The sequence below is a fragment of the Plectropomus leopardus genome, chromosome 6 (assembly GCF_008729295.1).
Source record: "Plectropomus leopardus isolate mb chromosome 6, YSFRI_Pleo_2.0, whole genome shotgun sequence".
Lineage (NCBI taxonomy): Eukaryota > Metazoa > Chordata > Actinopteri > Perciformes > Serranidae > Plectropomus > Plectropomus leopardus.
Genome location: NC_056468.1, coordinates 18,607,875 through 18,840,537, shown reverse-complemented (window position 1 = coordinate 18,840,537; position 232,663 = coordinate 18,607,875). Strand labels below are relative to the sequence as shown.

The 232,663-nt window shown below is 40.6% G+C and overlaps 10 protein-coding genes across 18 annotated transcripts; 3 read left to right on the top strand and 7 right to left on the bottom strand.

Moving 5' to 3' along the window:
• Window positions 1-3,347: 3,347 nt before the first annotated feature.
• gas2l1 (growth arrest-specific 2 like 1) lies at window positions 3,348-32,197 on the bottom strand. Its single transcript, XM_042488056.1, has 5 exons — window positions 30,980-32,197; window positions 18,059-18,166; window positions 11,499-11,595; window positions 8,920-9,229; window positions 3,348-6,215 (listed from the first exon to the last, which is right to left on the bottom strand). Exons 1-5 carry the CDS (start codon window positions 31,679-31,681, stop codon window positions 4,139-4,141), a joined length of 3,294 nt encoding a protein of 1,097 aa, XP_042343990.1. The 5' UTR covers window positions 31,682-32,197; the 3' UTR covers window positions 3,348-4,138.
• A 4,275-nt stretch (window positions 32,198-36,472) lies between these two features.
• Window positions 36,473-45,554, bottom strand: ewsr1b (EWS RNA-binding protein 1b). 5 transcript variants are annotated; one of them, XM_042488350.1, is made up of 15 exons: window positions 45,494-45,554; window positions 44,966-45,002; window positions 44,546-44,600; window positions 43,902-44,043; window positions 43,189-43,384; window positions 42,835-43,094; window positions 42,568-42,724; window positions 39,138-39,175; window positions 38,547-38,576; window positions 38,305-38,420; window positions 38,095-38,224; window positions 37,881-37,991; window positions 37,486-37,612; window positions 37,031-37,387; window positions 36,473-36,858 (listed from the first exon to the last, which is right to left on the bottom strand). In XM_042488350.1, exons 1-15 carry the CDS (start codon window positions 45,507-45,509, stop codon window positions 36,822-36,824), a joined length of 1,809 nt encoding a protein of 602 aa, XP_042344284.1. In that variant the 5' UTR covers window positions 45,510-45,554; the 3' UTR covers window positions 36,473-36,821. The 5 variants fall into 5 exon arrangements, with proteins under 5 accessions (XP_042344284.1, XP_042344283.1, XP_042344285.1 ...); XM_042488349.1 differs by having other exon boundaries at window positions 44,966-45,005; window positions 45,494-45,544; XM_042488351.1 differs by having other exon boundaries at window positions 39,138-39,172; window positions 44,966-45,005; window positions 45,494-45,544.
• Window positions 45,555-46,343: 789 nt separating this feature from the next.
• Window positions 46,344-51,610, top strand: rhbdd3 (rhomboid domain containing 3). Of its 4 annotated transcripts, XR_006105912.1 has the most exons (6): window positions 46,344-46,896; window positions 47,512-47,895; window positions 48,978-49,104; window positions 49,198-49,452; window positions 49,628-49,756; window positions 50,419-50,498. XR_006105912.1 is itself a non-coding variant. In XM_042488357.1 (5 exons), the coding sequence occupies exons 1-5, from the start codon at window positions 46,734-46,736 to the stop codon at window positions 50,585-50,587; spliced, it is 1,065 nt and encodes a 354-aa protein (XP_042344291.1). In that variant the 5' UTR covers window positions 46,344-46,733; the 3' UTR covers window positions 50,588-51,610. The 4 variants fall into 4 exon arrangements, 2 of the variants coding, with proteins under 2 accessions (XP_042344291.1, XP_042344290.1); XR_006105911.1 differs by having other exon boundaries at window positions 49,198-49,767; window positions 50,419-50,495; XM_042488357.1 differs by lacking the exon at window positions 49,628-49,756 and having other exon boundaries at window positions 48,978-49,071; window positions 50,419-51,610.
• Window positions 50,831-119,451, bottom strand: emid1 (EMI domain containing 1). 2 transcript variants are annotated; one of them, XM_042488355.1, is made up of 16 exons: window positions 118,776-119,451; window positions 109,994-110,107; window positions 108,114-108,217; window positions 67,643-67,732; window positions 67,470-67,531; window positions 67,251-67,383; window positions 65,493-65,537; window positions 65,281-65,388; window positions 62,965-63,072; window positions 58,317-58,406; window positions 57,454-57,506; window positions 57,309-57,371; window positions 57,188-57,232; window positions 56,913-56,957; window positions 54,265-54,349; window positions 50,831-52,157 (listed from the first exon to the last, which is right to left on the bottom strand). In XM_042488355.1, exons 1-16 carry the CDS (start codon window positions 118,949-118,951, stop codon window positions 52,024-52,026), a joined length of 1,455 nt encoding a protein of 484 aa, XP_042344289.1. In that variant the 5' UTR covers window positions 118,952-119,451; the 3' UTR covers window positions 50,831-52,023. The 2 variants fall into 2 exon arrangements, with proteins under 2 accessions (XP_042344289.1, XP_042344288.1); XM_042488354.1 differs by lacking the exon at window positions 54,265-54,349 and adding an exon at window positions 53,987-54,077.
• A 1,905-nt stretch (window positions 119,452-121,356) lies between these two features.
• On the bottom strand, window positions 121,357-149,719 carry dnah10 (dynein axonemal heavy chain 10). Its single transcript, XM_042487993.1, has 78 exons — window positions 149,491-149,719; window positions 148,551-148,660; window positions 148,337-148,445; window positions 148,117-148,232; window positions 147,766-147,982; window positions 147,223-147,380; window positions 146,769-146,999; window positions 146,374-146,564; window positions 146,020-146,218; window positions 145,730-145,924; window positions 145,374-145,544; window positions 144,794-144,970; window positions 144,005-144,163; window positions 143,729-143,895; window positions 143,489-143,640; window positions 143,208-143,372; window positions 142,915-143,122; window positions 142,629-142,785; window positions 142,050-142,529; window positions 141,782-141,940; window positions 141,576-141,692; window positions 141,359-141,461; window positions 141,065-141,243; window positions 140,760-140,971; window positions 140,451-140,607; window positions 140,089-140,322; window positions 139,887-140,009; window positions 139,567-139,800; window positions 139,225-139,448; window positions 138,406-138,675; window positions 138,116-138,299; window positions 137,853-137,987; window positions 137,449-137,601; window positions 137,060-137,248; window positions 136,647-136,793; window positions 135,963-136,154; window positions 135,699-135,817; window positions 135,457-135,615; window positions 135,217-135,352; window positions 134,994-135,116; window positions 134,777-134,908; window positions 134,434-134,650; window positions 133,570-133,689; window positions 133,313-133,458; window positions 133,074-133,226; window positions 132,719-132,979; window positions 132,466-132,638; window positions 132,266-132,359; window positions 131,851-132,018; window positions 131,526-131,714; window positions 130,930-131,101; window positions 130,633-130,836; window positions 130,470-130,550; window positions 130,097-130,294; window positions 129,810-129,971; window positions 129,525-129,699; window positions 128,467-128,648; window positions 128,237-128,373; window positions 127,936-128,153; window positions 127,571-127,792; window positions 127,236-127,383; window positions 126,795-127,074; window positions 126,473-126,702; window positions 126,100-126,373; window positions 125,881-125,985; window positions 125,614-125,768; window positions 125,377-125,531; window positions 124,726-124,909; window positions 124,416-124,616; window positions 123,891-124,100; window positions 123,675-123,770; window positions 123,421-123,592; window positions 123,194-123,325; window positions 122,736-122,947; window positions 122,455-122,622; window positions 122,150-122,330; window positions 121,929-122,074; window positions 121,357-121,825 (listed from the first exon to the last, which is right to left on the bottom strand). Exons 1-78 carry the CDS (start codon window positions 149,717-149,719, stop codon window positions 121,679-121,681), a joined length of 13,740 nt encoding a protein of 4,579 aa, XP_042343927.1. The 3' UTR covers window positions 121,357-121,678.
• A 2,325-nt stretch (window positions 149,720-152,044) lies between these two features.
• On the bottom strand, window positions 152,045-165,694 carry atp6v0a2b (ATPase H+ transporting V0 subunit a2b). Its single transcript, XM_042488006.1, has 20 exons — window positions 165,159-165,694; window positions 163,862-163,940; window positions 163,395-163,492; window positions 162,987-163,124; window positions 162,722-162,819; window positions 161,615-161,741; window positions 160,295-160,377; window positions 160,106-160,199; window positions 158,570-158,782; window positions 157,962-158,112; window positions 157,377-157,516; window positions 157,131-157,288; window positions 156,855-156,945; window positions 155,942-156,060; window positions 155,092-155,302; window positions 154,834-154,953; window positions 154,597-154,716; window positions 154,360-154,477; window positions 152,685-152,856; window positions 152,045-152,592 (listed from the first exon to the last, which is right to left on the bottom strand). The coding sequence occupies exons 1-20, from the start codon at window positions 165,270-165,272 to the stop codon at window positions 152,490-152,492; spliced, it is 2,547 nt and encodes an 848-aa protein (XP_042343940.1). The 5' UTR covers window positions 165,273-165,694; the 3' UTR covers window positions 152,045-152,489.
• A 1,002-nt stretch (window positions 165,695-166,696) lies between these two features.
• Window positions 166,697-171,818, bottom strand: tctn2 (tectonic family member 2). Its single transcript, XM_042488782.1, has 18 exons — window positions 171,711-171,818; window positions 171,360-171,473; window positions 170,979-171,049; window positions 170,582-170,783; window positions 170,391-170,491; window positions 170,040-170,239; window positions 169,824-169,944; window positions 169,578-169,731; window positions 169,407-169,484; window positions 169,198-169,320; window positions 169,017-169,091; window positions 168,820-168,918; window positions 168,578-168,695; window positions 168,395-168,498; window positions 167,636-167,783; window positions 167,334-167,477; window positions 167,149-167,237; window positions 166,697-166,972 (listed from the first exon to the last, which is right to left on the bottom strand). Exons 1-18 carry the CDS (start codon window positions 171,790-171,792, stop codon window positions 166,863-166,865), a joined length of 2,133 nt encoding a protein of 710 aa, XP_042344716.1. The 5' UTR covers window positions 171,793-171,818; the 3' UTR covers window positions 166,697-166,862.
• A 1,380-nt stretch (window positions 171,819-173,198) lies between these two features.
• si:ch211-225b11.4 (thyroid adenoma-associated protein homolog) lies at window positions 173,199-189,817 on the top strand. Its single transcript, XM_042489077.1, has 31 exons — window positions 173,199-173,365; window positions 173,462-173,642; window positions 173,725-173,811; window positions 173,896-173,923; window positions 174,012-174,160; window positions 174,724-174,846; window positions 174,952-175,072; window positions 176,142-176,287; window positions 176,681-176,765; window positions 176,842-176,978; window positions 177,226-177,423; window positions 177,558-178,287; window positions 178,609-178,761; window positions 178,933-179,042; window positions 179,149-179,309; window positions 179,393-179,550; window positions 179,646-179,810; window positions 179,916-180,064; window positions 180,203-180,340; window positions 181,268-181,372; window positions 181,454-181,654; window positions 181,744-181,894; window positions 182,569-182,821; window positions 183,348-183,584; window positions 183,701-183,905; window positions 184,413-184,601; window positions 186,191-186,450; window positions 186,552-186,707; window positions 188,033-188,293; window positions 188,386-188,588; window positions 188,708-189,817. The coding sequence occupies exons 1-31, from the start codon at window positions 173,244-173,246 to the stop codon at window positions 188,953-188,955; spliced, it is 5,610 nt and encodes a 1,869-aa protein (XP_042345011.1). The 5' UTR covers window positions 173,199-173,243; the 3' UTR covers window positions 188,956-189,817.
• Window positions 189,818-192,899: 3,082 nt separating this feature from the next.
• pik3ip1 (phosphoinositide-3-kinase interacting protein 1) lies at window positions 192,900-201,840 on the top strand. The gene is made up of 6 exons (XM_042488887.1): window positions 192,900-193,153; window positions 193,315-193,443; window positions 193,935-194,051; window positions 196,030-196,218; window positions 196,347-196,425; window positions 200,146-201,840. The coding sequence occupies exons 1-6, from the start codon at window positions 193,042-193,044 to the stop codon at window positions 200,360-200,362; spliced, it is 843 nt and encodes a 280-aa protein (XP_042344821.1). The 5' UTR covers window positions 192,900-193,041; the 3' UTR covers window positions 200,363-201,840.
• Window positions 201,841-208,011: 6,171 nt separating this feature from the next.
• limk2 (LIM domain kinase 2) lies at window positions 208,012-231,326 on the bottom strand. Its single transcript, XM_042488579.1, has 16 exons — window positions 231,053-231,326; window positions 230,698-230,794; window positions 222,293-222,428; window positions 216,624-216,733; window positions 216,047-216,232; window positions 215,675-215,780; window positions 213,495-213,709; window positions 213,196-213,382; window positions 212,999-213,085; window positions 212,571-212,702; window positions 211,985-212,041; window positions 211,716-211,781; window positions 211,066-211,240; window positions 210,906-210,961; window positions 209,772-209,929; window positions 208,012-209,344 (listed from the first exon to the last, which is right to left on the bottom strand). The coding sequence occupies exons 1-16, from the start codon at window positions 231,066-231,068 to the stop codon at window positions 209,131-209,133; spliced, it is 1,998 nt and encodes a 665-aa protein (XP_042344513.1). The 5' UTR covers window positions 231,069-231,326; the 3' UTR covers window positions 208,012-209,130.
• Between the last annotated feature and the right edge of the window lie 1,337 nt (window positions 231,327-232,663).

The following is a 232,663-nucleotide window of genomic DNA, read 5'->3' as shown; positions in this document are numbered from 1 at the left end:
ACTTTTCCGTCAGCCTCCCTGAGTGACTGGATGAGCCTCCCTCCAACACAAATAACAATATTTCAAAGTGTGTGACTATGATAAATGTTGTAATTTCTAAGATTTTTCTGGAAACCTGCTATTCCAAATAAATACAAAACATGACTAAAGTTGAATGTCCCTCCAACAAGAACACATAACTCCCTAGTGCTTAAAAAACATGTCAAGTACGTCCCCCGTTTAGTATGACCCCCTTCATTTTTATAAATACCAAACAGTCCCTTAGTATAATGCAATACTCAACAGCACAACAGCCTTTACAGTGACAATAATGTTGAATCAAAATCTCTCTAAAACAGTACAAAATAAAACAGAATAATCACCATAACCATCAGAAAGGTAGGATTTATAGTAGGACTGTAGTATTAGACTACAGTAGTTTTTATCTACTTCAAAGGACCAAATAAACTGGCTAAGTACAGGTCAAATAGCTAAAAATGCATTATCTTCCCATCACATGGGCAGATTTTAATTTTGAAGGGACACATTAGTATTTCTATTGAGCACATACTCAAATACAGGCTATACAGCATACAGTCTTGTTACATTTTCGAACTTCAGACTGCAAAATCTGTACAAAGACACCACTGAATATCAGATAGCTGGACAACAAATATGCGCACAAACAGTATCTTACATCCTATGCAACAAAGTCATGTTTTCAATTACAAAATGTTAATTAATCACATTGTGCATGTAGAAAAATGCTTGTCATTATCCGTGTTCATATTTTGTTTTTCTCAAACAGGCACTGCGCGACTTCCCACAAATCCAAACCCAATTTGTTCAGCACACTGCTGTGACTGAAGTTCTACATGAAAAATTGATAATTCAGAAACTTCAGAGGAAAAATATTTATTACAAGAACAACTTGACAGCATCAAAAAAAACCTGTGAAATGTTGCAGTATTGCTATTTCATACAAACAAATTCCACAACGTCGAGCAATCTGTACATTTAACCAAAGTTTTCGTGAAAATAACATTAGCAAATGAGAAATTGTCAAATCATGAACATTCAGATTTCGCTCATTAGGGATAGACAGAAGGAGAGAGAATTATGGACTTTGCAAAGTTGTGCAGGACGAAGACCAGATTATGAGGACAATCAGTCTTTTTGTGATTGATAACCAAATGTTTTCATGAAGTCACAGTTCACATAACTGGTGCATTTTAAACACCAGTTGTTTAAAATGCAAATGTATTCAGATAAGCCAAAACAAATTTAAATTTAAAACAATTAGAGATGTGTAGCTCTGACAATACTGATACATAATTATTTGTCTCAATGAGGAGTATGCATTTAATCAAATTACTAGATCTCTGAATAATGCAAAACAGCCCATGTATGTTTTGCTTGTCTTTTTAGTATCCGGTTTTAAACTGGCAACATTTTTAATGGATTATGTTTCTTTAAGTAAAGTGTTGAAAAGAAAAAAATCTTAAAATGACAAATCTTTTGTTCATGTGGGGCCACACCTCATTTAGATTTCCCTAAACTCTTAACAGCTCATTTAACAGTACTTTGGACACAGATGTCACTTGAGCCCAATGAGACTTAATTTCATAAATAAATAAATTAGACCTACATCACTCCCCCTTCACTCCAACTCTGTACATATTCTCATACAGTATGTACACAAATATATGCACACTCCTCTTTTTCCCAGCCCATTCATTGTTTTCGTGCACAGCAAAACAGTTGTTATCCACAAATGTTGCTCCTTTCTTTTTTTACTGACATCTCCTTGGTAGAGACTTATCAAACCATTGTAAACACATGGCTACCAACTTCTCTCAACAGGTCATACATTTCAACTTTCAAATATATTTTACAAAGTCCACACTTGTTAAATACCAAAAACAGAAGTACTGTAGCTGGGGTCTATGACTACAACTGTGCAAGAGCTTAACAAGAGAACGCTAATATCCAGTTACAGTATCTATTATTCATGCACTGCTGCACACGTTCAGACACTCAAGTCAAAGTCATTCTTCATCCATCAAACCTCTTCTCATTACACCATTGTTATCGGCTCTAATCGGCACCAAACTGTATCATTCCAAAAACAGAAAGCAGTATCCATTTTTGCTGTGAATAAAACAAGTCTTCCTTCAGCCACTAGATGTCACCACAGATCGTGCCATGTCTTCAAAATCCATCTGTTAAGTAGGTTATCTGTCTTCTTGTGTTTCAAAACAACTATTGGGATTTAGAGGCAATAAATTATATAACTTTCTCATGAATTGTACACCTACATCAAGTATAATGTATGACTAAAATTGGCAATGTTCCTCACATTTCTTCCACATTCACACTCAAACTCTCCAAATTTCTCTTATCATAAACAGTTAATGATGGCAATGTAGTGTTACCGAATAGTGATGTTGAGCAAAAAACATTCAAAAACTAACCTGCAAATACACTTTAAGGCAAAGGGAATCGTCAAGGCATTTCCAACACCGATGTTGCATAGCTAAGGCAGCACAGAACCGATTAAAGTGAATATGTACATTAAACTGTGTTTTCAATGCCTTTATGTACAAAATACCCACATTTATTTGTGAGCACATCAACATGTATTTACACATTCACTCTCCTAAGTCTTAACTTTTGTTTATTTGTCGCGTTGTATTCCAGAGTACAGTTTGGTCAGAGGAGGAGCTCCCAACATTTCTGTTTCAGTGGCAATGACACAAAAGTAACACAACTTTCACTGCTCCTCATTTTTTTTCGTTTACACATAATCCACTTAAAAGTCAAAATAAAGTTAAAATGTCTTACTGCATTAAACATAATCTTGAAAACCTGTAACTCATTAAGAATTTAAAGGTTCAGTGTGTAAGACTAAGGGGGATATATTGGCATATCGCGGCAAGACTTGCATATTGGAACCAGCTGAAACTTGGTTTGAATTTCTTCAGCGTTATTGTCCAGGGGTTTTTTTACCAGGAACTGAATCATCAGCAGAGGTCTCTTTCTCTCCAAAACAAATGGACCAAGTGATTAAAACTGATGAAAACACTGAATAAAGCAGTTTCACTTTACGAATCAGTGTTTCTCTGATGCTATTTGGCATACTAGAGACATGGCATTAGCCCAGCACCTTAACCTTTTTTCTTTGATAACTCAAACGCAAACAGCCCTATCTAGAGCCGGTGTTTGGTTTGTCCATTCTGGGCTACTCTAGAAATATTACAGTGCTAGGACCCGTTCCCTATGTAGATACAAAAGGCTCAATATAAGGTAATGAAAACACAATAATTGTTATTTTTAGTTGATTATATGTAAAAAAAACAAACAAAAAAAAAAAAACCCAGCTTATTATTCTATAGTCAATTTCTGTCAATATATATCCCCCTAAATCCTACACACTGGACCCTGTAAAAACACATATCTATCTCAACAACATCAATTGTTGTGAAAAGGTGACATTAATAACAGTACTGTACAGAGATAGGTAGTGCATGTAGTGTTCATCAAGTCAGAGGGATGACAGGGGTACCTTTGTCTATGTTACCTATTAGTATATTGTAAAATGTGAGTATACCTATATGAAGACCACAAAAGTGGAGAGACTGAAAACACCAGTATTTTGACTATGAAGGCAAGCAGAGATGCTGTGGCAGACCACAAGAGGGAGCCAATCCATCTGACTAAAGGTTTAGTGTTAACACTGTTGTGTAGAGTTGCAGCTTTAAATCCCTGGCACTTCACCATGCCCCTCGGCGGGGCACATGGCAGCACATATGCTCTCTCTCTATATCTCCGTGTCACTGATGACAATTTCACAAGTGTCTTTGCTAAAACAAACAAAAAAAATAAAATAAGAAAAATAAAAAACCTTATGATTGGCAAAACAACCCCATGCACACAGTAAAAGTAATATTTAAGAGACCATTCCTTTGGTAATAAATAATTTGGCTTGAGTGCAACATAAAAGCAATGTGAACCCCCTGCAGTTATTCAGGGGAGAAACTAAGTGAAAAAGAAGTTAGACATGCAATGAAAACAGTCTATAGCCCAGTCTCTCTCTCTCTCTTTTTTTTTTTACACAGTAGTCAAATTTTATGACAACAACGCCCCTGTCTCATTCGTGCTACATCCAAGCTTCAGTGTCCAGGCTCCCTGACTGTCCAGGGAAAGGGCAGTCTTTGTTGCCCATCGCTGTGGAGCGTGGTTGAGGATGGATCATATCTGTGAAGGCCTGGTGCAGGCCCTTGCATGTGGCTGGACGACCAGTAGAGCGGGAGCTCTGAGGGGACAGCGGTGGGGTGTGGCTCGGGGAAAATGTCTCATGAGATTGCAGATCTCTGTAGCTGACCGGGGTGGGGATACGTGACGGGTTATTTTCTGGCCTGTTGTCAGTGCGAGGCCTCATCCTGCCTCTCAGTTTGTGCTTAGAGATAGGCGCAACTCTGTCTGCCTTCTTCTGCCCTTTCTTAGTCTGCAGCCCTTCTCCATCAGTGTCCCCGTTTGTCAGGGGTGAAGAAGGCGGGGGGGATTCTGAGCGGGATTCACTTAGGCTGAAGCACATGGAAGAGTTTTCACTTGAGGAGTCCTGGAAGGAGCAATCATCAGAGGGGGGAAGGGCCACAGGTGACGGACAAGCCTCTGGGGGCGGGAGGTCATCACTGTGATCACCATTTTCTAGGTCGTATGGTAAGTTTGGCTGGTGATTCTCCAGAGGAACGTCTCCCTCTGGCCCTGTGCCCCAGCCAAGCTGACCCTGCTGACCTGTCAGCCCCCCTGTGGGAGGACAACCACCGTGGTCTCCATTCATATTCCTACAGTGGAAAGCAGGTTGTGACGGGACCTGGTTCATCAAACTGTCTGTGTCTCCGAGGCCAGGCAGAGAAGATGGTGGTTCCCTCTCCTCGATGGAGCTAGAGATGGCTGGAAGCTTCTTGAGACCCCCTCCACGCTCCCCCCAGTGCTCAGGCTCTCCTGGACCAAAGTTGTGTGGTCCTCCAAAATTGTGTCCATAAAGTAAATTTAAGGGGTCGTCCAGCGGGAAGTGACGCGGATTAGTTCTCTTGGATTCCCTGAGGTCGGGCAGAGTTCCCATCTTTGCACCCACATTCAGGGAGGAGGTGGAAGAGTTAGAGGAGGAGTAGGCAGAGTCAGTGACGTTAGGATCAGCGGGTGCTGGCACCACAGCTCCCTGCAGGGTCGCTCCTCCTGGGGCTCTACAAGACACTCCTCTAGCCTGCTGGGTATTAGCCAGAAACTCAGCCTCAAAGCTGCGATACAGGTCCTGCTCCCTCTGGGGGTCCAGCGTTGGCAGCATCTGGAAGCCGAGGCCCAGTCCTTCCTCCTCGGGCTCCTGGTGCTCCATGCCAGACCAGTTCCTATGATGGCCTCGCCCAGCAGAGCGAGCACCCTGTGACGTGCGGGGGGGGCGGGCAGAATGATGGTGAGAGTTGCGGGGTGATGAGTGAGGTGAACGTCGACCTCCTGAGGTGACTGGTGGCAGAAGTCTGCCTCTTCCCATGGAGGGTGAGCGTGGTGCGGGAGGTCTGGGGGTAGTTATGATCTTCTTACTGGGGCTACTGTTGTTGTTCTGGATCCCTTTAACGGGGGAGTTAGAGCACGAGGATGACTGCCTCTTGCTGAACCCACCACCTATTCTGGGAGAGGACGGGGGCAATTGTTTGGCCCGGAGGTCCTCTCGTCTGTCCGGGGGTGGAGGTTGAGGATCTCTGTAGCAGGAAGCGGGTCCCGGGCTTGCATCACTGGACCTAGTGCGGCTAGTTAACTTACTCTGGCTGTGGGAACGTGGAGCGTGTATCCTCCTTGGGCCCTCGTTTCCAAGGGAACGCCCCCTCTCTGTGCGGGATGACCGCGATCCATCAGCGGATCCTTGTGGGGGGTTCGGTTTGAGTATTGGAGTGAGGGCAGGACGCTCTCGAGATTGGCTGCGTGCACGGGGCAGTGAGGGGCGTAGCGATGGGGTCTGATTTCCCGCTGCAGGCCTCTCAATCACGTGCTTCCCCTCCTTGCGATTCACAAGCAGGACTACCTCATCACCAGAGCGCCGTGAAGCACCACCCAGAGAGTACTTTCCCCCACCTCCTCCTCCTCCACCTCCTCCTCCTCCGCCCTTAGAGGAGGCTGTCGAGGAGTCACTGTCTCCAGACAGTCGTCTCGCCACTGGCAACATTGTGTCCTTATTCCTGCAGTGTAGAGAAATACAAAGAGTCATTTATATTCATAATTATACCACAAACGTTTTTTGAATTTTCCAACCAGACACACAGCACTGCCCTTTATCAACCAGACACTCCACCGTCACACACCATCAGGTTTAACTATATAATCAGCTCCTGGAGTCACTTATAGGAAGAACTAAAGTGGATAGATTTGATTAGCACAAATCTATAGAGTAATGTACAGTTAACTGTACATTTAAATACTCAGCAGAGGTTTTAATTTGCTTGGAAATGAAGATTTAAGACAGGGATCAAACTTTTTCTATCTGAAGGACAATTCTTGGCAAAAAAAAAAAAAAAAATATCTCTGGAGCCACAAAAAAACAAACTTATGCGAGCCTTATAATGAAGGTAATGCACACCTGTAACTCAAGACTAGCTATAGCTATTGAGGTTTAGCCAGATTTAGAGGGAAACTAAGGCACAGGGCTATGGATGTGTTACGATGCACATTTTAATTTAAGAAATATTTTTAAAAATATATATATATAATCTGTGTATCATTTTCACAATTAGAGAATATAACACATGTAACATTTTAGGCCTACGATTCAATATAACATTTTCTGTCAAAGACACAGGGAGACACCGAAGAGGGGCTAAAGAGCCACAGGTAAAAAAATAAATAGCATTTTGATGTGTTATCAGGGGCATATTAGCCTGTTTTACCTCAAGGTTTGCAAATATTTCTGTTGCAACTGAAACTTTTAAAGCATCAGCAAACAGTGTATTAAGTTGTTGTCTGGAGTCCATATATTAAAAGACCCGTCAGTCAATTTAGGAATGACAGCATGCTCCCATCTTGTGTTTTGAATTTTGATGGTGAAAGATCACTGGCTGTGCCTTTAATTAGTGTATATTACAGCAGACTTCTAAAGTTATCCTCAGAAATTCGATTATAATCAGGCACACTAACAAGCGTGCATGGAGCCCACCTGTTGACCTACTTCCCCAGTTAGCTGTGAACAGTTGTCTAGGGATAGTTGTCAGATTAGTCTTTATCTAGTCTGGCGCACTTGAAATGCATCGCCCCACCCACACAGGGTTAATTCGAATGAGCTGTCGTCGTGACGTCTGGCCTGAGCCATCGCTCGATACAGAAATGAGCCACTCATTGGCAAGAAGCCAAAGTAAACCACCATTCAGCTCCGAGTTATGATTAACAATGGCACCTCCACACTGTGACCTATAGGAAAGGTATGGGTCCAACTCGACCTTTCACCGGCTTCCTGATGAACATAAGCAGATTGTTTTGTCTTTATATCCCATACAAAGAGCCACTTATCATTTTCTTAACATGCCACCACCTCCGATGCCATTAGCATGGCCACTATTCTACAACTAATGTGCCATTTCAGAAGCATATCAGAGGAAAATGATGTGTGCTTTCATTTGTCACAGGCTTCATTCTAATTCAGGCCATCTGTCTGCCATGGAAAGACAAGAAAGGCAACAGCTGGCAAAGAATCACAGCCATCTTTAGCCACTCGATGCTCTAATTAAAGGAGACCTAAAATGCTCGTTTTCAGGTTCATGCTTGTATTTTGGATTTCTACTTGAACATGTTAACATGCTTTAATGTTCAAAAACACTTTATTTTCCTCATACTGTCTGTGCTGGAAGATCTGTATTCACTGTGAGTCTGATACACTCAGTTTTATCACCTGTCTCTTCAAGCACCCTTCCTAAAAGACTTTGTTACAGTACTTTTTTTTTACTTGAGTTTGTATATTTCTGTCAACTTTCACTACATTTCCTAAATATAATGTGTATTTTACTTCATTTCCCCTAAGCATTTTTGTTACTTACTACGACATACAGGAGGAAGAGACAGAGACGGATGAAAACATGGGAAGTAAGGAAAAACAGGATTTTACTCTAAATCCTTTAAGTTGTGAAAAAGACCTGGAGCAATCACCAATACGAGTTTATAATCTAAAATCTTCAGAACTGGACATGATCCAGCAGGAATATGATCCAAAATTGTAGAGAAATTAGCAACGCTGGTTAACTAGATTACTGGTTAGACTGATGGTATCAAGTAGCTACATGTAGCAGTCTAGCCTACGTGATGTAAACGCCTGGAGCGGATATCCATGTAAAGCAATCTGACATAGTCTGACGGCAGTTTGTATTAAAAGTAGGAAAAAACATAAACAGAGTATTTAGAGCCGTCTGAAGCCTTGTGTTTCTACCCACAGGGGTTACTTTTACATCTGTTTACCTTGTAATTTCAAACTTTGGCCACTTTTAAAATGAACATCCAGTGCTGATTCATATGATAGAAAATGCAGAAAATTGTTCTTTCACTGAATGACAGTAGATGAGATAAGTGCGGGAGAAAGAGCAACTGAGTAAATGTGTGGTGTCCACCTTGTAGCCACTAGGAAGTGCTGTGGGGTGGCTGTCTAAGACAGGTTTATCTGGTCAATGTCACCAGAGATTAGATAAATCTGGCCTGGTCTAATCTCTGGCTTCCTGGCATTTGTATTTGTTGTTTATATTTTGAGTTCTTTGTGTGTGCTTTTCTGTCTGCTTGGTCATCAGTGTTTGAACAAAAGAGCAACCAGCAAATACTGAGCGTGACCTGCAAGGCTACTTGCGAGAGATTAATTTCTTATCATGGTAACAAACTTATCCGCACATTTGTGTAGACGCACACGCTCACCTGAGAGGATTAAAGTGGCGGGGTTCTGAGCGGTCTCGTGGCGGCCGTGGGAGTAGAGTGCGTGCTGCACCGGAGTCCAGATCGGTGGGGGCAGAAGGGTTCTGAGAGCGGCCAGGCCGAGTGGAGGAGGAGGAGGCACAGGGAGCAGATGGGGGCTCCAAGGAGCGCCTGTCAGGAGGTTTGTAAGGTGCGATTCCATCATTTCGCCAGTGTGGACCTGGGCTGGTGGAGCGGGAGGAGTGGGCACTGGAGGACTTACTGTGGGCGCCCTGACCTTGGCCACTGGCTTTAGCCTGGTGGTAGCGGTGGGCTGTGGAGACAGATTGATAAACAAGTGTTTAAGACAGACATCTAACCAGCCAGCCTGTAAAATAAACTAAGGAAACGATCTATTTGGGCACTTCCACACCTAAAGCTTGTTTGCTCTGGTCTGAATAAGGACCAATTTCTTACGATTTTGCACATTGCCTCAAAATTAATTTGTGTTCACACGGCAGCATTTACAAGTGGACCACAATTTGTGATGTGCGAGGAAACTGCTCTGTAATTGGCCAGAATTTTCATGCGGGAAAACTCCCGGAAGTAAACAAAGAGTAAAAGAAGAGCAAACTCACACAAACTTTCTCACACTCTTTTTTTTGTTTGTTGTCAAATTCTTCTCTTACGGAAAATATTGTCCGTCCCCCCTAAAACTGGCTGTGGGATTTAATGTTATTTCTGAAATTGGAAAAGATAAAATCATCTGTCCATGACTCAGCAGAAAAAGTTCCCAAACACTGGCAGCCTCTCATGTCCCACTTCAAAACAATGCAATCTAACGCATTGGGCTGTACTTATTTTAATCCTCTTATTTCAATTTAAATTATTTTTTTAATTAGCTTCAGAATTACTTTATATTTAAGTATGTTATTGAATTTTAAGTTGTATTTCTCTTAATTGGGATTATTTGTTTGAGAATATTACTTTTCTTAAAATTTTTGTGGGTTTATATCGTGTATTTATTAGTCTGAAAAGCTGAAAGTAAGTAGTGGGTTCGCCGTCTGAAGGGGGTATGTGCTGCACAGTTACACTGTCATATTCTGTGTATCCCGGTGAAATTTTAGGAAGGTGCGAAGGTAGAATTAGATACAACCCTGGCCTAGTATGAAGTTGACCTCAGAGGTCCAGAAGTACAGTATATCGTGGCTAACTTCATCAGTGTCATCAAACTCTTAGATAGCGGCAGTAGATAACACGTTGTATGCTTCCCTGAGCCAGGGATAGACAGACCTGACCAGAGAGATGCTGATGATCCCACTATTTAGGGGGAAGATCACAAAAGCATATTTCTGTGATCACTTAATACTCTGTGACCTTCAATACGGCCCTTTTGTGGTTAGAAATCTAGCACCAATTATGATTTCAGCTAGTGTCAGCTGTCCAGGCCAGACGCTCGGCCCTTGACATCATCACTTCAGCAGCAGTTTGGACCCGCTGATAAGAAGGGAGGCTCTCACTCAGCACAGCGTACGTATGACTGAGCTCTGTGCTCCTAATCAAAGCCAATGTAAACATTTAATGATTAGGGATTGTAAGCAATAAAAAGTGTCTGTGTTGAAATGAGTTGCTACACAGATGTATTGTGGGATCAGGTAGTAGTAGAGGAATTACGGAGTCAGAGTGACTTCACATTTTCCATTACAAACATCATTTTGCAGACCTACATTTGCTGGCTGGAAGTCATTTTGTTCTGGTTTCAGTGAGAAAGAGACTGATTTTTACTGGGTGATATAACTGTGTCAAATAAACAGATAGAAACCATCACAATGTGTGAAATGACAGAATTATAAATTGTATTCATTTTTTGTTTTGTTTTGGTGTCTACTTGGACCATGGGCGGATTTTGAGACAATGGGACCTGGGTCAAAGACATGCAAAAGGCCTCACAAACACTCCTACACAAAAGCAAGAAACACAAACTTTGTGCAGGTTTAGCCTTTTTGTTGTTTTTTGTCTCTTCTGTTTGCATCTTTTGTGGATTTTTATGTCTTGGTTGTAAGTCTGTGTCTGTTACACATGTATTGGTTTTGTTTTATTTTGCAATTACGGTGTGTCTTTTTGAGGTACATTTGTGTCTTTTTTGGCATTTCATTTGTGTTTGTGATGATTTTGTGTCTCTTTGTTGGCATTTTATGTCTCTTTAAAAGTCAAGTTGTGTCTTTTGAAGTAAATTTCAGTCTTATTGATCATTTTGTTGTCTTTTTTGGTTGTTTTGTGTCTCTTTGTAGTTCCTTTGCATCTTTCTGTGGTCATTTTGAGTCTCTTCCTGGTCAATACCTGTTAATTTGAGAAACATATTGCAGGTGAAGGTCGGGGGGGGGGGGGGTTCAGGCCCTGAACCCAGTGGCCATCCATGTCTGGCACAAACACAATTTCTCAACATTGCTGACCTTCCCAGTGTCTGCTCCGAGTCTTAACATAGTGCATCAGATGTGACTCATTTGTTTATGGTCTTTAATGCATTATGAATTATGCAACACTGAGACAAAGCAATGAAATTGTTTTGTAAGGGGCTGACGGGGAACGGGAAGTGACCTCACCAAAAGCAGCACAGCGACACGGGTCATGCTTGTCCAAATAGTGCTCTAATGTGTCCCAGCCCCCTCCAACACGCACCATCACATGAGTACGAAGAACCTGAGGGGAGAAAAAAGAAAAGGTTTCAATAGATAAACGGAGAGTAACACACACATTCGTGCACAAATAAAATGGCTCAACCTTTTGATATACTGCACCACCACACACACTGCACAAGTCAATAGATATGCAAATTCCACAAGTGGGGCAGCTTGCTGAAGGCTGGCTGGTCCTCAGTGTTATGTAACATCTAGATGCACCCCTGCCTCTCCCTCCCCCTTCTCCCACATCACCCCCAGCTGCTGCCATTATGAGGGCTGTTCATTGCCATGCCAACTCACAATTAAACAGAGTACGGTAGCATAAGAAAGAGCCAAAGTGCTGTGAAAGACACTTTTTTTGGGCCTCTCTCTCCCTCTCTCTCATGCCTCTCAGCTGGCTTCCCCGTGTTTTCAGGGGGAAGCAGGGTGAATTAGCATGGTAATAACAACTCACCCCTGCTGTCCTCTCTGCTCCTCCACAGAGACTTCGGTTACTGTGGAGAGGACAGAGAGGAGAGGGGGCCTGGATAGAGAAAACAGAGGGGGGTTGGTGGATATGTCACTTCCTACTCTCCTCTGCTCTTTGAAGCACACACATCCGCAAGACCAGACCGAAGAGCCTCGCTCCCTCCAGGCAGAAGCTGCCTTCACTGCATCAAGGCAGTTTTCCCGATGTGAGAGCCCCGTGGACGTGTCCCCTCGCCTTGGGTTGTGTAATAGGGTCTGCCAGCCACATGTTGTAAAGGTTGTACCCGTGTCTCAGAGGGCAGGCAAGGCAAAGCCATAGTGGTACATCTGCGTGTGCTGGCACAGAGTTTATTTGCACCAAATACACACGTGGCCCAGCGCCTCGTCTCCGGGTCCCTCAGAGTGTCAGAGAGAGGGCGCAGACATGTGCACCAAAGTCTGACCCCACCTTCCTTCTAATACAATCCCTGCCAATCCACTACAAGTCTTTTCATCAGCCTCGCTCCCCTACTACATGAAATCCGTCAAAACAGCTGATCTGCTTATCTCTATCAGACCTGATGCTATAAACTGCTTACTCTCCTCTGCTCTGGCCTTATGTCAGTAACAGGTTTACGGTTTGTGTGATGCTGCGTGACCATCATGTGCCAGCAGTAAAAAGCAAGGCTGCACGAGTTTTATATTATAGTGATATTTTTTTTTATTATCACTGATGCATCATTTCCACAATAAAAACATCATAAAGGTTTGATAATACAAAACAGGGTATCTATAGGCACTGGACGCTTAAATTTAATGCTTTTTAAGATCCTTTCCAGATCATTTTTACCATATTTAAGACAATTTAAAACAGTAACTAGTAAATGGACCTGCACTTTCATGGTGTCTTTCTAGTCTTCTGACCACTCAAAGCGCTTTTACACTACATGTCACAATAACTCACACAATTACACTTTGGTGGTAGATAGGCTGCTGTACATGGTGCCACCTGCCACTCAGTAACCATTGTCATGCACACACACACACACACACACTGATGGAACAGACATTGGGAGATATTTGGATATTTTCTGAATAGTGGATGACCCGCTCTGCCTCCTGAGCCACAAGATGACTGAACAAATCATTATTTTTTATTTAGCTTTGGAATTCAGTATAAAGGTAAGTAGCATACAGGGTATGTGGTCCTATGCAGTGTTAGGTTTTATATGGATATTATTAATGTAATTTAGATAAATCTACATTTTGCCAACAGGTTCAGGTATTAAGAGAAAAGACAGTACTAGACTCAGTGCTTGGTTTAAAGATATAGAAATATCGAAATATGGAGTGTCAAATGTTGTATCAATTTTTCAGTTATGGCCCAAAACATGTTTTACAAGGTCACAGTGACCTTCACCTTCTTGAGATGTTGCGTTCACGAGAAATAGACGGACAGGGTCACAGTGACCTTTGACCACTAAAATCTGATCAGGTTATCACTGAGTCCAAGAGGACGCCAAATTTGAAGAAATTATTTTAAGGTGTTACTGAGACATTGCGCTAATGAGGATGGGAAGTACGTACCCATATGTATGTACTGACGTACGCACAACCCAAAAACAGAATGCTAATAAATTAAAAGAAGGAAAAATACAATTAGATGAAATGTTTGCTGCGATTAAGACCTCAGAAATTTAAACTTAGGACTATCAAATGACGTTTTTTAACTTATGACTCTTTCTGTGATCGCTTATATTAGTTTTTGCATCACGTACAACACACCATAATAGAGCTGTTATTGGCTTCGTTGGCTAAATAAGGCTTCATATCTATTTTTAATGAATTTCTTATTGTTATGGAGGAGGAGTAGCTGTCACGCTGGAAACAGCTACCGGTGATCCAAATAAGCAAATGTCTTTGTGTAACTGGAGAGGGATAATTGCTGCTTTAAAGAGAACTATCAAGGGTATTTAAAATGCTGTATGATTAAATCTGTTTGATTGCATTCTATATCACTTGTTTTTGTATCCAACAAGCTTATTATGCATTTCATATTTTATACATAGTGCTGCAGCACTGCTGAAGAGTCTGTTTAGGCTAAACAGGCAATTTGGGACCATGTTCCACTTTAGATCTGTGGCTTAGCTGCCTAATTTACCAACCACCAAAGGGGTATCACAGTCTTCAGCCGAGAGAGACCCTGTTTCTATGGCAACAGCGAACAGAGAGACTTCTTGTCATTATTGCGGGGGCGTGTTGAACCAATTTCTTCTTAAATCTTGCTGGTGAGCTCAAAAAATTAAGCCCATGGTTCATTTCAGCTGTTGTGCCCCACAACTGAAGGCATCTCGACCTCCCTGGGGACAAAGACGCCTTATTGACTCCCCCCTCTCTTCATATGGCTCTCTCGCCCATTTGCTTTCTCTGCTTCATCCCCTCGTTCAGCCCCAGATCCTTGTCAGAGCTTTGGCGGCTGAATAGGGGTTTGTTGGCTTTCAAAGCGGCTGCCCGCTTCCTCCCCGCTGAAGAATAAGGGAAGTGTGTTGGCCGCACTCGTAGCTGCTTGGGCATATGCGTGATCACTGTCATCCCCAGGGAGCAATCAGGAGAGGGCGGAGGCAGTGTGAAGAGAGCTAATCTGACAAGTCAAAGGCTCCTAAACACACACACACACACACACACACACACACACACACACACACACTGCAAACAGGTCCATTTAAACATGTCTGTAATTAAAATGGCTGTTCCAACAGGCAGACAGGAGCTTGCAAACATCTTAGGGAGTGTATGAAAATTATTAGGGGGGGAGGAGAGGTTATTTAATTTTAATTTTGCTGAAGAGAGGGAGGTCTTTTTTTTCCTCATCCCAAATTCATACTTCAGCCCTCTTTCACAGGATTAATTTAACAGCCACTAATGATGGCTTTAGTGCGTGTAATTGTTCATAATGGTGCATTTCTGACATGAAATAAAAAAGGAGACTAGAACAATCCCCTCTCTGTTTAATACAGATAACCACTTTTGTCTGTATAATAACAGTAAGTAAAATAAGTTAAACAGGTCATATAAGGATGGCCTAAAATATAAGCGTGGCCTTTTTTAAAAAAATGAATAAATAAAAGAGAGTGGCTGAAATATTAACATCTCATTATGTTTGCTAAAAAAATTTGAAATTGCAAATTCTACTGTGTGCATTGGTAACTATTGTGAAAATCATTATTCCATTAATATGTGCTATTTTCTAAATTTGAGAGATTACACCCTCTTAGAGATACTGTCCAGGATTTTCCTTCCCATTTTGCTGTGGTTGGGACATTTATGGGCATGTAGACCCCAGCCAAAAATAGTGCGCTTTTTTACTTTTTTTTTTAAGTTAGCGATCATGTAGTAGGCGCATGCATCCAAGACAAAGCTATGAGATTTGTGGATACAGAGCAGAACATATCTGGAGGCAAAACAGTGAGCCGGTTGGCTTTCACTTTTACTGGTGAGCACTGAAGGAGAGGCTAAAGAGTGATGAATAACTGGCCTGTTTTTTGGACAGGTACTGTAGGTGTTTTCAATTAGCCTCATTAGCCTGCTAAAGTATCAGCTTTACCATTATGAAAAATATTATGTTTCTACAATAGTTTCTAGTTTGCAGTGTATATACAACCTGTATGAGGGAGGAGGGGGCGATTTTAAATGTTGTGTTTACAAACAGCAACCAATATTTTCTGCATAGTATAGCTTTAGTATTACTTATGCTCTGCCGATTTCAGTTATTTCTGATGAAACTTGTCGGTACTTAATTTTAAATTATTAGGTGGATGGGGTTGTATTTTCTGCCAAGTCGAGGAAAAAGTGCAAAGAAAATGTTAATTATGCTCGTGAGGGTCTTGCTTTTTAATAAAGTTATATACAGTAATTCTGCTCTCTGCACCACAATAATTTTCTACAGTCCCTTAAGGTTAGTCCTACTGAATGGAGTAGTCTAAACACGACACTTTTGAAGAGTGCAGAAAAAAAACAGTTTCCCAGAAAGCAAGTCCAACCATTGCTTCACATAGTGGTGCAGCTAAAACTGAAGAAATACTGACACCACAGACCCATAATGTAAATGAATGCAGACAGCGTGTAATGCCATCCAACAAGTCCATTAATCTGGCTCGGGTACATCTTAGGTAAGTGAGACCAAATCGATCCATGGTATCCAGCAGCCTTCCTGCCCGGTCCTGTGAGGCCTGATGTGGGTTCAGTGGCAGCTCTTAGAGTGAAACTGAGACAAACAGTCCAGCAGAAACAGGCTACAGCCAAGATAAGGGCCAACTAAGGAAATGACCTAAAGCTCTAATTGTGTCTCACTGGAAAAAAGTTCAGTCCTGGGAGTGGGCCAGTCAGTAAACACCCACATGAGAGAAAGAACTGACAACGCTGTTACACACACGGTGCACTTCTCTGGGCTCTGATGCAGCTGAGCGGTTATCTGTTGCTATATGACCCTGCTTCCCTTGAAACAACATATGATACCATATGCCAACACCGTATGGTTCCATGCAATTACTGCTGGGCTCGGAGACTTGTGCCAAAGAAGCTCCTATATATATACAGCTGAACATGTAATGTAAAACTGACTAACTCACGTTCATTACAATGCAGGTCAACTTTTTTAAAGTATTGGCTGTCAGTTCTATTGGAGATATGGCAACGTGGCTACAACAAAGGGGACAAAAAAGACAAGTGGTGAAACCGTTTACGGAGATAAACCACTTAAACTGGAGGTAAAAAAGAAAGCGAGAACACTGGACATCAATTTTTTGGAAAGTGCTGAGTAACGATAATCTGCCAAAAGACAGAAAAGTACTCGCACATTACCATCTAATTCCCAATTTTAGTTTTTAATTCAATGTGAACATGATGACCTTTTGACCACAAATGGTCTTCCTTAGGTGCCTCTCTGGCATAGAGGAAAATTTAGAGCAAGAAAGCAGTGGGCGGGTTTTTTCTGTCAAAGTGGAAAGAATATCTTGCTCACCAAATGATAATTTGTACATCAATTACTCACCCAGTGCTATGTTGAATTTGGGAGGAATTACTCCATAACCGATGATGCAATTTTGCTAAACCTTACTATTTAAAACACTTTTGCATATACAGTGCCACATGTTTGACTGTGTTTTAAACCTTTATGTTTTAGCAAAAATGCGTGCTTGGGACTGGATAATGCTGCACAAGTTGTGTAGGAGTTTGTAAACTGATGTTTTGATACAGTTTTGCAGTTGTTAAACATAGACCTAAAATGGAGAATTTTATCCATTTTTGGATTCTTAGCTCACTATGGAGGCATGCGAGAAAACCCACAAGTTCAAAGAAACGCCGGGTTAGTAATTAATATACAAATGACCATTTTGGGGAGTTAAGCATTCCTGTAATCCAGGAGGTCAATCTGGAAATTGTCATGGTTGTTTATTATGAATAACAATTACACCAATTATCATTATTTCTGTCTTACAAATATTTTAGTCAATTTTGCGTAAAAACCCTAAAAATAGCTGTCTTTCTTTACTGTGACGTTGCCTTGTTCCCAGAGTTCAAAAATTTACATATTGAGTAAAATATTATAATTACTGATATGAATGATGGTCAAAAATTTTAAAAATAAGGCCTAGGTTGGAACAAACCAGAGCTATCTTTTCAGCACAACTGATCTGAGAGTTTGCAGGAACCTTTATTCTTTCATTCATTATTAATGCCTCAAGTAATGTTAAGTAGCTTAATTAAAGGCAGTTTGTATTATAATATTGCAGACATGAATCTAAATTAAAAAAAAAAAAAACATGTTTTAAAGACTGGAATCGTAATGATGAAAGCAATTAACCTTTTTTGTTTGTACTTCAAATCAGCCATGTAGGTGATCAAAACAATGAATGCAACATTATCTCAAAAATACAATACACATTGTCCTCCTTTAAACTGAATCTATAAACATAAACCGTGAACACGTTTTGGCCCACAGTGACATAATCATGTTAACAGTGGCTAGCACTTACCCTTATAAAGATCAATGCACTGGAGTCTCCGACTTTGTATTTGCCCTCCGACACCTTGATCATGGGAAACTGAGCTGGACAGGAACACCGGCCCAGAATCTCACGCACCTGAAGAAAACAAAACAAAAGCACTTTAACACCCACAACATGACACACACATCCGAGAGGAACCTGACAGCACTCTCTTCCTGTTCTTCAGGTCAGCGCCCCCACATGACATCATGTTTAGTCACATATATCTGGACCCGTGACCAAAGCGCCGCTGGTCCTGAGCGCTATGTGTCAACAACACAACTATTTTATGGTGTGAGAAAGGAGCAGTCTTGGCTGCCTGCGTGTATGAGGGTGTTGAGTGTGGAGATTGTTTGTGCGTCATTTTCCTGCCAACTTTTCTCTCCAAGCACCTACTGGGTGTCAGGGTGCTCCACCCTGCTCTCTCACCACATTAAAAGCCCTGCTTCATCTCCTCTCTCCAGAACATTTTGGTAATTCAGTTCACCGCAGTGTCACAAAAGCACAAAAATACATATGTGGACATGCTAATGAATACTCTCCCTCTTTGCCTCTCTGGGCTGTTACATGACAATGTTTCAGGTTGTGACATGATAAACTGAGGAGAGAGAGCTCAGAGACCAGACTAGTGGTGATGATGTCAGCAGGCCGCTGCTGCCAGCTGGGTTTTGAATCGAGAGAGTCAGAGCTCGTGCCCTTGCTGTGGTTGGGGGTGCTTATTAGGCAGAGACACAACTGCAGGGTGGAGCAAGGTTTGCCTGTGTTGCACAGGCCTGGGCTCTTACAGGACTGGACAACTTTGATGTTTTTCTTGGCGTCTCTGTCAGACAAAGGCGTATGCGCACTTGTCGAGCACGAGGGAGAGAAAGTAAAGCAGCAAAGTGTTCAGAGGAAAGCACAGGAAGAGAGGAGGAAAAACTGCTCCATGACTGTGTGTGCAGGAGCAGGCATTACCAAGAGTAGGGGGGTATTTCATTGAATTTAAAGGAAAAACTTCACCTACAGGGTGGTCATTTGCATATCAATTACACACCCTGTGGTACACTGAGTTCATAAATTAAACGTAGTGTTTCTGTATGCCTCCAGGGTGAAAATGTATCTAAAAATGATTAAAATTCCTGAATATATTGGAGTAAAGGGGGCCACGTTTAACAACAGCAAAACTATATCAGTACATCCGTTAAAAAACTCTCACACAACTCATGTAGTATACTCCAAGTCTCATTTATCCAGTGATATGCTCAGTGCTTCCCTAACATATGCATTTTCACTAAAAAGTTACTATTTCAAACACTTCTGCATATGAGCAGCATGCCTGGGTATGTACATGGGTTTGAACTCTCAGTCTCTTTCGAGTTCAAATGCACGCGTTTGCCCAGGCGCCACTCGTTAATGCACGGGTCTGTTTATATGAAATTGTTTGAATGTAAAGATTTTTGTTTTAATGGGAATACCTTTGTTCGACAAGTACTGAGCATACGACTTGACAAACAAGACCTCGATTATACTGTTTGCTAGTTTGTAACTGGATGTTGTCAATGGAGCCTGGTGGCCTTGAGATAATGGCTTCAGTTCCCCATCAGGAAAGACTGATGGCAACATTAAGTCGTGAAAATCTCCTAAAAGTAGCTTACATTTACACTGATATTGATCTTTCTATGTGGCTTTTATTAGAAGGCTAAAAACTAACCAACTGAGGCAGCGTTTGCTCAGAGACATTTCATTTTATGTATGTAATGTAGGGGTTTTCTACCTGGAGGTTAATGTAAACAAACATTATGATTCAGTCTATAATTTTCCTGTGGCCTCCTTTTTACTCCAATTCATCAAGAATTTTCTCCTTCTTTGGATTCTTGGTTCACAGCGGAGACATCCCACAAAAAACTTCTTTTTAACAAATTCAAAATAACATAGGGTAAGTAACTGAAATAATAATTTTGTGGGTAATGTATTCCTTGAAGTGATCAAATGACGTGTTGGAGGAAAATGTCAGGTTGTGAGCTCCCACCCTTTGGTTGTTTACAGTAGCTTCCATGCTGTGTAGAGGGCTGAAGGGCTATGGTATGTGTGTGTGCGTGTGTGTGTGTGTGTGTGTGTGGGCTGGCTGGTTTGTAACACCTACATTATCGTGCGTTCAGAAGATTAAGTAGGCCCCCTGTTATTTTCTTGAAACAGCACCCCTCGTTCTTCCCCACGCTGATTAAAGAGGGAGGACTCGGCGCTAAGCCTCAGCACCTCACCTGCCTCTCTGTTCTCCCTCTCACCTGCTTCTGTCTTTTCTCTCTCATTTGCTTTGTTGTTGATCAGACTTTACTCTCAGCCCTGCACTCGCTGACCAGCTCTATATTTGTCTCAGCTTTCTTTGTTTTGCTTACATTTCTAACATCTGCTTGCTCCCTCTCTTTTTCTCCGCTCTGTCACTCCATCTTTCACTCCGTCAGTAGGTGGACGAGCCCTGTTTGGAAAAACCCCGGCCAGTGACTTAATGGAAAGATTGCTATGGCAACAGACACACACATAGCCTTACCCTTCCCTTTTTAACTGTACCCATTTTTTCCCTCATTCTCTCTATAGTAAAGCCTTTCTCAAAGCCTCCCTCAAAGCTGTTCAGCTGAGGTCATACATTTTCCTCCAGAGGGAAGGTGAAGGACTTGCTCACTGAGCTGGATACACACGCCAACCAAGGGTTTTAATAATAACCTAATCAATAGCAGCTCTGGCATTTGAAATATTTGCTCTGTGGAGCCTTTGACACAAAATGTGTGCACTTCCCATGTCTTCACTGTGTCAACACTGGGTTTACCCAGACACGCTGAAACCAAAACACACACACCAGAATGAGATAGAAGGGGAGGAGGGAGACAAGGTCACGCAGGAAACATGCGGAAGTGGAGCTGGAACACTGCGAAAAAACTGACGGATGAATTATGGATGCATGCTGGTCACATGAGAGACGCCTTCTGCAAGAGCTGCAGATGTTTGAGAAGGGAAAGAAAGGAAAAGCGACCGAACAATCTACAGCACGCCCCTATTCTGAAAATATCTATCTTAAGATAGGAATGCAAGAGATGTTTCAAGCAGAGAGAGAAACATTTTCATTATTAAGAGACTGCAGCAGCAATCTCTTTGGACTGAGGTTTGTCTCCAAGCAGCCTAATGTAAAGAACATATAGAGCACATATCACTTTAACAATCCCTCTGCTCAGATAACGTCATATCTGCTCAGTGTGAGTCAACAATCTCTTCATTCCTTTCCTTCCTGACCAGCAAACATCTGAAGGGCCATTCATGGCAGAGACGGAGCAAACCCTGGGGAAGAAGAGAGGAAATGGGAGGGGAGGATGAAGATGTTTTGGTTTTAGTCCCCATTTTCTTTACTGATTTGAGATGTGAACTAACATGCTTTACTAACAAGGGTGAAAATCTTGGGGTGGCACACCAAAACCAAAAGCTGGAACTTAACTTGAGGAAGTTACTTATGCTGTGATTGTATATAGGAAAACTAGGTCAATTTGAGAGTTACAAAATCACTATGGTTTCTTATTTTACAGTTAATGTTAATAATTATCTGATGTGCATAGACTAAAACTGGTGCATTTTGAGTTCCACAACAATCATGTTTCGGTGTGTTTGTGTCTGAATATACGTGTGTAAGGAAAACATTGTTCTTCAAATAGGCTGCTTGTCCTTTGTCTTTAAGAGAAAATTTACTGCGAACAAGCCTTCTCAAGTTTAGGTGAGACTTGGGGATACCTTTTAAAATGCTCACGCCAATTGTTCCTATGCCAAAATTTGGCCTAATTTTGCAGCATTATTTAGCCCCCTCTCCAGGCATAGCTCCTCTCCCGAGCTATGCCAACATAGTTCATAGCACTAAATACTATATGTAGTCTAGTGTGACAAGATACCATTACCTTTGCGCTAACTTAAAAACTAGGCGTGCCACAGCCTCTTAAACACAGTAATGTTGGTCATCAACTGTATCAGGGGGCCTAGTCCCCCTTTAGCCCCTGCTTGGGGGCGCCACTTTACTGTATCCACTAACTTGACATAATAGGATCATAACAAAGGAATGAACAAGACAGCCAATACTGTTCTACTCTAATGAGTAAATTGGCTGTTGTATGATTTGAATTTAAAGGTTGTTATTATGTGAATAAACAAACTACAGTTCTGGTTGTGGTTTTGTGCTTCGTGTTTTCAGACCAGGATCCACATTTCATAAATGTCCTTTAAGAAGCCGCATATCCGTTTCAATAATATTCTCCTCGTGACTCAACAAACAACCGCACAGTGTGCTCCAGTACACTCATCAAACATAGGTGTGCTAGCCTGCTGTAACTGGCTCCTTTTATGATTGCTGTGTGAAGGATAATTATTGCCAAACTCCTCCAACAATAAAAAGTGAACATTACAACTCACTTTGCAGGAATTCAAGCGAGGGTGTTTCCAGGATTTGACTTTTGTGCCGCCTGGGAGACGACTGTAGATTGGAGGGTTGGTGACAGAATATAGAGTCTTTTCAAAAGGTGAAAGAAGCTGAAGGAGTTATAAGATTGCAGAGCCTGTACAGTACTTTCAAGGTGAATTCAAAAAATGACAACACTCTTCTCTACGCTTATCTTGTTACCTCGAGGATCTCCTGTCATGACTGGAAACTTCCCAAGATAAAACAATCTCACCATCAGATAAGCAACTAGAGACAAGAAAACACTGCGGGCGCCTGCTTGGCAGGAGGGAGAGCTTTTGGAACTTGAGGGGGTTATTGCTTCACCACCCACAGTAAGCATTCCTGAAGCCTGTGAACGCACACCGAACACAGTTACATATCAGACTCTACGCGTCTATTAAACCTCGGTCCTGACAGCTGGCACAAACGACTCCTCTATGGACGACTGTGCAACATCTCATAAACATGGACCAACCCTCTTTGCACAAATGATCTGTTTAAATAACCTGAGGGCTGCAGGGAGGTGACACATTACTGAATTAATGCTTATTATGTTGGACCTGAAGCCTGAGGGGACAATCTGGACAGATCATGGAAATGCATGTATTTAGAGACTGTTAGCAAGCTGGTCCACCAGACCAGACCTGCACAGATGTGACAGGAAAAGAGAGAGTTGGATAAACGCCTCAGGATCAGGTGTGTCGGTTAGCTTCCACAGGCGGACTAATAAAACAAACAAAGAATCATAACAGCAGAGATATTGTGTTTGCTCTGCCCACAGGGCATTTTTGCAAAAAATATAGTTTAAAGCATTAACTGATGATAATATTTTTCAGATAAAATGAATAAATGAGGCAAATGCAGTCGCAGCAGTCATAAACAGATCAGGTCTCTAGAATTTGAGGACATTCAGGGCAAGCACGGACCCCTTGATGCTCCTCTGGCACTTTTCACAATGAAACAAACACAAACAACAGACATAAAGTACCATGAAATTTACAGAAAATAACAGAAATAAAGACAGGGGATGGATATCTTGAACTCCAGTTCAAATAATGGCAAAACAGGAGACTGTCTCCTTCTACAAGGAGGGTCAAGTTTTAAAGAAAATCAAAACAATAAAAAACAAAACCACAACAACAAGGAAAGGGGCTGCCAGAATATTAGTCAGTATACAGTATAAGGCAAAATTTGCTCAGAAGCAACAAGCTCTATTTTGATGCTTTTTTGTGCACTCTGACACCTTATTCCTATTTATAGTACAAAAAAAAGTCCCAGTGTAAATTAGAAATTTTTTTTTTGGCCCACGGCTGCAAGTTGAATGCCGACGCATTATAGTAATAATTCAACATTTTCGGAAATACGCTTACTTTCTTCCTGGATGACAGTTAGATGGGAAGATCAATACCACTTTTACATCTGTCCATTAAATATAAGGATACAGTCAGCAGCTGGTTCGCTTGGCTGGAAACAAAGAAAACAGTTGGTCAGGTTCTGTCTAAAGGTAAAAAAAAATCTGCCTGCCAGCATATTTACCATGCAGACACAAAAATAAAGTTAATGAGCAAATCATACAAAAAGTCAAACTATTCTTATCTGTTTTCTAAATATAAAAATATTCCTTGACCTGTGTTGTGTGTTTGATCAGGGTGAAAAATGTGATCATAGCTCCGGGGCAGGCCTCATATATCGCATCAAGGAAACCATCCTCTGAAAATCAATGCCTGTCTCCTGGCCACATGACAAACTGCTCATCAGGGTGCCGGGAGAATATATGAATCTAATGGACATCAAGTGCTGCCTGCTGAATACCTCTATTATTCATCTGCTTCTGTCAGACAGCAATGTAATCACCCGACACAGGAAGCTAAAAATCAGGCCAGCGTCTAAGTCATTTGTCAGTTTGTTTTGACGAGGCTCAAGAACACTCAGCACTTCTCCTCATGACATCTGAGGTTAGAGGGATTGATGTCGCTTCTCATCCTGACAGACTCCACCTGAGTACCAGCATGAGGAGGCTGCAGGCAGGTGCAGAAAATAACCAGACTGCTCACACAGATAGAATCATGTTCAGATAAACACGCAATTAAATGATGCAAATGATCAGAGGATAGCACAAAGTGTAATGCAATCACGACATAAAGAGGGCAGTATGCAAAGTGCAGTGTCAGCTGTTTCCACATGCTGCATGGAAAATTGTAAGGACGGGAGGAGGAGTGTGTGCCATTAGTGTGCAAAGTCTGAAGGGTAACAAAAATCCTTTCAAATGCTAAACCTCTAAAAACACAAGCGCATGTGACACAGGAGGGAGAAACACTGAAGGATGCCACGCTCTCTCAGCAACGCGTATGAGTGTGACCCAATGCAAAGCATGATGACCTACTTTTCTCTTTCACTCCAGCTCCCCTCTCTACTGTAGCTCTCCCTCCCAGAGTAACATCCACTCCAGTCAGGTTTAACAGAGTGTACAGTGAAGTCACTCTAGGCACACTCTCTGTTGTCCACACACCCCCTTTTTTTATTCCCTGAATGCATGAATTAGACCGTAAGGTTAATGGAGCAGACTGTCCACATCGGCATAATACGCACATTCACTCTTTATTACCCCGTTCCCTCCTTTTGCTCTGCTGGTGTCTCCATCCAGAGTCTCTGATGGAGACATTGGCCTCTGATTACCTCGCTGTCAACAGTCCATTCACATCTCCATGCCACCAACAAGACATATTGTGGTGCTTCATCATCTCTGCAGACATGTGTGGGGGATGGGACTCATATATGAACTAAACAAGGGCTGAATGTTGAAGCCCGGGGTGAGAAGAGACATGAACCAGTTTATGTGACCGAGCAAGAAGAAGGATGAAAGATGCGAATGAAGACAGGCTGTGACTCTCCAATATCCTGTCATTTACACGCTGAAATATAGTGCTGTATAGATGTTCATGCATGCAGTAAACATGTGAACAATCAGAGGGTGCATTAAGCGTTCAGTAAGTACAATTTTAATTATCACATGCTTGTCACTTTGCATGGCTTGCACTATGCCCAGGGCCTAATTAAAAGACCTAGAAAATGTATATTAAAGGTCATTTTTTTGTTGTTACATGACCAAGTTTTTTTTACATTCAGCTGCTTGAAGCGTATAGGAAAATAGATCCAATTGATGTTGCGGTCATAATCCCCTATCTATATGAAAGAAAATCCCCTAATGCAAAGGATAAACTTAATGTGGACATACAGATATGTGAGCCAGCTGCTGTGGGTAAAACTACTTAAAAAAAGGAGTGGGGAAAGGGAACAATTATCACTGAGTCAATCTATGATGAAAGAAATGAGACACTTCCTCAACTTAAGAGTGGAAAACCGTCCCACAGTGATATGAGTAATAACGTGTCGAGGCAGATCAATGCGAGGCACAGGGCTGCCGAGTGTTTACATGAGGGCATGTAGCAACGAGGATAGATGGCCGCTTCCTACCTATTGTGTCCACAAGGTAGTGGATGTGACACATTGATTGTTTGCACTGAGAGTCACAAGTTTCCTGAGTCACTGTACTGTTACATCGGCAGAGCGGTGGTGAAGACTCTGGTCCTTAACTTAACCATAAGTACAAATTGTGTGAAAATTCGCCACTAACAGTAAAAGTCCTGCTTCAAAACCACACTGAAAGCGACAGTTTGGATTTTTTTAAAGTGGGGCTGCATGAGGTCCTTATCTATAGTCAGTGTATTACATCCAGTAGATGTCTGTCAGCACGCCAACAGTTCGGAGACACAGCATGAAAGCTGACAAAGCTAAGCAATGGGCTGCTGTGAAGGGGGGCAAAATATAGTTTAGCCTTTTAAAGAAAGTCCTACCTAAACAAATCAGAAGTTTAAAGTGTACACTTTATTGAGAGTATTTTTCCCACGGCTTCAGTTCCTCATCTCAGTCCTGTTTTTAGCTTTATGACAATGCATTTTCCAGCTGATCCGAGACGCTTTTTTTAAATACAGTTCACATATCTTAAGAAGTAGGACAATTTTCTCAACACATAATGGAACATTTAACCCTGCAGTTTATGACAAACATTCAGCATCACCACATCTAGAAATACATGGTTTCACTGGGCAGGAAGGGGATAAAAAGCTGTAACCATCAGACAAATGTAGGACAGCAAAACACATGTAGTGAAGTAGAAGTATAAAGTTACATAAAAGGGAAATACTCACATAACTTGCTCTAAAGTACTGTTTGTGAGTAAATGTCGCATTCCAGCACTCACACAGAGTGTAATGAGGACAAATCACAACTTAGAATATATGATGATGACACATTTTTACTATAATTATTGAATAACCAGATGCCCTTAAAGGGACTCGTGTGTAAAATAATCCTGCCGTGTGTATGCAGACTGTTACCATACACCCATTAGAATAAAGACCTGTAATCCTATTATCACTACACTTGCATTGTCTTGTTGGGCTCAACAAGAAGATTAGCTTGATCAGCCAGCGAGGACACAAACAATACACTTCAGCCAAAAGTACAAATCTCATTCAGACTCTACAAGCGGCACAGGCAACAAATGCCAAAACCAAAATTCAAAGTTGGTGTTGATATGTGACTTCTTCCTTTAACAGAATAACACATAAATATGATCCCGGTGGTCAACACTGTACAGCTCACATTTTTTTTAATTTATGACTGAAATGTAATTAATTCAAAATTAAATCATGAATGGCAGCTAAATACATTTTTACAGAGAAACGTGAGAAAGCGCAGTAGCTAAACCATCCTGTGAAATCTCTCTTGGGTGATGCAGGAAAATCGTCTCTCCCTGCACAACTGAGGACAGCGGACAGACAGTCTGGTGTCACAGCTGTGGACCAATTCAACTAAGCCCTTTAACTTTCTTCCTCTCCCTCCCTGTCTGATAGCAGCACTGAGGTTTCCAGTAAAAAAGACAGTAATCTCTTGTAAAACAGATATACAAAGAAAAGTATTCTGCAGGATAAACTTGTGACTAATGTTATGGAGGACAGAGAGCTCTAACGCCTCGCAGCAAGAACTGAGCGAGTAACTCACTGAGCAGATATTGATCGAACTATTTTCAGAAAAATGTGGATTTCATTTTGATTGTTTCCTGGTAAAAGAAAGCAGGGGAGTCCAGGAAGTTAACTCTTTGCAACCTGAGCAGACTGGCTTGATTACTTTCAAAAAGATGGGAACGAGGCAATGAGCAATGAAAGGAAAACTACCTCAAAATTAGCAAGAGAATTGGTAAAAAGTACAAGAGAACTACCTGAATATTAATATTAAAATCACACACACACACAGACACACAAATAAAGTTTAAAAAAATAAATAAATAAATAACATGGAAAGATGTGCCTAAAAAATTCCATTATTTCCCTTGCTTTTTAAAATAACTAGTTTCTTGCAATATGTGAATCATTTTTAACCAATGAGCTCACTGCCTTTTGTCCCATGTCTTTTAAAGAAACTGCACAAATTCGCTCAGGGTTCAAAGGTTTCAATACTTGTATATAAGGCGTCTGAAAGCAATTGATGTCGCCCCAGGTTTCAAAGAGTTAAGAGGCACTCAGTGAAAACAACAACAGAAATGGACCACAAAGCAGCTGAAGCCATTAGGCGGGATGTGTTGGTACAACTGCTCTTTATAATACTGTCCTATTTTAATTTTGCGGCCTCTCATGTTAGTACCACTGTGGGCTCTCGTTTGATGCGCCTCATGTTGCTGATGTGGGCTGTTCTGTGCAGCTTGCATGCAAGCAGTTTTCTAAGGTTGACAGGGACGCTGAAAGAGATTTTATTCACCAGACACATGATGACCGGGAATGCCACTTCCCAAATCTGTCAAGTCAAACATGTCTGTCTCTCACCGTCTGACTGCTGAGGGATGTGTCAGTGCGGATGCCAGGCATACGCTCTGCAGCTCCCCTGTGATCTTTTTGTCCCAAAAATGCTGCCGGCTCGTATAATCCTCGGTCATATGAGTGAGAGTGTGCGGACTCAGACAGTCTGGATGCGAACAGCGCACATCCTCCTCCACATGTTCTCCTATTTCTGTCTGTGGAGGTCACGCTGGAGCCGCTCTGCTCCGCTGCCTGGCCAGCATGAGTGTGACTGTCTCCCCTCCTCCCTCTCTCTGCTGTGCCATCTCACATCGTCTGTGCCATAGACGGACACTGTTCTTTTCATCAAAATGAAAATATCAACTTCTCCCCCACTCCAAACCCAAATGCTGGTCTGTGTGTCTGCTCATTAGCTTCAACCCCCGACAAGACCTTTGCCTCTCTAATGTGCTCGGGTCAGGTGGGCCCCGGCAAAGGTCAGCCAGTTCAACTAGACGTATGACAAGAGTCAGTGGTTTGAACTCCAGGAAATGTGTTAAAACTAAACAACCAAACAGAGCATTTTTTTTAGCAGTGTTTAAAAAGGAGCGGCAGCAGTACATGATTAAGAATCTTCCTGGCCTGCAGGACATTGTATTGATCATTCTTGATGGACAGGCTTAATGAAAGAGGCTAAAGAAGATCGTCAACGCATTAGAGGCAGAGCGGACTTTTCTACAAGAATGCAGGAGAAATGACACAGAATTGACCTGTGACCTTTCAGAAGGAGCGAGAGTTTGTGTGTCAAATACACACTGGCCCTACAGGTGAGCTGGAATTTAACAGCAGTCAAAACAAAGATACAGAGTTCATTTCAACATATGAAACGAGGTGTTTGGGGCCCTCTGCCAAAAAAAATGAACACTTAACGTCCAGTGTTTAGGAGTTAGGAGGGTATATTCACAGAAATGAAATATAGTATATTAAGTATTCTTTCTTAGAGTATAATCACCTGAAAATAAGAATTTGTGTTTTCGTTACCTTAGAAGAGCCGTTTACATCCATATAAGAAGCAGGTCCTTGTTTATGTTGCTCTCTATGCACTGCCATGTTTCTACAGTAGCCCAGAATGGACAAACCAAACACTGGCTGCATAAAGGGCCATTCTCATTTTCGCATTGGCCACTAAAATTTGAAGCCCATTTGCAACAAGCAGCATCAGAGAAAAACTGATTTGTAAAATGAAAAAACTGCATTTTCAGTGTTTTTACTGGTTTAAATCACCTGGTCTGTTTGTTTTAAAGACAAAAAGACCTCTACGGATAACTGAACTACTGGTAAAAAAAACTAAAAACCTCAACAATCAACACTGAAGGAATTCTGGCCAGGAGAAGTCACAGCTGGTTGCAATGTGCAATTCAGATACCACTAAATTCCCCTAAAGCTTTCAAACTTCCCCTTTCTCTCTGGTGTTTTTATTTTTATGCACAAATGTATGCAGTTTCTGCAACAATTTATGGTGTAAAAGTCTTGAATTTTTGTTAAAGTAAAAGCCTGCTGCTACATTCCTGTTTTTATTTGGGGGAACAAATGCACATATTCCAAATACTGAGGGGGACATGTCCCTTGCATCCCCCCCTCAAATCTACACCAATGAATGAGCGCACACACCCACTCCATGGGGAATCCATGAGGCGCCTGCCTTCTTCATAGCACTGACATGATATTTTCAGAGAGTGTGCTTCACTTTTAACAGTTTTCTGTTTCCCTGTAGGAGATATTGGTCTTTTTATCAGCGGCTTCACACTGTTAAGCAGCACACCAAACACACTGGAGGATATTCACTTAAGGCCTGAGGGTGAGAAGCCTGTGGGAGACTGTATTTCACACTTGGGTTATTAGTGGTGATGATTAAATTCGGTGAAAATTGAGATCACCATCAATGATGACTTGCATGAATCATAATGCAGTTGTGACACATCTTACGGAGTCAAGTCAGATTCATTCAAGACAGGGTGAAGTAATTTGCGTGTGTGTAACAGTTATAGCTAATTCTGGATGTTGTTGCTTACATGGACTCACATCATATTTTTAAGTGACAAAAACAATAAAAATGCCTGAAATGTGACAGGGTGGAGTCGTAATTTTATGGCGCGTAAAAACATGCTGCTTTCACTTTACAAAAATGTCCAGTTTTACCTGAATGCATTATGCAGGCTACTCACTCAAAGCCCTTTCCCATAAAAAATAAAGTGTATTGTGAAAATATTGATTATAAGTCAAACATTTGACAAAAAGCAACAGCCCACAACCAGTTTTGTTGTTACGCCCTTGTTGTGTCAGCTGCAGTGCTCTTATGAGAAAATCAACATTGCACATGGTTTACCTTGCAGGTCCTGGGACAAGTGATTTTTGACTCTTTGCTCTGCACATCCTAGTGATCTCAAACCAATGAAAATGATTGTTTCATGTAAAGCTCATTTGTAGCAACAGCTCAAATGCATGTTTGGTGAGTGGCTGCTATTAGATGTACACCTTATTTGTCCCATTTTACCTGATGTCTTATATTACCTGAGTTCACCAAACTAACAAAGAGAGGCTTGTGTTTTTATCTTTTCAACTCACCAGCTCATCCAAATTTCGCATGTCACACAAAACTCTCTTCTGCGGCCAGATGTAGGGCTCTGGATCAGGTTCATCCTCATCCTCCACACTGTGGCTGCTCTCCTTCCGACTGAAGCACCTGCTGGGCGGGCTCTGCTCAGCAGGCTCCCCCGCATCGATCCGCAGGCTTTCCTGGTCCCGGATCTCCTCCTCGATCTCCTCCTCCAGCTGGATCAACATGGGGGCCAACATGCCAAACTTGGACCCTCGTCGTGCCACCTCGAGGAGGCATAAAACAAAATTCTTCTCGTTGCATCTCTCCACCAAGTCGTTGGTCTCAAACATGAGCACGTCCTTGATCCACAGCTCCTGCCTGCACCAGCTGATGAAATTGGACACGTTATCCCGCGCCACGAACGAGCCCGGGACCACGTTGCGTGACTGAAAGACAACATCTTTAGATGGCACCTTCATGGACTGTGCAGCCTCCGGGTACTCCAGCTGGAAGTCCTGCGCGGCGCGGTTCACGTTGTTGGCGTGCCGACAGAGGGCACAGCCCGTCCCCAGCCCGTCCATAAAGGTGTCCGCAGTGATATCCAGATCATACAGGGTGTTGAGCCATTCAGCCAGATCCTCCTTCATGGCGTACAGGTACTCCTCGCTGGATTTAAAAGGCCGGATACTCTTGGAGGCGGCGGACTGGATGTTGCTCTGATCAGCCATATTGTCGAATTATGTCGCCTATCAATAAAGTCTACTTGATAATTCCCGATTGTCTCATTGCACAACTGCGCTCCAGATCCGCAAAACACAGCGAAATAACCGCGTTGACGCACCCATGCCGATTTGCATGCGTGGTTTCTTACGGCAGCTCCTTGAAACCAGGCTTTGTGTTGTCAGGGGCATATCGAGATGCGGACTGGCGCATGGATGCGTTTTCCGGATGTCTTTGCCAAACCTTTAAAGAGCGCATCGCCGGGTCCCGGAGTGAGAAGGAGAGCCGAGCAGTCCGGGACGCCGACACACACCCATGCGACGACCCCGTTAATCCACCCGGCGGCCGGTGGATCCTCTCCCCCACAAATATCCACGTGTCATCATGTCTGCGTGTGTGTGCGTGTGTGAGGCGGTCAGTCAGCTCCTCATCGATGAAATCACGACCACTGAGCGGCACTGAGTCCACGGCTCATCTTCGCTGCACATAGGCCCGCCTCTCGCGCTGAATATGTTGACCTGCTGTAGCTTAGAGCAGCAGAGCGACTCGGTGGCACATCCCATTATGAGGGATCAACGCTCGCCAAAGAGGAGAAAACTTAACCCCATGTTCACCAAGTCAGCAAACACTCTTTAAAACTGTGACACAAGTGTTTAACATTAAATACTGCTGGGTTGACCGTTTGCAACCTGAGCAAATTTGCTTGTTTTCAAAAGCATGGGATGAAGGCAATGAGCAAAGAAAGCAGAAATGAGCCCAAAATTTGCAAGAATTACTATTATTATTATTATTATAATAAATAATCATTTTTAAAATGTTTTTTTAATGACCTGAGCTGTAAAATCTGACAAGTTGATTTTACTCAAAAACAAATCTAGGAAAAAATAATAAATTGCCTTGAAAATGTAAGTAAATATAACTAGAAATCTCAATTTATGTTCACTTTATATCCCATTGTTAAATTTACTTAAAATGCATTAATCAGGATTAAGAGTTATATTTACTTTCCCTTGTCAAGGCAATCTGTTCCCAAGATTTTAAGTATGATCAACTTTTCAGATTTGTGGGAAAAGTCCTTAACAAATAACTTTATAAAAAAATTTAAAATTACAATTTAAAAAAATCTGCTAGCTTTAAAAAAAACAAACAAAACATTTAAATATATAATTTCTTGCAATTTGTGAAACATTTATTACCAACATGCTGAATGAATTTTGCTTTTTAAAGTAACCATCAACTAATCTGATAATTGTTTGAGTCTTGTTTTTTTAGGGGAAAAAGTCAAACAAGTACAAATGTGACTCTTGTGGATTCTTTGCTCCTCTGTGACTGTAAACTTTAGTTTGCGGACAAAACAAGACATCTGAGGATGTCATGGGCAACTAATTGATTAATTGAGGATGACAATAATTCTTCGCTGCAGGCTGAATCTATAACAATGCATGATATTTTATTTGTTGATCACGTCTAAATCTGCAAAGTAACTATTAATTGTAGATGTCAAATAAATGTAATTACTCAAGTAAAAATACCGCAAAATTGTATTTGTAAGTGCAATAGAATACTGTCAGTGGTATTTTTTTCTAACTTTTCTTTCTAAGTTCATCGTCTTACATCGGTTGCACCAAGTCTTGAGGCTGTTTTACTCCGTAAGAAAATTGAGAAATATGTTTTTAATGACTTTTCATTTGGGCTGACACATGAGCAGCTTTCATAGTCTCAGAATAATGAATCCTCTGTGTGGTCTCTTTACCAAATAGCCTAAAGTGATGGAGGCTAATAGAGCTTCAGCATCATGAGACACCGACTCCTCTCAGTCTAAGAAAATTCTTTTCAAACAGTATAATCTCACCAATGATTAAAGCATGTGATATGTTGGTTAAGCATTAACAGACTCACTCTTGCAGGTTTTGTAACGAAATGTGTGATTAGAGGTTTGCAAGAGGCCTTTCAAAAGTCAAAGATGTCACACTTTGAGAGGCCAGAACCGGTAAACCCTGAAACAGCAGGAGCTTGAGGGATTATAGAGGGAGGTAGTGAGAGAGATATAGTCAAGAGATCTCAAGTCCAGTAAAGCAGGCTGTAAAGTGAGAGAGACGAAGATAAGATAGCCAATTAAAAAGCACATGATCGTTTGTGTGCATGATAGTAAATGTGTCCATCACACATTAAATAATAATAATACGCTTTATTTATAGAGCGCTTTTCCCAATGCTCAAGAACGCTTTACAGAGACAAATAAAAGTCAATTTAAATCACTGCACAAGGTAACACGGCCACAAGTAACAAATCTGTCGACCATTTCCACAACTAATCAATTGTTTTAGTCTATAAAATGTCAAAAAAGTGAAAAATAATCATCACAATTTCCATAGCTCAAAGTGACATCTTCAAATTGCTTCTTTTGTCCAAAACCCAAAGAATATCATGCATTTACTACATAATACATCATTTACTGTCATAAATACAGCCAATTCTCATATGTAAGGAGCTACAACCAACAAATGTTAGACATTTTTGCTTGAAAAATGACTGTAAAGATGAATCGATTACCAACATTTTTGGCGATTAATTTTCTTTTGATCATCTCACTTTATCGACTAATCGTTGTAGCTTTACAAGATGAAAGGTGTGCTGTTCGTGCTACTTTATGTTGACCCTCTGTCTCTATATCAGCTAAAAAATACCAAAGGTAAGAATGAGAACGCATGACCAGACATGCTGTTATTGATACCGTCAGGGACTGAGGGGTTTACCGGTCAACATAAAGGTTGAAACTTGGGTCAAACTTTGGTGCAACAGACCTGATTTTCAGGTTATAATAGTATGTTGAAATTTTGGAAAACACCATGGAAACTTGCTCAGGGCTGTAAAGACATCATCTGTGATGAGTGTAAACAAAAGGGTAGCCCTAAAGCCGAAACTTGAAGCACATGATAAGAAAGCTTGTAAAGCTTGTTTTTACAACGTTGTTAATCCCCTACACTTATTCTGAAAGTTGGTGGGACACAGAAACCCTCATAGATAAGTTAAAACCTGTAACTGTATGTAAATATATTTGCAATTTGTATGTTTGAAAACTTCTGTCTGGGCCTTAAAAAGTTTTTTCCACCATCTCATTTCCCCTTTAACAATTCATCGGAGCGGCTCATGTTCTCTCCTAATGTGTGATTGTTTGAATTTGAGCAAAGCCCACTGCCAAGGAGGAGGGCTTGTTTTCATTTAAAAAGAGGGATGTGTCTGTTTAAGACAGAGAAAGGGAGAAAGAAGGGAAGGGAGGGGGCGGAGGATAGAGAGAGAGAAAGAGGGAGGGAGAAGGTGGGGGTTGATGAGATCATTTTCTGGGCCTGGATGAATCAGCTTTTCTGTCAGGAAAGAGAGAGAGCGAGGGAGAGAATTCAGCACTCTATTAATCCACATGAACAAGCGGCCACAGCAAATGAGAAGCACTTTAGGATGTCAGCTGTGACTTGGCTTCCCGGAAGAATGACGTAGAGGGCCACAAGTTAAAAAGCACACACAGACATGAGCCTTGATCACTGTATCTGTCACTGTATACATAACAACACTGTGAAGTGGGACCATTTCTAATGTATCAAGCTGAGCTGTTCAGTGTTTCATAAGAGAATGACCTGTCAGCTATTTATAAAGAGGAAAAGGCTCATTGTTTTATTCCAATGATTGTAAACAGCAACTTCAAGTACTACATAGAAAATACTTGTAATGATGTAACAAACTGTCTCGCCAGACTGTTTTGACTGAATCGTACAGGCGGGATTACGCAGTGGTAACCCTATAGATGTTTGAAAAGAAAACATCAAAGAGCTGTGGGATGATTTCAGCAGCCACATGTTCAAAATAAAATGTGCCAAAGATTGACATCTGTAATTAATAACAGCATTTAAACCAACTTGATTTCCTTATAAGGAAAGCACTCATTAGAAAAAAACACGGCAATGAGACTAAAGCCGGTCTACAGATGAATGGAAAACTCAAGGCAGCATTATATCAGCATATAGATCAGCTCGTTTATCATGTCTTTGGTTATGAATTAACATTTTTTTTTATTATTATGGCAGCAGTCATGTAGGGAACATAAAATAGTCAATGCCAGTTTGTTCTTCCTTAAATCTGAATGGTAGCTGAATTACATCATTCATATGAAAAAGCCCGATGTCCTGTGTGCTGCTGTTTCGGGTGAAATTAGTGTGTCAAAGCATAAAAAAAACAGGTCAAGCAATCTAAGTCAGAACTGCTGCATCAAAGTTTCACTTCAAACTGCGCCATCTATTGGCAAGAAAAGTAACAGCAGCAACCACTTCAAACTGCAGATGTGCTCTGTCATAACACGAAAAAAAAGCAGACTTTACTTTTGGGTCTCTGAATGCCAGAGAGCTGATGCACTCAAAGAATAACTACCCTGAAGTGCCTCTCAGGATATGGTAATAAACACAGAAATTATTTATCAGGTTATACAACCAGAACAAGTCCATTACCTTGCGAGTAGCTTTTACTGAAGCACCCTGAAATGTGTCCCACACTTACAGCTCTAAGGATGATGTCTGATCCTTGTGAAAGAAAAAACATATCATTTGTGGTGAAGAAAGTTTTGTTAAAGAAAGTCATGTGACTGTGATAGAGTGGACTGCTTTCATAATCTCTACAGATCCTAAAAACTTCAATGTGGAACTGCAACTCCTCACCTGCAGTATCTGTCATTTCAAAGAGACTGCATCAATGTCGATAAATTTTTGAATTTCCATTTTGTAAAGGTGAGTAAAGCCCTCAACTCAAAGACATCAAATCAGTAAAATTTTATTTCCCAAATCTGTCATCATATAATTGCCAGTTATGGGAAAGGGGAAGCAATTATGTTAACAAATGAAAAAAAAAAACAAAAAACATTTTACAACACAATGTCAAACCTAATATTTAAAAAAAGAAACAACAAAAAAAACATGCACAATACAAGATGCAGCATAAACATGGGTAAACTAAACTTTAAAAAAATAAATGGAAACAGGAGTTGAATGAACCTGCACAGGATGTTGAAAGCAGTTTTATAATCATCGAAATATGGAATCATAAATTAAAAATTCTCGTCCTAAAAAACAAATTCCACAAGAGGAACATTCATGAAGTTCTCCTTCAGTAGGGTCGCTCTCTGCGCTCTTGACGGTGGTCCCTAAAAATAAAATGGCAAGAGAACAGAATCAAGTGACAGACAGTGGCTGGTTTTCACACCAACATTTTCGTCACGTTTACATGCATTTCCTTTTTTAACGGCTTTAAAAATGATCGTTTCTATCGTCCTGGGGTTCTTTAATGGGAAGAGCAACAGAACATCTAAATCTTACCTCATATCCATCTTTCCGCCTGGTGGGCCCATTCCTCTTCCACCTCTGCCACCCATTCGGTCCATGGGTGGTCCTCCACGCCCGGCCCCACGGAAACCTCCCCTGTCCATTCCACCTCGTCCCCTGAAGCCACCGCGGTCACCTCCCCAACCTCCACGGAAACCTCCGGGGCCACCTGGACCTCCAGCTCCTGCTGGCCCGCCGCGGTCCATACCTCTGCCTCCTCGCATTCCCATTCCACCTCTGCCTCTGTCACCACCAGGGGGGAATGGAGGGCCACCGCCCAGCCCTTCTGGTTTGGGGGCTTTGCATTGATTACACTCCATCCTCCAGGCAAAGTTCTGGTTGCTACAACCCCTGGGAACACAGATCGTTGAATAAATTACAAACTAGACTTACTAATTAACTAATAAAACGATAAGGCATTCGACACTTCACCGTGAAGTAATACATACGGGTTAGGACACTCCCAGTCCCCAGCTCTCTGCTGCATGTTGCCTCCTGTGGGTCCACCTCTGCCCATACCACGGGGGCCACCACGTGGGACAAACCCACCACGGTCTCCACCACGGCCCATCATACCTGACAAAATGACAGCATTATCATAGGACCGCATTCCCATTATTCTTATATTATTCCTCCAGCAACTCACATGTAGGTGCCTGCTAATTTTCCACTACAGAACTGTTTCGACAGGCTACAGGGTTCAACTGTTCGTCCCCCTCAAGCAAGTGGTTTCTTGTGAAGCCAAAAGCTAGGCATTTTAGAGACCCAAAGGTCAAATCACCAGACACGGAAGAAAAGTGTGAAAACACCTTAAAATAGTTTAACAAATACTACTGATATTTACCTCCACGACCCATCATGCCATCGCGCATGGGCATGCCTCCCCTCATTCCACCCATCATCGGCTTACGGCGTGCCATAGACACCTTGAGCCTTCGGCCTTGGAACTCCTTTCCTGCAATTTTAGATAAAAACAAGATATCTTAGTTGAAGTAATTCTATCAGGAGCTTTGAGATTTGCGTGTTTATGTGATTCTGTTCAGGTCAGTAAAATCTACCATCAAAGTGCTCGACAGCTGCTTTGGCACAGACCGGCTCCTCATAGGACAGAGTGGCATCTCCCTTGGGCTTTCCGGTGTCCTTGTCCGTGTAAATGTTAATGGCAGGCTGGCCAAGTCTGCGGTTAATCTAGAGAGACAAAACATTTAATTGAATTTTCACACAAGTTTTGCTTTTAAACAACATTTAGAGCAAAGAGCTATTCTTACCCTGATGGGGCCAACGTGTTTAAAGAATTCAGCCATCTCCTCCAGGTTAGCCTTCTCAGTCAGTCCTGTGATGTAGATTGTGCTGTTCTCAGAGTCATCCTGCTCTTCAGGGCGTCCTATGAAAAAAGAAAATGCATACAAACTTTAAATATCCTGCGAAAACAATATTTCCAAATACCACTTCAAGAAAACCATTCAATACATGAGGTAGTTCAGAAGGAATATAATGTGACTCTACTCACCCATTTCACGGTCATCGTTGCTCATAGGTCCTGTAGTCCATCAGTCGAGGGGGAGAGAAACAGATTGAGAAAAGTCAGTTTGTGCAACTTCAGTTCAGTGTACAACACCTGAGGAGTACTACAAAAGATAGACATTTCCTTTAAGATGCTGCCAGCCATATTGGGAAGTTGAAAATGGCATCTTATGGTACACAATTCCCACAAGTGATATATTGAATTGAAAATAGAAAACCTCAGACCCTTTGGCATATAATTGTGTCATTTGAAAAGCCTCTAAGACCAGTAAGAAATCCTCAAAAACCCAGGAATTCGGCTCATGAGATTTGTTAAAAGCAGTAACACTCGTTTGAATGGAAATTTTTTCATTAACCTGTCAAAAACTCAGTCGAACCATAACAAATGAATGGTTTATACCAAGTACCCCAGGGAAATGGTCTCAGGCATTGAAAAAAAATCCCCAATATTTTCAAATGTGTTCATGTATATAAATTTTGCATACCACAATGTGAGGCACAAAAATACTCGAAGCATATTTGCTCAAAAGGTTTAAAGGCTTTGAAAGGACTAACCAGTGTAATACTCGTAACTTACCACCAGGCTTACTGAAGCCACCTCTGTCTCCAGCGCTGCTATGGGGGAATAAATGGAGATATGAAGGCGACTTCCCTTTTACTGCCACTTCCATGGCTCGAGCAAAGTGGCTTGATTGAGGGAGTAATCAAAACATTCTAACTAGCCCAACAACAACTAAAAAAACTCCCCAAAATTATTAATACACAATCCAAGGAGGAGATAAGAGTATTAAAACTATGTCCCATTCCTTAGCTGAGTACAACTTCAGTGACAGTTTTCAGTAGTGGATACACATGTGCAAAGCTATGAATGACTAACATATTTTCACTGCATTTGAAAATGTCACAAAACCCAAACATTTGTACACAGGTAGAAATATTTCAGATGCATTGATGGAAAATATAGTTGTACCCAGAGAGAAGTCAACACTCTAATAACATTAGTTTTAACAATGTTACAGCTAAATCAGATATGTACAGATGTAAAAAAAAAAAATAAAAAATTGACACAATGCATCTGAAATTTCACAAGATGAAAAATCACATTCGCCAGGTAATAAAAATAGATTTTAAAAATACAATTATACAATTGTTCAAAACAAATCAACACCAAAAATAAATTTCTACAGTTAACCAGTGTTATCTTAAATGAAAAACAAAGGCTCTAAGGTGAACTGATATACCCATCATGCTTAAAAAAAAAACAAAACAAAAAACACCATCCTCAGTTCTTGAAAAAAAGGCAGACCCCGAATCTTTGTTTTAGCTCCCTCCTGCTGCTTAAGCTGGCGGATCTGTACTGAGTGCAGATACTTTTTAGAGAATAGATGGTTTTAAATGGCTCTCACTGTTACCTGTACGGTATAAATGTGACAAAGCATGTTAAAAAAGTGCTCAAAAGAATGTGATCAAACATTTGTATTACAAACCACAGAAACATGTTCAAACATTTCAAAATGACAGAATGTGCCCACTCCCCCCCATGACACACAAATACACCTGTGCAAAGCTAAAATTATGCTGAAATGAAAACTGAACTAAAAAACACATGTATGCTAACTCTGGAGTTAAGAATTCACGTGTGGCTCTACAGCTATTTATGCAATTTGTTAATACATTATTTTCTTACCTCTATTTTGGTAACACGTCAGAGTTGCTCGATTAGAGTCCCGTGTCATAAAAATCACTAAAATGTCTAAAAACTGTTTTTGTGTGTATTTGTGTTCACTGCACCAAAACCAGGAGAAAGAATTCATGCAGATCTGTTGTGTTTAAAAGGGTTTAGAAAGATGTATCAGAAAAGCACAAAGTTCTAAGAGAACACCTGAGATAACAGCCGATACTTCATGAGCCATTTCTAACCCGAAACTGATTGGTCCAAGATTTAAGGAAAAAAGGTTCTTTCCCAAAACTGAAATCCTAAAAGTAAAAACCTGCCATGTCATAAAGATTTGTATTGCAAAGTGCATATGCAGTATTTTGGAAAACCAAATATGGTCATTCAAAAATGAGTTTTTCATCTTTTCAGCCTTAAGTTTTAGAGCACTGACAACAGTCTAAACCAAAACAAATGCATAATGCAACCTCTGTTCATTTTTCATTGTAACACCCCTGGCCTCTCTCAGTAACCCTTTTCGTGTCATTTCGGGGGAGCTGAATGTCAGTCAAACTGACTTGGGGTTGGGTTTTCAGCTACTGAGAATAGCAGACAATGTGCATTAACAGGGAGCAAACTGTTCAGATTCCCATTCTGCATCAAGAGCAAATTTGATTTCAGTAAGTACCACAGTACATGTGTCGAGGACCAGCTCAATGGAGTTCTAATTTCACCATCATGAGGGACACACACCTATACACAATTTCAAAAAAATATATGATACACCTTAATGCCAGTTTTTGTCGCCAGGCTGAGATTACACTGGGTCACACTAGAGCAAAATCTGTTGACTCAGTGTATCGGCACTAAAACCATCCCAAGAGCACTCCAGAAAAAGTGAACAAATACAGTATGTCTGTGTACACAGCCTTAATAAACACTGTGTTTTCCCATGTTTTGTAAATCATTACACCTTTTTTCCCCTCCAACTTTGACAAGGAGGGGTGACACCACAAAACACTGCCAGTACATATCTGGCAAATAAAAATAGTGAATGCGTTAGAAAATCGATTTGTATCAAATTTGCTCTCAATGTTTTTTGACCATAAATCAAGTTATCACTGATAAATTCTAGCTTGGATGGATATTGAGACATTGACCACAAAACCCCATTAAAGAGATTCAAGGACTTCTTTCGCTACTATAGATGCATCAAGATACATTCTGATCATCTAAGACTGATGTTGGAGTGACAAACAGAAAACTGACTCTGAAACTTGAGAGAACGTAGTCCTGCATTTTCTTTCTCTTTAGTTTATGCAATTTATCACTGAGGTCACACAGTACCATCTGCATATCCGACTGCTATTTGTACGGTGCAATTTTTCATTTTTGGCATAACTTCATCTGGCCGGTTAAATGAGGACAAGTGCCTATTGTCAGTGACGGCCTCGCAAACCCAACCATAAACTGAAAACACCAGTGAATTTATACATAAGTAAAAAGGATAAAATATCTTATCAAAAGGAAATATATTGACCCAGATATAGCACCTGAAAATGTGTATTTGAAATGCAACAGAAAGTACTGCATATGGCCCAAGTCAATTTATAAATTCCTTAGAATATAAGTGTTAAGTTGCAGGGTCTTGCAGGACACACTATATTTTAGTAAAGGACTCCAGCAACACAATAAATGTGGGGAAGGGGGAATCAGCACGATTTATACAACTGCCATTTGCATTCTTCTTGTAGCATTTGAATGTGAGACACTCACCACAAAGGGAATGATGCACCTTAGAGAGAAAATGCTTAAAAGGGTGCTGCTGTGGGTAGTTAGACAGTGTTTGAACCTTCCTTAAAGAAACCCATTAGTATTTTGGTACTGTGTAGATATGTGAAATATAATTGCAATACGCTTCTATCAAATACCCTGAAAAATCCTTAAATGATCGGCTTCTAAGTGATTGATATTGGCTCATAATCAAAGTATGTTCTAAGATATAAGCTGTTCAACCTAAATGTTTATGCACAGGTCTCTGGTGAAATCAACTTAAGTTTAAAAAAGGGACAAACCTTTTCCTTACCTTTGGCAAAATTAGAGGCAGGGCTGAGAGAAACTGGATGAGAGAAGCTGCTAGTGTTTAAGCGTACTGCACGTTCCACCACGGGCCTCACGCATAACAAGGGAAACTAATCATTTGTCAGCACTGATTGCTGATAAATGATTAGTTTACATATTGTAATGTAATATATTGTCCCATATGAGCCTCTTCTCAACCCTGCCTCAAGTGGCCACTGCACCTGTGGAGTCAAAATAGATGTGAGGTTAGGTGCTAAGGAAAGACACTTACCCCATGCCACGGCCCATGCCACGCCCGCGATGCATCATTCCACCTCGATCAAAGCCGTCCCTGCCAGGGCCCCTGCTGTCCCCTGAACCTGGGTACCTCGAAGACTCAGAGCCGGAATAACCAGAACCTCCACCCTGGCCATCCTGTCTGTAGTTATCTGCAAGATAGAAGCACAAATGCATCAACGTATATCCACGGTGACATTAAACTGGCTTTTATCAGTGGAGATTGGAAAACAGCGTTTAGACAAGGGCGAGTAGAACTTACTGTAATGGTTGGATTGGTTGTAACTGGGAGGTCCACCTTGTTGGCTGTACTGGTTGGCTGGAGGCTGCCCATAGGAACCAGAGGCCTGAGGAGGGTAAGCAGGAGGAGCCTGTTGCTGCTGCTGGGAAGGCTGCTGGTAACCCTGCTGCTGGCCGTAGCTTGCCTGCTGGGACTGGTATCCAGACTGCTGCTGGCCATATGCCCCTGGCTGGGAGTAGCTACTTTGGTTGTAACTGGCTGGCTGGCTGTTAGCATTGTAACTGTTAGAGACAAAGATAGAGCAAGGAGTAAAATGATGAGTATGTTCTTGTAGAATTCACCTACCTAACTGGTTTCTAACTGAAGAGTACAGACCTCTGTGGTGCAGTGGGAGCAGCCTGCTGGCCATAACCAGGGTAGGCAGACTGGGCAGTATACCCCGGCTGAGAGCCGTAAGACTGGGAGGCAGCTGGAGCAGCAGCAGCAGGAGTGCTGTCATAACCACTGGCTCCGTAACCCTGGGTGGACTGGGAGTAGCTATGAGTGGTAGACTGGGCAGCAGGATAACCAGCTGTGAGATAATAAAAATCGTTAAGAATTTCCTATTGTGTGCACCATCCATATAGCATAAAATTGAGGGAATGACTATTTATGTTATAACAGAAAATGTTTTTTGAAACACAGACCTTTATTTTCAAATGCAAACTTCTATGTCCATATTAATTTACCTTTGATCAGGTCAGATGTGCATGTTTAGGCCTTTGACTATATTATTACTTGCCTATTATTACCTATACACACTGGAAGATTAAGTGACATGTTTGAAGCACATGGCTATCTGAAATCTGATTTGGGCAGGTAGACTGCAATATCTGTGGACAGGATTAACAGTATTCTGTTAGAATTTATAATGGGGAAGGTATCAACCAGGAATGTCACTTGTTTAAAATCCATACAAATTCACCCCAAAAAACCCAAAACAAAACTATGGCTCAATTTCATTCTTTGCAACCCAACCCATTGGATGTAGTTCTAAGCAGAGCATCATCAAAATTTGTCAAATACTCCTATTAAAAAAAAAAACTTACCAGATGCTGGCTGGCCGTATGTGGACCCATACTGTTGTTGCTGCTGAGGGTAGCTTCCAGAGGCAGGTGTCGTCTGGGAGTAACTGCCATCTGCAGCAGCAGGTTGGGCATAGGATCCATAATTCTGTTGACCATAGCTCTGCTGAAAAAGAAGAAAATAGCATGTTTTATCTGCTAGGTAGATTAACATCGATTTAGCACTAAGTCTGGGTGTAACTAGTTTTATTCTTTTTAGAAATTAACCAGTTTCTAACATTTCAAAACTTTTCCATGGCTTTTCAAAGACCCAACATTTATATTTTTTTGCCCCAACATATTTTCAGCTACCTAGTAAACATGAAGGGACAGATTAAAAGTGTGAATAAAATAAAGATGGTAAAGAAAATGTAACACACAAAGCAAGGTTATGTTGACAGATGCATAAAATAAATTTACCATTATGTTACATTATCAGGACACTATTCGCAGAAAACAACTAACAATTTCATAACACACACACAACAAAATTCAATTATTTTTCCCACAAATATTTTATGCTTTTTACCAGTTCCATGACTTTTTAGGTCTAGAAAATGTGCCTCATGGCCTAAAACTCTTGCTGGTTTTTATGACCGTGGGAGCCCTGCCCATTATGTTAATCTCACCTGTGTTGCAGACTGTCCATAGTTTTGTGATGGCTGGGCAGCATAAGAGGCATACCTGTAAAAACACAAATCGCCAGTTTAGCATCAGAGGAAAGAGCTCCCGTCATTCCTAAAACCTGCACACGTGCAGTCTTAAACAGAGGTAATCTGCACTGTGATCGAGGATATTAAACAATAACCAAAACTATGTTGAGTCTACTTCCAAGTATATCATATTTAACAACGGAATTCAAACACGTTTTCCTAATGACTACTTTTATATTTAGTCATTTTTCAACAACCACATGAAACACGTTGGTGTTGCAAATGAACTCGTTACGATTTCCATGCACACACACACACACACACACACACACACTCACGCAAATAGTTAAAAACTTTTAAATGAATATCATGAGTACGTTAATTGAAGCCTCTTACCCCTGCTGAGCACTGGTCTGACTGTAGGAGCTGTAATCTGCTGGGGAAAGTGACATGTTGGTTAGATAACGGCTGAGCCCTCGAACAAAACATTCTTTGCGCGCGAGCAGCAATGCTAACGTTAGCAACACGCGACACCGGGCCGTCGTTAAGTCGCCATTCAACTACACCCATGTAGGTTAACCATTCATTAAACAAAACCATGCTTTACAGCCGACGGAAGCAGTCAATATCAGCACATTCATTTCAACACTTTTGTACATTTAGCAAACTTGCGTCCGTTAGCAACCTCAGTATGCCGAAATTAATAAAATCCACCCGAAACGTTAGAAAATAGCGCAGCGGCTCGAGGGGCTAACGTTAGGCCTTGTGCTAACCGACCGTAAGGACTTTTGATATGATATCGACAAAAAAATCCGACTGTGTCACCGCAATGTTCATTAAAACAAAGTCTAACACTCATTTTACTACGATGAGTAATACAACTTCGTCTAAATCAGCACAGAAATACCACGATTTTCCACTCACCCGGGGCCGACGCCATTTTAGTGTGCCTGTGCAAGACGACTGGACAAGGCTGACTGCCGGAGCAACGTACTTCTCTTTGCGCAAATCACAAAATCTCGCGAGATATACGAGCGCCTGCGTGAACAGTGGCAGAGTCCGCTTGGCACTTAGGATGAAATTAATTGGCAGAAAATTGGCTCGTTGGGCTCGAATTCTGTTTTTAATAATAATAATAATAATAATAATAATAATAATAATAATAATAATAATAAATAATAATAATAATAATAATAATAATATAATAACAATAACAATAATAATAAATAATAATAGTAATAAAGTTGAAGAGTTTTCCTTTAAAATGATTGCTTCGAATATTGTACTGTACTCCTAAAAATGCACTTAGAATTTTCACTGCTCTGTTTTGAGCAATTTGTTTAAATACTGTGAGTATGGAAACAAAATTTGGGGTTGATCTTCAACTTAATATAAGAAGATAGATAGATAGATAGATAGATAGATAGATAGATAGATAGATACTTACTCACGCACTTATAACTAAATTTCCTGTTCTTGTTTGTTAGGTTTGTTTTTGTTTTTTACCTTTTTTTTTTGAAGGGGGCATTTTCAGGTATTTTTCTTGTAACATTTTTTTTGGGGGGGGGGGGTCCTTATGGATCCTATGCCCAACCTGCTGCTGCTCATCTTCTTCCCATGTTTTCGAAACGAATCAAGCCATTTGCTTAGGTTTTAAAGGGTTAACAGTGTGAATTTGATTTGTATGCATTATTGTGTCCACTGGGTGGCGGCTATGTGTCTTTACTGTAGTTTGTAAACTGCCAGCACATACAAAGAGGAAGAAGACATGACGTAACACGGAAGTGTACCTCTGCTTAGCTTCTCAACATTTTCCAGGATTTTTCTTATTTAAAGACATTTATTTCTTACTTATTTAGGACATAGTTATTACAGAATTGCATTTACACTCGTAGGCCCTTGTACGAGTAAAACCGGTTAGCGGAGAGGATTTGAACAGATACATTTGAAGGGATTTTGCAGTAGTAGTATCCACTTTTTTTTTTAAAAAAAATTTATAGACTCTAGTTTCAACAAATAAACAAAATAAAAAGGGTTTTATAGCTGTAACCTTTTCAGTTTTGCAAGACGTTGTGCTTGTTATGAGCACAAACAGATGCTCATGTACCTGAATTATGCCCCAAAAGGACAAGTGAGTGCAGAGACTTACAGCTAACCCCGAATAATGCTTCATCGCTTATCGTCAGTGTGGTTTTGGTTTGGATCAGATCGGCCTGGATTCAGTCTGGGAACATCTGTGCTGCTAACACTCATGCTGCTGATGTATGCTGGAGGCATCCAGGCAAGTCTCAGCTTAGGTCCGGGTGGAGACTTCCCCAGAGTCAGAGGTAGGGTGTGTTTACATGCAAATGTCATATCTCGGTGCTCAAATCAAAGCATATAATCAGTCAAGAACTTTATTATAATGCAGATGCATAACGGAATTGCAACTGTGCCACCCCCAGTGGTGCATATTAGGTAAAAGAACAACTTTATAAGAAGTGGCCGGCAAATTGCAAGAAATTGGTGAAATGTGATGATAAAATTATGTAAAAAAAAAAAAAAAAAAAAAAGAGAGAGAGAGAAAAAAGGTGAAGATTATTAGAAAATTATCCAGAAAATTGGGAAAATTGTCCCCCAAACTATATATAAAATCATAATATTTTTATATATAAATCATGTTACAGCAAAAAGACAAACAAACAAACAAACAAACAGTAAACTCTTTTTTTTTGTTTAGCTTTTTTTTTTTGGAAAGAAATTACTCAGGTTTCAAAGGGCTAACCCACTGTAAATTGGGACATAAATGATAAGGAATAGATAATTAACATTAAGATTAAAAAACCCCAGGTACAAAAATACAAGCCATATCATTCAAAATAGTTACAGTACTACAGTAGTAAAATAAAAACATGCATTGGGTGTGCAGACATCATCAGCATCATCATCTCTCTCCCCCTCAGATGTGTTCCTGTATGCTCTCAGTCACGATGAGCTTCTCTCTCTGCTGGTCAGTGTTGTTTTCGTGCTGCTGGTTGGACCTTGTCAGGAGCGTCGCTGGGGAACAGTCGCCTTCCTCGCCCTCTCCATCCTGACGGTGACCATTTTACCTCTCCTTTACGCGCTGCTCCTCTTTGTCGGTGGAGGCGAGGCAAGTCGGATCTGTGGTTTCTCTGCCATCCAGCTGGCTCTGTTTGCAGCTCAGTGTCGGCAGCTGGCACGGAGGAGGCTGCTCAGGTGTGTGCCTGTCTGGTTTCTTCCCTGGCTTCTTCTGCTGATTGGTCTGCTGCTGCTTCCCGGGACACCTGCCCTGCTTCACTTCTGCACAATCATCATCGGACACAACTGTATCCTTCCAGTCATGTGATGCTTGTACCAAAATGCATTCTCAAACATGGTTTATATTATGTTTTGCAGAAGCTTGATTAGAGCTCTGCTGAGGGACTGTATGGGTGTGCACAGATGTTGTTGACATCTGTCTCCCTTTTCTATGTTTTAGTGAACTTGTTGGCTGAAGACAAGTAACACCTTTTTCATTTTTACATATGTAACACTAAATGTTCACTTACTTATAGGTGAACATCAATAACAAAGCCAACAGTCAACGTGGGTTAAAGTATCGTAACAGGCTCTTTATTAAACTCAGGGTCACTAAGTGTAAGCTATAAAAAAAGTTAAAAGTTAAAGCATTTTGCTGGAGGGGTGTGGCCCACCAATTAGCAGGCCCATGCACTGGAGGTATACCATCAGTGGATAACCCAAACTACACAAAAGATAAACCCCTTTTCCGCCACAGAAAACATCCAAATTACTACCAATGCCACCGCAAATCTTAAATTTCGTCACCACAACTCATCAGGTGAACTCCCATTGTAATTAATTGTTGGCAGACCCGCATTGTATAATGCAATAATTTTGCAATAAAAAATACACAAGTTTTAATATTTTTATAAAAATCCAGTACCTCAGGATGTGTTTGCAACCTTACTTCACCTTAACAATAAAATAATTTGACCTAAAACAGTCTGTTTGGCTCACCAGGGAAGCATGTGCACAGGAGTGCTCACAGATCAGGAATGAGGCTGACACACCTGAGCTCCATGAGTCATTAAACAGTTCAAGTGCTGCCCCCCTGACTGGCCATATTGTGCCTGGGTCCAGCTAATACACCGAAATTGACAAATTGACATCATCTGATTGACATCTACCTTTTTTTTTCCTGGACACACTTTTGTGAATTTTTAGTGTCAGGCCGCATGATTACAATGTTATTATCCAAAGTAGGTGACCCATAGGTGTAAGATTTGTTGCTGAAGTTTTGAGCCGAAGTCTCCCTCCAAACCTACGATGAAGCGTATTTCCATACAAACAACACACTACTACTCTGTCAAGTTTTTCTCTTTTTTATAATACTTAGTGCACCTCTCAGATCATCAGTCCTTCATTGGAACGTTACAGGAGCTGGAGGAGGCCAGCGTCCTGGACTTCATTCCTGATTGGGTGTATATCCGTACATCAGCCAGGTGCAGACTGCCCACCTACACTCCTTCACAGAGGTGTGACTCATCTACCTCAAAGTCTCACTGATTATTCACACACTAACCACCTGTATCCAGATTTCATCATTTTGCTGTCATCTCTTGTCAAAGATCTAGATCACCTCCTCAGATCAAGCCTGCAGATCAGGCAGCTGCTTCCCCCATGAGGGATCCATCAGTTTTAAACCACCACCCATGGGTGGATCCAGTGCCTGCCTGGATCGTGAGAGAGTCTGCTGCACAGTCTGAGGCCGAGGTGTTGGAGGAACAGATGCTGAGGGCAGGAATACTGGCCTCGTTACAGGATGCTCCTGACAACCCTGATACAAAAGTGGAGGTGCCCAAATCATCTGTTTCCTCTCTGCGGTTAGTATGTGATACCATCCTGTACATGCATATGATTGATTCATTTCTTTTGTTCATGTCATTAACACAAACATGCGTAGACACCATTACAGTATCACTGCACTCATCAATACTGAATTACAAATAAAGTCTGGACTCTCTGTCTCTGTCTCTGGACTGTGGGAGGAACCCACAGAAAACCCACACTTACACAGGGGGGATCATGCAAACCCAGCACAGGAGCCTTTATGTCCTCATGAGCGGGACAGTATAACAGAGAATGAACCTCATCCACAATTAGACCTACCAGTCTCTCAGTCTAATGGTAATGTTCCTGTAGGTACCTTTGTCTTTTGTTTACATTATATTTCACATAAGGTTCTAACACTGCAGCTATTCCTTATGAGGCAGTAAGTTAGTAATTTTGGTTTGTACCATATATCAAGAGAGCATTTTAGGGGTGGAAGAGGACATTGATTCACTTAAGTGTCATTATATTAAATGTTGTGATACTGTATTTTATGATTTTCAAAAACATGAGCAGTTTTCAAATAATAATAGTGAACATGCAAAGATTGGTTGCAGAGGTTGTTTATGTTGGGTTTTAAGCAAAGACCACGAAATCCTTCAGTGTTTGAATCTATCTTCAGCCATTTGACTCTTCCTCTCAAACGTAAAATCAAATCACTAGTGTAAATTTAAGGAAAACAGGCCTTTAAAACAGGCAGTCATATATGGTGCAAAACTATCTCCTAAAATTAGATTTTCTAAAATTGCAATATATCACCTTATATCACAGCATGCTGAATTCTAACCTCTGTACACATATGCTCAGATCCTCACAAATACACAGACCTAATGTATATCATGTTGATTTTTTTGTGAATGGGTAAATACATTCTGTTACCTTTCAAATTATTCCCAAGTACAGCTTTATTTATGTCATTTCAAATAATCCTTCACTAACAGACTAATGTTTCCTCTCAGACTCCAGCAGCTGGAGAAGATGGGCTTCCCCACAGAAAAAGCTGTCGTGGCATTAGCAGCTTCAAAGCAGCTAGATGGAGCTATTTCTCTGCTCATCGATGACAGTGTTGGAGAACAAGCTGTGGTGGTATCGAAAGGCAAGAGCCCTGTGCTGCCGCAGAGCACCTAGCCGACGTCACGCTTGTGGTTTGCTCTTGTGCAGTAAACTGGACTGACATTATGCTTGGGTTTTGCTGAGCTTCCATATTATTTTTTTCCCTGTGGGCTACTTGTAGAACTAATTTAACGATCAAAATTTACGGGGAGAGGAAAGACTGTTCTTTTTCCACAACTGTGAATCCAATCAAGTGTTGATGCAAACCTGATGGCTTTGGAGACAGTTTGTGTGTCTGCACATAAAATGTACATTGGAGAGAGGAGATGCCATTTATTTACGCTTCAATCACACAAATAAAGAGAGGTGACATGTTAAAAAAAAAAACAATGAACATTATTTTATTACACCAATCATCTAGACAGGATTATCTTAACACAATAACACATTTGCAAGAAAGAATGTTGAATAAAATATGAAATGGTTACACAACAGCATACAAAATAAGATACAATTGATCATTTTAAATAGTTTCACAATAAGTTTGATATAAGATGAAAAAACAGTTATCAAGCCTTTTCATCAGGACAGTTTAAGCAGTCAACAGTGGTAAAAATATGTTCAAGTTCCGTTAACAGTTTTGCTATTTCCTCTGTGTGTGTTAAAGATCTTAAAATGGACAGTCAGTTCGCAGTTTTCTTTTTTGTATGTTACGACTGTTTCCGTTGATATGCAACTAAACCCAAATGTTTGTGCTTCTCTTTGCACAGATTAAATGTACAGTAAATCTACTGTTGTATATTACATCACTGTATCAGTGTGTACTTTAAAGGGGGAAAACACTCACACCAGAAAACTACAAATCACTGTTAGCAACACGTATCTCAGTTAGAATAGAGATGACTTCATCTTTTTAGTGCACTACATAACATTGAGTTAAACAATAGGATAGAAGTATAACAAAATTAATACTAGAAGAAGAAGAGGTTTGTTTGTGTACTTGTGTCCTGCAAACTGTACATGCTCAATATACTTAAATAGTGGAATCTCTTCAGATTGCAGTTACATTGTAAGAGCAATGCAAATCCAGTCTGTTTCCTGACATCTGATTCCTCCTTTAGTTGATGACTCTAAATGACCCTTATTGTCCAGAACTCTTTGTAACTCGAGGAGCACCTCAGAAGATTCAGATTTTTCTTTTTTAAACATTAAACATCTTTTTTTCTGAGGCGTTGCCAGAGAAATGAGACACAGAAGGAGCTGCTGGGTGTGTTATGTAAAGATAAGTGTTTATGGTGATGAATGTGGGGGGTCAAACTAGTTCTCAGGTTCCCGATGGAGGAGGGCATAGTGGAGTATCAGTGGAGTTTCCCTGAGGTGTCCCCCATCCTAAATCTGACAGTAAAAGCCCACAGAGGGTGTCAGATAAGGTCTAAATCTGTTGAGTGCCGGTGAGACCTATAGGAGGGGGAGTCAACCCAGCCTGCGATCCTCAGGGTGAGCAGGGGGGGCTACTTCCCTCGAACCTTGGTGTTGGAGGACAGAGGAGAAGCAAGTCGATATGGAAGCGCACCTGCTCGCTTATCTCTGTAGAAACTAGGGGAGGCTGTGCCAAACGGTCCATCCCCAGACCCTAGATCAGGCTCTGTTGAAGAAAGACAGCAGTTGGAACGGGGCCTCCCTGTCCGTCTGTGTGTGTGGACATGCGCACTCTGTCTACTCTCATGTAGCTGTTAACCGGGAGGTGTCACAAGTGGGCTTTTATTGTAAATGGACAACAGTGCCCAGTTTTTATCAACTAGTCTAGCTAGTAAATGCTTATTGGATTTATTTAGGCCTTTGCATCAGGCTGGTAGGGCTGCAACGATTCCTTTTGTGATCATTTAATTGTCTATTTTATTCCCATATAGGTAAATGATCTCATCTAGAAAATGCTGATGATAACCAATAGCTCAAAACCCAAAGAAAAACAATTTCAAGGTTCCAAAGCTGCAAATTCTCAATTTGAAAAGTCAAAACCAAATTTTTGTTGTTTTTGTTCTTTTTTTATTTGTTGTTTTTCTTTTTGTTTTTGCTTGAAACATTACAGCTCTTAAAAAATTGCGACTGATTTAATTTCTGTTGTTTTACTCATATATCATTGCAGCACTACAAGCTAGACTAATACACTTTACATCCATTGGTGCACATTAATCTGCAGTTTTAGACGAAACCTTAAAGGCCCAATAACAACAATCAAAGTTAGCTCGGATATTTTTGCAGTGGGGCTGTATGGTGTACTTATTCAAAGCCGGTTTATCTCATATAGTAGATGACAGTTAGCACATCCCCAGTTTGGAGACGCAGGCAGGAATGCTGACGGGTGGACAGAGGGCAGCAGCAAACTGTATTTAAGCCATCGCAAAAAGAGTCTCACCCAAAAAAAAATCTATATCAGTTAAGTGTATGCTATACTGAGAATATTTTCACTGCTTTACTTTTCTGTCAGACATCCCGCTCCAACAGGGAAGCCTTAAACAGCTTCAGTTCCACGTCTACGCTGTTGTTAAAGCCACCAGATTCCTTTGATTAGAACAGTGATTTTGATTATTGAACACAAGAGCTGCTAGTCTAACGCTGTTAAAAAGTTGTCTAAAAGTCTAAACGCTGTCTAAAGTTATTTTTTGTTATTGTGTGACTTTTTTTAATGTGAACTAACCCCTTTTAATGTCAAAATCACACAATAACACAAACAGACTTAGTTAATAAGGCCATGGCAGACCAGCAGCTCCTGTGTTCATTCATGTTCAATCAGTTTTTCTCAGTGGAGTCTAGCTTTAAGGAGAGAGTGATACGGAAAAGGCTGCCTGACAGTGAGGTAAAGCAGTGAAAACATTTTAAATAAAGCGTACACTTGCTTGCTGACCTTTCCACAGCAGCACATTGTTTAGCTTCTGATGACTGCACATCTGCTGGTAACCTGGGAGCTCGCTCACTGACATCTACTGTAAGTAATACGCTGACTATAAATCATGTAACCCTGCTGCAAAGGAACTTTCCCTTTAAAGTTAAAAACAATCTTAAACTGTCATCTCATGTTAATTCAAATCATGTTAACCCCTGATTGGTGCTTGGATATTTGTGACATCGACCGGTGAGAAGAGCACAGAAAAATGCACCAATACAGGAAATCATATGTGAAATATCTCATGTAAGTCAACAAATTTTCAGGTTCTTTAAAGAAATATCTGCGCTACAAACTAAACAATTCATACATACGAATACATCTGCTTTTCAGTGACTATATCAACATTCAGCAGTTCAGTAACAAGTGGTAATTTAATGCCTCTAGTGCTTTCTAGATCTTGTAAAGGCAAGGCAAGGCAGCTTTATTTGCATAGCACATTTTATACAACATGTGCTAAAAGAAAGGTCAGTGTAAAAAAAGGTCAGTGAGGGCCAGCAGAGCTGTGGGAGAGGATGTCTCGGCGTTACCTGGCCAAATGATCGCCTCCAGCAGCGTCACCCTGCGAGCCAGAAGCTCAAGGTCTGCCTGCAAGTCGTGGAACATCTGCAAGCTAATGTCCTATCAGAGAGCAGTGACAGGGGGGACTGTGTGAGGGGGTGGAAACACCAGCCTGAGTCCTGGGGCTGCTCGCGACTGTTCCCACTCCCTGTCCCAGCAGTGAGGTGCAGTGGGAGTTTGAGCCCCCCCAACCCCCCCACGTTTGACCCCTGCCTAAAGCTGACCCTGCCTCAGGCCTCCTACTCACCATGAATACCAATCATAGTCTCGAGGATTAAAACCCTCTCGGCTAAGATCTTCAGCGCCTCTCTGATCTGATGTATTCCGTCCCCCTGTGAAGATAGATACAGCCGTCAAGGTAAGGAGCACAAGCCAAAGAACTGCTCGCCAAGATGCAAGTCATTTTTTCACCTAATACAATTCAGCAGTTAGAAGGTTAAAACAGTCCACATATCTGCCCAGCACTCTCAGACGTATCTGTTCCCTGTATTTCTCAGTATCTCCCTCATTCTCTGGCCATGCTGCTACATGAAGTCAATCTCTGCCATGCTGGGCTGGGCAACATCAGCATGCAGGTTACAGACCAGCCTCAGGTTGGTGACATAACACAGCTGGATTACACTCTCCCAGGATCTACATTTGATCATGCCATCTGCATCCATTTTGGTGAGTAGCAACAGTTTGAGCCAGGCATCACAGCTTTCATTCTTAACGCTGTGGTCACAAAAGTTACCCAATGGTACCTGACAGAATGAAGCCAGTATAGATTTACTCTGAAATCTAATTCATTTGTCTTTTGTGAAAAGTTAAGGCTATGGCTTCATGAGTTGTATCCTCAAAAATAACAAAAAGGAGTTCAACAAGAGAAGTAAAGAAGACAGAAACAGCTGAAAGCATCACCGTGGCAAAAGAAGGCATGCAGAGAAAAGCTGAAGCTTTTGGTGAGTGAAAAGCATAGATTAGTAGACAAACCAAGATCACACTGAATGTTTGAAGAAAAAAGGCAAAGTTGAGTCACACGACTACTGACTATATTTGTAATTGTAGCCACTCTAGCAGCTAGGGATGGCAATGTCGGTTTATTGGTTGGTCTACCACTTTCGTTAAGACTAAAATATCTCAACTACTATTGGCTGAATTAACATAAGATTTTATATAGAAGTTCATGAATTATGAGACTCTGACTTTTCATTAAGCACCATCATTAGGTCTAAATTTTAATATACAAAGTCTTTAGTTTATGGCCAAATACCTGCAAAACCAACAAATTGTAGTATGCTAACATGCTAAACTAATGTGGAAAACATTGTAAACATATCTGCCAAACATGAACAAGTTAAAGGGACGGTCTACTACAAAATCAAAAATACATGTTTTTAATCTTACCTGCAACACTATTTATCAGTCTGGATTGTTTTGTTGTGAGTTGCAAAGTGTTAGAGATATCAGCTGTAGAGATGTCTGTCTTCTCTCCAGTATAATGTAATGAAATGGTAGTCGGCGTATGGTGCTCAGCTCCAAAAAAGTACAAGTGAAAACTCAAAAACAGTGTCTCTCCAGAAATCATGACTCAGCTACTCAGCTGTTTTTATTACGCGCTTTGAGCACCACAAGCCGAGTGCTACGTAGTTCCATTATATTGGTGAGAAGGCAGACATCTCTACAACCGATATCTCTCTACATACACTCGGTAACTCACATCAAAACAATCTGTATAGATAAATAGTACTACATGTAAGAGGAGAAATATGTATTTTTAATTTTGGGGTGAACTGTCCCTTTAGCCTGCTTATGTTCAGCAGATAATAATATTCCCAAATAAATCTGAAGAGATTTCATAACTTCTTTGCCTTATTTCTGTTTTAATGACACTCTGTTATTTCACTCATTAGATGCATTTTTTAATTGATTTTCACATCCAGGAAAGAGAGTTAATGTGGTACTGAAGGGTGAAATCATGCAAGGTTGCATTGTGGGATAAAAGAGGAGGATAGCTGTATCCACTCCACTCACATCAGAGCACAACACCTCTAAACCCAACAGGACCCACCACTGACACATATGGAGTGATTTGGCATATACATTTCACACATTTTCTTTGTAATTCATTTCAAAGTTTTGAAGTTCGTAAAATCAGACAAATCCAGAGAATTCAAATATGGATTTTACTATATTCTACATTGATTCACTCACTGTTTTAATTTGTGTATTTGTGTGTTGTATTTTATATATTTTTATATGTATATGCCAAAGTCAGATGCTGAAAAGGTGACTGTGAAAGGTAGCCATGGGGACAGTAGCTTGCAGAGGGAGTCAGACAGCTTTAGGGTCAAGAGGACAGCGTCGTGACAGGGGACAGCAGTCCAGAGCACACCCCGAGGACCAACAAAAACAAAAACACATTAACACCAAGAGATTTCACACACAAATTCAGACGGATCAACACCTCAAAATCACATATACTCATACAGAAACAACAATATAAAACACTTTATGACTATCAACAGGGAGGAAACTACAGAATGAACAGGAGCGAAAAAGAGATGAACACCAGTTTGTGGCCGATCGCAGCCATAAACATGATGTAAAAAGATCCTAACCACAACATGAGATGTGGGTCATGGTTAGACTTGATTTAGGTTACGGAAAAGATTCATTGTGAAAAGTGAACACGTGATGACTTAAAAAAAATATATCTTACATTTAGATTGCTCTTGTCAAATGAGAAAGAGGTAAAAGAAAAATAAGGGTTAGACAGACACAGAGAAAATCTTTAATGATCAACAAAGGAATCTTAAAACGTTTTGCTTCAATCTTCCAACTAAAGGTAAAACCCTGCTGTCCAGGCCCTGTGTCACCACGTGAACTGCACACTGCCACCAACTACTTTCTTACCGGTAAGCCCTTCTCTCCTGGCTCTCCCTTTGGACCCGGTGCTCCCTGCGAAGAAATATTAACATCCAAAATTACTTTGAAACATTAATGAAAGTGGTGCAGCAGTTTACAAGGAAAAAGTGCTCATTCTCTGTGTGCTGTCGCTGGTCAGAGGTTGCTGCTGGTGAGCGTAGTTTACAGTAATATAACCAGCCATGACATGTGTTGATGTTTCCCTCCATATGCTCATTTATTCAGACCATAATCATCAAGGCAGCATGGTGGAGGTCGCTTACCGGCTCGCCTCTGAAGCCCCTCTCTCCTGGGTAACCTAAAGGACCCTGAAAAACCAAAGGCATGCTGTATGAGGACGTAGAGAAAATCTACTGAATATCATGAAGCTGTGAGTGAACTTACTCTCTCCCCACGATCTCCCTTTGGCCCCACAGGGCCCGGCGTTCCTGGGGCTCCAGGTTTCCCCTGTATCAAATTCAAAAAGCCAACGATGAATTTGTATCACAACATATGTGACAGTGCTAAACAATAATGCGGCTCTGCTTACATTCTGTCCTTGTGGGCCGGGAGGTCCTACTGGGCCTTTGGGACCTGGGGGACCTGTGTAATAGGTTCACATTAGCACCAAATGCCTTCACCCTCTGGGAAGGCAAGAAACTGAAGCAAATATCACTCTCTTCAAAGCCAGACTCCTTTTTAAAAAACATTTAAAACGTTTAACATTCCTGAACACGAGCCGCTTGTCTACTGCTGCCTTGATCATTTAGTTTATTTGTGTTAATGTGTAACTTTGTTGTTAAAAAAGAGTTATTTTGGTTTCACCAAAGTTACAGAATAATACAAACTAACTAACTGATGGAGGCAGACTATTCAGTGAGATAAAATTATCATTTTTGTCTATGCAGTCTGGTGACGGGAGCATAGATGAGGAGGTCAAAATAATCTAAATATAGTGTACATTTAAACTGATTGTTTAGGTGGCTAATATACATTTTGCTGCTGATCCCCATCCACAGCAGTACACTGCTCAGCTTTCGTGTCGGTACCTCAGCCTGCTTCTCTAAACTGGGGGCCTGCCAACCCACATCTGCTATAAGTAATACACTGACTATGGATAAGTACCTCGTACAACCACACTTCAAAAGATCGAACTATCCTTTAACTTTCAGTGCTTGGACTCAACTTTAAGAGATGTTAAGTGTTTGGTCACCTGGTTGGGAAAAAGCATTTGTGCTTATAAGATCACAAAAACAGAACCTACATGCTCCCGCCAAATGCTGAATAAGACTGTAATTTTGTGTTTAAAAGCATTTGAGATATTTGCATTTTCCAGTATGGGGACAGAGTTTCACAAACATGACAAACTGTGCAGTAAAAAGATTATAGATAATAATGGTGATGAACACTCACCAATAGGCCCGGGGGGACCCTGAGGTCCTGGAACAGGCAACCCTTGTGAGTCATGGAAAGTATTACTGAAGAGGGGATCTTTTCCACGACCTGGAGGTGAAATAAAATGTGTTTAATGGGAGATACTCAAGTTTTTCATTATTGCACAATGTGTGTATTACTGTATTAAGCATGTGATATTTGATAAATGATCTTGTTTGATATTTTACCTTTAAAGGGATCATTAGGACTAAACCTGGTCCTGCTGTAGTTATGGGTTTCAATAACTGTTTTCAGTGATTGTCAACAAATCCAACATGAAATAACATGAAAATGTGACATTATTCTCTTCGCAATTGCAGGACTGTGCTGTGGCTATGTAGCATTTCATGTGATTTATACACACTGGTTACATTTTTATAGTGGATTCTAATCTTACGGTTTAGGTCAGTGGTTTAACCTTTTGAAATCTGAGCCAATTGGTTTGATTTCTTTTGGAAACATGGAGAGAAAAAAAGAAATGAGCAACTTGGCAAGATATGTCCCATAAATTGCAAGAAAATGACTTGAAAATTATTTTTTTTTAAAATGGGCAACAATAAAAATAAAAAAATAGGGAAAATGTTTAGAAAATCTATATTTGTAAGTTTTGTAATTACATATTCAAAACCCAGCACTTTGTTTCTCTTGTTTTGCTCATTTTGAGAAAATTTTCTTGTTTTTATAAATTTTTTGCTCATTTTTGGGCAATGTCTTGTTAAGTTGCCCATTGGCTTCTCACCATGTATTGAAAGATAGTAAACCAATTTGCTCAGGTTTCAAAGGGATAAGTGAAAGAGGAATGATTTTCATGTAGCCTGAGAGAAAGAGCTCGCTGAGAAGTGAATCTGAAGAAGCCTGTGGCGAAAAGCTTTGTTCCCCCAGTTGCACTTGTGATCTTATAAATATGAACTTGTGAAGAATACTGATCCAGGCCGTTCAGTGTGTGATGTTTTACTGTTGTTGTTCTTGCTGTATGAATCCTGCTGTTGTAGTAACCTGGGGTGGCACTTGTGTGAATGCTGCACACAAAGGAGTACTAACGCTCTTCTCATTTCTCTATTTTGTGCCTCCTTGTCTCCTCTCTCCTCTGTCCTCCCGCCTGTGAACCTGGATATTGACCTTAACGCCACATCTTGAAGGATGTCTCAATTCCTAAAATGCATCCTGAGGAGAGAGGAGGCTTACTGGAGGAGCTATGTGCGAGGATGCACAGGTGTATCCTGTACAAAAGTCTTTTCGGCACCCGTGATGTATGACATCTGTACATTTTCGTCATGTTACGCCCCATTGTGAATTTAATTAGACGTAAATATAAAAGTTGAAGTCTTGAACAGTGTTATTCTCATCAGAAAGAGATCACAAAGTACAGCAGTAGACTTTAACAACTCAATACACAAATGATGCATCTGAGCCACAAGTTACATTTAACCCTTTGAAACCTCAATCGACATCAATTTTCTCGTGCTGCATTCAGATGCCTTCTTATAAGCTATTTTAACCCTTTGAAACCTGAGCAAATTGATTTGATTTCTTTCAAAGACATGAGGGAAAAGGCAATGAGCAACTTGCAAGAAATGTCATTAAAAATAGATATTTTATCAAAAAATGATCAAAACAAAACCAGGGGAAAATGTCCAGGAAAGTATATTATTGTTGGTATAATTCTATATTTAAAGATTTTGCTACAGACACAATTGTGGGATTTTTTTGCAGTATTTTCTTGTTTGCTTCTGTTGTTTTTTTACTTTTCTTCTGTTGCTTATTTTCAGGTAATTTTCTTGTACCCTTCTCACTAATTTCTGGCAAATTTTTGGGCCATGCCTTGTTAAGTTGCTCATTGCTTTCTCTAGATGTTTTGGAAGGAGATCAAACCAATTTGCTCAATTTTTGAAGGGTTAATAGACACTGCTTTAAAATGATAGCTCTGAACTCCAAAGCACAGACGTCTCATTTTGTTAATGCCTGTTGCCTTGACTTCTCTCTCCTCATGTCTCTTCCTTGCCTCCTCTGTTTAAATCTCAGGTATGAGGGAATAAGATGCCAGGGGAGGAAGTGAGGAAAAATTGTAGATGTACAAAACGAAAAATGAAAAGAGGGGCTACTGTGTGGAAAATCACCTGATAGGCTCAACTCAGGGAAATGAAAGCCCTCTTTCTGACATTAGAGTAACCTCCAGAGGGCAGTGTTTTCCAACAAATACTCCACCTTCACATAATGACTTCAACAGGTTAATAAACTACACTAAAATTTGTTAAAAAGCCCTGTCAGCAGTGGATCTGTGTTTTTCACATTCATTAAAAAAACACATGTAATACTGCATAATAAAGTTTCCATACCCACTGTGTAAAAACACTGACTGGATGTTCTACAACTAAAAGGGTGCACAAGAGGAAGAGGATGGTGGACGTGTGAGCGATAGAGGAAGTGTGCGGTCATTGGGTCATTTTATACTGACAGGAAACACAGATCCAATCACAGCATGAGACAGGAGACACAGAGAGGAGGAGGAGGGCTGACAGCCAGAAACATCCTCCAGCTGCCAGAATGCTGCACACCGCTAACAGATCACGACCAAAAGTGACATCCAACACAGGGCCGCTCTCTGTGTATATTCCTACACACTCTCTTTATTTCCTATAGAGAACACACCGTGGTTAACGTGACATAAAAAGTTGTAGGGAGCACTTAAACTCTGAAATTTTTAACAACAGCGCTCCTCCTCACTACTTAACGTTCTGGCTGCTGGTTTAGGAAACCTCTCCTGTTCAGCAGAAGGGAATTCCAACCTCCTGATGCAGATGTAAAAGCCAAATAATCCAGTGTTTTCCAAAGGAAGCTCAGCATGTCCCCCTGCTGATACTTTGATGTGATAGAAATGGCTCGCAGTCCTAGAAACCATCATGCCAACCTCAGCGTACCCACAGCTTCTCCACACAGGAACCCGGAGCTTACAAATCTGTGCGCTGCATACTTTGTATTACCACTGAATCCACATATAAAGCCCACTGATGCCTTGACCTTGAAAGAGCTGGCGCACACCCCCCATCTGTCTCTCACACTCCCCCTCAGCTGTCTGAGCGGCCTACATCTGGAAGTTGTTGAGTGACATCAGTGATGGACAGGTTCTCATCCCAGCATGTAAAGTCTGAGTCAATCTCTGACTGTCTCTGCCTCCATTTAATACTCTTTGATTCTGTTCTACTTGGCTGGTAAACAAAAGGGAGAAAGAAGTGGCTAAAGGATTACCACCATCCTGTCTGTTTCTCATTCTCTTTGTTTCTTTTGTTTATTAGAAAACTTATAAGAGCTCTGAAGCAGCAGGACAGAACCTGTCTGAGGCGGCTACAGACACACGAACATGAGCCGTTTGCAGCTATAAGTCTGTTAATCGCACACACACTACATCAACCAGCCGAGAACAAAGGCTTTGATTCAATTTGTGTACATGCACTGCTGCTGGGTTAATGGCAAACTGATAATGTTGCATTAAAATGAAATATACAGCTAATAAAGAAATAGTCTGCTCATTTTAGACATCAAAGTTCACAGGTTTTGGGGAGCATTAATGAAGCTCAGCGTAAGTTCACTTACTATCTTTATGCTTCAGTCATTCACAGGTCTCCCTCTCTATCTCACTTCTCTATCAGCTGGTTATGAGTGTACGCTATTCCAGTTAAACCAATCAAATTTTGCTACAATCTCTATCAGCCAATCATGTCAGTGCTGTCAAACTTTAAGGCCCAGACACGCCAAACCAACTTAAAAGAACTAGTGACAACGAAGGCTGACTGTTGCGTTGCCTCACTTCTCATGTGTCAAAAGTTGCATTGAACTCACCACAGCCAACAGCCGACTAGCGTGTGTGTTCTGTGTCTGAGTGACAGGAAATAACTCACCATACAAGCAGGCGGCAGTAGTCTGTATTGATCAGTAAAAGTGGAAATGGTAAAGACCAACAGGACAAATTCAAGTTAGCTAGTCAGCACATTAACTACCAGGGATGTAATGATAGTGATACACTCGACTAACGATTCAATGCGATTCACGATACTCGGTTCATGATACGATTTTGTCACGATTTTTTTTAATGCAAAATGAGATTACAGAAAAATGTGGACTGAAAAATATTCTATTAATAATTTCCATCTCAAGTGATGTCACTGGAGTCGGCATCAGTTGGGACATAAGACTACAAGAAGGGAAAATGAAAAAAACACCTGGAGGTGTGGAGTTAGAGAGAAGTGGCCTGACTGGACCTCTGTATCCTGCTCCTCATCTCTGCCTGAGGCTAGTGGCTAAATGTTATATTGGCAAAACACACCCGAATTTCCGATCGAACTATAGGTTGTCGAATTGTATTGTGGGTAATGTAGGTGCCCATTTTTAAAACGGAAGAAGAATGTGTGGAATAAAAAAGAGAGTCTGGTTCTGCTGCATCAATTTTTAACCTTTAAATGTCCATTGAGAGTCCAACAGGGCTAAAGATATAGTTACATCAGTGGAGTGCACTTTGATGATTCATATTTAGAACAAATACAAAGAGAGCTTAATAATAACCCTAGATAATTTGGTGTTGAATCAGTGCCATGGTGACTGTCTGAAGTGTGCTAGTTGTCCAGGGTCTTACTGTGGTCTGGTTCTGGGATTCGGGCGCTGGCCGGAGCTGGAGGCCCTGGAGGGCCAGGTGGGCCTGGTAGACCCCTCTCTCCTGTGGGTCCTGGTGGACCTCGAGGGCCTGAGAGGAGGGACGACAGAAACATTACTGTGATGACAGGCATACTGCATTTAGGAGGTATGACTTAGCAAAATATGATCATAAAATTTCCTCTGGAGAGACACAGCACAACGGCAGAGTGGTTATGATAAATGACTGTGGGTGATATGACGATAGGAAGATAAACTGAGACAAAGACCAGAGAGGAAAAAGATTAGATAAAGTGCTGAATGATACAGTATAATAGTGTCTGGCAGAAGAGTGTTTGTGCCTCTGTACGTATGTATGTGCACATGTGGAGTAAAATCAGCAGCCGGAGAGAGGAGGAGGAGAAATGTATGAACTGGTCAACTTTGTTTCTCGAAATTAACAAGAGGAGGGTCTTTAATGGTCCGGTGCTGGGAACAGACTCAGCGACATGGGAAAACTCAAATAAACACAATTTAACTCTGCAAAGTGTTACTGGCACAGCTTTGTAGTAAATGAAATGCTCCCTGCATACACACTGCTAGGTTTTGGATGTGTGTGTACAAGTAACAGCCTGTAGTCGCTCCATATGGGCCAGTTAGTTAAAATGTCCCTCCTCCTCCCCCAGCAATTCTTTTAAGGTGGAAAAAAGCACCACAACTACATCTGACTTCATTGTTTGGACTTTGCTGCCCCCTAAACACCACCTCCTGCCCTCCGACAGACCCAGACTCATCACCTCTCTGTTTATGTACTGATGCAACCAACAGTGACAGTCTGCTAATTACAGCTTTGCAAAGTAATGTTGTTACAGCTCTGATTTGACACCTCAGTGGGTCGTTTCCACTTGGTCAACACTGCAGCATGACCGACTGTGTTTAGACTGCGCCGGGGAGACTGTTAGCTACAAAGTGGTTCAAATGAACAATTAAAGTGGCCCGTCAGAGTTTATGTGACATATTGGGGGAAACAATTTTCATTTTTCCTGCAGAATAATGGTTCCCTAGAGCAGTCTGGGGATGCTGCGTCAAAATATGAGTCAGAGTTTGTAAAACAACTCTCCTGTAACTTCTAAGCATTCATCATAACGTTGAATATCACTTCTCCTAACAACGCAAGTTCACTTTTCTCCCACCTTTCCAATAACCTTTGGCTCAAAAGCATATTTGTCTATATTTTCCATGACACTGGAAACATTCCAGTTCTGTGTTTATCTTTCTCTTTAAAATGAAAAAAAATCAGCACAATAAGGAAAACAGAGCTTCGGATGCGAGACATAGCTCTGGTTTTGGGTACTTATGAAGTAATGGAGATAGAAAAAACAATAACACCACAGCCATATGGAAATCATAAGGACCTGGGATTTGTGTATATATAGCTCATGTTCATTTCAGATTGAAGTCACATGGCGCAGCTTCTCGGAGAGTGGGTTTGTAGTTTAACTTTTGCTCTAAATCTCATCTTTACCCAGCAGCAGGCGCAGAGCAGGGGTCATGTGCTGTTAGGCTGAGAGGAGAGGCACTCTCTTCATGATCCAGAGCAGAGAAATAACAGCCTATAGCGAGAGCAGATGTTGTGACATACGTACACCACCATTTACTTGATCATCATTCAAGTCACAGCGGCCGGTGGCCACGCCCCCGCGCGCCCCCCACCCCCCCAACAGGTCATCTATTACTTATATGTATATATAAAACCTCTGAATACAATGGGCAGATTTATGATTCTGGTTGGTGAGCAGCAGCACATGTCAGGAGTCTAAATGTAGTCTGAAAACAAATGCTTTTGCTGCCCACTGAAACAGCACTTTTTAGAAACTATATGATTTTAAAACCGAGGAAAATGCCCGAATTCCAGAAAATTACCAGCAAGCCTGTGGAACGCTCCGACATTTACCACTGGAGGGTCTGTGGGTTGACTGAGTGGTTTAAGAGAAAGACAAACACTCTGCAGCAGGGCATCACTGGTCAGTCTTTTGTTGGAGATCTCCCTGATTTTTCCACTGTTGTTTCCTCAAGTCTTTTGTCAACACTGAGCCATTCAAATGTCTTCTTCTACAGACAATAGGTTAAGTGGAGAGGCAAGAATACAACTGCCCTGCAACTCCCTCCGTCTCTCTCAATGACACACTCAAATCTTTACAACATGCTTATTGACAAACTGTGTCAACATCCACTAAGACAAGTTTCATTTGTTTGTCTCAGCTCACAACTGTCTGCTAAAAGTGAGCTGTGTGTATTTCCATTCTCAGTCCTCTCTTACCTGCAGGTCCTGCGGATCCCTTGGATCCAGGAGCTCCAGATGGGCCCCTCGTCCCAGCCTCCCCCCGAGGCCCAATGGGACCTGGCAGCCCTCGAGACCCTGGTTTCCCTAAGAGGAGGAAACAGTCATGAGTAATCACGAAGCCTTAACTGGTTTACATCTTAAATGGTTTTACATGGACTGACTGAGAGGCAACTGTGGTTACAATTTACCTTCTCTGCCAGGAAGCCCATCTCTCCCCTTTTCACCCTGAGGACCTGTAATGAAAACAGAGAGATGACTTAATTGAGAGGAGGAGCTCTGTGAAAAACTCTGGGCTCGCACCACCTGGAGAAGAGGTGGTGTGATGGATAAAGTGAAACTCTAAATTCTGTTTATGTAATACAGCAGAAAAACTCTTCATTGTAGTATTTATGTCACCATTAGGACTGAATTTCAGTTCCAAAGTACTAAATACTTTCATTAACTAAAGATTTTTTTGATAGTTTTTAAAGGAACCATTAATTAATCTAGACTCGGTGGATTTCTGAAAGTGATGTCTGGTTGAAAACTACAAGTGAAAAAACGTAAGTGAAAAAAACAGCTGTATAAGGGCTAAGACACACGCCCACACCATTAACTGCCTGGAAAACTGGGTGCTGGGTGCTACACTTGTACCGACTCTGTGCCAAGTTTCAAGACCGTGGAGGCAGGCTGCGCCTGAAGTTGCTAACCAGCCATAACCAGCACCGTAATATAGCTTATTTACCAGAAATCCTTAGTTCAGAGCTACTCTTCTACAGGGGTGTTTTTTAAATGTGGACTGGGCCTAAAATAATGTCTGTGGGACAGATGTAAAGCTCTGAGCAGCCCTGCACTAAAGTGATCAAATTCTTCCCCATATTTATCAAAGACTGATATTTATGGAGGAAAGGAAAGATATCTGCTGGGTGCGGTTGTGACACACTGTGCGAGTTGCTGCCTTCCGAAAGTTGCATTTTGTTTATCCCAGGATGCAGCAGTTGGCCCTGACAACTTGAGAATGTTTTGTGCACCTTGACAGCACTTCCTTAGCTATTCAGCGTGCATCTGCATTGAAAACAATGAAGGTTAAGGGCACAAAAAGTGCAGCATGTCTACGGGTCCTTACACTCTATGTATCTCTCTCGAGGAAGTCATGGGAAGACTGATAAATTGCCTTAAGTGATGTCATTTGAGTCAGTGTTGGTTGGACAACAAGTCTGAAAATTAAAAATATTTTAAAAATCTTGAGGTGTGGGGTTTGAAGGATGTGATGTTAGCCGACCTCTGTCGCCCTGTAGCACAACACGCCCAAATCTTCAACTGAACTGTTGGTGGTCTAGTTGCATTGTGGGTAATGCAGGCTCCAGGTTTTGACAAAGAAACTACTGAGTAGTATTCTATAGAGTAATGAATGAGTGACTGAGGGAGTGCTGCTCTCATTTTTGCTGGGATTTTCTGACTTTTCTAAAAGAAAAAGCTTCTGTCATCACAGTCACGGGAAAGATTCTAAAATCACATATAATTCCTTCACATAGCGGTGATATTTGGGTACAACATTTGGCTTAACACATTTTATTATAACTGATGCATATTTAAAGGGTCTTCTGACAGTGCAGCAGGGTTAGTGAACTCTCGCAGTGCTGGGCTCTACTCCAGGAGAGGAGAGAGAGACTTTCTGAAGTGTTTCCACACAGCCACAGAGCGCAGAGTGAGCAGCGCAGACAACTGGGCTCTAACTTCTGCTAAAGGAAATGAGTGTGTGTGCAGTGGAGGAAATTGGATATGAGCAGAGGTGAGCAGGTAGAGGGCAGAATAAGAGTTGCTGCTCGCTGAGAAAAGCTGCACAAAGTGATTTCTGACTCAATTATCAAAACACAAAACCCCGGACTCCACTTACTAGAAATATGCAGCATTTTTTTTAAACATAAAACTCATTCATGCGTGACAGCATGATATAGTGTACCTACCTGCAGGTCCCTGCTCACCAGGAGCTCCCTGAGCGGGCACAGCCCCCATCAGTAATGAGGCTTCCGGTGCAGTTCCTCCTTTACCCTGAAGGTGGCGATGTGATATGGACGCTGGGGCAGTGAGCAATTGGACCTGGTACAAGTAAGTGTAGGCAATTAAACTCTATACACATTAAATGTATTATTCAGATACTGTGCCCGAGTGAGTAAAGTCCAAACCTTCGCCTCCAGTGAGCTCAGCCTGTCAGTCAAAGCTGTGATTCGACTGCAGTTGAGACAACCTAAAAAACAAAACAAAAAAAATGTTTTTTTCACCTTCAGAAATCTCTTAGACATGTAGTAAACTCTCTACAACTCCCACAGTGTTATATAGTCAAAGCAGTAACACTTACTAGAGATTGACTCTCCTGTGCGTGCAGGCGGGCGGCGTAGCGTGGATGGTTTCCTCACTGCCTCTTGAGCTACGAGCTGGTTCCCTGCATCTAAAACAAAAGACAAAGACACAGACAAATTGGATTGCAAATTATACCGATTTAAATCTTGACCTTGAAAGCATCATCTTGAGATCTGTATATTTCTTTTTCCATTCATATAGGTAGCTATGGAAACTGCGAAATGTAAGGCTCTTTGTCCTTTAAAGGGCCAGTGTGAGGGATTTAGTGGCATCTAGTGGTGAGAGTGCAGGACTGAAACGTCTCCCATGTGCCAAGTGTGTAGAAAAACTACAGTTTTGTTGAAATGCAAAACCACAAATTGCTCTATCTAGAGCCAGTGCCTGGGTTGTCCAAAATGTAGATAGAAACAGCTCATTTTAAGGTAACAAAAATGAAACTGTTCTTATTTTCAGGTGATTATAAACTCATGAAAACATAATTATGACTATTATATAATACTTCTGTCAGTAGATGCCCCTAAATCCTACACACTGCAATCGAATTGTGAGAATCACAGTTACAAATTCTCATCCAGATCTATTTATTGTTTGTTTATGCCCTAATACCTGTCTGCCCAACAAATTAAATGAAAATCAACTCAAACTAGTTTATTTTTGCAACAGGCTGTTGATATTAGAGCTGAGAAGATTAGAAACGAGCAAAAACACCAAAGTTTCTCTGAGTTCAGCTACTCAATATGAGGATTTGCTGCTTCTCTCAATGTCACACTGAATATTGAACATTTTTGGGGTTTTAGATTGTTTGTCAGACAAAATGAAATCTGAAGACGACACCCAGCCTTTTGGTTAATTAGAACTATCACTTTCCTCGCTGACAGACAGAGAAACATAGGAGGAACATGATGAAAATAAAATATCCAGGGGATTAAGATCATATTTGAGGATTCTGGGAGATTTTTGTCAAGTGCCAAAGCAGGAAGTATTGTTTCCATATTGCAGAGATCTGGAAACAAGAGTGTGGCGCTGATCCGATGTGTATCCCATCTGACTTCTATGAAGGACACGTAAGTTTGTGTCCCTTGACAGACCTGCAATTAGTGCTTCTTTTTGTCTTGTACCTCAGCCATGATCTCTCTCTTTCTTTAAACAGGTGTTTTAGCTGCCAAACCTTAACCACACTGTAGATGCCACGTGCAGATATTGTAGAAATAAAAATTAAAAGGTTGGTTGATGTTTCGGGGGGCACAGGTACCAGTGTCAGTTGCAATCACTGGGGGGACAGTCAAAGGTCTGAACAGTCAGCAACAGAAAAACAACTGAAAAAAGTCCAACTTCCAACTGCTTATTAACAGGATGCAGGTGTTCATTTCGTGTTTAATGGGATGTGATGTAATGTGATCATTACAGTGATATGGAAGTTACTAGGGATGCACGATATTGAATTTTTTGCAGATATCTGATATGTCAACCTAAAAACATCTCATTTGGCCAATGCCGATAGTGATATATCTACTTTTACTCCCACGCAATTTTAGTGTTCATCACATCTCTTCTGTAGCAGAATTAACATCATATTATGCAGACTTATCGTGATGGCCCAATAGCAGATGGAGACATAAAATACAATGCTTTCAGTCCATGTATTATTTATTCATTTTGCAAAATTAAAAAAAAAAAACTTTCTACTTAGGGTTGATGTTTTGTACCTGTTCACTTTGTCAACAAAAAAATTAATTGTTTTGTGATATCGGCAGCATTGGTCGATACTGGTATTTTATTTTACCGATGACCGTGCTGATATTACTGCGCAACCCTGGAAGTTACACTGTGCTGTGTGAAGATGTTTTACTGTGGAAGATAGCAGAAATCAACTTGGTGCTGTTTGTGTCTGCAGGTTTCTATCTTCCAGGTGAGCCTCTAACTATATGCCACAAAGAGCTGACAGTAAATGAGCAGGGTGTAGAAGAAAGAGATATAAGTCACCAGAGACAGATGCAGCTTTTGTCTCAATTTCCAAGAGACAAACAATGTGCACACTGCCTCTTTGCCAAGCTGCTTTCCTTTTGCCTTGTATTTTACAGAGTAAAAAATCGCAAAGCCTTGAAGAGAGGGAGTGCAAAGACAAACAATAGTTTCCTTGTGCAGAGAGAATGGGCAGCCTCGACTTGCATTCTGTCTTGCCTTCATTTTATGAAGTGTGGGAGTTTGTGTCCCTGGGTTCTGGATGTTTTGAATGGGCAGACCTTTTGTAGAAATGTTAGACTGACTGCTTTGTCTGGCCTGGTCTGGCTCTGGTCAGCCCAGGTGCTCCTGATAAAAACAAGAGGCCGGGTTCAGCACCTCATTAGCCACCAGGAAGCACGTCTTTGCCATTCAGTGGCCGGCGGCCGCAGTCTATGCCAAGTGCGATACTAAAAGAAGCCATGAAATAGCACCTGCAGCACCAAGCTGGAGCAGGAGAATGGCATTCTTCTTAAACAGACTCACTTGTTGTAACATCAGATCCATCTCTGTCCACTGCAGACCCAGGAAAGGAAAATGGAGATCTTATTGTCACGAAGAAAAATAAACGTTTGGGAACTTAAGACAGGAAAGCATAACGGGTTTAGTGATTACCCAACGAGAGGGGGAGAGAGAGGGCAAAGGAGGAGCATGAAAAGTACACAGAACACATGGTTTAGAGTAAATTGAGACCACTTCAATAATTCCCCGTCCTCAACCCCTGTGCTCATGATTTCACTGTTTTGGGTTCTGGGTATTTCTCAGAGGATTACAAGTGTAGATGGATTTAAACCATGTAAGACCTGAGACTGAAATGTTATGGCATGCGCTCTAGATTGTAGAAAACTCTCCCACATTTTTTGATAACAGTGGACGTGGAGAACACACACTGTGATCTGCTCCTCACTCGTCTGCAGCGCACTTCAGTCCACATGGGGATGGCTGCGGAGACAAAGAGAGATTTATGTGTGTGTACACAGACGCGCTCATGCCGGGGACGTTTTCTCTGGAGCCCTGCTCGTGTAGATGGCTGCATTCAATTACAAAGGGGGCTCTGGATAGGAAGTCTAGCTCTCGCCCCTAACGCCACCTCTTTTCCCTCTGGAGTAAAGAACAGTCAAGCGCCAAGATCCCCTCACCCACACTCCAGCTATTGTATGAAGCATTAACCCAGCTTTGGCAAAAGGACAACTGTCTCCCACACATACTTCTTACACTGTCTCCCTCACTCTCTCTGTCTTACAACAATAAATTTAAAATCCTGCAAGAACTCTCTTTTCTCCTTTCTCTCCTGTGAGTGTCTGTTAAGTAAACTGTGAGTGCCTGTAGACTGCGGAGAAAGAAGATGAATCGGATGCGTCAAGTGTGATCCTTCGCTCTCTTAGCCAACAATAACATCATCACAGTTAATGAATGCCCCCTGATGGACGCAGCTCATTGTATCCACTCTTTGTTCTCAGTCGGCTAATTGCCTTGGTGGGGGGGATCAAAGAAATGTGTGAATGTATTTGACCTTTTGCCCCAGTGTTGCACTGGGCCCTGATCAGTGACTGAGTCAGAGCGCTTTACTAGAGAAATACCCCCACAGAGAGTTTAGCGGACCAGAGGCCATCCTGACATCAGCTCTGTCTGCTGCTTTTCACACACAAACACACACACACACACACACACACACACACAAACACACACACACACACACACACACACATCTATTGATTTGTTTACAAACACTCCTTAAATAATCTTTACCTCTGCTGACGCATTAATCTCATAGGAAAAGTCTAAAGACATGAGTGAAAGTCACAGCAAAGTTATCTTGTCCTATTTCATGATGAGTGTGTGTATTCAGGAGGTTATGAAGGTTTGTTTATGCTCAAGTTGATGACTATGTGCATAATGTGAAAGTGAAGTGGTTTGTCACAGCAGGACTCTGGCAGTGCCAAGAAGCCTCTTAAAAGTAAATCACATTTTCATCTCAGGCTAAATTTATTAAAATTAGAGTTTATCACAGAGCTCTGAAGCCATCCAAAAGTCAAGGGGAGCTCTTACAGCATGCAGCCTAAGTAGCTGGGGGCTAAGGTTAGACAGGCCGATGAAATCGTTTGCCGAAATATGAGCAACAGGTCTGCCAAGACACACATGTAGCCCGGTGTCTTCAGATGAAACCCTCAGGAGTTTCTCTCCTTTGTTTCCTCTGCTTCACATCAATCACTGCTGAAATAAAAGAAAAACACTAAAGGTGAGTAAACTGACCATCAATACTACGCTGGCGTCTATTCAGACTTTGTATCTTGTATCCAAACAGCATCTAGACCCGCTGAGAGAAACTGCAGTTCACATGAGGAGTCTCAAATGTGTGTTGAATTATCACGTCTGATAATACATCTCATTGCCTTGCTCACATTTAATTTGCTTATGGTGAAATTGCTTAAAAAAATAGTTTAAAAAAATACACAATTACAGAGTGACGCAGCTGTCTGCATACTAGATAAAACTTAAAATTAAAAAAAGGCTTGACAAAAAGTGAGACCTGCTGACATCATCTTTTTATTTAACGGAAAACACCACAATAAGCATTCACTTCCGTGACAAATGACTCTGCAGTTGGTATTTATCGGCTCCAGCTCTGATTGTTTCCGATAAGCAGTGATGCGCTAATTTTAGCGCTGCAACAAAGTACTGTCCATTTCCATCCACCCAGCTCATAAACATTGTACAAAAGTTAGTCTGCACTGAGTCTGCAAGAGAGAGAGTCTGAATAAGTAAGAGATATAAAAAAGAAGTAACCACCGTAACATTTTCACTGGCCTCCATGCTGCTTTCTACTGTTTACTAGCCTATTTTATGGCCTGTCTACGACAATGAAAGTTACACACCAGAAACAAACAAACACAAACACAAAAAAATAACTGGACGGCATACCCATCTACTATAGAATTGGCTGATAGCCCAATTTGGAAACCTTTAACGGATAGAGACACATCTGTGCTAAGTGTGCACAGAGCCAAAGTTGGAGACAGCAACACTTTCGATTTGGATTTCACAAAAAAGCATTAACAACCTGCTCTTACTATTATATCATTATATTATCATTATAGGAGCTTTATTCCAAAGCTATTATTTTTGGCCATTTAAAACTTGGAGCACCAGAGTGAGAACCGAGGGCACAGTGACCAGGACTGCAGCTGCACCTCTTGCTTTAAAAACTGGGGGGGGAGTGTGTGTGTGTGTGTGTGTGCTCGTGTATGGTTTTCTGACTGTGTGTATGTGTGTGTTTTCACACGCGCACACACACACACACACACACACACACACTGGCTGTATTATTAATGGGCCAAGGTCATTCCCTCAGTGATACTCTCCCAGTGAAAATAAACCAGAGCTCTCATGCTAAGAGCCCAGTTAGCCCTGCCAACCAGAACCCTTACACACACATCTCACACTCAGCTGCACCGACTGCCTGATCCTCGGAGCTCATCACCTACTGAGGTTTATTTGTTCTCTGCCTCTGCAGAAAGATTCAGCAGCTTGCACACAGACAGGCCTTCAGGAGCTTCACAAATGTACGAGTCAGACTTTTGTTGTCCTGTCATATGGTCTGCAAGACTCATCTGTGCTGTTTCCTTCTGTCCAACTGTGTTACCTCAAAGTTTGAAGTTTCTGTAGGAAGATGCAGTACAGGGGCCTGGCAGCAGCTGTGAGCACAAACATCAAAACACGCACGCACAAACGCACGCACGCAACCACACATGCGCGCACACACACAGAGCTAGCAGACACAGCAGAGTGCAAGGTCCTGATCCATCTCTGTCTGGTCAATTAGCTGAGCTCAGCGCTGCACCATCATTAGTGACCAGGTGCTGACAGCCAACCGGGGGAGGCGTTTGTCTCTGTCTCTACACCGCTTCAGACAGACTGAAGACTGCTGCTTTTAGATAAACACACACACACACATACAGAAAAAGGTGGCTTCATAGAACACGTTTGCTGAGCCGGCAATTTCTTTTGTCTATTTTTCAATGCAAAAGGAACAAATAGAGAGGATGTGATCTGTAATGTTTCTTTCTGCTCTTCACCCTCTCACTCTTTCTCTCTGTGTCTTTGTCCCATACTCAAATCCAGACAGACTGTAATGGGTAACATTACAGTCTGTATTTGAAGAGGTGTACATAAGACTGACATGGCACTGTCGTAGCCATGACGTTACACCTGTCATAGACAATGAAGGAGTCTTTGTGAATGCTTATGACAGTTGTCATTAATGGTAAACTGTTAAAGGATTTGCTTTTAAAGCACCTTGCTAGTCTTCCAACCACTTAAAGTGCTGTTACGTTACATGTCACATTCACCCATTCAAACGCACATTCATATACTGGTGACTAAGGCTACCGCAGAAGGTGCTACTGGTAATGTACCTAACCATTCACATGCGCTCACACACTCATGGCCCGGTCATGGGTCATTCAGTTACGACAGGCTGCATTCTAACACAATCACAAGCAATCACTAAACTGCAAAAAGTTATTCCAGTGAGTTCCTGACAGTGAGCTATACCCATTTTAGATTTTGTAAAAAGGAGACCATTTGAATTAAAGTTAATACTCTGGTCTCAGGTAATTCGTATTGAGAGACATAAAGATGGGTCGGTGCGGTCTTTTACATAATTTGCTCAACCAGGGCAACCGTGCTCGCTGATGGTCGACTCAAATCAATCTCAGCTGGTTTTAAAGCATAATCAGACCCACCTTCCACCTCCCAAACAGCTGAAGAGTCTCAGTCTGGTTATCAGGACTTGATGCTCTGCACAGTGCAAACCTGCATCTGAACCCATGTTTACTGTGCTTTCCCAGGGTCGCAGCTTTCTTTTATTAGGTGATTGACTTAAAGGGTGGGACACACTTCATCATTTCCTTCCTTTGGAATTGCAGCTCCCAGCCTGAGAGTGGAGCGGCCCACACATTGGACAGGATCAACTGTAATTACCGTCAAAAAGGAAGCACGGCCTTGTCGTAACAATTGGTGAGATAATTCATCCCAGAGTATAAGGTAAGCTGAGAGAGACTGAATACTCACCTTTGCGCTGTGTGTTTAAGTTGAAAACAAGTGCGCTGACGCAGTCGGTCTACATCTGCTCCGGTTTACAAGTCTAGGTGAGGTGTTGCAAAGACCTGCTGCAAATGAAACCAGCTATAGCCTCCAGGACCCTGAGGTGAGAGCGTGCAGGGTCAGAGAGGGTCTCACCTCATGCACACACACATTTCACCTCATCAATCAGCACAGACACTTTAGCAGCGGAGGGCAGCACACACTTGCCACACCCTCCACAGAGCTGAACCTCCACTGTTAATACCAAGGGTGAAAACAACCAATTAAATTTTGCCTAGTTACTGCACCTGAGGAGATGATTTATGTAGTTTTTAGAGTTGTGTTAAAGTGAGTAACAATACTTTTATTTAAGTTTTATTTAAGTAGTATCCTTCAGAGGGATTTAAATCCTTTTTAATCAGTATTAATATTGTCAGCTGTACTGTACTCTTTACAGTTAGTTTGTTAAACTACTTTAACTAAAGTAGCCTAATTGTATCTATATTATGAACTGAATAATATTTTTTAAAGTTATATCACCTTATTTCTTTATAAATAACACTCACACAGCAAAGATGTTGAAATAACTGAAATAGTAGTGGATTTTTAAGATGTAAGATTCAAAACTTTGTCATTAGAGCTGCAATGATTGAATGATATGAGTAATTTGTCAAGAAAAAAAGTTTGAAAAAATCTCTTGATTTCAGGGTCCTAAAAGGGAATATTTTCTGGATTCTTTCCTCCCCTGTGCTAGAGGGTTGTGGACGTCATTGGAGGACATCAACTTGGGTTTTGGGAAGATTTTGCAGCATTTTCTGACACTTTAAAGATCAATCATATATGCAATTAATCTACAATGTAACTGACAGATTAATTAACAATGAAAATAATCATTACCTGCAGCCTTACTAGATAGTAAGTTACACTCATTGCAAAATTATTAACATATGCAGAAAAAATACCTTAAAACTTCAAATAAAAAGTATGAAAATTACAAAGCTGTACACCAAAGATTTACTGTACAGAAGTGCAAATTCAAAAAGTCCAGTTGTACTGTTGCTTTAAAATAAAGCTTGGATTCTCTGTCCGAACCAAATTGGGCCTGACCTGCAGTTAGGCCTGGGGCTGGGCTGTAATTTCTCAAAACTCCCCTGAGCTTGTATCAGGTCGGGTCTGCTCCAATTTCCCAGCCTTTTTTTTTATTTAAATGCAAACCTCATAGTATGTTGCATCAGCCCATCCCAACTCCCACCTCTCATTAAGGAGGAGAAATGTTAGACAATCTTTATTCAATATATATGGCATGTGACAGTTTGTGGTTGTGCTGAACATTGAACAGGAGAAGATACTGTCACAAATGCTTGTTACAGCACTGAAAAGTCTTTAGTTGATTTTAGTTTGTAATAAATGTTAAAATGTGTTTTAAGCTGTGGAAATTTTGTTGTCAGGCTATGGCCTTAAACCACTACCATGGTTCAGGCTCATGTCCAATTTGGACAGAAACTATGCAGGTTCATGTACTTTCTTTTTTTGTTGTTGATCCAGATAACCGCTCTGCAAACTGCACTTCCACCCGAGAAAGATATTTTTGTAATTTGGGTCACTTGGAGCTCTTCGAAACTGACAGTAAGGTCTGTGATCAGAAACCAACTTCAGCTGTAAACTTACTGATTTATGTGTATTTAGATATTTCTACCATTTTCAGTCATGGTGCACAAACACGTGCACATGAACAGACATAAATGCTGCAGAGGCCACTTCAGTGTGACCAGCAGGGTTGTTCCACTAATCTTCTTCAGTTTGGCTCTGTCGATTCTCACATCAGTCCTTTCAGCTTTTCCAGCCTCTCCAGATGTGCTCGCACACACAGCCTCTAATCTTTCACAGGAAGGAGGAGGGTCTCATGCCTCTCCTCCCGCCTCTCTGTCCCAGACAGGGCTGTCTTTACCTCACCTTCCCTCTCACTCACTCTCCCCGTCTCTCTCACTCTCTCTGTTTTTCCAGCACATGCCTGTAGTGATGCTGATGGGGTCTGCATCTCAGTCTGGCTGCCACTCCCGCCCCCTCCACACACAGCAGGCAGCGGTGTGTAATTACAGCGCAGCGCCGGGCTGAATGGTCTGACTGGTGGGGTGACTGCGGTCTGCTGACAGAGGAGTTTGTCCGGCCTGCAGACATGTGCTCCTCTTGGCATTCTGGGACAAGAGACTGGCCTCACTGGGCACAGACAGCTGCGGGGAAGACCTCTCTGCACAGGATGGAGCTCTGACCTCCCCTCCCTCCCTGTCAGGCTTCCTGCTTATTGTATTTTCCAGAAGGTTTCATCATGAGAGACCCACAACTATCTCCCCCACAGAGGATTGGTCCAGACTGTCGAGAATACCTGCAAGGCACTAGAAGACACTAATTACAGGAAAATTGAGCTTTGTTTCACAATCACACACCACCTTTGCCTCTAATTACTGAGTAGAGCAAAACTGCCTCCACTGTTTGCTAACCACTTGTTTTGGGATGTTGGAGTTTGGTGGTGTCCACACCAGTGGGACAGGCCGTTTGTGTTCAAAGAGAGACAGATAGAGAGAGAGAGAGAGTCACAAAACACAATCTGCTGTTTACACAAACTTGAGAAAACTCAAGAATTTTAAGTGAATTTTAAAAATGGAATAAATCTAATTTGCTGTTGTCCCAGTAGTATCCAAAAACAAAAATGTTCAGCATATGTTTAAAATGGAAACAATTTTCTCTGTGCCAATGAAAGCAAACAATGCTGCGGTCTGTGTAAAGTGGCTAAAATCTGCGATGGACACATCTGTCGAATTGCAGCGTGCCAATTTGAGATAGTATGTGGTCGGGAGCGGCTGCACTATGAATCCCTTCGCCACTCTTTTAACATTTCCCCTACTTGAAAGGAGCAGATGTCTAATAAAAGTGTGCGGCGAAGGCTGACAATCCAGCTCACACCCTTCACTTTTATTAAGAGTGACACAATAACACAGAAGCCCCGATGGAACCGGGCTCCTCCCTCATGACCCTGGTTGACCCAAATAAAAGCTGCTTTGTAAACTTTTCCTTGGCGACACTCTCCCTTTCAGTGACCTCCATTGGCATCTTACCCAGTGATGTGCAACCCTTTTCCCCCTGTCTCTCCTGTGGTCACCAAGGAAACCAGCGAAAAACAGGACTCCAGAGCGGCACACCAGGACCGACTGAATGAAACCACACACTCCTCTGCTGTTGCTTTAGTGTGGCAGGGAGGGGTCCGTCTTGTCTGTGACCTCTCTATATAAAACACTCTCTACACGCTGCAGTAATTAAATCCCACTCCTCTCAGCCAAAACGCGGTCGCAAGTGGCCGACAAACAAAAGCTCTAAAAACAACTGGGACCAGAATTAGACCTCCACACACCCACACACACTCATATACTGTAACATGTTAACTGCAAGTGATTGCTTTTGACTTGCATGCTGCACTGAGCTGTTGAACAGCTTGCACTTCATAAGCCTTTGTGACTAAAAGTAAACACCATAAACATTATGTGAAGCTGGTTTTCCTTTAAAGGATAATTCCCGTTTATGACAACTCGGTCTCACAGTCTGATGGGGCAAAATCACAAGTAGACAAGTTGTAAAGATGCAAACAGTTGTAAGATTATCTAACCCATTTTATTTGAAGTTTAAAAGCCTTTGCACCCAAAATGTCAGTACTAATCCCTAAATAAGACTCAACAGGCACAATAAGGGCTACCATGGGTCAAAGCGGGGTAATAAGTTTTCCATTTGCCATTACTTTGCCCTTCCAAATAAGACTGGCTAACCCATTTTTTTGTTAAAAATCTGTATAATCACATGACTATCAGATAGGAAGGATGATCAAATATATGCAAATAAGGCGAGTTTCTGGGAAGCCACTGCACCAAACTAACATGTCCTGGACCAAATGCTACATTAAATGCACCTACTATCCAACTCCTGTTAAATAAAAACTTCATCAAGTCAACGTAAGATGGATTGTGTTATTAGTACACAAAAGATCATTTAAGAAAACTTTTTCTTGCATGCCTTTACAGAGAATGAGGCTAACTGAGAAAACTGTTGAAGAACTACAGTAAAAGGGGTCTGCATTTAACAGAAAACTACATCAAAACATCCGATAACAAACTCTCACAAAATCCAAGTCTCATTTATCCTGTCGCATGCTCAGTTCTTCCCCAAAACATACATAAAACCATACTTTAGTGATTTGAGAGAAAAACGTGTCTATGCTCTCTTCACAGCCACACTTCATTGACAAGAACAGTCATTTTGTCTCGCTGAACATGAGAGCTGCTGGTCTTCCACTGCCACGATAATTTAGCTTGTTTGTGTCATTGTGTGCCTTTGGAGAATCCACAGTAACCTTTTAAAACATGAAAGTCACACAATAACACAAACATACTACTGATCGAGGCAGTGGTGGCACAGCAGTGAAGTCTGGCTTTGAGAGAGCATAAGTTTCACTTTCCGTTCAGTTTGGGAAGCACCGGATAAATGAGACATGAATTATACTGCACAAGTTATGTCAGAATTTGTGAATAGATGTTTTAATATAGTTTTGCTGTTGTTAAGCGCAATCCCCTATGACTGTGATTCACCAAGACTTTTCTCAGTTTTTGAATTCTTCATTCACCATGGAAGCATGTGAAAAAATTAAAATTTTCTTTATAAATCCAATGTAACATGGGGTGAATAATATACAAATGGTCATTTGGGATTTAAATTCACCAAAACAGGCTTGATGCAAGGTGTTTGTGACTGTCTTGTTAGTAAATCTTCTGGCTGCCAATAAAAACTAAATTAAAAAAACAAGGAAAACAAAACAAAAAAGCAAAGAAATGATAATTTGGAAGGTGAAATATTCCTATGAGACAGCAAACAAGCAAACCTGTAAAATGTCTAAAAGTAATGCAGCATTACTGGAATTAGTTACCGTAATGTAATCACTGAATTTCAAAATGTAATCTCTTGATCATTTCTAAAAAAAGGATTAAAAAAAATCCAAACAATAGGTTGCAAAAAAAAGGTTGACTCAACAAACTGCAATAAGACCAGCAGTGGAGGAGAAGTAGAGTTTACACACTGCTGCTCTCTGCAAAAACACGCCGCTGAATTCCTGGCCAGCAGACCCTTCACTCTGACCCTGTCCATTACCATACAGAGGCTGACAAGCGCTCCAGCTCTCTGCCCACATCTGCAGCCAAGCAGAGTGCAGGCCAATCCACAAGCCTTCAGCAAAACATCCTGCACCATGTCCTCCGCTATACACACTCAGCGCTGGGTGAGTAAATCCTTTGCCCCAAGTGTTTGAAGGACACGTCCAGTCAAACACACAGTTTATTTGTCCAAGGTTGGTCTGAACGCTCACTTATTTCGACTTAGAGGCCTGCTGCCACACCAGCCAAGTGTAATTTCCCCGCTGTGGTATGATTTGTGTGTGAGTACACATGAGAGCAAGTCTTGTTCAGAAAAAGGTTTCAATAACCTATATTTTTCCTTAACCACCCATGTAAACAATAAAAACAATCGAGTCCCCTCTGACAACCATGCAGCAGGATCCATGACAACCAAACACAAAAAGCTCCAGTTGAACACAAGGACTGTGTGATAGTGACTGCACTCGTCCATCCAGAGCCAAGACATGATTGCCAGACTGTAGTCATTCCAACTCCCTTTAGGACGATATTCTGCTTCAATAGCAAACCATAAACGTGCCTCGCTCTGCAGGGATATGGACGAACAGAGAGCAGCAGACATGTGTGGTAAGAAGTAGGCCAAATCTTTCTTCACTATTGTTTCAATTTTCCTCATGATTCAGCTTCTCTCAGAGAGCATTGTCCATTTCCTCCACCATAACAAATCATTTGATTTGTCAGTTTCCTTTGGGACAGCTCATATAACACCCTAATCTCCATTTTGCCTTCATAAGTTTGGATCATTTTACTGTGGAGGTATTCAGCCCCACTCTGAGGACTGTCAGAGTGAAAAATGTTAGATGTAACATGCTGAAATAGCTAAAGACCACTATTTCAACACTTTAAAATGGGACAGAGGCAAAGGAGTAAGTGAGAAGAAATTTTATTTGCAACATCTTCTGATCAGATATTCCCCTCGTCACTGTAAATATGCTTGACTGCCAACATAAACAGTCTGAAGAAATTTAAACTGTTGAGTAAAAAACGGTCTGATTTTCAAGAATGACCCGTTTATTGTTTTTATTTTCTAAACTGATGTTAAAATGAAGGGATTGTGACGTGTGAAATGACGGACTGTAATGGGATTTGATACGGTTTCAGAAACTTAACTCTCTTAATTCTCTGCGTTGAAACATATAACCCTTTAATGCTAGAAAAATCATGAAACCCACCAAAATGCATGGCCTCAGTCAAGCTGCAACCTCTTTGGCTGAAAAATGAACCTAACATGGAAGTGCCAAAAACAGAAATTCCTCTAATGGCCACTTGAGGCTGGCTCCAGAAGCAAGTCAATCCCCCATAGATCCCTGTGTTAAAATGCCCAAATTTACAGCAGAAATAAACATGTTTACAGCCTGGCACAAAAAACCCTTTTGGCTGTTTTTTGTGGCTAATTTCCCCCTTCATGACAACCATTCAGGGGGGTGAATCCTTATTTTAACTCACCCGTTTACAATTACTTAAGGCTTAAAGTTAGACGTAATTAAGGTTGTGGCTGCTCTGAGCAAGTGGTCTTTAAAGCGTCACCACAGTCTATGAGTCAGATCCATCCTTCGCTCCTCCATAGCGCCAAAATGCCAAACTCGAGGTTTCAAAACAGGAGGCCACAAACCAATGGGTCACGTCATGGTGGCTACATTCATTATTATTACACAATCTTTGGCTTCAGAATGCTTAAAACAAGGTGCTTAGTGCTTGTTGGATCCCAGAAAAGGGTCTAAAACCACCACATAGCTGTTGCATAGCTGTTTTAATACAGCTATGCAACAAGTGTCCATTCAAAGGACCCATATCGCAAAAACCTGTCAGATGTCAAAAACCTGTTACTCCTGTGATGATGTTTGAGGCTTTTTTTCTGTTTGATTTGATTTCTTATTTTTTATTGTTGTGGTTGTTTTTTGCTGTTGTTTGTACTGTTCTGTTGGAGTGTTTTTTTCCACTGTATTCTTATACTGGTCGATAAAATCAATAAATAGATGTTTTTAAAACCCATATAGGACCCATATATTTTGACCATTAGAAGCACTATGAAGCAATGTTTTTAAGAGCAGGCCCCTGTTTTGTTTGAATTTCACAAGGCTGCACATTCATTTATCTCTGTGGTAGACTTCATACACCTACCAAAGTTTTCACACTATATCACACATGTCAACATATAGTTGTTGACTGTAATGCTCCAAGAAGCATAGTAATGCACTTAATGAAAGACAGATAGAAAAACTGTGTTAACAGTGCTGGTTTCAAAATATTTTGAAATAAATCTGCCTTTTAAATTAAGAAAGGAAAATACACACATACATACAAGTAAGAAAATACATTTAACAACTTTGTTAGGACTATGAGGATAGATGTAGTATGTTTTGGTGAAAAAATGAATGTAAGTATGTTTACGTACGTTAAACTTTAAAGATATACTATGTAGGATTTTACTAAAAACCAGTGTAAAGACTTGTACAGAAGCAATCCATCCATCATTTATGACACACTAGAGGTGTGTGGGGGTGAATCTATATGCAGGAACTCTTGGCTCTGTCTGTATTTCCTCTTTTTTTCCCTGAATTTTCTAAGTTTGGGATACTCTTGGGCACAGCACTCAGGTGAGGTTTTGATTTTATGAAAAGGTAGCAACAAGGGGCCAGACCCTTAACAGACTGCATCCAAGACTAAACTACTACTACTTAATCTGAGGCGTGTGTCACTTTGTCTTGCACGATTATTAAAAACAGTAATTGACAATTCCTGGATACCTTTAGGGCTACCCATTAAAATTCCGAGACTCAAATCATCAGTTAGTGTTCCTCAGTTGACTGAAATTGCTTAAACTTGAGCAAGTTTTTTTTATGTGCAGTGTACTTTTGTGGACGTTTTCGCTCCAGATTTTGCTGTGGAGTGAACGTTCCTGACCTTTTTGCTACTCTTTGCAGCTGCGGACATGCAGGCAGTGGCACAGAGGGAGAGAAAGGCCACTGTGAGGTGAAGAAGTGGTTAAGTTAATAGGACACAGTCTCTGTCTTTTGTTGATATCTAGTGTTGTAGCACATTTGAGAACCGTATTCAGCACCTTAAGCTTGTTTTTAATATGACGTGAATACCGATGTCACACTGACTGTCCTGCTGAGTCCCGTTCAAACTTTAAAACTTTGCATGGAAAACAAAACGGATCGCAAAATATTTGTATTGACCAACCAAATCCAATTTGACTGGCATAATTCTGAGTCGGGTACAGCCCAACTTTGAACACAGCCTCAGTATCTAGAATGTTTTAAGCATCCTGAGCGCTTTATGGTTCATGGGTCTTTGCGATGTATCACTACAGAGACACTGTTCCATATCTGCACTTTGAGTATTCAGGGTTCATAATGGGTTCCCCTGACAGCAGATACGTTCACGCATGAAAGGAAAGCAGACATGGAAGTCTGGCTGATAAAAGCACGGTCGGCTATGTGTGTGCGTGTGTGTGTGTGTGTCTGACATGGTGCATGTTTGAAGAAGTCCTTTGTTTTGGACCCTGGCTGAGTCACACACAGTCTATTACTGTAGACACACGCCTGACTCAACAGCAGGGTCTCAAAGCCCCTGATTTAGACAGCTCATATTCTCTCCTTCACTCAGAGAGCACTCAGAAAACCACAGAAAAGAGCAGCTACTGAAAACACTCTCAGGTAAGAGAGTAGAAGATACCATAAATCAGACACACATCTCTTCCATTGGATCACACGAAATCCACTGATGCTCCACGACATACAAACAGTCACATATGGGTAAGCTCTCAAAGCAGCGGCACCGAGCCAGGATCAACATCACTCCCTCCACGGTCCAGGTTCAGCGGAAGATTGATGAGTCTGCTGCACACTGCTGCCTCATTGTCTTCACCATCAACTTAACACCGAATCTGAGCATCACTCTTTACATCATTATACATTTCTCTGCAACCGTGCACCTGTTAAAACACACACACACACACACACACACACACACAGACTGATACTGTGCATCTGTGTGACAAGAGTTTGAGTAACACAGTCATCCACCTGATACTACTGCATCCCCTCCCCTCGGTGCGCTGACAGACGGGGGCCTCCACACTTCTCGTAGACACACATAATCCTGCTGCTGCAGAAAATGAAACTATAATTAAAGGCAGCAGGTACGTGTTTCCAGCTCTTAGCTTTCGCCTTCGAGGATCAGAAAAATCTGTTTGAGGAGTGTCAGTGTGATCAAACCGGATGGTGATCAGCTGCTGTTGATTTCTGGGTTACAGATGTTTATGAAACAGCTTCAGGTCCCAGACTGACAAATGAACAGACAGTTATTTCATTACTGAGGAAACAGGGATTAACTTCAGACATAACGCAAACTGGCCAAAATCTCCGTAATGTCTTTGTTATGGCTTATTAAGCATTTGGCTTGTATGGTCAACATTTGCAATAGGGCTGGGTTGTAATTCAATAACTTTATAATATAGCGGTTTTCGGTGGACTCGTCATTGCATAAAATCCTTTAGTCTAAATTAAATATTCTAAACTAACAAATAAGCAACTGAAGGTTCTGTTTCACCTGATGTAATGAAACAGCTGAATCATCAATTTGATTATTTTTTGTGTGATTATGCACATTTGCCTCACTGTGAGAAACTGTGATTTTGTGTGGTTGTAAATTGATAGTGGCTAAATTGTCTTATTAAAGGAATACTTCACCCCTCAAATGATCATTTGTATATTAATTACTCATTACATGTTACGATGAACTCTGTCAAAAACTGTCTTGCATGCCTTCACAGTGAACAGAGACTCAAAAAAAGGAGAACATTCTTCATGAGTTGACTTCAGGGGGGCAGCGTTTGACAACAGCTAAACCATGTCAAAAACATCTGTTTGCATACTTGAATACAGCATATGCGGTATAATCAGAGTCTCATTTATCCAGTCGTATGCTCAGCACTAGTGCATTTACTATTTAAAACACACATTAACAACGTGGGCTTGCTAGTCCATGCATCAAACTGTTTATGTGGATGTTTTTTTTAACATTACCGTTTTAGCAAAAAGTTCATGTGTTTCGGAAGTACTGAGAATATAAATAGATAAATGAGACTTTGACAACAGTGCACAAGTTGTGCGAAAAAATTATATTTTTATACAGTTTGCTGTTGGGATTTTTCATTTACCATAGAGGCATTCAAGAAAAACGTTTTATGTACAAATTCAACAAAAAAGGAGAGGTAACTGATATGCAAATAATCTTTTAGGGGTGAAGTATTCCTTTAACATCATATACATTTACTTTTTTGTATTGCCAAGCACCAAAATGGAAGCCACCTTCACTTGAAACAATTTTTTTGGACCACTGCACCCTAAGCCTTGGCACAGATATTCTGGCCTCTTTGAAACTCCCACTGCTTTGAAAACTCACGTAAGCCTAAAGTATCATAGAGCTGATTGCCAAACCTCTTTTTTTATTATGCAGCTAATTAGCATTCAACCTAATATGACCTGGCTTTCTGGCAGCATCAGCGAAGTCTTCTTGTGGTTTTAGATTATTTTGTCTAACCCCTGTATGCATGCAGGCGTACAGAATTTGCATACATGAACATATGAACTCACTCACACACACACATACACACACACACACACACCACAAAGCCACACGTATATACTGACACACAGTGAGTGGAGTAAATGACTGTGTGAAGCTGAGCTCCTCTCAGTCTAATCCCTGGGTGAATGGTGTGCTGTGTGCCAGGCATTCCTCTGTGTCTTTCTAAGGCTTTTTGGGGATTAGACCCCACTTACTTCCAGGGGCCGCAGGGTGGGATCAAAGCTGATTGGGCTTTTTGGGTTCAGGGTGATAGCGTGTGTGGAACAGTGAGCCTCTGCTCAGGTAGACTCGCAGGGGAGGCACCAGAGAACACGACACCGCGGCCGAGACGTGAGACGGCGACACAGGTTGCACACACCTGGTGGGGGTCAAACCTGCGTTAATCCTGCACTGAGCTAACCGGTACTGTGCTGATTGATGGCGGGCCTGCAGGAGGTAATGCTTTAACTCCAGTAATAATCCAGCTATGCTGCACTGCGGCTCGCTGAGGTTACACAAACACAAATCACAAACGAGGGAGATTTTAATCATGGTTCTCCTCTGTCATGTGTAGAGTTTACACAGTATAAGGAGCCTTTCACGATGAAGACAACATGTATGAGAGACTATGCAACAATCTGGACCTCATTCTCCTGATCACTCACACTGCACCGCAGGCTTAACGCCGGCTAAACTTACATCCTGTCAAACAGATGACAGACAAAACAAACACGATGACTGATATGTAGTGACCTGAGAAGACGGATCCATACAGCGTCTGACCTTTACCCCAGCTCAAAAAAACAACAGGATTTCTTCAGTACATTAAAGACAACACAGAGGAAGTGAAGGAAGTCTTTATCATGACACTATGATGTGTAAAGCATTTCAATTACCAAAACAGCCCACAGCAAGACAAATACACAGAGAAGGCAAAGAGATCTGGTCCTCTGTCAGAGATACAACATTAGGATTAGCAAGGCTAACATGACGAGACCATCTGCGCCCACTGAAAATAAATGGAGCATATCCTCAAACATACTCAGATATTAACGGAAAGTTAGTGTCTGTGCAATATTCAGGGTGAAAATCCAAAGAGCAGACAGTGCGTGCATTGGATGACACTAATTACTGGTTGCAGGAATTTCAAAGGGTAATCCATGTAGGGTCAGAGCTATCTGTAGCATCTCAATCCTGATGACAAACACTTACGTAAAGCATGTTTTGGAAACTCCCTTGGAAATAAACAAAATGACCTTCAGAGGATTTCAGCACCCTGCAGATAAGCATAATCACGACAGGCATAGTTTGGCGAACAGAAAACAAAGTTGATTGTGTTTGCACACAACTTAAACTGCATTGAGATTTCTCTGCTCTTCATTTATCAGCAAAGATGGGAGTTTTTTTTTTTCGTGCATCTCATGTTCCCTCTACATAGGGGTCTTTTTGCATCTATATGTTCTATCTACACTGTCTGGTGTGTCACCAAAAACCCCACACACCCAGCGACGACACCTCAGGTCTGTGCAGCGTTACTCCAGCATGTGGTTCTGTCTCATGTCTGCTTCCTTTGACAGATGGAAACCCTCAAGCATGCAGGGGTTTGTTTGTGTTTTGCACCATTGGAGATAAGTATGCATGCTCTACAAAGAGATGATAAGCTTAAGAGGGGCAGCGCAGAGTCGAGAAGTGCAGAGGACAAAAATACAGACACAGGGGACAGCGGGTGTTTTTGTACAACACAGACTACAGATCAGAGTCCTGGAGTGTTTGGGCATGGGAGCAAAATAAAGAAAAGAAAAGAAAAGAAAAGAAAAGAAAAGAAAAGAAAAGAAAAGGAGGGGGCATTTGATGTCACACCTGTATGTGCGAATTTTGTTGAGAAGGAATTTCTGGCACAGCTTTACCTACTTCCAGGGTGCATGCAGAAGCAAAACAGCCTGAAGAGGTTGACCGCCAGTTTCCTTCATTGGGGTCATCATACAACACATTGCAAAAAACATTTAAAAAACTGTTTCACTGGTGAAAAGATGTTTTTTCCACAAAACTGGGCTGTCTTTGCAGTAGAAAGGTGTTAATAGTTTTGAACTTGGTGCTATAACACCAGAGAAAAAATGGTGTTTCGAGCCCTCAACGACGACTTCAAGGCAGTCGTTGTTGAGGGCTCAAAAAAAGGCTAAGCTAACAGAAAGCACCGCGTCACAGCAGACCAATAAACACTCCAGCTGGTGGGTGTCGTAATGTGAGTTGTTCGTCCGAAAACGACAACAATCACTCTCGTTTTACAGTCAATTGTAAGCTAAAATATGATTCTGAAAACATTTTAGTTAGAAATGGGCAACACGATAACAGAATCCAGATTCACACACTGCCTAGTTTAACCCTTTGATTTCCTTTTTTCCTCCTCCATTTTTCACATTACAGGAAGCAGAATGGCGCCAACTTCTTCTTGTATTGCAGCCAAACAGTGCATTATGTTATACTTGATCAGCACTTCCTAGTCGTACCATTTGATCGGAGTTTGGTCTGAGTTTGAATTTGAGAGAGAGAGAGGGGAAGATCTTTCTCTCCATCTGCCTCTATGCTCTACATGTCCGTGGTGGCGGGCAGTCAAAAATGAGGAGGAACAATTAGTTGTTATAGCAACAGCCCAAGAGCCCGCAAAAGTCTAACTGATGACGCAGATATGAGGTGAGAGATAAGTAGAGAGATGTGAGCGCTCACCAGATTGAGATAAGTTACATGTATTACCCACATTATTAAGATACAATGGTTGAAATTTTAATTTTAAATACGATGAAGCAATAAAAAAATTTATCTTTGGCCCATAAACGTGAAGCTGATATAGAGGAGGTATTTTTCTCCTGTATATGAAAACACTATACAAACTTTTACATGTAGTCTACACTGATTTAAAGCTTAAAGTTTATATACTTCAGATGTTGCTGGAGCTTGGTGAGTATGAATTATGTTTTCATATAAAAATCTACAACATGAAAAATAAAAATGACAATCACAACCATTTTTCAATACAAGCACTGCTGCTACTTTGTTGTTTTAAAAGTTCAGTATGAATAAAATAATTTGTCATCTCACTGTGTGACAATAAAAAATATATACAGTCTGGGTTTAAAAAAAATCACTGTCAATAAGCGTTCATTATGGCCATAATTAAAGAGATTCTGCTGCAAATTCCAATGTGAAATATGTACAGCAACAAAGGATAATGTAAGAATTAGTTTAAGGGAAAAAATGAGCAAAAAAATTAAATCAACAGTGTTTTACTTGTGGGTATTTTATGCTTCAAAGACAGATTTATTAACTGTAACTGTAGGAGTTGTCGAGCAGATGTAGGGATTTTGGTTTTCTATTTTTTGGCTCACACATACCAGCGAGGGCCTCAGAATGATTCAGTCTAAGCTCTCAGTGATGCACTCTTCCTCCTTCAATGTTATTTTATGTCCAACTCTCTTTCTCTCATCTCGATTTGCCAAGTGCAGAGATGCTGCTAGGTGATGGAGTGCTCCGGTGTTAATCTGACATCCATTCTCCGTCGCTCTCAGGCTAAAGACTCTGGTGTCCCACAGTTCACAAGTGCACTGCGATTTACTGCTGCTGCTACTGATCGCTCAGAGAGAGAAATGAGAAAACTGCTGGGGAAAAATGAAAAAGGAGTGAAGATAAAAGAGGGGAAGAAAGAGGGAGGAAGATGGGTTGCTTTTATTCACAGTGTTTTCACACACGAGAATGAGGGTCTTATCTCTGAACAGCGCTTAAACACAACATGCCCACGGACAGAGCAGACTGTGTGAAGACTTGCACATGAGGATGAAAGCACACACATTCAGAGGAGAGGCTCCCATGCAGGGGAGTGGGAGCACATTACAGGATCAGAGGAAACACGGATCAAAACGCAGCAGAATCATTGCTGCCTTTACAGTAGAGAGAAACAACAGGCCAAACGAGAGAAGCGAACAATGTGAGCCATCCATCATGTCGCTCCTGTCAGCTAATAAAACAGACTGTGTGATCACAGTTTCAGGTCAACAAGGGTCAGCCGACCCCTCGGGGCTCCAGCAGGGGCTGACATGGTGGATGCTGCCCTTATCTCAGCAGTGCATTACAAAGGAACACAAGCTCCCCTTTAAACTCCTCCCTGCTGGCATTCACAACGTTTTCCAACAACAGCTTTCCCTTTACTCCCTCGCACCCACACTGTGAGAAACTGCTGATCGAGGAGGAGGAAAACTTCAAGACAAACTCACTTCAGTAACATCAATCTGTACTGTAATAGGGATGCAAAATATTCTTTCTCATGATTGATTAATCACTTTAGTTGTTCGGTCTATGAAATGAAAATAGTAAAAAAATATCCATCAGAATTTTCCGGAGCATGAGATGATGTTTTCAGACTGCTTACTTTATCTGCTCAATGTCCAAAACTCAAACATTTTCCACTTTACTGTTATCTGAAAAAAAAACACAAGTATTTACAAATTGTGATTAATCTATATTGTCAATTGTTTATTTTCATTGCTCAGCTAATCAACTCAAAGTTTCAGCTCTTTATTAAACCAACCAGTTAGAAATAACAACTAAGAACCAGACTTCTTGGTTATAGAACCAATCTTATGTTGAAAACTCAAAGATGCTTAAAAAAAAGAAAAGCTGCAAATCTTCACATTGAAGAAGCTGTAACTAGAGACTGTTTCGATATTTGCTTGATAATTATTAGTTAACCATGCACTTATTTCATGAGTTATTCATTCTGGTCAATCAATAAATAGACTTTTGACTGTGTCAGCATTATAAGAAAAATGCATGGGCACAAAATGGCAGATACTGCTTTTCAGAGGTCTTAAATTAAAAAAATGTTAGTTTTAGATATGAGTTGTGGCTCATGGCAGTTTTTGAATTTGGGGGAGGATGGGCAGATCACAAATCTAAAATTTTAGCATCATTCCAGCTCAAATGTTGCAACACATTAAAAAAGTCTTGAGTAAGACTTAAAGTATGTTAAGGTGATGACAGAACAGTTAAATTAGACTAAATAAAATCATGAGACCTTATTTTGGAAGTATGGTTGTCAACAGGAAGAGACAAAAAGATTTTTTGGCCCCCTTTGAATAATGCCATGAGTTATCAATATGATGTTTGTCAGTCCAAAAGATAATTTTGCAAGTCAAGAAAGTTTGTCGTAGTTTGTCGTAAAACTGTTGAAGTGTAAGACCGTGAAAATACTGAATTACAAAGTTGCATAGGTGACATCATAGCTTTCTCTCTTGCTGAAACTACAATGCCTGTAAATCATACCTGCCTATAAATCATACATCAATATGTATAATCATATGTATCACTCATTTCACAATTCAATACATGAGATATAAAAATGATCTTACCATTGACTATTGTACATATTTTTTCCAAAATAAGGTCCCATGGCGGACATCGGAAGCAAAGATGGACTTTGCCTCTCGATAAAAAGTAATCTAGAAATGAGTGGTCATATTTACACTGTCAGTGAGGTGACAAGAAATTTCAACTATTGAGTTTCAGAGATGGGAGAGGTCACACCACATCTGTCAGAGAATTATGATGTACTCTGAAGGTCGTTTTGTGACTTCTCAAGTCTAAATCACATACAGGCAGGACCCCCCCCCCCCCAATGTCAGTGTGTTGACGTGCCGAGCTCCAGAGATGAACACTCCTCCGTCAGAGGGAGCAAAGCACTCTGACACATACACATTGAGATAAAACATCTGGCACGTTTGACTAAATACATCTAATGCGTGTGTGTGTATGTTTGCAGTGTCTGTCGAGCATGTATGTGTGTGTAGTAGTCTGAACATGATGTGTGTATCCTCTCTGTCCTCCCCTCTTCATCGCTGATATCTGCCGGTGTGAGCTGGGCTCTGGAGCAGACGTGGAGGTCTTGGCTGACAATGACCTGATGTCTCCAGGCATTTGCTGCTGCAGTGAAAATGGATGAATGTGTCCCACTGTCTGACTCCGAGCCCAAAAATGTCTTTAGTATATCAAGCTATGGCACCTGAAGATATGGAGGGAGTGTGTGTGCTCCTCCTTCATCTCCTCCTCTCACAGTAGTAGAACACAGACAGGTTAAAGTACAGACTGGCTGCTTATTAAGAATTTCAAGATGCAGCGGTCAGCCAAAAACCATCACCGGCACCTCTCTTGAGCTCTTAATCCTCTTACTCACCCTCCATCCTCTGCCATTTATCGTGTTTTAATTGATTCATAAAAGTCACTATTGAGAGATTAAGTTTCAACATCCACACACCAAACATGAAAGCCAACTGCTGACTTGGCGGCTGTTTCTGTTTTATCTGTTGAGTGCTAAAATACTTATGAAAGCTGTTAAAATCACAGGCCACAATTAAGGGCAAACCAACCTTTAAAACTCATTATACAACCATCTACATAAAACTATACACCAGACCATATATAAAAAGTACTTCATTTAAAGTTTCAAAATTATACATGATGTCACTCCGTGATGACATGATCAGACGGAAATTTAAAGTAGCTTTATGCTGTTTTAGCACTTAAGTCCTCCTCCCTATTTCTGTGAGGGTATGAGGGTAAAAACTCAAAGATTGCAAAGAGTTTTTATAAATCATAAATGAGGTCATGAGATACAGCGGTCGAGCTTCAGGGCTGATTTTACAGTGGCAAAGTTCAGTGACAATCCTTGTATCTGTGCACTTGTTGAGTCACGCAGACTGAACTTCTGCATTTTCAAGAGCTTTGTGCACCCACTGACCTTTTTTACTTGGTGGCAACTTTGCACAGTCAAGGTTAAATTTGGAGCTTTGGAGAAATAGGTTAACATATTTTATTTTTTTAAAGATTTTTTGGGGTGTTTTTTGCCTTTATTCGATAGGACAGCACAAGTGTGAAAGGGGGAGAGCGGCGGGGCTGACATGCAGCAAAGGGCAGAGGTCAGAATTGAACCCACGGCCGCTGCGGCGAGGACAAAGCTTCTATACATGGGGCGCCCGCTATATCCACTGAGCCACCAGGTGCCCCGGGTTTTAAAGTGTCCAACAAGTTTTCCAAACTAAACAACCAAAATAGTTGCTTGTCATCCCATTTTGACAAAGCTGATTGGAGCATTCTCCGATCTGTTGCTGCACAGATGACAGGAGCTCGCTGTTTCTTTGTGCCTCAAAAACCGTTACAAATGGCAGCTATATAAATGGTTCACATGACAGATAACTTTAGGCAGAAAGACCACACCAGGGATACTTAGGGGCATTTTTACAAAATTACAGGAGAACAGGGGACAGTTGCAGCATCCCAATACATTTTTGGATTTTAGTACATTTGTTTCAGTATTGAGTATTGTGACACCACTTGCAGAACTGGTAGAAATGATGTCAAAATATTCTGTATTTAGGTAAGCAGAGTACAGTTAAACAGATGTATGAAGATCTAAATCTATGTCCTCTTGATCTGTCAGATCCAATCAACCACATACTTAAGTTTTTCAGTGACATGGCACTCTGCAAAAACAGTAGCTATTCTTGGTCGAGGTAGTTTTCGAACTTCACAGTTCAAAATCTCCACTGTGTGAATCGTACCTGCAGAAAAATGAGTATCAAACAGCTACATTATGGCAGGCATTTCCCTTCCTCTTATACAAGTCCTACACTTGTATGTAAGATACTGAGGCATTCTGCAAAAGAGATGACGCAGACAAATATAAACTTTCTGCTCCACAGCTTCCCACACACGTTCAGCAATGTTTAGATTTTGTGTCAGTGTGTGTCAAAGATGACTTCCTGGTGTTGATCAAAAGATCTGGTTCAGCAACGACTCAGGGGACTTTTTCATTTTGGAAGAAAAAGTATTTATGCCTGCACCTGGCCACACTATCCTTGTGATAGCGTGTCCCTTTTCCCTCTGCACAGTCAGCTGGGCCATATTGTACATTCTCTTTCAACATTTACTCTTTTCATCAACAACTCTACCCCAACTTTCATCCAAACATGAACATCAGAGTCAAACTGCTGATGATCACCACCCACACTCCACATGCTGTCTGCCGCACAGCCTCTCTGATCGATCCTTTGGGCACCTCCAAAGAGTAGGGCGGCCGCTTGCTGCTGACAGAGGCTGCCTTGGTCGTGACTGAAAACCTCCTGAAAAAACTCAGCTGCACTTTTGGAACAAAGAGTGAACTGGCGGTAGCTTGGGCTAAGGTTTCTGCAATGTCAGGTGCAGCTAAAGGAAAGGAATTCCAGCTTGGCGGAAAAGAGCTGCTCTGATGGATGAATGAACCTGAGCAGTGTTTGTAATTCATCTCCCAGCGTGCCCTCTCCTGTCCCTGTGAAGATCATGGAGTGTGCGAGGCCTCCATTGCGATTAGACATCCACAGAGAAAGTATTACTTCACCGCTGAGACTTAACTGTCACTCTTAATGAGCTCTGGAGTCTCTGTTTCTGGCAGGTATTCATGCAGGCTACAGTTTTCAGTCTAACAGTAAAGATTAGAAGAAAACTGGGGAACGAAGGAGAGTTAGACCACAACAACGTCATAAAAAGTCCATTCCAGTCTCCCCGACTATCAATCATCTTCCTAGACACTTGTACGGTGCTTGCTTCGGCTTTAATCATCCTTTTTATTCACTGATATTCAGGCGCTAAAAGGGACACATTGTACTCCCTTAGCATGACTGGCTCACAACAGCTCTGAAGTGTCTCAGAAATTTAAAACTGACACCGAATGAGTATGTCGAGAAATTGCCCATGATAGTATCGATACAGTGCTACCACTTAAGGAACAATACTTGCTATTATTCTGCCAGAAAGCTCAAACCCCTGCACCCCTCAATTCTCTGCCCTTTCACCCCTTCGGCGTCCCTATGGCTACCCACCCACACCCAGGGGGTAGTGGTGCATGGACTGTGAGACAGAGTACACAAAGGCAAGAGAGCCTCAAATCTAATTTTACTCTAAAGTTCACTTACATTATGAAAAGATAAATTATCTCCAAGGAACATTGTGGTTATGGCTCGTAGAGAAAGTACGATTGATGCTCATTATTGCTTCAGCCTGTTCTTTGTCCTTTTAATAGTAACATGAACAGGCCTTTCCACTAAAGAAAACTCCTCCATTTCCCGTTCTGTCAATGGGCCTCATAAAGCAACATTGTCTTAAGTTTCTTTTATATTTCTCTTAATTTTCTGGTAAGAGACAATTTAAGAGAAGTCAACTCCAGATGCACCAAATGTACTTAACCTTTCAAATTTGCTCTCACACGTGTGCTTGATGATGAATCCCACTTGATCATAAGTCACCTATTAGCATAGGTAACGTCCCCTAAACACTATGTAAGGGCAGGTTTTGTGCCGTATGCAAAGACTGCAGACATGACACCAAAAAAGGTTGTAAGAACTTTTACAGCAGTGAAAATGATACTGTTAAAAAAAAAACTTAAAGTAAATGTGACTTAAGTGAAGTTTAAAAAGTATGCTTGCAAAAAAAATTATATACATTTAAGAAATCAAAATAATTGAAATAATTAAAAGGAAAAGCAGCAAGTCCTCACATATATGAGAAGCTGGAATCACGAAAGTTTGCATGAAAAGTGACTTACACGAGTATAAAAATAGCTGCCTATTAATTTTCTAATTAATCAAGTAATTGTTTCAGCTGCACTTGTACATTGTTATATGGTTCCGCAAAAGTCTTAATATGTAAAGTAGTTACATAATAATAATCGTGGAGTGTAAGTGTAGAAGTAGTAGTGTAAAAGTAGAAAATGGCATGAGATTAAATTACTCAGGTTATGTCAGAGTTCCTCAGATTTGTACTTAAGTACAGTATTTAAGTAAATGTACTTTAAGAGTAAATGTACTTAGTTACATTCCAGCACTGGTCAACAGAGTGACGCATTGAATATATAGTAATTGTGATCAATGCATCAAGTATAGTAGGATTTCTTAAACCCTGAAATTTAACTTTTTAAAAATTTTCTCTTACCTAAGAGAAAAAGAAAAATAAGAAAACATTGGTGAATCCCAGAAATCAACAGATACTTAAAAAAAAAAAAAATCGTGGACAGTACAAAAATAAGGGAGAATTTGTTCATATCGTTTCTCGCATGAGGCCCCATGTCCCGTATAATATTTTTCCTTCGTCTGGCCTTACACATCAGTGCCGTCCTCTTTTCTGCTCTCGCCCTCTTTGCCCTTTCTACCTGGCAGCGCTCTGAGAAACGTGTTCCTCTGAAGCCGTGCCACCCTTTCACTAGTGCGGCCATTCTTGTTTTACACACTCATCTCTTTCTGCATCTAAGGACAGAGTGAATAGATTATCCCCCCCTCTGAGCGAGGCCGGAGGGGACAGAGAGCTGAGCTCGGACTCTCAGGACAAACTGTAATTCTCCACTTTGTCTCAGGGTTCGAGGACCCATCTGGCTGCAGATTTAGTAACTCTGCCTCAATAGGGCTCTGTTTACCCGAGTAGCTTGGTTTACACAGGCAAAGTGAAGGGTTCATATAAAACGCATTAACTGAGAGTAATCCCTTTGGTCTTTTGTAAATAGGATGTAATGATGGGGGATGTCCAAAGAGGGTAACCACTTTGAAAAGGCTCAGAGAGGCCAATTTGTGTGCAGGCAGTGGTTCAGTACCAGATCCTCTGAGCTGTACAACTGTGGTTTCTGACATATCGGTATCAACATTTACCTCATTTCGGATACTGAGTCAAGAATTCAGGCAATATACACAAAAGAGAACAACTACAAATATGTAACCGCTGTGAGAATTCAAAGAATGTTCACAGTGAAACTAAACCTATACTTTTCCTTCACGTATCAGCCCCAATGAGACTTAAACCTCTAAAGCCGATTCATTGTTCGCTGGCAGAGCAGCAGCAGAACCCATGTAGCCACGCTAAAGATTTCTCCCTTGAGCGCTCTAACTAACAGTCCTTTCCTCTGATTTTTTTTTTTTTTTTGAATTAATTAATTAATTGTTTAAATCTTTGAAACTTGGAGCAACATCACTTTTCTTGTGCTGCTTTCAGACGCCCAACAAGTACTGAAAACTTTGGTGCCTTTGGTGGTCTTGTTTGCTTTGATAGTATATCCTTATAGCATAATATAAACTGATAATATATGATCCTTCGAGTCAAATCAGAAATAAATTCCTTTGCCAGAGGAACACTCAGCACCACTGCTGTACAAATACACAAAAATCTACAAACATTGTTGAGGTACATTTTGACAAAAAATAACTAACTTACTAACTAAAAAAGACCAGACATGGTGTCGTGGGGCCACATGTGGCCCCTGTCAGGTGAGGTGGAGCCCTTTAGGTGGAGAACATGAGGGGCAATCAATAGACAAAAAGCACCATGACATCATCCCCTTTCCCCAAAACCTACAGTTAGTGATAGCAGCAGACAGAGCAGATAGAGCTCTAAATCTGGCGCAGTAGCAGTGATTTACTGCCCTGTCAGCCTGTCAAAAGGCACACATGCAACCGATATTCATAGTGTATGCGTGCAGGAACAGAAAGAGACAGTGAGTGCGTGTGTGTCCTGTATCAAGCCTATTGATTACAGAGAGTCAGCAAGTTCAGCTCGCTGCATTCTTTTTTTCACGTTTGTGTGACCCGAGTTATCTGCAGTGTAATAATTTATGTTAAATCTAGTCTGAGTCAAGTGTCTGTTTGTGCACACAAACTTGATATATGTGTCTGTGTTCGTGGCAGCAGGTGTTTGCGAACATGTCTGCGTGTGTGTGAGTATTTGTTTGCTGCCGGGCTCTGGCTGCGTGCACAGCATGAATGAGTGAGAGAGCCATAAACACCTGAGGAAGCAGGAACACACAGACACCCTCTCTGGACTGTATTTACGGTCCTGATTGGGGGGGGGGGGGGGGGGGAGTCATCATGCACAGCTCGGCTCTGTCTGTGGCGGGGGTCCAACCAAAACACCGGGGCTGTTAAAGCCCCCCCTGGATGAGTCCCAGGGGGCAGTGGAGCGGACGGAATGCAGGCCTGGGTTTAGAGGTTCAGGGGTACGTCCTGTTGTTAATGAGCTCACCCCGCTGGGCCTCTCTGGCTCTGAGCCCCTGACACTGCCTCACCAGCCACACCAGCGCACTGCCACAACCTCCTCCTGGACTGGTCCTGGACCGCTGAAGCATGCCACACTTCCTGAACGATGTGAACATCGCTCTGTGGCCCTGGGGTGATCTCAACAAGATGTGTGTCTCAGAGTGAAGGAGAAGACGGTAAAAGGAAGTGCCGTCTGTGCAGCGCTGTAGAGTCAACATGCCTGAATGTGTGTGTGGATATTAAGAGAAGCCCCTGAGACCCGACCTCAGACGATGCAGCGAAGGAGATACGAGCACTTTCCTAAATGATGCATGTCCTACATGCTCTATTAGTGCAGGGTAAATAACACTTTGTGTGAAGCGCGGCGGCGCTGAAGACGGCAAAGTGTAACATATGCAGCAAGGCAAGTTTATCATAAAAAACACATTTTTGCACTTAAAGGCAATTCAACATGCTTTACAAAATGCATAAAACATTACATAATACTTTTGAGACATTAAACCACATTAACCAAGGATCAGATTCATAGGAGGGAGCTTAGGATGTAAGTGCAAGGTGGATAAATATAAATGCTCAAGGGTTCAGCTGAGAGTTTTAAACCAGGATAAAATAACATTTACACCGGGGTTCCTACAGCTTCAGGCAAGTTAGATTTAATACTTTTTAAGACTTTTAATGCTGCTCCGGATGAAATTTAAGACCAATTTTACAATAACAAAAGTTGAAGAATAAAAACATGAACCAATAGTTTTTACTCAAGGTTAAGGACAATTGTGCTCAAATGTTTATTGTTACATCAGCAAACAAGACTCTTTGGTAGAAGCTGCACAGAAGAAGAGGCACTCTGCACTGTAAGGCTCAGAAATAACTATCTTTTTTCTTCTGCTTAGAAGTGGTGAATTTACAGCTCACAGCAACTTACAACACAGTCTCTGGCTTTTGTTTAATATCTAGTGTCATCAAAGAAAAGTTGAACTTTGCCAGTCCGTTTACCGCCATTGCTTGTTTACTATATAAAATGAATGCTGCTGTAACACTGAACATCCCGCTGAATTCGTATTCCACAGCTTCGTATTGCTCTAGATCTGGATGTTTTGTGTGATTTTTGGGTTTTTGGCACCTGGTAACACTATCCTGCCTGATTTTTATTTTTATGCCTATTGTGACAACATACAAACACACTTCAGCAGTGGTAGATTTCTCAAAGTTTCCTTGTCTGTGATTGTAAAACTAATACAGTCCCACTTTGCCAGTGGTGTACAGCTTCAGCTTTATATCAGACATTTGATCTCTAGAGGCAAGTTCTATCATCCCGTACTCTTTCCGCTTCTAGCCAATCCAGTGAGGTCATTCCTCTTTGGTCAAGACAACTGGCTCCTCGAGGGGAATGCCTGCTCCTCTGTCAGGTTTGAGCTCTGAAAGCCAACCAGGAATGTCTCTAATTAGGCCGACTGCTGGTGCAGTTCATCCAGACCTCCTCTCCGATCTCGTCTTCCGTCCAGAACTAATCACAACCATCAGCACCACTCCCCTCATCCCCACTGAGCACCGTATCAACTACATGAGCGAATGGAAATATATGCAAAGACCAGCTCAAAATAGAGCTCAAGAGTCAGACGGGGGCAACGACTTTCAAATTCTACACGTTATCCAAGAGTGCAGCGTTTTAGTGCCTGGGAAACTGAGACCGAACCGGAGGGGGTGTTTGGGAGGTCTGTGATACGAGAGGCCATAAATGATGTCACCACGACACACTACGGCAACATCTCTGTGATGTGGTGGTCTGTTTGTGGTTTAGTATACATGGAAGAGGAGGAGGTTTGAAGGTCGGCTTCATAAAATCCCCACCCACTGAGCCACAACACTCGAGCCTCTCTCATGTGGTGTTGTATATGTTTATTAACTCATAACAGTGACAAATGAGCAGCTAGATCATCAGGACTACTGGGAGGCTACAAAACCCTGCAGACTGATACAATGCCAGGGAATAATATTTAATATTAAAGCAACTGTTTTTATTGTATTTTTATATTTTTGCGGTCCAGAATGTGGGTATATCCTGGGGTGGGCATGTGTGCTCAGAAGGAGACATAACTGGATTTATGAAGAGTTCACACGTCCAAGAGAACAGAAGAGTGAATTTGTGCAGAGGCAGAGTTCAAAAGTTTGGTCAGTTGGGAAAAAAAATCAATCAGCAAGAATGAATTACTGATTAATTATTTATGTTTGTCTGCTCCAATCAAAAGATTTGCTGTTACCTTTTTTACATGAAACTAAATTAAATATTGTTTGGTTTTGGATATTTTGTCAGATAAAACAAGCCATTTGAATCACCTTTAAGGGATAGTTTGATTGTTTTTAAAGTGGAGATGTACGAGGTACTTATCAATAGTCAGTGTATTACGGGGAGGGGTGGGGTGGGGGGGCTGGTATATTGTCTTGTAAGGGGCTTTTGTCTGTTAAAAAAAAAAAGGTCTGAGAACCTCTGCTTTATAGGGTAAGTCTGGATTCAGAGTTGTTCTTCCCCTTTAATTATCAATCAATTTCATCATTCAATCAGTTAACCAAGAAAATTATTAATTGGCTTGAGAATAATAAGAATAATGTGTAGAAATGTAGAATGTGTAAAGGAGGTAATGAAAGATGGTAATGAAAAATGCAATGTGGAGCTTTATGAGGCTAAATCATGAGGAAGAAGGAAAATTGAGACAGAAAAAGTAAAATTAAAGTGGATAATTTTGACAAATTAGTGGAGAGATGGTGATCTGCAATAAGTCCATGGTTGTGAAAGACAATACCAGTCTTCCCAGTGGGCTGCAGGCAGCAACTGGGTCGGCTGAACTCATCACAGCTGTATGGAACCAACGGGACCCCGAGCATACACACTCCCTCAATGCTGCCATTGTCTCAGCACTGACGTCAAATATGCTTCATTACCTTCTCAGAGCCTACCTTAAGACAGAAGCGCTGTGTTACACAGTACCTACATCATGCTACTCTATACATGCAAGATGAGGGATGGTGATATGTTGAAAGGCAGGGAGCAGACGGGGTTAATGCAGCTTTAATGGTATCAGTGGCTGAGTGGATCAGAGATGAGAGAAGGGATGTTGAGCCTACAGCTCCAGTAATAAGGAGGCTTTAGGAAAAGGAAGGGTCTTAAAGCTTTTACTTTATCTTTCCACGTGATAAAAACTTTGTTACAAGTTCAGTTGGCCTTATCTTGGCCAGGAAGAGAGCATGTGTCTTCTCTCTGCTGATTGCGTGATCTGTCCGGCCGTAAAGAGCCTGTCTGTTTGTGGGTCACTCTGTCAGCACACCAGTCCACTTAAACTACTGGGTGAAGGGAAATGCCTCTGCTTTATTGGGGACAGAAGAATACTCCAGCTGCCATGGCGTGTGTGTTTGTGTGTGTGTGTCTATTTTCACCCCTAAAAGTTTTTTTGCGTTGCTGACTCGGCCCACTTTATGCCTCTCTGAAAGCAGGAAAAACAGATTTCAATGCACTCCCGGGGGAAGTCTTGGGAAATAATAAATAAATCAGTAAGCAGAAGAGGCATTTCCAGTCCAGGAGCCAGACACGTAAAACTTAACTCAGAATCAAGGCTAAGTATGTATGAAACTTTAAAAAGAGTTTCAGCCAAAGGACTGTGCACTGCATATCTTGAGATCCACTGCCATTTACGTTAGATTTAAAGGTTCAGTGTGTGTGATTTAGGGGGATATAATGGCAGAAATGGCATGGATGTATTAAAAGAACCAGATACAGCACTGAATTCAGTACCCCATTCATTCCTATGAGAGTTGCAGCAACACACTAAGTCAAAAGGGTTCAGCTGCCATGAATAACATTACCTGGATGATCTGGGGATCATAGGCACTACTTCCACACTGTGCAGCCCATAGAGCACACACACTTGTAACTTTTGACTTTAGAAAGAAAAATGCAACTGGACAGAGAGCGTCAACTTTATATTATTATTATATTCATGTTGTTATTTTCAAAAGGTAGACTTTTACACATGCTTCCATCAAAAAAAAAAGGTTTCAGTTTTTAATTATAGAAACAAAACGTTCGTTTAACCAAAACCAACCTGTCTGTTTTCATTCCTTTAAGGGTCATTCTGACTGATAATAATAATATTTCTGTAATGCTGTGATACTGCGAAACCCCAATATTTTCTTAGATCTTTATTGTACCATGAAAATCTCATACTGTTGCATGGGGATAAAATTACTTCATTGTGCGACTCTTCTAGACTTTCCAAATGTTATCAGATGAAATGGATCAAATCCTGATGGTTAAGCAAATCAATTTGTAGGGCTGTCATGCTCAGAAACATTTATCCAATGATTTTCAGACATCTCTTTCTCCATGTAAGTCTATGGGGAAGAGTCTTTTTGGGGTGCGTGGCATCACATGACGGCGTAATTACACTGTTTGGCCACTGTGAAAATTGACTTCAAAGAAAAGAGCACTTCCTGGGAGCCTGAGAAATGTAATATAATATAATAAGTAGGTCTTTATTAGTGCATAATCAACGTTGCCACCTTGTGAGGGTGATGTCATTGAGAGCCCTGCATCTGCGTAGTAGCGATACCTGCAGTGGGGGAGTCCCCGCCAAAACATCCGTCCGACCAATAGTGAGCAGCTCTATTGAATGCGAGCCCACGGATTGACTGTCACGGCTGTCAATCATGGCGGAAAAGACCCCTTTTGTATAATTTAATAACTCATTAAAACGGAACTTATCATAAAAAAATAAACACGTGAACATCAGGGTGGTGAGAACTACCTTAAGAGCCAGAAAACATCTCTGGGAAAAAGTTATTTGGCGTGCACTTTGAATTTTTAGTTTGGCCTATGTCCTATTCATTAGCATGGAGGGGCGGGCCTTAAGACCTGTACTGCAGGCAGACACCAGGGGAGGACGGGATTGAAATACCTCAACTTTGGGGGAACTGTCATATTGTCCATCTTTATATACAGCCTATGGAAAAATGTGAGCACAAAGAAAAAAGGTGAGCACACAAATCTAACACACTGCTCCTTAAAAGCCAGTAGCTGCAGGTAAATGCATTGACCTTTTCTTCACGTTTAGAAAAGATATCAAAAAAATAACACTGATATGATAAATCAAATGAATGACATTCTCCCATTACTGTCTCCTGCCTTTAGTCTAACAGTATCACTGTAAAACATAAACCATAAAGATATATTATAAATCTTATGACTCTATCATTATTATTCCACAGATTGCTCTGCATGTGGTTTACATGGAACATTTCAAAAATAATAACATTATCATAATTATTAGTATATATTCCAATTTAAATACCTGAACCCTTCTATGAAGTATAATTTGGGGATTTTTCTTAAACCTGATGCACATTCCAGCACACACTTACGTAAGAAGAGAGCGAAGAAAAGAACGGCAGGCAGGAGAGCAGGGAAAACTTCCCTCTGCTGTTTGGTTTAGTTAATTTTAGGTTGGCGGGTCGGTATCTTTAGCGGTGTTGTTTGTTAATTAATGACTATAATGACAATTCCCCAGAGTGGAGCAGCGCGGGCTGAAAGGGTTGGATGCTCCCATGTCTAATCTCATCTGGGGCCCTCAGCCCAGTTTGCCTTAACTTCAGCTGCTTCCAATTTGGGCTCAGCACTTGTGCTGCGCTGGCCATTTACATAACCATGAATATCAGCTGCTGTGGCCTTTTCTGCACACAGCCTGCCTCCCTGTTTGTATACGATTTATGTGTCTTTGAGGATAGTCAGCAAATATTAGAATCAGCGCATAAAACTATGGTTGAGAGTGTTTTAACTTTTTACCTTCCTGCCTGGTACGGTCACCTAAACTGCACATGTAAGAGTAAACTTTCTCGGGTTGTGTCAATGGCAAATAAAATAGCTGGCAAGCCACAAAAGCCCTTGAGCCAACTTTTTACAGAGAGGACAAGGAAAAAAGCGAGGAGTATCTTGGCAGCTAGCTCTTATCCTCTCTTCAGCCAGTTTGAGCTCCTGAGCTCTGGGAGGTGCTATGGAGTCCCTCTGGCAACTAAAATTGTTAAAAGTGCCATCAATATTCTCAACTCGACAAAGTGACTGATGAATTTCAAACTCCAGACAGACAGTGATATGAACTGATTCATGTGTTAAGTGTTTCTAATGGCCTTCTCTATATGTTTGTTTAACTAACTGCTTGTCTGCTTTTTGCTATGTTGTCTTTCTGTGTCTGGTGGCCTGAAGACAAATTTTCAACCTGACAGACAATAAATATTCTAATAATTCGGCTCTATTCTATTCTATTATTGGCGGCACTGAGTGGACAGATTATTGGCCTGTCTGATTATTGGGGCCAATATTTGGTATTTTGCCGATTATCTGCATCTGTGTTTTATTTTAATGATTGCTCATCAAATTAATTAATTAAAAAGTACAAAAGGAACTTTTACTTTGTAAAACCTCAAGGAACTATTTTTATTTATTCATTTTTTAATCCAAAATTTCACTTAACTTTATAAAAACAGTTGCTTGGAACTTGCTGTATGTGATGTTGAAAGGCTCAGTTTTGATAATACATTTGCCACAGGCATTTAACAAAACTTTGTGTTGGAGTTTGTTTTATTCTAAATTCAAAATAATGACAGATTTTAATTTTTTATTGTAAATGCATATCAGTTCCAAATAATTCTCAATCCCATTAACTTCTAATAATCGGTATCTGTATCAGCTATGAAAAACCAGCATTGGTCGACCCCTATTCTATTCTATTCTATTCTATTCTATTCTATTCTATTCTATTCTATTCTATTCTATCTCCCTCGGGCTCTGGATGTGGCTAAATCAGACATCAAATATGTTTGGTTTTTTTTGTGAATGAATTGGAGCAGGAGAGTATACGATATTTAACACCTGCTAACACAGGGGGAAATGCAGGAATGTGACGGAAAGAAAAAGGGTTGAATGAAAAGGTGACTTCATGTTTGGTCTGTGACTTTAATAGTGCGGCTCTGTGTGGTCTAAGAGGAGTGCAGGTCACCTGTGCTTGTTCAGCTCCCTCCCCTCTGACCTCAGGCTGGGGTCGCTCCACTCACAGCTACCAAAGCCTGCTTCCATTAAAGCAGCTAATCACGCTGAACAGCTGCATCCCTCACTGTACAAATCCTCAACACCTCGCTCTCCCACCCACACATTCACTCTGGCAGTCAGACAGACACATATACCAGCATCCACGCACTCCCACTCTTCCTTTGCTAATGGCAAGCTGCGGCCGACTGATGTTTAAAGCGCGGGGTTTAGCGTGCAGGCCTGTGATAAGCCATGCTGAGCTGTGAAAACACAGATTACATTTCTGCGGCTTATTACAGACAGTGCGCCTCTGCCTCCCAGCCATACCGTAATTGCGACCCAAAAACCGCAGCCTCCGTTTGGCTGCGAGATACGACTTGATGGGGACCCCCGCGGCAGAGCTTTGACAGCCGTGCTAATTCAAGTCTACGTTCCCCCATATGTTTTACTGCATGCCAGCCCCCTCCTGTGATAAGCTGCAGCCACATTTCTTTTAAGTGCTGTCCTTTCATAAATCAAATCAAGGCGTAGATATCTACTGCTGTCTCTTAGTGTCATCTTCACACTTTCAAGACTCCATCAAAAATAGCATACGGGGGCACAAGTCCAAAATACCTCTGAATTTAACCACTAGTGCTGAGCGGGCATTCATCCGTCATTGCTATTCTGTATGTTGACGCTGATGCAACCTGTAAAGGAGTGTTTGAGAGCTAGCTCTAATGTAATAATGTTGCTTTTATGGGCTACATTTGATATTCTCGTATCACAAAATTGTTTCTAAATGAGATATAATTATGATATTTGTGTTTGATGTAGCACAAGTCGGAATATCCCGTCTGAAAACAAGCATTTACTTACTTGGAATGCCAAAGCCAACCAGGCATACATTAAATCCCTGTTTCTGGCAGGCTATGAAAGTGCCTCCATCTGCAAATACTTAGCCTTTTTTTCGCAGGCTCAATCAGAGATAAAGACCATTGTGTTCAAGGTCCACAAGTAAGACAATATCTCCCAAACCTCATAGAAAACAATTAGGACCCAGTAATTACACCACTTGCCTGGAATTCCAGCCAAGTCCTGAGGTTGGGGTGAGGAAATAAGAAAAAGAGATTGAATGTGAAAGGTGCCTGTCTGATGCAGTGTTATCTTACTCCACTTGGACTCTGATGGAGTGAGTTTGTTTATCAGCCGGGGTGTGATGTAATGTTTTGCTTGTGGAGTTCGAGCGGAATAGGCCAAAAAAGCCTCACGAGCCTGTGTATGACCGCATGACAGCATGGCGTAAACTCTTCCCTTAATGTTCTCTCATTTATCTCTGCTGCTTTGGAAACGCATAATCCAAAACTTAAACAGAGACACGTTATCTTTACTTCAGACCGGACCCGTTGATTTACGTATGTTGTCCAATTGGCTGGCAGGCGGAGGGGTGAGAACGGAGGGACACTAGAGAAAACAACTCTCTCATCTCCATTTAAAATACAGCCATATGAATGACGGTGTTCTCAGCTTATAAGGCAGTTTCTTTTCCGCTCTTGCACCTTGAAGCAGCCCCAGAATCCTGCTGACATTGTTGAGATCTGCAGTAATGCAGACCGGCCTTGAGAGTCAGACGTGGCCAGGGGCTTTTGGGGTGGCCTGGTGAGAGACGGGTGGAGGTAAAAGCAGGGCAACCCGAGTAAATGAGCAGATCATACACATTTTCCACAGTCTGTGAAAAGCAGACAAACTCAGGAAAAGGGACGATGGGAGAAATGGTATTTAACCAACACCGGAACCCAGAAAGAGGAAAGATATATGTATCCGCTGTTAGTTATTTATGAGATTTATGGGATCAAAAGCAGTATGGTTTTAATGTCTGACCTAGACACCTGAGTTTAAAAAGGATGATAGTTGTTTGTTCTTTTATGTGAAACAGGTGCTTTTTGTGCTGAGCCTTTTTAATTCAGCTGAAGGTCAAACAAGTGCTCAAAGGCGTCTGGAAATCCACAAAGAAATGTATAGAGATTTGCGAATGGAGCCACAAACAGGAATTAAGAGCCTGGATTTGAAACTTGCACCCACTGAACTAAGAGTGCAGCTTTAACTTCACTTGGCAACACTATGGCAACAGATTTAAGCACAATCCGGCCTCCAGCTTTGCCCGTGCGGCGAGCTTTTATTTCTCCTTAAAGCGGCGAATGAGGCAGACAGCAGCGGGGTATCAGGTTCTGTGCTGGCAAGAGGTTCTGCTCACGCGGCAGGAGGAGAACAAAGCGCCGGTGGCCCTGGATAGCATCCATGGTGCCGGAGAGTAAAGGCCCTGTGAATGGGACCTGTCACTTCCACTCAGTGCCGCCTGTGATCTGAGCCACCCGGAACGACGCTCAGATAAGTGGCTAATCCCAGCATCCCTGCTGGCTCGACAGCCCCCTACTGCCATGACAACCGGAGGGGAATCTCCTCCAGCAACAACTTAATTGGATAATTTCCTCCCTGTTTGACTGTGTGTTCCTCTGCTTTTGTTAAGTAAAGTCTGGGTTGTCTGACTGTCAATGTGTTCTTTGACTTTGAGAGCGGGGAAGGTCTAAAACAAGCATGACATTCAGGCGGTTTTGAAGTAGAGACATTTCTCCGGTTGCAGCCCCGCTGCAGCAGCCTGCAGGCCGCTGTAAGGGCCGAGAGCTGCTCTTAGTTCACCTGGGAGTGGTAGCGTAAAAGAGAAAAACAGCCTCTGCTTTCAAGCGCCACAAAAAGTGACCACTTTAACCACTGCAAACATTTATTGTCCTTTGTGTCGCAAAGCCTGATGATTTATGTTACACCCAGTCAAGTCCCGGCATAAACAGACGCTCCACCCTTCTCCCCAGTCTGCAGACACGGGGGCCAGTGCCAGGGGAAGTCATTACACACTGCGTGTGCGTGTGTGTGTATGTGTGTGTGTGCGTGTGATGGGCAGCTACTGTAGGCGAAAAACGAAAACAGCAGTGCTAGCATGGCACTTTAAGAGGATGAAGACTTGGTTCCAGCTGGACCATAAAACTCCAAACCACACAAAAGAACCGTTACGTAGCACAATGACTCTGAGAATGAACACATTAAAACTGATTAATGAAGTATCTGACTCACCCCGGACAGACTCAGGGTCTTATTTCTGAACTTCATTTAGACGACAGAAGGTGGCTTATGTAAGCTTAATGGAAATCACTCCTGTGCAAGTACTACTCGCACATGTGTATTTGAAGGCACATATGCAGGTTAGAACACAGCAAGGCAAAACGGGGGATGCAGATGGTGATAAAGTGTCAAAAAGAGGAAACAACAGAGAACCATTTTCCTGGATTGTGATAATGGCCTCCTTCGAGAACCAGCCCAACTGTTCATTTCTATCAGCTGCTGTGTAACTAATGTGTGTCTGTGAGTCCGTCTGTCTTGACTTACCTTCTTCGCAGGCAGCGCCGCTGAATCCTGGACAGCACTTCCACTCCAGAGAGGTCACAGTGCGATACACCACTTTATAGGAAGGTCTCACAACAGTTTTGTAGCTGGAAAACACACATAAAATCTAAAGTCATTATACAAACACTGGTAATGATAGCTGTCTTTGTGTGCATTGTGACTTTAATAAACCACTTTTCTTTTTGGCAATGTGGGGAGATTTATGGAGCAAAGTTCATATGTTGCTGTGTGTCACTCAGTGAGTTAATCAAGTTATAACTGGTGCTATTTGATTTCTTGGTTTATCTGCTGAACCCTCCTCATTAACGTCTTTGTATTTCACTTATTTACCGGCATGCCTTTTGTCTACATCCCAGGAACAGGTGTGAGCTTGTTGTAAGAATTTTTCCAGGTGTTCTGTACTCAGACCATAACATGTGGAGCAGCTGTGTTGCATTTGATCTGTTGTTGAGAAATTGCTATATTTTGCAGTAGATTTCCTCCTGAATGACAGATAATTCACTCACTGTTGGCAGAATGAGAAGAACAAGAAAACCTGCTGTTACTCTAACACCGTGGTGCTCAAGCATGGTCATCCCTATCACATCATTAAAATTGCTACGTTTGTTGTATACATATTTTGAGCAGTTCATTAACAAGAGAAGCAGATATTAACAAATGGACTGAATTTATGCAGCACTTCTCTAGTCTCAAAGAGCACTCAAAGCACATTACAACACAAGCAAGCATTCACAGGCTATCATGCAAGGCGCCACGTGTTCATAATGAGTGATAACAATTTACAACATTGAACTATACACACTCACAGTAAGTCTCAGTTTCTTGACCAAAAACACTCATGTAAACTACAGGGGGCAGAGACTGAAACACCAACCTACTGATTAGTGGACAACTGCTCGACCTCATGACCCACAACCGCCCTTTTTTATACCTGCCTGATTAAATTGTATTTTATTGGTCTTATTTTTTTTAAAAATGTATTTTATTTTTTATTGATTTATTTCAGTCCAGTTTTTTGTTGACAGATCTATAGTTTTGTTTCATTTTCCCTGCTAGGTGGGAGATACTGTAGTGGTCAGAAACTCACAATATCTCGGACTCAAGATTACAAATCAACAGGAATGGTTTTCCAACTTGCTTTCCTGAGTAAAGAATATGAATCGAATATGACATGACAAACGATGAAGCTAAAATTAACTCTCTTTGAGTCACACAAAAGAAGGATATTGACAGAGAGACATTGATTTTGAAAAGGGAAAGCATTTTTCTGCTATTGAGCTCCACTATAATTACAGTCTACAAAAGAAACAAAGTACCAAATAACACCTCTCTCTCAACTAACTTGCTTCTCTAACACAGTCGCTGTTATGAGAAGTTAAAAGTGGGTTCTCCACTTTAAAGGGCTCACATCTCAGTGGTACCACAGTAGTCCTGCACAGCCAGACTGACTGTATCTCATGTTGGAAAAAGCAGAATTCAACACTAAAGGAAAAATATGCTATCTGTTGTTTATATTTCTTTAAACCAATCACAATTGTTTTGGGCCCCTCTAAGCGCAGGATGGCGCAACAGTACTCTTGCAAAATTGTGTCCAGAGGGATTTTGCTTGAATTTGAGGAGGCTAGTCATGGCATTAAAATGGCTAAATCCCTGCAAACAAAAGCAGCACATAAAACTCCAAGGTAGTTGTTGTTTTTACGCACAGTGCTAAAATTAAGCGTGAAGACACAGGTCTGGCTATCCAAGACTAGTTTCATAAAGCAATAGCAATTCTGTAAATAGTTAAATGACACGCTTATACCCACAGTCTACATCCTGAGAGCCACAGAGCAGTAACAGTGGTGGAAAGGTTGCCTTCTCACCTGCCTCCTGTACATCCCTGCGGCCAGCGGCACGACTGATAAACTCGCTGCAGCACTGTCCCATTCTGCACCTGGCAAGTCACTGTCTTAGTGATCGTATGAGGACACCAGTTCCTGAAGGGAGAAACACAGTGAGTGAAGTTAGAAATACAGAGAACGCTATAAAACAGATGTTATTGTTAGACCCAGAAGAAAAAGACAGTTAATAAGGTAGAACAGTGTATAGTGTCGAAACAAGCGCACTCAAACTAAAGCATGCTCACAAAAGGAAATTTGCCATGCAGTCACATTCAATACGCTCTTGTCTTCCCGCGGGTTTAGATTCTTCCCTCCCCTCCCCCACCCTTTTGTTTTGAAACTTCTTTATGGTGTTTACACGGTTTTAATCAGCCACGAGATTTGCAGGAGTGCATTGTGGGCCCTATTTACACTGTGGCCTCTCTTCTATCAATACACATCCGTTTGCATTCGGCTCTCAGAGGAGGTAAAGTCCCTCAGGGGGGAATAAAGAGGAGGACGTGGTCCCATACTGAGATTAGAGTTCTCAGCACGGGTTAATTCTGGGTCATGAATTCAGTCCCTTTCCAAAGAGTCTTTGGAGGACGTTATATCAGGACTCACTGAGGCTGATAAGAAACTTACCTGTTAGGGAAAAAAAAAGCTAATGTTTAAGTCAGAGGATAAGATGTGATAGTGAGGATACGATGACTTAGAGCCGGCTGAGTCAAGTGCTCTCACGTACATTTCGGTTATTTCTCAGGCTTCCAGGGGCAAAATTTTATATTTCCACACAATAAAAGGGTCCTGTTATAGCACTTGATGCCACCATTAGGCAAAAAGCACCAAATTACGTTACCATAATTAACAGTGATTCATTTGAGAGCTTATCAGCTTTGTTTAATCCTCACTGAGAGCTCAATTACCCTTCTAACAGGGTCTGTTCCTGATAGCACTGTGGGCCATTGGAAATGTTTATGAGAAAAGTTTTGCTGCAGAGGCCAGTTTCATCTCCTTCCCTCACTTATCAACAAAACACAGGAGTGATTACTCAGCTTCTAAGTGGAAACAGACAACTTTCTTAACTTTTGCCCTCCTAGTGTTTCGGAGTGGTACTATTGTTGGCGCTTCTGTCACAAAGACAACTCTGTCTTCCTCAGAGCCTACCACAGTTTCCACAGTTTCCACAAAAAAAGCTGTGACAAATTAAAGAATAATCTCAAACATTTTCATTTAAATGGATGTCTGTTAAGTCACTGTCCATAACATTACACAAAGTTGATTGAGTCTATGGCTCACTGCTGAAAGTATTGCATTATGTATATATTTGCAGTTTTATAAACTGGGTATCAGCAACAACGTTTGCGGAAAAAAATGCTGTATTATGTTGCTGCTCATGCAAACCAAACATTTCCTACTGCTGCAGCTTCACATGCTGATACTCTGCACTTAAAATCTAACTGCTAAATTATGAGCTAACTTTTATTATGAAATACTCACAGGAAATGCAATGTGTGTCAGATTAGCAGTAACTCTACTACTGCGGTTATTTTCAGCATTTTTTAAAAAGCAGATCAGTTTTAAATAATGCAGGGAGTGATGGAAGACGAGGGAGCAGCCACAGTGAGCTGTTTGATGAAGAGCTGAGGGTGACAGGCCACACACCTCCAACTTATTGAGGAAACAAACTCCTTTTACTGTGCCTCATGCAGTATAAAATCAGATCACAGTTTCTCACAGAATGATTAAAAATCCTCATTATTGCCTGATTTTAATATAAAACAACAGTAGTTTATTTTGCCATCCCAGAACTCTGCAGAGTTAAGCAGCATTTGCTGGTACCACCAATAACTACAAATGTCGCCAATTCAGCCAGGACTTAAATTATCGAGATTGCCACTTGAAATTCTTTGGTAACTTGGGATGGTTACTGATAGCTACCTGGGAAAACAGAAGCACTATCCACTAATGGTTGATGCACTTCCTTTATGCCATAAATCAAGCCCTCATTCTCCTGGGAGACAGTTACATAGTGGAAGTGAGGCTTATAGGGAACCAATCTATATGCTGATGGTGTCGTTATTCTATAGCCATTACACTGTGCAATCAACATTTATTTTATAATGATGTGTTAAAGCAGAAGCGCGTCTATTTCCACTTTAATGTATGGAAAACACACTGAAGCTGTTTGATCTGCCATATGTTCCTATTACTTTATCAACAATGAAGTGTACAAACACTCAGATTACCTTCACATGGCTACAGCTGGAGGAGAAACAAGGACAACAATTACTATAGCCTGTGTTTACACAATCAATAGATGCATAGAGAGGGGGCTCTATGCAGAAACCACAAAGGAGACTGTGTGGCTTGTAGCACAGAGCTGCACTTTGTGTGTTCTGCTGCCAATGTGTTTGCAGGAGTGGGAGGGTGTTCCCACCAAAGTCTGTTTGTCAATATGTGAGACCATATGTTTGTGTGTGTGAGAGACGGTTTACACTAAAGGAAACTGCCGAGGGCGGAGGATGCGAAGCAGCCCTGAACCAGCTCCCATTAACAATCCCCACATGTTGTGGTGGCCGCACACACAGACCTGAGCCAGCCACTAATGCCTGTGCACTACTGCAGGTATTTCTTTTTGATATGACTATGTCTGGATTATTGACTGATCTTGACTTTTTTCATTCATGTAATGATCATTTAGCCTACAAAATAATGCCATTTTGATCATGTTTGCCATTAAGTTACAAACTGAGTCTGAATATTCCAAATACTATTAAAAGTAAAAGGGGTGTAAAAGTAAGACAAAATTTGAATCAATCCTGAACTTTTCAAGCAGTTCAGTGAGGAGGGAGTTCATCTGCCACACATGTTATTTAAATACAAGCCCACCCTTCATGTATCTCAGTATATCCATCAGCCTTCAGGCTACAATAATGAACACGGATCTATATGATTACCCCATGATTGCTTTCCCTTGTCCAGAAAAAATTGCTCTAATCATTGGTGGAAAATGTAAGACAACGAAGGAGCTGTGGTCAGGTAGAGCTGGGAGTAACAGAAGGGGGTACTAACCCCGACTCCTCCCCACCACTTATCCTCCAGACCCAACAGATAAACATCAGAGTTTCCCAGGCCGAGAGGAGGCTTCACCTGGGAACAGCTAAGATTGTCACCAGGGGGTAGGAGAAGGGAAGTGGGGGTGGGTTTTATGATCTCCCTGTTTCTCTTTGCATAGCACTCATACGATTACCAAAGAGGAAATGCCAACCGCTGCTGCTTTAGTGAATGAAATAACAGGAGAAGTTTACAATTTCCCAAATGTCTTAAAAACCCATACCTGCATTGCGTACATGACTGATTTAGACAAAACATAAAAGAAAAAAGCAGAAAGAACAGTAGTTTGCTCACTGCAGAGGGGATGAAAACCAAAAGGAGAATGTAAGTTGGTGGGTGCACATAAGGGGGGCAATATAATCACAGGGAGACCCCTCAGTCAACTGAAATTCTTCCAAGTCGAGCAGTCGCTTTGTTTTGTTTTTTGTTTTGTCAGTCAGTGTACTTCTGGGGACATTTCAGTCCTCAGATGAAGCTGCAGAGTGAACGCTCCTCGTTTTCGCACTGCTCTCTGGGACAGGAGGACCCAAACCCAAAGTGAGTGTGAGTGAGACAGAGGCAGCTGCTCACAGGAAGAGAGGCTTTACCCTGTCAGGCTCTGAGATAACATTATCCTCTGCCTTCTTCTTGGAGGAGGTATATTTACAGCTCAGAGCAACTTAAAAGGATGCAGTCGGGCTTTTGTTTGATATCTAGTGACGGAAAAAATGTTGTTGCATAGTTCTGATCCATTGATAGCATACTGAGCACACATTAGCTCAGAGGGCTAATTTGGCTTTTTTACTACATAATGTGCATGTCACTGTCAAACCCTATCAAACTCCTAAAACCTATATGGAAAAAATGGTTGAATATTCATATTGAACAGCTAAAGCTGATCCAGCCTAACAATATTGTGGTATGAGACTACAAAGCCTATTGTTTTAGATTGTGTACATGGTAAAATCATGAAAGACTGTTATTTTATTTGCCTTTTTACACTTAGTTATATCCAGTAGGGCTGGGTGATATGGAAAATATTAAATATCACAATATTTCTGAGCAAATACCTCATTATCAGTATAGCAACAATATTGTAGCGTTGACTATTGTTGCTCATAAAATATTTCTACTATTAGATTTTTGCAAAATAACCATTGGCAATGTGGATATAATGACTAAGTGGGTAAATGAAAATAATAGATCAGCTGGAACAATCTGGTAAATTAAATAAATTAGATTTCAATACAATAATGAAGCCTTTAAAGTCTCCTTGTCTTATAACCCAATATTAATATAATAAATATATCGTCCAGGCCTAATATCTACATTAATGATGCTATAGTATCAATATCAAGGTATAGGGCAGAATAATGCGCTATTTGATTTTCACCATATCTTTCAGACCTAGGTGCAGGTATGATTATGTCCTTTGGAAAATAAAAGATTAAAAAATCTATCTTACTTACAAGCCCTGCAGCAAATAATTTTCCTCTTTTTGTCGCAGAGAACTGCTACACAATGGTCTATTGAATTTTGTCTGGCTTTATTCATACAGTAAAGGGACACAGGTGCTTGGTGTCTCTCTAAAATGTTTCATAGTCAACACCTTCCTCTTACTGGAGGTGTCCTTGTGTTATGAAGTGTGAAACCCACCAGCACCATGCTGTTTCACTGGCAAAAGCACCGAGCGGGCCCTCTGTGAGTATCAGGTCTCTAAGCACACATGGCACACTCTGAACGCCGGGCCCAAGCTAAATAAATCATCAACCATCTCTCACAGTCACACATACAGTCACGGCCAACGCTTATGAAAGAAATCCACCATCTTTAAGGGACGGAAAAATCACAGCTTTGGCCCATCTGTTACTTAACACTGCAGACGCCAAGACAGTAAAACATTGGAGGGAAACACAAACGTGCTGAGGCCTACATGAATGCAATCGCTGACAGAGAGCTGAAGCTGTATTCTAGTTGCCCTCATTTGGACTTGAACGCGGTGTAGTGTGCATCTTTCATGATTACGCTTCTGAGTTAGAGCACTTTCTGCAGCAGACAGTGTGGGGAGGAAGAGGCTGGGAGCTGAGCTGTGTAAACTGTCAAGATAGCTCATGAGGGCAAAAACGGTGGTGAAACTCTGTGAAAAATGTCCCAGTAACTCCCTCTGCATCCATTCACATTCTGTGGGAGGAGGAGGGCCGAACACTCAAAGATATGTTGAAAATGCAGCATGAATAGAAATCTGAAGGAATTTCTCTAGATTTCTGTCTGTGGGAAAAATACTCGAGCAGAACAAGGGACAAAAGACAGATGTGGCATATGGCCAGACAGAGAAGAGAAGAGGAGACAAGGGTTATTTTATCATAAGGTCACTCAAGGGTGCTTCCGATGGGAGCAGGGAAATGGAAGGAAAGACAATTATGAAGCACTGTTGGTCCCATGGGATAAAGAGGAGGCATAAGATAAATGTGGTGCAAAAACAACTTGACAAAGAGAGAAATAGAAAGCACAGTCACAGTGAAATTAATGAAGAGAGAGGGAGGTTCCTGGGGTCATAATCTGCAGCTTCTAGTAACAACAGAAAGACCCTGAGTAGCTCAAAAGAGAATAGCGAAAAACAAATGCTGTTTGAATACGTTTAATAATTATAAGGAATATTGGGACTGGTGGGGTGTCATATTGCAGGTTCAAAGCTGCTGTGTGTTTTCCATGTGCAGACGGACAGTGAAGATCATCAAAGCACCTCAGTGAGGCCGTGACGGTCAGGGCTAAGTGACTCCTCATAGCAGCCTCGCAGGAACAAGAAAAACTCTCATTTGTCTTTGTCTGTTTTCAGCTTTCAGGCCTGGACACCTGTGTGCCTCAAGTGTGTCTCTGTGTGTAACGGGTGCAGGCATCTTTAAGTGTTTCAGGCTGAAAGTACAAAGGGAATCCCGTTCAACTGAAGAATTCACTCATAAGACAGCCATCGCTCCATACCGCCTAATTATAAGTCTGGACATTTGCCATCACTGAGAGCTGAGCTTTTGTGGACTGGTCACCTGCAGTGTACAGTACGTAACTGGGACACTAATATAGGGTTAATTTCATAACTGATTAATAAGTCCATTAGTTTCTTGATTAATAATTTATAAATTGGTGGAAAATGGTCATTACAGTTTCCTAAAGCCTATGGTGATGTCTTCCAATATCTTGATTTGTCCAACCAACACTCCAAAACCCCTAATGATTCAGTTTACCACTGCTGAATACTTGGGAAAAAAGCAAATATGAGTAACAGTGTTGCTACAATATGCATGACAGGTGCATGACATTTAAAAAATGTCAACCTACTAGCGCAGTCCACCAGCAAAAAATATGGGCTGGGATGCTTGGGCGAAAATGTGTACAGGCGCCGGGTTTTCTCAATTAGTCATGAAGGAATTTGTGACACCAAACAACATCCATCAGGAGATATATTTATACAGTCCAACTGCCTCACCACCCATTCCCCGACCCTCAGTCAGCAGCAGCAGCAACCTAAATCAAGCCAGTGCAAACCCCAGCTCCAGGGAACAGGACAGCTCCGACTCAGATCAGAAAACTTTCTGTTGCTGCCGTAACACAAGTTAGACAACATTCTCTCAAGACCTTGGACTCTTGGGAAAAAGAGTTCTGTCCAGCCACTAGTCCAAAAAACAAAGATATTTAATTTACAATTATATAAAACTGGAAAAAAAAAAAAAAAACAGCAAATACTCATGCTCAAGAGGAGTGAAACATCAAATTTTAGTATTTTTTACTCAAAACGTCACATTTGACTGATTAATTGCTGCAGCTCTACATTGGTATACAGTCACACTCCCTGGGAATCATCCTGATTAATGTATCAGCCACCAGTGATTTAATGCGCAATTAATGACTGCCCCCTAATACTTCTTTCCTTGAGCACATACATTATTTGAAATCTAAAGCCATTCTGCTTTAAGCCACCCAAGGCTCAGCCTGCTGTAATCTCTCTCATCTTCATTCCCATGCTTAAAGAAAAGGTGGATATGGTTAAGATGGGTGAGGAATGAGGGCGGCCACGGGGTTCAGACTGCCTGTCAGACTATGACAAGTCCTGCAAGGGAGGATAAAGAAGTCGGCCAGACAAGAAATAAAGAAGCAGCTACCTCTGTAACCCCACAATGTACTGAGCTCATATAGTCGTTAGGAACGACAAGGGTGAACGAACACTTTATCAGCTCCTCCACAGAGCGACTGCACCAGTCAAGAAATTACTCAGGAATCGTTAATCCCCTTTGATTTGGGTAATCACTGTGTGAAGACAGGGCTGGTATGGGGAGACATTCTTAGAGAAGGTTTTCCTGTCAAAGAAACTCAATCTGCTAAAATTTATATGCATTTCCTTTGAAGTACTTGAACCTCAATCTGTCATTCAGTGTCAAGTTAATAATGCCCATGAGAGAGCCTCCTGATCTCTGAAATCCCTCTGCCACTGTTTGGCTTTGTTGACACACCATAAACTGCTGCTTTTGCAGATCAGACAGCAGGTGGACTAAGCTCCTCTCATGTCACCTCAAACCCACTGACCTCGGAAAATGATTCCTGACTCACACCAACAACCGCTTCCTCTCTGTCTATCCTTACATTCCTGGCCACTCACAAACAGCAGCAAACCCACTGTAAACTCATCTCCCCTTCCCAGAACAGGCCCAGATGAGGTGGACTCCCAGCTGCTTGTGTTTAGTAAACATGTCCACAAACCTCTGGCCATGAGTGACAGGGGAGCAGAGCAAAGAGGTGAGCCAGTGGAGCGAGGCTGGGAGCGCTGAAAGCCACCTGGACACACCCAGAAGAAGAGGCCTCATCGGAGAGAAGAGGTGTCAGCCTGCGGCCACTTTCGGCCCACACACGCTTTCAACCTGACAGCGTAAATATTTGGAAGATGGGAAACGTCCTCTCATCATTGAGCACTGGCTAGTCTCCGAGCTAAACTTTAGCTCCGTCCAGGATGGAAGCAGAGCTGGTTAGTGCCTGTGTGTTTAGTCTGGTAGCTCTGCGTCATCAGCAGCTCACACACAGAGGATCAATCATTCCGTGAGATCTCCCTTTTCCTCCACCTTTTCTTCAGATATCAATCTTGTGCACTTTATCACAGACATAAAAATCATCACTCCCTCATTCGAAGTCTATAACTCTTATTCAAGATGCATCCTGTCTTCACCGCTGGGATACAAATACTGTAGGAGGAGGCTTTAAACGGACAGATGTGAGGACTAAAGGTGTTGCTTTGAAGAGCAACCTGACAGCTGAGAGGGAGCAGATGATGGAGTCGTTGCTGCTGCGTCTCCTGCTGCAGGGGATGAGGAGAACACACCTCAAAGACAGTGGAGGTGCTCTCACGAGTCCCACAGAGACAGGGTGGGTGAAAGGGGACAACAATGAGGACGGGGAGTCAGCAGAGCAAAGTGTGCTGCCAGCACAGGAAAAAGGAAACCAACTGTCAGGAAGACAATAGGACCTGGTGGATGGATGGAGATGGGAGTAGGCTAGCTCTGCAGAGTCATAGAAAAAGTGAGCCTGTGAGGTTTAAAAATAGACTGTATGGGCAAAAGGGTTATAGCATGAAGACATAATTGAAGATTAACATGCAGCAGTGTGTCTATGTATTGTAAAGTGACAATAAAGTGGATGGCTCCCTTACCTTTTCTGATAGACTGAGGTGTGAGAGGCTGCTGTCTGCGTCCCGACTGAATAGGTTTTGTAAAGTCCCGTCTTCCAGGTCCCGTCAACAAACGTGGTCAGCCAGAGTATCAGCACAATCCACAGTAAACTTTTTCTACAAAGCGCGGACACGCTCTCCGGTTGGCGCGGTCCCATTTCCGTGGCATCAAAAGTACGGCCAGAAAAGTTTAAACTTCCCCCGCTGAGAAAGCAGACCGGTTGGTGAATCCAGCTCGGTGGGGGAAATGTGTCAAACGGCGCTGAAGAAGACGCGCATCCTAAAAGTAGCAAACATGCACTTCTGTGGAAAACGATGTCTAACACGCGTTTATGCGTAAAATAGCCTGCTCCTAAAGTCCTAAGTGAACTAAAGAAAACTGCCGCCCCATAAACTCCCGCACTACCTCTGACAGAGAGCGGACATTTGAGAAATAAACCTCGATTGCGGCGTGTGTGGGTGTTGTTAAGTGTGTGTTGTCCTGCTTTCTCTATCTGCTCTGACTACCTCCGTCTGTCTGTGCGCACATCGAGCTGAGTCTTCATTGCAGCGGGCATGAAACCACTTTTATAGTCTCCTCGGGTCTTTTAAAAGGCACAGCCTGCTGGGTCGTTTTTACCCTGCCCCGTTTCAACCTCTCACAGAGGACAATGCACGCTCAAGGCGACGGCACATTACGCATTGTTTTTTTTTTCTCCCTCTCTAAGTGAATTATGGGCTGCTTCTTCTCCAGACTCATATGAAATCACTGGAGCTGTGCCGGTGATGAGTAATTGTTTTTCGGTGAACACAACAGAATATAAACAATATATGACTAAGTTCTGTCCCACTTAGATTAAAAAAAAAGTTATATTTAAAAAGCCCATAAAGTTTTAGGTTCATCATAGGCCTATCTATCTATCTATCTATCTATCTATCTATGGTTTTGTCCTATGGTTGCCTTTTGCAGCTGTGGTCTGCAGCCTCTCTGTCAAAGCCATCAGTGCCCAGACAGACAGTGGCAAGAGAATAGTTGAGGTTACTGTAACCTCCCTCAGCCCATACATGTGGGACATGTAGGTTTACAGTGTAAGCAGCCAGTAACCACAGGGCTGCGGTCCTAGTCCAAACTAAACACCTGGCACTGCAACCAAAAACTGAGGCCCAAGATGTATATCTGCGGTTGGGGGGTGACTGCACCTCTCAGGCCCCATGGGTTGAGCTGCAAGTACCGCCAGCTGCAGAGGATGCTGCAAAAAAAGAGCACTTATGCAACTGGATAGTACAGTGTTTTGTAATTTTGGTGAAGTTCTCCGCTAACCAAAGACTGTGTTAACACTTTGACACTCAGAGACAGGCATTCAGACTGGCTCTAATCACCCCCTATACAACATGGAGATAGAGGCTAGCAGTGCAAGCACTAGAATGAAACTGAGTGAGCCCACCTGCTCTCAATCACTGCAAACGGAAACTGTTTGGGATTGTGAGGTTGGGGGAGGGTTGGAAAATGATGTGTCAGAGTTTTTTGTTTCAGGGCACCCATGGCATTTTAGGAGGCCACTTGGAGCAGGCAATAGTACCAACAGGAACTGAAGCAGCTTAGGGTTAATGTAAATCCCTCCAGTCACGAGCAGCTGAAATTAATTTTGACCTCCGAGGAGGGAGACGAGGGTTGGTTCCATTGAGAGGATTTTTTTTAGTAGTAGTAACTCTCCTGCTTCCAGCATTTCCTTCCCCTTTACTATGCAAACAGAAGGAGCTATATTAACTATTGTCTGTGTAGGTGTGCATGTATATGAGGTTGAGGTACATTAAACAGCACACCATTCTTTCCCTTATTCAATAGGGAAACTCAGTTCCTCCCCTCCTGTGTTTGGTCATAAACATGTCCTGATTTCCCTCTTTATGATAGTCCTACTAGTTAAAGATGAGAAGGGGCTGTCTAACCTTTACCCTCTGCCATTCAGAAGGAGGCTCAATGGTGACACAATAGACTGACAGTGATCTATTAAGAAAATACAATTAAATGTAAATGTGACATATTTTCATTTTATTGGGTTGTTTGCCTGATTTCAGTCTATATTTCACAGTCTATCCTAACCAGCACATCCCTGATCACAGCTGCACATGCACAACTCCAGCTGAATGATGTATGTTGTATGCTGTATGGTGCAAAACAGTTTTTATTTCAGTGTTTCTGTAATCTCACTGCCACGCCAGCTGCCAGATCCACTGGGGCTGTCTGAGTTTCAGAGTAAACTTCACCTGCTTTGGCATGCTTACCTCAGCAGCCTCGATTACTCAGTGCTGCACTAGATCTGTTTGTTAAATGCTACAATAAAGCATACGCTGCTACCTATACTGCAGAGAACAGCTGAAAAGCTACTTGGATAAAGTGGAAAACTTCAGCAGCCTTTGGTCAGTGGTACATTTTCCACTGTGTGCAGCAGATTGTGTTCCCCTTACAACCTCAGCAGAAATATTCTGCTTCTACTGTCCTTTTCGGGAATGGACAGACAAACAAAAATGTTGTTAAAGAAAAGGAAAAATTAAACATAATGGAAGTGAACTGCAAACATTTATTCATAAATAGGCTTGAAAGATCATGACCCACTGTAGCCTGTTGGCACTTAAAGCCCGCTAAAGAGAACTCCCTGGAGCTACTGCCCAGAGTGAAGAGCTCAGTGCTGATGTGTGCTGCCATCTAGTGAGAAATTAATGAAAGTTATGTCTATCTAGTTTTCTCATGTGTCTGTATCAATTCTTCTTTCAAAAAATATGTACAATCTTTCATTATAACTCATTTGTTTTCCTGAAAAAAAAATCAGATGTCAGGCATTGTTGTCATTAATTAACGTGTTGGAACAGACTGTGGGAAAGCTGACCAGCTCAGCTGATGGCTCTCTTCAGTCAGCGTTCAGGCATAAACAGACTCCCTGTAGCACCCAGTGGGAGATGTGCATGGTGGTGAACAGGTCTGCCTCAAACACCAACCCCACACCCATCGCATTCCTCCGCAAGGATGTGGTGTACACTGGTGTCCGTAGTGTATTCTGCCATAAAAAACACATAAAGATACACAAAACTGTTAGGAAAAAACATAAAAATAGTGATGTTAAATAGTCTACAGAGGGCTGTAGTGTCTGTGGGCCACACCTGTAGTCTAAGGCGGCAGGCCTCTATGGGGATGACTTTGAGAATGGGCAGTTCAACAACCAGAGCTTTTGGTTTACTCTTCACTAAGCAGCCCTTCTCCATATCCCAGTCTGCTCCCTCCAGATACAGGCCAGACACAAAGCAGCCTGTAGGGGGAAACACTATCAGTCTTTATACCTCTTCACTCATCATGCTGCAAATGGTGATTGTTATTTTCTTACCCTGTCCAGGTCTGTCACTGACTTCATCCTCACTGCGGTACTGTGTCACCTGTGAGTACAGAGTGGAAAGATCCAGAGGCCAACCATTTTTCCTGCATGCGGCTTGGACCAGGGCAGTCAGGTAGGACTCTGGAATATGGAGTCCTGATAGCCACATAACTTTTGGCTCTCCCTCTTCCACCTGTTGGACACAAGAGACATAAGACAAAACAATAACTTCTCACTTTTTTTTTTTTTTTTTACTTTTTACAGATTACAAAAGGCCACATAAGAGATTATCTGTAATATTGTGAGTCTGTCCTCACCCAGCAGCTGTACTGTTCATAACGCCTCTTGAAATGGCTCATCCAGTTGCCGAGGGACTTAAGAGTGTCAGGTGCCAATTTCTTCCAAATTGCGGGGATGTGACCATTAAAAAGGGCCCGAGCGACCTCATCCAACTCACTGCTCATACCCACCTCACCAGCCAAGGCCTAAGGGACACAAGGGAATCAGAACAAATCTAAACCTGTGTGAAGCACAAAGACCCATCACCTATCTGTTTGTTTCCCCCAATATCCTGTTATCATCTGCCCCTCCTTCTCACCCTCTGCAGCTCAGCCAGAGAGCGCTGCATGCGGACCACTAGTTTGTTGAAGCGTTCCAGTTCTTGAAGCAGCACCACTGAAGTCGGGGAAATGTCTGTGCCGAACTTTTTGCGGATCACATCCATGTCAAATAACTTGGGCAGTTTGTTCTGAATGTCCTGGGCCACTTGGCTGATATACTCATCCCTACTGATGCTTCCACCGGATTCACCTGAGGCATGCGAGAGTGGTTAAAGGCGTTAAGAGAGGAAGCAGTTGATAGCACAGTTGCAAAGAGAGTTAAGCAAACACCCTTTAACGTTATGGAACAGCTTCTCCTTCTGAAAAATAGTAAATATTTCTTCCTGGGATGCTCTTTAGCACTTAAAACTCATTGTTGTGGTGGACAAGTAATGTTACAATTTCTTCCTAAAAAAAAACTTAAGAGGCAGAAGATATTAGATATGCCAAATTGTACCTGTCTGAGGCTGCAGGTCTATTAGGTGAGTCCACATGTCTTTAGCTGCTTGAGTGTAGTACCCTATCTCTGCATTGGAATGAAGACCCATCACCTCTGCTGTGTTTGCCAGTGGCAGGGTCTCAATCTCATCTGTAACAGATGAATGCAGGGAAAAGCTGTGAGTGATGACAGAAATGTACAGAAACGTTTTAAGTGATTGTGAAGTAAAGAAAACAACAACTGACCAACATAAACTTTCTTTGGCCCATTTGGAGGGATCTTGTAATCGACGGCCTTGTTGTTGAAGAAGTGGAAGGGCCGAAAAGTGGAGAAGAGGAAGTCTCCGAGGTACTCATCCATGTAGACAGTAAGGATCCTGCGGTCAAAGCTATCTATAGCTCGCCCACCATACATCACCTTTAGAACATTACACATGCTTAACACACAGCATCAGCTAACAGCATAATAATAAAAATACAGTCAATGAGTTTAGCCTGACCTCCCCAATAAGATATTTAAGACTTCCCCAGGGAATACTGCTGTCTCCTTGGTTGTGAGCTTTGGTCAGGTAGGTGTTCAGGATCTCCATACACACCTGTTGAACACGGTTACATTTTTTTAACCACTGACAAATGAAACAGTACTGATAAGACTTTAAATAAAAATAGAATAAAAGCACTTATTTCAACATCCGAATGACTCCCATGCCACTTACGAAGAAGTCAGACTCGTTGAAATCGTAGGGGACGTTCCAGCCAATCTTGCCATACTTGCGTCTCTCTTGCACCACAGCATGGAAGAAGGCTAGCACATACACCAGGCTGCGGAAGGCAGGGTGGGGGCATGTAGTCAAGGTCTCATGGGAGATTTTAGAGTATGTGGCTCTCATGTTCAGCTTAAGACCATTCGGAGGCTCCGTCACTACCTGCACACAATATTGAGGTACATGTAAGCACATTGACATTCTTGAAATTCTGTCTATTTTATTATTATTGTTTCTTTGCAAAATATTTACCATCAAAACATCTCAACAAGCCATTTGGTCTCAATTCACGCTCACAGGACTTGTTTCTCTTAACAATAGATTAGCTGTTGTGACTGTTTCGATCATGCTCACTGAATGTGGCTATGTCCCACCGGTGTGTGCAACAAAAAAGAAGTATCTCCTTACAACATTGTCATACTCCCAACATGTAGATTAAACATGGATTTAAAAACAACTACTAATTAATCCTTTCACCTTTAGAGACTTTTGCAGTATGCCAATGGGGAAATCCTTGATTGGGTTGGTGGTGACCCACAAGCGGAAGTTGGGGTTTGGCTTGGTGATCCTCTCTAAGGACTTCTCCAGGTCCTTCAGCCACTTTACCAGCAGGTGACAGTTCTGTAACATCAACCACTGACCACGGGACACCGCCCTCTCCAGCAACTGCAGTGCCACCTTTATCGCAGGTACAGAAGACAATTACCTTCCATATCGTTATTTCATTTTGTTGTCTAGTGTGACTACTTCCTGGTCCCTACATGACCACACGAAAAAGCGTCAGTACCTTCTCTTGGCCTTGGCCCATAGCAAGGAACTTGAACTTGTTGCCTCCAAAGCCTGACCTCTCTGCTAGTTTCATGAGGTCAGTGGCTGGGTCAGAGCCAGGGCTCAGGATGAAGACAATGGGAGAGAAAGGTGTACTCTGTTCATAAATCGCATCAAAGCTGATCACAGGGGGTTGCACATATCTGAGCGGAAACAAAAGAACACACGCAGAAACTAAGGGTTTGATTTCTCTCTGTGTAAATAATTATATCTTCTGTAAACAGTGTCACATAATTGCGTATAGTCAACTTAATCTTCACTACAGTGGTGTATATTGTATATTATACACAATGGTGGATCAAGTATCTGAAAGCCACACTTAAGTAAAAGTACAGATAGTGTATTTCTTCAAAACAAACACCACCTTAGCGTACATTACAGTTGAAGAAAGACAAGGTCAAGGAACTTAGAGGATTTAAAGAACAAAATCCAGTTCATCCTTTCCTCATTAGTTTTGTCTGTCCCTTCCTTCCTCACTTCCTTCCATATAGTAAGTAAAGTACAGACACTCCCAAAAAACACTTCAGTACTATAACAAAGTATTATTACTTCATTACATTACATGCACTGTATAAATTGTATATATAGTGAAAGTGACATATAGTCTCACCTCTCGCCCATGGTGACAGTGACGTAGTCAGTCACAGCTCTGTAGACTCTATCGACACGGAAGCAGCGCAGCAGCAGCAGCTTTTGAAAGGCTGACAGGTTCTCCTCATATTTCATGGGCAATGGAGCCTGTTCAGGTCCATCTAAGTCGTACCACTGAGGAAAAAAGAATGACGGTTAAACTCTCCACTTATACAGTGAAATGCCCACAGTGATTCCTGTCACTGCGGTCACTTACAGACTTCCAGTCAGTGGAGTTTTTCTCCACATCATCAGGCAGAGAGCCAAACTGCTCAGGAAAGAGCTCAGCTAGTTTGATGATGTCCTCCCAGCCCTGGTCTCCAAGCCAGTCACAAGGCTTTGTGCGCGTGCTCTTTTCCAGGGAAAGATTACCTTTAAACACAGGTGGATAAACAAGAAAATTTTCTTATAATATGTCTGACTTTGTGATCACTGCAAACTGCGTAAACATTTTAGTGAAGTTCAGCTTCTGTGTATAACTCACCCTTGATGAAGAACTCCAACTCGTCCTGAGGTGACCTTCCTTCTGCCTGCTCAATCTTGATGGTCATGTTAAAGGAGAAGAGTAGCTTGTGTCTCTCAAACAGACCTAAGGATATACAGTCAGATCAGCTTTAAATATCCACAAAGTAATCACAAATATTGGGCTATAACTTATTAAAGTGATCCCATCCACTCCATTATTCACTCTTCATCATTTTACCTGTGCAGCCATAGTTATAAACACTGTATGTCAGAGTGTTCATGATGTTATTCAGTCTTTGGGGCAGAATGGCATCAGGCAGGGATTTGCGCAGTGAATAGTCAAACACCTCCAAATAGGAGGCGAGAGAGTACTGGTACATGCTGTTCACCAGAGCCATTTCTGTCAGTACAAAGAACAAGATAGCACCACGCTTGGCAGCAGGTCGGTAGCCATCTCTGAGTTTATCAATGTCTTCAGATGTCTTCTCAGCTAACTTAAGTTTCTCAAACACCTGATGATCATAACATCAAACAAGGAAAAAACTAGGATTAGTGACTTCAGTGAAAATGCTTTTCTTCCATTCACTGATGCTTGCTGGAGCCAAACTCACCTCACTGGCTTTTGACTTTGTTTCCTCCAGTGTTTTAACCAGCTCTGTGTTGTCCAACATGTTGCCTGAGGATGTGGCCAGCTCTCTGAGCAGGGAGTCCCCGAGGTTCTTTAGCAACTTCTTGTTGTTGCTTGTCTCCTGGATCAAATGCTCACGCTGTTCCTCCAGCTCCTTCTTCTCAAAGCCCATGATAACACTCAGCAGCTGGTCCTCCAAGCCCTTAAGCGTCACTACAGGTAACAAAGGAACAGACAAAGCATTTAGTGCATGCTGTTCAAAAATTACAGGCAAAAACTTTGGCTGCCATGCCACAGAGTCTTACCAGTATAGTTAATGACCATGGCTTTTCCAAACACTGATGGAGAGTATTTGGGGTTAGCCAGTTTGGTGTTGAGGTACAGTTTGAAGTTAGGATCATAGTCCACCTCTTTGTCACCTAGCATGATGACCTGTCTGCCCTCTGCTCCTTTTACATTCTTCTCCAGGACATTGTCAATGACAGGGTCAATGTATTCATCCACATCTTGGAAGAGAAATGGGTAGCCATATTTGATGGCCATTTCTAGCTGCTTCAGGAAGTCTGGATCATTAAAAGATGAGATCTGGGGAAAACGATGATGACACTGTCAGGTCTGTGCATAGTGACTCTTTCTCTTGTGCTGATTCTAGAGATGTCAGCAGTGGAAAGCAAACTAAAGCAGTCACTCTGGGATCTGTGAGCAGTAATGACACATAATTTGTACAAAAATTAAACTCTTTGAACCTTGAGGTCATTGTTTTCTTCCTTTTTCTTAATCCAATTGAAGGCTTGCTGTTGTGGGTCAATACACATGGCGAAACGGCTCCCTCTGGTTGTTAGGATTCCATTCTGCACTGACAGCTCATCTGGAGGCAAGCCCTCAGAGCCCCATCTGTCACACAGGATTTATTCAGCAGCAACATAGTCAGTGTACAGCCAAAAAAAAGGCCAACCAACACATTGTACAACAAGCACCTATCCTGCCAACACCTGATTCCCATCATTTGAATTGAGAAACTCATTCTCTATATTGTCTTCTCATGTTTCAAAATCTGTCATGAGAACACACTCTGTCTCACCTGCTGATTTCCACCTCATCAGTTAAAAGGCTTTCCACTTTGAAAGGTTGGCTTAAGGGGATGCCTTTATCCTGCACATCCTTGACCCATAATTGGTATGCCATTTTATCCCTGAAGTCCCAGCTGAAGGCCCCTACATAGCTGAGGAAAGCAGCAGAGATCAGACAGTCACCAAGTAGACGCACGCGCCGCTGCTTTAACTCCTCCAATTCTTGTGTCCACCTGAGTGGGTATAGTTGAAAAGTAAACAGAGATAGGTGGGGACAAAGGGGTGAAAAAAGGAGATAAAAAAGAAACAAATAAGCAACTCTTAGCATGGTTGGTTAGTGTTGTGACACCATGTGCTGCATCATTTACAGCCTCACCGTTCATTCTCAGAGCTCAGCCCAGAGATGAGTTTGTCAGCAGCTATTAGCCTTTTCTCCATCAGCTCAGCCTCCTCTTGCAGCAGCTGTTTCTCACAGATAGCAGCTTGGTATTTCTCTCCAAGAGCATGCAACTCTTTCTGGATACCGTTCAGCTCACTTTGAATGCCTTCCAGCTCCCGCTTACTCTGAAAGAAGTTTTTCTCTAGGCGTGCCACCTACAAAATTCAGGAAATATAACTTGAATTTGTGTTCCTTCTTAGAAAGCATGATGTAATAGCATGCACGAAACTTGCATTACCTTCTCTCTCTTAGGTTTTATCTCCCTTGCAACTTCACAGTAACCCATGATAGCCTCAACAAACTTGAGCATTCCTGAGCCGGCCTTACTGATGGCCTGCATCTCCTCAAAGCTCGTCTGGAGGTTCTTTAGGAAGCCTAGCCAGAGGAAATTGCAAAGACAACAACTGTTGAATACTTGTCACTATAATAATTATTTATATTATATCATAGATAATGAAGCTGACTTACCTTTGACAGTCCTGACCTGGTTGTTATTTATAGAATCACAGTCCATCTCCATCAGGGAGCGCAGGAAGTTGGCCTCTGACATCATCCCCTTAGCTGACTGCCAACTGATCTCCTTGTACCCACGCAGCACCAGAATGCACTCACAAACCACCTGCACCTGTTTGGGTGGCTTGGCAAAGGATCTGCACAATGGACCAGAGGAAAAAGCCAGATAGAGGTTGGATTAAAAGATAGTGTAAATTTGTTTTTTTTGGTCAGGTATGTTAGGTCCTGGTCTTGTATGATTGATCAAAGTTCGATTAAACATTCTAGAGTCCATATACAGCATGTTCGGGGTTACCATTTGTTTTCTTTACAGAGATTTAGTATGGGTTTCTGCATTGCAGACATCATTATTCATTCATTCATCCTGATTAATTTCGCCATCATCGCAAACTTTTTAAACAACAGAATGAAAACAATGCTTTGAGCAGCGTTGCCATCTTGGTGACTTTCTCACTAGATTTAGTGACTTTTCAAATCCTCTTATCAACTTTACTTCTAAAAAAAACTGGTGGCAAATTTTGTGACTTATTCAGTCCACGAGAGACAAAGAGAGAAATATATTGAATGGTTGAAGTAATTCCAATGCATGCTGCATGACTCTTCTGCCATCGGCGATCGATCGGTCATTCCTCCTCTCTTCCCTTGCAGCGTGCAGTAGATGTTGGAAAGGCAGGGCAGGAGGAGAGGAGAACCAGCTCACCGTGGAGCTCAGTTGTACTGAGTTTCTGTGGTTACAGTGACGCTATCACTCTCTGGATTGAAAATGGGAGTAAGTGGTGCACTATGGTAGAAATACCATAGCTCTCATGTCATTGAAATGTTTCATGAAGGATTTTACATTGAACCTAATTAATTGATCTTTTAATACTCCTATTGATGTGTGATGATGCCATCAACTTGCAAATTAATGTATGATGTCATCAGGCAACTTTTAGTGACTTTTGGAGCTAATGCTGGCTATTTCATTAGAGAAGAGTTGGCAACACTGGCTCTGAGTGTGGAGGAGAACTTACCGGATCTCTGTGACATCAGATTTTTCCAGGTCTTGCAGGGCGTTGCGAGCAGCCTCTAATGCAGGCAAAGCCTCAGCCAGGGAACTCTCAGCTTCTTTCTTCTCAACAGCTATCACTTTGTTCTGCTCTTCAATTTCTTTGGCTTTGTCTTCAGCCAGAGTCTTTTTCTCCTCAGCTAGGAAAGGAAACATTATAGATTAAGTGGTTTGTAACACCTGTGTTTGGTTTCGAAAGCCTGCAGGACACTGTGTTTATCATAACCTTGAGATGCAGGTATTCACTGACCTACAGTCGTGTTTGTGGCAATCTCATTCAGCAGGGCCTCACAAGCTGTGGACTTCTCAGCAAGGACAACCTTCTGCTCTGCTAGCTTGACATTTAGCTCAGCCAGCTGCTCACTGGCCTCCTTCAGTTTATCCAAACCTCCCTCTAGACGTTTGCACTGAGCTGGAACGCGAGAGAACAACTTAACAAAAAAAGTTTCTCCAATAAACATACTAATGCATGGTAGCTGTGTCACCAGTCTAACCATTCACACAGACATAGAATTTAAAAATATGTCATCTTTTCACCCAGAATAAATTGGTCCTTTTCTTCCAATAGGTTAGAATAGGTGCTAATGAAGTCCAAGTAATTCTTTGGAGTAACGTAGTTACAACGTCTGAGTTTCTGCTGGTATAGCTTGCTGTAGTCACCCACAGAGGTATGGACCATGCATACATGCTCTATCACTGCTGCAGAGTGTGCCTCGGGAATCATTGGACTTTCACCTGTAGAAAAAAACAACTTTGTGGATTAAACTCTCAAAATGTAGGGATAATATTCCAGCTGTACATCTCACTACAGTTGATGAGAGTAAAGAAAGCCCTTCAATGGCTGTGTCACAATGAACTTTTCCATAACAAACGCATGTAAAAAAAGATAGAAATATGTGTAATTACACACCGAGGAAAGACTGCGCTACTGCAAGTAACGCCTGTGGAGGCCACGGCAGAAACCAGTCTATTACAGTGTTGTTCATCAGTCCTGTGGAAAAAGGCACATACAGTTAGTGAAATAAACTCAGACATTATAATGAAATCCAGTGAAGCCTCACACTGCTTTTCACCTGGGAAGTTCCTGCAGCGTGTCCTCAGGGTGTCTCCCACTGGAGACATGCCTAAAACAATGTGTAGGTTGTTGGCACTCTTGCTGACAAAGTATCGCCACACACTCTCTTTAGAAGGACCTGCTCCCATCGTAAGAGCCTCATCACGAAGCTGGTTGAGAATGGACTCCTTCTCGTCATCAGGGAACAATGCAGGAACAATGCCTATAAAGGGAGACCATGATCAGAAAACTACAGCTGTAGCCTTTAAGAAAAATGGAATAAAATGTGAGCCAGGAAGTTAGACCGACACCTAACCTGAGGTGAGCATGTTGTTAATGAGTTCCAAGAAGCCTTCCTCAGCAACATGGGCATCAGTAAAGAGGAACACTGTCTTCTTATTTTCAATACCAAGCTTCAAGTACAATGTTTTCAGGTCATCACGGAAGTTTGACTCACTGTATCCTCTGCTTAGTGTTATCTCAAACACCTAGGAAATGCAAATTACAATATTTCTCTTTATACAATGTCTTACAACATAAAAATCAGGGTTAAAAGCCACTTTAAAAAGATAAGAAGGAATAGTTTAATGCTGCTTAACCCCTAAAGGCCTAATTTTCTCTTTCAATATCTCCTTGAGCAGGTTTAAAGTTAAAAGACCCCTGTTTCCACACTGAAAGACAGTGTCACCTATAACTATATTCCAAATATTCTTTTTCCAATGCTTCACTGAACTTTTGAGTCAAGTATTCATAACTGAGATGCAACATTCTTATAACAGTAAATGGAAATATTCTAGATGTCTTGTATTTTGTGTACTTTGTGCTCCACTGCTTGGCTTGACACATGTGGTGTCTAGTAGTGAACATGTTGATAAAAAGTTCATTTGCTCTGCTTTTAGTGTGTTTTACTACCTCACAGCCTGCAGTGAATGCAGCAAGCTTGGTCAGGGACTGCTTGCCAGAGCCCCCCACACCAACAAGCAGTGCATGGCCTCGATCAATGCGAATGATGCGGTGCACGCGGGTCAGATGTTCCAAAGCATCGTCAAACAGTACCAGGTTCATCTGTGACTTGTTCTCATTGTATTCCTCTAGAATTTCCTGTAGAATGAAAAAACACAGTGGTCTTTGAGTATATTCTAAGAATGTCATATCATTATACTATTACATTCCAAAAAGTATATTAGTCTGAGACCACACATTGTGAATAATAAAGCAGGTAATAATTTAACAATACCTGAAACAGGGCTTTTGACGCGTCGTAGTCTTGTATGTCTTCATAGACCCTCGGTTCAGTCTCACTGAGGGCTGTTCTGTAGTCTCCAAAAAGAATTGGGTCCCTCATGACTGCTTCAGTGTCTGCCTTGAAATGCTCCTCAATAAGATTCTTTATGTGGCCTTGGACCTGGTGGAAAAAAAACCCACATCAAGTAGATTTGAAAGCTGAAATATAACACAACAGAACTATTAGGTTTACAGTAGATTTTGAGCCTACATTTTTAATAGCAGTCAAAAAAATCTCTTTGAGCTATATCACAATCTTTTCAATGTGTTTATTGCACAAGATGATGTAATGATGACACATTTAAAATATATATATATATTTTGTGCAGCTCTAGTAAACATCTCCTAATATTATTAATAATTATTACCAAGGCTTTGTCAGTTTCATCAATGAGTCTGTCATGAAAGATTCTCAGGCACTCATTTCTCCAGACGCGCACAAATTGGGTGACAGTCAAAATCCTGTTAGAGAGAAATTAGGCAAGCAAATACATTTTTTAAAGAAAGCAGACTTCTACCTGTAAAGTTTCTATTAGTTTGTTAATAGAGTAAATGTGCGAGATCAGACCTGTCGGGTTTGGTGAGGGTCAGTCCATTGTAGACTCTAGACAGGTCCCTCAGGTTGAAGATGTAGTGGAACTTGGAGGGAGTGGGTGGCAGATCTTTGATGATGTTGTTGTAAAGCTCCAGTGTGCAGAAGGTGACTTTATCACAAACATTTTGTATGGCACCCTCAAATGCCTAAAATATTGACCAAGTTTATTAAATTGGAGTGACATGGATGAGTGAGATTCTGATATATGTGGGAAAGAGAGACTCACTCTGGTGTGGCCTTTGATAATAGAAGCATAGATAAGGTGGAGGGAGTCTACTGCAGGGAAGGGGATGCTGAAGACACTGAAGAGTGAGATGAAGCGGGTATCCACCTCATTCCTCCCACCTCCTGCCTTCCCCATGGCAGCAATAAAACCAAGGTCCTTGAGGATTTTGTAGTTCAGATCCTTTCCTCGGTCATATATGCCTCCTCTGTCCAATAACAGCTTCAGAAGTGCGATGGGCTGCTGTGTGCCATAACTATCCACCTGGATAAGCATACAGTATATTACAATAATGTCAATCATACAGGCGCTGTCAAGGTGAAGGGGATGAGAGACTTGGCTAAGAGCATGCAGGTACCTTCGGCATATTCATGTCATCCATAAAGACCAGTAGTCTCTTTCCCATTGGAGGCCCGTAGGTCTCTTTGGTCCTTTTCTCCACATTGGCCTCCAAATTCCTTTGCAGGTCCATTGAAGTTGTTCTGGATGAGAAGTTGATGATCAGAGTGATCTAGAAACAGAAGGGAGGAAATGTAAAGAATTCAAACCAAAGTGACATAACAAGTATGCACATGTATGGTTTAATGGTAGTCTCACTCTTGTATCTGTATTAAGGTTCTTCAGGAAGTTAAGAATGGTGGCAGTCTTGGAAGTGCCAGACTCTCCAACCAGAAGCACTGGCCTCTTTATCTTCACCATCTGCTCCAGGATCCAGCTGGCTCTTGTAGTGTCGACAGTTGGTACTATAGCAAAAATGGAGGATTGAGGAATTAAAGTGGCAGAAGGAGCCCAGGAGGGTCAAAAAGTCTAAATCTAAATGTATGAATGCAGGATCCTTGATTTTTCTGCTTTACCTAGAATATCAGCAAATTTCATCTCGGGGTTGTGGATGTATTTGGTGACTAGGGAACTCCAGGGAACCCACTTCTCCTGTGCCCCATCGAAGTGGAAATCATACAGAGTTGGGAGGTATCCTGTATAGATGCAGACATTTTGTTATCAATAATACAATAATAAAGGCACTTGCACATTTTCATGTGGAGAAAAAAACTGCTGAAAAGTACAACAGGGTTTGTTTTCATCATGATTTTTTTTTTTAATTCAGCCTAAAACTATAAAACAGTCCTACTAATTTTCAAAAGTGTCTGCAATAATAGGCAATCTCATATTATATATAGTCATCTACCAACGGGGTTCTCGGGTACAGTGTTTCTTGATGTGTCACATACTCTGCTGCAGCACTTCTGTATGAAACAGTCTGTCTAAGCTTATGCCCCGCCTCCGGAGAAGCTCAGTCTGCTCTGATTGGTCAGTTTGCTCTCTCTATGCACATTTATTCTATTTGCGGGACCCATACACCTCCTCACCCACCTGCCCTATAAGCGTACTCGTGCTCCTTATAGTACATGGTTACTGGCAGGGTTATTACTGGATGTCCCTGGTTTGGATGCTGAATACCCGTCAGCATATAATTACAACGCCACCAGTATGGCAAGCCAAAGCAGCCACAAATGCCATACACTGATTAGGTCTGACTGTGTTGTCATCTGACACCGTCCAGCAGCTTTCCAGTTGGACACATACGGTGCCTTTTGACGTCACACGCACACGCCAAAAGCACAGACAGGACGGAGCTATTTAAGGAATTCGGAGTGAGAACGGGCTGGCTATTATGCTAGTATTTTAGTTTCATGAACATCTAAGATCTTGCTTTTTACCTGGGATCTCACCAGGCCCGGCCAGGGTTTTCTCATCATGCACCGTGGTTAAGCAGGAAAGCTTTTTGATGAACTCATCAAACTTGATCCTGCCGCTCTCCAGCAGTGTGGCCCCCAGTGAGCAGTACAGAGCTTCCAGGAAGTAACACTCCAGCACTTCAGCAGTGTTGCTCTCACTCTCAAGCAGCGCATCCAGTGTCAAGCAGAGCTGAGTCACCTGAACAAGCCGTCAACATATGCACAATTCATCCAAGAAGTCCGAATATGGCACGATACTTATCTTCACGCATAATAACAACAATACTTGTATTGGAGCACATTTGAGATGATGAGATTAACCCACCATGTTCAGATCTGTCTGAGGGACAACAGTCTTCAGTTTCTGGCCCTGTTTGCCATCAATAACACCATCTACGATCATGTCAATAGAGCTGTGCACATATTTCTCAAACAGTTTGTTGAGCACTTTTTGTTCCTAGAAAAGAAACAGTGTTGAGATCATATCATCAATTTATAAGCAAGTGCAAGTATTACATAATGTATATGTTTTTTTCTCATACCCCATCAGGTCTGTTATTCACCCATCTCTGCCAGTACGGTGTATATCTCAGGTTTTTGGGGTCAACAAAAACCATCCCACAGCGGGAAACAGTAGCAGGGGAAGCATACTGCAGATCTCCAACCTATGATGGAGATGTTTTCTTACATTATTGCTCTAAAACTTTGCAGAAAAGTGTAAGGAAAGTTATTCTACTGACAGTCATCTTAAAAATCCAGACAAACCTCAAACAGCAGGGCACAGTGACTCTGTAAACGGATCCGTTCTCCATTGGCAAGAGTGAGGAGCTTGTTGTCATCCATTACTGAGTTCATATTCTCGACCCACAGAGCATCCACATCCCCATCGAACAGGATGTACCTGTGATACAAATTCATGTCTTTATGTAGTATGAATGGATGAATGGCATCACTGGCATATTCCGCATCATGATTGATTGAATATCTCCTTTAATTCTTTTTTACCTCCGTTCTTTTTTGTCAGAAGGCTTATTGATGTCACGGAAGATGTTGGATAAGATCCCATCGGTCCAGTCTCGAGTGTCAGGGTCCAGAATACCATAAAGTTCTATGACACTCATGGCTTTAGGGTTCAGAGGATACATCTTGGTATGCAATCCCAATCTGGTGATGAGATGAAATAAAGGTTACTATTGTCCACATAAAAGATCTGGAAGGTGGTGTAAACCTAGGTGATGTAAACTGACTTTGTCTGAGCTTGGCATAATGTGCTGATTACGACCGATTTCCCTCCGCCTGTTGGGCCCACGACCATCGTAGTATGTCTGGTCATCATCGTTTCGTACATCTGAACCACCTTATCTACCTGAAACCACAGACAGCATAAAGAATAGACTATATCAACATGTAAAGACTGTGACTAAATCTTTTCCACTGTAACTCATCAATTTGTAGGTTGTGTAGGAAAGTTTGAATCTGAAAGAATCAGATCTAAGACCCAGATGAAACACCTGGTTGGGCAGCATGACATATTTGTTGTCTTGCAGGATCTCTTCCACAGCATCATTAAAGTTGGGATAGCGAACACGAGGGCAGTCCAAACCAGGGAACAGATCTGTTATCAGCCCGAGGAACAGTGGCACGTCCTCAAACACAAACTTTGGCAGGTTCATGTCCCTGAGAGCACGCATCAGCACCACATCCTGTGGAGAGGAAAGACAGAGATAACAACAAACGGGTGACAAAGACCACAAGCCATTACAAAATCTTGTAACAAAACAAAATTAATATGATCACAAGAATTAAAGTGGACGATGTTTTCGGTCATATAAAATTAACTTATATTTGTTACCGATAAAAATCACCCAACCTATCACGAATTTAGATCTGTGTGACCTCGTACTATTTTTTCTCTTTTTAATTATTCTTAAACCTACAGTTCTTTAGGGGAAAATGTTTTTCAGGTTAATTTTGTGTTTTGACACACAGTTTTTAAGTCAGACTGCAGTCCCTACATCTACCATACTGACAAGGAGCAGTCAAACCTGTTTCAAAGCACTAGAAAAACAGATTTTCTTTCACGTATTCTCTGTGGCATCAGCACTATTTCTTGTTGCAAAATACTAGGTAGACACAGACTGAATCTTTGTCTTAAGACCTCAGAAAGTGAAACATGAAAAATATTTGGCCTCTACCTCATTGAGGTCTGGTGAGCCTCTCTTCAGCTCTCCTGCCATCACTAGTACAGACTTCAGAGCTCGCAGGCCAAAGTCATAATGAGACTGCTTGGACAGCTGCTCACGAGCCAGTTTATACAGTACTGTCATCTTCTTTGCCAACATCTGAATTGAAGAAAAGTGAAAAGATAAAATCCTGAAATTGACATGCGTAGGTAAGCGGTGAGCAGTTTGGAGGGTACAGTTGCAGATTTTTACATGTTTATATAAAAAAAACTAAAAACTAATTAAAAATGTCATAAATTACTCAACATAAATGAACACAAACTATCCTTACATCCCAGAATAAATATGTGTTGGTACTGTACTCTAGATGAGAGCAATAAACAGCAACAATTCAATTTTCGTTTTTTTGTGTGTGTGTGTCTCACCTTGGCCATTAGGAAGCCCTCAGAGAAGAGCATGATCTCACAAATCTGCTGCAGGTCAGGCACAATGACCACCACAGGCCTGAAGAGGGCTTTGACTGATTCTGGCAGCTCTGTGCGTCCTGCATAACCTGGGTTCATGGTAATGAAAATCCCCATGCGGTCATCCAGGCTGATCTCCTGCCCTTCAAACTGATGTGCACGGCGAGGAGGAGGTGGTTTAAGCGGAATAATGGTCAAAAACTTCTGCTTATAGGCTAAAAAAAGCATGCTATCAATTTAAATTATCACAAGTGAAATAACCCTCATTGAAATATCCTTGAATGGAAATTACAATTGGGATTATTTTTTATGTATTCATTCATAGTTCTGCATACCTATAACAGACTTACATGGAACCTTTCAAGGTGAAGAATCAGAGCCTTGCGGATAGTCTGGATTTGGGAGGAGATGACTGACAACACTGAGGCATCGATGCGATTGAATTCATCAAAGCAGCCCCACGCTCCACACTGGGCAAGGCCAGAGAAGATCTTTCCCACAGCCTACACACAAAGAGGACAGGTGTTCAAGGAAAAGGTCTTCTAGTGACAAATGAAAAACAGAGAGTGGCTACTTTGTTTTTTTAAAAATATAAATTAAAATGGTTATCATTTGGGCAGAAATAACACACAGTAATGTCTTAGAGGTGAATTATAATGTAGAGAAACTGATAATTCTCAGGAAAACCCCACGGAGCAATTCACTGAGATATATCTTTCAGTAGCAGCTGGCTCTTCAAATGAAGACCTCTTACCATGTAGTCCATGCCCTCACCACAGTTTGTAACCACACAGAGCAGGCCTAATGCCTTGGCCAGATCTTTGGTGGACTCCGTCTTTCCTGTACCAGCTGGTCCAGCAGGAGCTCCACCCAGGTACATGGAGAGGGCCTGAATCACAAATACATACCCACATCCAGACATGTTTTCAAAACAAACTGACAGGATAATTTACATATGTCTGCTTGGGTATTTTATTAATTTGCTTGGTTGATACAAATTATCAGAGCTTCTCAGACCTGTGTGAGGGTGAGGTAGATACGGTCTGTGAGAGGAGTTATAACCAATCGACCGTTTAATCCCATGTATTCGTAGCCGTAAGAGAACGAAGCACTGCACTGACGCACAAATAGGTTGTCAGGTTCCCGCATCCAGTAGAATCTGAGTTGGCTCTCCCACTCAAACTCTCGTGCGTCCATTACGCTGGAAAGAGAATTCAAAATTCATCTTGATTAAGCTCACCTTCAAACCCATGACTTTCACTTTCATGTGCAATAAAAAAGTGAAAACTGGTGATTCTTAAGGTTACCTGTTTAGTACAAAGTTGTCTACAATGTCTCTTGCATGGACATCGATGATAAGCACTGTGTTTATCTTTCGTCTGTCATTTTTCTTCATAGGCTGTGTAATGCGTGTTACCAACTCGTCGATCTGCTGGTGCATTTTCTTAGCGTAATTCTTCAGTGCGTGCTTCTCTCCTTTTTTCACATTTTTAAAGACATCCTCCACTTCCCAGGTCCACCACACTTGATTAGCAGCCAGAACGACCATGCCCTGGTAAAGCAACATCCAATCCACCCTGAGAGACATGGGAATGACACATTTACTTTGGCAAAATTGCTCACATACATATATATAGTATCTTCCAATGTGGTCACAATATCAGCATTTTAAACTATGATGTGATACGAGTACACATCATAGTATACCAGTTCTAGTATAAAAACACAATACTAAATACCTATTTCAATACCATGGCAAAACCAAAACAAAACAAAACAAAAAGAAAAGAAAAACCCTAGACACCAAAAACAGGATGATTTTTTTCTTTTTTTTAAATTAACAGCATGCACACAGGTAGGAAAAGTCACTGAACACATGCCTCCAGTCATGTGATGTGTTTGTTGCTGAAAAGAAAGCCATAACAGCCACTAGTTGAAGACCAGTTGATTTTCTTCCCTGCTTTTTCATCTGTGCAGTCTTGGGTTGAAAGTCTAACTTTAGAATAGCTTTGGTACTTTTGATACTATCCACTGTATAATCACCAGAGATTTTATGTTTTAAATATGAGGTGTCAATAAATTATTTAAGTACCAATTCTTCGGACAACCTTAGCATCTATACGCACCTGCTTCTGTCTTCACAATAGCGGAAGATTGCTTCCTTGGTGATGAGTCTATTAGTCCTCCTCATCTCCAGTAGTATTCCCGTCATCCACTCCTCCACTCTGCCCTCCACTGGGATGGGCTTCTTCAGCTCCATCACCTCACCCTCAGCAGACACCATGGCTCCAGCTACGGTCTCCCCATTGCTTTCCACATCAAACCTCAGAGATGCTATGTTATCATACATCTTATGGAACAAAGAAGAAAAAATATCTAGGAAATGTTTCACACACATGTCAAACATCAATCCTCCTCACCTAGCTTTGAAGAATAAAACTAAATGTCTGTTTGTAGTGGCATGATACCTTGATCATGTGCTCCTGGACACAGGCAGGGTCACTACTTCCCAGAATGCTGAGCAGTTCATCATCAGAGATGAAGAAGAAGCGAGGAAATGCATTCCGCTTGGAGTCAAGGTAATCATTAAGACTCTTCTGACACCTCTCTAGACCATCACTCAGGCCTTCCAGGTCTGTTAGCCGGTTGGGAATCAGACAGCACCGCTTTATGTTTGGACTTTTCACTGTGTCACTCATTATCTACAGAAAAAAAGAAGAGGACGATATTGCTTAGAGATGTCCAGTAACAGATTATTTCATCGGGCTAATATTATGGCAACACTCACTTCTTTAAACTTTTTGTCAATGTTATCAAATTTCTTTGCTTCCTCTGGTAACTGCGAGCGAATGTCTCCACCAATGAATATGCTCTCCAAGTACATCCATTTTCGTTGTACCAGCAACCATACCTGCGCAAGAAACATTTATTCAGTGTGGATTTTATGGACTGGACAAAGTGTGATGGGAGATTAGGCCACTCTCACTGACCTCTATGGTCTCACTAATGAGAGACAGGTCTTTTTCCCATTGCTGTATGGTGCCAAGGAAAGGTCCAACAAAACGACTGCCCGCCATGCTCTGTAAGTTCATGGCATCGTTGTCCACATTCAGCAGGATCTCGTCCACTGCACCAAGAATAGACCCACGTTCCTGGGTGCCTTTAAAGTAGGGCAGTACACTGAATTTCATGTTTTCCCAGGTCTCGACTACCTCCTTCACTCCCTGGAAGTGCACACACAAAAACAAACACATGAATAATGTGTTTTATAACTATTTGTGATTTCACTGGTAAACTGCTACAACTGATTTCTAACTCCAGGTTGAGATAATTCACAAAGACGGGAGCTTGCCTTCTCAATACTGAGCTCTTTTACCGCAGAGGTGACAATGTCACCTATGACATCTGCATGTTTGTGCAACTCCATAGCAAACATGTTCTCCAGAGTGAAGCTGTCAGTGTTCATCTCAAATTTAGTGCCGGTCCTCTCCATCAGTTCCTTCCAGTGTCTGTGGGCCCAAGTATAAAAGCACTTATTCATTTGATGTTTTCATACTGATCATATTTGTATCCTGGTCAACATTCATCTTGAATATTTCATACTCTACACTCATTTTGATTTAAGTGTCAGATTTATTCCAGTTAGGTTCTGCAGACTGACCTGTCTCTGAGGGCCTCATTCTTTAGGTCCAGCAGAAGAGGCAGAGACTCTCTGAATTCCTTCATACGTCCTTCTAGGAAAAAGGCCACAGGTAACGCCCGCACATCTTTAGGCAGCTGCCTCAAACTTTTGATGAAACCCTCAACACCCTCTTGTAGCAGCTGGATGTTTAAATCCACCCACAATGTCTCAGACCACTCCGTCTTTGCATCCTGAAAGATGTAAGGGCAAACACACAAAATACTTAATGAACCACATTGACCAAAATTGTGTGTAATATCTCCAAACATGCAACTACATCTGACCTTCTGAGCTTTATAGACACCATATATCTGTCTCAAGCCATTCATTTCCTTCTGCATGCTGATAACCTCTGGATACATGGTGACCGGTAGGTCCAAAAGTTTCTCAGCATTAGCTAGCTCCTGCCGTCCTGCCACTATTTTGGCAAGTTCTGCCTCATATTTTGCCATAATGGTCAGTCCTGCAAATGATAAAAGAGAGAGACTGGTCCCACCAATACATTTTGAAGTTTACTAGTTTACTATACTATTGCTCTGGATAAAACAACTGAAGCCAGGGTTCAAGTGCACAAGTACCTTTCTCCAAATCATCTCCCACAGCTCCAGGACCATGCATGTTGAAGCTTTCAGCAAAGATACACAACTCTTGCTTATACTCCTCAATCTTGTCCTTTGTGATCTTTAAATGTAATGGAAGGAGAATAGGAAGAGGACTGTAAGTGTAAAATTTAAACACAAAAAAGTGCATTCTACATTTTGCATTTAAACAGATTGTGAGTGTATGATGTCTTACCTCAGTGAAGGATTTCTTAACATCAGTCAAACTTCGATCCACTTGTCTGGATTCTATAAACAGGTCACTCCACATCTGGGCAATTTTGGCCACCAGCTCCAGTTCATCCTCTCCGACCTACAAATACAAAATAGAATGCAAGAGTTCAACAAGGCAAACAATATAAACTTTAAACAGAAAATAGTTTAATATTTAACACACTTTACCTCCACTTTGTACATGGCCAGTGTTCTGTATCTTTCCTGAATATCAGCAAATCTCATCTCCACATCTAGAGACATGTCCCTGATGTCTGAGATGGTGCCAAGGACAGAGGTCAGGTCTTCAAATGTATCAGGGTTCTGTTTCAGCTTCTCAGAGAGCCGCTGTTGTACAAAATAACCATAATAATAAATCACATATTTTTTTCTTAAAAAATCAAAGAATATTTATTAGAAAAACATGCAGCACAAACAGTGTAGCATGATTCAATACCATCAGTTCATCTCTCAAGTTGAAGAGATCCTCTTTGGCAGGCTTGTTTAGCAGGCTACCTAGTGAACTGATCCAGGACTCGGCAGTCTCCCGCACTGTGTGAGCCAGAGGCTCCAGGTTTAGATGGATGATGTGCTCATTCTTAAAAAGAGGCTCCAGCATCACCTCCTGATTAATACCAGAAAGGAACTGCAGCTTATCATCATACATGACACAGGATGGCTTTCTTGCAGCAAACTTTTCATTGTTGATGGTTTTGTTTTTCTCCCAAAGGGGCCGATAGCGTTTCCAGTGAACAAGGTACTGATCCACAGAAAGAAGCAGCCGCTGGATGTTCTGGGACACTGTCATGGCACTCTCATTGATCTGAGGATGCTGCCTCACATCACTGTAGAAGCTAAATGTCACCACCTCATCTTCACTACCCACATGTTGTGGAGGGCATTCAATGCAGGTCCCATGCATCCAGCGCACAAATTGCTGAAACACAACAATATGGGCAGAACCATGTCACATTGTCAGTGCTAGATTACAAACAGTTTTGGTTTTTTTTAAATGCAGCAATGATGATGATCCTACCTTGGAACTTTCTACACAGTCTTTGATACACTGCATGATCAGCCAGTAGATCTCATTGCTTTGGGGCTGCAACACAATCTTTGGGGCAGACAGGATGGCATCAATTTGGAAAAGAGCAGTACTTCCTCTCAGCGCTACGTTGAAGGCCTGGATGTTCCTAAATGTAAAAAACAACAAGAGGGATGGTACAGTGGCTGAGACAAATATTCTACTGTATTTCAAATGAGAAGTGATTATTACTGCTCACAAAGTAGATAACTTAAAAACGTTGAGATTGTGTTATTACCTCAGTACCATCTTTATGAGGGAGTCTAGCACCTTGTGTTCCCAGTGCTTATAATAATCTGCCATACACTTTGCTTTGCCACTGCTGGTTTCCATGATCAAGTGTTCTGTCTTTATAATGAGGGGTCCAATGTCTGCATACTTCCTACTCAGCAGATTTACAGTCTTGGCCCGCTCTCGCTCAATACGTTCACAGAACTCCTTGACACCTTGAAAAAACATGCAATTAAGTCAATAAAAATAAGTTTGAATTCTTATAATATAATGATTATATCCAATAATCCAATATCCTACCTGGTAGGTCATTTGATTTATCTGGGACTGGAAATTTCAATAAGTTGGCCATCACCATGGATTGCAACTTGGACTCAATGTCCTTCTCATTCTTCTGAATTTGACTGACAACTAACTCAAACTTAGAGACAGCCTGAAGGCCTCGGTTGATGAAGTCAGCAATTCCTAAAACCAAACCCATATTATCTGATTTCAATTTTAAAGAGAATACTAATGGCATCAGAGCACGAGTGTGAGTAAATCAGATGAAACAGACATTTCAGCCTCTGTATGTACTGTACCCAGAGAATTCCAGTTGAGTCTTTGACATCCAAATTGCATCTCTTTTTTGACAGCTTTGATCTGTTGAGCCAGCATAATGACCTTTTCTTCACTCAGGCTGTCCATTACAGAGTGGAAGCGGTTGACAATGTTGTTCAGATCATTTACATGCCTACAACCAAGTTTGAAACAGATCAGGTCAGAGATTATCATTAATTCGTGGTTTTGTGTGTTTAGGTATTTGGTTACTTTATCATTACCTGATCATTTTGTTCTTCTGTAGAGCAACAGTTTGAGGTAGATAAGGCACAGAGTAGCCCAGTGACACAAGGCTTTCTGTCTCAGAAATAATTTCCCTGATTTTTGGATCAAAGTCCACAATGTATCGCACACTCCTGTACTGGCTGCTATCAGTTGTTGGGACATCCTTAAAATGAGAAAAATTAAAGCAGGAAAATGAGAGATAGTTAATGTATCTGTATTTTTCACAATATTGAGCAACAGTTAAAAGCAAGTTAATAGCAAGAGATACATACCGGTTCAGCCTGAATCTGGTTTTCACTTGCAATCATGATCAACAGTTTTTTTTTCAGTAGCAAAGGCAAGTTGCGTTCTGTCTCAGCCAGCCAGTGCTCATATTTCTTCACTTCATAGTCCCGGATCTTCACTGCAGTTTCTTTGTACTTGTCCTTGGCCTGAGCAACATTCAGTAAAAGTCACCCAAAGGTTTTCAACAATATCTGACCATCCTAATAGTTGTTTTTTTTTTTTTTTTTTTTTAAATAAAAATGATATTTATTGGGTTTTGTCAGAAATAACAAAACAAATTAACATATAAAATTCTACACACATAAAAACAGACAAAACAAAAACACCTGAAATTTTTATGTACCTTTAATACTGAATAATACATTTTTTTATGCATTGCAACATTCTCAGCAACACTCAGCAGACATCTTGGTAATCCAATTCCAAGACAATTTATAAACGGTCTCCAAATCTTAAATATTCTCTGTATCTTCCCCCCTGGTGGCATAAATCAGTTTTTCCATGGCAAAACAGTCGGAAAGACTTTAAAACCAATTTCCAACTGTTGGTACCTCAGTGCTTCTCCATAAACTTGCAACACAGTATTTAGCCTGAAGCGAGCATAAAGTGATTATCTTTTTATTTGTACCTGAATTTCAGATTCATGTGGAAGGAGTCCAAGGATAAATGCCCAAAGGCAGACAGGCATTACAGCAGAGATAAGATCAGATATAGGTCTTAACAGCTTAGTATTTACACTGATATATATACAGCTGTGCAACAGTAAAGACACTCACCGCAGTGCTCTGTTCACTCTCAAGCATCTCCGGTATTTCCAGGAAGGACAGGATAGTGCATTTGATGCGGTGGAGAAGAGATCTGACCCATCCGATCGCTCCAGCCACTGGAGGCTCATTCCTGTTCAGCGGTGGTTTGTTCTTATTGGCTTCAAAGATGTTATTTATGCTGTCCACCTAGAAACAAAACAAAAATACTTCTACTAAAAACTGCATTTAGAAGATCATGCTCATTCGATTAAAATCCTAATTATTAAACTGGTACAGCAGCACAACATGAAACGTTGTTTAGCTGTATATATTCTTAAAGTGGCGTTGAATGATTAGGCTGCATGCAGCGTAACTTCCAGATTTACCTGGATGATAAAGATGAACCTTGATGATGATGAAATCAGTGTAACAATGCAAGTCATTTGACTGTAAGTAATAATAATTGTACTTAAACATGAACATGAACTCACTGTTCCTCAACTGAGGCTTTGCATTGTTCTGATCTTATCACATAATTTGATAGTAATTTCAATTTAACTGCAGTGTCAAATATCAACCAGGACGTTTTCCTGATTTCACAGTACAGCACCTCTTTGCAATACTGAGCCAAGGTGTCATTAAACTTTCTCATCAAATGGTTGTTGATGGCCTCTCTGGAGCGAATGTGTTTGAATTTCAGGAGCATGGCAAAGGCAGCAGCTGACGAGCGAAGTGTCTTAAAAGACTGATCAATGAAGTTGATTGCCTCTCCCTCGATAGCCTGAGCAGACACATATGAGAACTCATCAGCTTGATAACTGAAGTACAGCACATAGAAAATTAGGCAGTTGTATAGGTGCAAATTGACAGGATCATTGATACACTTTTGCATAATTTAATTGTTATGTTGGTCCAGATCTCATGCCAAGCATCAAAACTTCTGCTTTCCAAATGTCCCAAACGCACCTGAACTGTAGTGTTGAAGTCCTGCATGATCATTTTCCAGCTGCTTATTTTACAGATGCTGAAAAGATCAAAGCTGATGTCTTCAAAAGGCAAAACCAGACTATCCACTCTGCACAGCACTTTGTCAATGTGTTTTGGGTCACCGGTCACACCCTTTAACTCTGGACCAAAGATGTTATAGAATTCGTCCAAAATCTGCACAACACAAATCAGGAAGAACTCTTTTTATACATTTTCATGTTCAGTTATTGAGTGAGAGGTCCGTATTTATAAAGTGCGTGTACACAGACCTGCAAAACATTATACAGGTCCTGGCAGACAGAAGCCATGTAATCAGTCCTCTCAAACAGTCTCTTACGGTCAAATTCCCAGCGTGCATCCCTGCCTGATTCTTCAATTTCAGCACGCACTTCAAAATAGGATGACTTCCACAGGTCCAGGACCTGCTTAGCATCATGCACTTTGGATTTGGCCACTTCCCTCTTATCTCTGTTCAAGGCACAGCATATTGTTAAGTTATACTGAAAGCAAAAAACAACCTATTTTGAAAAAAAAAAGACTACTACTACTACTACTTACAAATGTAAACTCTATCTAAGATCTTAACATCCAATATACAAAATTTAAATTGTATCCACACATACTTGAATAGCGTGTTGACGTCAATTACTTGAATTACACGTTCACACAGCTGCCAGGCAATACGCTCCATTAGAGGGACCATACGCTCATTTGTGTTATAGTGACAAGAGATCATCCACACAATTTGCAGGCTGTCCATCAGAGGGGGGATGGTCTCCAGGATCACACCAAAATTTGCTCCAGTAGCCAGATTCTACAACAGATAACAGTAACTTTGAAAGAATTGAAGGTGAGAAATGATTTTGTAGTCACATTTTCTGATTAGAAAGTATTTGTGGCAGGTGTGTGTTTGTAGCCATCAGCTCTTGACAGTTACACTGTTCATTATTAACAGAGAAAAGTGTAAATCAGAGTAACAATATCCAGCAGCACTGCCTTTACAAAAGGTGTAACTCACCATGAAGTGTCTTTCCATTGTGCTGAGGAAGCGTAGATTATCGTCTGCCTCCACGCGGTATTTATTAAGTTCAGCAACCGTTCCTTCCATAGTCTGAACAATGCCTGCATCTGCTTTGGTCATCACCTCCAAGATCTTCTTTACTACAGGCTGTTTGAGTTGCTCAGTCAGAGCACTCAGAACAGATGCACGCTCCTGCCAAAAAGCTAACTCTGCCAAAGGGCCAGGTGCCTGGGGGACAATGAAAAGTTAATGTTTTACATTGGTCTATGGACATCTCTGTGTGTGTTTTATGTTTTCTTCTACCAAATAATTTGAGTTTAAGATGACAGGGATTTTGTTTTTTGGTAATATTAGAACTATATATGTGATGGCATGGATTAACCCCAAATCCTTCAATTGAACCACCAAGGCTGCCTGGGTTGAAACTCTGACTACAGGCAGATTCACAAACCTGGTGCTTTTTGTTTTGCTGCTCCTCAATAACAATGGTAATCTGAGTCTGCCAGTTCATCACACACTGCTCCAACTTCTCTACCATCTCGGGATTAGACAGCAGTACATACACCTCCGGCTCCAGGTCTAGCTCAGGGATGTGAAGGGTAATCTCATCTGCCACAAAGAGACTGATCTTTAGAGTGTATTGGTTTTTATGAAATAAAAACAAGCATGAACAGCAAATTCAAGGCTTTTTTTTTATTTACCAACCCCAAAAGAAACCCTCAAAGTATGTTCATGTATATATATTTTTTCCTCTTACATAAATAGCAGTGCTATTTACAACTGCAAAAAAAAACAACATTATTGACTTTTTCAACAAAGTCATTTCATGGCATCTCAAAATATGCTTAAAAAGTGAGGGGAGAAATAGGGAATTCCAAGGGATTGTTGATTATTCCACAAAGTACAATAAAAAATGTACTTGTTTTTTAATAGTCAAATATTGATCAATCCTGAAATAAAAATATAAGCCTTTAGTATATCTAATAAAACAAACCTTGAATCTGAAGGTGTTGGAGAGCTGTGTTGACCATTCCCAAAAACTTGTATGTCCTGTGGAGAAATTCATCACGAATCGTGAATTGCCCACTTGACTTCACTGGACTCTCCATTTTACCCTCTCCACTGGTCTCCTCCTGAGGAGACGCTGCCCTGCTTTCATAACCTACACCAGATATCCTCATCTGGTGGGCTGTAATCAAGGGTATATACACCTGACAAGAGACAAAGTGAAAATAGCATCCTTTATTATTTTCTGCAGAAAGAAGTTTTTGAGATGGTTGATGTTGACAGTTTTCTGTCTGTTTGTGGTTGCTGTTGGTTTTTTTGCTTTTAATTTTATACTTACATTAGCGAGTTTGTTCTGCAACACGCAAAGGGGCTCTCCACTATGCATGCCAATGTCAAATAGCCTGGGCATCAGCATACTGGCCTCCTTCATGTCATGCGGCTCACCAATGGTGTCTATTGCAAAGACAAATAGCAATATCTTGAGTAATCCTTTTTATGTGCAAAAGAAGCTTGAACATGTGTTGTTTAAAAAAAAAAACCCTGATTTGTCACCTCACCCTTTGTGTTCCTGATAAAGTAATAGACAGGAGATTTCAAAAATCTCTCTGGGTATTCGTTAACTGCCACATGAAGCTCAATGTGGTAGACCACTTGGAGCTCAATGATCTAAAACACAAAATCAGAAATTAGTTAAACATTTATTTTCCTCCTCATCAGCACAATTTAAAAAACAATTAACACAGGCGGGTTGGAAATAAAGGTTGAACTCACATGTCTGGGACTTTGTTCATATGTCTCCTCTGAGTCTGAGGTTATCTCCACTCCATTTTGAGTCCGAGATTTCTTGTCAGGATCTGAAGAGTCTCTATCTTTCCTCCTTTCTGTGGTTATAAAAGTAGTTAGATGCAGTCTTATTGTCAGCATGCTAGCGTGAAGTCAGGTATTTTTAGACATCAGATAAAATGGGACAAACAAGCTTTACATCTTGGGCTCTATGAATATTAGCAGCTGCTCACTAAAATGTTTTTTAATTGTTGCTACAAATGTGCTTCACATGAAACGATACTTCTTATTGGCCTCAGATAACTATTACAGGTAGAGCAAAGAGTAAAAAATCCACTGGTCGCAGAGCATAAAAAAGCCTTACGACAGGTTGATTTCCTCATTTCAATAATAGCTAAAATTATATGGGTAAAACAAAAACAAAAAAGAATACAGGGTGACTTATATTTGACTTATAATTAATTAAAATATTTTCAGAGTGCACTTTACATCTTATGGGGAAGGGATCTGTTTGAGTACTAATACATGCAGTTAAACAGAGAGAGACAAAATTAAGCTAAAATGGGACATTTTTCTGAAGTAAAACCAGCATTTTGTGTTAATTAAAAAAATATGCAACAGAAGAATGGGGTAAGCATAGCAGAAAAGCTGGATCATCATTTTGATAGCAATAGATTGCATTCATGATGTAATGAATGAATTAAGTGATGGATGGGTTTAACATATTTTCTCCATAAAACTAGAGAATATCAGAGAACCATAACAAATTACAAAAGTAGAAAAAAAGTGTCCAAAATTACCTGACTTCACCTCATCAAAAATGCAGTACTAGGCCTACAACCTGTCCTCCTGTGACCCTAATGTATATTCATATCTAAGGTTACATGAGAGGCACATAATGGGGCTAATAGCAACTTTGCTAACTTACCGACTGGAATTTCAATTTCAATTTCTTCTTCTCTGACAGTTTTGAAAAACAGAAGACATGACGGTGAGTCTTCGTCAGAGACAACGTTCAAATAACGGATAATTTTGTCCTCTATTTCTCCATCTCCCTGACTGAGCAGTTCGTCGAAACAGTTTGGAGGGTCTGATAAATTGAAATCGGCAGATACGCACTGTCGGATCCACTCCACTCGCAAATCGTCGTGGACCATGTTTTCACAATAACGTTAGTTTACATTCTAAGAACTAAAAAAAATGTAGCTAGTTTCTGGTTATGTGTTTTTTTCCCAATAATATTGCAGCTGTCCAAAGCATTAACAACTAACATACTATGCTGTAGATTAGCTGTTTGACGTTGCCGTGGCAACCACTAAACGTCTCGCGCCTCCTATTGTTGGGAGACAACTATGGTGGAAATTTGTTCCCACAGTGCTGACTGAAAGGCGCTATCGTGCTCAGGCACACTATAGCCAAAAGTCATTTGACAGTGACTTTCTACTTTACAAACATTCCTGAAGCACAACTCAAGTTTTTCATTGTCATCCAGTCAGAAAAATATCATAAAAATGATTAAATAATTCTAATATCATCTATTTGATTTGTTATAGACAATTATAATTTTGATTTAATTGCTCCATCAAGTATTATTTATTACTTTTTTTCTAACATTTTGCCATCTTCACACCAAACCCTTCTAAAACAAAACTATAATTAGCTAAGTCCAAGAAGATTTAAAAATTTAAAGAAATTCAAATTTAAAGAAATTCCCTTCAACTGCTCTTGAGATGCTGCGTTCTCGAAAATGCGACAAAGTCATACATTGAAAAAAACAAATCCCTTAAGGCAATTTTGAGATGTCATTTTTCAAGAGAATGGGATGGACAGACAGACAACCCGAAAACATGCCTCCGGCCATGGCTATCGCCAACGCAGAGGGATAATAACAGCTTGGCTTATGCAGTTTTTTGTTTTGTATTGTATTTCTTTTAATTGCTTTATATTATGTTAGATCAATACATTTCTTTTTTCAATCAGTTGCTATTTCAGTAGCTAATTAAAAACTACAAATCACTTGATCAGCTGGTTTAACTGACATCAATGAATCAGAAATGTACAAATAAATGAGTTATTGTTTCAGACAAATGATTTGATAAAATTTGTACAAAATGTATCTTTTCTAGCAACTGCTCTCCAGTATATGGCACCAAGGCATTCATATGGAGTGTGCGTTTATGTGTGCATTCAATACAAATCACATCAAAATAAATTAATGTTTAAAAAGAAGCACAAAGGTCAACTTGCCAAAAATCCAGATTGTACTTTAAAAATAAGTGTTACTTCACATTCTCGGCTGAGAGCCCTAAAACATTTATATGAAATGCAAAAATCTGCAAGCTGAAGAGAGACAGACATCTTGATGTTGTTACATTAAACTTTCTTAAACCCAAACACAATGAAGACTGAAGTTATGGGCTTTGAGTGAAAAAACCCCAAACTTAAATACAATTTATTTTTGACATGAGGATGATTTTCTTAAAAGAACAGGGAGTGCTTGTCAATAAAATATTAAAATTAAAGGCAAGCTTGGGGCTGCATTAGAAGAAATTACAATACCTATTCAGTCATATTACAATTTAATGTGAAGTTTGGGCAAATAATTGTTTATCAAACATCACTTGTCCCAATAAAACAGTGACTACCACCTGTGTCAAGATTTGACACCACATTGTTCCACTGTTAAAACTTCACACATAAGGTCATGACTCTCGACATGTGTGGCAGTATCTTACAGTAGAAAATGTTGTTGCCAGTGAAAACTCTCAATCTCAATATTGCAAAAATGACTACAATAAAGTCTCATTCCCTTTCAAATTCCAAAATCAATTTCATACAATACTTAAAATTTAATACAGATAGCAAATAATATTAATTCCTGATGTTACTACATAATTCAATGTTCCCCCATTAAGATTTAATGCAGCCCAGCCACTGTGATGTATCTTGATTCTTTCAAAGTAAGAGCATGTGCTAAGTCAAAAAATGCGTGGAATGTAAAATTGTACAGTAAGGGGCAGATGCATAGGCAACACTGTGAATGCATTAAAGTAAAAATCATATCCCATTAACATTCATCTTTAATTCTGATACATTTTAAAATATAATAAATTAAAAAATAATTCTGTAAAAGTATGTACATCTTATCACACACCTGCCCAAGCACTTTTCAATACTGACACGTCAAAGATCCTTTGCAGTTTTTGGTACCACAAAGTAAGAACACAAGGGGAAGAATGATACAGTATATTGTCATTTGGTTGTACTTTCGTAAGGCAAGTCAGTGCAACAAAAAGAGCCGCACGAACTGAGAGGTGGCTCACTACCCAGTGTATGGAAACCAGATCTGCCAAAAAGAAAGAAAAGAAAACAAAGCAAAACAAACAAAAAAACCTGAAAACGTAATTCAAAAAACATCAGTATGCAAACATTTGCCAAAAAGAATGACAAAAGTTAAAAGAGAAAGAAAAGAAGTGGAGGGAAATAGAAGATATTACAAGAAAAGTTGGATGTTATTTTATTATTATTATTTTTTTATCTTTAATCTATTCAATGAGCCATTCATTTGTTTTTTTACTGTTATCTCATACTATTCTTATAATACTATTGTTTTACTTATTTAATTTAAGTTTGGTGGATTTGGTTTTCCATACATGTGACATCAACAACAATAATGCCACAGTAGTAAATAAAAGGTTTAAGTATATGAGTAACATTTTATATTTGAGCCTCACACTTCAACCTAACAAACGTGTTCTGCAGTGTGTTTCAGTTTAAAGTTTGTGATGCTGAACAAAGAATTTCTTAACATAATTTTTTAAAAAGATGACTAAATAAATCTAAATCCCCTCATGTTTTCTCTGGAGTACAGACCCTGCTGGCTTCTTTTGGCTCTGCTTACCACCTCAGTGTTACCAGCTCATCCCTTCACAGTAAGCCATCATGCTCAAAACTGGAGGGCAGGAGAGAGAAGGAAAAAGGGCAAAACTTGACTCCACTCCCACTGTAGAATTTATTCTGAAACTCCACCCTGAGGAAAAAACAAACAGCTGCTATGAATATAAAACACCAATAATTCAAAACACTTTGGCCCCAGTACTTGTGCAGTTTCTGTCATCTTACCAGTGCAGCCGGAGGGCATGAAGGAATGCAGACAGACCCTCCATTATCAGAAGGATGGACACAGTGAGAACAGCAAACAGGCCAAACACAGGCACCAGGAATAAAACCCCGAGAGTGGTGTCCATGCGTAGTCCTACTCGCATCACCATAGTCCACAGCACCTCTGACAGCTCTGTGAAAGCCGAGAAAAGAGCATTACAACAAACATAGATAAAGCGTACATAAAAGTTATTGATATTCAGGCTGATCTCAGGCCTGTCGTCTAGCTACATTTGTTGTCTAGACTCCTATTTATTTCTATGATGTCATTAACCAAAGTTACAAAAGGTCTGGTATCATTATTACGTGACTTGGGTTAAATTTGCTTGAGGGGATCAAGTTCAGGGCTGCACTACAATTTTACATGTTGGAGTCAGTTTGAAAGTAGTTTTTTCATGTTCAAGTCGTACTGTTTATCTGAATAAATACGACCTATTAGGATTTCTGCGACATTTCCACCACTGCTCAATTCTAAAATTCAAATTCAATTCAAAGTCATATTGACAGAGTAGCTACAGCACACACACTAAGTCGACTACATACCATATATTTGTGATATTAAACGGTTCTGCCTTCTTAAGGCTTCCCTGTAATCAATTTTCCATTTAATTATCAGTTTAATAAACCAAAAAATTCTTTGTATACGCGCATTTTACAATGTTCTCACTCTGAGTTAAAATGAGAAAAAATAAATAAAAATACAGAAAGAAAGAAAAAGGAAGTTGTTTATCATCAACTAAATTATCAAGTCTAGCAGGTGGAAAATTTAAGGAGCTGCTCCTTTATACTCAAAACATGTGAGCAAATGGGAATTTAGTAAAGTGTGGGCGCAGGCTAACAATATTTTTTGTTTATGCCTGAATGTTGCTGGAGTTTATAAAATAAAGTAACAGATTATCATAGACAAATGAAACATGAGCTGCAGTGTGAACTGTATATATGTTCACACAGTGTCTCCCACACAGGTGGGCGCCAAAAGTGTGCATGCTGTAATTCCCCCCTGCAACTGTGTATTACAGAAAATGTTATATATTGTGTATTTACAAGTGAACAAAATAACAAACACACAGCAGCTGCCATCTCTTATGTAAAAATGTAATGTTATAAAATGTGAAGTGGTCTTTGATTTGAACAATATGTCTGTCCTACTAATCTACTCTGAGTTTATAATTTTGTACAGTCACTTTGCATTCACTGTGTGCTTATACAGGTTTGAAGAAGGGACAAACTACAACCCTTTTTTCGTACACACGAGGTGACTTGGTTTGACTCAGCAGGTCGGCACAGCATTGCAGGAATTTGTGTCTCTCTAAGCACGCTTGTCTGAGTCGCTGGTGCTGATCTATGGCTAAAGTGTAAGAACCACTAACAACGTTCTGCTAATTCAATGATTGACACATTTCTTATAAATTCTCCACAATAAAAGCTTTTATTGTGAACCCGCTTGGAGGTGGTCGGGCACGCTTTTGGCCCAATTCTGGAGGTAGTCCATCTCAAGAGTGGCGCAGCATGTCAAAACTGACAGCGAAAACACAACTTGGTGTGTGCACCTGTGCATGGTTCGACTAGGCGTTGCCAACAGTACCAATGGAGAAGCCCTATACCTGTATGTTATACTGCAAACCATCATACTCACGGGCATGTGCCAAGCTCAGAGCCCAGAGCCTTAGGTAGGAGGCTGTGTTGGAGATGCAACCCAGGCAATACTCTATAGTGTGGATGGCCTGATGCAATAATTCATCTGCAAAGTCAAACTATCACAACAAAAAACAAAACTCAGAATCACTGTTGGAAACCAGTAAACAATGACAATAGTTGCTTATAAGGAAGTTTAAGATTCATAGGTTAGTTTTGGTTGTTTTACTGTGCTGACCTCCTCTGTCTGGTGCTCTCCACTACTAGAGAGATCACTGTGACTGCTGCCCTCCTCCATGTCATGAGCCCTCATCAGGTAGAGCTCCTCTTCACTGTTGCGCCGCACACGCTCGTATCCCTGACAGCAGACAGAAAAACTCCCCAGATGAGCATACATTCAAAGAGCAAATATTTGGAAATGTTTTTAACACAGTAAGCAAACATTCACAGACAGACACACATGTTCAGCCCTCACCCTGTACATTCCTAGGCGGTGGCTTCCATTGTGAAGCCAATAAAGGTAGAGAGGTTTCCCCAGGAGTAAGACAGGCACTGAGAGAACAGCAATGACCACCAGAAACACCTGCAGGCCATTCTGGAAGACACAAAACAGCATTGTTATGATGTGTCCCAGAGACATCTGAAGTGTGTTTGAAACATTGATTGAATCTGCTCAGCAACAACAGGGACTATAGCACTGTGGCAGAAATGGAGCTTTACATTAGCTTCTCACCTGTCCTGAGAAAAGGGGCTCCACTGGGTCGCCCTGTATAAGGAACATGTTTATGAAGTGGATAAGGATGCTCGGAGCGTGTCTCGAGTCCTTCGCACTGAAGGCCAGCCACTTGTAGAATATCATGAACACCAGGTAGCCAAAGAGACACAGCAGGAACAGGAGCTCAGGGAGGAAAACCAAGTACAGGTTGTACTTCTTTCTAAAGTGCCTGTTGTGGTAGACAAAAATAAGGCAGGTTATTAAAAACTCTAACATCTAACATTAAAGGTTTACCATGCAGGATCTTTCTAAAAAACAATGTAATGACCCTTACAAATCATCATTTACAACCCATTAGAAGTCTGTGGTGGTGTATTGATCTGCATAGACCTTTATTTTCTTGTAATTTTGCCAGGTTTAGTATGTGATCAGGCACAGCCCGCAGGTGAGGTTGGGATGTAAAAAAAATGGTAGCGATCAGATGCAAGACAATAAGCGACGCATCCAAGAGCGAGCCATGAAAATCATGGATACGACTTTACAAAAATGCATATATAGCAAGGCAAAACAACAAGCGGACAAAGCTGGGGTTAGCTCTCACTTTCACTGGTGATGCTGTACTCAGTTTGACAATCGCAGCATAGTAAACCCTTAATGGTCCAGTGTGTAGGATTCAGGGGCGTCTACTCGCACAAACGGTGGATAATATTCATGAAAATGTTTATATTAGTTTCTCACATCGGCAGTTGTAGTTCTCCTAGTTTCAGTTCCGCTAACGCACGGCTGGTGCCACTAAATCATACACACTAGACGTTTGCTTTACAAAGTGAAAAAAAAAAAAAAAAAAAACTACCAAACTAATACTTACAAATGATTATAAGTGCTAAGGATGACCCCAAAGCTCATGTGTATGATGCCCAATATCACCGACATCTTCATCTTATAGGAGTTCAGAAATGTAAGGCGGTTGGTTGCTAAGTTCCAAATCTGTGCAAAGAAAAGTTGACATACAATTTGATACACAATGGGTGGTTTTTATTTGTAAACATTAAATCCAGCAACACTACATAAATCTCATGAATAAAAGCTTGCTGTGTTTTGTTCACTGTTTCGGCTATGTAAGGATGACATGATTGGATTTAATAATATTATTCAACACAAGTGAGTCAATACCTTGATTTCCTGGAATTCAACCTTCAGTTTTAAACACACAGTGAACATCTCTGCCTGAGTCATTTATCATTATCATTTATTACAGCAGCTACAGGTATGATTGCTCCACATGAATAGTGGTTTTATAGTCCTTGTTGTTCCAATACTAATAATATTACACCGGTAGAATTTTATACCTTATATTATATACGTTCTAAAACAATAAGATTAAAATGTTGAGAGCCTATAAATAACTTTATAGTATTAATGCCTCAACACTGAAGTCAAACATGTTTGCCTACACCCTGGTTGCCTTGCACATAGAAATTGATCCTCATCAGTTCCAGAGAAATGCTGTGACTGGTGAATTTATATCCCTTAACTTTCAGTCCTAGTAGTACATAAAATGCTCTTGCATACTTGCTAAATTGGAAACACTTTGCTCTGTTATAGGATTTCTACGCCATTTCTTTAATAAATTAAAGAAACTAAGTTCAGCAAAAATATTTCACAAGATTGTACTGACTGGAATAATAATAAACATCTTGAATTTTTAAACAACCACCATGATGAGAATCAATAATAGCTATGAATTCACGACAGCTTGTCTCTAAACAGTCTCTACTCACCGGGTCAATTCCCAGAGGGTACGGTCCGTTGAAAACTCCCGTGACATTTGGATCCAGAGTGAGAAAACCAGTCCCATGCAAATCATTTTCCCTGTTAGGCACAAATGAAACCATCCATGTGTGTTAAATGTAGTTTGTTATGAAACAAATCCACAAACATCATCTTATCTTAAAAAAAAAAAAGTAGAGTAAAAAAAAAAGATACTTAGGCACTTCTGGGCCTGCTTAGCTGTTTTTAATGTTACTACAAAGTCCCGCTTCTCATGAAATACTCACTGCCACTGCTTCTCCGTGAACATGGCCTTCACATTCCAGCCAGAACCAAAGATGTTAAGGGACTTTGAGAAACAGTCATTGTATATCAGGCCAGTATAGATGGAGAACAGGCCCATCATCAGGATGATATAACGCCCCTCAAAGAATGTGTTCCAGATCTGCACGCACAAATCAAATCACTCAGTCATACTTCAGACACGCTGTATGAGTATAAGGTAAAGAAAATGCTTTGCAGTACACACTCACCTCATTCCTGGTGTTTTTAAGTTTGCGGTTGTTCTCGTACAACACCATCCAGAGAGCAAACAGAGCCATGATAGCTCCATGACCCAGGTCCCCAAACATTACAGCAAACAGAAATGGGAAAGTGATGATTGTGAAAGGAGCTAAAAATGTAAAGGAGAAAAAAAAAGGATGAGTTAATGTCAAATGTATATATATAAATAATACATTAACTGACAAGTTTGGCATTCCTACACATCGTCCATTTACAAAATTATATACTTATATATATTATATACTTTTCCAGACTCGAATTTCCTGAAGTCTTTGTATATTTTTCGCACTATATTTGACATCTGAGTACAAACAGCTGGATGTTTATTATGTGAATAAATGGTTTTAAAATTGATCCGTTAACATGCATGTTACATTCTGATTATGATATTATTGTTAATCCCATATTTTAAAGGTTTTTTTCTAAATAAGAACCAAAAGTGACACAGAAATATTTTAATTTGATTTTCACTGCATCAGTGCAGCCTAGTTTTTTAACTGTGTCCATGGAAAAAAACAAAAAACAATAAAAAAAAGACAAAGGATCCCACTCACCAGGATTAACCTCTCTGTAACTGCCCACTCCATAGGCATCTACAATGTTTTGGAAACCAGAGGTAAATTTGTTGGTCCTTATCAGGGTGGGGGGAGTGTCGTTGGTGGGAATACGGTTAACAAAGGAGGGGACTGTCGCTCCGCTTTTTCTCTGAAATACCAACAGTAAATCAAAACGTCAGAATGTTGCTATAAACAAGGCAGCAGATGCAAATCCCAAACAAAAAAAAAGAAGAAAAAAAGATATAATGTCCCTTCGTGGTTCAAGAGTTTTGTTATAATGTCATAATTAGTCAGTTGTGGCAACGATAAATAAGCCTTTGTAGGAATTCCCATTTGTGCGTCTTTGTTTGACTTTATCCCAAATACACACTCTGTCCTCTGCAAGCTGAAAGAACAGTGTCCTTTCAGTACCCCTACCAAGCCATATAAAATGCCTCTATCTTAAACTAAAGGAGGAAAAAAAATAGCAATGCCTCATTCAGAACTTGCTTTTCTGACAAGAATACTCAAATTCATGAAGCAACTGCCCCAGTTAAATAAACAGAAAACGAAAGCCTGCAGCAAAACCAGTCAAAACCAGAGCAGCTCTGTTAGAGTTTCCTCACCGATCCTTCCTCTAGGGCCCTCCGCAGCGTGGGGATGTCATTGACAGGACACCACACCTCAGCGATCAGACACTTGTTGGTGACATCAAAACTACACAGGTTCAGAATATAATAGATGGCCTTCATCTTTTTGACCTGGATGACCCAGGTGTAGACGGATTCTGAGGCCTTAATCAAGACCTGTTTCAGGTAGTCCTCTGTTCTATGAAGTACCTGTACACAGAAAGAGATAAACAGGACTGTTATTGAGGTAGATCGTGCTACAGAGGCAGTGTGTAACATTTTGAGGGTTTTAGTGGCACCTAGCAGTGAAGATTGCAGATTGCAACCCACTGAAACTTCTCCCAGTCAGAATTCCTTCAGTGATCTTTGTTTAGGAGGTTTGTACCGTGAACCGAATTATCTGCAGAGGTCTTTAATTATCAAAAACAAACACAGCTGGTGATTAAAACTGATAAAAACAATGAATATCGGAGTTTCGTGTTTCAGTGTTTTTCCAAAGCTGTTCAGCTCATCGTGGCGGGGCTTCTAAATACAGCAGCCACCATGAAAAAACGTGAAAGACCCTATCTAGAGCCAATGTTTGTTCATTTTGGGTTAACTATAGAAACATGGTGGAGCAACAAGCCTGACTCCGTGGATGAGAACCCGCTCCCTCTGTAGATATAAACGGCTCTTGAAAGGGAACGACAACACAATTCTTGTTTTCTGGTAATTATGCACTTAAGAAAACAGAATACTTATTATGTTACATTCCATTTATGCCGATATATCCCCTAAATCTTACACACTGGACCTTTAAAAGATAACAAAGACTTTAAATAAAAGTGTGTAAACCTTAACATTTTTTTAATGTCTATGAATTTTTATGGAAAATTAACAGAGAGAAATTAGGATTTAGCCTACAATTTAAACAAGAAGAGCTTGTGAGTGTTTCTGTGTGTGAATAAGAGAGACAAAGAGCAGCCAAGGAATAAAGCTACGAAATGAAAGGGGGTGAAAAACTGGTGATGAAAGAGAGAGAGAGAGAGAGAGAGAGAAAAAAAAAAACCAGTTCAACTCTCAGTTGAGGTCCCATGTTGATCATGTGCTACACGGGGTGAGAGCAATTCTATTTTTTTAGTCACAGTTGGCTCAAGCTACCAAATGATTCACTCAACTGACCCTATGGATGCCTCGCAAGAAGTGAAGATTGGGTTAATCTTTTAGAAAATAAATCAGCCATTAAAATTTCTTCTTTAGTTCTTTGACCATAAAAGACTGTCTCAAAAGAGAAATCCTTACTATATGTGCTGTTTTACTTCACTGAAAACACTGATGTAAATATTAAATTTTGTATTCCTCTATCCTAAAACCCACCACCAGGATAAAACAAACTCAGCTGGACAGCTCCAATACAAAATAACCTAATTTATATTTCAACAGAGATGACAAACACATTCACAAGTAAACCTTTAGTGAATGACAAACAGAAGAACTACTCTCTCTGTTACTAATTAAACATCTGCATAATTAGATAACAGACAGCAGACATACTGTGTGCAGGTCTTGAATGCGAGTTCTTAGTCCTTCCACCACATCATTCCTCTCCTCATTGCTACTGGGATAGGGGTACAAGTGACAGTGGTAGCTGTGGAGGGACAAAAGTTATTTACAGCTCATCACGAATGTTAAAACAACTTTTTTAAAAGAGCAACCTTGGATAAAGTATTGTGAAATAATTACCAGTCACAGATCTTCTTCACTTTCTGACCTATTTGGTCTCCCCAGTAAGAGATCAGGAACACCACACTTTTGGTCGGCTCACCCTGCAGACAGAGAATAAGAGGAAGAGTATCAATGATAAGACCCACATGCTTCATTGGTAATGAAAATGGAAGTGTAAATCTGGTTACACTATATGTTTAAAAACAGTTTATTTCATAAAATGAACTGAAAATGTGCATTTGTTTGTTGGTTACCAAACAAAACTGAAAAGTACTTGAGACTGAAAGTTTATTCTTTTTTCGACCCGCCTTTTGAAAAAGCGCGACTGACTTTTTCCTTTAATGTCAAGCCTTCTCTTTTCTCACCATTCAGAAGCACATGTTAACATTGCTTGTAAATTTCTCTGATTTTCCACCAGTGAAAGCCTGTCCTGACATTTCAGCAAGTGATTGGTCGCAGCCCTGCACGTCTGCCTTCTGGTCAAGCAGAGGAAACGTGTAAGTGGATTAGTGCTGTCCCTCTATGTCAGACAAGATGACAGCACTCATTGTTTAAGAGAACTGCAATACGGACTAAAACAGACTTCACAACAGCCTCACCAGTGTCTTGTCGTCAAATGTGTCCCATTATTAACAAATGTAGTTTAAAAAAATGTTCCAACTTTTTGTCATTTGCACATCTCTACAATACTTCTTTCTTTTACTAACTCCACTACACAAACAAGGAAGACACATTGATCATTTTAGTAATATTTAACACCATGCACTTTGTAATATCAAGCAATCCAATCCAATCACACTAGACTGCATTTTTTGCAAAACAATCTAATTGTTGAAAATCCAAACTGTGTTGGGATATTTCACGTTTTGCTCCAGAAGTCCAGTAGTAGTCATGGCACAAAACATGCTAAGAATGTATATGCATCTGCTTATAAATAGTTTCCACTGCACATCAATTTCAACCTTACCTACAAAAATTATGGAAATTGAGAACAGAAGTCCCGCACAAGTCCTTATCATGTGTAGACACAGAAGTTAGGATTCAATCTGTCCTCACTAGTACTTAATATTATTTATTTAATTTTTATTTGACTTTTAGACAAGGCCCACATTTTGTTAATTAATCATGTTTATTCAGTCATGTACCACATTTAGTACCTTGAATCTAGATACCTTAAATACAACTTAAGAAGTAAGATCCATAACAGGTACTTCACGCAAATGTTTCTTCTGCGTTTTCTGTTGATAATTCAATCTCACACTGTAATGCAAAAAAGATACAACAAAAGTAATTCAAGTTAAGCACGACTCATGGACAAAATTAAATTGAAAAACCTACCGTGTCAGGATCTTCCAAATACTCCTCAATCTCAGCGTAGCTGAGGATGGTGTAGCCTTTACACACTCTCCAAAGCATCCGCTCAAAGGCTTCGATCTTCGTCCTCTTAATAAGCCCAGAAACAAAACTGCAAGAAAATGAGGACAAAATTCACAAGCAGTCTCACATTGTGTGCTCTCACTAGAGCACACAAACTTGGAATTTAAAAAATATCACAATAATGATATCATGTCAAAATAACAATAGCCTTTAATAAAACCATAGAGAATTCATAAAGATATTATTTTTGTGTCACAAACTAAAAGAAAAAAAAACATATGTGAGAAAATCATTGTTTTCTTTTTCTCTGTTTAATTATGAACTCTTGTTAGCACTAAAATCCTCCCATCGATATTTTAACTTTAAAGCATGTAGCTTCGTAGGGATGAGGGAAACATTGTGTGAACATCTTCACTGACACGTGCATGTGTGCAATCTGGTTAAGATCACTGTGACCGCAGCTTTGCTGTTACCTAAACAATCTTACATTATTGATGTCACATTGTGCTCAACTGAACATAATACAAGCTGCCTGCAGCAGCTGTGAGACTTTTTATGTTGCATAGTGACTGCAGAGATGCATCACAGCTTTAACCTTTTTTTGAGTTTTGAATCCAAGAATATGGTTTTCTTGAGTAATATATATACAGTATGTGTAAGAGCCAGAGCTGAATTTCATTGCAACATGTAAACTTCCTTCCTGTTTGTGTGTGCTGTGCACAAAGTGCATCTGTACATGAAAAAACTGATGGTAGAAGTACACACAGAAAACTATTTATGGAGGAAAATAAAAGTGCAACTTCCTTCATTTTAAACTTGTGTGTTGCAGAAGCTGTGAAACCCGTTTAACTATTCTTCAATACATTAATGTGACTTGAAAATCACACAATATTACAATTTCAGTTTTTCAATGCCATGACAGACATGAAAACTCATTAACCATGACAGACTGAGTGGCTAAAATAAATTAAATTCATTATAAATAAATTACATTAATAAATCAAATTATAAGTCTAAACACAAACATGGACATAATGCTGATATGGCTGGCATAATTTTATCCCTCACCCCAGTTTGGCTCCTAGCCTCTGCATGCTGCTGTAGTCCATCATTGTGTCTTTTTCTAAGAAGGGAAACTCCTCATACTGGACTTGTAGTGGCTCTCGCTAAAAGTAAAAATGAAATGCAAGTTGGGTAAAGACAAAAATCAAAATCAAACCAAAGAGCAGATTACAATTACCATAACACAAAAACACTCCTACATGATCAAGATAAAAATGCATGAGTAAAGAATGAGCTATATTACAACATTACAACAGGATGACACACTAACCTCCGCTGTTCTTTGTACAAAACTGCGGGTGATGCGCAGCATGTGTGTGTACTCTGTCAGCTCCAGCAGATTCCTCTGCAGCTTCTCTTTATTCCTGGTGACTTCACCTAACTCCACTTCTAGCCTCTGCAGCTGCTCCTGTGAATACACACAAGGAAATACCCAGTGAAAATGCGCATACATAATAATAATAATAATAATGTTTTAAAAAACATTTTGAACATCTGTTTTACAAAGACTACAGGAGAACAAAGTAGAATTCAGTGTTCTACACAGATAAAATCCACTACATTCATTTCATTGCAACTTTGAACTCAACACCAATTTAATAGCTCTCCAGAAATAATACCATCATCATATTAAATTTAAAAAAATATAAACGATGATACATATAAGAATATAACTAACCATTATAGCCATGACATGCTTGGGCAAAGGAGCCACTGGGTTCACGTCTCTCTCTGGCAGTGAAATGTCTGCTTTCTTTACTTCCCTCAGAAGGTATCCTGTGAAAAATAAACAGCAAGCTTTAAAGAAAAACTGCATTTGAATCAAAGTCTGACAGTGTGTTGCCCTCCTCCCTTAATCTGATAAAGGGTTTAATTAGTTAAGGATGGCATTTCATTTGACTAAAGCTACAACCAGCTGACATTTCTCATGACTGTAGGTTTACTGGCTCTCAATTCAATTCAGTGTTAAGGTCTTCTGTGACGTCATGTAGTCCTGCTTCTACAGTCATATCAGACCTTTGTCTTAATCCTGTCAGTGGCAAAATAATTTGATATCCTGCACAAAGCTTGACTTCAGTTTAAAGTCAATGAATAGACAGATAGAGTTATTAGAATAGTGTATATTAAAAATAACTGTATCCTTACCAAGGATCCTCTCCATCTCTTCACATTTTTTGATCTCATTGACGTGTTTCCGCTGGAATACGTTAACACTGGGATTGAGCTGAAACAGGTGCAAGAGACAAATTCAGTCAAGATTTGAACAATTGAAAAACTCATTAACACTCATCATTTAGGCAGTGTGACTGCGAAACATACAAACATCTGCGGGACAAGCATTCATAAATCATACAGTAAGTACCTCTTAGGGATTTTACAAAAAACAGCCAAAAGAAAAATTGCAGATACAGCATTTGTCAGTTACATCTCAAAGCTCTGGAACACACTGCCTGTAGATGTCAGACAAGCCAGCTCGCTAAATATTTTTAAAAGAAAAAAAAAGTTTTTTAAAAAAACTAAAAAGGTATCTCTTCACCTTAGCCTTTAACTTAGCTGCTTCGAATTCTGCTTCACACTTGCATACTGCTGCACAGCTTTCAGATGTTGTATTTTCCTTCATTTCATGCATTTTATACACTCTGTTTTTATTTTTACTAATAATGTCAGTGGGTTTTGTTTTATCTTCAATCTTATGTTATGCATTATGTGCATTCAATTTTTATCCTTATTTTATCTTACTTTTACTAGTTTTGTCAAGTGGGTTTGATCCATGTGAAGATGCATTCTGAGTATTCTGTTCTGATCTTATTTTATGTTTTCATGCAGGTTTTATTATGTCTTTGTCTTCCATGTCTTTTGATGTGAAGGACTTAGTGCATGTATAATTTCTCTCTTGTAAAACACGCTGGGTTGCATTTCTTGTATGAAAGGGGCTATACAAATAATTTTTATTATTATTATTATTATTATTATTATTATTACCAGGGATGTGTCTATGGAGTGGTCTGGGGTGGCATGAGCAACCCTTGCAATGCATGCCAACTATATGCAACCAATTGGCCTCGATTCGTGTCCCGCTTGTATCCATCCACAATCCCCCGCAACGTGTGCGCCCACAGCAGCGCTCCTACTACAGAACACCCCTGAACGAGTCAGTGCCCCACTCGGGCCACCCCAGTCAAAAAGGTTTGGGCACGCCACTGCCTTTTACTGCAGTACTTTTCTATGACTCCCTTACTTAAATTACCAGAAGAAAATGAGACGTTTGCTTTCACATAAAGTATAATTCAGGGACAAATGCTTGAGAATGACAAACAGTCAGGTAAAGTTAGTTATTTGCACTTTGTTCAGTAGTTTCGATGTTTGCAGACTCAGCACGAACTTTTACAATCAGACACTACTTTACTTCAGGAGATTAAAATCTGTATTTCTTGGGACTTACGTCTCTGAACTCCACAAGTCCCAGTTCTCCAAGTTCACTGATGCAGTCGTATGCAGACCCCGACTGAAGAAAGAGTTGGGCCAAACACATCTCTTCACCTCTGAACAGAGACATTTTGACAGTTCGCTCGGATATTTACCTGCTAACGTTAAGCCGACGGGCTAAAATTAGCCGGCTAACTACTGCGGTTTTTGTTAATTGTAGCACGTCAACGCCGGTTAATTGAGTCCTTCTTCGTGCTTTTCATGTTTCGGCTCCAGTGAAAACACATTATTTGACTTGCATGACGCTGACGTTACACAGCTATCGCTTCAGCAGTGGCTGTTCCTGTTAGCTAATGGGCTAGCCGGCAATCGCTGCCGTTGATTCTTGGATGAAAAATTTGTTCCGTCAAAGCTGAATCTGAAATTGTGAGGCAACCGGTATAACGAGCGCTACCGTAACATATCCAAAGATGTAGTCACAAATGTTCTCGTGATTTAGGAAGTTTTTAGCAGACGTCCGCTTGCCATGTCCACAGTACTCCACGTCACTTCACTTCACACTGTTGAATACGATAAACCTCCAACAGCAGCAGCGAGTGTACTTTTGACCAATGACCACCGCCCCCCGGAGTCTGCGCACTACACCTCAACTATATAGCGCCTTTATGCCCTCGGCACTGTCTGAAGGCAAATGTAAACACCTGATTTTCTTAATATGACTACCAATCAGAGTTTAATATTCCGTACAGGTTGTGTTGCAAAAGACACTCCATGGCAAAGAGGTAGTTTTCCCCTACCTAAACAGGTCCTATATTGTAAGAAGTAAGATTCCCACTTCTTTTGAAATATAAAGTAGGTACAGGGGCTATATTGATATTGTGAGCGTAAAAATAAATCGGCTGCATCTTCAAACAGTCTGGATTTCCGTGAATTTGTGCTGTCACTAATTCAGTTTAAGTGTGTTTTTTTTAGTCATCACACATAATAATAAATGGTAAAAAAAAAAAAAAAAAGAAGCTATATTCTACATATTAGGCTTTTATTGAAAATAGTAATACATATTTAGATGTACAATTATATTCTATTATATCAATAATATTAATATTGTTTAGTAGCTGTAATTTAATTACATTTTTTTCTCAGTAACTAACGTATTATAATTACATTTATTTTATATTTAATTACATAAATCTCATAACACTGCCTAGATCTAATAGGAGGTTTCAACTGGATGCAATATTAGGTAACCAATACAGTGAGGTCAGAGGCAGTAAAAGCGCCCAGAAAAGTTGGCATCGAAGCAGTACTGTGCTATGGATGATGACTCATTGTGATAACATCTAAAACCTGACTTAACAGTGACTCAGAATTCGGCACTGTGGCACTGGATAAGAAACAAATACAGGTGAAACTAAAATCAGATTCGATGACTGCATGTGAGGTTTGCAGACTTTTCAAGCCTTTTATAAGAATGTTGTGATCAAAATTATGTTGAGAGATTGAGACTGAAAAAAGTCATAGAAAAAAATAGGTTTATTACAAAATGGTGCACCAATACAAATATTTACATTCCCAAACATATTACATACATGTAAAAAACTAGAATTGAAAAAGGTGTAATTTCATTTCAGTGACATTTAAATACATAATCTTTTTTTAACCTCTCAATGTCCCATTATCCCTCCATCTGTGTGTCTTTCTCTACAGTTTGAGAGCAGCACTAGTTCCAAGCCTGTCGGATTTGTCTCCATGGAGTCCCAAGAATCGAGGCAGCGATAAAGAAGAAAACTAAGATAAGACCCTTAGCCAGTGACTGAGAATATGGCTCACCTGGGGAGAATAAAGGTAAAATAAGTCAGTAATGGCACTGTCAGGATCCACTGTTGTGCTTAAACAGTATTTCTCACAGAAATGTTTCACAGCTGGAGTTTCAGTTTACTGAATGATCACCCACAAGATACAATAAAACACTGGACAGATCCTTCTTTGACTAGATAAACTCTCACCTGTGTAATACCTGGTGATAGGGAAGGCAAGCTCAGGCCAACACACATCATTCCTATCACAGTCATACTCTGTAAAGTTGATCTGAAACCTGGGGTAAAAAAAAAACAACATTATAGTCTAAGTTATAATCAGTCAGGCAGCTCAAACAAAAAGCAATTTATTTGTCTTTATCTGTCAGTCTTGCCTGGTTTTTGGTGGTCCTGTGTTGATGGGAATATCAATAAAGGTGACTGAGGAGGTGATGGGGAACAACTGAGTCTCCACTGGATCCACACATGGAGCGACATCACCTCCTCCACAATCCAGTGCCCAGGAAGAAAGACTATAGCTAAAAATAAACAAAATGAGATTCTTGATTTTTATGACTTGTAATGCTAATCTGTATTAGGACATACTGTATGTTGGCTTATAATGATTAACCACTCCTCCTGAATTGATAATGACATTTTTACTGTGCATTTCAATAAGTGTACACGTGATACACACCTGACTTGCAAAGCCTGGATATCCCTTTGAGATAAGCCATCTACCACGCCAGTGACGAGACTCCAGACATGGATCTGTAGGTGGGACGGGACTCCATGGCATGAACTTTCAGAGTCTTCCATAGCTGAGCTTGAGTTCTGTGTCACAACTGGAAATTATGTGTTGTGTGTCACATTTAGTTAAAATGACAACTAAACCAGTTTGGCAGAATGTAAATGTTGCTTTACAAGTTAAAATAAAAGCATAACAATATACAATTATATACTATACAAAATTGTTGGTTATTGTCTGTAAACACACTCGCCAACAAAACTTAACTCCAGATTCACTCTTGTTTGACATTTTGTCTCACTATATTTTTTGGCACTGTCTCCTGGATGTCTGCGGCTTACAGTCAGGCACCTGGTTGCTGTCTTTTTATAAAGTCCAACCTCACTTAAGCACTTTGAGGGGACACGCCCTTACGTGTCCTGAGCACAGGAAATAATAAGAAAAAAGTAAATACAATAATAATAAAAGTAAATACAATAAATACCTCCACACACTTTCAGTGGGTCATAAGTAATGATTGACAGGAATTAATTTTGCAGTATATAAGTAAGTATAGAAGTTTTTTCTGTTTGTTTGTTAATGTTTTTTTATTTTTAGGAAAATCCTGCATAGTACATCTTCAAGAAAGGCGTGATATCATTACACCAACATACACAAATTGTACAAAAAAACACAGAACCTTTTCTTTGGACCATCTACAGTACTTACAGCTTATGTTCACCCAGTCTGTCATAGTGAGAGGATCTGGGTTTCCACTCTTAGCCACATATGTAGCTGTAATCAATGCAGCCTGGAGAGAAGCAACAGTCTCCCTAAAGGAGAAAAAACATTTTACTTCAGCACAAACACATATAGATACAGATCACACATAACTCATGCTGAGCTACTGACCTCAGGAGATCACAGTGAGTCAGATTCTGTCGGCTGACGGGCAGCAGACATCCTGATGTCGAATTTTGCCCAAATAGAACTGATTTCATCTCAGCAGTGGAGCAGAGTCCATCATTCACTGTTAGCCAGATCAGAAAATGGTGTCTTCATTAAGTCAACTTATTTTGACTGAAATACACATCATTTATTATTATGCTACATGCAGTGAGCTAGTATTTTACAACATGACTTAATAGGTTTACCTGGTTTCCAAAGATTGACTGACGTCCTCTGCACTGAGCCTGTATCATTGTCGAAAGTGTCCACAATTCCAGCAATAACAGGCCTTCCCACCTGATAACCTGCCCCGAAAAGAGTTCTTGTTTTACCCATTGTAACAGGTACTATCAACTATTTTACAAAAAACAGTAGAACAAAGTATTTTTTATCTTGCTCTCACCTGGGTTCCCTGAGTTAGGCTCACCGGCACCTTCTCCATTTATAAACACGGCAGAATATCTAGTAGTTAACGCCACTGTTCAGGAGACAGAAGAGCAGAAATGAGCCCCAAACTACATCAAACATATCTATCAACTATGACTGGTGTTCAGAAATCATGGACAAGCATTAAGGGCACTTACTACGACCATTTAAAGTGATGTTCCCAACAGTGCGAGACAGTGTGATACTTGTGATGCCATTTCCTTTCCAGTACACTTTGTAATCCAGCGCTAAGGTCACGTTCTCACATACAAGCCCCTCATCTTCAAAGAAATATGAACAAGTTTCAACACTAAGGTTAACTGTCAGGTTATGTTGTTTTAGTAATGATATGTTTCAATCTCTGTACCTGAAGAAGCATCTGTGCTTGAAATAAACTGACTTAAGTCAATGGCCACTTTATCCGTAACATCCACAATAACATCACCTGGAATACATTAAAAGAAAAATAAATGAATGGCACATGGATTCAGAGAGCTTTAGAATGTGTCAAAGTGTTGTTTTAGCAGATAAAACATACCCCCTTGCCCATTCTTTACTTTAATCCTCAAATTTGCTAGTGGTGTCTGTAAGGGAGGTCCAGCTGGACAGGAGCGTAGCAGAGTTACACACTTGACTTTGAAATTTTTCAAAAATGCTACAGGAGCCCTGTTTACACACTGCCCGAGCACCTTCTGTGGAACAGAATATACAAGGCATTAGTTGCTACAGCTTTGGCAACACATAAAATTCAAAATATGAATTTAACAACATACACACAACTAACCTGAGGAATGGTGAAGTACTGATCATTTATTGTGAAAATAGGACTCCCTTGAATATAAACATTAGCTGGCACCGGAGCTGACAGGTGAGGCCCTTGGAAGGATGGGCCAGGTTGAGATGTGCTAAATGACAAAAGATTAAAGATGGAAACTTGACACAAAAATGTGTAATTGAATGACACATCAAAAAACAAAACATACATTCAATCATTTCTTACATGGTGTCTCCCTGGTAAAAGAGTCCAAGGTAAGGGTTGTTTTCAGGTGGAGAATTGACACATAAAAACGGAAACCAATCTGGGGAGTTTTCAGAGGACTGCACAGAGCACTGATAATCTGGAGCAGGAGCAACCTGTCCACCAAAGGGCCCTGGGAGACAGTGGGATGTAAACAGCTGCAAATCTTCAATAGAGCAGTCCTGTTAGAGTAGAAGACACATATGTCACTGTGGATTAATACAAAAGGAAATACATACATATATACATACATACATACACACACACACACACACACACACACACATATATATATACATACAGAGAGAGAGAGAGAGAGCGATATGTAAATACCTTGTCACAGCAGCAGCGTACATCACATGCTCTGAATGTGAGGTCACAGGGACAAGAGCCCAGTGGTTGGTACACTTGGTTTGGAATGACTGTTTTATTATCTGAAATAGATAGGAGACTCATATTCATAAAAATGTATATCCTTAACATGAAGGTAGATATCAATTACATACATTTTTAATGTGAATTACCAAATCCAGCATTAGCAGAAACCAACAGGGCGTATATCTTGGCCTGGATTAGCAGTGATGCCTGAGGTGTTTCACCTACACAGGCCGACACCTGAAGGGTCTCCAGGACACACAGTGGTTGTGGACAGCAGTCTGTGTCCGTCTCATTCTCACCACACAAACGCAGACTTCTGTCCAGTCTCAGCTGAACCCGAACTGCAGTCTATGGCACCAAATGAAACAAATATGAGGCATAAAGAAACTCGGATGTTCACACTATAATATCAGCTCTGTTAAATTAACCTTAGAAGGTTTTTAATAGATTAAACCCTCCCTGACTGCCTCTCACTGATACATTTCTATTTCACCATTGTCTGTATTTATGGTAGAAATGTTCACTGTGAGATTGTTTTCTTACCTTTCCAACCTGCTCCTTTGTGAGCACCCACTGTGTTACCTCAGCTACACACCATGGAGAACCAATGCTTCCTGTAAAAACAAACAAATAAACAACTTGACAACTAAATCACTACATAGCTACCTGGTTACCTTTCATATTTCTTTTTATGAGCCACTAAACTGAAGAGTGGCATATTCTAGCAACTATATATTTCCAAATACCACTAATTTCAATAAAAACCCTTCCAAAAAACAAATAGCTCATGTTCAGGTACTTATTAGAGCAAGAAACACAAATTGACGGGGGAAAAAATCATTGCAATCACCAAACAGGCCAGTTTCATACAACAAAAGGGCCGCTTTTATAGACAGAGCATCAGGAAATCTTTGGATCGTTTACCTGTTGTATTTGATGGAGATACAGTCCTCAGTTTCAGAGAGATTTCCGACGTGTTTCCGAGCAAAAGCGCAGTGACCGTTGGCCCGGTTGCAGTGAGAAATGACGGCTGGAAAACTGTTGAACACAACGCAGATATCTATGCTTACTGCTTCACATGTTAGCTTCACGTTAGCTCCATCACAATGATTCAATTCGTATTTCAACAAACGTAATTTTTTTAACGTTATCGAGTTGTCTTCTAGCTAGCTCTTCGTTGCTGTAGTGCTTTAGCCTTAGCTACGTTTGCTAGCGTAACTTTAGCTATTTTGATGTAAAACTAAATGAGTTCTGCGTATATGTGTAAGGTCTTACCGATATTGTTTTGAGTGTGAGCCAAGGAGATGAACAGTAAAATGGACAAACGGGAAAATAATATATCAACCACGTTAGCCATTTGGTTCAGTTAGGATTATAAAGTCGACATATTTGTAAACTGTTTGTTTCCTGGCAACGCAGATGTTGACCAATCACAGCCCAGAAAAGTTCTTCTTCTGGCGAAACAAGAGAAACAAAAAATTTACTTGACCTCATGTGGCGGATAGTGGTAGATTCATGTAACTACAGTCACTAAATCCCATCCTTCTCAGACTTCATTTGAGTAGCAGTTTTCGAACAAAAGTGTAACATGAAGCGTTAAATACGATAAGGTGTGTAAGAAAAGTGAAAATTGTGGGTGCTACTGGAGAGAGCTAAAAAAAGTTGTCATGTATAAGTGAAACCAGGTCCCAGTAACCTGTTGTCCCACGTGGTCTGGTGGTCAGGACTCCTAGTGTACACCTGTGTTCACTCCTAGCTTTGGGAATTAAAAAAAAAAATCAAACTCCAGCAAAAAATGTCCTCAAAGTATTTGTTGTTCACCTCGGTTTTTCACTTTTTGAGATTCTTCGTGTTTGTTAAAGTCACTGAAGTGAATCAGTCCAGATGGACTTCCTGTTTGTGTGAAAACAAAGAAATCTCTGTACTCTCTGTAATTGTATTGTTCAATTTTATACTATGTGTAGCTTTTATCTGTTGTTTTAATGTATTTGTTTTATCTTTGTAAAGTGTTTTTGAGTGTTGAGAAAGGCGCCTATAAATAAAATGTATCATTATAAAGTTTCCCGCAGATGTCCTTCTTCCAGTGGTTAACACTGCTGCTTTCCAGCTGAAGGACTGGGTTCACTCTGTGCATTGCTTTATCTTGATTATTCTGATCTTATCTCTCAGGTTTTGATCCAAAGTTTTCCTCAGAACTGTGAGTTCAATGATTCTCTCGTAGACCATCTGTTATCTGAGAATAAGTGAAACAGAAGCTCAGTGTCCTGAGTTATATGTCACCGCTGACACTCACTTCATGTTAGAGTCATGTTGGCAAATTTCAGTTCAAGCTGTCATCTTTAACTCAGTTTTAAAAATTTTGCTTCTATCTACTTCTAAAATTATTTTTTTAAAAATAGGGTAAACAAATGACTACTGACTAGTGTTTGCCGACCAAATGTGCAGTGCTTAATATGCTTTTATAGTCAGATCAGTACCTGAGATATGAATTCATTTTAATATCCTTTTATTCACTGCTATTTGCTTCTTGAACTTGTCCCTTTGAGTATTTTAATTAATTCATTCTTTTCTTTCTTTCTTTTTTCCCTATTTATTTATCTTTGATACTTCAAATCAAACACATTTTGAACTCTAATTTGACAAAAAGCCTCTTAACCAGCCTCCAGATGGCAGGATGTTGCTGTGTTTCTGGGATGGCCACTGGTCTACAAACAGTAGAATAAGAGTTGTATCACGTGACCAGTTTGCCAGCGTGCTGCTAATGTGTGTGACAGCATCTGAAGTCTGTTCAGTGGAGTTAATAAAACAATGTTGTCGTTTGAAGACCTGATAACAAGCCTGCAGGACTGTGTGATCACCGAGGACCAAGCAGCTGAAAATGTCAACCAAACTCTCAGACTCTTTATCGATAAACTGTCCGAGTCCTCCAGGTCGGTACCTGCCACCAGCGCGTCTTAAAGCTTAATAGTTGTCTCATTTATGAATATGGTGTGATAATGATTGCACGACGATGCTTGCATTAACAGGAGTAATGTGAAAAGATGCAAAGAGCGTTGTTTAGAGGAGGCTGTCCAGCTGCTGAGACAGATATCAGAGGCGCAGCTTAATGTTGTAGAGGAGAGCCACCTTCTGCTTCTTGTCAGACTCCTTCTCTCCACGCAGCTGCAGATGGTCAGCATCTCCACAGCCTGTCGCAAAGTGGACCAGGTCAGCCCTCCAGTATGCCTCTTCAATGTACAGTGCTTTCAATAAAATGTAGTCTAATTTAAACTTCATATTTTCTTAACAGATGTTGCAACATTTGGCAAAAGTGGACCACCAGTTGGTTTTCAGGGAAACCCAACACTGTTTGCACTCCATCGTCCACACTGAGCAGGTACACAGCTCTCACTTCACTTGTGTTTATCATATGTTTACATAAAAGCATTGCAGATAACTTTTGCCTCATCTTCTTTTTCAGGTGTTGTCCTATGATGATCTGCAGAGAGGTCAGTGGTGTGATGTTATTATCATCAATTTAATATGTAAGTTTTTCTGAACTTATAGTTTTCTTTCCTTTTTGTTAACCTTTTTCAGCTGGTATGTTCCTGGAAGACAGCACTGTAGGTCGTGAGGTGTGGCGAGAGTCATTCTCATCTTTGTTGGATAAAGTGTCCGAGTTATTCCCGGTTGTTTTGCAACAAGAATCCCTGAGAGATGGACCACTGTGTTACATCAGTGTCAAGGTACATGAAGAGCAGTGTGCTTCATCAATCACAGACTTGTTGTGTGATCAAGGTTAAGGGCAGTGCAAATTAATAAACACACAAGGTATAAAAATGCCAGAATTAGCCAGGAGGCTGTTTTCATCTGTTGTCACTTGGCCTAAGTGTCACACAAAGCTTCAGGCTAAAAAAACAACAAAGCAGAAGAACAGAGAAATAGGGCAAAGATTTCTTTGAATACATCAGCAAAAGAAAAAAAGAGAAAACAAACAAAGCAAAAAAAGACTAGATATGCAATTTAAAGACTTTGAAAGAATATACAATTTTTAAAAGCACTGGAAGTGGTACTGACATATATATGTATAGAATGGCACTGCAAAACAAGCAGTAGATATAAATTACAGCATCAAAACAGAGTTTAGTGCTGACATGTGTTAGTATCAGTCATCAATGCTTTTATTGGTGTTTTAGTTTTCTGGTGTGAATTGAATCTTTTCATTCATTTCTAATAAATTTGCAAGAATGAATCCTACCTTTTTACTCTGTGATATTTGTGACTGACCTGAGAACTACGATCTCTGCAGGTGTGTTTGCAAATATTCCAGCTGCTGTCCATTGAAGTGGCTCCTCTAGTGTGGGACAAGGAGCACAGGAGCCCAACAGTGCAGAAGATCCTGCAGGCTCTCATGGACATAATACTTGGACAGGTTTCCTATTAGTTCATCAGTTCAGAGTCACTTATTAAAAAAATGTACACCTGTTCAGTAGTTACCTTAGTTCTGTCTTTTCAGTCAGTGTTTCTTGTCTTGCAGAGCTGCAACAGGGATACTCGTTTCTTGGCAGGCACCGCCGTGGCCATGCTGATCAACACAGCGTCAGAGAGCAGAGCTGGAGACGCTGCTGCCTGGAGTCTGCTACAGGTCTCTCACTCAGGTAGGTAATCACCAACACTGCTGGACAAATGGCACAAGCGAAGCACGTTTTGGAATTGGACCTAGGTATGTGCCTATGTGGGTAAAATATAAATAGATTTTAGTTTCTGTATCCTATTTCTTTCTTCGTTGAACTATATTCAAATAAGCATAAAAGTTAAATATAGGGTTCCCATGGTCATGGAAAACTTGGAAAAGTCATGACATTCCACAAGCATATTTTCTAGGCCTGGGAAAGACATGGAATTAGTTTTCAAATTTTAGGAATGCACAATATTGATTTTTGCTGATATGCCAGTATAACAACTTATTTGGATGATAACTGATACTGATATATCCATATTTTTACCCACCTAATTTTTGTGATCATCAAGTCTCTTCTGTAGTGGAATTAACATCATATTAAGCATTTTCTTACTGTGATGGCCCACCAATGGAGACATGAAATACAGTATTCAATATTCATTCATTGTGCAAAATAAGAAAAATACTTCAACTTAGGGCTGATATTTTACATATGTTCACTTTATCAATAAAAAATATTGGTTTCTGATATCAGCATAAATCATCATTTTGGCAGATTCTGATACTTTAACGGCAATACCTGCCAATACCGATAATGTGCCAATATTTTTGTGCACCCCTAGTAAATTCCTTAAACGTTTTGGAAAAGTCATAGAATTTTGTCGTTTGTATGAAATTGTTACAGTAATCTTTCGTGGGTAATCTTCCACATAACATATCGCAGTGAATACATTTTCTGAAGCTGTTGACATGACATAGCGCTAATAAGTCCACGTGTGACGTGTTGTTGTTTATTTCCTCCCTTTGTTATGTCTCTCCCTCCATGTATGCCAGCTTGCTGAAATTATGTTTGAATAGAGTTTGACTCTGACCTGTTAGAATAATGCAGAGAAAGTGGGGCAAGAAAATAATATTGTGACAATGTGATTTAATATGCTTGTATACCTGTGCTGTTTGGGAACCCCGTATACATTAGGAGTTCTAAAACTGAGTATGAATGCCTGAAGAGTCCTTACAGAATACTTTTTATACCTGTTATTTTTCAGAGCCGTGGCTGCTTTCTGTTGGTGCTCTCCAGGTACAGTGCTGCCCCACAGGGAGGGACGGAGTAGACATGCTGGCAGTGAGCCGAGGCCTCCTGACCTGCTGTCGACCTCTCATCTTGCTCGGTTCACATGCGGATGCGACAAAGGTGAATTTAGTAAAAGCTCATGTAGGGCAGCGTACATTGCAAAACAATCATATTGTGATTAATTTGACAGACAAGTGAGAATGGCAATTTTTGCATTTAATTTTCACTGAAAAAAACTATTACGTGATGTTTGCTGGGGTCTGTCATAGGTTTCACTTTGTTAGGCTGGGGCATCTTTATAGCACCACATTGCTTTATTTATATTGTTATGTTGTGATACAGTTTACCCGCATCAAAACCTGCAGCTCCTGTGATTTAGATATTGCACTTGGCCATATTGCAGTTTTGATAATATTTTGATTAATTGTACCACTCTAAGCTCAGGTGAAAAACATTTTTCACTTTTGTTTTGCTGGTTTTTTATCACCAAATCCATATTTTCCCCCTTTGTAGATGTGTTTACTGCTGAAGGGTTTGTTTCCTCTGGTCTATTCCCTGTGTGAGAAGAAGATGGATAGTCACTACTTTGCTTTTGAAGGTGAGTAACGTCCAGGTGGTACATTCATGTGCTGAAACGGAAGAATCACCTGGTCAAATATGACATGTTGTTGCAGCGTTAACACTGTGGCTGAAGAAAGTTAAAGAATGTCTGGCCGATATTTGGAAGATGACTGTCGATCGCCTTCTGCCTGATGACAGCAGTCTGCTGCAAGAGCTCATCCACATTATCTGGACCAATGCAGAAAGCCCAGTGAGTCAAAGTAACATCACTCTGTTTTTGCAGTTCCAAATTCAGTAAAAGATTATTTTTTTTGCCTTTGTAAACTCAATAGACCGCCAGCCAAATAATGCAAGGAAATATATTCAGTATCACCTACAGTAACAGCAGTAATCTGAGCCATGTCACACAGTGGACTTCATGTTAGCTTCTCAAATAAATTAAAGACACATTACTGCCAGGATTGTTCAGTGATGTGTGTCTTACTGTTCGTTGGCAGGTGGAAGGTGTGTCAGAGTTTGTGCGCAGTGCCTTTTGTCTCCTGCTTGACCTCTATGAGATGGACTGTGAGCAGTTTCATGACACAAAGAAGACTCTATATGTTACTCTACTTCACCGAATAATCAAACTACCTTGGGAAGCCAAAGCCAAATATCATCGCCTGTGTGCCTTGCTGCCATATCTGGGTACTGACATGGTAAGGATTAAAGGAATATTAATAGAATAGGGGGGGGGGGGGGGGGGGGGGTGAAGTATTCCTCTAAGGGTTATTATAGTGTAAATAATGTTGTCAGTTATGGTCATAATGACTTAACATTTTCAATCATTCAGGTGCTGGATCAGTATGCTGAAATAACCAATCATCTCCTGAAGTGCTTGTCGACCAACCACCTTTCACCATGTGGCTCAGAGCTGTACAAATGTCTGATCCAGCAGCAGAGGCGAGAGCTGTATGATGGCTCACAAAAGTCTACTTCATACTCTGAGCTGGATCTGGCCAACCAGTGGGCGAGGCGTTGGCGGCCTGTCCTTCATGTGGCGCTGACGTCTGATGTGAGTCTTCTACAGAACAACAGCTTTACACACTTATTACCCTGCACCTTTCAAGTCTTCCCCTCTGCTGTGGACCCTCTGATGGCCTCTCTCGACCCATTCGCCCCTGGACACCTCCACGCCTGGGCCTGCATTGTGAGCTCTTATCGTGCCACGACTGGAGGCTCTCCTTGGGCTCTGCGTGGGACCTCAACCCTTGAAACCCTCCAGCTGGCTCTGGGATCTGCAGATGACAAAGTCCGTCTAGCTGCTCTCAACCTCCTCTGCTGCAGCCCAAAGACCAAAGACACTCCGACCACAGAGGAGATGTCAATAATGAGGGTGTTTATTCCTCAGAACCTGAACTGTGAGTCTTCGCCTTTTCGACAGCATTTTCAGGCTGGAGTGAAGAAGTTTTTGGTTCGTATCAGAGACGGCTGCTTGGCACTTGTCAGAGGACAGAAGGGCAAAAAGAAAGGAGACACCACTGACTCTGAGAAGGCACAGGATATACTGGAGCAGGGAATAGGTGAGATAACTGACAGCTGCTGTTCTGTTTAAGACACTTTTGTACTATACACACTGATATACATTAACCATACTGTATTTTGTTGTTTCTTTTGAATCTTATATGTCTATACTTTTCTGACTTTTAAATCAATGTACATATGTCTTGATTCTGTGCTCACTAAATTTCAAGTCATATTAGGGAATGGAAAAAGCCACTTGGTATCCAGTTTAATATTATCTGCCTTTATTGAATTGTTTATGGTTTAAATGTCTTTCCTCAGTAAATCTCTGTCCTTTTGTCGGTTTTCTGTTCATCGAAACGTTTTCATATGTTACATAGGGTTTGTGGAATGGTTGGGTCAACTTCCGTACAGCTACCTGGCACCAGGGCACAGTTATCAGAGGAAGAAGACCGCTTTGCTGTTGCTGTCTGCAGTGCTGGAGACCTGCACCGACACCTGGAGCACAGACAAAAAGAAGGGACAACCTCCAGGTCAGTTTGGAAAACCAGTAATTTAAAAAAAAAAACAAAATATCTGTTCTTTATACCACTTTATTGCACCAGTATTTGGTTGGTTCTATGCATGATTTCTGCCAAATGCTATATTTTTTTATATTGTTTTGGCTTGGAATTTAAATGAACTTTGTGTAATCATTTTTGCAGCGAATGTTGGATCTCTCATTAACTGTGCCAGACAAAGAGGACAGTGGGACTTCTTCTGCAGAACAAAACAGCTGGTCCTCATCAGCTGTTTAGAGGATTCTACGAATGAAGTAGAGCTGCCTTATCTCACTTCATGCTTCTTTTATATTGTTAAAATCCAGGATTGAGGTTTAAGAATATTTCTGGAGTGTAGATTTTTCTTTTTTTCTTTTACAGATTCGGGAGCTCTCAGCTGGGTTATTGTTGAGGTTTTTCCCACACAGTTTTCCAGGTGACATTGCTGCAGTGCTGCTCATGCGAAGCAAACAGCTTCTGTGCAGTCCTCGGGTGCAGGAGGCTCAGATGGGAGCACTGATGATTAAGGTCCTCCTCCAGAAGTAAGCTTTGCCTCCTACATGCCCTCATTCTGAATTATGCCTCTTTAGATGTGAAATGTAATCATCAGTTGTTCTTTCTATAGATCACAAGGCCAGCCTGAGGACTGCAGGCTGAATAGTAACAGTGGAAGTAACCCCAGCGCCTCCTGCATGGTCAGATTCCTGGTGAAGGAGCTGGAGGAGCATTATCTGACAGCCAAGGCTGACATGATGCTTGCTGCTAGAACCAAGCCGATACATGGTGAGTCTTAAGATCTACACTGACAACTACCATAAATGAGATTCAGCCCTCAAAAACATTCAGTTATTTGAATCCTGTTATGAATTATGTTGCAGGTGTTCTAAGTGCCCTGCAGAGGTGTTTGCTTCAGGCCCCCAGCAGTGTCTGTGACACACTTGACCACAGTTTGACCGTTGAGGTGCTGGTCCTGCTGGAGAAAATCTCTCTGCTGCTGCTGGGTGTTCTGTATGGAGACCGGGATACTTGTGCCACTGAAAAGGGTAATGAAGCAATCTGCAGTTTTATTACTGAGTTGTGGATGAAGTACACCACATTTCAGGTTTATTTTCCCACACCACATATTAAATCATTCTCATCTGTCTTAGATGCACCCCCTTCTTTTTGTGATATGGGAAATGCCATCAGCTCTCTCATAGCCCAGGAGTCCGGAGGATGCCAAGAGGAGGGAGAGGAGTGTGTCCTGCTATCTGAGGAGCACAGCCTCGTTCTCACCTGCTGCTGGGTATCCCTCAAGGTAATACAGAACCAGATGCACCATTTAAAATGCACAATTACATACCTCAACATTTATCTAGCTAGCAAAAACCTGACATTTTAGCTGAGCACACTGGCTGCCTTGGTATTTCTTCTCATCTTCATGTTTTCTTATCAGGAAATAGGAATCTTTTTAGGTTCTCTGGTGGAGAAAATTCTCACTGAATCCAAACCCAGCAAGTGCCTCCTGACAAAAGAAGATCTAACAAGAGCATCAAAAGTTTTCAATAGTATTCTTCTCAAATGTCGCCACTGGGTAAGTTTCATAAATCCATTTAGAAACAAAAAACTTTGAATCACCTCAACTACCATGTTCCTTACTGGAAAACACATTTTTCTTAGATATCCCCTCATGTATGCACTAGTGTTGGTAGAACTGTTTTCAGGTGCCATGCTCCTTCTAAAAGAGATGAACTGCAAACTGCCCCAACTAGCAAATTTTAAAGCTGTATTAGCTGTTTTTTGATGATTCTTGTAACTTCCTCTTGTAATTTCTTGCTTATTGTGTAATGTTGTTGTTGCTGTTGTTTTGCTTTTACTGATTGTCTTCTTGTTATGTTCATTGTTTGTGGGTCTCTCTTGAAATAGCGACCTTAGAATCAATGGGATTGCCTGATTAACCCATCGAAACCTAAGCAAATTGGTGATTTCTTTAAAAAATATTAGGAGAGGGCGATACGCAACTTAACGAGGCATTGCCCAAAATTTGCAAGAAATTAGTGTAAAGTCACCAAAAAATACCTGAAAATAAGGACACAAAGTGAAAAGTGAAAAACAAAAACAACTGAGAAAATGACCCCAAAAAGTGCTGAAAATTGAAATATATATATGCTTTTTTCTTTCCTATAACATAATGTAAAATATTTTAAAATGATAATTATAAACATAGTTTTCTGGACATTTCCCCCTCGTTTCTCTGATAATTTTCTGTTAGTCCCTCCCCTTTTTATTTTCAGGTCATTTTCTTGTCACCTTTTATTAATTTCTTGCCATTTTTGGGACACTTCTTGGCAAGTTGTTTATTGACCTTTGCCCTGTGTTTTTGAAAGGAATCAAATCTGCTCATGTTTCAAAGGGGTTAAATAGCTTGTGAAAGCCATCTGAATGCAGCAGAAGAAAACTGATGTTGATTCAGGGTTCAAAGGGTTAAATAAATACTCAATAATATATTTCTCTTCACCAGGGGGCAGTAGAGGGATGCTGTGCAGGGTTCACCAAGTTCTGTGCCTCTCTGTTGAGCAGCAGTGATCCAGAGCTTAGGGATATCCCAGCCCACATGCTGAAACAAGTGAGTGATGATAGCAGGTATTTTGCATTAATAAAGTGAATATTGCTTTATAGCTTTACTTCCTCTCCTGTCTTATTACAGGGTTTGCAGGTTGTGCGGTCCCCTCGTTCTACCTCTGTGACCCGGCGGGCTGCAGGGTTGCCTATGCTCATCCTGTGCGTTTTGTCAGCGGAGGAGGCCAGTAAAACCAGACCACTGTTAGCCTACAGTATACAAACCTTACTGGAGACAGCCAAAACCCCTCTACCTGAGAACTGGGACCAAACACTGGACCTGCCACAGGTTTGTAAACACAGCAACAAGAATGAGAATATTTGGTCTTTAAACCCACAAATGCAGATGTGGTCACAGGAGTGTCCTTTCCTTTACAGGTGTGTGCGGTTCACACTCTGCAGGCCTTGGTGCGTGGTTCTGGTCTGGGAGCAGCGGTCCTTCAGTTTGCACCTGCTGTTGCCATCTTGTCACTCACTCTGCTGAGTTCTCCCTGCTGGGCCATGAGGAATGCTGCCCTGCAACTTTACAGTAAGACATGTGCATATTTACTTTTAGTCTGTATTTATGATACCGGTATGAGGGACTGCATAACGGAATAATCTGTCCATGGTTTTCTCAAATAATTGGTTAATTGCTATTTTATAAATTGGCAGAAAAAAAACAAATTACACATTGCAATTTCCCAAAGAAAAAAAAAGATCATTTATTCAAACGTGTGTTTTGTCTGAGCAACAGTCCAAAGCCTAAATATTCATTTTTTAATCATTCAGATATTCAATTTACTATCAATTTACCATCATAGAACACAAAGTAATCTATAATGAAATAATTATCAGAACAGTAATATATTCTACTCTTTCGTACAGCTCAAATTAACACCCCTGATATTCAGTGGTGGGGAAGTATTCAGAGCCTTTATGTATATGTATATAAAAGTACTAATAGCACAGTGTTTAAAATACTTACTGGTAAAAGTCCAAAGCATTGAAAGTGTTACTTAAGTAGAATATCTAAGTACAGTCAGTAAAATTATTTTAGGAATTAAAAGTTAAATTTTGTTAGATTTATGATACTCAATTAAGCAAAAAATTGTACTTAAGTAGAGTACTTAAGTAAATGTACTTAGTTTCATTTCACCACTGCTGATTTGTCATCATGAACATACAATATAAGTGACAGATTTTCTTAAAATCTGTTTCCAGGTTCTCTGTGCTCAAGGATGCTCGGCCAGCGGCCCAGCAGTGAAGAGGGTGGACCCACGCAGCATGGCATGTCCCCCCTTGCCTTCTTTGTCCACTACCCTGCGCTCCTGCCCTTCCTCCTGACTGAGCTGAGAGGAGCAGCACAAGACCTCCAGGGTCCACCCAATGAGGCCAAACTACACCTCCAGCCCTCGCTCTTCCCTGTTCTCACCCTGTTGGCCCAGCTCCAGCCTGGTGTCCAAGACTCAGCACAGTGATTATTGTTTACTTATTACTAGAAAATTGTTATAATTCTTAACAGCAGTGGTTTTCATCCAGGCCTAAAGGATGTAGGTTTTTATTCCAGCCAAATGTTAGGTCAGTGCATTTAATTTGTTGCTCACCTTTGCTAAAGAAGAAAGAACTTCACAAAGAAATGAGCTGTTTTGGTGTTTGTTCGGAGATCTTACCAAGTTGTTCGTTGTCTTTTTTTCCCATGTTTTTGGAAGAAATCAAAGCAATTTCCTCAAGGTTTGACAGTTAAATACTTGTGAAAGGCATCTGCAGTACAATTATGTCACTCCAGATTTCAAAGGGTTAATCCAACAAAATATAATGTGATAATTTTTGAGAGGATTTAACTTTCAGCAAGAATGCAGACCAGTGTATTTTCCAAAATGTTGAACTATTCCTTTAACAATTTAGCATTTTATACTTTATTCAAGTTTAATGCATTTAAGAATCTCCATTCTGAACATCATTTATTCAAGTGAATGTCTTCTCTGATTTTCCTCTGCCAGAACTTTGTCAGACTTCCTGCCTCCTCTGCTCCAGCTGTCTGCCAGTCCTATTAACAGTGTGAGAGTGATGGCCTCGAAGGCTTTGGTTGCCATGACTCCCCCCTCAGAGTACATGAACATCCTCATCAAACTGACAGCTCAACTGCCCGGTCCGCAGGAGCGCTGCTGTCACAACCGGCTCCACGGACAGCTGCTGCAGATCAAAGCTGTTGTAGAGAGAGCGCTCTGCACAGTCAGGTGAGACCAAAAAGAGCTGCTTATTCATTCATCACACACTCTGGGGCTTTTAAAATGCCTGCTGTTTTTATTCATCAGACACTGTCTTTGATACCCTGCTGCGTTTCTATTCCCAGTGGCCCTTCAGCCGACCTGTGTGAGGCGCTGCGAAGGGTGGAGGCCTCGCTGTGGCTGGTGACTGAAGCTCAGCGCTGTCCCCCAGTGAGAGCGGCGTACCTCGGAGTGGCAGACTCACTAAGAAGATTCTGCAGTGAGGACTACCTGTCGAAGCTCAGCGACACGCTCGTGCATGACCTCCAGACACCTCAACAGGAGCTTCAGGTGTGTGACACACATGCTCACACACCCCATAATGAGAGGAAGTAAATCTAGAAATAGACATTTTATTTTTTTTCATTGTACCCTTTGATTTAGAAATATGCATAGATGGAAAACATCAGAATCAGAAAAAGTTCCCAAGGGGGTTATCACATCCAAGACAATTTCTTTGGTGTATTTGTGAATATTAATACAGTAAGAGAAAATTAAATCATATAAAGTATTACAAAATGTTTTGCAGAAATATGTTATATCTTAAAGCTCTTCAACACTTGCCTGAAAAGTATTTCTCTGTAATGTCTAATATTCATGACTAAAAAAGTAGCATCAAAATCATGCAAAAGTAGAAAAAAACCCTTTCTATGACCATTCAAGGCTCTGAAAAAAGTGTGTCATTTTGGCAGAAAATTGATGTAGGACCCCATGACTCAGAGTAAGAAGTTGATTGAGAAAATATATTATCAGGGGCTTTAACACTTTTTCTAATACTTTATCATGTAACCACTGCAGGTGGGGTTGTCATCCTTTCATCAACTAGCCATCCACTTCCTGTGTGCTGAACTTAAGTGGGCACGTCAAATCTGGGACAACTTTTCTGCGGTGAGCCCGGATCTGAGGCTGTCATTGGTTATGTGGGTGGTGGATTGGCAGGGTTCGCAGCAGACCGGCTTGAAAGAGATGATCCTGAGGGTGTTGCAGGTGAGACGTGATCTGCTCTGAACACTTAAGCATGAAAAAAACAACTGCTTCAAAAACCTGTCTAACAGCTTTTAGTGTAACTACCCTCCTACAGCACAATGTGAGGAAATTGGGAAAGCTTAAATACAATGAAATCTGGCTAGAGATTTTATTTCCTCTGACATAAGAAAGGGTGTGTCTGTAAGCTTTTATTACTTGCTGTTCATGTAGGTCATTTAGATAAACTCTGTGGTACACTGCATTAACTAGACTACCCTTCCCATGTACATCCTGTCTAGTGTTTCAGTGACTCTCTTTAAGATAAGCTTTTTAAGACGTGATACTGCATATGTACAGAGAGTGGGTACAGAGGGGGACTATTGCTCATATGGTCTGGTCATTTTATAACCCTTGTGTACATTTTTACAACGAGAATTTCTTAATCCCATACTGGGAAAATGTACACGTTACAGCAGCTTAAGACTCAGATGAAAGAGGAAAAAGTAAAAGTGATGGGATGATAAATAGGATAAAATATTACGAAGTTGCAAATTAGATAAAATTAAAACAAAAACATATAAAAGACAATACACTTATACAGCATTCGCAAGGTCATGAAAAACTTGGAAAAGTCATGGAATTAGCAAAGACCATTGAAAGTTATGGAAAAGTCATGGCATTTTATTGTGTGTACTGTAATTTTCTGTAGATAATGTCCATGTAATCTAACATAAAGGCAATTTTCTCTGTAGCGGTGGATGTAACCTTGGTGTGTGTGTTTGACAAGGTTTTGTTCACATACGCTTCTTTATTTTTCCCTACATTCCGTCTCTTTCTTCATATATGCCCGCTGGCTGAAATTATTTTTGAATCTGATATGTTTGCAAAATGCTTGCCAAGTGGGGCAAGAAAAAAAAAGAATTATGAAAAGTAATGGAAAAGTTTTAAAACTGTATCCATGAAAATGTCTAGGAACCCTATATAGACACCTTTCACTTATATCGTTTGCTCATGATGATAATTGCAAAGAAATTTGCAAATTTGCAAAATATATAATTAGAGCAGTGGTTCCAAACTGGTCTAGTCACAGGGGCCACATTTCTCCTGTGCCGTTAGTTCAAGGTCCACACATTATAAATGATCACATATTGAATTTCATTTCACCAAATGTAAACAACATGTGGGCTTAGAGCACAAAGAAAAAAAACCTTGCAAAAATAAACAGAAACAGCACTTCAAAATAAAAGCTCACTGCTGGAAATTCACTGTACTGCAAAATAAAGTGTGTTTTCTATAAGCTTGACACATTTAAAAGTCACTTGCAGCTCATTCAGAATAGACCCACGACTCACTTGTGGACCACGACTTACCAGTTGGGAACCTCTGGACTAGAGGACCCTGTTTTCATCTAACTGATTTTAGATTTATTTTAATAAAAGTGAATGTAAGGTTGTTGTATTTTGTTTAGGAATTAGTCAGGGTTTTTGTACTTTTGTTGTTGTTTAGGGATGTTGTTTTTAAGTTCTCATCTGTTGTATGAGTCCATTTGAAAGCACATTAATAACTGGACAGGTCAGTTAAAGGACTATATTAATGCTCTCTATCTCCAGTCAAACCTGAGGGAGGCATTGTTGAGCCACAGTGTGGAGTACCGCAGGACCTACCTCTCAGCCCTGGTGGCAGTGATGGCCGGAGGTGATACTTCTTTACCCCAACATCCTCCTCAGTGGGCCCCACTGGAGGAGCCAGTTCTGCCTGTGTGTCTGGATTTGTTGCTTAGGGACCTGGAGGACCAGCGAGGGGGGCCAGAGTTTCTGTCCCAGGCTCTGTATGCTGCCAGTCTGCTGCTTTCCCACAGCTCAGACTCCAGGTTTGTACAACTTTTATTGTCTTTTTATCTCAGTATAGAGTCACATATTTTACTGGAACACCTCTACCTGCAGCTCTGACTCTTCTTTTTGTGTAAATCAGTGTAAAGACATCTGTGTTTGAGCGCTGGTGTAGCGTCTTGGAATGCCACCGATCTCCAGACGCCCCTGAAGTGCTCAGGATGGCCTGTGCTGAAGCTCTGTGTGTGGCTGGAGTTCCTCTGATGAGCCACAGCACTCTGCCTGCCCTCATGATCAGGTGTGTGTGGGGCACCAAATGCAAAAATTTGCTACAGCTGCTAACTGAAGGTCCGCCTACAGAGCTGCCACCTGCTTCCCTGCTGGTGACGTAGTCTCCTAGCCGCGGGGAGTGAGGCGGAGGGACTGTAAGGTGTGCTAGCCAGTTCAGGTTTAATTTTGTCATACAGAATTAGGCGTGGTTTCACCTCAAGTAGGTTGGAAAAACAATAGACTTAGTGTGAACTATTTGCACATTTTCTAGACATTTACATTCAAGATTTAGATGCAACATTTAGATTTTGATTTGATATTTAGACTGAACATTAGGTTTAGGTTTAAATTTTAGATTTAAAGGAGCAGTGTGGAGGATTTGGTGGCATCCAGCAGCGAGGATTGCAGATTACAACCTGCGGAAACTTCTCCCAGTTAGAATTCTTTCAGTGTTCATTGTTCACAAGGTTTTTACTGGGAGCTGCAATATCTGCAGAGGTATTCAAAACAAGAGTACGAGGTAATTTAAACTAGTAAAAAAAACCAAAAAAAACACAATACAGCAGTTTCTCTAAAGCTGTTAGTTTATTGCAAATGGACTGTTAGCCCAGCGTCTGCTGATTTGTGCTCACCTTTTTTCTCTGATATGTTCAGTTCGAAATGTTCAGGAGGTTTTTACCGGGAGCCCAAATATCTGCAGAGGTCTCTTCCTCTCCAAAACAAACAGAACCAGTGGTTTAGATTTGTTAAAAAAAAAAAAAAAAAGAAACCGTGTAAAGCAGTAACACATTTAAAATCACTGTTTTTCCAGTGCTGTCACCATGGAGGGGCTGCCAAATACAGTGGCTGACACAAAAAGCAGATGGCCCTCTCTAGAGCCAGTATTTGATTTGTCAGCTATGGGCTACTGTAGACACATGGCTTCACAACATGGTTATTCCTGTGGACATGCACCCATTTCCCTATGTAGATATAAACGGCTTATTTTAAGGCAACAAAAACACAATGATTTTTATTTTCAGATGATTATACATAAAAGCAAACATACCTATATTATATTCTATTTCTGCCAATATATGTCCCTAAATCCTACACTCTGAACCTTTAGTATTTATAATTTTTTACATAGAAAAGTATTGTTAATAATTACATGCAACATTATTTAACATGAATTTCTGTCTCAAATGTGAGGAAAGTATATATAAATATTCAGAACATATCAGCTAGAAAATTCCAAATGAATTTTTACATTAGGTGGCCCGAAAGTGTGCAGTAAGTTAAATAGTAATTTCAGTCAAATGATTCGCTTGGATGAACAGAAATGAATAAAACTGCTGAATCTCTCTGGTTTAGGTTGATCAACACGGGTCTTTACTTGCTGCAGGACCAAAACCAGCAGGTTAGATTTAGAGCGGCCTGTTTCGCATCCATGCTCCATCACGCAAGAAAAAGAGAAAAGAAGAGGAGCGTCTACCTGATGCAGGTTAACCAGGCGCTGCCCCTCATACTGGACCTGCTGCTGGAGGAATGCTGGGACACTCCTGGTACACTAGAGGTGCTGCTGTGTCACCTGCCTCAGCTGGACATCAGATCTGTGCTCGCCTCGGAGACAGGGTATATTACCTCACTGAATCAATACACTGTTACAAACAGAGCAGTCTTGATTGAATGTTGCTTAGCTGCTATTACCGCTCTCTCTCATTCAGATGTTCCAGCCTGTATGAGCAGGATGAGGCCAATGTGTTTGCAGAGCCCTCTGTGATGTGTGCACACATGCTGCCATACCTGCTGCAGATGGCTGAGAAATACTCTGAATCCGCTGCCGTGGCTCAGAGCCTGTGTGCGTGGGCAGAGGAAAGCACTGCACAGGTGCTCGACGGCCTTGCGGTCTGCAAAGAGATTCAGCCAGGTATTCAGTCACATTAGCACTCTGAATATAGAAATGCGTTTGATAATGATGTGAAAACGGTTATGGTATATATTCTATATTTTACTGTATTACAATGCTGTTATTTATTCTCTCTCTAGCTGATAATTTGACCCCAGACTGGCTGGTTTTCCTCATGGACCCCCGTTTCCACAGCACCCTGTGTGGCCTGTTCACCAGGGCTGCCTTTCTCCTCCATCTGTTGATAACATCTGATGATTTGCGACACCTTTGTGATCTTGCAGCACTGCAAATGAGTTTACAGGAAGTTTGTAGTCTGCTCAGTCAGAACGGTGTCTACTTTCCATCGGCTGTAACAGCTGCTGTGGCTGGAGAGCTGCCGCTGTGATGCAACTAGGGGCTCATTCAGTGAGCAAATTCCTTTTGGATAAAATTACCTGTGGATATTTCAAGAGTGGCCATGACATCTGCATATGCAGCGTTAGTCTTGAATGAGTACTGCTGATGCTGCAGTACACTAGTACTTGGCAGGCTGATGGAGTTATGTAAGAGCTCAGTGGCTGCAGTCTCTTATCCAACACCATATTACCTACAGAGAAGAGACCCAAGGGGCATTAGGTGCCATCATCCTCAGAGGGTCTGGAGGCCTGTTTTTGCTACAGTGCTTTTAAATGAGAGTTTATGATGATATATTTTCTGTAGCTTTATTCACATTTTTATCACAAAGCTTTTTTATGCAGATGTACAGCCACCAGATTAGATTTTGTTTGTATGATCACAATCACCTCAAAGCAATAACTGGTATTCCCACAACAGTGCTCCTGTCCTCAAGTTGTTATGTCTCAGCAGAGACAGTGGCAGCGCTCAGGCTGATGCAATGACGTAATGCAATAGCATCTGCAGAAACTGGCTGTTTGGTGCCCAGCAGGGGAATACAGTGTGTGTTTTGATGCTCCATTAGAGACCTTCTGCCTGGATAAGTGTCCATTTTGTCAACCACTTGAGTGCTGAAGATGATTGACTGGATCTGATAGAAAGCTGTTGGTTGCTTCGTGGCGGACCACACACTAGAGCAGTCTTACATCATCAGATATCCCGTTACTTTTGTTTGAGATGGGTGGCTTTCAGCAACATACAAAAACACTGACATGTAAAATATTGGACATGCTATGGTTAGCCATGTTAGGCTTCTTATTAAAGGTCCAGTGTGTGGGGCATCTATTGGAAAAAAATTATAGTATTTATTTAGTATAAAGACCTCAAAGAGATTTAATGATATTTAGCAATAAATAAATATTTTTCACAATACAAATCCATTGGAGTATGGTAACATCAGAGATGATTTAATTCTCAAAGTAATATCTAAAAACAGATTTATCAACATCTAACTGTGAAACAGTCAGTTTGGGTTTTTTTTTTTAACCTTTTTTTCCTGTTTCACATATCTTTGCCCGTACATTAGGTACCACTATTATCAGTGAAGGCAGGATTGCATGCTTATGAGCATTTAGATTATGCAACAACTATGACCTCAAGCTTATATGAATGATTCATACAAAAGCTTATGCAATCTATTTCTCCACACCCCATCACCAAAATGAACACCTGTTGTGTCGACCTCTGAGGTGAAAATGACCCTCTGAGGAAGCTACAGGTGTTTCTTGCCATGTTCTTAACACATTCTGCATCATGTTGATGTGACATATTAAGGTGATGCTATGTAATGAAAGTTGTTGATGAAACAGTTTTGGACAAATCTTGAGTCATCTTATGGGGAATTCTCCAGAATTTGAACAATGCTACTCTTCATGGAACCTACAGTATGGACTTATTGATAGAAGATGTCTGCTGCTGACTGTACGACGTTTACGGGACAAAAACAAATGCATATATTTGAGTTTTATAGATTTGTGAGTCATTTACGACAAAGCTTCAAAGCACAGTCACTTGGGGCTAGGGGCTTGAACTTTGCTCTACTTCAAACAAAGGCTAGAAAAATGTGTTGCTTGACCTCTTGGCAGCTTGTCAATATGCTTTAAAAAAAAGGCATAATTTTAATCAAAAGAGATAGAATCATATCTGCTTGAACAACATGTGCAATATTGTGTCTTCTGCCATAACCTGGAAAACAAAGCTTGAGGAGTGAGTTTGAAAGCAAGGTTGGACATTTACTGAAGGCAAAGTGTGCATAAAACTGGAAAATGGTTTAATGAAAGTCTTTGCTTTTGTTACTGAGAGTCTCTGGGCTCTCAGTAAGCCTGCATTCTGCTAATTAAATGATTAACTAACTGTGGCAACAGGGAATAAGGCCAAGTAAGAACAACCACTTTTACTGGCTGTGTGTACATGCATACAGACTGCACACAGACACCATTTGGAGCATAGAGGAGTGTTTTTCCACTGTTTCGTCACAAGTAGCCAGTGGATCCTCGCATGCAAGTCAAATGGTTTTTATCCTATAAATAGAATTGCTGTAACAAATCTTAATGAATCAAGCACTTAAATGTTGAACTGCATTTTTTTAAAGCCTGTTTATACTGAATATAATAAATTAAACTGTCGAGGTTGTAATGTATTAAAAATGTTCATCTTTCACTTTACTTAGTTTCTTTTTCTAAAGCTTGAAAAATCCCCAGAACAGTAAAATGTACTGCAGACAATGGTCACTGTATTCCCTATGAGCATTGCTTACCTGAAGTAGTGGACACTACCTATAATTCCTTTGGTCTATAATGGTATAATTTTGTGATAAAAAGAATTTCAGTATTTCAAACATAAAAAATGTCCTTGGTGATGGGACAGATTTAAGCAGTTTCTTTCACTCCTGATAAAAATTCTCAATTCAAATTGTTGAAATATTGCCCAACTCTACTGATATGGAAGTCAATTTCTTCTGTTAGTCACAATAAAACAAAAGCACACATGGTTATCCAAGACTACAATGTACTGAGTCAAAATGATGAGACAAAAAGACAAAATCTTGAATTATTACTGATTCACTAGACATTAGCCCAATTAATGTAGTTATGGAAGTCCTATCTCTGCTGGAAAAAGAAAAAACTATTTAATTTTTTCTTTTAAATCTTATTTATATAAACAAACTCCACACTCCCCGGACACCTGAGAAGTAAATAAATTAGAAAAATAAAATGAGTAAATAAAAATAGTAATAATACAAAAAATAATTACACTAACAATAGTTACATCCAAAACATCCAAAAAAGAAAAACATGGATAAAATAAAAGTTCATAGATTATTTTACAACAAAAGGGGACTCTATTGTTATCACAATTTGAGACACTCAATAGTATATCTTCAACAAAAACTTTTTAAGGTATTTTTTTACTTTTTAGTTCATAATTTTGACCTTCCATGAGCATTTTTATTTTTACCATCAACCAACCACTATTTTTCCTTTAATGGTAGAAATGGGCATCCATGGGAATTAGTTGGTTCAGTCCCAAATGTGTTGACCCTTGTGTAGTAACTTGTGGTTTTATCCAGTGCGTGCTGGGAGGGGCTCCTGCCCCCTGTAACCCTGAATGAGTGGAGTGTGATGGAGAGTGCCAGACAGATGCTGTGTGTTTGCTCTAGTAATTGCTCGAAAACCGGGCAAGCATCTATTTGAAAAGTGGCTTAGTGAACATTGACTGACTCAGGCGTTGGCTGCCCTCTTTACCAGCCAGCCAACAATGACACAGGGCCTCTCTGCTGCTGTGAGTACACAGCTCCCTGTGCACAGGCAGATACACACAAACACTGCTGGCAGCTGTTGAGACTTCTTCTTCTGACCAAGGCCAGTGGAAAAACAGGCCTCGTGTGGTGAAAAGGAAGTCTGGGAAACAGGAAGATTGGGTTTGGACAGATGCACCAAGCACTAAGAGCCAGATAAGACCCTGCAGTTTAATGTAGCCTAATGGCTCAGTGTGTTTTCAAATGAAAATGGAAAGCAGGGCAGCTATTTATAGACAAGCACAGAAAATGTAATAAGCTCAGAAATATTGCTGGATAGGGAAAAGGAAACAGTTTGATGATTTGGTTGTAAGTGACCATAAGAAATCTCTCTTTTTCTGCAGCTGGAACAAAAATGTGAATGAACTTAGTTGACTTTCCCTGCTGACTGTTATGACGACGTGTTTATTCTCACGAGGCTGCATGCCATGATAATTTGCCAGACTGTTTTGCAGTCGATGCACTTTTCTGCGTGTGTGTGTGTGCATGTGTGTGTGTTATTAACCTGGTGAGGCTTTAGGACCTTGAGGTTTGTGCTGCAAAGGGCAGCTCCTCCTCCACCTCCCCCTGAGTGCTGTTTACGAAGAAAGCTGAGCTTCTCTGACAAAAACAAGGGCTGGGACTCCAGCAAGAGGGGCAGTGTGCCTGATGCACATCTAGCACAGGCTCTTCGTCCATTTAAAAACATTTTGTGTATGATTTTTAGTTTACATTTCGAAAGGGAAAAAAAAGTCGCGTACCATGTTGTCGGTTAATTCAGGCCGCCAGCTCTGCAAGATGTTCTTCTCCTTGCACGTCGTTTTTCTGAGCGTGGCCATGGTGAAGAGCAGTGCATCAAATGGCAATGAAAAAGGTAATTATTATTGTTATTATTAAGTCATTTATTGTAAAAACTGAAAACTGAATTGTCTGATATTTAGTTACTTTAAATTACGTGCATCATAACAATTTATAATTTTGCTATCTTTTGTTTGATTGCACAATTTTGCGCTCACATGCTATTTTTACTTTCAGACTGCATTAGATCCAATGGTGTGGAGTACAGAGGGGAACAACAGAGCTCCTCCTCAGGTTTAACCTGTTTGAACTGGACCAACACCACTAGAGACTATGATGTTACACTCCATCCTGATTCAGAGACAGGTAAACACCAATACATGTGTTTTGTTTTGTTTTTTTATATGAATGTCCCATTAAATTAAGTGATTGCTCTGCAGTTTTCTGTTGTCGGAGTCATGGTACAGGGTATTTAAAATGTCACTGATGTTTATAGGTTCAACAATTCCCTTACAGGATAACAAACAGCTCTTATATCTGTGTTGAGATTTTTGATACAGTGTAATAACACAGCATTTCAAGTCTTACAAACATGCAGAGGAGTAAACACACAGGATTTATATTTGCAGCCACTGATTTATCTGTTTACAGTCATGAATGTCTTCTTTTATACAGCAGCTGATGTCCCCCCTCTTTGTGCTCATGGCAGCCTGTTCATTGTAGTGTGATGAAGTTGTGTTAATGATTAATGAATCCAGTGGTTTACCCACTCAGGATGAGCAGACAGACGGAGACAGCCTATATTTCCAGGAGACATTAGTAACAGGCGTGTGCTGTTTTTATCGTTCCTCCTGTAGGTGTGGGAGATCACAATTACTGCCGAAACCCAGACTCCTCTGAGAGGCCTTGGTGCTACATTGCTGGCCCAGATGGGACAGTCCAGAGACAGTCATGTGCAGTTGACACATGCAAAGGTAGGCAAACACTGCACACAATCATTATTAACATTTGGACAGTGTAGTTGGCATTTGCACAAATAAATTAAACATTTATAGAAAAATAGACAGAACCCCTTCTGCAGAAGTTCGACTTAGCAAAAATAAATATGCATATTCCAAATTAATGACAAAACAACACTAAAATGACAGATTTTCTTTCAGAATACTCCGTTAGATTTTTCAGTTCTCTTGATGCTGCCGGCAATTACTTTCTCTTCCCTGTAAAGCAGTCATTATTTTAAAAAGTGGGCTATGCCAGGGAGAAATAATGAGGTGAAATTTTTGTAGTTATGCAAATATTCTAATTAGTCAACACACACTTAGTGTGTGTGTTGAAGAGACTGTTTGATGAGAGAGGATGCAGTCAAAGTATAAACTTATATGGGTCAGCCAAAAAGTTTGTTGAAAGATTCCACTTGGTTTACTTTTATCACAAATAAAGCAGGTAAATGTGTTTTCCCTTTTAAGAGTCTTAGTCTGCAGTGGGTCAGTTGTTCAGGGTTAAGCCTGTGTGAGAAGTCTTGTCTACTTTGCCCTTTGTCTCCTTATTGTCTGGAAGCCAAACCAAGTCACACAATAACAAAGCCTTGCGGTCACATGTCAGAAAGTTAGGTTTAAAGAAAGCTGTTGACCACACCCCAAGACTCGGCTCACTGGTGGAGAGGAACAGACTTTGCTTGGAGACTGCAGCTGATTGGCTGCTTAAATTTATGACTTCATGCCTTTTAACTCAGAGTTCATAAACAACAAGTTGTGTGGAGGAAATGGAAAATGAGTTAAAGAGCAGATGTTGACATGAACTAGCTGAACCTTACTGTCTCTCTTGAGATAGAGACAGGCATGCTGAGCCTGTTTATGTCTGGTATCACATACGTAAAAAGCATGCCCTAACCAGCACTCAAATTGATTTATGTTCCAACTTCACGAGAGCAGTGTCAGGACTTTCTTCCTGCTGGTAAAGAGGTTTTTGCATCAGTGGTGTTGTTGTTGGACCAGCAATAACTTGAAATCGCACCTAGTGCAATATTGCAGCAATGCTGTGTCTCCACTCTCTATCCAACTGATATTCTTAAACTTTTTTTTTTTTTTTTAAATCAGCTTATAAACTTTTTATGGAAGCATTAAACTTGCATACACAACTATTCCTCTTAATTAAGCAAATTCAGTCAATGACAAATGAAGGTGCTTCATCACACTGATGCAAAACTTTCCCCAAATAAAGTAGTGCTGCCTATTGATTTTTTGATAACCCACAATGGTCCAATACACACTAAGATATTTAAGTGAAAATAGTCACATTTTTAGCTTTAATTATCGTAATGAAGGCTGGATTTATGGCACAAAGGAAGTGCTTTTACAATTGCGCAACCAAAACAGGAAAAGGATAGTGCTTTCATTTTCCCCAGTAGCTATCAATAGCTATCCCCTTTTATTAAAGAGTTTCAGTGTAAGTTCTTTGCAGTTACTATTCTCAGTGGCAGAAATGGTGGATGATGAAACGGTGTCTCAGCCAACTTGCCGTTACATTGTGCACCTTTGTAAATTGACATAAATCTCTGAGGTGATTTGTAATCTGTATTCAGTATTAAAAAAGGGAAAGCGGAAGACCGACTTTATAGTTAGCCAGTTAGCACATTAACAATACCACCGGATGTATAAAGAGCAAAGGATATTTATAGTGCGCTACCAAACAATAACACACAAAATTACAAACTATTTCTGCTGAAGAGCTCTAAAAAGAAAATCTTTACCAATATAACAGGTCAGAAACAAAACCGACAAGGCTTAACACAAAAATTAGGGCAACATACTCACCAGTCTGACAGGGTTTGGTGTGTCAGGGCTCTTACAGTTTAAAATCACAGCAACTAGTTGATAAGACAAATCAGAGCAAACACAATTATAGCTGTTTCAACTGTTGTTTAACACTGGTATTGTTTATTTGTGTCTTTAGAACAAGCTCCTACTGTACCAGCAGAGGCCGGATCCCTTAAACCAACACGAAACATTCCCTCCACAGAAAGCTTTCAGCCAGCCAAGTCAAGAGCTTCTCAGGGAGAAGTTGCTGCAATGCAGCCAGTGATGGGAATCAGCCAGCGAGTGCGCACAGCACCCAAAAAGAAAAAGGACCTTGGCACACTAGGTATGTTGTTATTGTTGGTGGTACATTGTATTTTCAGTTTGAATTAATTCCTTGTTTTGTATAGCTACATGAACTAAATTTTTTCAGTTTGTACGTTCAGTTTTTAACAATCTTCTTTTGTTCTTCAGGCTACGTCATTGGCATCCTTATGATGGCGATTATAATCGTCCTCGGAGTAGGCATCACATTTGGCTACTTCTATAAGAGGTCAGTATCTGAATCACATCGAGATCAGTATCAAACACTTGGTTTAGTCTTAGAGATATTTTGTTAAAGAGGAGCCCATGTAAAGCAATCTCGTTTTTTTAAAAAAAAATTTTACTTTGAAGAGACATTTAATCTGTTCCCAGGATGTCATTATTACACTGTGTACATCTGCTCTAACTGTGACACAATGTGATGCTTCAAGGCCTTCTTGTGGTTTCCTGTTTCCACTTGCACATGTAGTGCTGTTCACAGCTTTATGACGTGCAGGAGAAAATGCCAGTATGGTTAGGTAACATGTGATTGCATGCACATTTAATGGTCTCCTGAGTTTGGGTTGTCAGCTGTTGTTTACATTCCCCAACGGTGCTCTCTGTTGTTCTGCTTTGATGCAATGCAGTGATTTAAATGCCTTTATCCCACAACAACTGCAAATGAACACTGGGAGGAACATGGCAGAATATGAAAAGCCTGCAGTCTATTTTAAGCATTTTTATTTTATGTTCTTGAAAGAAAAGAGAGGGATGGATTGGATGGGGAGTCCTGCACATTCGCTGCGGTTATGTAATGTGCAAAATGATGACCCCAATGTTGTGTTTCCCTTTGGCACAGCATAAAATGCCCATACAGATCTGTGTTTGGCTGTCAAATCTGATTAGCAATGCCTCAGTCTTTATTGTCTATATTTAGGAGGTGATTAATAATAAGGAGGAGCAGCATATTATGTCATAGGGTTTATAAATGCCCTCAGCGTACAGTAACATCACCTTCAGTAATGTGATTTATTTGTGGCAAGCATGCCCAATTCAACTGCCCCCTGCAAATGTTGGGAACAGGCTCTTGACCAATCAGTAGGAGTAGACCGTAACAGATCCACTGCAAGGCTCCCAAACAGGAGCTTTGCAAGTCTCATCATTTAAAGCCTGAGGCTTTGAATCTATGCCATTTAAATGCCCCCAGTGTTAGAAATAAATAATTTCAGATTGTTGTGCAGTAAATAGTCTTTGTGAACAAACTGTAATTGTTATTTGAAGCCCGCCTCCACTCGAAAATGTGGTTTTCTTCTGTTTTTGTCCCCTAAAGTGTCTATATGTGTGCAAAATGTGTCACCAGATAGGTGTTTTCACATACCTCTACATAAAGGAGAGATTTGTGTGCCTTTCCCTTAAGTCTGAGAGTTAAATGTACCCTGGGCAAGCTAGATTAGTTCTGTCACTATTATGAAAGCTAATCGTTGTCTAATATGCAAAACACATTTAGAGGGCAGCAGACTTACATGTTACACGGCAAAGAAACCTAAAACCTTCAGCGCAGAGCAAACTTTCGCAGAGAGCAAAACACAAAAAAAATTTGCAAATGAGGGAGAAAGAGTAGATTTAGTTCTTACTCCTTTCTCGTAAATATTATGTGGGGAAACCATGGTAAACAACATTTAAAGCTTGTCTCAAGAGGTCCCTTAATTTAAAATTTTGGGAAATCTACCTGTTGTCTTTCTTGCTGAGAATTAAATTATAAGATTGATATAACTTTTGTTATAAGTTAAATATGAAGCTGAAGTCAGCAGGCAGTTAGCTTAGCTTAGCAAAAGGATAGCCTGGGGCTAGCTGTGCCCTGCTCCCTGCTCATGACACTTAGTAAAACAGCAAATTGTTGATTTCACGCTTTGTTTTTTTTTTTGTACAGATTAAAAAAAAAAAATAGAAATAGTTTTTCTAATTACCCATCCCCACCCCCCCCCCCCTCATCAGAATGACCAACTCCTCATTTAACGACATTGATAGAGGTTGTGGTCTATTTTAATAGATATTTATGCTTGACAGAAAGACCTACTCCACCTATCAGAATGACCTACCCGCCCTTTAACTACATTTATACAGATTGTGGTCTATTCTTTTAGATATTTGTACCTTACAGAATGACCTACTCCCCATTTAACTACATCTATGCAGTTTGTGGTCTAGATATTTGTTCCTGACAGAGTGACCTACTCTACATTCAGTTAAATTTATGCAGGACCTGTGGGTTATGTAGTGCACCTCTTCTTGATCATGCATGTCAGTACTCACAGAACTGCACCACTAGGTGTTGCTACTGTGAATATTTTAACTTGGTATTTTTCAATATAGATCGAAATGGCAGTGTGGCATGTTGCCCCAGTAACTCCAGTAAATGTATTAAAAGCCCCGAAATGAAAACTGTAAGCAAAATGAAGTGATTTATTTAAACATTTGTATAGAATTTATTTTGTCCCACACTTGTTAGCGTTTGGTAGACTTCAGAGATCTTAGAGCTTGTATTTATTTGAGTTCAAAGTTCTTTATGCTCAGAAGATGGTTTTGGTCTCAGACAATTTTATAACAATTTTATTACAGTTTATAGTTTCAAATTTACAAGTTATAATGTTACATAAAATCAAATCAAAATTAAATACTCTATCCTTGATTATTTTGTGTATCTGAATGTGGGGGGGTTTAATCTGGCTAAGTGGTTACAATATAGCCTTGCCTAAATAATACCTTAGGGTATAAACTTGACTAGCCCAGAATATACCCGGGGTATAAAACAGACTAGCCCACTTAAACCCTGGGGTACAGTTTGTCCAGGGGTTATATTTTGGGCTGTTACACCAGCGCTGCTTTGGACAAAGTCAGGCTAGCTGTTTCCCACTGTTTCCAGTCTTTGTGCTAAGTTAAACCAACTGGCTGCTGGCTTTTTCTACATACTGTGCAGACATGAAGGTCATACTAATCTCAGTTAATTCTGGGCAAGAAAGCAAAAAAAGATTTTTGGGGAGTGAGATATGCTTGTAGCTAAATTGAACCACACCCCAGTGTAAAGAATCAGTGGTGATATACAGAGTTTCATAATAAGCTGCACTAAAGCATGCAAGTAGGAGGTGTTTTGAATCAAAGTGTCTTGCAGTGTTTTGGCTCCAGATTAACAGAAAGCAGCCTCATGCTGCTCCCCATCACACTGTTGCCTTGGAGGAGATAAACTCCTCGCCAGTTTGTCAGCTCTGTGTTCCCTTTCACCATCTGTCCCTCGCCTTTGCTACTGAACTGGTACTTGTACATAGCATCAGCCACAAGCGTACTTAAAGGACAACTAAGATATTTTTAAACCTGGTCCACATTGTTCCGTGTTTTTCGTGTCTAAGTGACTAATGGGAACAACTTTTGAAACAGGTCCAATATTGAGCGAGAGGGCTGCAGCCAGAAGCAGCAAAATGGGCTGCAATGTAACGCTAATGTGTAATTGCACACAATCAATGTGTTACATCCACTGAAAGTGCTTGTTTTTGCCAGTGACAGGCTCAGATTTTTATTTTAAGTGCTTGAAAACATTATTGGAAGACCCCTACATTGATAGACCTTTTTATTTAAGATTAAGATCTTTGTAGTTTAACCAGAAACAGCCCTTGCATTATTGTGAAAGCTTCAAACCCATATTTAAATAAGAATTAATTTTAACATGCGGTCCTTCTATGAAATTTTTTTATGCAATTTTGAACAACAAACTGTACTATGACTTTGTATGCTATTTTGGATGACATACTATACTATGACTGACATGGCTTAATAAGACTGAGTCTTAATTTGCATGTTAGCTTTGATTTTTAGGAATAATTAAGCGACTACAGTCAACATTTTATGAACATTAAATCACTTGACTATTTGTGTGTGAGGAGTCGCTCATATTTATGAAACTGTTGTTTGTGTTTAGGGGTCGGGACTTAAAGAAGCAGCACGAGCAACGAGTGTATGAGCGCGAGATGCAGAGGATTACTCTGCCCCTGTCGGCTTTCTCCAACCCCACCTGCGAGCTGGTGGATGAGAACACTATCGTGATCACAGCAGAGCACGAGACCATCCCCGTCCAGGAGGGTATGGAGGGCGGGGACCCTCTAATGGGCCAGCAAGCCGGAACCCCCGGAGCATGAGTGATCCTGAAATGTGGGACTGTGATATGGTATTTTGTGGACCAAAACACTTCTTCACATCTTCATTTCTCCTTTCTGCCTCCCCGAGTGACCTCTGTTTTAAAAGGAGGAGGGGAGCAGTGTGCACTCCAAAGACTTGAACTGAATGCTGTGTCCTTTGTGTCCCCTTTCCTGTAGTTTTTACACATCCGAGGCACAAACAAGATAAGCTGTGGACAGTCTTAACAACAGGTAAATCTGTTGTTAACGAAAATATGTCATGAGGTGTGAAATATTAATTTTTGATACATCTGATAGCCAAGAAAATAAGGTAATGGGCTGCCACCTTAAATAACAGTATCGAGTCAAATGGACTAGTAGGCGTTTATAATGGTGTGCTATGAAACCAGTTCTTTATAAAGAGATGGTTTTTGGAATGGGGGCTCTTTACCTTTTGTTTTGAGTATGTTTCCAATTGGAGAAGGTGCTCTCTACAGGACGTTTCTTTTGTATTGACTTTTTGGCTGTGCCGAGGGTGACGCAGATGAGAAAAGTGTATGTATAAAGACTGCTTTGTCTTAGTCTGGTGACACAGATGTGTCCAAAAATATCCTCCTCTGAGACAGGATGAGGGAACATGAGGTAAAACAAGCCCACTAAAGACAAGGGAAGTCCTCCAACTCTGCCTTAGCATGAAACTCCTGAATGTATTTGTTTATCTCTAACCCGGATTATTTTTTGTCTCTTTGTACTCGACTGACGGGCGGTCACAGGCAGACATGAAAGAGGACTTGCCTTTTTCTTCCACAGGTTAAGGAGTGACAGGAAATATACTGAGTGCTCTCAGGAAGCATGAGAGACGGTAGATAGTCCTCTCAGGACAAAACAGCACTGCCACGACACAAAGCAGAAATCAGAAAAAGAAAGCCTGTCTTTGCAGAGCAGGGCAGCGTGTGTTGAGCTGAAGAAGCGTGGTGATTAGATTCAGACATCTGAGTTATGCACTTGATGCTTCAGGGTAGAGACAGGGACGGTGTAGACTAGAAACAGTCCAAATTTCGGTGTTGTTCATTCATAAGAAAAGAAAAAAAAAAACAGGAGTGCATGCACATGGTTACCTGCTGTATGTTTGTATTCAGGGGCCATTTTTTGCATATATTAAGTAGAACTACTGATTGAAGACATTTTAGAAAATACCTGCCTGGATATAGAAACCATGATACGCAAAACATTTTTAGTTTGTTACACAAGCACTTCTGTTACCAGTTTGTTAGCACTCCATCGCTCCATACGATCTTGTTTTGTGATTATTGCTGGGTTCATATCACTGGTAATCTTTGGTTACTACTGCTGCGCCATTTCGTGTGTGCTGGTTGTAACTATTACTTTCTTCATATAAGCAACATGTTCAAAATACTGTTCAGCATTCAGATTTAGTACTTGTATTTGTATGGATGCAGATTTTCACTGCTGTGACTGAAATAAAACATCAGACCCAAGACACTATGATGTGATGTAATCTGTAAATGTTAGAGGCAAAACAACAAAACACACAGTTAAATGTTAAAATAATTGTCTTGTTATTCAAGGTTTGGTTTTAGTAGGAGCTTATTGCACCAGCTCCCTCTGTTGGCAGTTCTGAAATATTGTTCTTGAATCATCACTCACCTGAAAAAGTAGGTTAAAACAGGGGTTCCCAAACTTTGCCTTTGCCTTGCCAAGTACTCCCAAATTGCATTAGCCACTGTCATGGACCCCCTCCTGCTTTTTTTTTTAATTACATGTACATTAGAATGGCAACTATCAAAACTGAAACATACAACTTTTTAATACGTTTTCCTTATTTTATTAATAATAACCAGTCTTTCCTCATAAACATTTCTTGTCATTTTCAGCGGTAGTATTAACAGTCAACATATTTTCTTTAGATTTTTTCTCTTTTGTTCGGCCTTTTCATTCATTACTTTCAGTGTCCTCTGTAATAACCATTCTGTCATTTCGGTCTTAACAATATTCAACAGTAATATTGTTAATAATTTTAATCTTTTGCTATTCATCCATTACATTCTGTGTGCCTTTCTTCGGTAAAAAACAGTCCTAGTCATTTCTGCCTTAACAGTATTCAGTTAAATTGTTATTTTTTGTAATGAAAATTAAAGGATTGGCATCCCAGGGCACCGATTTTGATCTGCAGTGATTAATACCATATAGAAATACTTACGCTAAGTATTCTGTGGCGGTGGTAGACGACTATAGGTGGTTTGTGGTGTCAATATCGCTATTGTCTTTGCGGGTCCATGAATGCAGCGCAGCATGCGGAGTTTGTACACTATGACGCGTCTCTACAAGCTATAATATGTCATTTTCAGACATTTTTTGGATATGTCAAAATTTGACATTTTTCCATACTATAGTGTGTGATTTGTGGCCATGTTTTCAACATGCTAAATTGTGATGTTTTTGGTCTTCTTTGGCCATTGTTTCCACTTAACATGCTATGACACATCTTTGCAAGCTATTATATATCATTTTCAGCCATTTTTGGGAGGTGTCATTTGACATTTTTGCCAGCATGCAATTTTTTGGACATTTTTTTAACATGCTAAATTGTGAAGTTTTGGACTTTTTTGGACGGTGTTTCCATTTTATTGATATGACGTATCATATGTCATTTTCAGCCATGTTTGGGACATGTCAAAATTCGATATTTTTGCAATAGTATCATATGCGATTTTGGACCATATCTTCAACATCTGGTCTTTTTTGGCCTTTGTTTCCACTTTGTATGCTATGATGCGTCTCCATAAGCTAATATGTTATTTTCAGTAATTTCTGGGACATGTCATATTTTGACATTTTTGCCATGCTATAGCCTTGACTTTTCGATCATTGTATGAACATATCTGTCTCAGCATGTTATTTTATCCTGATTTGAGTTGTTTTCAGTTTTTTTTGGGACATGTGATATTTTTACATTTTTGCCATACTATAGCCTTGCCTTTTCGGTCATTTTTTCGACATGCCATTTTTTTGTGTGTTTTTGGACTTTTTAGCAAAATTCTATGCACTGGCGTGTCTCGGCGAGCCATTTTCTACTGATTTGAGTTGTTTTTAGTTGTTTTTGGGACATGTGATATTTTGACATTTTTGCCATACTGTAGCCTTGCCTTTTTGTTCATTTTTTCAACATGTAGTTTTTTGGTGTTTTTGTCAGTTTTTGCAAAATTCTATGCACTGGCGTGTCTCAGCATGCTATTTTCCACTGATTTAAGTTGTTTTTAGTTGTTTTTGGGAATAGTCATATTTTGACATTTTTGCCATACTATAGCCTTGCCTTTTCGGTCATTTTTTCGACATGCCATTTTTTTGTGTGTTTTTGGCCTTTTTAGCAAAATTCTATGCACTGGCGTGTCTCAGCATGCTATTTTCAACTGATTTGAGTTGTTTTTAGTTGTTTTTGGGACATGTGATATTTTGACATTTTTGCCATACTATAGCCTTGCCTTTTTGTTCATTTTTTCAACATGTAGTTTTTTGGTGTTTTTGTCAGTTTTTGCAAAATTCTATGCACTGGCGTGTCTCAGCATGCTATTTTCCACTGATTTAAGTTGTTTTTAGTTGTTTTTGGGAATAGTCATATTTTGACATTTTTGCCATACTATAGCCTTGCCTTTTCGGTCATTTTTTCATTTTTTCAACATGCAGTTTTTTGTGTGTTTTTGGCAGTTTTTTGCAAAATTCTATGCTCTGGCGTGTCTCAGCATGCTATTTTTTCTACTGATTTGAGTTGTTTTTAGTTGTTTTTGGGACATGTGATATTTTGACATTTTTGCCATACTATAGCCTTGCCTTTTCGGTCATTTTTTCAACATGCCAGTTTTTTTGTGTGTTTTTTGGCCTTTTTAGCAAAATTCTATGCACTGGCGTGTCTCAGCATGCTATTTTCTACTGATTTGAGTTGTTTTTTAGTTGTTTTTGGGACATGTGATATTTTTGACATTTTTGCCATACTATAGCCTTGCCTTTTCGGTCATTTTTTCAACATGCTATTTTTTGGTGTTTTTGGCGGTTTTTGCAAAATTCTATGCACTGGCGTGTCTCAGCATGCTATTTTCTACTGATTTAAGTTGTTTTTAGTTGTTTTTTGGGACATGTGATATATTTGACATTTTTGCCATACTATAGCCTTGCCTTTTCGGTCATTTTTTCAACATGCCATTTTTTTTGTGTGTTTTTGGCCTTTTTAGCAAAATTCTATGCACTGGCGTGTCTCAGCATGCTATTTTCTACTGATTTAAGTTGTTTTTTAGTTGTTTTTTGGGACATGTCATATTTTGACATTTTTGCCATACTATAGCCTTGCCTTTTCGGTCATTTTTTCAACATGCTATTTTTTTGTGTTTTTTGGGACGTTTTTGCAAAATTCTATGCTCTGGCGTGTCTCAGCATGCTATTTTCTACTGATTTGAGTTGTTTTTAGTTGTTTTTGGGACATGTGATATTTTGACATTTTTTTGCCATACTATAGCCTTGCCTTTTCGGTCATTTTTTTCAACTATGCTATTTTTTGTGTGTTTTTGGCGGTTCTTGCAAAATTTTATGCACTGGCGTTTTTTCACATACGCCAGTCTTCAGCATGCTATTTGTACTGATTTGAGTTGTTTTTAGTTGTTTTTGGGACATGTCATATTTTGACATTTTTGCCATACTATAGCCTTGCCTTTTCGGTCATTTTTTCAACATGCTATTTTTTGTGTGTTTTTGGCCCTTTTTAGCAAAATTCTATGCACTGGCGTGTCTCAGCATGCTATTTTCTACTGAGTTGAGTTGTTTTTAGTTGTTTTTGGGACATGTCATATTTTGACATTTTTGCCATACTATAGCCTTGCCTTTTTCGTTCATTTTTTCAACATGCCATTTTTTTTGTGTTTTTTGGCCATCATTGCAAAATTCAATGCTCTAGCGTGTTTCGGCACGCAATTTTAAGCTGTTTAGCGTTTTTTAGCTGTGTTTTTAGCTGATTTTTGGATATTTTAATTTTTTCAACAACATTCCACTTTGTATACGATAATGCATATTATTTTGACATGCTAACTAGTTTTTGGCCTTTTTTTACCACTTTGAATACTATGACGCGTCTCAACAAGTTAAAGTATGTTGTTTTTAAACCTTCCTTTGGGCATGTAATACTCAAAATTTAAAATTGGTGGACATACTATACTATTGGTGTTTTTTGCATTTATGTTTGAACATGCTAAATTAGGATGTTTTTGGCCTTTTTTTCGACTTTGTATACTATGACGCTTGTCTACAAGTTATAATATGTTGTTTTCAGGCACTTTTTGGACATGTCAAAATTTGAAATTTTTCAACATATACTATTGGTGTTTTTGGCGATTTTTTGGACATGCTAAATTATGATGTTTCTGGCCTTTTTTTCCCACTTTGGAAGTTGTGGAGACATGTCATAGTATACAATGTGTCACTTTCAGGAATTTTTTGGACATGAAAATTTGAAATTTTTAGACATACTTTACTTTTGGTGTTTTTGGCGATATTTTGGACATGCTATGTTATGACATTTTTGGCTGTTTTTGTTCGACATTGTGTGTTATGACATGTCTCTATGAGTTTCAGCCATTTTTTGAACATGTCAAAATTTGACTTTGACTTATTGGCGCCGCCATCTGGAGGTGTTCCAAACTGGTGGGAGGCCCTGTGGCAGACCCAGAATGCACTGTAGGGATTACATATTTTGTGTGGTCTGGGAATGCCTTGGGGTCCACCAGGAGGAGCTGGAAAGCACTGTTGGGGAGAGCGACTTCTGGAATGCTCTGTTCCACCTGTTGCCCCCACAACCCGGCCAACAATAAGCAGACCACAATGGAGGGATGGATGGATACTATAGTATGACTTTTAATGCAATTCTGGACAATATGCTATAGTATTACTTTATGTATAGTATTTATACTGCTTTGACATCATACTTTAAAGTACGACTATTTTATGCTATTTTCTATTTTGGACAACATACTGTAGATTGACCATTTTATCTTATTTTGAACGCCATACTGAGCTATGTCATTTTCATGCTATCCTTTCAGCTCAGTCAGGGAGGAGTTCATTGTGGCATGGGCATGGGAACACCTGCAGTACACTGGATCGAAAGATCTGACAGCATCTGGTGCAGGGATTGTTTTGAGGACAGAGAGAAAGTGGAGGGCATTTGAGGCAGTCCAGCAGGCAGTCTTGACTGAAGCACAAAGTCATCCTTGAAAGTGTGACACAAGGCAGAGCTGGACTTGGGAGCCTAACAACATTGCGGTAGAAACTGGTGCCGGAGGAGATGTGACCTTCAGTGGAGGGAGAGCAAACCAGCAGAGCAGTGGCCATGCAGCAACAGGGTGCCTGGGTGAAGCCAGGAAAGGCAATGGAGCGGAGAGACACCTGGAAGGACTTGTGGAAGTAGAACCCCGAGAGGATCAAGTTCCTGATCCAGGGGGTTTATGATGTCCTTTCCAGCCCATCCAACCTCTTCACATGGGGAAAAACAGAAACACCCGCATGCTCCCTGTGTTCCAAAACAGGGACCCTGAAACACATCTTGAGCAGCTGCCCTAAGGCGCTGGGTGCGGGGCAGTATCGCTGGAGACATGACCAGGCCCTCAAGTCCATTGTTGATGCAATCAGCAAACGGATAAAAGACAGCAGGTATACCCCCGCTACAGCCAAGGCCATCTACTTTGTGAGGGAGGAACAGTGCCAAACGAAAGATCGAAGAACGGCTAAGTCGGTCTGCTCTCAACAGCCCGAAACTGGGTGATGATGGTTGTCCTAGAGAAGCGACTGACAATTCCACCACGCATCACCGAGTCAACACTGAGACCTGAAATCTCTTGGTCTTTGAGGCCACAAGGTAACTGATTCTGCTGGAGCTCACAGTAACCTGGGAGGACAGGCTGGAGGAGGTCCATGAGAGGAAGAAGGCCAAATACTAAGACCTGGTGGAGGATTGCCGAAGGAAAGGATGGAGGACCAGGTGCATGCCAGTGGAGATAGGCATTCAGAGATTTGCCAGTCACTCCCTGGGCATAAATGGTCTAAGTAGGAAAAGAGCCATCAGGAAAAATGTGGAGGCAGCAGAAAAAGTTACCAGATGGCTCAAAAGGGGGGGAGCAGGGGGGGCAGCAGAATGCCACTTGGACACAGGCTGAGGTCTGATCAGCCTCGGTCTGGTCGCCTGGAAGAGGATGTCTGTTGTAACACCTGAAACACCCAATGACTCCAGGATACAACACTGATGATGTGTCCAAGTGTGTGCATCAGAAGATGGATTGTAGAATGGGCATCATACTTTTGCATGATTTTTTAGATATTTCGGAATACATACTACACTATGACTTTTAATGATATTTTGGTCAACAAAGTATAACATGACCTTTTAATGCTTATTTTTTCCACATCTCATACTATGCCTTTGGATGACTTCTTCAGGTGATTTTACACTAAAGAAAACATAGTTATGAATAATACATACCATTTCTGACAACAGATGCCCACACAACGGACCTTTAAGGCAAAGACAGATCCACAAATTAAATTTTTAACTCACATTCTCAGCAACACTTTTACTGTCGTCCACTTTTGACAAATGATAATATTGAGCTAACTTTAGGAAGGAAGAAGTTTTATTCATTAACACTACTAATATAAACAATAGTGGTTACAACTGGTCGTCGGTACCTTGCATGATGACAGCAAAAACGGCAAAAACGTCCATTGTTGACGAAATGTCTAAAAATCTACAAATCTAGAGTTCCTGTTAGAAAACAATATCAAATTAGAGGCATAATATATACATATTTATATACATTTCTTAAGAAAAAAAATCCAGTTTCTCTGTACAAAATGACTTTCTATGGTCAACTGTTGCATGACTGTGTGTGAAAATTATTAATAGCAGCGCTACTTTCCAAAAGAGTTTCTTCCCTGTTTTTAGAAACGGCCATAAGGTGTTTGATGGAAACAAAAATCTAATCAGTGTCCATTCATCTTTCTAAGAAATGAATCAAAATCGTTAGACTACAAAGTACAGAACCATACTTGTAACCATCTCGTCAAAAACTAGATCGGTAATTCTTAGACGTAAAAAAAATCAAAACATCGTCTGCCATGTTGTGCCAAATCTCAGAGTGATGAAACCATTTGAGGTCAATGTGCTTTGCTTCCACTGCTGCTTTAAGTCACACCAGTTTTCTTGAAGCACTGCCCTCTTTTGACCTGTCAATCAGCTAGACTAGGGAGCAGCTTTGTTTTCTTTGCTGCTGCAGTGAAGTGAGTCCTCTGGTGGACGAAGACTGATCTGTGCATTCCACACATAACAAACAACAACTTCAGAGCCTGAAAAACAAAACCGCTGACACATCAGACTCATTGAGAACTCCCACCTTTGAAAATGTTCGTCTTTTGTCAGAGAGGGGACCAAAAAAAGTTGCGTGCTTGTCTTAATACACAGTAAGCATTAGTACAAACCTGCATGTGTTGAGTGGGGCTTATTAGGGGAAAAAAAATAATAACTAACATTTTGTCTTTCTGAAATGTGTCTTTCCACTCACATTGCAGTTCGCAGACATTCTCAGATTTAGGGTCCCCCACAGGGAGGTTGATCCAGCTTCCTCAGGTTATCCAGTTCTAATATGGCTCGGGCTCAATGCAATTTCCCTACCCTTTTATCTCATCCATGCTACTAGTGCAGCAGTTCACTGGGGTCATATAAGAGAAGCACAGTCCTAGGTGCAACTGTCTGTCATGCTGGAACAGTCTGGAGACGCCGCCGCTGGCGTTGATGGCTGATCTGTGCTCTGGGATGAGGAGCCGTCTTTAGGCCAGTGGAGTTGACTCACACTTTGGTGCAGTTCATCCATTTCGGCTGGCAGGGGGATCCCCAGCTCCTGGTTGAGGGACAGAGCTTCAAACCAGTCCTCCAGCTTCTGGAAAGGTGGACTGAGAGAGAAGGCGGGGAAAAAAACAGTGAGGGCACACAAAGGGGTTTGAGGTTAAAACCAGACTGACAAGGTTGAGAGAAAACATGAGGAAGCCATCTGGCAGCAGAGGCGTGCCCTTGTAGAGGCAGGTCGAGATGGCATCTGTTTTTTTGGCAGTTGTTTTTCTCCCTCATTGCTACTGCAGACTCTTGAGATCAAATAACTGGCTTGATAATATCTATCCAGGTGAAGGCAGACACATTTCTCATGTGCAACTTAAGTGAATGATCAATATTGATATTCCTTTTTCCATAAACCAATTTGCTGCACAGCTATTGAATAACTCTTGATTTTGTCCTTTCATAGTTTATGAAGTAGCAGTGCTCTACTACTGTTTTTCACAATAAACACAGATATTGGCCATTAAAATACCAGCAGGTGCTCACCGGTTGTCTGGTGTGAGGTCACAGCAGGCCACTGTCAGCGGAAAGAAAGCTGGCGGACAGTCTTCAGGGAGGAATTTCTCCACAAACTTGCCAACATTCAGGCCAAAATCCAGAGTCCTAGGGAGGCACTCAGGGTCTGCATAGACTTTTCCAATGATCTGGATCAAAACACAGAAGTCAGTGTCGATATATTTATAAGTAGAGACACACTTAAGAAGATATCACAGTGAATAAATTAAGCACATGCCATTACATGTTTCAGGATAACGCACAATGCCCTGGAATTTCTAAAGACTGATATTGCATTTTAGATCTGTTCAGGCTTGAACGTTGCTTGGCAATCCAATGTTTTGACACTGTTACCATGATCTGACAGCCACAATACCCCAAAAATAAAGAACACTGCCTTTAATACCAACTCAGTGGACAGTTTTTGAGGACAACTCAAAGCGATCTATTTTTATAAAGCCTGCAAGTACCAACTGTCTCTTTTAATGTTTTATGATTCTCTCATTTGTATTTAATGGCTTTCTTTATGGTTATATTTGATGTGTTTTTGGTGTTATTTTTTTTTTTTTTTGCTGCTGAATTGTAAAGCACTCTGTGCTGCATTTTGTACCTGAAAGGTGCTTCTGAAATTGTGTGAGGAGATGTTTTCATACGGCTGGGCAATATATTGATACTATATCGGTATCGTGAGATGAGACTAGATGTCATCTTAGATTTTGGATGCTGTAATATCGTAGTTAAATTAGTCTATTCCTGGTTTTAAAGGCTGCATTACAGTGAAATGATGTAATTTTCTAAACTTATCAGACTGTTCTTGCTGTTCTGTTATTTTCCTTTAACTACTTAGTTATTAACTATATCCACATTACTGATGATTATTCATCAAAAATCTAATTGTGTAAATATTCTGTGTAAGCGCAGTCAACCCCGCAGTACCGTCACACAACATTGAGGTATTTGCTAAAAATATTGTGATACTTGATTTTCCCCATATCGCCCAGCTCTACGCTGTGACAACTATTAATGGTGTTTTCCATGAAGCGTTCAGATCCAGGATTTTCGCATTGCCTGCCAAAAAAAAGGAAGTCAAAGCAGATAATGTGCATGAAGTCAGCATGCTCTTACCTCACAGAGTACAATTCCAAAGGAGAAAATGTCCACCTTCTCGTCATAGCGTTTACCTGAAATAAGATCAAGTAAAAGGATAAAGTAAATTCACTCATGGCCCCATAGATTGAATCTCCTCTAAATCAAGGTGTTAATTTTCGTTTTGTCAGCTGCTCACCATTTAGCATCTCTGGAGCCATCCAGTAAGGGTTTCCCACAACAGTGTATCGCTTCTTTCTGTCAATGCGTCTGAACACCCTCTTCTTATTTGTTGGTTTTTCAGGTGGAGGCTTAACTTTGTCCTCGACTATGAGTCGGGACAGTCCAAAGTCAGCAACGACCACAGTGTTGTCCTGTTGAAAAAAAAACACTTAATCTTTCATGTTGAACTTGGTACACAGTGGGGAGACAACACTTTAAATTTGATACATTTCAAATAACTAAGTAAAAGCTGATCTGACAACCAACTGTAGACAAAGCGACAAAATACCAGGTTAAAAAGAAACAGGATTTTTAGTTATCCACTGAGGAAGAATAAATGCTGTGCAGTACCAGTACTCCTGAAGCTCTGATGGATTCTGCTAAAATACTGCAATATTGTCTTGAGTTCACATTAATTAAAAAAAAAAAAAAAAAGTTTTACACATACTTTTGTCCATATAGGCACACTGTCCCAGCAAATCACAGGGCTGGGAACTACATTTACTCACAGCTGAATGCACGCCAACTTTTAGTCAGTTCATGAACCGTAAAACTGGTTCCCACCCTTTATTCCTATTGTTCAGGTTTTATGATGTGTAATGGCTGGTATGATGCCATGTCACTTACCAGTTTAACCAGGCAGTTGTGAGAATTGAGGTCTCTGTGTATGATGCTCATGGAGTGAAGGTAAGCCTGAAACAAAGAGAAAAGTCAACAAGGGTAAAAATCACCTTTATATAGTAAAACTTTTAAACACTATTCACACATGTTCCGTGACTGACGCCAACTTTAATCTTTTCCCTTTGCCACAAAGCTCATTTACACACATTTGGTCAGCTGAAAATAGCATCCACAGATTTCAGTAATACTAATGTCTTTGCAAGAGGCCAACTCACCATGCCAGAAGCGATGCTCTTTGCAAAGCTCACCCTTTGCTCCCATGGAAACGGATCCTGTTAGTCCGGAGTAAAGACAAAAAAAACAAGAGAGAAATGACTAGAAGCTTCCTCAGAGGCCATAATGAATAACAGGGATCAATACAAAATAGTTTTTGCGCCAAGGTAGAGACAGGAAAACAATACTCAACAGGAACAGTAACACAGTAACACAATTAAACCTCAAAACTGGCCCTCCCTTGCAAACTTTAAATATAATTATGGACCAAAAAAACCCATCACTTCCTCTCCTCACTGGGCCGCGTGCTGAACTGCACTGCTTCAGTCAGCTGTGGGAGGAGGGGATCACAGCTCTTAAAGTGTCACCTGGAAACACTTTCTATAACTTTTCTCATTTCACGTCTTGGCAAGTCGACATGCCAACAGCCCACTAAAAAGCCGAGGGCCCCCTACGAGTGCAGAGTTTACATCAGGTCAGCCCCCTCCCACATGACTCTGAGCTGCACACAGATCTTTCTGTAGGGTGTTTTGTGCTTCTCTGTGGAGGAGAGAAACAGGGTTAAGTGAATCAACTAGTTGAACTCACCGTGTCTCTGATGAAATCCTTCAGCGTGCCTCCCTCGATATATTCTGTTATCAGATTGAGCCTCTTGTCCTTGTATAGCACACCAATGAACTTTAAAACGTGAGGATGCTCGAGGCATCGCATCACTTTGACCTGAAGATTAAATAGAAACAGAGAAGTTAAAAAGAAGTCTTTCATCACGATTGCAAGATGAAAGTCATGCTACAAATTCATTCCATGACAAAAACATTAAAAATACAAGAAAAATTAGACAGATTTTCTTGAAAGCCAGAGGCAAAACCCTCTAAACAACAAGGTGCAAAGAAGAAAAAGTGGAAACGTGGCATGCTTTCAGTTGTGAGTATAATAAATCGCAGCTCCGCGCAGAGCCAGAGGACTCTTTTGTCTGTCTGTGAGGAAGTGCAGGCCTCCTGCTGTAGATTACCAACCTCCTTTAGGAAAGTCTTCTGGGTCTCCTCATCACAGCGGATCAGCTCCTTCATCACCATCACCTCCCCTGTGGCTTTGTGAGTCACCTGTTAGGATGACAAAAGCAACATTTGCATTGCTCAGAGTCCTTTGCGTGAGGATCCAAAAAAGTCCTTAACCACAGATAGTGGAGAACTAACTGAAGTAGGACATTGACCTTGATAGCTTGTCCGAAGAAGCCTTTTCCTAAGATCTCTCCGTGGATGAGGTCACATGGCCGGAAGATGCGATGAGAGCAGCTACTGGAGGATCTCAAGGATTCAGAGCGCCCGATGTCTCGTGTAATAAAAAGTGTCTCTTTAGGAGAATTTGGCCCCGGTGACTTACATATGCTGTTACTGCGCCTGGAATAGAGGGAATACGATTGGTTAAAAATTGCAACAAAAATGCACACTCATTTCTTGCACATTACAGAACGTTATATAAGCTGTGTGGTTCGTGGCTGCTCCGACATACCTCAAAGACCTCCTTTTCAGCGTGCCGTCATCAACCACATCGGTCCTTTCCAGGACTGCATCAGAAGGTGACGACAGACGCATGCGGGAGGTGGCCGGGACTCCCAGACTGGTTCTTGGTGATCCCAGCCTGAGCCGATCTAAACGCTGCCTCACTGGGTCATACTCTATAAGCAGCTGCAGCGTGTGACTGGTGCAGTGAATAAGATCATCCACCTACGCAACGAAACAAACGAAAGTTTGAGTTGTAAGAGATGAAAAATTATTAGTTCTGAGGAATATATTTTTCTCTGAGATTCCCCTAATTTCTCATCATCACTGAAATTTGGTTTTAAGTTATCTGTGGATAGGCCTGTCTCGATAATTGCATTATGACTTATCACGGAGAGAAAAAAACATAAAGGTCATGTATGGTGCAATTTTTTGCAGTATATTACCTGTAAAAGAATTGCTCTTGACATGTCTTTGCCAAATGTTTAATATTAATTTAAGAGCATTTGTTAACATATACTAAAGATCCATTTTAGTTGTTTTGTTTGTTTGCTTTATTTTATACTGTTTTTTAAAAAAATAAAATAAAATAAAGATGTTTAAAATAAATTCACATTCCAATGTCTTAATATTCTTAAGAATTAAAAGTTCATTGATCTTTGAAAGACTATATTTGCATTATTATGCTATTATATTATTATTGTATCAGTGGCATAAAATTATTTTAAACTAAAATAATACTGTTTATCCCTTATTTTTCTGGAACCAAAAGTAGTAATCTTAAAAGGCCTTACTTTGGATAATTAACTAGAAAAATGATTTTTATTCTGATTTTCTTAGGTTTATATTTTATATTTTTTAGTCTTTGGGGTAGTAGAATAACAATTTCTTTTATAAGAATGCCATTTTTGATGTGGAGGGAAAAAGAAAACTTTAATGACAGTGAAGCACCTCTTTAAAAGTCCAAGGAGTGTGATGGAAGTATTACATAATGCACTCACCTAGTTAAAACTTACGCTGTCTAATACAGAGGTGTTTCTGTTGTGATTTAGCCTACTCTCACTGGTATAAATGGGGCTGATAACATATTAGAAATAAGGTATAAGGTGACATAATTCAACAACACCACACACCGCAGCCTCCAAAATGATTATATGCTTGAATTAACACCCCTCAAAAACAATTTCAACAAAATTTACAATTATTTCATTCCTAAAAAGGGATTTATGTCATGACTGTTGTATTTTACTGCATTAGTTTTAGTTAGGTGTACCTAATAAACTGGAAACTGATTATACTCCTAGTACAAAAGGCAGAGAGCAGAAGAGATAGATTTACTCCCAGGACTTGAATTTCATGAGATTATGAGTCAAAATGAAATAAAAAACACATGACTTGATCGCGGCAGTAATGCAACCTGTGAGATGAGATATACTCCTGTAAGTGCAGTCATTCCACATGTCGTCCTCTCCCAGCCGAAGAATGTATAAATGATGGGGGAATGTGAAGAATGCCAAAAATTACACTTGCATGTGTTGTATGACAGGAACATAGCTTTGCAAATTGCACTCATGGAATGGACTTGCCCGTAATTAGCTTCATTTGAAGAATGTCAGATCACGTATACCTCTGTGAGCATCTTAACTAGAACGCATATGCAGAGTTTTTTTTAACGTTGAAAACTACTTTCCCATTGTAGACAAGAATGCCTTTTGGGTTTTTTTCTAATGTGACACATTAGACTTCAGGAGCATGCCAGAAAACATGTTAGTAAACAACTGAGAGCAGGATGGAGGCCGGTGAAAATATTACAATGGTCGTGTCTGTTTTATGTCTATTAATGATTCAGTCTCCCACTCTCAAACTCTGTGCTTTAAAATTATGTTTGAGAGCAGCCACTCAAAGACAGACAATATTTAAGCCTGAGATGACAAAAAGTAACAACATCTTTTGCGGACGGAAAAGGGGCGAAAATGAGTGTGTCCAGTCGGCTGTTATTTTTTCAACATGACTGATTAGAAGTGGAACCAATAAATATCCGTGACAACTGCAGAGCCATTTGTCCCGGGAATAAATGCAGTTTGTAACCTATCCCATTGAATACAGAAGTAAGATGTTAGTGGTGTTTGTTTGTTTTTATTTCCAGTGGGATAAAGCCTTCAGAAATGTGTACGTGAAGTGTAAACCTACCTCCTCCTGCATCAAGGTCCCAACAGGAAGGCCATTAATCTCCAGGATCCTGTCTCCAACATGGATGGCATTTCGCACCTCGGGACTAATAAGCATCCCTCTGACTCTGGAACAACACAGTACCAACACCTATATGTGAGTATTAGCATTATAGAGAAAATGTATAGATGTAAAGACAGAAGGTTAACAACTGGGTCGCACTCTTACATCATATTAAACTATCAAGTACTACCTTTTCTGGCGCTGACACACCTTCACACAGACCAGTGCCCTGCTGTTTAGCAGACCTATAATCAGTTTTACATGACTCATGCTGCTCACGCAAAACAGCACGACAGGTACAGAGACCAGCCTCCATCGGGTCCCACTTACTCTTTGACTTGAACAGATGCTGAGCCGTTGACATCCCTCAACACTGTGACGGAGAAGCCCCTCTTGCCATTGGCTGCAGAGGGCATTGAGATGAGGGTCACTGTGTGGGGCGGGGAGTCGAGGACTGAGTCGTGTGAGCGCTTTTCCAACATTGGTGTAAGAACCACCTGCTTGTAGCACTTCCCACTACACACAAGAGGAAAGGAGTGAATCACTACATGTGTGGACATATGCGTGTTGAAAAATGGCTAACTAATAATTGAACATAAACTTGAAGGAAACTGTTATTCTTACAAAACTCACAATAACTAAAATAAATGCACATTTCATATAGGAACAGGAAGGATGTCACTATGCATTACAAGAAAATGTCATTCAGCCCTCCATATAACACTATGGTTCCTGTAACAAGCACTAAAAAGCGCTCTAATAAAGGGATGTTCACATTGAGTAACACTACTGCTTAAGGTTGTGGTTTAAAGGATGTTAAGCTGCAGCAAAAATGTGTTACAAGCTCCTTCCAAAGCTGAGACCATACTGCAAAAAGCTCTAAATAAGGACTGTGCAGAAGTCTTACCAGTAGAGTTTGGATCGCTCCACTAAGGCGTAGGTATCCCTGTCCTCAATCACCACCTTGCAGCTCAGACATACAAAGCACTCTGGGTGATACTTGTGTTCTCCGGCCACCTGGAACCACAAACAAAAAGGGCTGATCTTCAAAACGTCCACACAACTCGAAGCAGATATGTTGACTGGAGGGCTGATGCTTGGCTGTGCTCGTCAGAGATGAGTGTGTCGTGTTGCGTGTTGCTTTCTGCCCTCCTCCCAGTGTGAGCGCAGACACGGCCGTAACACCTGCTTTACTCTCACGCTGTCTGGAATCCGCTATGATGTCACCTCCCCCTACAGGTCTGAGCCACTCGCCTCTGACGCTTTCAACTCCCTGAATCCAGCTCACATTCACGTGCTTTCTCTCTCATTAACACCGCCTGATTTCCCTTTCTGAGATGCATGTTTCTTTCCCATTTCATCTGGCTTTTAACTTCTCTCTCACTATCACGCAAGATGACATAATGTGTCCGCCCCTATGCAACCAGGTACTCTTCTCATGCACATCCCTCAGCACATAAAATGTTGATTTCAGGTTCAAACATGAGATCTAAATGTTAGGCCTAGATTTTTAATGTGGCTCAGTGGAACGTCTACACGTGAATGATGCAGAGTGAAAGTGAGACAGGAAAAACAGATCTGGTAAAAATGCATAATTACAGGAAGGCTTTCTTTAATCGAGTTTGTATTAAGTTAGGAATTATCTTAAAACACAGGACGCCTCCCATCATAAGTCTACAATCTACAATTTCATTTAGCAGACGCTTTTATCCAAAGCGACGTACAACACAAGCAAGAATTTAGACTTAAGGAAAAAACCCTTAGTAAGTGCAAAAAGTGCTTCAGTGTGTTTGCGTAACTTTTATGATGCAGTATTTACAGTTAGTAGACAAGACATTAAAAGCTGCAGTTGTTAATTTTCATGAAAATAACTTTTTGGCGCATGTATTGACACAAAATCTGATTTTTTTTGTATCTCTCTCCTCTTTGTAGTGCTTTTAATTGCATTTGCTATCAGTGCTTGTGAACAGTGGTCAAACTGTCAAACTGTCAAACTAAGCAGTGCTGATCAAATCTGAAATTAGGATTCTGTCACTGCATTGTGTACTATTTCTCACCTCAAATGTTTTCAGCATTCCAGTGTACTGTTTAACTGTAAAATAAGAATTTGCTCAGGCCGGTGGGCAGCGCAGTGCCTTACTTGACTGTTATCAACATGATGCCTGAGTCACAAACTTTCTAATTTTAAAGCAAAATACGATACTAAACTGTTTCTGAAAACATTTGTGGTGAGAAACCGGCGACGCAGTAACAGAATTTTGATACACATTTGATCAACGCTGCAGTTCACGAGCAGAGATTGACGTGACTGACAGTTGTGTTGGAGACTCCTCAGCGCTGATTGTTTGTTCTTGTTTATACGTGGTGGATTCTAGAAAATGCTGTTAGGTGTCCTACGAGGAGGAGGAACATGATTCTTTTTAACTGATAATCTGTCTTATTAATTACTGTCAAGTAGGCAAGTTACCAACTACAGCTTTAACATACTTAACCACTTCTTACTGACAAACAATGATCATACATGCAGCACTGGATGTTAGTCAAAACTGAAACTTAATTTTTTCACTGCCAATTAACTAAATAAATAAATATATAAAATGTGAGTTATTTTTGTTTTCTGATATTTTCCTTAGGGTGTTCCAAAACCATTCCTAATTTGTTCTCTTTTTCCAGTTATTAGCAGTTCCTCCATCTCCTTATATAATGTCCATCAATAGAACACATAAAAGGTTTTTTTACATGTCATATTGACTGTTTTAAGTATATAGGGTTTTTTTTTTTTTTGTCTTTTTGTAGGATTAGTATGTGGTATAGATTTGGGGCACAGCCATAGAATCGATTTAGTTGACTGCAATCTAAACATGCTGAAAGCACCATTTTTTCCCACATTAGCCACAGCTCTGAGTCAGTGCTGGGAAAGGAGTCCCTGTTGCTACAGACAGATTAGAGTGATGTCAGCCAAATGATTGTGACATCTCAGGAGCCTGCAACTCCCTGCCTTCAAGCCAAGGGCAGAACCGCCGCCACCGACCGCAGTCACAACCTGCCTCGGGCTTCAACAGCAACACAGCCATGCAAACTCAAAGATCAAAGTGAAGCACAATTAGGTAGGACGCATTTAAAGAGGTAGAAACTTTCAGACTAGATAGCAAAAGCAGATGAATGACATGAAATGCTCGTCAAAAACTGTGCCTAAAAATACAACAACCATCTGCAGTCAGTCAATAAACTAACAAATAATCAAAACCAGCACAAAAACAACAGTGTTCGGGACTTGAATGCCTAACGAGCAGCAGCAGCTCTGCATGACCCTCCTCTGCTGATGGCCCACAATGACTCCCTTTCTGGCCGTGAGGCTGCAGTGCCAAATCAGCTCTGCCAAAAACACTTGGCTTCACTGGCTGATGAAGCAGGATGCCAATACTAAATAGAAGAGTCCATTGTGTGTGTTGCTTGGTGGCAAAAAGAAAAACTTCAGTCTGGCTCCATGTTAGACAAGTGACCCCGGTTGTGACCAGCAAGAGCTGCTGCCACCTGAATTTCATGTTTCGACTTGTAGATACTAAATCAGAGCTGACGGAAATTTGGATTAAATTCGACATACGCCACTTCCCCCGATGCCAGATTTGACTTTTACTGTAATGTCTTTGTGACTTTAAATTTATCTCGACTTGGTGCCTATTTGTTACAGTATAAAATATTGTTCCAAGATGCATTGGGCTCTACATCTGACGGAGTCCTTTTTTCCTATTTCCAGCTTCTTTAGAATCTATTGCCTATTAATAAGATAATAGTAATAATTAATTTGTAGAGGAGAGAATGTGTTGCTTCAGTTTTTTAAAGTTGCACAGGCCTTGAACAGACTGCCGGCCCAAATCCATTTTGGGTGCATCCAGATTGGACCCAGATTGATTTTGGAAAGTCTGGACAGCAAAAAAAACTAGGAGTGGGAGGTAATGATTTAATACAGCACAGTATTGTGATATTTTTTTTTTTATCAATTTTATCATTTTTTTATTATGTTAATTATTAACAATGCAAATAGAAACATAACTTTTAGTAGCCTAATAAGAAAATAAAATGAAGAGTGTTTTTTAAGTATAAAAGTGGCTGAAGTAAGATGAACAGACTGAAAACTTCAACCTATTGGATAAAATAAACTTTGACAAAGTTTTTTTTAAAGGACATCATTTGCAGTTGAAAAAGATAATGCTACCACAATATTCAGTATATCGCAAAATTTCTACAAATTGCATGATACTGTATCATGACTCATGTATTGTGATTATTCTGTGTTGCAGGGCCTCTGGTAATTCCCGCCCCTAAAAAACACCCACATGAAATGCAAAACTACACCCTGATCTGACATACAATCCCGATCACATTTCTACAGATGTGTCCCTGTTTGCGTGCTCTGGCTGCTCAAATCAGCTTTCAAAGTATCTTTCCACATGACACACAATGATGACATCACATCTAGAGTAACAGAAGTGCTCGGCAGAATTCATGCCTCTACACGCAGAGCGCTACGGATAAGTCAGTTGTCTGATGCCTAAATAAACTGAAATAAATTACTGTGCCTTGACTGTGTAAATGTTCAGAGGGCTTACACTTTATAAAGCTGCGTCACCAGCGTAGCTCCATTATTACTGACGCCTATGTTTTTACCACAGCAACCCCTGCAGATAGGCTGATGAAATCTGGATACACAAATCTGATTTGATCACTTGAAAATAGCAATGTTGACTGTCTGTCTTAAAGATCTGATGTTAGAAACAAATGCGGTTTGCCTGCAGTCTGAACGCAGTCTTCAGTTGCTTTCACAACAGATGCTTGCTCTATGAAAACCATCAGTGCAGATAATGATATGAGTGGTACACTGTGTGGGTAATATATCTACAGAGCCACGCCACCACAGAGGACTGACCATGATGGGCTCCAAAACCACCTCATGTTCTAGCTTCTTCCCACGAGATCCTCTGTGTACTTGGAGAAGTGAACCGTGGAGAACTTCTGTACAGAGAGGGAACAAGTGTGGTCTAGAGCCCAATCTGCTGTGTTCAGCAGCGACCGCCAGTGCAAAGTCTCACTCATCTGTAAATGTAATAATGGCCAAAAAAACAACCCCCTGCCTTTTAATGCATGTTCGTAATAATCTGAAGCAGTGGGGAGACGCTAGAACACAGAGAGCACTGACGCGCTCTGTGGGCTTTCTGGTATTATTTGAGTAGAGGAGGAAATTGTTGGCAATTCTCGTTATACGATCATAGCACAGTAGACTTTGAAAGCCTGGCAATCACATGTAGAAACAGACTAACAGTCTTATAGTCTTGACCCAGTGTTGGGCTTTATTACTGAAGCCTCATGTAATCACAAGCCAGCAAACTCTAACAGCCTGGAGGGTTGTAATGCTCATTATACACCAGAGAGGAAATCTTAAACAGATGGAAATTGCAACTCTATTTTTAGATCTTAAACACTAGTGGAGCAAAAATAAAACAACTTAAAGTAATACTAATACCCTCAAACGACCATTTGTATATTAATTACTCACCCAGTGTTACATTGTATTTGTGAAGAAAACTGTTTTCCTCACATGCCTCCATAGTGAACAAAGATTCAGAAATGGATAAAATCCTTGATGAATTGCAGCCATAGGGGGCCACATTTAACAACAACAAAACTATATCAAAACACCATTTTAAAAAACTCTCAAACCACTCATGCAGTATAATCCAGGTCTCATTTATCCAGTCGTATTCTCGGTACTTCCCAAGAAGTCAGTCCCTTACAGCGGCAAACTTAACTAAAAGGGAAACTTGCTTATGCTGTCTTCAAAGCCAAACTCCATTGACAAAAACTGTAATTTTACCTCACAAAAAATGGAGCTGCTGATCTACAACTGCCTTGATCTGTAGTTTGTTTGTGTTATTGTGTGACTGTGGTGAATCTGAACTGATGAAACCTTTAAAACACCACCGTCACACAATAACACAATCAAACTAATTGAAGCACAACCAGCAGCATCAAGTGTGGCTCTAAGAAGAGCACAGATAAGTTTTTCCTTCATTTCACTTTAAATATTAGGTTTTAGCGTGTGTTTGGGATATACTGAGCATGTAAATGCGGAGCACTTTGACTTTAATACATCATCCTGCTTTTGGATTCTTCGTTTATTGGAGGCATTTTAGTATGGCACTTTTCTAAAGTTGGGCGACAAGAGAGACAAATGGTCATAACTGAAGATATCGAAGGTCGTCAAAGATATAAGAGCCTTTTTGTTGCATCCTCACTGCCTGGTAAATGCCCACATCTTTCATATGACACACTCTCAACATGTATCTTTGGTTATCTGTTATAAAGATGCAGCCCGGGTAAATGGACAACGATGGATGGATGGAGCCAAAAAAGTCCTGAGTTATTATACAGCTTATTTCACAAGCTGACATGTAATATCAATAAAGATCCCTTTTAATCTCAGTTAAAGTTGATTAAGTTTTGGTTAAGAAAAAATTAGTTGTAATTAAATTTTATTTTGAAAGACAGAAAATGGCCAACAAACTGCAGCAGACTTACCATAGCAGGTCCAGTCATGAGCAGAGAGCAGCCATGGCAGAGCTCTCCAAACTTCTCCCAGTAGTGTTTGCGACAGTACAGCTTGCCTTCCTTTTCATAGTACCAGTTAGTCAGGTGGTCGCAGCACACAGAACACCTGAGAGGACAAAACCAGTCTCAGTCAGGTTTACGCAGAACAAAGAAGATGAACAGAGAAGAACAAAGAGATGAGGGCTTCAAGCTGGGGCTTATTTTAACTGTAGAGCAATCACCTCCAAAGGGAGACTGCAGAGACTCAAAAGCCAGGCGTATTATTTCAAAGACCTGTTGATAATTTAAGGTATGCGGTTGATGTCTGAAAAGATCCTCATGAAGCACCAACAAGTGCTCTGTCTCAACTCTGTCCCGTGCAGGTTTGCGTGTCAAAACAAAAAAGTTGTGCTGCAACAAAATCATTTTCACAATCACTTAATCTATGGTTTATTGTGTCTACAATGAAACAAATTGCACAAAAGCAGCACAAAATCAGCAAATAATCGTATCTTAAGAGTTGCAACCAAGAAATATTTAGTGTGTTACTTGATTTCGATAACCATTTCGAGCAGCATAAGACAGAAAAAAGGAAATCTGCAGTTTGTTAAGAGTTTAAGATTTGAACCATCACCCAATTAGGTTTCCAATCTGTACACTTTTTCAACACCCATTCCTCATATTACATACATAACATACCAGTGAATGGTGTTAAATAGTAAAAGAGAGCTCATGTAGAAACCATAAATCACACAGCTGAAAACAACACTTTTAACTGAGGTCGGACAGGACAGGAACATTAGCTGGGGGCATGTTCCCGACGATGACAACATGTACTTTCCTTTGAGTTTAACAAGGTAAAGGGTACATAAATACCTCGTTCCAGAGATGTGCTGGGTCTTGCATGTGTGCCGTTATTGGAGCAGTTTGACGGCGTAAAAGACAGGACAAAGAATTGTTCCACAGAAAAGAGAAACCTACAAGCCTTTGGAGATGGCATATGCAACTGAAATGTTTGGTTAGTCGCCTGTGCACAATACCAATAATGCCGCCAAACACTTTCCAGCACCGTAATAGGATCCAGTTGTTTGAGGGAAAACTGCACTTTGACAACAACATATAGCTCTTTAAAAACTCTCTATGGGGCAAAGTCTTCTGATCATCCGGTTGCTTATTGTGCAGTTTCTGCTTGCAGTTACTCAACAAATATCTGCACATTTTCTTATCATAGTTAGTGTAAATAATAAAGCATCCTGTCTGCCTTGCGGTCAAAGGTGCAAACTTTATAACAAACACCTTCAGTTCAGTCAGTGACACTGATCACATGATAAATATAAATCTTTCTTTGCTAATATTTAGTCACTATGTACTGTCTAATTAAGGTGAAATACTACAAAACAAAGGTTTAAATAAGGTAAATAGTAAGAACATACTTAATTCTTTTTCATTGCATAATAACACTGATCGATCCAAGCTGTTACTCAAGAAGATACTTGGCGAATTAAGGGGAAATATTTGGCTGCGACATTGGGACAAAGTGTTCAGAGGGAGGAAGCTGAAGTTGCCCACAGACTGAATAGCACCTGAAAGCTTTGAGCGTTGCTTGAACAAGCTGCACTGGTTTTGCAGAATGATGGCAGCAGGTTTGACTGCCACAATAGGATGAAGGACGATCTGCTCTGAAAAAGGTTAGGTCACTGAAATACTGCGTAATTTGAGCGAGGATACTTAAAGAGACTTTAGGTGGTGAAGTCCCAACAAATGAATCACAATAAATGACGTGTCACTGTTTTTCCCCTGATACTGTTATGCAGTTGAGTGGGAATGCAAAACTGTTCACACAATGATTTTCTCCTGAACTAGATTAAAATCAACAGTAACATAGCATGTATGAGGCCATGCACAGACTGCATTCAGGATTGACTACAATAATAAACTTCCAACTGACACTACTGACTTCCTGATTAACAACTTTTTCTAATTCAGGGCTGTTGAGGTTTTATGTAACCATTTCAAGTGTGTAAAATGAACAAGTCAGACTATTACTTTGAGTGGGAATGTGTTTTTTAATCTGTTGGTGCAGTGCTGGCAGCAGCTCTCAGCTGAGCATCGTGTATCACGTTGCTCTCTGCACTGCAGGTATAGTTGATCCAGGCTTATTGACTTTGGCAAAGACTCGAGATATTTCCAAGTTATCTGGCATTAGTTAAGAAGGAGCTGAATAAAGGGGGAAGAACATATGTCTGTGCCGATTGTGGAAGGAGGTGGGGAGCACAAGTTGTCTTTTTTATCAAGTAACATCCATATTATGCCCCTTTAACAAGCCATGTGTGGAAACAAATAGTCTATTGCTCTCAGATGAAAGCAACAAATATAAAGAATGAACACAAAGTCACTGTTGCAATGCCTCCTGCCTGATTCATCACACTCTGACATGATAAGGGGAAGCAGAGCTGAAAGTCTGCTGAGGTAAAGACTGTATGAGTAATGGTAGCATTGCTTCTGTGGCCACAGCTGCTGTAAAGGCCACTCATCTGATCTGTGTGTGACTGTCTGTTGTGTTTGTGAGTCTGGATGCAGACTTACACAGATTCTAGTTTCTGTTTATCAAACTATTTAAGGTTCATTATGTGAGAAAGACAGCTGAATGTTGACTGGTAGTTAAACTGAACCACCAACCCAAAGTCCAGAGACTCAGAAATCAACTATCTTTCTCCAGAGATACATATAGCATTTTTCCATAGAACCCTAGTCATTCAAAACATTTATAAAGCTTTGGGAAATTCAAAATTAGGTTCACACGGGGTCAGTGGTGCAATGAAATGTAGGCTTGGATGAGAGAATGTGTCAGCTCAGCAATAAAAGTGACAATAAAATGTGAGATAAGATTTAATGACATAAATATTATATAACTATAGGACAAAAGACACCGGTATTTATATATACTATATAGTCACAATAGCACTGCACAAGTGTAAAGAGAAAAAGGAGTGAGATATGGCATATGAGCACTATATGAAAAAAGAGAATCTGAGTGTGAGTGATGAGTGTATACAAAAGTATTACTTATTTGTAGTAGATTCAAAAGCAGCAGTCATGTTGATATTGTATTCTTATGTACACAGCAAACAGAGCAGACAGCAGGTAAGCGGATATGTGATGTGGTATATACGTTTATGAGTTGACAAGTGCAGCTATTACATATTTTATCCACCTGACAGCACTGGCAAGTGTATACAGTGATGACACCGGTCACACTTCATATGACAAACTAAGGGATCAAGATAAAATAAATGTTGACTTATGTTAAAAAACGCATTACTGGCCAATATATTGTTATTCTATTTTCTAAATCAAATATTGCCAAAGGCATCTGCCTCAAAAATCCAGTACTGGATACAAGTATTAGTTAAGCTACAGCATACACAAGAGAACTGACTGTGACTGGATCAGTATCAGTGTTGCCTGGTGATACCAATGCACCCCCGCGGTTCAATCAGATAAGAGATGCATGCGCACAAAGAAGAGAGAGACTTGTGAAAAGTGCAGTATTTAACCTGGTATGACGTTCAGTATCTGTTCAGGTGTGGCAGAAAGAAAACAATAACTTCCACCATGTCCGCCTCTCTCTGAACAAAAAGCATTCCTCGACAAAACGAGCTGATAAACTGTAATTATTGCCCATTATGTCCCTATAATATATCAAGATGAAGTGATGTGAGGGAGATTATAAAAACACCTGACTTCCTTCTTGACGGACTGGTGGTGAATGGGGGGCGGGAATGCTCAGGTGGTTCTTCAGCGAACAATGCAATGGCCCTGCCTGCACAAACACTACAAAGTAAACATTACTCATTTCCTTAAATCCACATTCCTGCTGGAGTGTATTCTTTTGAAGGAGTATGAAGAGGAGAGATCGTAAAGGGTAACTTAAGTCATTTTCAACCCAAGTCACTGATGGGAACAACAATTTTTGAAACTGGTCCAGTATTGAGAGTGGCAGGCTGCTATGTAACAACTTCAGAATATGTCAATCGAAAGTGCGTGTTTTTGCCACTGACAGGCTCAGATTATTATTTAAAGTGACTGGCAATGTTACGGAAAGAGTCCCTACAGACAGAGACCTTTTTGTTAAAGAGTAAGATCATTTTGGTTTAACCCTAACCAGCCCTGAAATTGCCACTGCCAAATCCACCAGGCTACATTTACAAAAACAATAATTTTATTCTCATAAAACACACTTCATTCAAGTCAACAAAAACAAAAATAAAATTTAGAAAATACTCTTGGTTCATCTATTAAGACAATAAACAACATTGGCTAGGTTGAAACTGAACCTTTAATTCATCCAGTATGTGTGAAAATATGCTGGCTCTATACCTGCTAAGAATGCTGTTTATTTACATTGTTTAATTAGTCATTAGTGCCATTAGTCATTTACACAGAAAAATATGAAAAAATTGATCTAGGTTGAAGAAAAAAAAAACAAACCTGAGTTAGCATTTAAATTGTGACCTTGAAGACCTGACGAGGGAGTGTTTCTCTTATAATGAGACCTTATCTTTGAGTATGTGACTGTTGTGCTCCAAACAGCCTCTTTCCAAGGAGTGCAGACCTTTGATTTTAGTCAGCAAGGACCTGCTGATTTTTGTCCAGGAAGAGAAATATGGCAATGATTTTCATGACCCATTAATCTGCAGATTATTTACAGAATATCATAAAGGATTTGTAATACCTCCCATAATTTTCCAGAGCCCAAGTACAATTCAGTACAGCGAAAGTGCTTATTTTAACAATCCACTGACTATCAATTATCAATTAATCAACTTGTCCACACTAGATGAGGCACCAAAACATAAAGCATGAAATAGAAGAATATCAGGTTTCTCCAAATGTTATGTAGATTCTGTTATTATGAATGTTCACTCAAATATGGTGTGCACTGGCACTTCCATATTTCACTGCAAAAAAAAAAAAGAAATGAGAAGAAGACTAAATATCACCCTATCCTGTTTTCTAAAGAAAACAAAAGAAAGATATACAACGCTCTATTTGTGGCAGAGTATGGTGATAATATCTGCAGCTCTGCAAACCTTCAGTGAAGTATAAGTTTGGAAATATCTAGTTCTCTTTGGGGAAAAAAAACAAAGGATTCTGCAGTCAGTGTCTGAGACAGCGGACGCATCTCTGAATCGCTGTCTAGGAATGCAGAACACAGACGCAGAGAGGAACGTGCTGTTACCTATAGGCCTCAATAACACGGCCAGGTTTACTGGAACAAGAATGACGTCAGCTTGTAAGAATGTTACACAAGGTGGAGGTACATGTCGGGGAGAGTGGCAGCATGTGGACAGTTGACAATAGGAGCACAAGGGGTGGGGGTAATACACTAACAAGGTCATTTTATTTTATTTTGCTGTACAATTTTCTTAAATTTAGAGATTATGGTCATTAAGCATAATTGTGAGCAGGGATTAGAGTGTCTAAAAACTGCAGTGTGGAGATATCTTAATCCTTGTAATAAATAACACAAAGCTCAGAGGCGCAAACTGCTGTACATTTAGATGACTGTTCAACTGCAGCCTGGCTTCCCGCACATGCAACAAAATGTAATATCTGCAAGTTATAACGTGTAACTGAAGACATTTCAGACAAAGATGCAGCGATAAAGAGGATGCCAAAAATGTGAGGGAGTAAAAAAATCACAAAAGCAGGGAGAGGATCAATGCTCAGTAATGCTGTCTCAGGAAATGTGCTAAGACACAAGGAACTGCATGTGTTATTGAAGAGTCAGTGTTTGGAAAAAGTGAAATCCCAGGTTATGTAAGGACAATGTGCTGCTGGATACTGGCTCAAATCTTCAAAAGAGCTATTCCAGTTGTCAGAAGCAGACAACACAGTCAGCAGCATTAAATTTATTCTATTCTCAAGGCTTTTTGGACTTGCCAGTCCTCTAGAGCCAGACTCCAGTCATTAAAACCAAAGGACTTTTAGATAAACTCTGCACAGTATCTGGCTGGTGCTCTGATCAGCTGCATTCACAGACACAGTGCTGACACTTATTCTCAGTCACTTTGCTGCTGTTCTCACGTCAGATCTGAAATTAGGACTTAGTCAGCCTTCAGATCATCTAATCACTTGTGCACATCATTAAAACAATTTATTTCTTTTTTTTTAAACAAATTAAAAAAAGCTTGTCATAATCTGTCATGTATATTTTTTAAACATTTCTTTTAGCCTTTTTTTAAGTGTGTCCTTACTTGATGACTTGCTCTCAGTGTGAGTCTTGACTTTCCCTAATGAAGGGGAATGTGCCCAGTGTTAGATGGTCCAGTTCTCTAAAATAGCCAACAGGTTCAGGGCCTCATGTGCAGTTCTGCTGAAGGGGTGTTTCCCAAATGTACATTTCCAGTTGTACATAGTTTTACTTTGTGCTATGCCGTGCTGTGTAACAAATTTGTCTTTTTCTTCTCTGTACTGCAATGACATAGTCTGTAAACAAATTTCACTACAAAAGCGTAAATGTGAATCCTGTCCAATATCTTGCGATCAGTCCTCAGTCATCCTAGTCATGTTGTGTAACTTTGTAATATTGAAGTTGATATATGCTTTACAGAAAAACTGCAACCTTTTGCACTTTCAGTCAGTCATCAAACGTCAGCCAGAGTGCACGGTTATATTGACAGCATGACTCAGCATTTTGACTGTCTTGTTTTGTAAAAAGTTCTTGTCATTCTGATGGTACCAACATGTTCACTGACATAAATATTTACTTTATGAAGATGCACTAAGGATTTTGAGCGAGTTACAGGCTTTGCAGGTAATCCATTGTTTGGTGCTGTTTGTAGTTGTTTTGAGATTGCAAAACATTGATTTGCAAATGTTAAAGAATCAGTTCACCCCCAAATCAAAAATACATATTTTTAATATTACCTGTAGAGCTAGTTATCAATCTAGATTGTTTTGATGTGAGTTGCCGAGTGTTGGACATATCAGCTGTGGAGATGTCTGACCTCTCTTACATGTAATCGTACTAAATGGCCCTCAGCTTGTGGTGCTAAAAATACATTTGAAAAACTCTACAGCAATGTCTCTTGCTGGAAATCATAACCTAGTAATCCACAGACCTTGCCGTGAGCAGTTTCATGTAAGAACTATTTTCTTTTTTACTGAATTACACCAGCCAACTGCATCACTGCACAGAAGGAAGCATCCATCTGATCATGGATGAGAGCCTTGTGCGGTTGACAGCATGAGATGTAAACATTATTGACTTCCTCCTCAACTGAGCTGTAACATCAACTAGCTCATCTCTCTGTGCAGTGATAATGGTTGATGGGTGTAGTTCGTCAGAAAGAAAATAGTTCCTACATAAAACTGCTCACAACGAGTTCTGTGGATTATCTCGGGTATCACCAGGTCATGATTTCTGGAAACAGATATCGATGTTGAGTTTCTCAAATTTATTTGTTTTTGGTGTTTTGAGCTCCACTAGCCAAGTGCAATCTAGTTCCATTATACTGGAGAAAAAGCGAACATCTCGACAACGGATATCTCCAACTCTCTGTCTGACTCTGAACTGTCCCTTTAAGGATAATTCAAGACATGTACCAAAGCCACTGAGAAAGGTTGGTATCGAATTAGGCAAGGGGATTACTTAACTTTTTTCATTAAAATGCAGCTGTGATCCTGCGGTCACTTCAAACCTCACATGACAGTCACAACAGTCTGACCCAAAACTGTCATCATTTTTCAAAAATCTGAGCCTTCCTGTCTCACATGAGAACAAATGAATGTTACTGTTAACCAAAGGGAAACCCCCACTGACTGATAGATATCATGGCATGTACAGTTTGTCAGCATCCAGTCACAGGTTCACTGCACCTCACAGAAATATTTCACTGTGGGGCAGTGACCTGTGAAAACCAGAGAGCTCACATCAGCTCCAGTACGGCAATCATTAAACCTCAGATCAGAGGCAGACGTCAGGGCAAAGTCCTGTAGTCATAGTGGGACCATTTCACTGACCAATCTCTATTTAAGAGCCTGCAGCATCCCCAATGAGGGGTTAGTGAGCTGCGACAGAGCAGAAATGAACATCCTACATGGTGCATTTTGTGCAGAGCGGCACAAAACAATGACGAATTGTTAAAAAAAAAACAGATCTAGGAGGCCCATGTTGAGGCTACAAGACAGAAGCTTCTGGGATTATCCACAAGGTCATTTGTAAAGTACACCCAAACAGAGAAAGGAGCCAGAATGTTGACCAACAGAAAACTATTGTGCCCATATCGGTGCAAACTGTTCCCCCTCTTCTTTCTATGAAAACAAAGCATCCACTTATCAATCTTTGGTGACAAAACTGAACTCATTACAGTACAAACTGAAATACTTACTGAAAGCAGGCGTTGTGCCAGGTGTCCTGCAGGACTTTCATGTGAAACGAGTCTTGAATTTCTCCTCCACATCCCGCACAGTAACAGATGTTTGTACCTGTAAGAAATGACACAGTAACGCGCTTAAAACTGGGGAAGCATTGTTTGCTTTAAAGTCTGGGTAAAGGAGGTGAAACCGAGTCTCTGGGGAAAGTGAGTAAACAACAGGTATGCTCGACGTAACACTGAAACTGCACAGAAATGAGCCTCAAAGCTTGTAACACCGTGGAAAACGACAAGACTACAGCATTTTTGGCTAAACGCAAACAATGTAACCTTTTCTCGGTATAAAGTTACAAGCTGAGATATCCCTCACCTTCTGGTTCCTCCATCTACTCTCCGAGAGTGTCGTAGATACTGAAATCCTCACAAACTTTTCATAGTGAAGCAGCAGAGCTGTGATGCGCCGCTTCAAACTTTCGTTCCTCCCCGTCGATTAACTAGGATTCCCAACTCAGAATAGCTCGGGGAAAAAAAGCACGAATCACTTTAATTCTCCACGGGACAAAAAAGTTAGAAAAACAAAAATACACACTCCTGTTGGACGAGGGTGCTGCTTTCTTGCCGCTGGCAGGATAACTGACGTAATGCAGTCTTCAAATTCCTGTACGGAGAGCGGAAGGGCTCAACTGCAGCACCTGGAAGCAGGAGGAAACTGAGGTCTGGATCCAAACTGGGAGAGAACAACAGTGGCGCCATCTACTGCTGTGCACACGGTCATTACCAGGTTATACTCATTTTTACATTCATTTTAACACACTGGGGAACTCACATTGATCTCTCATATGGGTGAAATTATGCTTCTTAGAGTCATATTTAGATAATATTTAAACATTTTCGCTCAAACAATTTTGTAATTGTCATGTATTACATGTTTTAACTGTAAAAATATTATTATGTAGGTAGAGGCAATCAATATATATTTTTCCCTTCCTCTGCACATTTATTGTCAAACCTTTATTTAATACTCTGGGAATCAATTAAGTGGGAGTTTTATTTTCAGTGATGCTGAGCATGAACAAGACATGCAAAAACAATCAATAAGAAAACATGAAACACAAATTAAATGAATGAATAAATCAGTGAATGAATAAATAAATAAAATGGCCATTGTTATCTTTATGTCATTTTTTTTACATGTGCAACTACAAAGAAAAACAAACACACGAAAAACAACTCAAACCACTGTGTATCTGAGACTTTCCCCAGGAGCAGTGCGGCACATTAAGCAGAACCATAGTCTGAATTCAAGAAAAAAAAGTGACAAAGAAAGAAATACCAAGGTTGTGATTACATTGCTACTCTACACAGAAAATTTTGTCCACACATCAAAAAGTCTAACAATGTTTTCAATAATTAATAACAAAATGTTGTTCCATTATATTTAATTTTTTTTTAACATAAAGTCTAAACTTCATTTTTAAAGCCTAATAATAAAGATAAGGTCATGGTTAACCTGTATCAGGAGCATGTTTCTGAAAAGTGAGAGAAAGAGAGCGTGAGAAAGCATTCTCGTAAGGCACAGATGATCTCCTCTTTTGACAAAGAACAATATATCTAATATTGAGAGGGACTTATTGGTACATTGTACCTACTGAAAATGCAGATACATTGCCATAATGGCTGTTTATATGACTCCTACCTAAACACAACATTACATAATACCAGTGTTGACCCCCTCTTTTCAGTTACATGCAACTTCCTCTTCTGAGAGCTCTGTAAGCTGTAACATTAATCCACTTTGTCTCAATGCCAGTGTTACAGCCACAGAATCTGTCAACATATTAATGTATGGCTGTTTCACCTGTTCACCAATCAAATTTTTTAACTAATAGGTAAATGGCAGCCTTATTATCACATCCACAGTCATGGTTTCCAGTTTTGCTTTATTTTCTTCCCCAGTCTCCAGTCTTTCTTCTCAGTTCTG

What these genes read in the sequence shown, in the direction of transcription:
- pik3ip1 (XM_042488887.1), top strand. Translation starts at nt 193,042, where the DNA reads ATGTTGTCGGTTAATTCAGGCCGCCAGCTCTGCAAGATGTTCTTCTCC. An exon ending in CCATCCTGATTCAGAGACAG is followed by an intron (nt 193,444 to 193,934) that starts GTAAACACCAAT and finishes TTCCTCCTGTAG; the next exon opens with GTGTGGGAGATCACAATTAC. An exon ending in AAAGGACCTTGGCACACTAG is followed by an intron (nt 196,219 to 196,346) that starts GTATGTTGTTAT and finishes TTTGTTCTTCAG; the next exon opens with GCTACGTCATTGGCATCCTT.
- tctn2 (XM_042488782.1), bottom strand. Translation starts at nt 171,792, where the DNA reads ATGGCTAACGTGGTTGATATATTATTTTCCCGTTTGTCCATTTTACTG. An exon ending in CAAAGGAGCAGGTTGGAAAG is followed by an intron (nt 170,784 to 170,978) that starts GTAAGAAAACAA and finishes TTGGTGCCATAG; the next exon opens with ACTGCAGTTCGGGTTCAGCT. An exon ending in ACTCACTGTGATCTCCTGAG is followed by an intron (nt 168,499 to 168,577) that starts GTCAGTAGCTCA and finishes TTTCTCCTTTAG; the next exon opens with GGAGACTGTTGCTTCTCTCC.
- ewsr1b (XM_042488349.1), bottom strand. An exon ending in GGCATGGGCCGTGGCATGGG is followed by an intron (nt 39,176 to 42,567) that starts GTAAGTGTCTTT and finishes ATTCCCCCATAG; the next exon opens with CAGCGCTGGAGACAGAGGTG. An exon ending in TGGCTTCAGTAAGCCTGGTG is followed by an intron (nt 38,577 to 39,137) that starts GTAAGTTACGAG and finishes GATGGACTACAG; the next exon opens with GACCTATGAGCAACGATGAC.
- rhbdd3 (XM_042488356.1), top strand. Translation starts at nt 46,734, where the DNA reads ATGCTTCATCGCTTATCGTCAGTGTGGTTTTGGTTTGGATCAGATCGG. An exon ending in AGACTTCCCCAGAGTCAGAG is followed by an intron (nt 46,897 to 47,511) that starts GTAGGGTGTGTT and finishes TCTCCCCCTCAG; the next exon opens with ATGTGTTCCTGTATGCTCTC. An exon ending in TCATCTGTTTCCTCTCTGCG is followed by an intron (nt 49,453 to 50,418) that starts GTTAGTATGTGA and finishes GTTTCCTCTCAG; the next exon opens with ACTCCAGCAGCTGGAGAAGA.
- limk2 (XM_042488579.1), bottom strand. An exon ending in TCTTCGGACAAGCTATCAAG is followed by an intron (nt 213,086 to 213,195) that starts GTCAATGTCCTA and finishes TCATCCTAACAG; the next exon opens with GTGACTCACAAAGCCACAGG. An exon ending in ACAACTGCCTGGTTAAACTG is followed by an intron (nt 211,241 to 211,715) that starts GTAAGTGACATG and finishes TTTTTTCAACAG; the next exon opens with GACAACACTGTGGTCGTTGC.
- dnah10 (XM_042487993.1), bottom strand. Translation starts at nt 149,719, where the DNA reads ATGGTCCACGACGATTTGCGAGTGGAGTGGATCCGACAGTGCGTATCT. An exon ending in GCTCACCAGACCTCAATGAG is followed by an intron (nt 136,155 to 136,646) that starts GTAGAGGCCAAA and finishes TCCTCTCCACAG; the next exon opens with GATGTGGTGCTGATGCGTGC. An exon ending in CAAAGTCAAAAGCCAGTGAG is followed by an intron (nt 126,374 to 126,472) that starts GTGAGTTTGGCT and finishes TATGATCATCAG; the next exon opens with GTGTTTGAGAAACTTAAGTT.
- emid1 (XM_042488354.1), bottom strand. Translation starts at nt 118,951, where the DNA reads ATGGGACCGCGCCAACCGGAGAGCGTGTCCGCGCTTTGTAGAAAAAGT. An exon ending in ACCTCAGTCTATCAGAAAAG is followed by an intron (nt 110,108 to 118,775) that starts GTAAGGGAGCCA and finishes TTCTCCCTTCAG; the next exon opens with GAACTGGTGTCCTCATACGA. An exon ending in CGGCGCTGCCTGCGAAGAAG is followed by an intron (nt 67,733 to 108,113) that starts GTAAGTCAAGAC and finishes CTTTTGTTTTAG; the next exon opens with ATGCAGGGAACCAGCTCGTA.
- gas2l1 (XM_042488056.1), bottom strand. Translation starts at nt 31,681, where the DNA reads ATGGCTGATCAGAGCAACATCCAGTCCGCCGCCTCCAAGAGTATCCGG. An exon ending in TGCGAAATTTGGATGAGCTG is followed by an intron (nt 18,167 to 30,979) that starts GTGAGTTGAAAA and finishes TGTTTTCTTCAG; the next exon opens with GTGCGTGAGATTCTGGGCCG. An exon ending in GTGCATTGATCTTTATAAGG is followed by an intron (nt 11,596 to 18,058) that starts GTAAGTGCTAGC and finishes TTCTCCCCTCAG; the next exon opens with GTTCTTCGTACTCATGTGAT.
- si:ch211-225b11.4 (XM_042489077.1), top strand. Translation starts at nt 173,244, where the DNA reads ATGTTGTCGTTTGAAGACCTGATAACAAGCCTGCAGGACTGTGTGATC. An exon ending in TGGACATAATACTTGGACAG is followed by an intron (nt 174,847 to 174,951) that starts GTTTCCTATTAG and finishes CTTGTCTTGCAG; the next exon opens with AGCTGCAACAGGGATACTCG. An exon ending in CAGCCCACATGCTGAAACAA is followed by an intron (nt 181,373 to 181,453) that starts GTGAGTGATGAT and finishes GTCTTATTACAG; the next exon opens with GGTTTGCAGGTTGTGCGGTC.
- atp6v0a2b (XM_042488006.1), bottom strand. Translation starts at nt 165,272, where the DNA reads ATGTCTCTGTTCAGAGGTGAAGAGATGTGTTTGGCCCAACTCTTTCTT. An exon ending in AGCATGTCATGGCTATAATG is followed by an intron (nt 163,125 to 163,394) that starts GTTAGTTATATT and finishes GTGTATTCACAG; the next exon opens with GAGCAGCTGCAGAGGCTAGA. An exon ending in AGCCCCTTTTCTCAGGACAG is followed by an intron (nt 154,954 to 155,091) that starts GTGAGAAGCTAA and finishes TGTGTCTTCCAG; the next exon opens with AATGGCCTGCAGGTGTTTCT.